The sequence below is a fragment of the Drosophila miranda genome, chromosome XL (assembly GCF_003369915.1).
Source record: "Drosophila miranda strain MSH22 chromosome XL, D.miranda_PacBio2.1, whole genome shotgun sequence".
NCBI lineage: Eukaryota > Metazoa > Arthropoda > Insecta > Diptera > Drosophilidae > Drosophila > Drosophila miranda.
In genome coordinates, this window is record NC_046673.1 from 13,983,792 (window position 1) to 14,272,149 (window position 288,358).

The 288,358-nt window shown below is 44.3% G+C and overlaps 8 protein-coding genes and 2 long non-coding RNA genes across 21 annotated transcripts; 5 read left to right on the top strand and 5 right to left on the bottom strand.

Moving 5' to 3' along the window:
• Positions 1-6,674: 6,674 nt before the first annotated feature.
• LOC117187190 lies at positions 6,675-10,843 on the bottom strand. The gene is made up of 2 exons (XM_033389325.1): positions 10,774-10,843; positions 6,675-6,928 (listed from the first exon to the last, which is right to left on the bottom strand). Exons 1-2 carry the CDS (start codon positions 10,841-10,843, stop codon positions 6,675-6,677), a joined length of 324 nt encoding a protein of 107 aa, XP_033245216.1.
• Positions 10,844-15,900: 5,057 nt separating this feature from the next.
• LOC108165219 (serine protease SP24D-like) lies at positions 15,901-16,828 on the bottom strand. The gene has a single exon (XM_017301266.2). It carries the CDS (start codon positions 16,797-16,799, stop codon positions 16,002-16,004), a length of 798 nt encoding a protein of 265 aa, XP_017156755.1. The 5' UTR covers positions 16,800-16,828; the 3' UTR covers positions 15,901-16,001.
• A 17,662-nt stretch (positions 16,829-34,490) lies between these two features.
• Positions 34,491-38,835, bottom strand: LOC108165083 (NPC intracellular cholesterol transporter 1 homolog 1b). The gene is made up of 6 exons (XM_017301134.2): positions 37,542-38,835; positions 37,169-37,470; positions 36,170-37,105; positions 35,696-36,105; positions 35,478-35,632; positions 34,491-35,418 (listed from the first exon to the last, which is right to left on the bottom strand). The coding sequence occupies exons 1-6, from the start codon at positions 38,799-38,801 to the stop codon at positions 34,657-34,659; spliced, it is 3,825 nt and encodes a 1,274-aa protein (XP_017156623.1). The 5' UTR covers positions 38,802-38,835; the 3' UTR covers positions 34,491-34,656.
• A 6,656-nt stretch (positions 38,836-45,491) lies between these two features.
• Positions 45,492-239,786, top strand: LOC108163995 (innexin shaking-B). 9 transcript variants are annotated; one of them, XM_033399852.1, is made up of 13 exons: positions 45,492-45,586; positions 46,712-47,121; positions 53,815-54,461; positions 183,427-183,849; positions 185,263-186,083; positions 205,947-206,106; positions 220,977-221,110; positions 221,182-221,371; positions 235,178-235,332; positions 235,799-235,863; positions 237,596-237,762; positions 237,839-238,017; positions 238,076-239,786. In XM_033399852.1, the coding sequence occupies exons 5-13, from the start codon at positions 185,740-185,742 to the stop codon at positions 238,266-238,268; spliced, it is 1,587 nt and encodes a 528-aa protein (XP_033255743.1). In that variant the 5' UTR covers positions 45,492-45,586; positions 46,712-47,121; positions 53,815-54,461; positions 183,427-183,849; positions 185,263-185,739; the 3' UTR covers positions 238,269-239,786. The 9 variants fall into 9 exon arrangements, with proteins under 9 accessions (XP_033255743.1, XP_017155056.1, XP_033255765.1 ...); XM_033399860.1 differs by having other exon boundaries at positions 45,494-45,586; positions 46,715-47,121; XM_033399865.1 differs by lacking the exon at positions 45,492-45,586 and adding an exon at positions 45,655-45,800 and having other exon boundaries at positions 46,715-47,121.
• On the top strand, positions 91,847-92,726 carry LOC108164016 (E3 ubiquitin-protein ligase PPP1R11). Its single transcript, XM_017299595.2, has one exon. The coding sequence runs from the start codon at positions 91,984-91,986 to the stop codon at positions 92,635-92,637; it is 654 nt and encodes a 217-aa protein (XP_017155084.1). The 5' UTR covers positions 91,847-91,983; the 3' UTR covers positions 92,638-92,726.
• LOC108163978 lies at positions 107,632-109,594 on the top strand. Its single transcript, XM_017299539.2, has one exon. It carries the CDS (start codon positions 107,896-107,898, stop codon positions 109,528-109,530), a length of 1,635 nt encoding a protein of 544 aa, XP_017155028.1. The 5' UTR covers positions 107,632-107,895; the 3' UTR covers positions 109,531-109,594.
• LOC108163984 (glycerol-3-phosphate acyltransferase 3) lies at positions 186,499-189,802 on the bottom strand. 2 transcript variants are annotated; one of them, XM_017299559.2, is made up of 2 exons: positions 189,550-189,802; positions 186,499-187,854 (listed from the first exon to the last, which is right to left on the bottom strand). In XM_017299559.2, exon 2 carries the CDS (start codon positions 187,847-187,849, stop codon positions 186,596-186,598), a length of 1,254 nt encoding a protein of 417 aa, XP_017155048.1. In that variant the 5' UTR covers positions 187,850-187,854; positions 189,550-189,802; the 3' UTR covers positions 186,499-186,595. The 2 variants fall into 2 exon arrangements, with proteins under 2 accessions (XP_017155048.1, XP_017155040.1); XM_017299551.2 differs by having other exon boundaries at positions 186,499-187,869.
• A 27,070-nt stretch (positions 239,787-266,856) lies between the features above and the next one.
• Positions 266,857-268,174, top strand: LOC108165494. Its single transcript, XM_017301555.2, has 2 exons — positions 266,857-267,078; positions 267,149-268,174. The coding sequence occupies exons 1-2, from the start codon at positions 267,012-267,014 to the stop codon at positions 268,084-268,086; spliced, it is 1,005 nt and encodes a 334-aa protein (XP_017157044.1). The 5' UTR covers positions 266,857-267,011; the 3' UTR covers positions 268,087-268,174.
• Positions 268,175-270,924: 2,750 nt separating this feature from the next.
• Positions 270,925-275,754, bottom strand: LOC108165143. Of its 2 annotated transcripts, none has more exons than XR_001775945.2 (6): positions 275,208-275,754; positions 275,014-275,114; positions 272,691-274,933; positions 272,261-272,635; positions 272,082-272,190; positions 270,925-272,021 (listed from the first exon to the last, which is right to left on the bottom strand). It is a non-coding gene; the product is annotated as an uncharacterized LOC108165143 (long non-coding RNA). The 2 variants fall into 2 exon arrangements; XR_004474937.1 differs by having other exon boundaries at positions 270,926-272,021; positions 272,261-272,571.
• A 63-nt stretch (positions 275,755-275,817) lies between these two features.
• LOC108151923 lies at positions 275,818-276,528 on the top strand. Of its 2 annotated transcripts, XR_004474936.1 has the most exons (3): positions 275,818-275,880; positions 275,960-276,053; positions 276,166-276,528. It is a non-coding gene; the product is annotated as an uncharacterized LOC108151923 (long non-coding RNA). The 2 variants fall into 2 exon arrangements; XR_001774772.2 differs by lacking the exon at positions 275,818-275,880 and having other exon boundaries at positions 275,911-276,053.
• Positions 276,529-288,358: the final 11,830 nt, after the last annotated feature.

Here is a 288,358-nt window from a genome sequence, read left to right on the forward strand (position 1 = left end):
TAGAAAATGCAAAGCGAAGAGAAAATAAGAAAGGAGAGCTGCTGCTGCTGCTGCGACTCCATTAAAAATCTTCGAAAAAATGCCATAAATAATGCAAACAATTTGCCAGCATAGAAAAGCCAGGACTTTGTCTGCCTCCACAAGGAAAACGAAACAAAAGCCTGCCCCAAAGACGGGCAAAATCAGAGGACAGGCAAGAGGAAACGCCGATAAGTAGACAACGATTCTTGTTCATACGAATATTGAAACACTCTTCGACCAAAAAAACAAATAAGAAATCTTTGTTTCCACTGGTAAAGCTTAATGGAGCACTCTTCCAAGTGCCACAATAGCGTTAGCGGCTAGTACTCGCTGGAAGAACACGCTACATTCCAGCGAGAAGGTATCCACAGCCTCGTCAGCTCGTTCAGCTCTGAGTCCCAAAGAGTTCAGTGGATCACAGATATGCTATGGGGCTGGTTCTTTTCCTAGGGTATGGACATACCATTGCCGCGGCAGTCAAACTTGTATTTTGCGCGGCAATAAAAAATAAAAGCAAAAACAGCAATGAAATTTCGCTTCTCTTCTCGCTGGATTTTCAGGCTGTGGGATGGTGGGATGCCGGAAGCGGGAATAACTGTGACTGTGCGCGGCATAACGGAACAACAAAGCGCACCAGGCACGAGTACAGTAGTACAATAAAATTGCATACGAAAGCAGTTTACTGCAGACGAAAAAAATTAAATTAATGAAGAAAAATGGTAATAAAGCGTAAGTCACGTGTGTCTCTCCCCTTACACTCTCTCTCTCTATCTCTGTCTATCTCCATCTCTGTCTCTCTTTCTCTCTCTCTACCCCAGAGACAGACAGAAGTTAGACACTTTCTGGCTGGAGGGTCTCGGTCTTTCCCCAGAACTTGAACCGAAAATCTGTGAGCAATCGTAAAAAACGTGAAAAGAGCTCCAAATTAAGTATGTGAGCTGTAAAAAGACATGAACGTCAGAATATTTGACGGCAAATAAACAGTAAGAGTGCACGAACGGACATGCCGCTTCACCTTCACCCAATGGATGTCTCCGTCTCCGTCTGCACCGCGTCCTGCACTTCGTGTGTCCTTTACTAAATGATTAGGTGCTGGGATGGACTCAAATGAAAGTTAACCGATTAAATATTAGGTCTGGCACAAAACATCCACGATGCGAAAAGATGTTCTTAGGATCTCTGGCTATCTTACACCCAGAGAAAAAAGCAATGATCGATCCTGTATCTAATATACACGACTCAAACTCGATTTAAAGAGCTAAAACTGTGCCAAAATAATAAAACGGGTTGTTTCGAAGACTTCATAGCTGAGAGGAAGATATATTGATGGTAGAGCAAGAGTTCCACTTCGGAGGCGAGAAGACGGGCGTTATAAACTTATTTTTAACCCACTTAGAACTGAGAATAAATATTATAGCTGATTACTGAACAGAACGACGTGTTGGGTATTTGTTGATGGAGTTTCTGGAGCGGATTCCTACTCACTTGTAGGGGGCTCACTAAGGATCCCTACATATATTTCTTATATTTAAATTGAGTATTTTTCAACTTTGATTAAATATATTTCCTATAAAGTAAAAAAAAATTTAAAACAATTAAACAAAAAATAAATTTTTTACAAATAAAAACAAAATTTAAAAATAACTTAAAAAAAATGTAAACAAAATCTTAAAAAAAAAATAATTTTTTAAAATTTAAAAAAAAGCTAATAAAAAATGTATTTCTTATATTTAAAATGAATATTTTCCAGCTTTGATTAAAAAAGTTTCCTATAAAATTAAGAAAAAAAAAATTTATCAATAATTTAAACTAAAAATACTTTTTTTTTTTACAAATTAAAACAAAGTTTTAAAAAACTAAAAATAAATAAAAACAAACTGAACAAAAAGTAAACAGAAATTAAAAAAGCAAAAATTTTATAAAATTGAAAAAGAAATTTAAAAAAATTTAAACAAACAAATTTCGATTAAAAATATTTCCTATAAGCATACAAAAATTTTAAAAATATTAAAAAAAGGAAAAAACCTTAAAGATTTTTTTTTTAAATATTGAATTGATGAACCAAAAATTAAAAAAAGTTAAAAAAAATTAAAACAAACATTAAACAGAAATTAAAAAAAATATTTTTATATGTTAAAAATTTAAAATAATTTAACTAAATTTAAATAAATTTTAAGCAAAAATTTAAAAAACTTTTTTATTTATAAAACTTTTTTTTTAAAACTTGTAATTAAATTTTTTCCGAAATCAATTTGTATTCAATTGAAATATGGGTGTTTTCTCTTGGTTCTATGCCATTCTGCTCTATGATTGGGAATTGTTCCTCTTTTGTTTCCCCTCTGCTGGGACCATGGCCTGATCCTGCTGGGTCCTGGTGCCTGCTGCGCCTTGGCTGTCTTTAATCTCTGCCCGTCATGGGCAAGCTGCAAGGTGCATCCCTCAGCGGTCGGTCAGAGGTGAACGTTTGAGTAATGGAAGCTGTCGACACGGTGAACAAATGAAGCGAGTGCCAGGGGCCGGTTATCAGTGCGTGGGCCAGCACCAAAAAAAAGCAGGACGACTAGCCAAATGCTAATTGAATTTCCATTCAACTGATTATCAAATGTAGGAGTGCCTGATTATATGGCAGCCTTTGACGCTGCTCCTCATTAATTTGACAGGATTAGTAATTAAACACATGGCCCTGTGCCCCCCTGTAATCCCATTATTAACGCTTAACATGGCCAAATCGGGGACCAATTGAAGTTGGTTAACTTTTATGTGGGAACAGGCCAGTCCACTGGCTGTAGGCTGTAGGCTGTAGGCTTTAGGCTAATTAATGAGAAAAAGCTTTAAAGTCGCATATCCTTTCTCCGTTTCTCCCTTTTCCTTGCCGCCGCATGCGGGGGTTTTTTCTCTGTTTACACCACAAATATGCCCCGAAAGCAAATCAAGCATAATCAAATTACTTCCACTCGATTGGTGTTTATTGATAAATTACGCCACAAACAATATTTTGATAACATCAATTATAGTCACCAATACACAGTCGCAACCCCTGGAGCCAGCCTTGTATCGATGGATGAAACTGGAGCCCCGAATTCTTTGTTGGCCTCCAGACAAAGATGTGTCAATGGAAGGACTCTCCTTTGGAGTCGCTTGCTACCGTAGGAAAGAGATTGTAGAACACTTGCAGGCCCAAGCTCCAGTCCAAGAAAGGTCTTTAAGGGGTAGATCTATGGCAGCATTGTCTATGAGACTGGGTTCGGGGTTTTCCTTTAGGGTTCTAGGAGCTCTAGAGCTGTGTATCTCTTAGAGTCTCTGAGAACGAAAAGACTGAAGAACAGACTCGTTGCTTGGCTTGTCCCTTCAAGACCATCCACAACTAAGGGATCTGTGGCCTCCCATCCAATCATAACCCAGCTTAGGCCTTCAATGAAGATGTCTTTAAGGGCTGATGTGTTATACGGCCACGAAAAAAGCCCATAATACCCTAATCAGTGATGGAACCCACAGCAGCAACACGGGGGAGGGTGACTCTGTTGCCTCTGGAAGCACATGTGTTTTTATTTCCTGGCCACAATTGATTTGTAATCTTGGTAAACAGGATTTAACAGATTAGACGTGTAACAAGCACACACACACACACACACACAGACAACGCCACGTGTGTTCCAGGGGAGCGAATGGAATTTTCTTGCCTCTTTTTTTTTGGACTCTTGCGTTTATTTGCTCGCTGGCTGGCTGGCTCTCGGCTTGTATGATTGATACTTAATGCCGCTGTTAGCCTCGTTAGGATATCGTGGTCCTTCTGTCCTCCTGCCGCGTGTGCGTGTCTGTCGCCATCGTAATAGCCAGTTTTATTGCCATTTCTTTTGGCTTTTGTTTGAGTCCAAGCCGGGCGCCAATTAGCTGTCCGTTGGGCCCTGGCTTTTTTTCCATTTGTCAACGTTAATTGATGATGAGCACTCATTTGGTAACCATCAGTCAGTCAGTCAGTCGAAGAGTCAGGAAATCTGGCACTGGATTTCAATTAATTTATGCCAATGCCTAATTTTGATAACACACGAGATGGCGATGCCGATGGGCAGGTGTTGCCGTATCTAATGAAGCGGCCACATGGCGTATGATCAATGAACATTAGCAATTCCAATGGCAAGAGTATAATAGAAGAATGTTGGAAGAAATAGCAGGAATATTCCACTCAAACTTTCGGTTATCCGCTTACAAGGCTGTCTTTCGTTTTGGGTCCTGAAACCCACTATAACAGGGACCTACCCAAGGGAGGACACACCCAGTACCATTTACCGAGCAATCGGTAATTATTAAGTTGTTCAACTGCTGCATAACCGATTACCAACCGATTGGAGGGGCCACCATATCCCCAGCCCCATCCCCAGCCATCATCCTGGTCATTGAGCTTCATTTGCAGAGCCGGCATCTGTCTCGCGGCGATAAAAATTGCATGCAATTATGCCTTCGCCTCGTGGCTCCTCGTTATCCCCCCAAAAATTCCCAAAAATCAGTGGCAAAAAATTGGGCAAAATCGAACCAAATCCGGGTAACCGTATGGGATGTCCGTCCGTCCGAGTGTGTGGGTGGGTGTCCGCGGGTGTGCCTGTGTGTAAGAAGGTGTCCGTGTGTGTCCGTGTCCGTGCCTGTCCCTCTGTAAATATCCGCCTGTGTGTGCTTCCGTATCCGTATCCGTATCCGTTTGTGTGCGTTTCGTTGGTAATCAAACGCTTAATTAATATGACACACCAATACATGCTCGTACAGTGGGGGTGGCATCGTTTTTCGGTTTTTCGCATATTTCTGATAACACTCGCGCCGTCCTGCCCACTCGCCAGTGTCCTTTAGCGAGCGAGAGAGGGAGAGTTCCATGCTGAGACCTTAGTTCCTTAGTTGAGGGCATCGTTTGCGGTAATTGCTTCATAATTTAACAATTATGCAAACGTGATTGAAGTGATTATATGCCCCTGTTTCTCTGTGTACCCCATGCCGATCCCATTTCCACATCAATGCATCCCCCCCCCCCCCCCACCCCAGCTCGCAATCTCCTGGTTTACGCGTTAATTGAATGGATGTCCTATAGTTTTTGTCGTTGTCGTTGCTTTTTTTTTGCCCACATCCGAAATTAGTTAAACATGAAATTTCTATGCTAATTTCGTACTCTTTTTGCATGCGGCCACCAAAAAGGGCGAGAGCTTTGGGCTCACTCGTTATTGTTTTAATATAACATTAAGAATCGTTTTGTCTGTGGAAATGAGAGGCAGAGCAGGGTGAATTGTTGTGCGCTGGGTGGCCGTTGCTCTAGCGAGTACATGGTCAAACTTTCGGCGAGTGAGGGGAACGAGAACATGCGCTTGTGGGTGTGGGTGTTGTGGACTCGTTGTTGTAGCTATTATTTTCCATGCAGGCACTCGTTATTTTGTGGTCTCCAATTCAAGAATTTCCTTAGGCATCAGAATCGAATGAGTCCATGATCCAAAGTGACTTTTTCTGATGGATTTGGGGGCTCCAGTTTTTTCTATAATTATTTTAGAATTTTTTTTTTCTGGGCAAGGTGTTTTTTAATTATAAATTAATTATAAAAAATTGTATTTTTTTTTTGTTTTTTTGTATGTTTTGTTTCTTTTTTTTGGACATAATTTAGGTATTGAACTGTAAAATCCATAAAAAGCTGATAAATACCACTAAAAATCGTCTGGAAAATATTTAGCTTATAAATTACAAATTTATCATCTTTTGCGGTATTTTTTTCTTACAAATTGTGACTTCGAAAAGGAAATATTTTTTAAGTCCATGCTTTACTGGCAGGATTTTATCGAGGGACTTGGCGTAGGATATTTTTATTTTATTTTTTTAATTATGTTTTTATTTTTTTAAATTTATTTTTCTTAAATTTATTTTTTATGTTTTTTTAAAGTATATTTTTAATTTTTTTTTAATTTTTTTTTTATGTTGTTTTTATTTTTTTTTAATTTATTTTTAATTTTTGATTTTTTTGTTAGTTTATTTGTATTTTTTAATTTTTTATTTTATTTTTTATTTTTATTCTATTTTATTTTTATTTTTTAATTTTAAATTTTTTAAACCTTATTTTTAAATTTTTTTTTTAAAATAATTAAATTGATTCCCTAGGATATCTGGCCAGCATCTGGCTCTAATCTATCCATTTTTCGGTGTTGCCTTCGATTGTTTTTTTTTTGCCTTTTTTCCTCATGGAATCTGCTCTGGGATTCTTCACCTTCAAAGCCCTCGCCAAAGCAGAAGGTTGTGCCTCGAACCTGTATTTATTTTTTATTATTATTTAGCCGAGGAGTTTGCGGAATTGCAATTCCCGAAATCTGTGTGTATTCAGGGGACTAGGAAAGATTGAAATCAGTTTCGAAAAAGAAAAACACAACAAAGGGGAGGCGGCAGGGGGAGGCAAGTAGGCAAGGAGGCAACCATTTGTGGCACCTGGTCATTAGTGTCTGACTGACGGAACTTAAATTTAAAGTGTAACATCAATCATGGGGTAGCAACGAGGACAAGACGCCGAGGGCTAGGCTCAAGTGCTCACACGCGGGGCTTCCTGTTGCTCCTGCGGCATAGCCAGGGGCAGGGGGCAGAGGGGGGGGGGGGGCGGACCAGACCTGCCACAACTCGAATTGTAATGACGCAACAATTTAAAGTTTGTCGTTGATGCTGCAAAACTCGGTGCTAATGGCGTCAGCGTCAGCGTCAACGTCTCTCAACTCATCTTTATCCCCCAGCATCATTCTGGTTGCCTGGGTCCTGGGTCCCGGCCTGGTCTGCTCCGCTCTGCTCTGTTCAGTGTTGTTGTTGATGACGGCGATTATTTGCGCCATGAACACATGGAAGCAGCTGCAAAAGGTGCCACCCGGGCATGGGATAGTACACTTCAGACCCGGCCAGCAGCCTTATGACTCGACTCCGTGTGCAGCAATCCAAACTTTAAGCTGTCGACGGGGCAATGTCGAGCACTGCAAACTGCAGACAGGCACAGAAGGAGATGGCCTCAGCACAGATAGAGATAGAGATGGGGATAGAGAGAGATGCAGACACTTGGCAATACAAATTGAAATAGTTCTTCTGGCCTTCTTCTGTGTTCCGTCTTCGGCCTGGCTCTATATCTGTCTCTGTTGCAGTCGAGTTTGACTGTTGCTCTGCAGGATGTATTAATATAAATGAATTATTCGCATGACGCTCTTCAGCCTCCAGTCTCCAGCCTCCCGTCTCCAGCCTCCATCTCTGGCAGTCGCTGCTTGATAGATATTATGATGGATACGCCTTAACGACGCTGCAGCTTGTAGCCAAAACTTGGCCAAAACTTTATGGCCAACATGCCGGGCCGGAGGGGGAAAGAGAGACCAACACCTGACACTCGTAACGGCGCAGTCAGTAAGGCAACGGCCAAGTAAATAAAACGAATCACTCGGGTACTCCGTTAAGTTCTAATGAATGAACCAGGGTACAGTTGTGTCGGCATGGGATGAACGGAACTAGTTCCAGCTAAAGCTTCGGATTCACAGCCTGTGGAAGGATCCAGATCAAGCAAGCGGAACTAGTACAGTTGTGGGGAACGAATTGAACTAGTTCAGCGAGCCCAACACCAAGTAAATAAAACTAATCACTCGGGTACTCCGTTAAGCTCTAATGAATGAACCGCATGGGATGAACGGAACTAGTTCCACTTAAAGCTGTAGATTCACAGCCAGATCAAGCGCGCGGAACTAGTTCCAGTTAATGCTTTAGAACGAAATGAACTAGTTCAGCGAGCCCAACACCACTTAAACCCAAAACGACCAACGAGGAGCAACGGCCAAGTAAGTTCTAATGAATGAACCAGGGTACAGTTGTGTCCGCATGGGATGAACGGAACTAGTTCCACTTAAAGCTTTAGATTCACAGCCTGTCGGAGGATCCAGATCAAGCAAACGGAACTAGCACAGGTGTGGGGAACGAAATGAACTAGTTCAGCGAGTCCAATACCAAGTAAATAAAACGAATCACTCGGGTACTCCGTTAAGTTCTAATGAATGAGCCAGGGTACAGTTGTGTCTGCATGGGATGAGCGAAACTAGTTCCACTTAAAGCTGTAGATTCACAGTCAGATCAAGCGCGCGGAACTAGTTCCAGTTAATGCTTTAGAACGAAATGAACTAGTTCAGCGAGCCCAACACCACTTAAACCCAAAATGACCAACTGTACTTGAGAACGAGCACTGAACAATGCTCGAGCTGGGAGCAGACAGCCTGCCTGCCCCCAAGATAGGAAGCTCCACCCGCCTCTTGCCCCCCTCCCCCCTCCACCCGCCCTGTTTTGGTGTTGCATACAATTTGCCCATGGCCCTGGGGCGGTAACAGCAATTTAGACAAGTTTATTTATATGAATGTGTAGCACAGACACAGACGGGGCTGGCTGCAATGTTGCTGCGGTTGCAGGAGTTCATGCAACGTGCAACGTGCAACATACAAAAGGCGCTTGGGGGCAAGTTGCCAGCTAATGATATAATGAGCTAATCAATACAATTAATTAGCATTATCTGCATCCTTAAACGGGGGCCCGGCCAGGAGGCGGGCGCACAGCTCGAGGATAGGTCCTGGAGAGTGGGTATTACCGAGTCACCGAGTCATCCAGTCACCGTGGGGAGTCCACCGTTCAGGGCTGACGAGGTGACCCCAAAAACCCGCAACCGAAACCCATTTTGACTGACAGTTGAACGCAGATCCCAGCAGGATAATGGCTGGTAAGAGGATATAGTCGTGCCGGAGGAGGGCGGGTAGGAGTGGGGTCCGGATACAAATGAGGACGGACCAGAGGAAGGATTGGGTGGGTTGCTGAGGTAGAGAACGGATTCATTCCTTCAATCGCAATCTCTGATTCCTGGGGTGCGCCTTGGCTTGCCCTGGCCTGGCCTGGCCATTGCTGCGTAAAAAGTGGGCTAAATGTCGTTGCCAGTATCCTGTGGAGGCAGCTTATCCCCCCCTGCCACTCCAGGGGGGGGGGGGGGGGGGGGGGTTAACTTGAAGGCTGTGAAGCGCTCACCAAAATGGTCCAATTGCCGGCCAAGTGGACCAAAAGTGCCGACGTCGCCTGTTGGATCTACGTCTTCTCTATATATCTCTCTCTCTCCCTCTGTCTGTCAGTCAGTCTCTCTCTCTCTATCCCTCTCTCTCTCACACACTTCATGGCTATTCCTCTTGCGCTGTCCTGTGCACCTGAATTGCTGCCATGGACTATGGACTCCGCCTCCCTCTTCAAGTAAAGCACTTAAAAATTGATGAAAGAGCTGGGGGGAAATTCTTCGACTTCCTATTAACGATTTTTGTGTAAGCGAAACGATAAAAGTCCCTTTAAATTTAGTGGACCAAACTGGTCCGGACTCCGGAGTGTCCTTCGCCATCAAAATGTATGCCATAGAAGAGATTTGTTTAAAACTTGCACAAATAGTCATCTAAAAGCTATCATCTAATCATCATCAGCCAAGGCGCATCTTAGAGCATGAAACCAGTGTTGGTAAGGACCATTAGAGTAGGCAAAAGGTAGTTCTTTGGCTGTACGCTCTAAATGCGGCCAAGGAATGGTCTCAACATATCAAAGGATATCCAAAGCATCGCACCAGTGTTGGAAAGTACCAATATCAGTTCTAATCAACACAAAATATCTACAAAACATCTTAGAGCATGAAACCAGTGTTGGTAAGGACCATTAGAGTAGGCAAAAGGTAGTTCTTTGGCTGTACGCATTAATCAGCGGCCAAGGAAACGTCCCGCCACTGTCAATAGATAACCAGAGCATCGCACCAGTGTTGAAAAGTACCAGTATCAGTTCTAATCAACACAAAAGATCTATAAAACATCTTAGAGCATGAGGAGGAGGAGGAGGAGGAGGAGGAGGAGGAGGAGGAGGAGGAGGAGGAGGAGGAGGAGGAGGAGGAGGAGGAGGAGGAGGAGGAGGAGGAGGAGGAGGAGGAGGAGGAGGAAGAAGAAGAAGAAGAAGAATGTAACTACAATGCAACGTGCATGCCGCATGCTGCATGCTGCATGAAGCGAGACAATACAAAATACTTGGCAAAAATTGTGGCCACTAACCGAAATTGCATTTTCTTCAAGCCACCCAACCCACTGGCAACCTCTGACCCGATGATGACTCCCCCACAGCTCCCACAGCTCCTGCTGCTGCTGTTTCTGTTGCTGCCACAGCCAGTGTAACCGTTATTGTTGCATGTCATAAATGATGCTGCTAAAGAGTCGAGAATAATCCGCTTTTGTGTGCAAAAGCGCGCCACCGACTGCGTAGAGCCCGAAGGGGGAGATGGCGGAGAATCGAGCAGATCCATTGCAGATCCATTAGATAATATTTCATTACAGCAAGGCTGATCCTTTGCACACACACACTCAAGGGTTCCCCCAAAAAATATATTTCCAAGCAAAAGTTTGCCGAAAATGGACTTGAAGGGTGGCTGCAGGGAGGTCCATGTGCAGAGCATGAGGAAGTTGCAAACAACATGGCGCAACAAGAACTGGGACACACGCTTAGAGGGAGAGGGAGAGAGAGGGAGAGAGAGAGAGGGAGACACACATACCCTGGACAGGACAGGCACAAAGTCGTGGTTTCAAAATCCAAGCATCCAAGAATACAAACAATAACAAAATGGAGGAGAGGAGAGGAGAGAGGAGAGGGAATCAACAGTAATACACACACACGGACGGACACACACACACACACATACAAATTAAAAATGCAGATTTCTATTGCAACATTCGGAAGTGCTTGAAAAATTGTTGTTGCTGCTGCTGCTGCCACTGCCACTGCCATCGTTCCCAGTCATCGTTATTGCCAGGACTATTCCATGCCCAAACCCCCTGCCCAAACACCCTGCCCAACCCCCTGCCATCCCATTCCTGCCCCAGCCACGTCGCTGCTTCCTGCTGTTCCTGTTCCAAAAGCCTCCCAAAAGCTCCTCCGACGACGACGACGGCTCTTTCTATTCTCTTCTGGTACGCCTCTCGCCTCTCTGTTTTAGATACACTTCTTCGAGAGAGGAATATATGGTCCCTACTATATCATCGCTTTAAGGGACCAGCCCTGCTCTAGAGCCCCCTAAAATTGTCTTGCTTCTTAAGACAAAACCACACCAAGAATACTGGAATATCCCCAAAGATATAGGCCCCATATCATACCTCTTAGCCTCTATTAGAAGACTTAGACTTGACTCCCCAGAGTATTCGCAAATTCGGGGCCCGACTTCAGTTCTCTCTCTCGTTTTTTTTTTGTGTTCTGCAATAGCATCAAAATTGCAAAGAAAAGCCAGCAAACAGTCAGTAAAATATTGTAGCTGGCAGCTGCTCGATGGTCTGGAGTGTACACGGACTGGAGTTCGGGTTAGTTGGGGGCGGAGTCGGGGGGGGTCGTGGCTAGTTTTGTATGAAAAGCGAGCGTAACAAAACAATGAAAACATCGTCGTCATCACAATCATCGCCATGCGGTGTTTTCTTGCCATTTGTTACCCCGAAACTCTTTTGCTCTCTCCCTCCCTCTCTCTCGCTTCGGCACGCACAAAACCAACAACAACAGTTGTTCCGAGTCCTACCATTTCCATTTCGATCTGGGCTATACCCTACCAAGAAGAGTCTTAATCATTTGTCCCTTGATCAGGGCAAAAAATGTAGTAAAAGGAGGTCCTAGAGCGGTGCCAGAGATTCCTTTTGTTTTCCTAGAAAACCTTAGATTAAAGATAGATTTGTATCTCTCAAGTATATATCAAAAATTGGCTCGTTGTCGTCCGATGCGGCGTGAGGGAGTGTGATAATTATTATTATTTTTAATATATTTATAAACTCTGGGGTTTTCCTGGCCTATCAGTCGGTAGGGCATCCCTGGGCATCCACGGAAAGATCGATGGAAAAAATACCGCATGTACGGCCACGGAAAGATCAATATGGAGACCGAGGCTCGATCGACCTGGAATGGTCGGAAATAAACATAGAAAACCTCCAAGAAGTAACTTTATTTCATTCTATTTATTGTAGAATTTTTGGCATAGTCTCTGGGCTGCCGGAAAAACCCATGAAAACCGTACTTTGTGCCTTGTGGCAGCCTGAAGTTGAGCTCCCCTCTATCCCCCCCTGCCGAAAGCCCCTGATGCTGAACCCCTACCCAGCCTTCAGCCCTCAGCCCTTAGCCCCTTCATCGTCCTGCGGTGCATGTGTGCGCATTGTCTTTGATGTTGTTGTTGGTTCGGCTTCATCTTCAGCTGCAGTTACAGGCCTCGTATCTGTGCCACGTCTAAGTCTAATGTTTCAAGCGTCACAAACAGGAGTGCAACAAACACCAAGAGAAAAAAAAAGAAGAGAACAAAAGCCATGGCCAGACAATTAACCAGCCATCAGTCATTTGGTTTTGCCGGCACGCACTGGGGGGAGCCATAAGCCGACCCCGTCCCACATCCCCCTCCCAAACAGAAGCCAGTGGGAGGTGATGTAGTAACCCCAAAATGGTAGCAGATGAAGCAACAATTTAGTTGAAAACTGTTCAAGGAAATCTTCCAAATCTCCCAAAAAAGATATAGATGCTATCTACCATAAGAGTGCCCTAATTTCCAGCCTTTATATGGGAATATTTGGATAGTTTGGAGAGACCAAAAGACCAGAGGACTGTGCTAGTTATATGGAGTTTTCAATGGGCTACTCTCTAGCCTTTGGATCCCCACCAGTCTTTGGCGACGCTCAACGTCAGTCGCGACTGAATCATGCCCAAGCCATGCAAATGCTTTTGCCAGAAGAAACGCTCTAAACTCTGCCTGTCTTGTGGGCTCAGGGTCGCATTCGTAGGAGATGTTTCGGGTGCTTTGGCGGTACTGCCAGAACCTGGATCAACGCAGAGTATTTTCGAGTACTTTCTTGTGCAAAGAGTGCTTAAAACATACGAAAATCCATTCGAAAAAAAGACTTTCTTTGTGAATCTACTGCTGGGCAGAGCTCTCTTAAGCCTGGAATACCCCTCGTACCCCTCCAGTAGTTCTATTTTACGACTCCAATTGTACATTGAACATTGAACATTTAAAAGATGGAGCATAAATTATGCACAGACATATTGGCCAAGTGCAAGGCAAGGTTCCAGCCCGAGTTCGAGTGTGCTCCACCCGCCCCCCCCCGTTCATCCCCCTTTCCGGGCATAAACCACTACCACTGCCAGAATGTGTTTGGACAGATTTATGGCTACCATAAATTGCATATTTCCCATTTTATTGAATTAATTAATTTCACAAATAAAATTTTAAACCAAAAATTTGGCTTTAAAATTTGAGTAAAGGATTCAAATTGATCGATGGTGCGCCTCCGGAGCAAAAGGAATCTCTTTGGCTGTATCTGTATCTTGTCAATTATATTCCAATCGGGCAAAACCGTGACGGTAATCCATCAAACGAGTAACCAATATAAATGCAATGCGTTTTTTTTTTTTTGGAGGCTGCAATGCCGAGGTCGGGCTACGATCGTTGGACTTCCGTTGGGCCAATCCTTTAGGGCTGACAGACAACAAGCGAAATCCATTAACTGTACGAAATGGAAATTAATTTAATTTGCCCACCGCCCCCCACTCCCCCACTCCTCCCCCCACCATTACATGATATGCGAAATTGGGTATTTTTTTTAAGCCCTCAAGGCGGGGTCTGAGAAAGTGAATCGGGCTCTGTCTGGAGCTCCGCAACTAAATCAAGTGCTGCACGTGGCAGTTGCACTCTCAGACGGGTTGGGGTTGATGCTCCTTTATCGCAGTTTTGGGCATGACATGAGCTGCCGTCGAGGGGCTCCTTTTTGGCAAATGTCGCGAGTGGACATGAGCAATGTGCAATGGCGATAAGGCAGCGAAACTTCAACTCCCTGAACGAACGGCCATCGTTGTCGGCCATAATTGGCCAGTCAGTCAGGAGCGAGTGGGGGGGGGGGGGGGGCCGGGATTCCACCTCATGATATCTCATCGAGAACCGCCACAATCAATTCAAGCGTAATGGCAACAGTTCAATAACTTTTTGGCCATTCTCTCTATGGGGATTCCATTCGGTTGGCCTCGATGATGCTTCAATTAACTTTTGTGGATCTAATGAGTTGTCATGTTTTGATATTGAGGGAATTGATTCGATTGCATCTGTTTCTTGGGGGCGGGGGGGGGGCCGTGACCCGTGTAGACAGTTTTCAAAGAAATTCTTCAATTTCAAGGGTATTCGCGGCACTTCTTGAAGCAAATCCCTGAGCCATGCTCGTGGCATTAATCAAAAGCCAAAAACTTAAAGGCAATGACTAATATTTTTGGCTATCAGCAGCGCCAAATGCCCCCCAATGCACCCCCCCTCACCACCCCCCACGTGCATTCGTACATAGTATATAAGGGCGGGCATTTTGATGCACTGTAAAAAAAACCTAAAGGTTCTCGACCAAATATTCAACGCTTAAGGACCTGTAATTGTGGATATATTTTAAGTATTTTATGGGAAAAATACCAAAATCATACCAGAGGGTATAGGAGTCTCTGGGTTTTTCTTTCAGTGTAAAACATGGGTTACCTGGCGCTGGAGTCTCGGTCTGGAGTCGGAGTTGGAGTTGGAGTCAGGGACTGCGACTGCGACTGGGACTCTGTCTGGGGTTTGGGTCTGCTGCCTGGGCTGGGCTGGAGTCTGCTGCTTGGTGGGGGGGGAAGGGGGTTGGGTGGTGGGGGGGGGGCGCGCTATCATTGCACAAGTGCGCAAAATTTTGGACTCAATTCACGTGCTCTGCTGCCAAAATTGTTGCCTTGCCCAGGCTGCCGCCAACCTATGCGCTAGCCCCCCTCTTGGTCTCGTCTTTCGCTCCATAAATTTGCACATTGATCGCCCTGTGGCCATGCCGTCGACTGCGCTGCTACATGTACGTGGTGTGTACATACATATGTATTTAATTCGATAACAGCGCAACGGTAACGGGAGTTCTGTTCGAAGGATTTTTACCCAACTCAGCGTAACTCTCTCTCTCTCTCTGTCTGTCTGTCTCTCCCTCTTCCCGTCCTGCTGCCAGCCGCATTGCACTCTCTCAAGTGCAGTGAAATAGTTGTGAAACACTTTGCCAAAGATGAAAGATAAATCCAAAAGGCAAATGGCAGAGGCAGCGGCAGCGCCAGAGCCAAAGGGAGACGAATATAATTTTTGCATATTCCTTTCCCGAAAGTTTCGGCTTTAAGGCAACGGCAGAGGCAGCGGCAGAGCAGCAGCTTTAAGAGAGTGCCAGCACACACACACAGAGAGGCACAGCTTAAAGAGAGTTAGCGGCGGCTGACCAGCATCGGTCACTTTTGCGCTCTCCTCTCTTTCGCTTGATTGAGCCAGCAGACCCCTAATCCAAGGTGTGTTATACGCACAAGGTGAGGCATGCCAAGAGGGATTAAGAGCACACTCTGCGAAAAAGCCTCACCTGCGATTCACTAACCAAAGGCTGTGCATAATTTAAATGTCTGCCGCTGCCGACCGCCACCGCACTCTGACCGCAGCATTGTTCAAAGCGCAATAGGAGTGGGAGCGAACAAAAGAGAGAGCGAAAAGAGAACGAGAATTTCTCAAGCATCCGGCCGCTGCCACTGTCAATAATTAAGTGCGAATCTTGATATGCCGCTGCCGCTGCCGCTGCTGGCGCCGCTTCTGGTTCCTCATTTTTCTCTCTCTCTTTTGCATTCGCTTCGTTTTGATGAAATTAAAAAGTTACCGCAGACCAGCAAAAGCAAACAAACAAATAGCCAAAGTGAATGCCATTCTTCGCTTCCCCCGAACGTCGCCTGTCCACTAATTGTCTCTTCATCCCGGCGACGTTAATTGTCTCTCAATGCAGTTGCGGCCAAGGCTAATAGATTTATCACGAATCGTTTCACAGTCCGTTAACGTCATTCTCTATTGTCTTGCAGGTGTCTCCTCCACAGCGGTATTTCACAGTTTTCAGGGATTTTGTTTTTATTTTGCCTACATTTTAGACATCCGAGTGCTGCCTGATCCAGTCGTTGAAGTAATGGACCCTGGCATAGCCATCGGGATAGGTGCTGCCGCAGCCGCCGTACACGAATCCCGCAATGCCCACAACCTGATCGTTGTAGACGGCCGGACCCCCGGAGTCGCCATTGCAGGCTCCGTTGTCGGCCGGATGGAGGAGGCACAGCCCGCTCTCCACCCCGAAGTCGATGAGCTCGCCGCACTCCTCGACGGAGATGGACTTGACGGTGTTGTACTGCAGGTAACGGGGCAGATCCCCCTGGTGCTTGATCCGACCCCAGCCGGAGATGATGATGTCGGCCCCGGCGGGCGTGTTGGCCGTGGGCAGGGCGATGGCCTTGATGTTGTTCGAGTAGAAGAGCGGCGACTCCAGGCGCAGCAGGGCTATGTCGTTGAGGAAGTCGCCGTAGTTCTCGTGCACGATGACCTCCGCCACCTGGAGGAGGACGCCGCCACTGAAGCGATCGTTGGTGCCCGCACGGATCGTGAAGCGGCTGGCCGCGATCGGGGCATGGACACCGTTCTCGTCCGCACCGTTGGTCACGCAATGGGCAGCCGTCAGGATGTAGTTGCGCGACAGAATGGAGCCCCCGCAGCTGTGCGATCCGGCGTTGCGCAGCGACACCTGGTGCGGAAACTGGCCCAGGGCGGCCTCTTCGCCGCCCACTATACGACCGTCGATCCCACCGGAGGGTGCTGAGTGGGCGGCCGGCAGCAGGCAGCAACCGACAACGGCAACGGCGACGGCGATGGTCAGAGCGAATCCAGCGGCTAGCATGTTGTTTGGGCCCGGCCCAACAGCGGCACCCCCTTATATAGGGGATCACTAGTCCCCCCCATTCGATTGTTTATGGTCTGTCCACTCGAGCTGGAACTATCAATAGTGCTGGTTGCTGGCGGCCTAAACACTCTGACAAGCACAATCTTATCTTCCACCCGAGATTTATATTGGCCTGTCCTCCCGTAATCTGTTCGACTGTCACCGAGCCGATGTTGTATCAAGGCTAATTGTTTTACAATTTCTGACCTTGGGGGGGGGGGAGTCCGTTCCTATATGAACTTAAGAGAGAAACAACGTTTTCGGGTCGTTATCCTATTTAACTCAAATCGGCGTGAGTAACAGCTGTAATAGGACAACCGCGCTGTTAGCATCGCAGGGTAACAGTCTGTTAGCGCTGCCTGTTATCGCGCTCAGTTAACAGCCAGCTACCACTTTAGGCTGTTGCTCTCTGTTAACAGTCAGCTACCGCTCTATGTTTCTGATCTCTGTTAACAGTATGTTATCGCTTTAGGTTGCTGCTCTATGTTAACAGCCTGTGACCGCGCTCAGTTAACAGCCAGCTACCGCTTTAGGGTGTTGCTCTCTGTTAACAGTCAGCTACCGCTTTAGGTTGTTGCTCTCTGTTAACAGCCAGCTACCGCTCTGTTTCTTCTCTCTGTTAACAGCCTGTGACCGCTCTATGTTGCTGCTCTCTGTTAACAGTCTGTTACCGCTTTAGGTTGATGCTCTCTGTTAACAGCCTGTGACCGCGCTCAGTTAACAGCCATTTACATCGCCCTCTGCTTCGCTCTCTCGATTCTGTGCGCTCTTACGATCCACACGGCGCTCACCGTTTCACGGCGCGTAAGCTTTCTAAGGAAATACATGAAGAACATATGGGGAAAGACATATTGGAAACACTAAGCCCTGAAGTCTCTTTTGTTCGATATACATTCGATCCCCCCCCGCCCTACAATCATTTCTTAAGAATCTATGATCTGAACACTCTCTTTTGATATGTTTTTCTCTTTAGTTGTCTCTCTATTTGTTGCACTGATGAATTTCCAGCACCTCTTAACCGATTGTCATCTGGTTACAGTGAATCCACGAAGTTAGCAGTCACTTGATGGAACTCCATTGGGCTCTGCCCGTGTCCTTGGCTTTACTTTTGATGCCTTTCATCACTACAACACTCTCCACTTTCTATATTTAGTGGCATACCTATACATATGCACATATGTATGCACGTATGTACATACGTGTGTATTTGTCAAGCAATTTCACTCTAAATTTGCCAATTATGCGCATTTTTTGAGCGTGACCCGAATATGCACACGCATATTGATACCGTTTTATCTATATAGGCCTGCATGTGTGTGTGTGTGTGTGTGTGTGCGTGTGAGCCTTTTATCGGGCTTGCAACATTGTCTCGCGGCCCCATTGTGGCAGGGAGGGTTGCTACAATACATTTTTGGAACATATTTATAATGAGAAAAAAAATATAAAAATATAAAAATGTGTAATATTTTATGCTAATTAAAATATTGCTTTTCATTTAATTTTTAAATTTAATAATATACAAATACTCAAGGGAAATCCTTTAAAAAACTGTGAAAAATAATAGAAAATTAAATAAAATTATTACAGAGTTTTTAAGCTATTAATTATTAATTTAGGGAGCGGCTGAAGGTGGAATCAGAGCTTGCGAAAATTCATAAACTTGTCTATTTTATACATATATATATTAAAATAAAAACCCAATTGGGGAGTGCCTTATTTTTTGGCTACCAAAATGATTTCGGCCACCACTCGTGCATCTCTTTGCGTATCTGTTTTTGTGTCTCAATAATGCCTAATGTTGTTGCTGTTGCGAATTTTTGGAAAACTTACAATATATTGGCATAATTTATACTTTAGCAGCATTTTTATCGCTGCGCTCGGCACGAAATGCACAAAATACTCTCGTACAATAAACAATGGGCCACGTCCACGGCCGAGCGACCCCCCCTCTCGCCGTGCCCCCAAAGCAACCACAAACCCATTTTCGGTGCATTTTATGTGCCGTTCTTTGCGTCACTTTGCGCCCTTTATTTATTTACGATTTTTGCGTGAGCCGCGTTCGATATTCGGTATTTTTTTGTTTTTCGTTTTATTGATTTGCAATTTATACAGGCCCCCCCCCCCCACACACACACACACACTCTCACAGATGTGTCATCATCGCCATCACAGGATCAGCATCAGGATATGAAAGGACGTAGGCAGGAGGGGGGCTTCATTAATTATCGCCCCCCTTTTTTGAGGGCGGAACGCCACTGACTGTCAAAGCCATCAATCATTTTTAGCATCATTTTTATGTAAATAATTAAAATACAAAATAATCATAAAAATAAAGGATTATTCGGTTTCTGACGCAAGATGACTGCAGCGATAAAATAATGGAATTCCCAATCCCAAGAATTTCTGGAAAAAGATACAAAGATGGTATTTGTGCAGGCTTCCTTAGGGACTTTTTTGGTTAGGAAAAATATCTTAAAAATAATACAATTCTACCAAATTCTTTTTCAACGATTTGCAATCGGAAATAATAAACAAGAATGGCTGGACGGACAGCAGACGAGGCAATCTTCCCTCCCTCTCTCTCTCTCTGGATATCTCTATCTTGCTCGCACTCCTTTTCGACTGTCATTTTGGGATCAATGTCTGTCTGTGGCAGGGAGAGGGCAAAGGGAAGGGAGAGGGCCCCTACTCCTACGATAGATGGTTGATACCGGCATTGCATATGTACATGGGAGTTTTTAAATAAAATTGAGCATCGAATATTACTTTAAATACTTCTGTGTGTGTGTGTGAGGGAGAAAGAGAGAGACACAAGGGTAGACGCCGTGCGTTCAAGTGTATCGGCTTGCACCCACACATCGACAGATAGGACTATTTATATAAAATACACGTACAATAAAATAAATATAAATATCTGTTATGAGTTTTTATTTAAATGAATTTTTCTGTGCCTTGACATTCCCGAAAAGTATTTCTGCAGGGCGTAAAAAAATCAAGTCCCCTCAAAATGGAATTTTAAAACATATTCTTATGAAAAAATGTGTGGGTTTTTTTTCTTGAATTAGATAAATTTATTTTTTATATGGGCAAGTGAGCCTTGGGTAGGTGCACATTTTTTTCATATTTATTTTGCTTCCTATATTTTTTCTATTATTTAAATATATAAAAAACCAAATATTTCATTTTAATATGAATGTGTGTTTTTTTGCATAATTTAAGAAATTCAATTTAAAGCTGAAATATTTAAATTTGTTAGATTTTGTTTTTGGCTTAAAAGTTAAATACTTTATCTACCTTTGATTTATTTAAAAAATGACAATAAATTTAAATTAATTTTTCTGTGCCTTGACATTTCCGAAAAGTATTTCTGCAGGGCGGACCTTTAAAAAAAATCATTTCCCTTCAAAATAACATTTTAAAACATATTTTCATTAAAAAATATGTACGGTTTTTTTTTAAATAACTTAAATACGGCAAGTGAGCCGGGGGTGGGTGCACATTTATTTTTTTTTATATTTTTTTTTTAAATATTTGTACAATTTTTTTGACTACTTATATTTGTTTCAATTTATATATTTAAAAACCGAATATTTAATTTTAATATGCCTGTGCTTTTTTTTTTTGCCATAATTTAAGAAATTCAATTTGAAGCTTAAATATTTAAATTTGTTAGACTTTTATTTTGGCTTAAAAATTAAATATTTGTTCATTCTTTGATTTATTTAAAAAATAAACAAATCAACAAAAAATACTACAAAATTGTTTTTTGGAATACATTGGCAAAAAGCCTCTTCCAGGGGAGAAGGGAGGGCGGGGGGTAGAGCGAAAGAGACAGACAGACAGAGAGAGGGAGGGGGAGGGAGAGGGAGACAGACAAGTGTAAGTACAGCTGTGTGTGCGTGTGTGTGTGTGTGTGTGCGTGGGGAAGTGTCGTCGGTTGGTGCTACTTTTGCCGCAGGAAGCGGTCGCAGCTGTGGGTTTTAAAATTTCAATTCATTTCCGTTGTGCATGCCGTACACCGTACGCCGTACACCGTACGTATACGCAACAACAGTCATCCAAAACATATACGTACACGCAACAACATTCATCCAAAAAAAATAAACATACATATATACACACGCACACGGAGAGACGGACGGACAGACAGACAGACGCACACACAGGAGGCGCACAGGAGGCGCACAGACGCACACACAAAAAAAAGGGGAAAAAAACAAAATGCGGCTAAATGGTAGACAGAACCAACAACAGGAACAGCAGCCCTGCCAGGGTCGGGTGTCCTCGGCGTCCTGGGTGTCCTGGGCGTCCTGAACAATTTATGCGCCGAAAAGGCCAAATAGAGAGCGAACCTGAGGCCTGTTACCGGATCCTCTCAACCGCTCCTCCATGCCGTGACACCGCACCGCCGTCCAAACAGTTGGAGCTGTCGAGTCCTGCCAATGGAAGGACCCAAACCCGAACCAGGACCTGGCTGGATATTTTTTATGTTTTAAATGTAAAATGCTTCAAGTCACAAAATTCAATAAATGCTCGGTGGCCAGTCCCTGTCTATGTGTGGTGTGCTGCAGCAGTGGGCGTGGCACAAGGGGGGGGGGGGGGGGGGGGTAAATTGCATAAATGTATGACAACAGCAGGAGTCTATGTTCGTTCAGGTGCTGCCGCTGCCACACACATGGGGCAGGGTCAAAGGAGGCCACAGCATCGTTGAAATTAAACGATTGATGAGCGGCTAATGAGTGGAAAACGGCAAATCATACGATAGAATATAGCAGAAAGGACCTCAACGTTGAGTCCAAACAAATAACAGACACACAGAACAGCCTCCGATCACGTTGCATATTCCCCAAGCCGCAGAGGCAGCATCGAAGAGCAAACATATATTTGGCCACGCCTAGGAATGAGTGGCAACAAAAAGGAGCTGCAGCTGGGGCCGGAGGTGCAACTTTGACCGCAGCAACTTTTGGGTCTCATAATTTTCCAGATTGTTTCTAGTGGATACACTTACCCAGGATATACCCACTCTGATTACAGGCTTACGTGAAGAATTTTTCCAGGCATAGACGAAGATTTTTTGGCGGCTTTTTATAGGGAGTTTTGAGGGGCAAATAGAGAGGCCTAAGGTGATTTTTTTGTGGAGTTTTGAGGGGAAAATGGAGAGGCCTGAGGTGATTTTTTGTAGGGAGTTTTGAGGGGAAAATGGAGAGGCCTAAGGTGGTTTTTCTATGGAGTTTTGAGGGGAAATGGAGAGGTCCAAGGTGCCTTTTTCTATGGAGTTTTGAGGGGAAAATAGAGAGTCCTAAGGTGATTTTTGTAGGGAGTTTTGAGGGGGAAAACGGAGAGGCCTGAGGTGATTTTTTGTAGGGAGTTTTGAGGGGAAAATGGAGAGGCCTAAGGTGATTTTGTGTAGGGAGTTTTGAGGGGAAAATGGAGAGGCCTAAGGTGGTTTTTCTATGGAGTTTTGAGGGGCAAATGGAGAGGTCCAAGGTGATTTTTGTAGGGAGTTTTGAGGGGAAAACGGAGAGGCCTGAGGTGCTTTTTCTATGGAGTTTCGATGGCACCACGGAAAGGCCCAACTATCGCCATTCTATCGGACTTGAACTCATTTCTTTTTGGGCATTAAACCCTGGACTTGGGGCCAAAACCTCGCGGTAACCGCAGATTCTGATGGAAGGGTATTCCCCCATCGGTTTCAGGCCAGCAGCCCCCCTCCCTACCCCTGTGTGTTTGTGTTTTCCGGGGAGACGTGCAAAGATTTAGGAAAAGTACTTGGGCAGCCAGCCAGCTCCCAGAGAGGGGCCTCTGCCTGGGCAATAAAGGTAACCTTCTTAATTTGTTATGACTGTCATTTTTGGGCACGTAAATGGGCGCGGCTGTCTCTCCAGTGACTCCCGATGCCACACCCCCCCACCCCTCTACCCTTTGGCGCCTCGGGCGTTGTTGGCTCTCCATGCGGCATGTTTCGAAAGTTTGTGGCTGTTTCTGGTTGTTATTTTTGGAGGCAGCAGAGTTGGAAATCTGTTGCATAAACGTGGTATAAGATCTTAAAGAGTTTGTAACGGGATCGAGGGGTGATAGTCTGGAGTATCTCCTGCCCGTCGATGGAAATGTTACCGGCAGGATGTTTATTCCCAGGAGGCTGCCAAGGAGGCTAAGCACACAAAAAACATAATTTGTTTGCTTGTCATTTTGCCATAATACGCTGACAGCCACACCAACAGGAGGTCCAGCAGGTCCAGCAGGATCCCGAGGAGTTGGCCAAAAGAAAAACTCGCGCTCACCACTAATGTGTTTTAATTTTTGGTCAAAATGTGACGACGGCCACGAAATGCTCTTCGCACAGCAGCAGGTGCCAAATGTTGGACAGAGAGGAGAAGGACATCGGAGCAGCGCCTGGCACCTGGCACCTGGTCGCAGGACCTGCTTACGAATTGGTTATTACAGGCAGGACACGGCTCTGTTTGTTTGTCCTGTTTGCTGGTTTGCCGGTTTGCTTTTGGCTGTTGCTCGAACGAAAATTGAGCGCAAAATGCTTAACAAATATTTTATGACGTTCGTAGTTCAAACGCTTAAATGTGGCAACATTGTTCGGGCCTCGTATACCCCGTGTCCAGCGGCGGTATGATGGCCTTGGACCCAGGCAACTGTCTGGATGGGCAGGACAATCATCAGGCACGGGTATGTCCTTCGTAGGGGCCACCCTTCGTGCCTCTGCGGCCTCGCTGAGTCGCTCCCAGAAGCCAGCAACAAATTACGCGGCCTTAAGGCCAGTGGAAATCTTGGGCCCTGAAAGGGTACAACCAGCTTCGAGTCCTGCAAGCAGGTTTAGCTTTTGTTGCTGGGAAATTACCCGCAACAGCAGCAGCAGCAGCAGGATGTGGCAAGGAGGGGGTGGTTGGGGGGCTGGGGCAACTATTTCGTTGAGCATATTTTTGGTCTCGTCGTCGTCGTCGGCAAACAAAACAAAGGAGCGTCGAGAAAAGGCTGTGTGCTGCCGAAGGACCAAAAAAAAAAACCAAAAAAAATTGTTTGAAATTCCCAACAAAGCATTTTAACAATTTGCTGACATTATAACGGCGACAAGTTGAGCGAAGTCAATAAACTGTTAACTGAAACTGTACAAAAAAAAACAACCAAAAAGGAACACTATTTATATATACGATACAAGGAGCAGGAAAAATGGAGAACAAAATGCGACAAAGTGAAAAAAAAGTGCTGATAGTAATAGACTGGAAAGACGTGCATCAATAGCGCCTCAAATGCCCCATAACATTTCTCGGTCAGCAGGGGGGAGGGGGGAGGGGGAGGACCGTGTCATGGGATTGACGAAAAAGTTTTTAACGAAAATTCCCGCAGCAGGCAGCATCAATGTTTGGCAGCTGGCAGCATAAACGGCATGAAACTTCATTAAAGCGATAAAAATCAGAAACCCCCCCATAGCCCCCACCAGCCAGCAGGCAACTTTAGAGCAGAGCACACAGACCTTTGGGTGTTCTATCCTCATGCCTAGTAGAAGATCCCAAATGAGCTCGAATCGGAGTCCTTGAACCAGTCCACCTACCCGTTGGACAGAGGAGAGCCGAAACCACAGCGCCAGACCAAAAGGGACCGGCTCTCGGCGAATCAGCTATGCCCTGTAAAAACAACAACCGACGGAGAAGGAGTTGGAGGATCCAGGGGGGGGGAATGAGGACCGCCAAAAGTTATTAAATTTGCCCCGGCTTGTTTATGGAATAGTTAAATGGGATGCCTGACAAGACCAGAGACCAGAGACCAGAGACCAGAGTCCCTTTTGCCATGCAACAGATTCCAGCACCTGATTTCTGTGTGTGTGGGTCCAGCGGTGGGCGGTGGGTCCAGCCCCCAGTCATAGACTTATGACGAATCGAGTGCAGCATGTGCATTAATTATGGAACGGGGGAAAAAAAACTCATATGATTTAATGGGCAGCTGCTGCCGCAAATACTACAGCATTTTTCACACGCCAATGATGGACATTGATGGACAATTATGTGCTGGAAAAGTACATACAGTGCACCCCCCCTCAGGCTTTCTGGGGGGGGCCCCAAAATATAACTGTAATTTAATAGCTTTAAGATTTTTACAGGGATCGCCAATATTGCCAAATTTTTCCATTTTTTTAACAACTTGAAATTAGTTTTTAATTAATTAATTATACAAAAAAATAAACTAAAAATTAATAAAATAAAAATAAGTCATTATAATATTTTGTTGTTTCCATTTTTAAACAAATTCAAAATAAAAATAATTTTTCAATATTTATGTATGTACATATTTGAAAATAAAATTATTATATTAAAAAATAAAAATATATATTATAAAAATTATATTCATTTATTATAGTATTGTTTTGTTCTCATTTTTAAAAAAATTAAAATAAAAAAAATATATATATGAAAATACAAATTATTGTATAAAAAATTATATATTATAAAAATAAAAAGTTATACTAAATAAAAAATTAATTCAAATAAGAAGTTATTTTAATAATTTTTTGCTTTCATTTTTAAAAAAATTTAAAATAAAAAAACATGCATGAAAATAAAAAGTATTTATAAAAAATGATATATTACAAAAATAAAAATTTGTACTAAATAAAAAATTAATACAAATAATAATTAGTTGCTATAATAATTTTTTGTTTTAATTTTGAAACAAACTTAAAATAAAAAACATGTATGAAACTAAAAATTATTAAATACAAAATTATATATATATATTATAAAAATGATATTCAGTTGTTATAATAATTTTTGGTTTTAGTTTTTGAACACATTTAAAATACAAAAATATATGAAAATAACATTTACATATTATTTAAAAAATTGTATATATATTATATTAAAAATTATTTTAAAAAGTTAAAAAAATATATATTTTTTTGAATAGAAAAATGATGCTATAAAAAATTATATATTATAAAAATAACTTTTTATCTTAACAAATAATAATAAATAAACAAATAACAAATAAATAAAATAAATTATAAATACAAAATAATACAAATAATAATAAGTTGTTATAATCATATTTTTTTTTTTTAACAATTTTAAAATAAAAAAATATATGAAAATAGCAATTACAAAATATTAAAATTATATATTATAAAAATTATATGCAGCTATTATAGTAATTTTAGCTCTAATTTTTAAACAAATTAAAAAAAAAAACATATATGAAAATACAAATTATTATATTTTAAAATTATAAAATATATATAAAAAAAATGATATTCAATTTGTATTAAAAAAAAATATAGAGGTTATATATATGTATGTATGAATAAGTATGATCTATATCTAAGAACTTGCACCACTGAAAGAACCTCCGGAGGCAAAATAATGGAACAATCTGGCTCATCTTTCGATGCGATATGCTCGACCATGAGGCGGCTGGTAGCGACCAAGGCTGGGAGCCACAAAGGAAAGGCATCCTTTCAGTCATATAAAAAATAGTGGCCTCCCCCTTTGCAGGCAAACAAATGGGGAAAGGCGAGGGAGCCGGGGGAGGAGCCCGAGACTAGCATAAAAGAAATCAACTATTTTGATTGAACGCACACACACATGAGTGCACAGGAGCTGAGCAGCGCACAGGATAACAAAGATTCATAATTACGATAAACAACGAATGGCACTGGTCCCCACAGAGCGAAAATGTGGCAAGAATCCACAGCTCTAAAGATAAGCAAATGCCTTGCCCCGGTTGGGGTTTCCTTTTTGTTTGCCACCCCGTTGCTGGTGCTGCTGCTGCTGCCTTGCGATAAATCACAGGGGGATGCCTCCACCATCTTGAGGGGGAAAAAAGGCCAAAAGGAACACCGAGATGGAGAGCCCCAGCGTCGTGTTTTTTTTTTCTTCTTCTGTGCTCTTAATTGATATTGTTCGGCCATGATTTTAATTGAACAGTGGCTGGCCATAAACCAGCTAAAATTATCCCTACACATCCCATTCCACGGCCCGGAAACGCCAGGGAATTGCTTAAAAGCAGATAAAAGAGAGATGGCCAGCGAAAACTTTGGCTCTGGCGAGGAATCAGTCTTGAATCAGTGTTGAAATGGGGCAAAATGGGGACCAAATTTGGTGAATTTTTTGCCATCGCTTCTGGGAACAGCCTTCATCTCCTGGGGACGGACGGACGGACGTGTCTCACTGGTTGTTTACCCAGCAATTAATTGGATTATCTAGCGCCGCACAACAGCAGCAAAATAATAATAATTATAATTATTTTGATTTTTATTTTCATTCGCATACAATAAACACACACAAACATATTGTGCGCACTGATACGTGCGGATAAAAAAACTGAGGAGTGCAGAAATAATTAATTAAAAATTATTATCTTTCATGGAGGATCCCCCAACGAAGGCCAATCAATCGATGCGATGCGATGCTGCATTGCCATCTTGGCTGCCATTTTGCATTACGGAGGCTTCTGCCACTTGTCAGCGGCATGGCATTTATGAGGCAGAGCCCCCAGAGCCATGCCCACCGAATGACAATTCAGAGAGAGGGGGGGCAAAGGGGATTTTCTGTGCTGTTCTGGGCTGCTTTTCATCGCATGCTGTGCCTGCATCTGCATCTGTGTGTGTGTGTTTGTGCTTGTGTATCTGTGTGTGTGCTTTGGTCAAATGTGTGTTTGACATTTTCGTTATGTTCGGTCCGGGTTCTGGGTTCCGGGTTCTGGGTTCTGGGGGGACACAATGTGCACCATTTAATGCAACCAGCTGGTGATGCCGCTGCAGCGTACTGCTGCTGTTGCTGCCACACTTTTTGTGGCATAAACTGCTTTGGCTTTTGCATTTTGCATGAAATTTCTCAAAATTTTGTTCATTTGTTGAGGTTGTTGTTATAATTTAGTTGGAAAATTGCTGTCACACCCATACAATCAAGCGCACACGCACGCACTGAGGGCGCACTAACCCACTGAGGGCCGTTGAATCTATGGTCGGTCCACTCTAAATCGAATTAAATCAACAAAAAATAATTCCCCTTTATTTTTCATATTTTTTATACAAATTTTAAAAGACAAAAAAAAATTATTTATAATAAAAAAAAAATAATTTAAAAAAAAGTTATTTATAAGAAAAAAAAAATATTATTAATAAAAAAAAAAATTTTTTTTTTTTAAATTTAGCAATAATTTTGGTTCTATATTTTTATAGATTTTCTATATATTTTTTAATTATATTTTACCGTATAATAAAAAATTTTCATTTATTAAAATTAATTTAACCTTAAAATTGTGGTTTCTTCATCTCTGGGGTTAAGACTTTATAAAATTCCAATTTAATTTCCCCTCAATTTCAATACATAAATTATTTAAATTTCTTTTTTTTAATTTAAAATTTTTTTTAATATAATACAAATTATAACATTTTTATTATTTTTTTTTTTACATTTTCCACTATTCTTTACCACAGAATAATTTTGCTCCCAAAGGGGAATATTTTATATTTTTTATAATATTATATACAAAATTTTCTTTATTAAAATTAATTTAAGCTTAAAATTGCGGTTTCCTCATCTCTGGGGTTAAGATTTTATAAAATTCCAATTTAATTTCTGCGCCAAAAAACAAAAACGAAAAAAAAACAAATGAGAAAATTAAAAACCGAAACTCATTCGCTTACGCGCTTTCGCTTGGCTTCAGTTTCTGTTTTCAGTTTTCTGTTTTCAGTTTTAGCTTTAGTTTCTTTTAGCCAGCCGCCCCGTCCCGCCCCATGCCACCCCGGGCCACCCCTGTCTAGGCCAATTCCATGGCCATGGCCAGGGCCAGTAGTTAGACGGACGGTCTTTTTTTTTTTGGTGTTTTTGTCAGAGTGTTGATAACATTTTAGGCCAGTGTCCAGAGCGGTGGGGGAGGGGGAGGGCGACGGGGGTCTGAATGCCGAAAATGGGTTTTTGGCCTGGCTGCAAGTGTAATTTTAGCCAAAACGCGAATAGCGAATTGCGAATTGGATTGCGGCTTATAAGCACGTTTATAAATTACTGATTCGTCTATGAACTAGTCTGCTATCCAGAGCCATGGCCAGACACGGACACGGACACAGACTCGGAGCCGTGGCCGTAGCCGTAGCCGTGGCCGGAGCTGGGGTTTATGTCAGCAAATGAATAAATTAAATATTCCATCTCCATCATTGAAAATGCCCCCACTCCCCACCCACTCCCCACCCACCATTCGTGGATATGTGTGCGTTGGCTTAATTAACTTTTTTTCGCATTTGCTTTTGGCAGATTGTGAACTCCTAAAAATTGAATTTTCTCTTTTGTAATTAATTTGTATTAAAAACCAATTTTCAGTGCAAACGAGAGGCCAACACTGGGCCAGAAGATGGGTTGATAGCCAAACCCCGGCCAAAGGCTTAGTCCGGCTTAGGCCCTGTCATTCTGACCCTAATACTACAACTGACTTTTGCCATTTGGTTGATTGCATTAACCAGATCAGGCGTCTAAAAAATACGATAACAATTGAAATGGTGTGTCCTTGAATGGGCTCAGAAATATGGGGATTATGGCATTTCGTCTTGTTCATTAATCCATCTTTAAGGAGACTTTGTGTTCTTAAGATTATAAGAAATTAATATTAATATCCTTACATACAGCAAGAGAAATATTTGATTTAAAAATATTTCATATTTAAATATTTATATATATATTTTTAAATTTTCATATTTCGATTAAATTTCCCTCAAATTTAATATCTTATATTTATTTTAAAGTGCTTTAGACTGAACAGACTTTTTAATACACAGACTCAATGCATTTTCGATGGGAAACATCATTTTAAAAATACAAAAATATTTGTTTAATATTCAAGATACCATTTTTTAGTTTAAAAAATTAAAAATTGGAGTTCTAAATCAAATTTTATTTTAAATATTTTTTTTAACCTAAAAAAGTTGACAAATTTATCGATCAATGGAATAGACTCACATTAATAAAAATTAATTAATTAATTAATTTATTAATAAATGACAAAAAGATTTGTATTAAGTTGTATTTTTATGAGTTATAAATTTTAACAGGAACAGCAAACATTATAATTTTATCTGTGAAAATATTTTATATTCAAATACAAATTACCTAATAAATTAAAAATAAATTGTAAATGAGGAGAAATTTCATTTTAAACTCAAGATACGAATGAATTTGGAAAACAAATATTTTTTTAATATTTAAGATACCATTCTTTAATAAAAAATTAAACATTGGAGTTCTAAATCAAATTGTTTTTTTTTTTTTAATATTTTGTCTTTTTTTTAATTTTTTAAAATTTTTATCTATCAATGGAATAGATTCAAGGGCTTAAGATTAATATAAATTTATAAAAAATTAATGAATTTGCAAAAAAAATATTTTTTTAATACATTTTTAATATTTTAATATTTTTTACCAAATAAAGTGGTGTTTTTTTTTATATTCTATTTTGTTTTTGAACCTGAAAAAGTTGACATTTTTATCGATCAATGGAATGCACTCAAATTAATCCAAATTAATTAATTAATTAATAAATGACAAAGTTTTTCAGAATCTTCATATTAAATTAAATTAATTTATCTTTAAAATAGATGTTTAAATTCTGTTAAATAATGAATGTAGAAATGACTTCGTAAACTCGATTTGGCATTGAATCAGACAGGGACTTCAAATAGTCCAGGGATATGTCGCTCAGGGGCATGTTTCAATGATTCAACATCTGCAAATTGGGTTCCTTATTGTGTTTCACTTTACGCGAAAACCCTCCCCATACGTTCCCTATAATATTTAGATCTGGAGAGTAAGGTGATCCACTTCTTTACCACTCTGGCAGTAGGGATTGGGGCATGGTCTTGCTGAAAAGTCCAATGTGATGTCTCAAATCGCTTTTCAACTGAATATTTCATTTAAATATGAAAGTGTTTCTTTTTGTGATATGAAAAGCAATAGCTTGGAGCCAAATCTCCGACCAATTCAAATCAAAACTTTCACTTTTCAGTTTTGCATTCCAATTTCCGTTTCACTTTCCAATCCTTTCCAAAACTAATTAAAAAATACATTATTCAAGGCATTGTACAACAAAAATATTGAATTTGAAATGAAAAACCCCCGGAAGGGAGATGAGAGTGGGTTTCCCTCTTTGAATGTGGCATTCGTTTATCGTCTCGTTTATTTCAGATGCAGATACATTAACGGCCTTTACATGTGTGTGGCAGAAGCAGGAGCAGGACCGCAGTGAAGGGCATCCGCAGTCCAATAACCGATTAATAAATATGCGCAAATTTTATTTTAATGGGAGAGCGAACGAACGCCGCCAATCCACACGTGAGTTATGACCTGGCTGGAAGCCTCTCGCGTTTTTGGGCCATGGGCCTTTTATGGCCATGGGAAGTTTGCAAAATTGGCCACAAATCGTGCGAAAATAGCAAACACTCTACTGGCCTTAGGTGTTGGTTTCATGTTCTTTTTTCTTCTTTTTGCCGAAATATGCAGGCCGGAAAAATCAATTAATTTAAATATTTATTGCCACACTTGTGCCACATTAATTCGTTGATTCGCCTCAATTTTTGGTGTGCAAATGTGTTGGCTACAAAATGATTTATGCCATGGATTTTGTGACTCTGCAAAGATGCTCTTAATGGATTCTCCATCTCCCTCCCTCTCTGTGTATTTGCTTTTGGGGGCAGAACTGGGTCTTGGGTGGGATGGTTCTCATCGGAAAGGTTAGGCGTGTTTCGGCCACAAATTTAAACACTTCAAAATTGTTCAAAATTCTTCAACTAAAATGAAGACGAGTAACGGACTTTTCCTCATTAACTGAAGAATTACTATTTTTTGTGCTATATTTGTATGAGGGATATATTCAATGTACCCACGTATATAAATTAATAAATAAATTCATATAATAACACAAGATATATTAAAAAATTATATAATATAATATACAAAAATAATATAAAAAATTATATAGTTATAATTATATATAATTATATAATATTTTATTATATTAAAAACTATTGTAATAATATATAAAAATAAAGTAAAAATAATAAAAAACTATACAAATTATACAAATAAATTAAAAACAAGAAAAATAAAATAGGTAATAATAATAAATAAATAAAATAATCAAAAAAATAAAAATAAAAACAAAAATAATAAAAGAATAATAATAAAATAATAAAAAAAGAAGAATAATAAATTAAATTCTAAATAATAAATAATTATCATAAAATAAAACAATAAAAAAAGGATAATAATAAATAAAATAATAAAAAAAATCAAATAACAAAAAAAAAAATAAAATTTTAAAAAAAATTTAATAAAAAAAAAAAAATAAATGAATAAATAAAATAATAAATAAATAAAATGAAAAAGTATACAAACAAAATAATTATACTATAATAAACAAATAATACGAATTATTTTAAATTAAAACACAAGAATGTAATAAATAATAAAATATATAAAATTAATTAGGCTCCAAATGCATTTCACATGAGGGGATTGTGCCCCAATCTTGCGTAGAGCATTCAAAATTCGTTGCGATCCCTTGCCATGCCTTGCCATTCGCTTGTTTATTTTCTTTTCGAGATCTTCCGCCTCATTTGGTTCATTTTTGGCATCAGCACTTGGCATTGTTGTTGGAGCGAGCGTTTTGAATGGCAATTAAGTGGAGGATGAAAAACATTCTGCACACACACAGACACACACAGACACACAATCATAAATACGTGTAGGTGTAGGTGTGCGTGTACGTGTAGGTCGCAGAGAGACAGCACTTGGGCAACTCAATTTGCACTTCATCTGTCTATTCTCTCAGTATCTGTAGCTGTAGCTGTATCTGTAGCTATGCTTGTGTGCCGTGTGCTGTGTGCTGCTGGTAATTGCTAATTGATTTTGCCATATGCATTAGTTGATACATTTATAATTATGCTTTTCAATTGTCGGCCATTTGAAGTGCTTGCAGCTCGATGAGGCATGAATCTTAATGCCCCCCAAAAAACATTTCACCATTCCGGCATCGGCATTAAGTGATTATGGGCTCGGGAATGGGGACTCACAATTGGGGGACTGTCTATCTGTCTGTCTGTCTGTTTGTGTGTTGCTTTAATGCGGATGCCATGCAGAAAAACCACTCTAAACTTTATTAATTTTAATTAAAAACACTCGACTCATTTTGAGGGTTAAATGCTCTTCCACTTCTATGTCTCGCTCTACCGCCCTACCGCCCTACCGCCCTACCGCCCTACCGCCCTCTCGACCAGAACTTCCTTCTGGCTCTTCTTCGGAACGCCTCTCGGCTGCCGCTGGTTTTTATAAGCCACAGAACACTCGACTGGCCAGCAGGCGGTGAGAGCAGTTAAAAACAAGAAAGCCATCAACAAGAAAACTTACTCCTTTTTACACAAACGGGGCCGCCACGACTCGCAGAATGCTCTATCCAGGGATACGAATTTCAAGCAAATCTCTAAAAATTAATATAAGGAAAAAACTTAACTTAAATTAAAAATAAATAAATTTAATAATAATAATCTAATCTCAAATAAATCTAAAAAAATTAAAATAAAGAAAAATCTTAAAAAAATTTAAAAATATATAAATAAATTAAGGAAATAAATTAAATTAAATAATAAATCTAATAATAATAATCTAATTTCAAGTAAATCTCCAAAAATAAAAATAAAGAAAAATCTTAAGTACAATTAAAAATAAATAAATAAATAACTTAGATAAATTACCTTTTAAATCTAAAAATAATAATCTAATTTAAATTAAATCTCAAAAAATAAAAATAAATAAAAATCTTGAGAACAATTAAAACGAAATAAATAAATAAATTAGATTAAATAAATTAAATTAAGTAATAAATCGAATAATAATAATCTAATTTAAAGTAAATCTCTATAAATAAAAATAAAGAAAAATTTTAAGTATAAACGTTTAAAAATAAATAAATGTAGTAAATAAATAAATAAAATTAAATAATAAATTTAATAATAATAATTTAGTTTCAAGTAAATATCAAAAAATAAAAATAAAGAAAGATCTCAAGTAAAATTTAAAAAAAATTTAATAATAAATAAATTAAATTAAACGAATTAAATAATAAATGTAATAAAAATAAATAAGTCCATTAAGAACTGAAAATACTAAAAATCATTTAAGAACGTGTATAGAAGAATATTAATATATATATTAAATACGTACAAAATATTAAATTAAATATATACAAAATAAATAAATAAAATATATTAAATAAAATATTTAATTTAATATATTTATATATATTATATATTTAATATATTAAATTAAATATTTTATTGAATATTAAAGAGCATCCCCGCGTGCGCACAACGAAGCCCTCGAAAATGTAGGTGCAAAATCTGTGCTAAACTTTTGTCCAAAAGGCGTAAGACGTTTTGTGTATTTGCCGGGTCCAGAGGGTGCCCAGGGGATGAACAAGGGTTGCAAAGGGCCCCCCCAGTGCAGCGGCAGAGGAGGCGGGGAGGAAGCGCCACGAGTTTCTTGTTTATTGTTTTGACGGCGTGCGCGGCAGTTGGTCGCTTAGGGCCATAAAAAGCAAAGGTGCCACGACAATAAACAATAAAGGAGAGCCGGTGGTCCCCAGCAATTGTTTTATGCAAAAATGTACAGCTTAAAAAAGGAATTATCTTTATTAATAAACGAAGAAACGAAGAAAAAAAAAAAAAATTCAAATGGACAAAATGGAATTATGAATCTTAAGGCCTAGGACACTCTACGAACTACATGGATCGTCTGCTTACAGTCTAGATGGCTAATGCTGGGATCTCAGATCAGATGGCTGTTGTCGCTGGGATAGTGGGCGTGGCAGTGGAGGACCTGGCCACACGGCTGAGCGGGCCCATGCAGCTGAGCAAAACGGGCAGAAGGATCAGTCCGTGGGCGCCACCGATCAGAACGATGCCCAGATACATGCGGAAGTAGAAGACCTGAAAGACCTGGGAGTTGGAGAAGCCCAGGACCACGATGCCGGCGAATTTGGTCAGCGTAATGCCCGAGAGGACGCTGCTGCCCGTGACGTTCAGCGAGTGACGGGCCCGCTCCTGGGCCGTGCCCTCGGCCCGCTTGAACGACCTCACAATGTGCGAGACGAACTCCACGCCGATGCCCACGCACACGACCAGATTCACCAGCGAGATGGCATTCAGATTGATGCTCCAGGCCCACATCATGCCGCCCATATTGATGAGGATGCAGATCACCATGAAGAGCACAATCAGCGCGGAGGTGATGTCCAGCCCGGTGATGACCAGCGTGACCACAAAAATGGCCAACAGCGACAGGCCCAGCGAGAAGAGGGCGTCCTCCCAGATGGTCAGATACTGCTCGTAGTAGATGTAGAACACGCAGTAGCCAAAGATCTCGGCATCCACCTGGTTCTCGGCTAACATGGCGTTGATCTCGCCCGCTATGCGCCGCACCTCGCGCAGCTGCGAGTAGAACTCCTCGGAGGTCGTCGAGGTGGTCGAGTACTGCAGGAAGTACGTGTCCTGCACGGTGGACATGCCCACGTCATCTATCGTATAGATCACGGCCTGCAAAGTGCCAAAAAAGGTGAGTCCTTAGCCTGGGGTCTTCTTTTTTGTACACTCACATCCGCATAGGAGGCCCGTCCCGCCTTGGCGCACTCCGCATCGGGCAGATCGAACAGGAAGTAGGGCAAATACTTGCTGAATGTCTCCGGAGTGGGTCTCAGGCCATCCTCCGTGAACTCCCGCTCGCAGGGCAGGCAGTCGTCGCTCTTGGAATCTGGAAAGGGCACATATCATTGGGTTTCTATGGATGGATGGACTGGATGCGGCTGGCACTCACTGCTCGAGCAGAAGCCTTGCGTGGTTGTGTTGTATTTGCAGCAATCGATGATGGCCAGCCAATCGATGTAGTCGTCCAGCCAGGAGGAGGCGGGCCGGGCCAGGCTGGTGATCTCCGGGTAGCGGGACTGCGTGTAGAGCTGGACGGACAGCGAGTTGTTGTTGCATTCGACGCCGCCGCAAATGAGATTCTGCTGCTGTTGTTCGGTGAAGTTGACGCCGGGCTTGAGCACCCAGTAGACGGGGGCGCCCATGGCCAGGAGGTCCACCATGTAGCGGAAGTACTTGACCACATGCGAGTCCTTGGGCATGGACATCTCCTGGTCGAGGCCCTTCTCAATCGAGGGCACCACCATCAGCGACAGGCAGGTGATGACCGTGAAGATCAGCAGCACGGCCACTTTGACGGGTCTAAGAAAAACGAGGAAAACTAGAGACCCTCCGATCGTTGATCCCTGATCCTTGTGGCACTTACTTTGAGAGCAGAAAGGGGGAATAAAAGTTCTTGAATATCTTCTCCAGCAGGCCCACATCCTGGGGCGTGTCCGCCTGGGGCTTCTTCTTGGTCTGCACACAGCACAACATATCCAGGCGTCCGTCGAGCACGCGCCTCTGGTCGATGGCCATCAGGGCCACAAAGGCGGTGATCTGGAGGAGAAAGTCGAACAGGATGGCCGCCGCCGCGTACATGGCGAAGGTCTTCACGGCCGGCATATCGGACAGTGCGCCGATGGCAAAGCAGGCGAACTCGCTGCCGGCCGTCTGGAGGATCGACGGACCCACCTGGCCAATGGCCTCGCCAATGGCCTCGTGGGTGCTCTCGAAGCGGCTGTGATCCAGCCGCTGGAACGTGTGCACCATGATGAAGATGTTGTCGACGCCGACGGCCAGCACCAGGAAGGGTATCACCTCGATGGCCAGCATCGTGGTGGTCACATCCAAGTAGCCCCAGAAGCCCAGACTGCAGGCGACCGAGGCCAGGACAATGACGATCCCCCCGATGGCCAGCATGATCCGCGACTCGAGCAGGAATCCCCGACAGCTGCGTATGCGTCCCAGGGCGATGGCTACGTAAACGAACATCACCACATAGCTGATGACCACAGTGCCCACCTCGCCCTCGGACAGCTCCACGATGGCGTCCTGAATGGATCGCTCAGCCATGAAGGCAATATCCAGGCGATCGCTTTGGTACTCCTTGAGATAGTCCACGAACAGCTTCTCCCACTTCTTGTTGGGCTCCAGCTTGGTGTCGTCGTTTTGGTTCTTGCCGAGGAAGGTCAGCACCAGCCCGGTGGCCATCATGTAGTCGGGATCCTCGCCCACGGCCACCTTGGGCATGCCGCCCACGGCGATGCCGGGCTCAATGGGGCCGCCATAGGGGCCAAAGCAGTCCTCCAACATGGGTACCCTACACGGTGTATGGGAAGGAGGGAATGAGCGAGGATGAGGGGCTGTGGGGGGTCGTACCTACCGCAGACAGTCTTCGAGCTTGTTCAGATAGTTGATGGTATAGCCGTTGTTGTCCACATACGAGTTGCTGAACACGTCCATGTCGTGCTGGAAGTAGCCGTAGATCGACTGAATCACACAGTCATCGACGGTGGCCGTTTGGCCGGCCAGCAGGACCGGTGCATAGCAGATCTTGTCGAGGCCCTCGCCGTCGGCCAGTCCCAGCTTCATGATATCCTCCTGCAGCTCGAAGACCTCCTTCAGGAAATCGTACTCGAAGGCGGGACCAAAGCTCAGCAGACCGCTGACAGCCTCGTGGGTGAACTGGCAAGAAATGGGAACGGGAATTGGGATTAGGACCTGGCCGGACGTAGCTCTTTTCGGGGCTGGCTTACATTCGTCTGATTGATGGCCTTGATGAAGATCTGGTTGGTGCGATAGAAGGGTCCGAAGTGCTGGTCGAAGTAGTCCTTCTCGAGGCGCGTCTGGCTCTCGTCGCCGGCCCACAGCTCCACGGGATCCGTGGTGATGCTCATGTACCGGATGCCGTACGAAATACCACCAATGGCCCAGGAGCAGAGGGCCAGAACCAGTACCGGGTGCTTGGCACAAAAGGTGCCCCACGCCCGAAAGCCGACGTAAAAGAACTCCCCGAAGAGCGTGGGCATGCAGATATTCGGCGGGGCAGTGCGGCCGAGGGAGCCCCAGCATATGGCCACGGCGATGATCAGGCCCAGGGTCAGGGACACAATGAAGGTGACGCCGTACAGGCCGGCTATCTTCCAGAGCTCGTCCGGACCCGTGGGGGCATCCGTCAGCGGGCACGAATCCTGGCAATCGATGCAGGCACAGGCATAGCTGTCGTCGTACTTCTCGCTGCAGTCGAGGGGAAACAGCCTCAGGTACTCCTCCTCGGAGCCCTCCTGGGCATCATCGGACCACAAGTACGTGATCTGGAAGGGCACATAGTCGCCGCTCACGTCGCCCATGAACGCGTACCATCTGCGGTAGTCGCAGGTCTTGGCATTGTAGGCACCGCACCCCAGATCCATGGCCGGCCGACCCGTCTGGGTGTGCTGGATCCCAGCACAGCTGTTGTACACCTTTTGGGCGGTCTCATCCGATATCCTGTACTCGATGGACTCCACATACTCCACGCCAGTCTCCAGAAAGCTCGTGGTGGGCGTGAGGAAGAGTGTGTGGTTCTTGGCACAGGTCATGGCGCACACGGTCTGCCCCATGTTTCTGGTGCATGTGGGGCACCTGGAGTACACACCGTCCGCCTGGGACAGGCCAGAGTCCATCGTAAAGATCTGATCCGCATCGCAGCACAGCTCCAGCTCCTCCTCACCGCTCTCCCCCTTGTACTCCTTGTAGAGGGTGGGACAGCGGCGGGCGAAGACGGCCTCGGCCGCGACATTGTTGAGGGCCCTGGCCGGGGCCGTGTCCGCCAGATTCTGCCAGTGGCTGCCAATCTGATGGCTCTGGCCGTACCAGATGCAGCCCAGCTCCTGCTCCTCCTGTGCCAGGCACGGCAGTGCCAAGGCCAGCAGGCCCCCCACCAGCCACAAGTAATTCACATTCATTATCCCAGAGGAGTTTGAAAAAAAACACCGAAAACCGAAACACCTTTTGGATCTGAGCGCGTCGAACATTTCGTGCCGGCAGCACACCAATTACTAAACCGCTCTGAAACACACTTTTTCTGTGGCCCATCAATCGGCTATCAATGGAGTCCAGTGGCGATATGATATCCCCCTTCTATGGGCTGCCTGATTGCCGGTGTGTGGGCTTATCTCCTGCGATAAGCTTCTGAATTCTGACGGGCTCTGATGGGCTCTGATGGGTTCTGTTTCTTTTTCTGCGAACAGCACTAATGGCTCTCCAATTGCCCTTATCGGCGGCGGATTAGCTTTCGGCTGGAGCTTAGGTCGGGGGCACATGGCGACAATGATCCTGAAGCACTCGTGGATCAGATTGGTGTTTATTTTATTTATTTATTGACAGCCTTAAAAAAATGTGTTTAATAGTTAAAGATTGCACATTTTTAGCTATTATAAATATTTACATATTTAGTTTAAAGTTTTTTAGATTACTTTTTTTTAGTTTAATATGAATTTGGTATGGTTCTAGCCAGAGAGTTGTCTAAATCAAATTATAAATTTAAAAAAAAAAATATATAAATTAATTTGAATTGAAAATTGATTCTTTTTTATTATTTATTAGCATGAGACCGAAGGCTTAACAATTAAAATTGTAATTAAATTAAATAATAAATTGAATATAGAATTTCTCGAACAAAAATTAAATTTGAATTGAAAATTGATTATATTTCATTATTTATTTACTTAAAATCCATGAGACTTAAGACTTATCTACTAAAATTGTAATGAAATTAAATACAGAATTTCTTAAAAAAATTATTATTTAAATTGAAAACTGACTAAATTTTCTTATTTATTTAAATATCATGAGACCCAAGGCTTGTCAATTAAAAACTCGTTAATAAAACAAAAAAAAATGTTTATTTTGAAAATAAAAATGATTTAAAGTCCTAAAAAATTAAAATTAAAACAGACGAACATTAAAAACTTTTTGTGATTTTTCCTGAAAAGAAAAATAGAAAAATATTTGTTATTGTTAAAATTAAGAAATATAGAATTAAACGTATAATTTCCGATAGTAACAACGAATTAATGTTGCTGATTAATGAAAAGGAAATTTGTTCAAATTTATATTTTATTTTCGATACCCATGACCAATGTTTTGGCGCAGATAAGCCCCGATTATTCTCTAAGATATTTGTCGCTCGTCAAGTAGTACACAGATCTTTGATTACAGATCCCCCCGAGTTCTCCAGCAATTTCCAAGAATAAAACCCCCTTCCTTCATGGAAACCCGATGCCGGCCAATCGCGCTCAGTTCTGGTATTTCTCAATGAATCATTCATCCGGCCATCCACAGCATTGGGCCCTAGGGGAAGGCAGATAGCAGGGCGGTGGACGGGACAGGGCCAAGAGTCAGATTAGGACTTAGTCGGCGACGTTGCCGAGCTGCCGCTGAAGCGGCAGTATAATTTTACGGCACTGGAGGGTCTCGAGAGGTGGGACTTATCGTCGATCGCCCCGAATGTCGAACAGGTGTTCAACAGACGCCGTCACCCACAGTAAACAGAAAATAGCCGCCAGCTGCCTTCCACGAGCCACAGCCCAGCACCAGTGTGCAGCTCCGATAAGCCAAAGATATAAGCTCAGGTGGCGGCACAGGTGCGCTGCCCCAACCAGGTGGAAAATCGGCAAACCCGCTAAAACATGCTTACTACTCGTAAAATCTCTGATAACAGCGACTGCAACTAAATTGTGGAACCGTTTGGAAATCTGCACAGCTTCATAAATGATATATGATCACAAACGATGAGCCCCAGCGCCAGGGTCCGGCCTGAGCTAACTTTTATGGGACCTACTTTCACCCGAAAAACGAACACTTCTGTGGTTGTTTGCCTGAGAGAATCAGCATCAGATTTTGCTGGTTGTTATCTTTGGTTGTTGATTGGACTGTCTACCTCCAGGTAGACCTCTTCAGTGAAGTCATTGCTGAGTAGCCTCATATAGTCCGTGGAGATGCGCTCTTAGCTGTTATTCGAGGACATCCATGATCCTGCTCCATGGTAACGAGGCGGCGATTGAAGACGCTCCTCAACGGTCACGTGGAGACATCGCCCTTGGTTCCTCCTTGAATCATAATGGACTTGCAGGCATTCCGAGCCAGCATAAAGGTCGTGGGATCAAAGTTAAAGCAGTACGCTGTGGCCCTCGAAAACCTCGCTGATCTCCAGGGTGAGCTGGCGCAGCCAGAGAGGCAGGCGTATTTGAATAGGATGGCATTACGGCATCATTCTGGATGGCAGGGCCGACTAAGAGTACATCGTTAAGTGACTTTTGAGCCAACTCTCAGCTTCGTAGAGGTTTCAGAACAAAATGGTGAGGTATATAATATATAATAAAGCGGTTCCTCCAAGTTAGGATTCGGTACGAGGGACATATGGCCGAGAACTTCATATGACCGTCTCTCAATGGCTAAAAATCGAGTTCGTCCTCACAGCGACGAAGATTTGGGAGAATTGTAGCGCTTGGATCGACAATTGAGTCAACTTTCCATAATTGCTGCAAGTTTTCGTCGATCCACACAATGGTGGCTCTCTGCAGAGTCTTCTGCAAAGTGGGAAGATTTGGACCAATGCGAGCAGCTAGAGCTCCATAGAAGGCTTCGGTTAGTCCTATAGAATGATTCTTCGGCCAATGGAGTGCTGGCAGATCTCACCATCTGGCTGGTAGGCAATATGGGATGTAATTCCAAACTGGAGAGTGAGCTGATAGCCAGATGAACGTGACTTAATAGAGGTAGTCGTACGAGCCTTCAAACTCGTAAGGGGGTCTCCTATACTACGAATTCCGATGTGTTTCGGTTACAAAATTAACCTGAGAACATGAGTCAAGCCATGCTCTACCGGGTTTTTTTTTTTACCAAAACCACAGCTCGCTCTCACGATCCACACGGCGCGCTCTCGAGGGGCCTTATCTTGTAAGACCATTGAATACCATTCACGAATGATCAGTATGGCATGGCATGGCTAGGAATGCACAATCTTCATCACTTTCTGGACCGTTCTTCCGTTTGCAGCCCGTCCGCCGCTCGAGAAGGAACCATCTCATTGTCGGAAACGCTTTGATAACCGGCGGCCCTGTTTTGTTCTTAAAAATTTGTTCAAATTATCGCAAGAAAATATAGATAGATAGATATAGATAGATATAGCCTTTGTTGGCTACCTATACCCTATTTGGTGGTTCTCTTGAGAGAATTACCCTGGTGGATGATCTGGGTGTTATGTTAGACCCCAAGTTAAAGTTTTCCGACACACATTTCTACCATGGTAAATAAGGCCAGGGGCGTGCTTGGGTTTATAAAGAGGTGGTCAAAGGAACTCGACGACCCCTATATAACAAAGACTCTCTATACCTCGCTTGTTCGTCCGATCTTAGAATACGGCTCCTGTGTATGGTGCCCTCAGTACAAAGTACATCAGGACCGTATAGAATCAGTACAGAAAAACTTGTTACTCTTAACTGGGATGCGGGTGTGAGACTCCCATCTTACTCTAGTAGACTGCTATTAGTAAACCTCCCATCCTTGGTTAACCGTAGAAAAATGTACAACTTGATCGGGGGTGACATAGACAGCCCTGATCTTTTCAGCCGCCCACTTTGTAGATCGAATTATTCCCTGCATGAACCGTTTAGGGTCTTATGCTCGGATTATAATTCCCTCCACCACTAATTCTCTTCCTCCTATTAAATTAGTAATCCTTACACACCTTTCTAGTAATTAGTAATTGTAGGGGTATTTGTATTTTGTATTTTGAATGCATGCCCAGTTCTCTTAGTAATTTTAGCGCAAATATTCCTCGAATATTAGTCTAATAGCTATCTTTCATAGGTTTCAGACGGGCCACTTGACGGTGCAGTAATTGTATCGCCTCTTGCAAGATGCCGTCATTGCATGTCAACGTCCAAGAAAGAAAAAAACAATGATTCAGGGTTTCGTCAACAGCTAAATATTTTCGTTCATAGTCCAATTGAGTGATAAGCTGCAATCAGGCTGATCTTTCGAACCGAATCAAAGTTTCACTGGAGTTGCAATCACTGGCGGGCCATATACGAAAAACAAATAAATGCATATTTAATGAAACTAAGATAACCATTCCATCAGGGGATACAAAGAAAGGATATTCAAATATAGTGGATGGATTCTTATAATCTTGGAATCCGTATCTAATCGCGGCACCCCCTGCCGCCGCAGATCGTCGCCATTGAATGGATTTCCATGGGCTGGGAGTGGGTGAGTGCGAAAGCTTTCGGCTGGCTGTTAACAGACGACTGTTAAGCTTATGCTCTGGCTCTCACTCGGGCCGCTCTCTCACTCTCTCTCGCTCTCTGTTTCGCTCTCGTTGCTGCAGCTGCAGCTGCTGCAAGCTTTGGTTTTATTTATTTTTTATTTGCCAGCCCAAAATGCTATTGAACTCTCACGCATTTGCACACCTACACACGCGCACACACACACGCGCACACACATGGAAATACACAAATACTCTCACGCCCAGCAAAAAACCCACGTGGAGGCATGATATTTTCTGCAAATATAGTTTGAAAATAATCAAAATAAAATCAGAGTCGAGGCAAAAACATTCGGTGAAGTCGACTTTAAAGGCACGACCAAGGCAAATCCACCGGCCGGACACGTGTCCTTAAAATCCCAGACCTACATCAACAAAACACCCGAGAAACCGAGAAACCAAGAAACCAAGAAACCGAGAAACCGAAGCTTACGCGGCATCGTTAATGCGCATCTGCAAAGCTCTCTTCTGCTGCCTATCCCGGTGTCCCGGTGTCCCACTCTATCCCATGGTTCCTCTGTAAGCCGCATCTGCTGCACCTGCACCCACTACCCTGTACGGCGACTCAAGACATGCTCCAGCATCGCTTGGTACCCTCGAGCCAGGCCCTAAACAGAAGTTTAATCAAATCTTATGGAAAATACATATAAAAATATTATATATTTACTAGAATATATCTTTCATCGTCAGAGCGGGCTCTAGAGCACTGCCGTATACCCTGTATCGTATGCCACTCACTAGAGGGTCTCTTCATCCTATAAGCACTCCTTTGAGGCCCCTCTCTTTTTGCTACCCTCTAGAACGTGCCTCTAGAGCACTGCCGTATACCCTGTATCGGATGCTAGAGGGTCTCTTCATCCTATAAGCACCCCTTTGAGGCCCCTCTCTTTTTACTCCCCTCTACCCAGGGCACTGCCGTATACCCTGTATCGTATGCCACTCACGCACCTCTTTATACCCTATATCTTAGGCCCCATACCCTCTACCCTCCACCCTGCTTCTCCTTCTCCTTCTTGGCTTGCCTCAATCTGTGCCTGTTCCCGTTCTTTCTTCGGTTTTTGTTTTTGTGTGTTTCCCCCACCTTTCTCCCACTTCCTCTCCCTCTCCCCCACTCTCTACTTCTGTTGTTGTTGTTGTTTTTTTTGGATTTTGTGTTCATTCCAGGCGCATTCTGGAAAATTGTGTCAAGCTGACGACACAATTTTCAAATCGCATGCCCGGAGTTGCAGTTTTTCCCTGCTGCAGAGAGAGAGAGCGAGAGTCGGGTCTCTCTCCCAAAAAGAGAGAGCGGGCTGGCTTCTTTTGCCGGCTCTTCGGCGGTGTGTGCACAAATAATAACGGTAATGGTTAGGCCGCCCGCCGTCTAACGGTACAGTAGCCCAACAGGAAGTGGTGCATTAACACGCGCGCCGTTATTCTTCCACTCAGAGCCGTGCTTTTAACCCACTAAAAACGTAACTTTTCTCAGCCTAATAATAATAATAATAATAACAATAACAGAGCGAGAGACAGCCAACAATTGTGTGTGTGTGTGTGATAGAGAGAGATAGAGAGAGAGAGAGGGAGTGTAAGTGAGAGCGGTATATCCAATGCGGCATTCGATTGCATCACCTTCCAACAAAAATAAAACAACAACTTTTTTGAGAGCTGCTGCCTTAACCTTTCAACCGTCGACGTCAAAACTATGACGTCGTTGCTTGCAGCATGCCACACCAACTCTCCACTCCTCTCTCTCTCTCTCTCTCTCTCTCTCCATGTGTGTGTGTGTGTTTTTTTTGGTAAATTCACAAATTTTGATTGCGGCAAAAGACGGGCACCCAAAAACATCGAAATACAAACAGAGGCCGGCTAAATCAGAGCGAGAGAGGGATAGCAAGGAAGAGAGAGAGAGAGAGAGGGCGAGAGCTAGAGAGAGAGGATGACAAAACGTGGACAGCACGTGCAGCAGTCGCAGCTTTTGTTTTTTCTCGGCTTTCGGTGTGAATGCCTTCTGCACACGAGACAAAAACGTGCGGTCGGCGCCGGCAGCGCGGTCACTGTTAAAACTAACAGAGCTTCGGGTTAACACTTAACAGCGATCTCTTTTCGTTGCATATGCTGAGGGAGCTTAGGGTTTAGCCAACCCGAAGAGTAGTCCAGCCTAAGACGGGCTCGGCTGACCTTCTGAGGTTCAAAAACGCTGAAAAAAGCCGGTCCTGCCGGAAGTACAAAAAGCTCCAGCTCTGCTCTCAACTAATGTTAAACTTAGCATACAACAGAGAGCAAAAGCCGAAGCAGCAGCGACAGCAGCAGCCGCATCGAAGCCAACTGCGACGCCGGCAGCGAGCGAATCTCTAACAAATTCGTGTCTCGTGGACAACAGCAATCGCATCTCGTGCTCATTCGTGTGCGGCCCTTCACCGCTAAGCGACGTGTGTCCCGACCATCGACCATCGACATCATCGTGCCATTCAAGCGGTCGTCGTCATCGTCGTTGTCGTTGTCGTCATCGTAGTCATTCGTTCCCTGACACCCACAACCACCCGCCCACCCACTCTCTCGCTCTCTCATTGTCTGTCTGGGAACCGCATTCGTGGACAGGCTTCGGCTCTGCTGCTGTTCGGGGGGGCTCGGTTCGGCTTTTCCGCTAACCAAACGCTCGCCACGGGCCGTGCAGCAAAAACAGTTTACATTTGTTTTTCCGCGTGCGAGCACACGTTGACGGGTCTGTCTGCGTTAGAAGAGGCTCTTTTACATTTTCCCCCAACACACAAACCACTATCACCACTGGCTTTCCACATCAGCCCGTACCCGTTTCGTTCTTTTATGTTTTTCCGTTGTGGTTTTTCAAAAACCGAAAACCGAAAACCCGCCTTACTCCGTTCTCCGTTCTCCGTTCGTGGCTTTGTGCGTGTTTGATTGAGTGTTTCGTTTCGTTTCTGCGATCCGGATTCTAAAACTCTGTTGCCGCTTCGGCGCTAATTTGAACCAAAAAACTTGGTAAAATTTTCCAAAAATTACCCTTAAAATTGTTCAGAATTCCCAGAATATTCGAGCGATTTTGAAGCCAACTTCATTTAGGACTTAAATTTTCCAAAGTTTTCGACTTGGTTTTTTTTCGAAAAAAAGAGAGGCTTTGCCATTCGAAAGTTTTCGAAGTCGAGTGTTTATTTTTGGTGCAACTTCTTTTTTGTCTGCCGCTGCCGCTGCCGAGGCCGCATCGTTTTGGCGTTGCGTGCGAAGTTTTGCCGAGACCGCCCGACCGCCCGACCTGCCACGACGGAGCGGCCTCTGAAAGCGGAGTAAAAGCGGAGTCGAGTCGCATTCCGAGTCGTGTCGAGATCGAAGCGCCGAACGGAAGTGCAGTGCAAAGCGGAAACGGAAGCTGAAACAGTATTCCCACTTAATACTTGGCACGCCAGAGAGCACACACACACACACACACACACACGCACACAGAAAGAGAGAGAGAGAGAAGATTGGATGGATGGATGGATCTTCCTGTTTTAATTATTTTTTTGATTCTTGTCGCGCGATTTTCCATACGGCGAGAATTTTTTTGCAACATTTTTTTAACGTGTCTCTTTTTTACAATCTACAACAAAAACAAATACCAAATAACAACAACAACGATAGCAGCAACAACAACAAAAAATAAAAATACAAAAATAAACAACTAAAACAACAACGTGCGGTGTTGTAGGCTTGCCACACAGATCGAATGTTCAAAAATCAAAACCAAATCGTAAAAAAATGATAATACAAAATGCAGTTGCAACAATAGTTACGACAGCAGCAAAATGTTGAAACCAATGCAGTGCGTGTGCATGATAAACAAAAGCCAAAAGCAACAACAGCAACAACAAAAGTCACAGGGAAAAGTACTTTGGACAAGTGAAAACCACCCGCTCGAACAATAAACACATAAATCGAACAAATCATGATCATGGAATGCCCCATAGGAAAGAGAAATCCCGCCCAAGAATCTCCCGGCTGGACCCCTGCCCCTGCCCCCGCCCCAGCGGCAGTCTGAGGATTGGCTCAAGGTGTGTGTCTACCCTCCCCCACCCCCCCCCCCCCCCCCCCCCCCCCCCCCTCGTACCACCACCGTGTGTATGTTTTTGTTTAAATGATATTTGGCACTTCCGCTTTTAAGAAATCAAAGAATATTCCAGGAGAAGTATTTTCGAACACGTCTAAAGTATTCAAATAATGGAATTCCAATCCACTATCAAGTGCGTGAACAATCCATAAATATAAATGAATGGAAATATAAATAAGTTTCGTCTAAATTTATATGGATTGTTCAACAACAAAATTTGATGGTTATAAATATGCTGAAATTATCTCATCTCATCGTATTTCATCAAATTTTGAACCGCCGCCGGTGCCACTCCCATTGGGACTTCAAATAAAAAGTTGGAGGCTTTTTAAACAATATAAATTATAGAATTTTATAAACAATTCTCCACCGAACGTCAGCTGCTGTTTGGCCCAGACAAAAACATAAACAAAACCAGTCCAAAACGGCCAAGAATTACATTTGCCTTCAAAATAAATCTCGTTTTGATTTGATGATTTGTTCATGTCTTTCGGCATCGCTCATTGAAAACCCAGCGAACCGCACCACTAGATACATCTCCTCCACATAGATCTCTCTCTCTCTCTAGGTCCAGATCTCTAGATCTCTAGAGACCCGTACTATTAATAATTTCCATGCAGTGGGGAGCGCTCTCCCTCTCTCTCTACCCCAAAAAAAATTATGAGGGCTTAAGATTTTTGATATATGTCTAGACTTTTACAGCTAATTAGACAAATACTTTTATCTCTTGTGATGGGGAAATTCTCAAATAGTATTTATTTGTTGCGGCAGCCTTAAATTATCCAAAGAAAATTTAAGGTATTTCTTTGAAATTTCCCAATTTTCCGAATGAAATTTTTGGCCAAAACTTAAGATTTAAGTGTTTCATATTTATATGATTTTTGGAACATTTTTCGTGTATTTTAATTGTGTTAATTTTACTCCTGTACTTTTTTCTAGGAGTTTGGACTAAAAGTTGGAAGCTTGTCTTTATGTTTCTCCAAAACTAAATTATAAATATTTTTTCACTAAATTTTGATGATTTTTTCATGGAAAATATTGTAAAGAATTCTAAAAGATAGTCGAAAAAAGGGAAGATACATATTCATGAGGTTTCTGAATTTTCATTGAGTACTCATTGAAACGTATAGAATTTCCAGTACACATTTGCAAAAACTCTTTGGGAAATTTATGAAAACAATTCATTAATTTCATGTCAGCGCTTTATGAATAATTTGCAAAATTCTGTCACCATCATTGAGGAGAAAGGAAATTTCCTTTCCACTATCACAGATGACACCCACTGTCCAGGCCACTTCTAGGACCCCCATTGGCCCTATTAAATCATCAACTAAAAAAAACAACAGTATCTGTATGCGAATGAGCAAAAAAAAAAAAAAAATCACATCAAAATGGATGCAAAAAATTAACGCAAGAGCTTTCATATTTAATATGCAAAAATAACACACACAAAAAAAAATGGGAAAATGAGCAGAAAAGAAAAAAAATTGCAATTATTGTGCAATATAATGACATATGAAATTTCATTTCAATTCTCTTTTTGTGCCTCGTTATTCGTTATTTATTTATATAAGCGGGCAGCCCCAGCCGTGAAGAGGAAATCATGTCCATAAAATGCAAAATTTGTCCACAACAAAAAAAAAAACAGTTAAAGAACAAAACACAAAAACTCACTCAATGGAAAAATGGGAAGTGAAAAAAAGAGAAAAAACTAAAAATAACTTTCAAACAACAGAAATGGTGGAAAAATACATATTATAAATAAATTATAATGGAATAAATTTACTCCCCGTGCCATCACGAAAAATCATCACAATTGCAGTCAAATTTGTATGCCTATTTATGCCGTATAGGGTAGCAGAGGGGTATATCGGTTAATTGGTGAAACGCCTCGATGTTTAGGAAAGACCAAATGATGGGGAAACAATCAGGCAAAGAGTGGCCTGGTCGTCAAATGAGTAATGAGTGTTGTTGAAAAAATAGGGATGTATCGGTTAATTGGTGAAATGCCTCGATGTTTAGGAAAGACTCAGTATTGAAGAATGCTTAGTTTCAAGATCGACTAAATGCTGAACGACTATCACTCAAAGAATGGCCCTCAAATGATTAATGAGTGTTGTTGAAAAATAGTTTTTTTCCATACTCAATGAATCATTAATTCAGCAATCAATTGTATCTAATTCATTAATGACCATCCGACAATGTTATTATTTCTATTTATAGAAATTCTTGGATATTTTTTAAACAAATCAAAGAATTGATTGGAGAATTATTCCCTTAAAATGTTTATACAAAAATTTATATGGGAATATTATCTGAATATTGGAACTCTGAGACAATATATATATAATTTATATAATATTTTGGAAAGATACAAATCAGAAAAATATTAAAATTAATTATAAAAAATTATACATTTTTTTGAAATTTTTTTTTTTTATAAAAAAAAATAAATAAATGTATAGGAAAATTATTAAAAAATATTGTAGGTGTGGGTGGGCGCAGAGCCTGTTGAATCCATTTGCCTTAGCACTTTTGAGTCTTGAGTCCGTGTTCGTGTCCGTGTCCTGGGTGTCTGTCCTTCGAGTACTTTCGCTCATCAGGGAAATTATTGGTGGTGCTGCTGCTATCACGAGTATGACCTAATTTACGAGAGGAAAAAGGAAACAAAATAGCAGAACAAAAAAACTTACAATGCTAAAGGGAGAGAGCGACAAAGAGAGTGAGTCGCGGAACATCTCGCATATTTGTCGGTTTTTTTTTTAAGCCAGAAAAAATCCATATACATATTTAAATATATATGTATATCTAGAGAGAGAGAAAGGGGGATGGATGATGGGAGATGGAAGATATAGCTGCTGTTTGATATGGAGTTCCCCATAGATGTGACGGCAAAAAGCGGCATCGGGTAGCGGCAGAGGCACTGCATAATGGCAAATAATGCGGGCTAAAAACAAAAGTGACTGCTGCTGCTGCCGCTGCTGCTTCCTTTATTGTTGTCTCGACATATCCCCGCCATTGTTGGGCCTGCCTGGTCGCAGGACTGGCGTTTCGGCCTGCCCTACCCTGGCCCGGCCCGGCCTGGCCTCATTTGTCCCAGTTTAAATGGTCTTTAGGTCGAAGAGTGAATCAGATACATGCGATGGGGCACGAGAGTCTCAGTGTGGAAGAGAGACAGACAGAGACAGAGAGAGAGAGAGCGAGTCGCGCATTAAACCATTGCAGAAATTTTGCATGCATCGTATCTATGTGTTTTTGTGTGTGTGTTTTTGTTTGTGTGTATCTGTGTGTCTGTTTATTTGTTTGCTGTTGGCTTTGATTTGGTTTCTGGCCCGTTGGCCCGATGGTCCTGGCCCTGCTATCGCCATCAAATCAGGCACACACAAGCATAATTGTTGCCTCTGTAGAAGTGCAAGTGTGGTGCATGTGTTGGTGTTAGTGTAAATAGCAATTACAGGCCAACACTCTCTCTGTCTCGCTATCCTTGGCTCTTACTATCTCTTTGTCTCACGATTTAGTGGGTAAATACTATACATATGTATATATGTGTATGTGCACACGAGTGTAATACTCAAACGAATGCCACGAAAACCAGAAAATGCACTGAGGCACACAAAAGACACCAACACCAACAGACGCACGGCACACAGCAGCTACAAAAACTGCCGAAACTCTAGGAAGAGAAATACGGAAGAATACAACATTACAACAACACTGACAAAAAGTCAACAACGACGTCAGAAGTAGATACGTTATTACCACAACACTGAAAAAAGTCAATAACGACGTCAGAAGTAGATACTTTATTACAACAACACTAAAAAAAGTCAACAACGACGTCAGAAGTAGATACATTATGTGTAGCACTGAACAAAAAACTCCACTAACTGTAGTAGACAAAAAAGAACAAGTAATACAACAATTACAAGACAAATTGGAATAGAAAATCGAATTAAAACAATTACTTCAACAACGGCAGGGACAATACTAGCAATTACAACAATGGAATAATGTCATGACAACAAAAGCAACAATTCCAACCATTTTTGTGACAATTCCAACCACAATTATAACAGCTACCACTTCACCAACAATATTAGTGACTACTGACAGAGAGTAGAGTAGACTAGAGTTATTCCAACACCTGGCGCTACAACCATCCTTTCACCAACATCGATTCCAACGACTGTAGCGACAATGAATACAATTTGAGCAACACCAACACAAGCGTATTACACCAACGACTTTATAGACAGCCGCAACAAACGAGCTTCAAGAAAAGTTTTGCGTGCTAGCAACAATTACACCAACAAATAATGTCGCAGCGGCAGAAGCAGCGACAGCGGCGTGCACTTAAGCGTCGCCTGCGCCCATAAGTATGCTTCGATAAGTGTGAATGAGCGTGCTTCGGGGCTCGCTGATGAGGCGATGAGACGATGAAGAGCAAGTGGAAGAAGACCAAGAACAAGAGCTGGAGATGAAGAGGGTCTTGGGTACATAACGATGTACTAACTAAGTTAATGTGCTTGAATAACGAGCAGAGAAAGCAGAGGGCAAAGGGCACATGGAAAATATATCGAAGAGAAGTTTCGCCAAAGGTAGAATAAAGAATCATCATCACCCCCTTCACAGGAATGTGGCCAGTGATGGGGGGGCCTGGGGATGCAATGTTTGATAATGGACGATGGTTTCTGCGGCAGGCCTTGGTCCTCCACATGCAAATTGCTGCAAACTAACGAAATTAGACAAAAAAAAAAAAGAAACAGCAAACAAAATTTAATTACATAGTTGGGGCCACAGGCAGCACCAGCAAAGGCAGCTCGTCGTGTGCTCTGGAGAATAGAGGAGCAGACATTGCATTACACAATATTTATTTAATGGCATGACTTTTCCTACATATAACGCCGCCAATTTATGTCGTCCGCCTCCTTCTCGTGACCGAGATTCGACAGCAGAGTTTCTCCAACAAGTTCGACTTTTGGCTTTGTCTTGAAAACGAAAGCAGCCCGGAAATGTTTGTGTTGGCCCCAGCGTACTATATAGTAACTACTTAACTGTACTAGACCACTAGAACGAAGGGGGGGAATGGCAAGAAGTGGTAGAAGAAGAAGAAAGAGAAAGGCGCGAGCGATGTGTGCATATATTATGCAGTCACCTCTCTAGTCGCTCTCTGCACTTTTGCCCCACCTCCTTCTCATGCACTTAGCTCGCCACTCTTCTCGCCCTCTTCTCTCTCTCTCTCTGTCTCTGTTTCTTATTACTCCTTCTCTCTTTCGTTCGCTTTCTTTGGCCCTTTCTCCCATTCTTGGCAAGTTTTCGCTTGCCTTTTTTGCAGTTTGGCTTTAAGTTGGCTTTAATCAGGCACTGCATATGCACACACACACACACACACACATACATGTACATGTATATGGCTTATATACAAACATGTCTGACAAGACCCCTCCCCCCCTCCGCCCCCCTGGACGACCCCTTTAGCCACTCTTCTGTCTCAATAAGTTTTGGGCTTTCGCTCGCACTCGCACTCCAGGCGGTGTTGTGGTCGGTGCTTGGGTTTTTTGGGCAGGGGGCTGAGCCACGCCCATCTGTTAAATAGCATCCATCGTTGTAGTTGTAGTTGTTGTTGTTGTTGTTGTCGATGGTACGTGTTGGGAATGTAGGACATTGTTATGCAGGCAGCGGCATAAAGGAAGAGCAAGGCGAATCAAATGAGAGTTTCACAAAGCCCTAGAGAGACAGGGACAGAGAGAGAGAGAGAGAGAGAGAAAGGCGGAGAGGGGAGATGTGGGGCGATGTGGAGGGCTATGGGTGGCAGGGGAAGGGCCCAAAGGCACGAAATGTGCAACACACAAAAGTTTTCGTCATTATTGGCCGATGAGGTGAAATTTATTGCAGCATAATTCAATGGGAACGCCAGTTCTCTCTCTCTCTCTGTCTCTCTCCCTCCATAATTTTCTCTTTCTCTGTAACTGGAAAGAAAGAAAATGCGAGAAGGAAATGTACTTGGAAACATTTGGAAATATTAAAGATTGGGTTCATAATTTAATACACATTTTTTTTTTTTTATTATAAAGTTCTTAAAAAAATTCAAAACAATTATTATTAATTATTAATATATTTAATAATTATAATTACTGTATTATACACTGCAAAAACCTTGGTAATTTAAAGTAGAGAAATTTGTAAAAAAAATGTTATTTTTTAAATGTTTTTTAAAGCTGTGTTAAAAAAGTTTGTTTTTTCACTAGAATTGGTCACTAAAATTAATTAATTTTTTGAAGAAAAAGTAACTTATATTAAACTTTAATTTTTAGATTTATTAAAAAAAGAAAAAAATACTTTCAGTACCTTATTTTTTATTATTATATATTATAATTATGTATTTTTGCAGAATTAAATTAACTTTTTTTTTGTACATATTTGTATTTAAAAAATTTATTTTTTACTTTTATTGTTTTGTTTGGGTTGAAAAAATGTATATTTATCATTAAAATTTGAGCCAAAAAATATCCTCTCTCGATAATCATAAAAAAGTCCCCAAAATGTTACCAAAACTAAAATTAATGTGTGAACCATTAAACCTTATGAATAGTTATAATTTTTTGTATAAATATTTAAACTTTTACTTATTTTTCAGAAGGCGCCAGAGGAAACAAACGAAACTCGAAACTTAAAGAAAAGACAATTTTTAAAGACAACAACAACAAACAAACAGAAAGAAAGTAAAAATCAAACCAAAGAGCGAACAAAACAGAAGCTAGAAAATTTCGAATTACTACAAGAATCTTCTATACATTTGAAATATTTTCAAACTCAAATTTAATAATAATAAATTAATAAATAATTAAATAAATGATAGTAAACGAAGCTCAAATAGACTGAAATAGAGTCCAAATATATTACGAAAGTAAAATGCAATTAATTCAACATATCATATAAATTAATTAGAACAAATTGCATTTAAGTTTAAACAAGAAAAAAACAAAAAACATCAAACCAAAGGCAAAACCACAACCAAAACGAAAATCAATAACAATTAGAAGGCTCCAAAAAAGACAAAACAAAACAAAACAAAACAAAACAATAAAAAAGAAATTACAGCATCGAGTGGGCGAGCGAGGGGACCTTCGACCTTGTGGCTTGTGGCCTGAAAATGACTCTGAGTGAAGATCATCGCAAATAAATGGAACACGCGTTCGAAAACCACATTTAAGTGCGCGAAATCAAACGAAAAGTTAAGTGCCACAAATGGAGCAGCAACAATAGGCGGAACAGAAAATCAAGGTGAGTTTTTTTTTACATCCACATCATCGAGGGGTCAGGTCGGGGCTCTGCCTGAAAGACGTGTCGTGGTATTTCTATTTTTGGATTTTTAGTATCTGGAAAGCAGAGACCATAAGTGCTTGGAATCCCGAGTACCGAATACATAGATCATTTCGAGTCGTTGGCTCTGACTAATGAGTGTATAATGAATAAAAGAGGTGATAAATGGTCACAAAGGGAGAAGGGTAAAAGGGTATAGAGGGATTAACAGAGTGGATAGCTTTCAAGGGATGCACCACTTGCCCCCAAAAGAAGACGCAACTTTTGGGTGGAAATAATAAGTGGAAAATCAAAAAAATATTACCCCACACTCGGACATGGCCTGGACCTGGACCTGGACATGGATGCACTCGGAGTGGAGCTCCTGCTGCTGCTGCTGGAGCTTCATTAACATCATTCCACTTTCGTAACTCAATTTGGGAGCTGGGCGAATCGAATGCCGTGGCACATGTTGGCCCCATCCACAGCGACAGCTCAGGAAACAAGCTAATTCCAGCAGCAGCAGCAGCATTCCCCAACATATATGTGTATCCCCCCCCCTTGTACACACACATCGGAAAATGCTGACGAAGCCAAATCAATTTCGTTGCTCAAAAATTGGTAGAGAAAAAAAGAGGAAAAATCATAAAAATAGGAGGAGGAGGGCAAACATTTTTTTTCTCTCTTTTTTTTTTGCTTCTTCTTTGTGGCCCATTCATTGGGTCTCTCATTCATAGAGCAATCAGTTAAGGGGGGGTTTGGGGCTAAGCACTAATCAAATCAAAGAGTTCCCCCCTACACCAAGAGGGGGGGAAACACTTCCGATTTCCAGAAGAAGGAGGCAGCATGGGTGGGCGGAGAGACACAGGAAATGAGGAGGAGCCCAGAGAGGGGGGAATATCTGGCGGTAGGCATTAAATAAATAATCTATAAAATAAAACTGCATTCGAAAAAAAGACAACAACAACAACAACAATGTTAACCCCATAAAAGTTTGCCTCACACTCGAAATCAATCCCCGCCGCACCTTCAACCGCATGCGGCTTGTGTTGGGGCATTTTCTGGCTTGTCGCTTGCCACTTTGTGGCAATAAAAAAGTTCGTTTATAAAACAAACATTCAAGAGATGTTTTCCCCCTCTCTCCCCCCCATCGCCCCCTGTGCGTGTCACTCAGCGGCTTGTAAGATTTTCGAAACAGTTCCACGCCCACACACACACCCCCATTTTACTCCCCCACATGTGGTTCACACGGTTCAAACAATAGACGAAATAAAACGAATAGAATAAAATCAAATCAAATGAAATGAAATGAAATCTCCTCTTGATTCCAAATAAAAACTTTGTTGTTCACGAAAGGTGTCGCCCAGGAGGGGGCAAATATTTCAAAGAGGAATGGAGCTTGAAATGGCTCTGAGATGGATTATAAATATGTCTTGTTGTGTCAGTTTAAGCATTTGATTTTCGGTGGAAAATATCTGAGATTTCCAGGGAGTTTGTGTCGCATTCTTGGATGACAAAATGCCATAAATTTCGCCCAAGGAAAAAAAAGAGAAGTGAAAAATTACATTAATATTTTGTGCAAGATTTAGATTTCAAAATGTAGATTTGTACCGAGAAGGAAATTGGAATATTTAACATTTACATAAATAAATATATTTTTTATTCAATTTAATTTAACAAAATTTAATTTAATTGTTTTTATTTAATTTAATTTTTAGTTATTTAATTTAATTTATTTTGTATTTAATTTAATTTAATTTTTTTAATTTAATTTAATTTTTTTTGTTTTATTTAATTTAATTTAAATTTTTTTATTATCATTAAATTTTTTTAATTTAATTTAATTTATTTATTTATAATATTTAAAATTTATAATAAATAAATATATTTCATATTTAAATTAAATATATTTGCCACAAAATTAATCAAATAAATTTATTTAAAAATGCTTACAACTTCGATTAAATATGGAGCGCATTAAAAACATTTAAAATCGCAACTTTAATTTAAATATGTTTTTTTTTAAATTTTTTTTTTTAATATTTTTTCTAAATTTCATATCATATATTTTTTTTTATCGTCCAGACTCTAGAGTATTAGAGATATTATTTTATAACAAAAAATAAAAAACACAATAATAATAAAACAAAAATCGTCTACAGTTGAACAATTTTCGACAATTGAAGTTCTGCATCTGGCATTCATTTTTATACGATTTTTAGCCCAGTTTTTCGAAGGGAAAATTCCGGTAGCGTCCCCCTCTATTTCAAGGGGGAATTTCGGGGCAAATGTGGCAGATCTCTTCACCCTTTCGTTGGCGGGGCATATGTGCGTGTTTTACAGTTTTTGTGTTTTATGAATTTTTATGGCGTATTGTCGCCCAGGGGGCGCCCTGAGGGCCCTGGCCATAATCTTGGGAGTTGCGCATACGCCCCGTGGAGCCCCGTTTTAATATGTTTCATATTTTACGAGTCTGTCTCTCAGAAATATGTTGCACCAATATAAATATGTTGCACAGAAATGCTTGTTGTAATTAATTTGAATGCAAACATTTTTGCGGCTTGAGGTGGAGCGGATGGGGCGAAGGGGGTGGAGGGGGGGCAGGCCACGGAGCAAACAAAAAGGTTGCCATTTCATTTGTTCCGTTTACCGTTTCTGCCATTCGGTTCATGTTGCTAATTTTTATGAGCATAATGATTGATTGATTGATTGATAGATGGATGGTCGGTTGGCTGGCTGGATGGATGACTGTGCGGCAGGGTTGAATCCAAATGAATGCTGATGGTTGATGGTTGAGTGAATTGCTTTTTGATAGATCACAAATATGTCAGAAGGGAGCCGGGCAGGGGGCAGGTGGCAGGTGGCTAGCGGCAGGGGGGCTGCGTTTTCCACATTAAAATTAACGAACAAACAGCTGGGGACTGGCGGTACAGGGGGCGCAAATCGAAATGGAAATTCAATAAACAGAAACAGAAATAGTTGCAATTCCAAAAGCGAAAGAGTTGGCAGCCGCAAATTGGATTGACCCCGTAACCCAGTGTATAACTGTCATATCCGACCTTAGTATCGGTTCGAATCTGATGTTTTCTCCAAGATATATCCTTCGAAAAGGAAACCAAACCATAGTTTCCCGTAGTATTCCTTCAGAGGAGTACGTTTTTGGGGCCTTTGTGGACTGTACCTTTGACTTTGGCCATCCCGCTGCCCCTTTTGTCTGGTGTAAATTTAATTTGTTTGCGCAAGAGTCGGAAACGCACTCAAATAATTGGCATGGAATGCCATAAAATGGAAGTGGGGGGTTTTTTTTTTGGAAGCATGAATAAATTTTCAAGGGGGACAGACATTTGACAAGTTCATAAATTATCGGCCGTAGACGAGCCCGAAAAAAAATGCTGCGGATGTTCCTCCATTCAATTTCATATCCTGGGAATATTTCCATTTGAATCCGTTGTGATGGGGCGTGGCACAGGCAGAGGCACTTGCAAGTAAGGAAATAAATAAAATGAAAGTTTTTGCTGCGCAAAAAAATATATAGAAAGAGGGGGTGGGGTAGGGGGAGGGTGAGGGGGAGACAAAGGCTTGGGGGTGGAAGATAAAATACTATATAAAGCAGAGAATAAAAACTTGTATACGGCACATAAAAAGTAACAATAAAAATCCAACAAAGTGAAACACAACCGCCAGAAACTATAGCGAAACACACGCTCCACACAATCCACAGCACTCTACGGCTCTCCACGGCTCTCCCTCTGTCTCTCCCTCTGCCTCTGGAAGAGAAATACAAACAAACAATCATCAGGAGAAAGGAGAACGGAGAAGGAAAGCAGGCTGAGAGGCGATTTAGGTGAAAGAGTTGTAAGTGGAAATAATGGGATATGCGCGATTTAAATTTTTCTCCCAGAAAGAACTCAATGGAAAGAATCACCAAAGAACTATAAAGATATATATTTTTCAGGGATAGAAACTGCAAGAAAGGCATCAAAAATGGTGCCATTCCATGGGGAACTTATTGTCTTTAAGCTCGAAACATCATGGAACTGTGCCTCAATCCGGAGCCCCCTTTGTGTACTCCTATCCTTTTCGTATCGTATTATATTCTTCTATTACGTACTTCACTCATGTTCTGCTGCGGAATATCTGTTCGTTTCCATTTCGATTCCCGGTGGCACACAATCCTCATTTATCAATCATCCGCCCCGTTGCACTTCGCTGACTTCATATGCAAATAGTTGTGTGCCACAAAATGAATATTGTCTAAGGTGTGTGCTGGGGAGCAGGACCTTGCAACTTCTTTTTGTGTGTTTCTTGGAAGGGAAACCAAACTTCCTTTTGGCTCCTGCCACCTGCTTCTTTAGTACTTCTTCAGTAAAAAATGAATCAGGCAGGCAACCAGCCCGATCCCTCCCCACCGGCATACGTATGGTTCGATCTTCTACGGCATACGAGATACAATGAATAATGGAGGCTGATGCTGATGACAACTATAGGAAATATTATAAGGATATGCCGGCCATAAACCAAAGGAACCCCAGCCCCCGACAAGCACTAGGACTACAACTAGGATGACGACGACGACGATGAGGAAGACAAATAAAAGAGAAATCGTTTATTGCAAAAGAGCCCATAAATTGATTTTTTCAAATAAAAATAAAATATCGACACACGACGAGAGCCACCAGCAACCCACTATTTCAGACCGATAAAATAAGCCCTATACCAGAGGGGGTGGCCCGGGTGTGGGTGTGGCGAAAAAGAAGGCTAAAGGAGGGCTGGAAGGACGAAGGAACTATGGCTAAGTGAGAGATGCTGGCTGAGATTGTAAAGCAGCAACAACAGCATAAACGACTCAACAGCCGCCCTGGTTGTGGTCCAAAAAGAAGCCGCCTCCAAGACGCCAACACTCACTCACACATAGACACACACATAGACACGTACTAGTGGCAGAAAGAGATAGTTGCAGGAGATAGTGGAGCGCAAGATAGATAGAAAGAGAGAGAGGAAGAGACATTGTCCTCGTCGTCATCATCTTCGCCTACGTCCTTTTTGGCCAAGGTATTCCTCCGTTGTTCTCTCTTCATTTCGCTTCTCCTATTTCCTATTTAAGTTAAAAACTATTAGGGTAACCCCCCTCGCAGGCACTCCATGGAGTGTATCCTTCTTTTGCCGTAGTACATAAATTAAGTGAAAAAAAGATGGAAGTTTTTTGTGGGTTGCAAGGAGGAGGCTCTACTTCTCGCTCTGCGAGTGTTGGATGAATTTTTATTAAAAACTATGGCCCCACTCTTTAATAAAGATGTGAAAGGAGGCCCAGCCACCCACCGACACACACACACACACACACACATACGAACACTACTGATACAGCGAAGCTTCGCAGGCATAGGACCATAAATAAGGACACGCGAAGAGAACAGGACAGCGCCGGCATTTATCTGGCCCCAAAAAAATGGCAAAGGAAACGAAACGATGGAAGGAAAGCAAAGCAAAGGAAAGGAAAGAGAAGGGAAGGGAAAAGACATGCAATGGCGGAACAGAACATCGTGTGAGAGAGATAGTGAGAGGGTAGGTTATATAAGATTGATATTAGATTTCATTCCACTCCATTTCCAATCTCAATATGTTTTATTTCATGGCAACGAAAAGTAGGGCCTAGTAACCCCGAAATGCGGCAGTCCTGTTAAGCGGAAAGCCCATTTTTGGTGACCCCGAAGCGGAATCTCTTTTTGAATTGAAAAATTAGGTCGCAAACTTCCTTCGACTCCAAAAATGCACTTTTTGGTGACCCAGATCGACCGGTATACCTTCAGATTTTGGTGTCCCAAAGGTACTATGGAAAATAAATGGATAAAGGTACCATAGGATGACCTGAAGATACTCCGTGTACGATCTTGTGACCTCTTTTTGTTTTGATAAATTTGAGCTGGTGACCCTGATCTTGCGGCCTCTTTTTCTGTTGAAAAATTTTAGCTTGTGAACCCGATCCTGTGGCCTCTTCTTCTTTTGATAAATTTTAACTAGTGACCCCGATCTTGTGACCTATTTTTTAAGATAATTTTGAGCTGGTGACCCCGATCTTTATTTGCGGATATATAGATGAAGATACCATAAGATAACCTTAAGATACTCCGTGTACGATTTTGTGACCTCTTTTTCTTTTGATAAATTGGAGCTGGTGACCCCGATCTTGAACGATGAACTCATGTTCTCAGTCCTCTCTCTCAGACTGTAACTAAAGATAGTCGCATAAATTGACAACATATTAACCGCAGCTCCACCGCAGCACCATCCACCCTCTCCAATATAAGACTCGCTGCGCGACTGCCGTTGGTCTCTGTCTCGGGCTGTGTCTCTCGTTCTGTTCCTGACTCGCTACATAAATCAATTTGGCCATTTATTTAGCAGCCGAGCAGGCAGCGGGTGACATTTGCATTTGCTTATTAAAAGAGATGGAGATAGGAAATCAGAGATGGAGTTTTCCAGGGGGGAGAAAAAATATGGCCAAGTAGAAGGCGGAGGAGGAGGAGGAGGCGGAGTCATGACAAATACATTTCACAATTTTAATTGGCCAAACAAACTGAAAGTTTTTGAAGTTGAAAACTGAAAACTAAACTGAAGTTGAGGCTAAAAACTTGATTCCTTTCTTCGTTCACTCTTCGTTTTGGTCTTCTTATTCTGGCGCGGCTGTTTCTCATTCAGATGATTCCTTTTCTCCCCATCCGCGGCATTGTTTTCCATATATATACCCTCTCCAAGAAGGTGTTTCAATTATAATTAAAAGTTGAAGAAACTTGGCCTGAAATATCTGTCATTAGACAGAATTACAGCCAAATCGGTTGGTTCGGCGAACTATAGAGCCGCCATGGCAACAAAAGCGCCTCGAGGGTATCCAAAACATCGATCCTCCGCCGCTCTGTTGTTCTCTTTCGCTTGTTGTATGGCCAAAGGAAAAGTTTTCAATCCAAAAAGGCAGGTTGGCTAAATTAAAAAGAGTGCGTACAAGGGGCTGGCAACAGGAGTGTCTGGAGCCAACACCAGGATTCTCCTGCTGCTCCTGTTTCTGCTGGAGAGGTAGCTACAGCTTTGGCCATAAACTTTATCGCTGCCTGAGTGGGGAAATGCAGGAGGCAGGAGCCAGGAGGCAGGAGCCAGGAGGCAGGAGCCAGTAGCCAGTGGCTGGAGCATCTGCTGGGGTTTGAGGCAATCATACATTCATATGCTCATGTTTATTTAACGATGCTTTTTACGCTGCACAGCGCGAAATGCAAAAAGGATTAAAAGTCAGCTACCCGCTTAGCCGCCACCCCCGCCACCAGGAGGCTGATCCTTCAAGTGGCGTGAAATTTGGCACTTTGAGTGGCGTTTTTCGGTCTTTACAGAACTTTTAACTAAACTGAAAGTGCTTCAACAGTGTGTGCCTTTCCCTCCTTTTAGCGTGGGTGTCCTGCCGAGTGTGTGTGTGCTAAAATATTAAAAAACATCTTTTACTTGGAAGCTCATCAAATGTCAAAGTTGTTATCCAACCATCATCTGCTGGCGAATGAATGAATCTTCGTTTTGGTTTACAAGCTTCGATGGGCCTTCGAGTTTTTTTCCCTTTGGGTTACGCTTCCCCCATCGTAAAACAACTATTTCACATACATGGCATTTTATATATTTTTGATTTGGTTGCGAGACCAATTCCATTTGATGTGAAATGAATTTAACATTTCTATAAATAAATTTTAAGCTCGGAGGAATTTTTGTGGAGCCACGAGTGCGGTAACATCAAAGCGAGAAGCGATTCTGTTTCCCAAAAGCGATTAACATTTGTATTTGAAATAAATAGCGACAGAGATATGTATTATTTTATGGATCTGGGGCATAGACCGAGGAAAAAAGAAGGGTTTCTCTTTAAGCTGGTGACCCCGATGTGCGGCGGGTGTCCATCAAAGGCAAAGAACTGCAGGAAGACACGATTTTTGGGGGGGGGGGACTGAATGCCTCCTTTGGGAATGAATCGGTCGGACTCCGATTGAAGGACTTGCATTCTGCATTCTCAGGCTCTTAATTGGCTCTGCACTCTGTTCTCTGTGAGAAGAGTTGTTACTCAGCTTATTTGAAATCCTGCAACGTGCAGCGTGCAACGTGCAACGTGCTGCCTGCAACCTGAGTTCCTTTATATCCTCTTATATATTTCCAGTATTCGTTGTATTCGTTTTTTGTTCTGCATTGGCCAATTACGTAGGACAAAAGCAAACGAAAGAAATGTCAATTGGCATCGCGATGGCTGTGTGTTAAGCCAGCCGGAGACAGGGAGCCGCCAGGACACGGTATAAAGAATGCAACTGAGAATGAGAGGATGCCGAGACACGGAAATACACACTTGCAGATACAGATACAGATACAGATACAGCTACAGATACAGATACAGAGAGAGGACTGCAACTGGCGGGAGATATTTTTTAATAATACAAATTGTGTGCGAGAAAAGAGAGGAATTATTATTGAAATATTTACAAGGACCAAACACAATTGATATCCCTGACTCCCTGTCGTCGTTCCCCTTCTCCTCCTCCTTCTCCTCCTTCTCCTCCTCCTCCTCCTCCTACACTGGAGAGGAGTGAATGTCCTGTGGACTGGTGCTTCCACTGCTCTTTCTACTCCTGAGATGACATAATTTATGGCATCAGCTGTGACTGCTGCCCCATCCTGGCCATAACCGAGGCCGGCAGAGTGCCACAGCCGGGAAGTGAAGTGTCCTCGAGTGGTCTCCTGGCAATTAAAACGCCAAACTAATTAGATGAATTCTGTGTGATTTCCGTATAATTAAATTGCCCATTTCAGGGAAGTCAAGTGGAGAGTGGTCGAGTGGGCCACCACCGAGTGGCAAGGCAGGCCGAGGTCTAGTTCTTTTCATGGGACATCGTTCTTGCTCGAGAAAGGGTCGCGCTCCAAGGGGCTGACGCGGAGGCTGAGGCCGTAGATACACAGAAAAGAGACAGATTTCCGCCATCGATCTATAAATATTTTTTGGATATCGGTGCTAAATTCCTCTCCTAAATGTAGGAGGTGCTGGGGCTCTGTACCACTCAAACATTTAAGTTTAAGGTACTTAAAGTAATTTTCCAGGCCCAGGATCTTCTGCTGAGTAACTTTTTCAGACCATTTCTCTTCGCCGGAGAGCGGGGGTGGGGAGGGCATCCTTCTAGTTGAGCCAAAGATAAATAAGCAAATAGGCAAATAAATCTTCATTTCAACTTCTTGTGAGGCTTTCTTAACTTTTTCTCAGCTGTTTCACTGTCTCTCCCCCCCCCAGTGCTTTTGCCCACTTTTCTTTTGCCTTTTAAGTTTTTCCTTTCCTCTCGGCTCCTTTTTGGTTCTTGTGTATTTTTGCTGTTGCTTCTCAGCCAATTCAAAAATTTTCCAACTTACGCTAGTAAATTGTTCGGGTAACATGCACTTAAGTATGCTGCCCCCTGCCACATGCCACAGTGCCATGCCCGGTCTCCACCTCTCCTTTTGTGGAACCCGCAGCTGGAACATGTGTACTATCCACGCTCCTGTCTCACTGTCTCTCCGCCTCTCACTTGTCTCTCTGTCTTTCTGTCTCTTTGCTCTTGCCATTAAAAGTTGAGCCCTGCAGGGCGAAAGTTTCCCCAAAAACGCTTAGCCCTCTGCTCTAACCAACCCTCCCGCCGTGCCACACCCCTTCCTTCCATTCTACTACCAATTGCCCACGGCCCCTGCCACCGCCACTGCCCCTGCCCCGGCCACTGCTCTTCTGTGCCGTGCTCTTCTTCCATTTTGGGTTTTCATTGTTCAAGTATTTTTGGTATTTTTCTTTGGTATTTCATTTACGTTTCGCTCGCTTTTTTGTCTTTTTTATCTGTGTATTTTGCTTTCTTTGTTGTTGTCAAGTGCAACATTTTAGGCTGCATTGGGTTAAGCGGGGGGAGCACGGGGAAGGAGATGGCTGGAATGCGGAGAGTGGGTGGTCGGGGCTGGATGATTGTGATTGAGGACTGAAGCGGAGGAATGATAGGTGACGTGCAGATGGTGGAATGATAAATGGCAAAAAGCACAGACAAAGAGTTTGGTGTTACATTTGATTTTTACGAAATTTAGGGCCAAACTTGCGAAAGTCCAACAAAATAACGACAACGTGCGTGTGAGCCAGTCGCATTTTGTGAATCTCCATCGCAAGAGCTACGAGATGAACGTAATCAACGGCAATTGGAATGGACACATAATTATAATTGGAATATGGAAGAATACCTTGAGTTTTTGGTAGAAAAAGAAAAAAGAAGCCTGCCATTGAGCCTGGTAAAAACAGGGAGGCGATCAGGGGATGCGGGATTGGAGTTCAGGCCTCTACAAGTGCCTCCGTTTCTTCGTTCTGCACTCTAGTACGAATATTCCGCTCATCTGAAAGTGCTGATTGGTGCTATGGACAATGAATGTCCCCCTTTGTATGCCCCCAAATTCATTCATGAATCAGACAAACCTGCTCCTGATTCATGCCCCACTACTACATCGTTTGGAGCAGCAGAAATAATTCCCCCTGGCCCGGTTCAAGTTCAGACAAACCTTTAAGCGTGATATTTATATCGATATAATAAATTAAATTAAAGCATAACAACATTGAAACTAAACAATTTCGATTAGAAACAAACAAAAACAAACCTAAATAAATAAATAAATTTGTCCACTGGTCTCCCTCTCTCTATCCCTCTCTCTACGGCATTGATTTAAATTTATTATGCCCTACGTCGAAGCAAAGAGGCAAAAATTTGATTACAGTCATAAAGGCTTATTTGTTTCTGTTTGTTGTGCCATTTGACCTCTTCCCCCCTGCGTCTCTAGGCTCCCTTTCGCCTGGCCCTAACACTAATTTAATTTTCCAGGTGAGATTGGGACAAGGGTGTTCCGTCGCTCAGACAAGTTTTCCCTGCCTTCCGTGCTCCACTATTCCGTCTCGGCTGTGTCATTCAGACGGTGCTTTGCCAGCCATTCCATTCCCGCTCCCATTCCATTCCGTTCCGTTCTTGCCGGTGCCGTGCGGTCCTGACGCTTACCTTTGCATATTTATGCAATTCAGCGGAAAGTTCTCTCTTTCTCTGTCTCTCTCTCGCTGGGACGCGACTGTACTCGTACTCGTACCGCCCTCCACCCGGCTTATGTCATTAAACTGTAAATATTTAATTAATTTGCATGGATATTTTTTATGCCTGGCTCCAAGTTGAGTTTATTAGTCGCCCAGAGAGAGAGAGAGACTGGCAGTTTTCCTCCTCGCCCGTTGGCTGTGCATAATTTACCCGGATACCCGGGTTTAAATACTGCTTACATGTCGGTGCGGCGCTTGTTTCGAGAGATGTGGTCACCGCCTGGTCCCAGGGATCATCTGACAGAGGGGGGAATCCGAGGCCCGATCGCCGGCAGGCTCTTCTATCTTCAGGCTCCTGTGTCCTGTGGCTAGTCCTTCCACTCTCGCATACGAATGGCTTGATCTCCTTTGCCGGACGACTTTCAGTTTTACTGCTAACGATGCTGCCGTTGCCGTTGCCGCTGCCTGCTGATACATACTTAAAACTTGTTTTCATTAATAATTCCTATGCCCTGACACCCCCCCACAGCCACCACCAGCCTCAGCAGCAGACAGAAAGAGAGAGAGAGAGAGGGAATGGGGATGGCATGGTGGGGCCTGGCACTCGAGCGACGCCTAAAACTCCTCCAATTAGTAGCTTTTAATTTGGTAAACAGCGGTATTTTCGTGCTTTTGCACTTTTTTTGTAATTAAAAACAAGAAACAACAAGCTCTGGGGGCAGTGGAGTAGAGTGTGGGACGAAGAGCAACCAATGTGTGTGTGGGATGGCAGCTTTTATGTGTCCTTATGTGCCACCTCTCACACAGGTCCTTGCCTGTCTGGATTTCCTGTTCGTATCTATCTATGTATCTGCGGTTGGAGGCAGCAGAAGGCTACCCTAAAATAGTTTCTGGGCCTTCCAATGGAGGAAATGGATTGCCAAAGAGTATCTTCGTCTTCGTTTCACACTCTTTTTGCTCGTCTTCTCTGTGGCCTCCCCTTTCACGACCCGCCGCCGCGTTCAGTCATTATTTTGATGTCAACAACGTGCCAGGCAGATGATTGCCCCAAAAATCTGCACCCCCCCATGACCAACACATTCTTTTAATTTTTTTTTGTTGTGCTTACACCTGACCATCGCTATAACGCTTATTAAAGTACCGCAGATAAAAGGGGGGCAGGAAAGAGGAGAGTGAAGTGGAAGGCGGGGAAAAAATGGAATTTTTTTTAGGTAAACTTTTGTCAGTGAAACCCAAACAAGGAGCCCAGCAGAACAAACAGATTAACCGCAATAATGAACACGGACAAACGCTCACGGGTGGAGGAGGGTGGAGGATGGAAAGAGGGGGGCAGTGTGGGGATGAGTGCGTGACCTTTTTTTTGTGCTGCTGTTTGGAGTAGGAGGCGAATAGACAACAGCCACAGAGGAACGAGCACGTTGTAGAGCGAAAGCAAATGGAGAAGGTTTGAGATCCAGATTTTGGACTCGACCACAACCAATGCAGAGCTGGCAGCGTCTGGTGCTATGAATCAGCGAGTACCTTGAGCGAGAGGAATCCAGCCAGATCCAGAGAGAGATATATTTAAATGGATGGAAAGATGGAAGATGGAAATAGTCCCGAAGCTGTAGATATCTCTGCTGATCTATCATGTTATATCTCTGCATTAAATCAGGTCTCTACACGCTCGACTCACTCGCTGAAAGGTGGATCCGGGGCAAAGCGTTGGAGAGATTGAGTCCCGAAGCTGGAGATATACCTGTTGATCCATCATATGTCCTATGTATGGTCTTTCATGTCATATCTCTGCATTAAATGAAGTATCTACTCGCTCGACTCACTTGCTGAAAGGTGTCAAATTGTTGGAGAGATTAAGTCCCGAAGCTGTAGATATCCCTGCAGATTTTTCGTCATATGTATGCTCTATCATGTCACATCTCTGTATTCAGAAAGGCATCTACTCGCTCGACTCACTCGCTGAAAGGTGAATCCGGGGCAAATCGTTGGAGAGATTGAGTCCCGAAGCTGGAGATATACCTGCTGATCCATCATATGTCCTATGTATGGTATATCATGTCATATCTCTGCATTAAATGAAGTATCTACTCGCTCGAATCACTCGCTGAAAGGTGTCAAATTGTTGGAGAGATTAAGTCCCGAAGCTGTAGATATCCCTGCAGATCTTTCGTCATATGTATGCTCTATCATGACATATCTCTGTATTCAGAAAGGTATCTACTCGCTCGATTCACTCGCTGAAAGGTCGACTCGTGCCATTTGCGGACGCATCCTGAAACACCTTAAATCTCTGCTCCTATCTCTACACTAAGCGTAAGCCTTCCTGTTCTGTGCTCTGCGCTGATATCAAATGAAATGAACACAAAATGAAGGAAAGACTTAAGCCTCAGAGCAAAAGCGTTTGGGTCATCGTTGTGGCAGTTGCTGCTGTTAAGCCGGATCCGGATCCAGCAGCAATACGATTTTTTTTTATTTATTTCAGCCCAGCCGTTTCAGCGTTCCGTTGCTCTCTTTTTCACGGGCGTTGCACAAACAACTAGCAATGACATACTAAAAAAAAAACAACATAGGCATAGGCAGGGGCATGTATGGGGAGCAGAGCGTCAGATGAGCCGCCAACAACGGCAACAGCAAAGGCAAAAGCAGCGGCAAGAAACTTGGATGAGCCCCGCTCCACTTTCTACTTTCCATTTGCCATTTTACCACTTTCATTTTGCCAGCGACTCAGACACACACACACACACAGATACTCGTCGTGCAATGAGTACAAACCAACACAGACACATGGATGGATACATGGAAACTTATACAGACACAGTTTGGCGGCTTTATGTGGGGCATTAAAAGCGCCGACTGCCTGCCTGCCTGCCTGCCTGACTGCAGCATTTCCTCGTAACCCCATCAGCATTTCAAGTATTATTAATAAAACGTTGTCGCATCGTCGAGCGCATGATGTAGCGGCTAAAGCAGCGAGAAACAAAGTGAGATGGTGCGAAGGAGGGGGGAAAACTGGGAGTTGGTGGTGGTGGAGGGCACTCGGAATGGGAGCAATGGGCGCGGCCCGGCCCGGCCTGACAATGCTTATGGAATGTAACAATTTTTGCAACAAAACAAAAGCCGGAAACCACGACAACGACCAACAAATAAATACCATAACTAGTAGAAACCCAAACGAGATACACTCGCACCGAGAGCCAGATAGAGACTTCTTCTCTACGTATTTGATCGTGAATCAAGTGTGGAGTACCTCAGCCTTGAACAGGATCGAACATGATGGAGCATCGCTTGGAGAAGACCTTGACTTCCTCTTTCAATCCTTAGCCACACTGGTTCTCTTTTGAGAACACTGAAATGATAAGTTAATCGCCTCAAATGTGGCCCCTTTGATCGTCGCACAACTGAGTATTCTGAGTATAATCCATCACCTTTATGGAGTACTGCAGGCCACCACACTGCGCTTACCAACACTGGTGATGAGTAGTGTCTCAGCACACCCACACCACGGCCAGAGCCAGAGCCAGACAGAGCTGACGCGAGGATGATGACGTAGCCTGCCTTCCTGCCTGACGAGTGCCGAGTGCCTTGGCCACGTTTGCTGAGTGCCTTGATTGACGCTCTGAGCCATTGTTGTTGACTTGGTTGGTAGACACTGTGTGTGTGTGTCTGGCAAATGCCAAACGGAAGTGGCTCCCAAAAATATAATTCATATTTAATATGTGCATGCGTGTGTGCGCACGTGTGTGTGTATAAGCTCACATAATTAGTTGCAGGCCCACACACACACACACGCGCACACGCACAAAATCTGAATTTATTTGTATGAAAAATAAATAATTAAAAATGCCTTCCACACAAATGCCAGTTTATGGCTCCTTGTGCTCCACCAAAAACTGTGCAAAATTTAATAAATAAATAAATAGCAGACCGTCCGACTGACATGCCCGATATTTCGACATGTTGTCGCTGCTTTCTTTCTCTTTTTTTGTTTTCAGTTAATTAAAAATTTCTCCAAAACAGAAGGAATTCTGCAATTTTGTCTGTTTTTCTCTGGCATTTGCGGAATGCCTTCCTCTCAATACACTGGAAATATTTCAACAAATTTGCATTTAATTTGTATAGAAATTTCCAATAAAAATCACACAATCAATAAACAAAAATCAAGCGTAATCATTAGAGGAAATTAGTTAAAATTAGTTTAAAAATGTACAAATTGTGCAAAAATATTATGGATGGCGGGGGGGGAAGGGTGGTGGCAAGGTTCATTAGCCAGTTCATAGGTCATACGGAAATGAGTTCAAAGCAAAGCTCCAACCATGCCAAAGCCAAAGCCAAAGCGCGTACAGTTGCCAAGCCAACAGCTGCAAAGGATTGAGGATTGTGGATGGAGGCTGCAGGATGTAGGCGCTTTGCCTCATTAATTTTAATTTTGTGGTGTGTGTGTGAGAGATTTTATGAAATTAATTTCAGACTGCATGGCACATTCTGTGGTTATGAATTTATTAAAATCGTTTTGCAAAAACTGCACCGAATGGCAAATTAAGCAGTTTAGCAGCAGATTTATGTGTGACCCACTGTCCCATGCCACGCCCGTGCGGACGCCCGCATTTATGGCTAATAAATAGATATGCGAATGTGTATAAAATATTTGATTTTTATTTCTTTGTCAAATCAAAGCATTCCCTTTAATCGCCTGCAAAGGCACATATTGCGTATAAGCAGTGTGCCATTGGTATCTCTTTATGACCTCAGCATTGGGCCGGCAATTATGTTTGATGTTAAGCACACATTTTATGGATTTTATGGGCCAGAGACGGGCATACATTAAGAAAGTTTCGCAGCGTCGCAGCGTCAGGGTGGGACTAGGTAGGACTCACTTTGTACACCTTTTAAAAAATTAGTTTTCATTACTAGTTGGCACATGTTTAAGGCCTCACTTTAACCTTCAATTACGAAGACATCACAACTACTAGAGACAGTTAAAAACTCAAAACACGTAGTAAGAGCCCCACAGATGAAGATTCATCAAAAAAATTGAATCACTTTTTGGCGTTTTTCAATTTTTGAGAGATCTAAAATGGTTATTAATTTAGCACTTTTTCCCTTCACGTGCTTTACTATAAAAACAGTTGGGTTGCACAGCTGATTTTGCGAGTGTGGCGCCATCTATGGAAATTTCTGGTACGCAGCTTTAATGGTCCATCTTTTTCTAATGCAGAGTGATCAAAACCAAGTTTTAGTTGTGACTTTTAAAAACTAGGTTTTGGCCAAAAAAAGTGGTCGTTCGGACCATAGTGCATTGTTTAGGCAAAAGATCTTGGGCTGAAAGTCCATTGTGGGATTAATCTAGCAACTCAGGGTCGCTTTGAAGCGTCTCTGCCCCCCCCCCCCGCAAAGTAGGCAACGATCACTGGCAAGACTGATCGACGCTGCGACGGGGCGGCACGGGTTCGAGCCCCGCCCGGCCTTAAATAACAAACTTCTCTTTTTCCTCGTTTTTTATGCAATTACTCGCCACTAAGATATAGCAGGCTTTGGTCTGATTTGTCGGGCTTCTTCGGTTGCAAGCTCGGTTTCAGATCTATTATCCCCGAGCAGTTTACGTAACCCTTTTGCCGCTGTCATTTCGCCGCCGGGTGTGGCAGGTAGTAAGAGATGCCTGTCGCAAAAGTCAAGTCCGGTCCTGGGTTCGATTCCCAGTGTAGGCTGCGTACATTTAAATGAAAAATTCCGAGACTTTTTCACCTCTGCAGATGTACATATACACTAGACTTACAACTAAATAGAATAGAATAATGGAAAAAAATGTAACATAAAAATAGGAAGTAAGCGCAATTGTAAATAGAATTTTTGTTTTTTTTTATATTTTTGTTTTTCAATTCCCGACTTTTTTTTTCCTTAGAGGAAAATTCCAAAATGGAGGAGGAGCAGGCACCGGCTGGTTATTAATAAATTGCACTTGAGAACGAACGTTCACTTATTAATTTCTTTAGAGAGCCTGAAGTCGGAAAAGTGCACAAGTCAACCGTTTTTGTTGTGTCCTCGCAGCAGCCGTGACAGTACGTGACCAATAACAGGGAATCTATCGGAGGGCCTGCCAGACAGACAGAGTCATTGTAGAGTCACTGGCCTAAAAACGACCATTATGAAGTTGCTCACTTGATCGTGCAATGTACTTTTCCTGCCTGCCTGCCAGCCTCCCAGCCTCCCAGCCTGGCACCGAGCACACGTTGTTGTTGGCCAGCACTTAGCACGTTCCCCCGATGGAACGGCGGTTAGGGTGTGCAACAATGCAACTGGAAACTGGACGGAACACAACGTAGGCATGGGCATGAACTGGAATGAAACAGTGCGCTCTGGACTGTGGATTGGGAGAGGGTGGCAGTTTTTGATGTTGTCCCGAGTCTCTGGCATTGATTGCCATTTCCCCAGCTAATGATGTGTGGAAAAAGTTTATTTTCCCAGTAAACAACACGGAAAATGCTAAATAAATATACACATAAATAAAACAAACAACCAAAAAAAAACCAGAAACAAAATCAGAACGGCAGAAATGGCAATGGATGGATCATTGATGGTTTTGGGGTCTTTGATGCGTTGCTGATTTCCGAACGCCAAAAACAATGAACAGAAACAGAAACAGAAACAGAACCAGACAAATGCGATTTATGATGGCAGCACAGAGGTGCACACAGGCACACTGCAGCGGGCCCAGAGAGACGGTGGGGGGGGGCAGGCACATGTATGTCAGGTTGCAAAAACGAGCAGCGGCATAAATTTCATGAAAAATTTGGCACGAAAAGTGAAGGCGATTGCCACAATAGATGAAAAGATATAGATCGAAAGGCAGATAGATACGAGGTACAGTGAATGATCTGTACTGATGCATGCCCCAGGGAATTGGGAACTCCTGATGTTTTTTTCACGCTTCAAATCCGATTGGGAGGTCACTTGTTTGATGTACTCGCTAAACGATACTCGCTGCTCGTTATTAAATAGACTCGTTATAAATGGTACACGTTGTAAGTTGGCTTTTTGGACCATTTACTCGTTGCATGAAATACTGCTATACAAAATACTCGTTGTGCACCTTCAGCGCTGCTTTTCTTACTCGCTGTATGAGACAGCTAAAGGATACTCGCTGATCGATATTAAATACACTCGTTATAAATGGTACACGTTGTAACTTGGCTCTTTGCACCATTTACTCGTTGAATGAAATACTATTGTGTACAAAATACTCGTTGTGCACCTTCAGCGCTGCTTTTCTTACTCGCTGTCTAATACAGCGACTACCACTGGAGATCTATGAACAAAATTCAGTTCTAAAGTCCAGGCACTACTTTTTACCTTCATATTTTACTCCTTTCCTCCTTTTCAAGTAACCTCTAATTGATTTATGACCATGAAACGCACTGTAATGCCATCGCCATAGAGCGAGCGTGTCTGAGAGGCTCCGTTTGAAATCAAATTTGTTTCGTTTCTGGTTACATTATTATGCGTATTATTATCATTAGCTTGAGTCCTTCCTTCCTTCCTTCCTTCAATATTTCCTCTCCATTATCGTACCTCTCCGCCACCGCCTCCGCCACCGCCACCGCCTCCGCCACCGCCTCCTCTTCATAATTCTATTTTCCTTCAGGTTTTTATTCTGGTTTTTATTACCCGAAAGTCGTAAAGGCAAATACCAAAAGTGGAGACAAAACTAGATTGTAGGCCAAAGGGGCCGCCAAGTGGTGGCGCTGCTAAGCGGTGCTCGGTTAGGGGCTAACGGAAGCGGAAGTGGAAGTGGAAACGGAAGCAGCTCCATCTTGCGGCAGTGTTAATGCGATCCTTGGCCGCGTTTATGGCATGGCATTGTTTAAAGCATCGCAAAATCAGAAAGAAATCACAGGAAGCCACATAAAAACTGCCCTCCTGCCGTCCACAAATCTATATACATAGATACAGTAGGTATGGGGGGCTGAAGTGAAGCGTTTACAAATTCAATTTAATGGCTCGTATAATGCCCGTTTACGATCCTTGAAATATTATGCTCGAGCACATAGAAAGGAGCAGCAGCGACGGCAGCACGACGGCAGCGACGGGGCTGGAGGCACAGTTAATTATGTTGAACGTTAAATAAACATCAATTAAAAAGTTGCCCCATCTGGCCCCTGTCTTAGAATCACCCAACCCCTAGCCCCCATCATCATCATCAGAGTCTCCCCACCATCCATCCATCCATCCATCCATCCATGGCATTCCCCTACATCAAAGGGGGGGTTTGTTGATGTTGCCATGGATGTTTTTTTTCGGCGGGCAAAATATGTTTCGTGCATTTTAAAGACAAAACGGAAAATGGCAACCGAGCACGACAATAAATATTCATAGCCCAAGCGGAATCGTAAAACAAATCAAAAGTCATCAAAAAGTGCACTTTGGTCTAATTCCCTTCGCCGTCGTCTCATGTCCCCAGTAATGGTGGCGGGATCAATGGGTATCTAGGGGGAGCTCTGCGACAGGGACACTTGGAGGACTGCCTGTAGATCTGTCTATTTCTTGGAGGAGCTAGTGGGTATCCCCCAGGTCGGAATGGCGACTATATCCTATTGGCTTTCCTGCTTTCCGGCTTTCGTTTTGGTATTTTTGTTTGAGCCGTTTTCATGACAAGTCATGGCATGACCTCCTCCCCAAACCCCAGCGGCACAAACACACAAAAAAAAAAGGAGGAGCAGGCACAGCAGGAGCAACAGAATCAGGAGAGCGCAACAACAATCAGCATGGCAACAACTGAGCCTCCAAAACTTATTAATAAACGTTATGACGACAACAACAAGAATACTACGGCTGTACTACGCCCGAAATGAAGTCGTCTTTGGGCCGGCTCTAGACGGTATCGACGCTGGTCGTGGCCGTGGTCCTCGTTCTCGTCGTCGTCCTCGTCCTCGTCCTGCTGCTGGCTTGGGCTCTCTCTCCTGTTTGGGAAGTTGTATTGTGTCAGTTTTCTGTGGCCCCAAACTACGACAACGCCGATGACGACGACGTCGACGACGACGACATCCAAATTGGCAAAGTTGGAACAAAAACGAAACGGGCCCAAAACGAAGCCAACAAAAGGAAGCAACGAAGCCGTTGGGGCGGCATAATTGCAAAACTGTTTTCATAAAGCCAAGCAGCACAGGCAAGGAGCAACTAAAACGAGGCAAAGAGGCAGGCAGGGGCAGGGCAGGGATGGGCCGAGCAACGGGGCAAAAACAATCGAATCGCCAAATGAAGGCAGCTCCCAAAAAAGGAGCATGCAACAATATGGGATGGGGCAGCAAAGTGTGTACAGTGGGTTCATGGGAAAGCCAGTGATTGCATTTTTGATTTCATTATCGAGATAGACCAGAAATCGATAACTACTGGAGATTGCTGGTTAATAAATCTATTTGAATGAAAAGATATCGATTAACCATCGATTCTTTTATGGAGATATGTACATTGAAATCGATGGCTGATTGTGAGAGATTTTCTGTATCAAATAATCGAAAGAAGACAAAAATCGGAAAATTTTAGAAATATCCATTCACTATCTGTTTTATTTTGCGGTATACCTACAAATCGTTAGCTGATTGTGAGAGATTTTCCGCATAAAATAATCGAAAGAAGAAAAACATCGAAAAAATTAAAAACTATCGATTAACTAACGGCAAAAATTGATAACTGATTATAAAATATTTTGTGTATAAAATAATCTAAAGAAGAAAAATCTAAAGAAGCTTAAAATCTATCGCTTAACTATCGGTTGATTCAAATCGATGGCTGATTGTGAGTGAATTTTTGTATAAAATAATCGAAAGAAGAAAAAAATCGATAAGTTTAAGAGCTATCGACTAACGTTCGGCTTATCGAAAGCTGATTGTGAAAGATTCTCCGCATCAAATAATGAAACGACGAACAAAATCGGAAAGTTGAAAAGCTATCGATGAACTATCGGTAAAAATCGATAGCTGATTGTAAAATATTTCCTGTATAAAATAATCGAAAGCAGAAAAAATCGAAAGACTTAAAAGCTATCGATTGACTATCGGTTTTTTTGCGGTATAAATAAAAATCGATTTCCTCACTTTGAAATAATCGAACGATTATAGATCCTCTCAGCTCCGATATCATTATTATACGTTTCGCATGTCCATCGCCTCCCATTGTGGCCGCCACTGGCCCCTCGCGCCCACCTCCAACCTCCCAGCACATGAGGCCCACCGTGCCACGAAGACAATTAGCATTTTCGCCATGGCTGCGTCCTGCGCCCTGTGTCCTGTGTCCAGTGGCTGGGAGATCTCCTGCCTCTGGCTGCGCTTTGCGGCAATTATAAGCGGAGATTGTCTTAGGTAGGGATGGGGACTTGCCCCTTTCAAAATGTGGGGGCCTTTTGGGGGCATGGGAATTTCATCATTCGATGGGCCCTGCGGCCTGTAAACAATCTACAATCGATGCCCAGCTGCTGGCATTTTCCGGACACTATATATGAAAATGAAATTAGTTTTCTCATAAAATATTCATTAGTGACGATTCCCAATGTAATTTGCATTAATTGAATTGTTTGTTAAATTGGAAAATTCTCGACACCATTCTGTGGGGCATCATTATAAATTGTGCTTAGTTCGCCCCCCCTCTCCGTCCCTGGGCCGATTCCGCTTCCGATTCCGATTCCGGGACGAATGCAAAACAATAACCATAACAATTTAACCAACACCCTAACAGCAATTCGACAACAAGGACAATAACCATAATAATAAAATGAATTAAATATGTACCAAAATCCCAAAACCCAAACCCCAAATCGAGCCACAGATCCACACCAAAAGCCCGAAAAACCCCCCAACCGCATTGTGATTAAACAGCTCCGACAATTGTCGCACGTGCGTCCATCGGAAGCCATGCAAAAATCTCACACTCTGCCGCAAAATTGAATTTAAAATGAGATTCGCACAGGACCATTGCGATGGTCAATAAGCGATACAGCGGGGGGCCGAGCAGCGATCTAGAGTGCATCTTTAATCGTATAACTAGATATTCCGCATTACTTTCATATAGGTACTGGCATCCAAATCGTTTATTGGCATCGAATTTGCACAAATTTTTCTCATTTTGCTCCGTTGCTCTCCTCTCGTTTCAGGTAAGCGCCACAGCATCATCAATTTATGCGACCAAATGTAATGATGTGTATGTAAGTGAAAAGACGATTTTCTTACTGATTAAATTACCCACACATGAACAGGCAACGCACAGACACACGCACACACACGCACACAGAGACAGGAAGAAATGGTCGTCGTCCTTTGGGTGGGGGACAGCAAAGACTGGAGGGAAATCTATATCTGTAAATGTGATTTCAGTTTCGTTTTTGATGGCCAAAATGGGCATATTCGATTTGGTTTTTCGGGCAAGAGCCATACATAATTTGACCTTGATTCGATGACCAGAAAGGGGTCATTGAATGGCAGTCTCGATTTAAAGTTATGGCTATCGATGGCTGTTGCCAAATGAAACTCTGTTCAGCAATCAAAGGGGCGTGCTTGGGATTCCTTGTGGCACGGTTTGAGGGGTAAGGACAGCCTCCCCTTTTCCCGTAAGTCTCGCAATTCGTTATGGACACGACTCCGTGTGGCTTGTGCACTGCCACTTAATTAATCCTGTCACACATTGCTGTGTCTGTTCCTGCTCCTCGTTCACCTCGAATTTTATGTGTGGCTCACGTAAGTATTCTACGGCCCGGACCCACCCCTATGTGAGGACACGCCAAATAGTTTTGATGCCCATTTAATAAAATCTTCCATCTATTTTGGTCTCCTCTGGCGCCTGTCATGGGTTGTCTCCCAGTCTCTTTCTCCTTCTTTTCGGCCACGCCCCTTGGTGACTGCGGCAACACTTTTGCTCCTCCACATGGTCCCTTTTGCGAAACCGGAAAGTGAAAAATCCCAAACGGAAATACATTCATTTGCTTGTTTTACTTTTCCAATTTCAATGCCGGAGGTTTCTCTCTCTCTCTCTCTCTCTCTAACACCATCATCGTTACACATGTAGGGGGGTGGAGGTAGGGGGGCGTGGGGGCGTGGGGGCGTGGGGGCCAGGGCCCGTGCCGCAGTCACGTTTAAAACATTAAAGTTAGATTTATGAGTTTTCGGGTTATAAAATGACTTTAGATTGATTCCCGTCACATGATGACAGTTTTTCGTTTTTCATTCGCCAACAAGGACTCCGCCTCGCTCCCTGTGGGAACTATCGGCAGGCAGGCAGGCAGGCAGCTCCTTTTGAGCGTCTTTGCTGCTCGGAAATGGCTTGGAATGGCAGTCATGGGCACCATGTGTAGACAATGAATTTTTAAGTTGTTTATAAGTTAAGGAATTGGAAGGATTTCCTTTACGCGCACACGTATGCCTGTGTGTGTGTGTGGCATCCCCCCTCAAGTGGGCATCAATTTCCATTCTGTGTGAATATATTTACCCTGACAAATTGTGTTAGTTTCGCATTCATTCTTCAGGTGTACCCCGTGCTTCGAGGGTGTCTTCGAACTGGCACAACCAGGGAAAAGAGCCTGGGTATTGGGTATCCTTCAGTCGCCTTACTTTCACTACGCCCTCAGAGCTTTACCACTAATGTTAATTTAACATTTTGGCCTAATCAAAGGCCATTTTTAATTAGCCATCTCGCCCGCTGATCAGCGTTGATTTGTTTTGGGGTTTCGTTGCGCTCTCTCATCCTCTAACCTCAAAATGCTGATGAAGAAATGTCATGACAGGGCTGCATTTCCGATGCCACACCACACCGCACCGCACCGCACAGCAATGCCATAGATACACCATAGACCGAAACGAAACGAAACGGAACGAAACGAAACGGGGCCATCGTGCATTCATTAGCGTGTCGCTTGGATCCGATCCACTACCCGACACACACAGAAAATGGAAAATGGTTAAAGGGAAAAGGGAAAAAGGAAAGGGGCAAAAAGGAATCAGTGGCAACCGGACCGCGATAGAGTTATCAAACGTGGCCGCAGCAAACTATTAATGAAGGGGCATGGGGCATGGGGGAACGGGTGATGGGGTTGGGTGATGGGTGATGGGTAATGGGGTCTCATGGAAGTAGGGTATCCGTTTTGCTGGGGTTCCACTTTACGTGCCACTGCACACATTGTGGTGCAGCGACCAGAGGCTCTCCCAGAGGCAGGAGGACCAGTAGTGTCTCGGCTACACTGCAGATTTGAAGCGCTAATTACGTGGTCATTAATTGCGCTAATTATTTTTCATTTTGCCCAGCGCCTGCTCTCTCCTGCTCTCCTTCCCGCTCTGTCGTTTTTCAATTTCCATCCATTTTCATTTTTGCATCATTTGCATAGAGCACAGTACGAAAGGGAATTTTACATTCCGTTTGTTCCTTGTTCTGTCCTGTTCTGTTCTGTGCTGCCATTCGACTGTCTCCAGGTCCTGGCTGCCTCTTGTCCTTGTTCTGGTTTCTGTCCTTTTGGTTTCAGTCATTATTTTCCTGGTATTTTTCAATTTAACATGAAGGTATTCCGGAGAGTGGGTAGAGACCGCCCCCGCTCTAATTTTTTTCGTATTAGTTCTCTTGTGTTTGCTGTACTTTTTGGAGATCCTTATAGCTTTATTATATATATTTTTAAGTACTTATTATATATGGTATTTATATTATATATATCGATATTTTGTATATATTTAAATATTATTTTTAATCCTTTAATCCCTAAAGATTTGATTAATTTTCTTAACCCATCTTTGGTTTACCATTTCTTTTCTTAATTTTATTAAAAATCATGATTGTATATTCCCCATTGGATACCTTATTTTTCGACTGCTCCATTTTTTGAGATTTTTTCATTACGTCCATTTTCTTATGCACATTTTTCTGTAATAAGAAAATGCGCATGAGGTAATTTTCCTGACTATTTGCAGCATTTCCCAAATTGGGAACGACCAGGCATGGGGTGGGGCCTAGGAGCTGGGTTCTTGGAGCTTGGAGCTTGGCGTAAGCCGCAAGTGACCGACATTTTGTGTCATCGTCGACCAGAAATGGCAAATGGCTAAAACCGTGGCAACGGAAAAGATGAACACGATGCGACTGCGGCTACGGAAGGTATGGAATGAGGTGGTGCCATGAGGCAGGAGGCGCGACATCCGCCAGGGGAAATAGGAAGGAAAAGCCAGTGAGAGAGAGGAGACCGACCCCAGGAGAATGCGGATGCGGATGCGCCTGGGAATCGGTTGTGGTGGCGGTGTCACTGGTAATTTGATGAAAATGATGCCACTGCTCCATATTACACTTTGCGCTAATTGAAAGTTTCATCATCATCAGAAGAGAGGGGTGGAGAGGGGAGGAGAGAAGAGGTGGAGAGCTGGAGGATAGGTACCGCCGTTAGGGGTAGCCCTCATTTGGCATTACCATTGCACAGGGAGATCTCTGCCAACCACCTACGGAACGGCCATGCGCTCCCCTCGGAGATGGAACTCAAAGTAGGCAAAAGCATCTACCATCTGAGAGCGGTGGCAGGCACAAGGTACAAGGGATTTCTTTTGCACAATGAAATCAAATTGCAATGAGAGTGATTCATTAAATGAACGAATGACTTTACAAACGAGTAATTAATTAACAGGCTAATGGACGACCCAATGAAAGAGCCACTAAATGAATGAACGAGAAAAAAGCGAAGCTTAGAAGGGAACAAAACCGTAAACGGATGATTAAATGGGAATATCGTGATGTGTTCCGACAAATAATACGCATAAAATGCACGTCACGGAAGCATCGCTTACTCGCTGCAAGCACTCGCTGGTTGCACTTGGCACTCGCTAATATTTCCAGCACTCCATAAACGAATAATTAAATGGGAATATCATGATGTTTTCCGACAAATAATACGCACCCAATGCACGTCATTGAAGCATCGCTTACTCGCTGCAAGCACTCGCTGGTTGTACACGGCGCTGCACTTGGCACTCGTTAATATTTCCTCAACTCCGTTAACGAATAATTAAATGGGAATATCATGATGTTCTCCGACAAATAATACGCACAAAATGCACGTCACAGGAGCATCGCTTACTCGCTGCAAGCACTCGCTGGTTGTGCTTGGCACTTGTTAATATTTCCAGTGTTTTCTGGTAGTGCTTTGCTGTTCCCCAAATGCGAGCTAATTATTTATTTAGATCTCGCTGCCTCATTCGTTGGAACCACAGTTTACTTAACCATTCAGTGGAGAGGAAAACTTTTCATTTTCGTTGACTTGTTGTCGACAAAAAGGCCAACGCCTCCCCAATTCGGGAGCACTCATAAGAGCATCGGAAGCGTTTCAACAGTTTACACAAAACTTGAAATTAATCAGAAAATTGTTTGGCCAAGCTCTGGGGCGGGGGCGGGGGCTGGGCCTGGGATCGGGGGAGGTGGGTCCAAACTGCAATTTGCAGTTTTGTCGGCCGCCAAGTTGAAAGCAAATATGACAGCGAAATGTTGAAATTGCGGCAAGCCGCAGCGAATCGAGCCACACCGACCCGACCCGCCATATATAGAGGGTATTTCCGTATTCAGTGGAGCCGAAAAGATACAATTTCTGAACCCCAAAAAAGAGAGAATCTGGAAGACTCGGAGATTGATTTGAGGCTACTGTGATCGGCTAGATACAGATCGATCTATGAGGGTATCTATAGGGCTGGCTATGGGTCTCCTTTCTGTGTCTTTTAAGCTCAAACAATCGAGAGGGATTTCTGGCGGGTTATGGGTTCTGGTCTCTGGTTTCTGGTCTCTGGGTGTGCTGGCACGTATCTAATTTATGCCATCTAAACAAAACACAAACAACAAAAGACCAACAGAAAAGTTTTCCCTGACACACACACACACACACACACACACAGGACGACTCCAGTATGTGTGGGTGTCCTTTCTGAGTGTTGCGTGGATTTTGCTATCTATAAAACGGTCTCCCAGTCCCTATCTCTGGAAAAAGTGTTTTGTCCAACTTTGGTTTCGGTTTCGGTCTTTGTCTTTGTCTTTGGCTCAGACTCCAACTCCAACTCTGACGCTGACTCTGAAGGATGCTGCTGGGGATGCTGTGGCTTTATGAATTGTATCTTTTACGGCTCTGGTCTCTGCCCGTAAATAGCCCGATATGATTGTTTGTCTATATCTACGTCTGTTTCCCGATATTAAATATAAATATATGCCAGCAGCAGGGAGTCAGGGGTCTAGGCTCAGCTACAGAATGAAGACATAAACGGACAGTTGAGAATTATTGCCGATAGAGTTGGATTGAAAAAGGACACAGACACAGACCAAGGCAAAGACAAAGTCCTTGTCCGTGTCCGTGTCCATGTCCGTGACTTAGACAGATTGAACATGTCGCCGCTTTTCTCTTAAGTTTTCTTCCCTCTTTTTTTTTGGGTTTGGAGGAGGCGGCCACGCTTCAATGTCCTTTATATATATTTTATTTATTTTCGTTAAGTTTCCCCCGTGCCCCTGCCGTCTGCCAGGCGAGGCGTGTAATTTGAAACTTGGCACCCGACTGGGGACATGGGCGGTAGCCAAAATGCGGCTCTGACAAAACGTGGTGGAAAAAACCCCCGAAAACCCCCCAAAGACTTGCAGATGCAAATGGGGTAAATCCGGCAGGAGTCCTTAGCAGTCCCAGGTCTGTCCTGGTCTGTCCTCTGACACCAGGAACGCAGTCGAGTGCAAACAAATATGTCCAACTCCAAGATGAATCTCGCCCTCTGATGCTGCACCAAATTGTGTCCTCCGTGTCCTGTGTGTGCCCTGTGTGTGTGTGTGTGGCCTCCTTCAATTGATCAAAGTTCAGGATGTGGGGCACTGAATAATGGTTTACATTATTTTTCTGGTAGTCAAGCAGTCGCTTAAAGATTTCACGTACATGTTTTTGGGAAATATAAGTTATAATATTTTAAAGCATTGACTCGCACGCGCAGCTTAGCAGCGAGTAACCCGCACTCGTTGAATATTTATTCGGTACGAGTATTTTTCCATCTGCATATGTATTTTTCGCCCTGCCTTCATGGATTCTACTGCACAATCTGCTCTCTCTGTGTGCGTGCGTGTCTCATGTCCTGGTAAATATTATTTGACAACATTTTCTCCCCTCCCAACCCCCCTTTACTGGGACTTCGGTCGCTTTGGGTGGCCGCAAAAAGCCAAATGGCAAACGAGAGAGCAGAGCAGATGCTGCCTTAACTCTAGATCCCTATGTGCCCCCCATCTGTGTGTGTGTGTGTGTGCTTAAGCATGTGTCAAGTGGCCGCCATTGTCAAGAGCCCCGAACAGGACACGACAGGATAGAGCAGGACAGGACAGGCAGGGCCACAGGTCTGCGTCTGCATCCGCAATCATTTCATGCATTTTCATGTGTTCCCTCTCTGTCTCTCCCCCTCCCTCCCTCTCTCGTTACTTTCTCCCGTTTTTTTCCCCGTTTCTGTTGCTGCCACAAACTTTGCATTTGCCTCCACCTCCGCCCACCCGGAATGCATTAATCAAAATGTTAAATAAGAAATTGGAATTGATTCCCAGCCAAAGCAAATGTTCAATATTATTCAATATCATTCCATTCCAAGGAAACAGCTGCATGAATCTTGCCACCCATTGCAGTGGCAGCATCATTTGTACTTGCCCCCGTCGCAAGACGGCCAACGGTGGACGGGCGTGGCAACACCTGACAAAACTTGCAACTTGGGGAGACATTTTCTGTGTAGTTCGTGTGTGCTGGACAGGGGGTCACGGGAACAACAATCGTTTATCGAGTCGAGTTTTCTCTGCCACTCTGGCAACTTTGTGGCACTTCCATTCGGTTTTATTGGGTTCGCTGCGGGTCCCCAAACCCAAGCAAACAAAACGAAACCATAAATACCGACAGTTCAAGGGATTCATTTCGATTAGAGCCACCTTACGATTATCCAGAGAGAGAGAGAGGGCAGCCATTTCCAAGCTGATTTCGTGCCATTTTTTGAAGAAGTAATTGCATTTTGGCTTTCGGCAGCTTCCACACTCCCTTTTTTGTATTTTTTATTGCCTGAAACGTGAAATTCGAAAGGAAGAAGAGGCAAAACTTTCCTAAATATCGAAAACTGAAGCTCAAAGAATGTTGAAAAGTAAGGAAATCCTATTTTGAAGGCAGATAAGCATCACTGGGAGAGAGAGAAAGGAATATACGATACAGATAGAGAGAGAAAAATATCAAATAGATATTTAAAGCTTACAAAATCTTAGGGCAACTGCTAAGCCACACTGGTGAAGAGAGAAGGAAGAGAAAAGTAGGGAAAGATGCGAGTATTCTTAAGCTTTTGCCAGGTTTTGTATAGTGCTAAGCCACACTGGTGAAGAGAGAAGGAAGAGAAAATTAGGGAAGCTTTTAGCATAGTCCTTGCCAGGTTTTGTATAGTGCTAAGCCACACTGGAAAAGGCTGAAGAAAAGTGATAAAAACTCGAAATTATCGACAGTCTATAACTCTCTCTATGAGCCCTACAGAAATCTCTTTAGACACTAGGTTGAGGCGATATATCTATCGATAAATCTGCACTAAATCGATTACATTTTCCGATAACTGATTAAAGTTTATGCAGAACTTGCATTTACATATTCAGCAGAGAGTGAGAATGTTTCTATATGGCATATCCATAAAAAAATTGGTGTCGAGTGTCGGGTTTGTCGATTGTTGAGTGGTTCCCCCCACCATGCCTCACTCTCTCTCTCTCCCACCTGCTGGCTGGTAATGCGCTAATTAAAATGCCTGAGAAGAATGAAGGAGGAAAAAGAGAGAGAAGGAGAGAAGCATTTTCTCCGGCTTCTGCCGTGCGAATGGGAATGCAAGGTGCAGCAGGCCTCTCTCCAGCTCTGCAGCTCTCAAGTGTGGATGGGTGTGTGTGTGTGTGTGGGGTCTTTATGGGGTCAGGGGTTATGGGTTGCCAAGGGATAAGCTTTTTGACTTGCCACTTATTAACTTGCCAAGCAATTATGGCCTGAAGATGGAGCCCCGAGAGCGGAAAGAAAGCTGAGAAAAGATTCCTTTTTCTTCGTTTTTTTTTTTTTTTACTCGTTTTTATACTCTATTTTTAGTAGATGGCCGTAGTTCAGGTGGGGCTTCTCTGTGAGTGGGATATTTCCTTTCCTTTAGCCCGGTTTCGCCTATCCTTATCCTTCTCCTTATCCTGCTTAGATGCCCCCGTCCGGGTCTGCCGTCGCCGCCAAAGTGCCACGAGTACGAGTATATTTCGATGCTTTCTCTGTAATTGCTCAGAGCTCTGGGCGGGCCCCTCTTGCACGGCAAAGGGGTGGGGCCAGGGGACAGGAGCCGGAAGTCATCTTACACATCAGACATGGGTGTGAGTCTGTGTGAGAGTGTGTGTGTGCTCTTAATAGGTAACAAGTTGCAAAAAGGCAGACAACGTCCGACCATCTCTCTGTCTGACGACTGACTGCCATTATCTGCATCAGCACGCGTAAACTTCGTTTGCACCAAAAAAAAAGAAGGCAGGCAAAAACGAAACCAAAGAGGAAAGAAGCAAAGATGAAACGTTGGGGGGAAGTGTGGGCTGGGCGGGGGGGGCTGCCCAGGAGGGTGTTGCAAAAAAGAGGTAACTGCTTGCATCATTCAGCGGAACAAGAAGTCATTTCTTTTAAGCTCAGGCGGAGGTACTTTGCCCGTTCCCCTCCCCTTCTCCCCTGCCACTTTTTAACACTTGGAGCCCACTGCAGGCACAGTGGGGCGAACTTCAAGGCAGAGTTCTACAGATCATTCGGGATATCTGCCATTGAAGCCGTATAAGAGTATTCTCTGGATAATTTGTGGAGCGGTTCTTGGTTTTAATTTTACTAATTTCTTTATTTCACGTCTGTTCTTTCTTCTTGTCGATCGTCGAATTTATTGATTTATTTATTAATATGTTTTTATGTGCATTTTTTTTAATATATATTTTTAATATTTAATATGTATTATTTTTTTTAATTTTTAATTTTATTTTTTTATTGTAATTAGAATTGTATTTATTTATTAATATGTTTTTATATGCACTTTTTTAATATAAATTTTTAATATTTAATATTAATATTTATTATTATTTTTTTTAATTTTTTAAATTATTTTTTTATTGTAATTAGGATTGCATTTATTTATATATATGTTTTTCTATACATTTTTCTTTATAGAATTTTATAAATTACTTATTTTTTATTCATTTACTATTTTTTGTTATTTTTCTTGCTCTTAAAATCTTAAAAAAAAGTCTCCCAAAAATCTGTACTTTTGCCTTACAAATTACATATTTAAATGATTTAATATTTAATATTAATATTTATTTTTTATTTTTTAATTTTTTTTAAATTTCTTTATTGTAATTAGGATTGTATTTATATGTTTTTCTATACATTTTCCTTTATATAATTTTATAAGTTATTTAATTTTTAATTTTAAAATTATTTTTTGTTCTTAAAATCTTACAAAAAAAAAAAACCTCACCAACAATCTGTAGTTTTTTATGGTTTATTCCATTGAAGGCACGATTGAGTTTCCAGCACTGAATCCTCACTTCCTGTTCGAACTACTTCATCATTTTATGGCTTTCAAATTGTTGGCTGGTTTCGTGTTTCGCCTCCTGCCGCCTGCCGGCTTCTGGCCTTCTCCATGGCGTAGCCGTCGTCTCAGTTTCCCTCGGTCTCCGACTTTGGTTGTACATATACGCTTACCTACTTACGGGAACGCCCCCATCCGCCACCGCCACCGCCTCCGCCTCCACCCTGCAACGGAGTCTCAGCGGAGTCCATGCTTTTCGTTTCATTTTTGGTTTCATTTTATTTCCTCGGCTTACTTTCTCTCTGCCCTGCCCCCCCCCCTCTCGGGCACTGTTCTAATGGGAATTTACAATTTTTCACCAAAAAGCAAAAAGCTGCGCCTTGCGTCCGACATGCTCCGCTCCATGCCCCGCCTCCATGCCCCACCAAGCCCCCTCCATGCCCCTCCAAGCCCCATCCATGTCGCTCTTCTTTTGCCGCGTTGTTTCTTGCATAAAATGAAATTGTATTGCATTTTCCTTTTTTCATTCTCTCTCTTTTTTCTTTTTTGCCTTGTTTTTGCTGTTGTTGCTGCTTTATGGCTGGACACAGAATGGCTGCCTCAGCAGCAGCACAAGGAGCAGGGAGGAGCCGCAGTAGAGTTACTGCTACTCCACTTGGAAGCTGCGTCCGCCATTCGGTGTCCGTTACTCTTACGCGCGAGAGTATCACGATTTGTTTGAACAGCTGTTGGCAGGACCCAAAAAAAAGGCGCCCCAGGCCAACAATATATCCTCCTTGTTGCCAGGCAACTATCGCATCTGTGGAGAATTCCATATAATCGAAAGGGTATTCGGGCTTGCCGTTTTTATGTCCATTTCCCGGCTCCACTCTCCAGTGGAACACAATAGAAAATCGTGAGAGCAACATGAAAATTTATGATGCATTTCTTTTGCTGCAGTACAGTACTCCCTCGCTTAAGTCGTCTTGGCCATGCTTTCAAATTATTGCAAAACTTAAGTGAAATTTATATAATTGTAATGGAATTTATATTAGATTTTGTCCGCTGCAAACTGACAAATGGTTCCACCCTTCTTCTGGGAAGAGGATTGTCATTGTCAACGTCTCGTTGGTCTTGGTCTCGTTTCCCTTTTTTATTATTTTGTTGCTGTGACACAGATTTCGTTTTATTTATTTCGATTACTTAAGCTCAAGAATCACACAAACCAGAGACGGGGAGGACAGCCAGGAAGGCTAGACAGTGTTGAATAGATCCCAAAGAGGGAGAGATTCCAGCAGCTTTAAAGGTATTTTGCCACAAAAAATAATTCAATAATTGGCTGGGAAAAATGTTAGAGAAAGAGTCCTGCCTCTTTATTTAGGGAGACAACAGATTCGGAAGCCCACAAGAAGTGGAAAGGAAAGAAAAGCCTTCCAGGGGAATTCTTCAATGCATAAAAAACCGACAGCCCCGGTGGATATCTGATGAAATATCCCCCCCAAAGGGGGCAAGGATACGAGTATCCACAGCCCATGAGCAGATAGAGAGGAGTGGAGTCTCTCTCCTCCTGCTTAAGATGTTTTCTTTTCCTTTGTCTCTTTTTTTTTTCTTTGTGAGCAAATAGTTTTCCGCTTGCCGCCGCATAGTACAATACAAAAGAATGGGTTTTGGGGCATTCTTTATCAATTTTATCTGTGAAATATATTTCCGAAACATTTGCCATTATATTTGCATTAGTAGCCACAGCTTCCGGACGGGGTCCGGCATGCCAGGAATTTGTTTTTGGATTGGACACACGACACGCCAGTTCGACGCCCAATGAAAGGGGAGTGGAGGGAGGGCGGAGGACTAGGCATACACGTCGCTTTCGGCTTTGGTCTATTCCCAGGCGGAAACTGCTTATCACACATTTCCCACACACACACACAGAGCGGCAGCCAAACCAAATACAATACACAGAAAAAAAAGGATACACCACAGAGTGGAGTGCCACTGGGGGGTGGTGCTGGGGTGGTTCGGGGAGGGTACTAGTAAAGTAATAGCCAGAGCGCACAAAGAATGATGCGTAGACATGATTTCCATGCGGTTGATTTCCCCAACCCCCCTCCCCCTCGGCCACGGCGGAAAATTTCCATAAATCTTGAACGGCTGTGGGACTGTGGGATATTTATTTATTGGCCAAGATCATCGCTTCCCTGGTCCCCCTTGGATGCTCTTTTTCCTGGAATTCTGTGCCCGGTTTTCTTTAAAATTCATTCCCTTAAAGAAGCTGCCCCCAAAGCTATTTCCCCTGAACGTTTGTTCAGTCGTTTTGCCGTTTAAAATTCCTTCCTCTAATGGTTTTCCCTCCATTAGTTCTTTCTCTCTGCTCTGTGCTTCTCTGTTTTTCCACTACTCGTATTGTTGCCATTTCGTCCATCCGTTCTGTGCTCTGCTCTGCTTTTTCCCTGGGTTTTTTATGCCACCAGAGAGGGGGAGGGAGAGAGAGGCAGAGAGGAAGTAAAGTGCCAGCAGGGAAACTATTTGCTTGGGGGATTTAGTTTCTGGTACCTTTTGTGCGTATAGAGTAGAGTGTTATCTACATGATTTTGCATGCCCAGGACTCTCAATCAGGATGAGGAATAGAGAACCAGGCGAAGAGCAGAGCTGAGGCCACTCTGACACCGACTTAGGACTCTCAAGTGGCAAGGTTGGCATTCCATTCCATGCCATGCCTCCATACGTATACGGCAGTATCGCAGTATCACTGTCGTTGTCTAAGCTGCTGCCAGAAGCTGCCCCCAAGTAGCATGTAATTCATCTTATTCCCCAAAGACAACCAGCGACAAAGGAGACACGGACGCTTGAGCTTACAATTCCGGCGGGTAAATTGCTCGCGCAGATGCCACCCGACGTGGCAGGGCTGAATCCGGTGAACAGAACAGAACAGAACAGAACCCGGAAGCGAAGGCGTAGGCGGAGGCGGCGGCGAAGGCGTAGGCAGTCAAAGGCGTTGCTGTCGTCGCGTTGTGCGTGTCTCCATTGGGACATAAATGCCATTTGGCCCGTCCGCGCCCAGCCCCCCGTCCGCCCCCTCCCTGCCCAAAAACCCCACTCCTGGGCATGGGGCACGCGCCTCATTACGTGTCGAATTCTGTGCCCTCCCCCCAATCTTCCTTTTGACGCATAAAATGCGTAATGAATTTTAGATTTCATTTCAATGGCACAGAAAGAAAGTTATGGCCACAGGCTCATCAGGGGGCTTTCGGATTTGCTTTGGACATGTCCTGTCATCCCCATCCCCCCATCTCCATCCCCAGCCTCTTTCCCTTCCCCCTACCTCCAAACGTACACTTTTATTTGCCCGTTAAGTGCGTGAAGAGCAAACCGCAAAGCGTTTAGTCCAATGGCCTGCAAATAGTTTTAGGTGATCCCAAAACGGGGTGTCTATCCCTACAATCGTTGGATTGATCCAAGCTAGTGGAACGGAACGCAGTGGAATGGAACAGACAGGCAGAAAAGCACGTGCCTCGACACTGAGACACATTTTGTACTCAGCGAAAAGTTTTAGGGGGTCCTAAACGGGATGTCTATCCCTACAATCGTTGGATTGATCTAAACTAGTGGAACGGAACGCAATGGAATGGAACGTACAGACAGAAGCGCACGTGCCTCGAAACTGAGACATATTTTGCACTCAGAGAACAGTTTTAGGGGGTCCTAAACGGAGTGTATATCCCTACAATCGTTGGATTGATCCGAACTAGTGGAACGGAACGCAATGGAATGGAACGTACAGAGAGAAGCGCATGTGCCTCGACACTGAGATATATTTTACAACAAAAGAAAAGTTTTAAGCGGTCCTAAACGGGGTGTCTGTCTCATAGACAATCCCTGATCTATTCGGTAATAACTAGTGGAACGCAACGCAAAGGAATGGAACAGCGTGGGAGAAAAGAAACAAAAGCGCACGTGCCACGACCCTAAGACACATTTTACACTCAGAGAAAGACATAAACAGATTAAATATATTTCATATTTATTTAAAATTGTTTTATTTGTTAGATTACATAATCTTTGAATTTTGATTTCGCTTTAATTCAAATATTGGTGTGTATTTCTCTATGAAAAAGGTCAAAAGTCTCTCTAAAATAGAGCTGGCATTAAAGTTTAAAATATACCAAAACTTGTTGATTGAAATTTGTTGTTAATTTTCAAAGATCCGAATGAAAGTTCATCAAGAAACGAAAGAAAATGAATGTCAGGTGAATGGCAATGTAAGAGATGACAAAAAGGATTGAAATAATAACAAAGACCGCCCATAACTCATCTTCAATTGAAGTTTACTGTTCTGTGAATGGAACACCAGAGAATAGTTGAGAGAATACCATGGAATGTTTCCGAGCGACTAACTCTCGATGGGCTTCACTCACATCAAGATGGAAACAAATGAAACGGTCCGGGCGGGCACTAAACGGTACATAATGGAGGGGAATACCCGCGTCATCGATAACTCGGGGCAGCGCAGCCTTGGCTTGGCTTATTTATCGCCCGTTGGTCGAAAGTTATCGATCAATTAAAGTTACATTTGCCTGCCCGGCGACACATTTGTCACCGCAAAGAGGCAGGGCCAGGGCCAGGGCCAGGGCTATCTGAGCTTTGCTCTTGAACCAACCGACCAGCCAGAGGGGAGGCCCCCTCCCCCCCTCTTAACTATTCAAACAGCATTGAGCATAATTTTTCATTCAGGGTCGTTGGCTTGGGCCCTGGCCCTGGGCCTGGTGCGACGCTGCGGCTTCTCTTTTTTATTATCTTGTGCAGAGCAGACCATCCACCACCCATCCATTCCGACCGCCTGTGGTCCAAACTGCAAACATAATTTTTCCTGCTTCTAATGCCAGATAAACGCAGACATGGAGGCCAGAGCGACAGCCAAAAAAGGAGGAGCACGAAGACGAAACCGAAACCGAAGCCGAAACCGAAGCCGAAACGGGCAAAAAGTTCCTTAACCCCATGTGGCACCCAGCCCCCAGCCCCCCCCAAGCCCCAACCATCATATTATTTTCAACATTTATTTGCCATGCGTAAATAAAAAAAAAATATATGGCATATACATGTATATATATATAGAGGGAGAGTTCTTTTTCGTGCGATTTTCAAAGGCAAAAGTGGTAAAGTAAAATGGAAAATGGCTTTTCCCACACACAACCCCCCGACAGTCTCTCTCAATAATAAATGCAAAACTGCAACGCGCAAAGGAGAATTGCATTTTAGGTAAACATAGAGAAGGCCCCCCCCAAGTGGGAGGCTGGGGGGGGAACAGTGCGGGTTAAATGGGTGTGCCGGGTGCCGGCTGGGGCGTGGGCAATGCGGGGTTAAGGCGTGTCCTGGCGCTTGTCCAATTGACGTAAATCGTGCGCAAGTTTTGGCAGCCAAAATGACTGCGGCTAAAGCCTGGAGACGCGACATAGAGAAGGAGAAAGAGGGCGGGGTGGGGGTGGGGGGAGAGGGCAAGGGAAAGGTCAGCAAACTTACTGCATTTCAGGGACCGATGGGCAGAGCCAGGAGACGGGAAAGTGATCTTAAAAGTTGCTAGGATCGATAGAAGCGGATAACAAATCGATTTTATGCGCCGCGCGTCATGCGGCAGTGCCCCTCGGTCGTTTTGCCTGGAATCCCCGCGGGAACAGCCTTCTGCTGGTCTCCCACTTTGCCACTTGATGGTGCATCGCCTCTGGTCGGGCTTAAAAAATAATTTCAATCCCAGTAGGTCTCCAAAATCTTGTCAAATATCTCATAAACATAATACAGTCCAATACGTGCGATCGTATTTTCGAAGCGCTAGACTTTCTCTCCAGTTAAAAACCAACTGAAACTAATAACATTTCGGAATAAACTGTACACACAAAAATTGACACGAATGAATCCGCAAGAGAACACCGAAAAGGAGCCTGGCCCTGAAACCGAACCGTCTTCGATGAAGCTGAAGCTCATGGCCGGGAATGGTGGCCCGGAAGTGGACGCCACGGAGACGCCGGTGGAGGGGAGCACAAGGCCATTCAGCATCGCTGATGGCGGCTCTTCGATCTCGTCGACCATTAATCAGAGCATTCACTCGATGACGATGACGATGCCGATGCCCACGTTGCGTTTCGTTTTGCGGCGTCCGGCATCGCCCACCATCAGCCCCAGCCCCAGCACCAGCACCAGCAGCAGCTGCTCCCCCTTGCCACGACATGTCCGCTTCCACGAGAGTGTGGTCGACAACGAGAAAATGAATCGTCGCAAGTCCAAGTGCTGTTGCATCTACCGCAAGCCGCATCCCTTCGGCGAGAGCTCCTCCGACACGGACGACGAGTGCGAGCACTGTTTCGGGCATCCCGAGGTGCGGGCGCGGAATCGTCAAAAGAAGAAGATGGCCGGCTGTGGTTGCGGCTGTTGTGGCGGACACTCTCCGCCGGCGGCTGTCGTCCCACAGGAGTGCCCCGAGGCGCCAGAGCAGGAGGCTCTGCCGGGAGATTCCGCTGCTCCGAAGACCGATGATGATCAGAGCGGAGAAGAAACCCTGTCTTAATAATCCTCCACCCCCCCCACAAAAAAAAATATCGTTTCCAATTCAACTTGTGTTCCAATCGAAAAAATAAATTTAAAATTAAACCCAAACGCCCTTCCATGTGCTCCCCTCAAGGCCATGCCGTGCCGAAATGTCTTCCCCGGGCCAGCGTGCTGCAAAATGCTTTCCTGTTCCTGTCACTCAGTCGTGGCTGAGACCGCGGAAAAACCCTGGCACCAGCGCTATCCTTTCGAGCTCCTCGCCCGCACCGTGTGTCTATTGATTGATTATGCGAACTGTCTGCGCGAACTTGTAACTAGATTAATGAAGTTTTTGCCTGGATGCAGCCCGGACTGATGCCGCATTATCCCCACTCCCTCCCACCCCACTCGTGTCTGCAGTTGTCGTCTGTGGCACAATCCCTGTGGCACAGAGAGTGCTTCAGTTGCAGCATATGGCCAGGACTGGCTAAGGATTTGTGCAGTTTGTTAACCCTGCCCGAGCCCGTCCTGCCCTGCCCTGCCCTTCCGAATTCCAGCTGCTGCTGTTCTATTTTTATTTTTTCGTTTCTGGTACACATTTCCCGTAGTTTCAGTTCCATTTTAAGTACAATTCTTCCTGCCATTTTAGTTCTTTCAGCCTTTCAGTGGCAGCCCAGAGAAATATCCATCCAGTTGGCAGCACTCCCGCTCCGAATGGGTAACCAAATGAAGCTGCTGGCTCGTGCTGTACTTCGATAAACAGAAAGGGACAATGGGGGGGGACTAAAGGGCACTGTGACGTGGAGAAGGTTATGCAATTCCTGGCAAAAAGGGCGAACAAAAAATCACAGAAAAAAATGGAGCGAAATATTTCTGTTTTGGTTTCTCTTCTTCTGTCAAACTTTGAACCCTCTTCGTACACCCAGAGAAAAAGAGAAAAAGTCCATATTGGAAATAAATATATTTTATATTTAGTTTAAATATTTTTGCATTTATGTAGATTTTTCTTCATTTTTATATCTTAAAAATGCCTGTGTGTTCGCTGTTTCTCTGAGTGTATCTGTGGTGGCATCAAACCGCATTCCAATATGAATGTGTGTGTGGGTGTGCGTGTGTATCTGTAAGTGGGAGTCACGTTAGTCGTTTTTTATGAGGTCTCTTGGCGCTTGATTCCGCGGCCCCAAACCGCATTTGAAGTGCTCGCCTCCGCAGCCAAAGGATACAAAAAAATACGCCAAAATAGGAAGTGGGTAGCGGTGCGGAGTGGGTAGACACAGATACAGATACAGATACATTTTGCATAACTCATATGCGGGCTTGTACTACATCTGGTCGCACCATACATCCTAGTCGCAGTCGTATATGTGCCACGAGGCTGGGGAGATGCTTGGCTCGGATTTTGCAACTTGGTCAATGGGTCGTCGACGTCAACGAAGTTGAATTTTGCCTCTTTTCATATTATTTACTTTCCTTTTTTTCCTCCGTTTTTTGCTCTTTTCTCTTGTCTCTGTTTCAATTTTCGGATGAGACGGGCATTCGCTTTGGAAAATTATTCCTTCTTCTTCAATGATTAAGCTGATGATGATCTGGTTGCTTTGAACATGGCACAGATACATATTGCGACTGTGCCGGATTCGGTCAAAGGGCTTTTTGCCCATCGAAATCTCAAGGGAAACAGTTCCAAGAAAATCCTTTTGGAGCGATCTCCAAATTTGTACAAATTTCTGCAGAACATATTTGGAAATTTGTGCCTTTAAAGGGTCGCTTCTAAGGCCTAAGGTGGCCCAAAAGTATCGGGATACCTAATCATCTGCCACTTGTAGATAACCGTACGGTCTAGGCCCATCAGAGCCAACGAAATTAGCCTTTAATTTGCTCGTTAGAGCCACCCACCTTTGAGCCCACAAATCGCCTAACAGATCTTGGGTTTCCTTAACTCAAGACCCTCTCTGGTATTCATACATTAAACTTGAAATCCCTGTGCTTCAATTCAATCGCAACCTGCGTCGGGCAGGGGCAGGGGCAGAGTCCCTCCTGTTGGCCATAATATCCGAATAGCTTTGAGGTCAGCAATAAACAATTTGCGAGCAATTCCACAAAAATATTGTGGTCAAATGTGGGCAAAGTGTGCCACAAGCAAAGGGACCGAAGGACTCGAAGGACACGAAATGAACCACAATTAAAATGGGGAATGTGTAGGAAGATGGGGATGGTACTGGGGACGGGAGGAGCTCTACGTTTGGGTACGGTTCCTCTGGCCCGGACACAAATAATGAGGCAAACCACAACAATTACAACAAACAAACAAATCTGGAAAAATAAAAAACCAATTGAGGAAAAGCTGGGAAAACGCTCTGTCTCTCTCTCTGTGTGTGTAAATGTTGTGAAATGTGCCAAAGTGAATAATTTCTTTTTAATTTCCACTTAAGTGACTTTTAAATGTTTCACACAACCAACAAAAAATAAAAATAAAAATGAAAAATAAAGTCAAAAGAGGGGGACCTCGAAGAGTTGGAGAAATGTAAAGCGAGGAAGTCAAGGTACTTATGGAAATGGGGAAAATGGGCGGGGAAAATGGTTAACAAGGGAGCGGGACGGACCGTGAATGATGGTAGGTAGACGACACGTCACTTTGACGCCCTCTGGTGTTGAAAATTGGCAGCCAAAGGAGGCCAGGGGGTGCACAAAGGGTCAGAGTGGGGCAGGCGGGGCGTGGCATGTGTCGAATGAATCTGTTGATTGAGAGGGAAGTGCTCAAGGGCTCAAGCTATTGGTTGGTCTTGCTTTTTTTGTGATTACTCGTTCGTTACTCGTTCCTTACACATCGATTACTCATTAGTTACGCGTTTATCACTCGTTCCTTACTCGTTGATTATTCGTTAGTTACGCGTTGATCAATCTTTCCTTACTCATTGATTACTCGTTCGTTTTCCGTTCCTTACTCGTTCCTTACTCGTTCCTTATTCGTTCCTTAGTCATTGATTACTCGTTCTTTACTCGTCCTTACTCATTCCTTACTCGTTCCTTATTCGTTCCTTAGTCATTGATTACTCATTCCTTACTCGTTCCTTACTCATTGATTACTCGTTCAGTACTCGTTCTTTACTCGTTCCTTACTCGTTCCTTATTCCTTCCTTACTCGTTCCCTACTCCTTGACAACTCGTTCTTTATGTGTACTCGCTACTTTTTCATGTTTATCTTCCTTTCTCCTATATATTCTGTCTCTTTCGGTATTTCTTCTCCTCTCTCCTCTGCGAGAACATATTTCCATCAACTTTCTTTCATATTTCCCGTGTATCTTTTTGCCACATCTTGCTCCCAATTTTTACGCGTCATTCTTGCACCTTTCTCCCTCTCCTTCAGTTTTTTCTATATCGTTTATGTAATTGACTTCATTGCCAACAATCGATTCGAGTACAAAAGCATTCAGAGCCCACAGAAAGGCAACGGCAGCTCTTTGTACATCCTCCCTCCATTTCCTTATTGCTTTCTGCATTTTCTTTTCTCATCTTTTTTTCTTCTTATTTATGGCTCGCATTTTGAAGGCTCTTCAGCAATTTTTGAGCATCGAATTGAATCCCACTTGAGAACGCACAGAGAACCGAACAAAACAAAGAAAAAAAAACACACAAAAAGAAGAGATGTGAATGTGATATGCAAATGGGGGAAAAAAGCGGAATAAGGACCACAGTGTGGCAAGAGCATTGACAGCTCTGAGTCAGGTTTCGGGGAGTCCTGCGAGCGTCCCGGGCGGCTGAGTCAGCAAAAACATTTTAGACCAGCAAATGGAGGCGATGATGGGTGGAAAATGCTGCAAAATGTTACAATGCAAATTCAATTCATTTCGGTAAACAATTTTGTATGGAAAAGAGTCAATGAAGGAGCCTTAAAGCACCCAAAAGAGTCCCCAGTTTTCCACACATTACAGCTGTCGATCCTGTAATTAAGAGACCTCTAGCCCGGCATATATCCCCCATTAAGCATACGCAACGTATGCCCTCGAATTCCTCAAAGAAGCAGGCGAACGGAAAGGCTGCGAAGCAAAGAAAGAAAAAGAAGGAAAGCCGATAACATAAATCTATAATAATAAAGACAACAATAAAAATTGACTTCTTCTCTGGAATGGGGGCATGCCCCCCGCTTTTTGACCAAAAACACCAGCCACAACACACACACACACAGCCCTCATCTATGAGGTGGTGGTGGTGGTGGTGCCTGCAAGGGGAGGTCATTTTTACGCTGATGATGTCTATGACATTATCAGCAAAATTTATTAAATGACAGACACATAAATATATAATATATTAGGCCATAAATATATGAGGAGCAAGAGCGGTGGCAAAGGGGGCAAAACAGGAGTCGACACAGCAGATATCCTAGGGAAGATTCGATACAATTTGGGAAGGTTTTATATCGGGGGATTTTTGAGACCATCCCTTAAGCAGAGGATCTACAGGAGAGCATCGAAAACTTTGGTATTTATCCGCCCCAATTATGTGCAATTAAAGGGTATCCCTAAGTGGAGACAACAAAAAATAGACCAACACCAGAACACAGGCGAAAAAATCACACGCGAAAAGACATAAAAACGAATTACAATATTTTAATTTGATGTCGTTATTATCGCGCACACATGGCGCTCTCTGGTTACAAGTACATGGTGCCCTCCACCCCCCCGCCCCCCCTCCCTTTTTTGTTGTACATTCTATTTATTTTCTAATGGCTTCTGGGGTCGGAGTCTTGGAGCCACATGTGTTTGAGGGTGAGTGCAAAATTATTGACATCTAAATTAGGAATATTGAAACACTCCGTCGCGCCTCCGTTTGAAGTTTGGCTGGTTTTGGGGGGCAGAGGACTGAAGGGCATTAAAGACTCTGAAAAATTCGCATCAATTTGCTGCCGTTTCGCGCCCCATTTCGATTCAGGGTGCAACAAGAGATGCAACCAAAACGGAAAATTGATGTCAAAATCCATGTGCCACGCCTATGTGGCACGCTTAGGTCTTTGTTTTTGCCACATGGCCTGCTGGGCCCCACAATCGGCTACAGTCTCAGCTGTCAATGGAATCTTGACATTTTTTACCCCCACACAGAGGGAGAGAAAGAGCGAGGGAAAGTGGGAAAAAGAGTGACAGATGGAGAAAGAGGGTGTGGGGGGGGTGGTCCTGTGTTGTTTGGGCCCTGTTTTGTTGGCCCTTTCTGTTGTTTACTGCTTAAATCTGCCAATTTACTCGTTTACGTTTAGGCTTTATGCCAAGGCGTCGCCGGGGGCTGCCAGGACGAAGAGGGCGGCCCCGGGGAGGGTGCATGTGTGTCCGTATGTGTGCGGAAAATTAATATCTGTGTCATTTTTTGGGTTAATAAGGCTAAATTGCGAGTATATGTGCAAGACACACTTAATTATCATCATATTTATGACCGTCACGGGATCTTCGGGCTCCTCTTTGGGGGGCTGCTTCATTTTTTATGCCCGTTTATTATGATTACTTGTAATTATTTCGAGTATTTCGCATTTCCGTATAGCGCTGCCGAGACTGATATGCGGCTTGGCATTGGGAATAACGAATGGTTTTCCATTGAATATTATCCAAGCCGAATCTTTCCATTTCAAAGAGGTAGCCCAAGGTTCATCTCACGAAAAGCACGGGCACTCGCTGGAGTTCAGCGTGTGTTCGAGACGAGTTCTCGACGGAAAGTTGTCTTTTTCTCGCGAGAGAATAGTTCTTAAAAGTCCCATTGATAGTCTTCAATATATTGTTTGTATCTGAATGCAGTTTCATGGCTACTTCACTGTCTTCTGCCTGGAGAAAAGTCTCCCCGACCGAAAAACACTACTCATGCACTCGCTGGAGTTTAGCGTGTGTTTGAGACGAGTTCTCGACGGAGAGTTGTCTTTTTCTCGCGAGAGAATAGTTCTTAAAGCTCCCATTGATAGTCTTCAATATATTGTTTGTATCTGAATGCAGTTTCATGGCTACTTTAGTGTCTGCTGCCTGGAGAAAAGTCCCCCCGACCGAAGACACTACTCGCCCAAGCAACACGGCGATGACAGATGCCACCGTCTATCCGTCTTGTCGCGTCGATGGAAATGTCTAATCTCCCGGCCGACTGTCTAATCTCATTTGATGATGACTGGTCTTGACTCTTGACTTGACGACTCGCCCCCACTTGCTTTGTGGCGATTCGATTCGAATCGATGCACAACGAAGGCCCCCGCTCTGAGAGAAGGCTTAGTTTAATCAATCATTGGCCTTCTCCCGTGCTGTGGCTCTCTGTAGCTACTTCTTCTATTTGATGGCTTCCCAACATGCTTCGGTTTCAATTAATTTCCCAGATTATACCAAAAGCCATCTGCAATGGCCACAAAATGGAAAGAAGGTCCCCCCCCCCCCCCCCCCCCCCCCCACAGAGCATTTTTGTTTCGCAAAAGTTTTGTTCAATTTGATTTTTGGATCATCAGCTCCTCCCCGCCTGCCATCCCCATTGAACTTTGAGGCTGGAAATTGTTGGTTTGGGATAACATTGAACCGGCAATTGAAACTTTTGTGGCCAGCCAAAGATTGTCAAGTCTTTTCGGGCCTGGGAAACTTGAAAACTGATCTGAAAAGTAGGTTTAAAGGAAATTTGATTCGATTAGATGGGAGGGGGGACTCCTTCTGGACTTCTGGACTCCTCCCTGTGTTGTTTGTGGGACATGAAAACGAAATCTTTATGGTTCATAGGCTCTTGGGGAATAGCAAAGCCCTCGGTTGGGACTGGCACACAGGTGCACAGTAAAACAACAAAAAGCGACAGCAGCAGCAGCCATGGAATTTACATAAACAAAAAAAGAAAGAAAGAAAAGTTTGTCATGCAAAAAGGACAAAAACAAGGCAGCCTGAGCCCAGCACATGCACATGTTTGTGTATATTAAAAATGAAAATGTTATGAACGCTTAAGCATCCACCAGGAGTGGCCACCAGGCAGCGGCAGAGGGGCAGAGGCACAGGGACTGGGACTGGGACACAGGTACCAATATATGCATGATCATGTCTGGATTAGACTAATGAAAGCAAAGAATGCACCAACAATAACAATAGAGGAGCCCCAACTACCTCCACAGACAACAGCTGATGGTGATGGGACGGGGACGGGGATTGGGGGAGGAGCAGCAGGCAGCAGGCGCCGCCAAGACGCCCAAAAGATGACTGCCTCTGGATACCCTCAGCCAGGGCTTGGGTGTACCCAAGAGGCCCTTTTCCGAGCAATATAATAAATGTGGAAAAACAAAAAACAAGTGTAGAAAAATGTGAAAATTCTGGAAAATTCTTGAAAGAGCATTCGCCGAGTCGCCCAGTCCATCAGACATTATTTCGACTGGGACACGGGAAACGTGTTGGAGCTTTGACAAGCTGACGGCAACAGCGAACGTGTGCAACACGGCAACAACAACAACAAGCACAACAACAACAAAAGAGAAATGTTGCCAGCCATGAAAATCCTTCAGAGTCGTACCGGCATATCCGCGTGACGACAGCGTCATCGTCATCGTCATCGTCCTTGTCTTGCCATTGCCTTTTCTGTGGCACGGTGGCACGGTGGCACGTTGCACGTTGCCTTTGGCAGACATTGCTGCAAAGATTTACGGAAAGTTTACAGCCTCAGACATTTGTTGTGGCTTTTATAAATTGTCAGTGCGTGGGCCAAGGTGTCTTCACTCCTTCAACCCAGCGTTGGGGCTTTGTTGCCGCTGCTGCTGCTGCTGCTGCTGTCGATTGCTGCAGTGTCAGCGGCACACACAATGCATGACAACAGCAGCAACACGGAACACGAGACACGAAACACGTTAAGCGCATTGCCATTTGTGCCACATCATGGAGAATGCCATGGACCGTGCCTCGAGCAGAACAGAGTGCCAGAGCAGGGGATTGGATGGGTTTGGGGCTGGGTTTGGGGTTGGGGAGGGTCATGGGAATGCCGAAAGCTGCCAGACAGCTGGAAAAGTTGTTCAATTCGCTAACAAAACAAAGCAAATCAACATCAACATCAACGGCGGGGCGCCACGGGGAAGAGAATATAAAAGAATCGAACCGAATCGAATGGCATCGGAAGGAGGCGGCTGCCGGATGGCCAAGGGCTTAAGAGGGACTTATCGGGCCCAGCGAAAAGGTGAATTCGATTGATTGGTCGATGAAGATGATCGATGATTGAGAAATTGGGGATTGGCCCAGAAACACCCCCCAAAAGGCCAACGAATATTGCCCAAGACATGCAATTTGTTGGCCTGTGTCATGCCCAAGACATGTACTTTGTTTTTACCTCCAATCGCACTTCTGGCTGTGTGGAGACGGCGATACCTCGTTTTGCATTCGGTGGATCTCTAATGGATTTATTGCTATTATCGATTGCCTGCCTCCCCTTTTAAAACGGCACTCATCCATTATGGTTATTAATCATCCATTTCCCTGCCTGTCGCACGACTCTTTCGTCGACTCATCGGTGGCTGGTGCTGCTCCTTGAGCTCTTCTTTCAGCTTGTTTAAATGCATTTTCGGTTAATTGCATGGCCACAGATGGCCCCCACTCGCGCTGTAATTAACATTAATTTCGTATCAACTTTGGCACACTGCAGCCGCATTGCCTTTTCAATTGTCGTGTCACAGCCGGGAGTATTCCGTATCAGCCATGGATGGGAGGTCCTGTTGTTGCACACAAATTAACTGCGAGGCACAATTGTTTTACACGTCGTTGCTGTTAAGACAGCAGAAGGTAGAGGCAGAGACAGAGACAGTGGCACAGGCAGAGGCACTGGCAGAGGCAGAGCCACCGACAGAAGCCAGATGGAAATGCCAAAGGGGTGCAAATGGATGCCTGGGTGTCGTCTCTGTGTATCTATGTATGTGCCTGTGCGTTCGTCATTGTTTGCTTTATGCCAGCCCCAACAATGAGGCCGCCATTTTACAAGTTTATGGACTTTATACTGCAGTTGAGAGGGGACCCTCCCCCCACCACCCTCTTGAGCTCAAGTTGACTGAAAATTGCTTCAATTAACCCTTTCGAAATGAGTGTTCAGACAGCCCCAGCCCACACCCATTTTGGGCTTAATTTGTCTTCACATTTGCCCCGAGATCATAGCCATATCTTTTCTCCTACTTTTTCGAAACAATCCCATTCATGATGTTTTCTCTTTTTGCTTTCAGGTAAGAGGCCCAGCCAATATCCGCATAAGGTACAAATTTTTGTGTGGGGGATAACTGTCGGAATGTCAGAAATTGTGAGAACTCAATTAAAGTCCTGGCTGCACTGGGCTTTAAGATGTCAACAAATCTTGGATTGTGAAGAGCTTTATGGCTTTCCTTTGCTTTCCTTTGCTTTCTCTCTTGCTGCATTGTCGACTGACAATTGCAGCTCAAAAGCAACAAGGAAAAGCAATAGCAGGGGGAAAAAACTGCAGTAAAACTGCAGGAAAAACAGGAGCAGACGCCGGGGCAGAGGCAGAGGCAGTGGCAGAGGCTGGTGGAGTAGAGAAAGCCAAACTAATAAGTAAAAGCAAAGTAAAAGCCAGGAGAAAGCCATCAACAAATGGCGCATGCACGTGACTCCAAGCGCAGGGCTACAGTGCGTGTCGAAAGTGTAGTTTTGAAAATTGTACATAAAATTAGGGGCCGTCTGGCCATACAGCTTTGGCTGGCACTGTACCCTGAGGACCGCAGGCGGTGGGAGTCGGAGTCGGCGGTGGCGGCGCCTTTGGAGTGAGAGAGAGCTTGAGTTTTGTTTTTATTGTGCTTTGTGCCTTATGGTTGACACATTTTCCTTCTTCTGTGTGTGTGTGTGTGTACCTGTGTGTGTGTGTGTGCCTGTGTGTGTGTGTGTGCGTGTGTATTTTTTTTTTTTTTTTTTTTTTTTTTTTCTGTATTAACTCTTAATTTTATTAAATTTTATAAGCCTGGGACTTAACTAAAGCTAGACAGGGAGCTGTATTGAGTTGGAGAGACCGGCAAGAAGTTCCGGGTCTCTGCGGGACGGCCGCAAAGCATTGCTTCGCAGGGACCATGGTTCCTCCTAGCCACTCTCGTTCCTTCGGCGCTCGCACCTACGCAGCTCCTTCATGGCGCCGGCTGCAAAGTTGCTCCAGGCCGACCATACCATGGGGTCTTCCACAATCTTCTCGATCAGGTTGTTCGGCGTGAGCTGCCCGCCGGCGGCTCGCCACAACTCCTCCCTAATAAGTGAGAAGCGCCCACATTGAAAAATGATGTGCTCAGCGTCTTCAGTGGCGTCGCCGCACCACGAGCAGTTCGGCGAGTTCTCGTGGCCGAACCTCCAAAGGTAATGGCTGAAGCAGCCGTGTCCGCTCAGAAGCTGTGTGGAATGGAAATTGACCACACCGTGTCGCCTGCCGATCCAATATCGGACATCCGGAATCAGGCGCTGTGTCCACCGTCCTTTATCAGAGCCGTCCCAGCGGCTTTGCCATGCTCTGAGGCTTCCTTCACGGGCCTGCTTGCGCGCGTCTCTCCTTGCCGCGCCAGCCCGGATGGCCTCGGCCACGGCCCTCTCCTCAAGCACCAGAAGGTCAATTGGAAGGACACCCCCCAGGACTAGGGCAGCGTCGTCGGATATGGTCCGAAAGCCGCAGCAGATCCGGAGCGCGCAGAGGCGATGAGTGGCTTTTACGCCCCTAGCGTAGCTGGCAACTTTAATTCCATCCGCCCATACGTCTGCTGCGTAGGTCATGGCTGAGCGGACTACACTGGTCAGCAGAATCCTCCTCTCCTGCTTCGGGCCACGGGTGTTCAGCAGTATTCGGAACAGCGCCCGACTCGTGTTTGCCGCTTTCTCCTGGACGTAGCTTAGGTGTTCACGGAAACTGAGCCTGGTGTCGATCATCACGCCCAGATACCGAATGGCTCGTTTCGACGATAGTCTCTGGTCGCCAACCCTGATGTGAGCGGTCTCCACAGTCGAACGGGTGCTCACCAATACTGCCTCGGTTTTATGAGCGGCTATCTCTAGTCCCGCAGAGCGGAGCCAGTCTGCAATCAGCTGGATTGCGGTGTCACAATTTGCTTCGACGACGTCCAGGTGCTTGGCCACCACCGTCAGGGCGACATCATCTGCGTAGCAGGTTAGCTGACATCCGCCTGGAAGAGCTAATCTCATGACTCCATCGTAGGCAATGTTCCATAATAGGGGACCCATCACTGATCCTTGGGGAACTCCTGCCGTTATGCCGTGAGTCTGCGCGCCGGCCTCCGTATTATACTCCAGCAGTCTCCCCGCGAAGTAGCTCCTTACGATTGCCTGAAGGTATTGGGGTACACCGCGCCGGTTAAGTGAGTCCAGGATGCACTCCCACTTCACCGTATTGAAGGCGTTCCTGATGTCTAGGGTGACAATCAGGCAGTATTCCTTCTTGCCGCCCTTCCATCGAGTTCCCTCCACTGCCTTGGAGGCTATGTCAACTACCCTGCCTATGGCGTCCACCGTTGACCTCCCACTCCTGAAGCCGTATTGGTTTGGTGAAAGTCCCCCAGCATCCTCGACGGCGTTGTCTAGTCTTCTACGGATTATCTGTTCCAGAGTCTTCCCCAGCGAGTCGATTAAGCAAATCGGTCGAAACGAGGAGGGATCGTCCGGCGGCTTTCCTGGCTTTGGCAAGAGCACCAGGTGTTGCAACTTCCACTGCGGCGGAAATAGTCCTTCCCGCAGGCACTGCGTGAATGCCTTAGCAAACTCGTGCGGGTTGTATGCCATCGCCAGTTTTACCGCACGGTTGGGGATTCCATCAGGGCCTGGAGCCTTCTTGGCCTTTAAGCTTTGGGCCAGGGCGACGATTTCGTCCTCCGTGACCGGTTCGACCGAGTATGCAGGCTGGTGTGCGACGGCACTGCTGGCAAGACCGTGAGCCCCGGATGGGAACAATGCCTCAACAATCGTCCGCAACTGGTCTGGGTCAGACGGCGACCCCGCGTTGCTGCCATGAATTCGCTTCATTACCGTCTTGTAGGCACGTCCCCACAGATCCTTCTCGGCTGAGTCGCAAAGCTGCAGGAAGCACTCCCTCTTGCTCTCCTTGATGGCATTCTTTAGGGCTTTTCTAGCTCCGCAGTACTCCGCCTGTAGCCTTGGCCAGCTAGTGCCACTCCTTCTGCGAGCCCGTTGATATCGCCTTCTAGCTGACAGGCAAGTGCGTCTGGCCTCCTGGATCTCGTCATTCCACCAATAGGTCGGCGATTGCTTACCCTTGAATGGCCTCTTGCGACTCATACTGGCATCGCATGCGAGCAGTAGGGACTCCAGAAGCTGGTTGACCATCTGTTGAGCTGAGCCTCCGACCTCCATATTCCTCAGCGCCTCCAAGAACCTTGGAATCCGCATTGATTCGGGATTGTAGGCTGCTCTCCGGTTTGTCTGCGTTGCCCTGGTCAGTCTGCAACCACCTTCTCCGCCTATCGAGAACACCACTGCCTCGTGGTCGCTGGCCGTATAGTGGTTCCCCAGGCGCCAGGTGGACAGAGGGGAAAGGCTGCTAGAGGCGAATGTAAGGTCGATGACTGACCCAGAGCCACCCCTGTTGAAGGTATTCGCGGTCCCCTGATTCAACAATGCTACGTCCAACGCAGCGAAGGCCTCAAGCAGTGCGTGTCCCTTGTATATGGCGTCCGAGCTGCTGCTTCTGGAGATGTCACTGCCCCACTCCTGGGCCCAAGCATTGAAGTCGCCAGCAATCACATTTGGTTTGTGGTGCCTGGCGTCGTCGGCCAATTCGTCCATCGCCGCAGCGAAGCTATGACGGCTCAAGCTTGGGGGGAGATAGCAGCTGTAAATCCATAAGTTCCCCAGTTTTGCCCTGACGAAATGTCGGAACTCAGCGCACACTGAGGGCCGCAGAGGAGGCTTACCGCAAGCCCATATTGCTGCTTTTCCTGAGGAGCTTTGGACCCAGAATCCATCCTCGGGGGAAATGTATGGTTCGCTAATTATTGCAACGTCCGATCTCATTTCACGCACCGACTGAGAGAGCAGATCTGTGGCAGCCTCGCAATGGTTTAGGTTTATTTGGTAAAACCTAACCATGTCCAGCGTTTTGACTTGCCTTCTCTTTGGGTGCCATGGGGCACCTGTGGCTACCAGCTACGTGTGAGTGGGGCTTGCCCTTTCCGACAGAAAGGAAGCATTTTGCCTCATTGTGGCAGTCGCTTATCTTGTGCTCCTCAGACCCACAGCGGAAGCACCACCCGCTTCTGTCTACAGAGCTTTTGCAATTAAGTGCAACGTGGCCGATCTCAAGGCACCTGAAGCACTTTAACGGCAGATTTCGCTCCCGTATGCGGCAGACGGACCATGCCACTTTAACCTTACCAACGGATAGCGCCTTCGTCGCAAGGGTCGCTGGCAGGCAAATAATAGCCCGCTGGGTACCACCAAAGCCTGGGCGCAAACTCTTAATGGCGTCCACATCGAGTGTAATCCCCATTTGCTCGCTGAAGGCCTTCCTCACGTCCTCCGAGGTAGCCATCTCATCCAAGTCGAGCATCTCTAGCCTCGTCTGCTGGGTGAGTGCTCGCGCCTCCGCCTTGCCTCCTAGGACAGTGCCTATGTCCTCGCGAAGCAGCCGCGCGGTCTCCTTCGAGGCGTCTTTGAGCTCCAATAGAAGAGCACCTTTGGCTGTTCGCTTCACTCTGCTCACACTCTCGCCGACCTTTTTCATCTTCTCGCTCTGGTTGCGGGTGACGAGGTTAAGGATCTCCGCGTAAGTCATTTCCCCTTTTGGCTCGATGATAATAACATCCGGACGGGGCCTTGGCTTCCGGGCGTGCGCTCTGCTCTTCACCTTCTCCCATTCACCTTCGGTAGGTGCAGCTGATTCGGTCTTCCTTGCCGGTTGTTCGCGGGACTGCAACGTGGGATGGCCACTCATATTGTTTCTCCGCTTCGGCGAGCTCCTCGTCGGCTTGTCCAGCTTCCTTTTCGGCGCATCGTGTTGAGGGGAGCACTGCGTCTCCTGATCACGCCGCTCCACCCTCTCCTTCCTCTGAAACTTTGCGTCGAAGCTGTGAAGCGCGGACTTTTGCATCCTCACCACGTTCTGCGCCAACTCTTTCATCTCCTTGTTGAGATAACGGGCGTCCCTCAGCATCTTCGACAATTCCGTCGACTTTTCTACCAGCGAAGCCAGGATCGACCGCAGATCTCCGTCGGCCTTTGGTCCTGTACCGCTTTTGTCTGTGGAAGCACTGCTGAAGTCAAAGGGATTGACAGGGACTTCTGCTGGTGCAGACACAGTCAGTGCTGGCAGCACTCTAAGGGGCGCCTTAAGTGGAGTTCCGGTACCAAGGCTTAGCTGGGCCGGCTTCTCAACTGCCTGCTCCCTGGGCCAAATGCCTCGGGGCGTCTGCCACTGTGGTGGGGAACGCTGCAGGCTAGTTCTCCTCTCAAAGACCCGCTTTTCCTCCTCCTCCATTCTTCCTGTTTGTATTTGCCAAATACTCGATTTTGAAACTAGAAATTTAAAATTTAAAATTTAAAATTTGGGGCCCGCGCGATTTTCCGGTTGGCGCTCAACTTTCCAACTGGTTGGCCCTATCTGGCAACCCTATGACTGTCCTACGCTGTCCGGCAATTCCGTGCTGTAAGCACCTCTGCTCGATGAGCTGATCCGTGAATATAAATCGAAGCAAGTGAAGCGATTTGAGTGAAAGTTGTTTTTATTTTTCCTACCACCAACACGATGGATAGAGAAATGCGCCAAAACCAACGATCACCCCCCCCTGGCCTATCTGCTCGTCTGCGTTTGCCCCTGCAACCAACTGGGAAGTCTCCGCCGCCAGCCACCATGCGCAGTGAGTACGGGACGCTGAAAGCCTGACTTGAACCGTCTTCTGTTTTGATTCCAGGCGTGATACGGATTTTGTTTGTAGAAAACTCGGAGCTCGCTTGCAAACACGACCGCACTTGGAAACTCAAACTCAAACTATGTCCGTGTGTGTGTGTGTGTGTGTGCGTGTGTGTGTGTGTGTGCGTGTGTGTGTGTGCGATACCGGAAATTGCAAATGCAACAACTGTTTGAGGCATTGTTTCAGAGCAGCCCCAACTCCTCCAGGAATCCCAGCCATCAAAGCAGTCCAAAATTTTACCAATGTCTAGGAGAAAACCCAGAAAACCCGGGGGCATAGAGTAGTCCTTGCCTTTCGTGCCACACACACGCACAGACAGATGTGTGTTGGATTCCGTATTGAAACGTATTCATTGTTAAGCAAATTCTATATTCGACAACATCCAAATTGAAAACAAAAAAGGAAAATTCTCACAAAACGATGAACAGAAGCAGCATCAAGAAATCCTCCCCCGACACGGAGACCGCCTCGGGCAGCTACCAGGGCGGTGTCCACCTGTCGTCGGGCCTGGGGTACTCCCACTCGGAGTTCTCATTGGGTGCGCCGGGCGGCGGGCCGATCATCTCGCAGCAGCGGCTGCCCGGTCCGACGGACGACGGTGCCTCCGACGAGGATCTGTCCGACGAGGTGGTGGTCTCGCACACGCCGCTCAGCGTCCTGGCGGAGCAGGCCAAGCAGGCCCGGCAGGTCTTGTGGTCGAAGCAGAGGCGTCTCTACGTGGACCTGGACATGCGCGGCGGCAGCGTGGCCGCGAATGTGGCGCTGCGCGGCGGAGAGGAGGAGGCCACGCGGAATAGCGTCGAGCGGCTGATGAGCCGCGTCGTTCGGCTGCAGAGGACGGCCTTCGCCTGTCCCCTGTCCGCCTGCCAGGTGGCCGTGAACGCCACCAATTGCCTGGCCCACTGCCTGCAGCAGCATCCGACGGTGGCCGTGCTGGAGATGCGCCCCAACCTGACCGCCAGCCTGCCGCTGGGCCTGCCCCTGGTGCTGGGCTCCTGCGGCAGCCAGCGGTGCATTGGCACGCTGATCTTCGAGAGCGCCCGTCAGCGCGGCACGAACGTCGACCTGGCGGCCTGCAACGAGGGCTGGACCAGCAGCCTGGCCCTGATCGGGCTGCTGTGGAAGACATCCTGGGATACCCAGCTCCACGGCCCCATGGTCACCCATCTGTACAACCTGTGGTTCTTCTGCCCACAGGCCCACCCGCCGCTGCAGGTACTGGTCTCCGCCGAGTCGCAGGCCAAGGCCAAGCAGGTCAAGCAGTTCAAGCGGGAGGTGAAGCAGCAGGTGATCCCCACCTCAGCGGATCCCCTGCTGCACGAGCAGCGGGCCATGCACCGGGAGAACGAGCACTACATGCGCTTCACCCACCGCGAGATGAAGCTCCTGACCAACGATTTCACGACCGACATCGATCTGAAGCTGACGATTCAGGAGGAACAGCAGACGCCGGCAAAGGCCACAGAGCCACAGAAGCCATCGGATCTTGAGGAGGGGAATGATTCTATCAAATCCAAGGATACAGAAGACCCAACTTCAAGCAACAGTTTGGCGGTGGACCCCCTGCAGGCCCAGTCCCCGTCCAACGCCGATCTGGACGACGAATCAGTTGAAGGCACTTTAAAGATCATCGACTCCATGGCGAACGAGCTGATGTCTGGCTTCGTGGACTTTGAGAAGTACAATTTGGGCAGTGATTTCATAAGGGCCGTCAAGTCGCAGGCACTCATCGAGAAGGTCAAGTCTCGGTCATTGTCGGCCTCGGTCTCAGAGGCACAGCTGTCTCAGCCCTCAGAGGGGCTGCCGTCTCTGGCAGTCCTCGAGGAGTCACAGTCAAAGTCATCGGGGAAGACACCGTCACTGGCATCGGTGGTGGTACCGGTTCAGGCATCACGCGAGAAAGTACAGTCACCGCTGGAGGACGGAACTCTCAAGCAGCAGCCGAAGGAGGAGGATCTGGAGGAGAACGTCGTGCAGGAATTGCTGGACGAGCTCGTCGAGGAACACGAGACTGGCATATTGGATGGCACCCATAAGGGGGATTCCCAATATTAATTAACAAAATTTGATCGTTAATTTTTCCAATAATTAAATACCAAATATTAATGTTCTGCAGGAAGTGCGCTGCCTTAATTATCCCCCCCACCCCTCAGCTCTCCACGAACCCCACTTCATGGCCAAAACGCATCTTTTGGCAATTTTTCGCTTACGTCTGCGGCGTACGAGTATGCAACACCCCCCCCCCCATCCCCCCCCCCCCCTTGACAGGTCGTTGGCAACCATTAGCACAAATGTCCTGTGTCCAGGGCTCGGGCAGGAGGTGCGTGGGGTGGCAGGGGGGCAGGGGGGCAGGGGCGTAACTGCATCAACAACTTTTTAACCAACTTGCCAGCCAGCCAGCCAGCCAGCCAGCCAGCCCCTGGACTAACAAGACCACAGAATTGTCGGATCTCCCGAGTTGCGGGTAGCATGAAGCATGCGGCATGGGGCACCGGGGCACCGGGGCACCGGGGCTTGCTGGCAAACTAACTAACTCGATGCGCTCGCCTGCCACTTGTTATGTGGCGTTATTGTTACAACAACAAGAAGGGGAGAGGGGGAGAGGGGCAGAGGGGAGAGAAGACGACGAGCAACTCTGCTTTGTCCGCGAAATAATTTTTTGTTGGGGCAGAGCGCACAAAAAAAAGGAGCAGAGAGAGAGGGAGAGAGAGTTCAACTTCAGCTGCAGAGATTTTTCGGTCAGCGTTAATGCAGAAGCTGCCTCGAAAAACTTGCCCCCCTACCCCCGGCCCCGCCCCATCCACCGCCTTATCCTTTTCCCCACTGACTGCTGTTGAACGCTTTATGGCTGCCCCTGCCCCAGCCCCTGCCCCTGCCCCTCTGGCGGTCAGGTCCATTGTGGTCTGCTCATCTGTGTCCCCTGTCCCGTGTCTGCCAAGTTTTGTAGCCCCTTCCCCCCTCCTCCACCCCAGAGCTAAATAGTTGCTAACTTTTTTGGTGTATACCGTGAAGTAGTACGATATGTATGTACCGCTTCCCGGCTCTCCCCCCCCCCCCCTCTTTGGACACTTTAAATTACACACAAATTGGCAGAATTTTTTTTTTTTTTTTGTGTCCCGAATTCCCATTTTTGGCCGTTGCCTTTGACAAGTTTTTCTGTACGGCTGGAAAAAAAGTTGTGCCAGTCGTAAAAATATCTGGATATATTCCACAAATTGGTTGGGGATATCATGGGATATCCACAAGAAAAAAAGAAGAAAACATATTTAAATTAAATATATTTCCCATCAATTTTTCCAGAAATATTTCATATATTTTTGGTAGGTTTTTTTCCCTTAACAAAAAGACAAAGTCGGTTTTGTGTGGCTTTTCTTGATCTCTTCTTTGTTGGGTTTTGCCAGACTTGTTTCTTGTTATTTTGTTGTTGTTTGAACTGCCAGAGTATTAAGTGCTGGCTGCGGTTGATGTTGTCTATGTTGCAGCCGCAATATAAATTGCAATTGAATGTTTGATTGAGGCGACGGCGACAGCTGCGACGACAGCAGCCCCAGAGATTGACAGTCGGAGTCGAAGTCGGAGTCGGAGGCACAAGTTTTCCCGAAATCCATACAACTTTGTTGGCCAACTACGATATACAGAGTCGGCTATACAATACATATGTATTTCTATGCCCAGAGTCGGTTTTAATTATGATTTCTGCTCAGCATTTGCCCGATACTTTACTTTGGCCTTCCCTCTTGAAATTTTAATCAATTTAAATATTTATTTGACTTTAATGCTGGTTGGAAAAGCGAAAACTAAACAGTTACACCCTCAACTGCCAAGCCACTCTGGGAAAGAGAGCCCCAATGCACTTTCCATTGCTTTTGCAGATATAAAGTCCAATGTTTCGACTTTATTTCGGTCGGTAACCAGAAACTGATGAGTGAATATTCTACATTTTGTTGAGGCTTGCACTGTTTCATATACACAGGTTTCAACAGCGAGAAAATGAGAAAAAAAAAAAAATATTTCTGAGGACTTTCCTCTGCCGCAGCCAGTATTCGAACTCTGGACCTCTCGTCTCGAACACACGCTGAACTCCAGCGAGTGCAGGTGTTTTTTGTGCGCCATTTGGCCTACTCGTTGCCTACTTTTAGGGGCAGGGCAACAAGCATTTTGTTGTACAAACCATAAACAATGGAAGGCCTTTATTTTGGGGATACCTCTGAGATTGAAAGATTCGGTATGAGTATTCCATCTTCAGTCGAAAGCTGACTTGATTTGATGACATTAATAATTCTATATGATTTCCAGTAAGCAGTGCCTCAAGCCACGATTTTGCAGCTTCTCGCTCGCGCAGAAGATACTCGCTAGAAGGAGGAGCGAAAGGGCTCGCGCCGAGGCTACTCGCTGCAAGGAAGAGCGAGAGGGCTCGCGCAGAAGCTACTCGCTGCAAGGAAGAGCGAGAGGGCTCGCGCAGAAGCTACTAGCTAGAAGGAAGAGCGGGAGGGCTCGCGCAGAGGCTACCCGCTGGAAGGAAAAGCGAGAGGGCTCGCGTAGAAGCTACTCGCTGGAAGGAAGAGCGAGAGGGTTGCACGTGGCCTGAGACAGCGAGAACGCATTGACGACAAAATCGCAATAAACTGCTTGAAACCGAAAGGATAAAGCCCACACTTATATCTTTTTCCACGTTAAAAAATGGCTCATAGATACATTTATTTGTCTTTTGTTTTTTGAGTACAAATTGGATCAATTTGTGGGTTATTTGCCGGCTCACGTTTCCCACTTATTCTGCTGACTGTTCTGTTCCGTTCTGCTCTGCTCGACGAGAACCCAGAGCCGAACAAACAATAATGGCAAGCAGTCGACTCGTCTGTGGTTGCATGAATTACGGGGTTAATTAGAAGTTTGACACGAGGCATGAGGCATTTACAATATGCAAAGGGAATAAATGCATATATAGTATGTATTTTCAGCTCCAAGAGCAGCTGTCGTTGCATTTTCATGGCACGTACCAGGCACAGACGGGCCCTGGGATGCCACCACAGCACACGGTGATGTTGCGCTTGAAGGGGGTCTCGGTCGTGGTTGGATCTCCCCCTCCAGAGGAGAGGGACCTATCCCCCGGATAGGTCTACTGCGAGACGGGTGTTGGGGAGGATCTACCACCGCTCAAGAGCAGAGCCAAAGATCTCAGATCTTCGCGTAGGGTCTCGCTGTGAAGCCCCGGAGGGTTAGTCCGTTTCGTTGACTGTACCACACTTTTGGAGATTCTCAGCCATGGAAAATACCCACTCAGATACTCTAGTTCCCTGCATAAATAATGCAAAAGTGTGAAAAGACACAAACACACGGACATGTGGAGCAAAGAGAGGCAACATTTGCTTAGCTTTGCACCAGAAACAGAACCAGAAACAGAAACAGGACGAAGGGATTACAGAGGAGTGGTGCCATGAGTGGCAGGAGCAGCAGCAGCAGCAGCAGCAGCAGTTTTCAATATCAAAAACCCAGTCGTTGAGGCCCAGAGTCACGCCCGTTTGGCCAGCTTGCACTTGTTTATCATTTATTACTGCAGTCGGAGGGAAAATCTGTTGCCAGCTGCATCTGCATTTCACTCTGTTTGTCTTTTGTTCAACTTCCACTTCCACTTCCATTTCCACTTCTACTCTGGGCTCCTCTCTGCGCTCCTCTATTTTATTTTTTATTTTCTTTGAATTTTTGCATATATTTTTTTACCATTTTGTCCGCCTGTACTCCCACTCGTTACTCCCACTCGCAACTCCTACTCGTACTCGTTTGCAGCTGAAATGTCAACTTGAAAATGGAGAAGATATGCATTTAAGGATATGGGTATATGGAACAAATAATGGATGTCCCTGGGGTGGAATGGAATGTGCAGATTTCTATATATTTAGGAAGTAGAATTTGTACAAATTTTAGGCAGGGCAGGGCAGGGTCTTCCACTTTAAAGCCTGGGTTTTTTTTATAGAAACAGCAACAGATTCCAAAAGATTCCTCCTAAGCCCTGGCCTGTGCTTTTCTTTAAACAATACAATGAAAAATGCATGCCACATAATGGGGTGCTTGGGGTACAGACCGTAGAGCGTAGACCGTAGACTGTTGATTTATTATTTATAAATTGTATAGATATACGCTTTCAACACTCCACAAGATTCCCAAAAGATCTGGTAATACCACACACAGATACTCAGATACAGATGCAGCAATTCAATTTCATAAGCCAAAAACGTAAAAGGATGCCTGCCTGTCCTGCCCCAAAGGGGCACACCTACACGGCAGGGGGGGTCACACAATGAGTTGCAATTGCAGCTGTGTATCTGTGTGTGTGTGTGTACACCTCGTTTCTTGCTCGGTTGATAAAGTTCATTTACCTTTTAGCGTTTATCTAAATGCTGTTTCTGCTGCTGCACCCTCGCACGCTCGGCGCTGCAGTGGCAGTGGCAAAAGTGTAATTGTCTATCTTATGCTTTACATTTGCACAAACGCACACACATAGATACACAGATACACAGATACATGCACACATATGCAAGCGCTAACTTTGTTTGTTTGTTTGCATTTGGCGCTGCTTGAGTTGAGAAATACTCCACGATGTCGTCTCGCAGACTGCCTGAATCCATTTGTATACGTCCCTGTATACATTTGTGTGTGTGTGTGTGTGTGTGTGTGTGCGCTTGCACTTGAGTCTCTGTATGAGTGTGTGACATTAGTGCAGCGGGTCATGCCATATTCCATGCTCCCCAGCCCATCCCGAACCCAACCATCCCGCCATCCGCCGTCTTCGCGCGTTTTGAACTTGGTTTTATGACCGAAGCCAAAGTCAAAAACAAAATGAAATGCTGGGCAACAAAATTAAGGCAAAAGTCTCTTAAGTTTTGATTGCGAAACATTTGAATCGGAATTTCGAAAGTTTTCCCAAAGATCATTACGAGTTTGTCGCCCCGCAACAAAGGGTGTTCTGCCATTCGCTGGAGTCTGGCGAGAGGAATTCGGAGTGAATGTCCATCCGGTTGGAACGACCAAGGACCAAGGACAGACTACTCGTATTTGCATTTAAAGAACATCTTATCAAAGAAATATACACTCAAAGAAACAGAATACTCGTTTTGAGGCCATGGATGATCGGAAAGCCGACTCCAGAGGTGACCAGCACCTCATCAGCATAGTCCAAGAGAGTCCTTTAAGTCTTAACCTCATGGACATTCCTTCGGAAGGTGGCCAGGACCTTATCAGCATAGTCCACAGTACTCTACTGTCTCCTGTCTCCTATCCTGTCTAGTAGTCCTTTGTAGTCCTCGGCTGCCCACATTGCCCTTTCAATTCCATTAAATTATAGCCCACCCTTTTGGGGGCCCATGAAAAACTCTCTCATAAATATCTGATGGATATCTTTTGCAATTAGCTCATTTGGAATTTAATTTCGAGCTTGTTTTCGACTTCAATTCAATTTCCGCTCTTCAATTTTACGCAATTAATAGTTGAAGTTCTCTGCCGAGCACCCAATAAATTGAATTTAATTTTCCCGCATGCCCTACTCGTTTCCCCTATATTATGCAGGTTCAAAGGTAGATATATTTTTATATAAATATGGGTGTGTGTGGGCTGTGTATATCGGGCATTGTGCGGTTGTTGCTGTTAACATTTATTGCGATTTTCTTATATGAACTTTTTGCACTGTTAAATGAAATGTTTTATTTCCAATTTCCACCATTGGGTGGGTTGCCATGGGGCCCTCTTGGCATTCCATTTCAATTTCACTTGAAAATGCACTTCGCACAGGCACCGCTCGCTCGTCGCTCGTCACTCGTCGCTCGTCGATCCGCGAACCACTCGTAGAAATCGGAGAAATCAGAGAGGCGCCCGGCCCAAACGCAATTACACGACTTTCGCGTCGAGGAGGCACGGAGTTCGCGGATTGCGTTGCCCATGGAGAGGAGACGGCGATGCCGTATAAAGCATTGGCAAAACTTCATTACTAATTCCATTTCCCCACATATGCTACTCCTCCTCCTTCTCCTCCTCCTCCTTCTCCTCCTCCTCCTCCTCCTCGTGTGCTGCTAGCAATTTCTTTTTCAAATTTCATCTTAAAAAAATTGCCTGGCAGCCATAGAACTATAATTGAAATATAAATTGCTCTAAAGTGGCTCTGGAAAAGATCCCAGTTGGCGGAACAAGGCGCCAAGAGGTGTTCTTTAAGTCCATAGTCCAAAGACCTTTACGTTTCAGGATTTTCTATAGTTTTTAGCCTGGGTTTTCGGGAGATTGAGGTGTCTTTGGGACCAAGATACCAAACCATCGGTTCAGAGGAGTGCAAAAGGTGCCTTGAAGTTGGGTGCAGTGCAATCAAATCATTATCAATGATATTCGCTTGGTCCTAAGCTGCCTCTGAAGGACTCCTAAGAGTCCTCTTAACGATTTCTAAGCCAGGGAACTTCATATCGAGAAAACTTGAGACTAGTTGGATGATCGATTCTCCATAGAAACGAGGGCCATCCTCTGGAGTTTCCCTTCATCCTAGATGGCAAATACCCAAAATCGTGCGACTCGAATGGAAGCCCCATATGATATATGTATCTGTCACTCTTTTGGAATTAAATTCCCTATAAAGCCCCCCCTTTTGCCAAACATTCTCATTCGTTTGAGATGTTTTCTAGGCGTGGCCTGTCGCTGGTCCGTTTGATTGCTTAAAGACGAAATGTCGAAAATGTTGTACGAATTTATTCATCAATTTGTATTCCCATTTGATGGCATTCTCTTTCTCTGCGACTATCTCTTTTCCTCCTTCGTTTTAGGGGTCTGCATGTGTTTCGCTGTCGGTTTTTGCCCACGATTTGGTGCACCCAATCGACCCATAAACCCAGTTATTTACTTAGAAGCGCCTTTTAACTATTTTTTTTTTCTACTTTGTTGCCCCCTCAGCCCCCCTCAGCCCCCCTGGCCACCCCCTGCCACCGCTGGCACACTGCTAGTGCAACGTTTCAATGCTTCCTCTGCCACTGCTGTGGCAATGCCTTCTTATGCCGCTGCTGCTGCTGCTTTAATGGCGGGCTGCGCTGCTTCTGCCGCCGGCTGTCGGCTTTTTGCATTAAATCAACGCCGCCGAAGCCTCCGGAGGAGCCACCGCCACCGCCGCCAACAATAATCAACAGAGAAAGAGAGAGAGAGGGAGAGAGAGAGAAAACTTTGGCCGCAATAAAAGCGAGAATACCCCCTCGTTTCCGGTTGCACCGTGCCCCTGCCACCTCACTGCAGTGGTGCAACCAATTTCAATTGCAATTCGAACTCCAATACGAGAATTCGTTTCAATTTGTTGGTTGTGCCCCAAGCCTCCACCCTCTTCAACCACAGGGGGGGGCACCATTGGGGGTAGGCATAGGTGTGTGTGTTGCCAAGAATTCATTCGCGCACATGCAAATAAGGTCAACGTGCGCTGGCCGCCGCCGCCGCCGCCAAACGACGTCAGTCAGGAGTAACGGCAGCGGCATGCACCCCCCATGCAGCAGCAGCAGGGAGGGAGGGAGGGGGGGAGGGAGACTGAGCCAGAGACAGAGAGGCGTCCCATTTAGTAGGAGGCACAGCAGCAGCAGCAGCAATGCCGGAAAGTTTGCAACACTGCGGCAACCGCATGACTGAATGATGGCAGAGGTTTGATGGGAGGAACTTGCATGATGGGCATGGGGCATGGGGCATGGGGCATGAACGAGGGCGAACGAGTGTCTGTGCCGCTTGTTTGCTGCCACGTTGCCATTTGGCACATTTCGAATGAGCGAACGAGAGAGAGAGAGAGCCAAGGGGAAGCCCGAGAGGAGCGAGACGGGGGGACACGGATTGATAAAGATGGAGAGCGGGGGGAGCAGGGGGGGCAGGGGGATAGTGTGTGTGAGAAAACTGCAGTTCCTTTTGATTCTTGTTTTGTGCTGTTTTTGCAATTGCAAACGTTTAGCGAAAGGCGACCTAAAACACAGCTGGAGAACACGCAGCACACACATCGATGGAGACAGTGAGACAGGAAGAGAGGGAGGGAGAGGGGGAGGGAGGGAGAGGGATAGAGAATATCAAAGCTACAGGTATGGCAGAGGATGGGGATAAAGGGGAAGGCTACGGTCGAGGTACATCATTGAAATTCAATGAAAATTGGGGACAACTAAGACGCGATAAAAGGGTAAAGAAACGACAAACCAGAGAATAACAGAACGAAATGGGTCAAGTATTGCATCAGCGAAAAAAAGGGGAATACCATTCAATACCATAAAACAACGAGTTAAAAAAATGCATCAGAACTAATAAGAATATAAAAAAAAAAAAAAAAAAATTAAACAAACAAAATTTGCAAAAATTAGTAAAAAAAAAAAAAAAAAAAAAATTAAAATTAAACAAACTAAATTTGCAAAAATTAGTAAAAAAAAATAAATACAAATTAAACAAACTAAATTTGCATAAATAAGTAAAAAAAAAAAAATAAGAAAAATTAGAAGAAAAAGAAAAAAATATATAAAATTAATATAAAGTATAAAGAAGCTCAAATAACAACTGCAAATACATTAATTAGTTTAATTTAAAAAAACATAAATTAAAAAAACCTTAATGAATAGGAATAAAATATATAAAAATTAATATTTATTATAAAGAAGCCAAAATAACTATTGGGAATACACAAATTAATTTAAAAAAAGGCAATACAAATTAGTAAAAAAAAACTTAAGTAAAAAAGATAAAAATATATACAAATTAATATATAATACAAAAACGCACAAATTACATATTCAAATATGTTAATCATTTTATTAAAAAAACATTCAAAATAAAAAAAAACTTAAATTAAAAGGAATAAAATATATAAAAACTAATATTTAATATATAAAAGCCAAAATAACAATTGCATGCACAAAAATTAATTTTTTTTAAAATTACACCTTAAAAAACTGAGTAAAAAAAACAGAAAAAACTTAAATAAAAAAGATAAAAATATATAAAAACTAATAAATAATATAATATTTGCGAATACATTAACGAATTTATTTTTTTTAAATATATAAGTAAAAATAAAAAAAATCTTAAATGAAAAGAAATAAAATATAAAAACTAATATTTAATATAAAGAAGCCAAGATAGCAATTGGAAATACACAAATTAATTTTAAAAAAAAATACACAGCAATAAAAGTGAGTAAAAACAAAAGAAAAATTAAATGAAAAAGAAAAAAATATATAACAACTAATATATATTACAAATTCGTAAAAAAAACGAATTAAAAGACAAATAAAAAAAATGAAAAGAAAAATAAAAAAATATATAACAATTAATAATAAAACAAAGAAATAAAATAAAATTGCGAATACATAAATTAATTAAAAATAAAAACAAAAGAAAAAAAATTAAATTTACAAAAAAAATAAATAAAAAAATGTATGTAAATAAAAACTAATAAATAATACATAAAACTGTATTGATTAGGTTTCGATAACATATTGCTACTTTTCAGTGACTAAGTGCTTTCAAAATTAAGTAAAATAAATTGGAAATTAAGATAAACTGGTCCAACTGGTCATTCCGCTGGCCAAAGAAGAGCTTCCCCTTTCAATCAAGAACCAATATCATTTTCTGCCACAAAATGTACGATAAATGTGCACAATATTTGCTTAAATAATTGCACAAACTGCAATGTTGTTGGATCCTTTAGGCAAACGTTTCGAGACCCAAGCAACTCCTTTGGTAAATCTGAGAAATCGGTGTGAACTGAATGGGATAAATGAATTAGGGGGGGGGGGGGGGGGGGGGGGGGGCACTTTCCACTATCATCTTCCTCTAGTGCTTTTCAGTTTATTTGGGCTCTCCTCCTGCCGCCCGCCACCCACATTCTCCCCTACGAAATGGACCCCACAATTCAACTCATTTCAGATTTAAATTCAGTTGATCCCTCCCCTGTGATGGGTGGAATATTTATGCATACAAATCGCATAATGGAATGAGGGAAAGAGATGCCAGACAAAATTGCATTCAAATGAAGAACATTTAAGAGAAAATCAACAACAGAATTGCCCAAAAAATGCCAACAAGGAGTGGAGGGGGAAAGAGTTTCAGGGCCTCTCCCTCCTGCCACTAAAGGGTATCATAGAGTCGAAAGTATTGGCTGGCTTTTGGCTAAAATACGCTCTATTTGGCAACAACACTGCAGGAGGGGGGTGGATATTGGGGCCAGGAGGCTGAGTGGCTGGGGGTGGGCCGTAAGTGGAGCACAGGGCGGGGGCGGACAGAAGAAGAAAAGAGAGAACTCTCGCTTCGTTTCAATCAATTAAGCGCCAATAATTAATTCAATTGATTTCGTTTCATTCTCACACCCAGCCCCGCCCCCCAATCCCACCCACCCATCGACCATTGAGCGCCACAATGTCGCGGCTGGGGCTGGGGGTGGGTTTGGGCTTGGGTTTTGGGCTGTATGTCTAAGGCCATTTGGATCCCGAATCTGCCATTAATTCATTTTAAAATTTATGGCCTACAAATGACCCAAACGGGATGTCAGAAACGGCGGACTTTTCGCCGATTAAGCCACTTTTAATCGAGACAAGCGCCTGCAAAGGATGCCCCACATTCGAGTATATGTGTATAATTTATATAAATTATTGCAGATTTATTTTTTGGGGTCTTTGATGGGCAATTTAATGGCTTCGACAGCTGCTGCGTATGGCAGGGATTTGGATGGATCCATGTCCTTCCGCATAATCCCCGACCGATTCGAGCGCATGAATTATTGTGGACAAATGTGCAAATTTCCAGCCATCTTCTCGGTATCTGTATCTGGCTCAACATCTACATACTTGTCAGCATTTAATATGAAATCTTTTCTTTTGCCTGGGGGGTTTTTTCTTTTTGCACACACTTATCCAAGAACTTCATAAATTCTCTTTTCCCTTTTGCAGGTGAGTCCCCTCCACTTCACTCCACTCGAGACTTTTGTTGAATGTAAGCCAAAAATCCATTTACATAATAAGATACGAGAGTTTCGAGGCAAAACAATCCCCCCCCAACCCATGGACACTGGAACTTTGTTCGACTAATGCCACATAAGTCATACACATGTGACTCATACACTCTCCCTCGCTCTCTGCCCCACCAGCCATTCCGCCTCGGAGTGGAGTTTGGCAAGAAAATTAACAAAACATAAATCGTGCCAGGGCACTTTTGCATGATAGAAAAACCCAAACACTCTCACGAGTACAGTACAGGCCCTAGCCTGGACATTTGCTGGATTTAATTACAATCAGGGGCTTGGAAAATGCCCACAAAATTCTGAAGAAATATAGAGCTGACAGAACAGCTTGATCCAAGCCATAAATACCAGAGAATTGTGAGCCCAAAGTCGAGAAAGGGCCGGGCCCTCTGCTATCCCACATGGCAGAAGAGTCTTTGTCGTTTGAGATCTCTTTATTTCACTCTCCCTCTCTCCCTCTCTCTCTTTCTCTCTCGCCAGATCCTTAGCAGGGGCTCTACACACCTACGAGTGTATCCAAAATTCCATTCCAATGAGCACTCGCACCACATAATCCATTCTCGAATGTTCTGTTCGGGCTCAAAAGGAAACTTCGACATTCAGACCGGGGGCCATTACTCTTTCCGTACCACCACCCCCTTCACCCTCTTTGGCTGTTTGTACACTTGAGTCGAACGCCGCCAGGGGGCGCCCACTTTAAAAGGCGCCCACAAAAACGAAGAAAAACCAGAAAGAATTCACACTATAAAATCATAAATTACGCCATTTAAGTGGGTCAAATGGAGGCATTTGTGCGGAAGACACCCCGCTAAGGGGTTCGCCAGAGAAGTGGGCGGTGGGTGGTCGGTGGTGGAAGGGGGGGGGATTGCTTGGGCCTACGACTGCGGTGCTTTTCCATGTTACTGGGTCACTGCAGGCACACACAAATTGCTGGCCCAGGATGATGGTTGGGGGGCGGGGGGCGGGGGGGCCTGGCGGTTGGGTCTCCTCCTCAATATAAATGAGCAATGTTGGGGCCACCCTCCACCCCTGGCTGTTGAGCAAAAAGAAGCCGCAATAAAACAAACGAAAAATGGGAAACCGAACGACGACGTCATCGTCAATTGTTTGCTGCTGCTGTTGTTGTCGCAGTGGCAATTATTGCAAAACAAGAAGGTTGCCCCAAGCCCCACTACAACCCCCCCAACCCGTCCGGCTCCTGCTGCTGCACCGACCTTGTCAGCATTTTCGTCTTGTGCTGCAGTCACGTTGACAATTTTTCCAATTGCCACTCCATCTCTTTCTCGCTCTCTGGCGGTCCCTGGCGCTCCCCTGGCGCTCCCTTCCGCTCCCTAGCGCTCCCCTGCGCTCCCCCTGCGCTCCTTCAGCAATAATCAGTTAACTGAAGAGGTTCATGAGGGAGGAGAGAGGGGCTATGCTGCCCCTAATCAATATTGCTGCTTGCTGGTTGAGTTCTGGTTGCACGTCTCGCTGCCGCATTAGCGAGTAAAGACCAGCGAGAGGGCCAGAACTAGAGCAGAGGAGTGAAGACCTGCCGCTACCGAGGCAGGAGATATGGAGATATGCTTCCAGGAAGTATGCTCAGATCTGCTTGAAAACATGAAGACCAAAGCCGTCTGTAGACTGTGGCTATGGCTGATCCGGAAGGGTATTCGGAACAAAGTCAAACTGTAGCTTCGCTTGATTCGCTTTCATGTTCTGTCCACCAACTCCAATCCCTCCTCGTTCCTATCAGCACTGTCCCATGTCATGTCATGGCTGAAAAGAATGGCCTGGGATGGGGGTTATGGCTCATATGTCGCTCGGTTTACGCCACCTTTTTTTTTGCAGTCTCGCCCTTGACCCCAATCGATGGTAACGGTAATTTCAGGGCATTTTTTTTGAGACACACACACACACACACACACACACACACAAGGCTCCCGGGCCCATAAAAGTAAGCAACGAATAATGCCCGTGCACTCGCTGGAGAACGAGTGAAAAGGTCAAGAGTTCAACTACTGTAAAGTGCACGGAATTCCTATTTGGATGAAGGACTCGCTCATGCCGATAGTTTGGTTTCCCTATCGGCACTATCGGTTTAAAAGCCATCACTTTGCTGGTTTTCGGGTCTTCGGCTCAATTCCCTTTTGCCAAATGGGGCTAATGGATGGATCAGGAAGGGGAAGAGGGTTAAGCACATTTTTGTGTCACTTTTGTATGCCATGCACTTGTCCTCCTCCCATCTGCCACGCCCCCTAATTGCCATAGTCATTCCCCCCCACATTTTCAGTGATGTTTTTCTCAGTTTTTTTTTTATGCAATGTGCATTTCATTTCGAGTGTAATTTTTTGAAATATTCCCAGAGCCAGAGAGAGAGAGAGAGAAGAGGTCCCTGAATCCTTGTTCCCTTTTAGCCATCCCTCTCTGTCTCTCCGCCTCTCTCCATCTCCCTTTGTCATTCACTTTTAGCATTGTTATTATTATCCATCCGCCATCCTTGTTGTTCTGTGGGGGTTTTGGCTGGGATCTAGGTCGCTTTTTGAATATATTGTTTGTATCTAAGATTAGTGATCCAGATATCACACACACACACAGGCTCAGAATGGCATATCATTTGCATAGTTAGACAGCGATGGCCACAAGTCGATATGGAATTTAAGCCACATTTAAACGCGGCCAACAACAACAACAAAACCCAAACGAAAGCAAATTTGTAACCAGAAAAAAACCCCAGAGTATTTTAAATATTTAATATTTAGAGGAAGAGTTTTCAAAGGAATTCCTAGAGGTTCCTCCCCCCGTCCTGGGAGATCTAACCACAGTTCATCGTAGTCCCCCCCCTCTTTATGGCATATGAATGTTATCCCATTTCAAAAACCGCCAAAGACACAGGACTCTGAGTCGAAGAGTCGAAGAGGGACTATTAAATGAATTTAAGTGGCTTACTCGCTCTCGTTCGAAGCAATTGTCAGTGCATTAATGTCAAGTACACGAGGGGTTCGAGCAGGGGAACGGGCTGGCGACAATGGCAGACAGGAAACGGAAACGGAAACGAGCAGCAGAGTCTAAAAATCCATTTCCATGTGTTCTTTGCTTGGTCTCTGGGGTTTATTTTTATTTGGAATTGCCTGCAACCCCCCCGAATTCCGGGTCCATAAAGATTTCTGGCTTGGGGAGTGGAAAACAGAAGCATAAAATCAAATTACAAACTAATATTACTCACAGTGCGTTTACTTTTCCGTATCGTTAGTTTTCACTGTCAACCGAGGGGGCACAAGGGGGGCACAAGGGGGTGGAAAATGCAGCAGAAGCGGAAACAAACAAAGACAAAGGGCAGCCCCATAAAAGGGGGGGAAAGGCAAACAAAATACACACAAAAGGAAAACCAACAGAACAGCAAACATGAAACAGCAAGAAAGCCAGTTATCCATGTGTGTGTGTGTGTGTGTGTGTGTGTGCTTGTGTGTGTGTGTGTGTGAGGCCATCAAACAATGCCAGAAATAATATAAGGAATTTTGTGTCGACGTCATCGATACGCAAAAATGACGCGGTGCCCCGGGAATGGGCCATCTCTGGCGTCAGATATTGCCCCCGAAACTCCACCGAAAACTGTACATAAATAGGGGGTATTCACGCACCAAGGCGGGCATATATTTTGGAATAATGGTTTCAATAAAATTGTGCCCTTAAGCACTTACTTTGTGCCATCCCAATCAATCAATCAATCCTGTTTCAATCGCCGAATGAAGTTCCTTGGCATCCCGTAAAGGGTATTCATTTACGATACGACGCTCGGCCGCGGTTGCATGTTCGTTTGTTGTTATATTATGTATGGCATTGGGGCCACAAGGCATCAAAAAATCACGTATACGTCGGCGGTGGCCGGTGGCCGGTGGCCGGTGGCGTCGTTGAGGCTTATCTGCTTTTGCCCCGCTCCGTGGCTCCGCGGTTCTCCTTTTGCCTTTTGCTTTTGCTTCTGTTTTCCCATAATCGCAAGCGCCATAAAAAACGCATTGTTTATGCGACGTAATTGGACACCAACGCTGCCCCAGCCAGAGTCCCTGTGCCACCCCCAAAAAGGCTGGGCATTTGGTCATCATCGGATCTTGCTCGACCATTTTCAATGCCATTAAAAGCGTCCATTGAGCGTGTCCATACAAAAGGGAGCTACCCCCCGGAGACCGAACACGTACCCCTCCTTCTGGTCGCCCTCCTCCTCCTGTTCGCCCTCCTCCTGCACCTCCTCCTCCTGCACTTCCTACTCCTGCTCCTCCTCCTCCTGCTCCTCCTCCTCCTGCACCTCCTCCTCCTGGAGCTTTGCACGCTTGTTGTCCGCTAATCCTTCGCGCATTTTATGCTCTTCACTGGGCCAAAGCCCACACACCACGCTGAAAAACCATGAAAAAATGAAACATCCCCGAGAGGCCCTCCCCCCCTCAACAATTCCTAGACCTGTCAAGGCTTATACCCCGCAAAAGGGAGCAAACGAAAAACAAAAGAAAACCAAAGGAAAGCCCTATCTTCAGAGGCCCAAACCGTGATTTTGCTAGTGAAAATTTCAGGGATTCCCTTGGCTTTAGGTGTCTACGATATATACTCTCTTTAGAGCGATCTGGGAAGGAAGAGTAGGAGCCTGGACAGAGCCTGTGAAGGCCAAATAGCAGCTCTATAGATGGCAGATGCTTTAAAGGCTATATTCTAGGGGTATTTCTATGGCGGGTGGGGTGAAGAATTTAAGCCTGGGGGACAGCCAGAGTGACAGCCTGGACAGGGCATGTCCCTGGTGGAGGGCACATCTATCGATCCTGAAGAACAAGTTCCAGAACAAGGCCAAAACTGGCTGTTGCTGTCCGATCTGATGGCCGAGAAGGTCAACGACGAGGGGAACGTGCTGCTGCGGGACCTGAAGGACCTAAAGGACCCGAACATCCAACCCTCAAGTCCCTGTTCGACACTCGACTTTCAAAATGATATATATTCTTCTTAGTATTTCCCCTCTCAGTGAAAATCTATTGGTGGAAATGGAAACATATTCAATTATCGAATCAGTGAACAAATTTCTTCATTTATGCATTTGTGGGGTCCATCCGGGGAGTCCCTGCAAGCACTGCGGCTGCATGTTGCAGCCATGGAAATCCATCTTAAATTTTGGAGCTTATGTAAATCGGGAGAGAGGGAGAGAGAGGGACAGAGCGCTGGGCAAACAAGTTTTGAAGCGATTTCCGGTTTAGTTTCTGTTGGAACATAATTTCTTCTTTTTTCTTTTTTTTCTTTTATTTTTGCATAATTTTTGTTTTCTTTTGGTTTGGTTTTTTTTTTTTGGCAGCCCAAAACTTTTTTGGCCACACACGAACACACACAAACACACACACACACACGCATAAAGCTCGTCGAAAATTTCAAATTAAAATTCTGCAAAGTTTGCCTTGTTCCCCGTTCTATCTCTCTCTCTCTCTCTCTCTGGTGTGAGTGTGTGTGTGTGTGTGTGTGTGTGTGTGTGTGTGTGTTTGGGCAAACACTGCGCATAATTTTGCTCAAATCTTTGACAAATATTTTCACATGCTAATTTCACGTGAGAGGCGGCCCAAATACCAAAAAGGCAAAACGAAACTTTGTTTGCCTTGAAAACCCCTCCAGCCGCCCACCAGCCGCCCTGCCCCGCCCATCCTCTGTCCCAGCGAAAAGCTAAGCCCTGTTAGCCCTAAACCCGGCCCACTTTTGGCAAATGGACCAAAGGATTTATTGTGGCATAATAAAATTCCTTGGGATAAAACAAGCCAAGAAAATTGTCAGCGTTCCTCAACTTTTCAACGACGCAGAGAGGGGAGAAACCCAACTATTTCGAAACTTCAGAGGGGGGGGGGGGGGGGGGGGGGGGGGGAGATACTTTCTTAAGAAAGGCAAGGCCAAAAAAAAAACACACAAAGTAATTTGCTGCCTGTCTGCGAAAAATGACGACAGAAATTGAAAATTTACCCAGAGAGGGAGAAAAAGGAAGTCCTCTCTAGTTTCGGCAGTGAATCTGTGGTCCTGCCTTCCCTCTGATCTATTTCGAATAAGTGGGTGGAGGGGGGGGGGGGGGGGGGGGGGGGAAGTCTGGCAACCAAATTCTCATTTGCCGCCGCGCCGTTGGCTATAATTAAAGCACACGCACACCTCTTTGCCGCAGGACCGCAGGAGCGCAGGAGGTGTCCGGGGAGTCTGGGGAGTGTCTTTATTTTCAACCTGCTTCGACTGGCATTAAAACTGGGCCAAAAGCATTCCTTAAGCTTGCCACCAAATTACACGCAACCCTGCTATCCCCCCCTCCGGCCCCTTCCCCCCCTTGGGCCACACGTAGTTAAAAAACTTTTCGTTTGCAATTTTTCTTGAGCTGGCAGCGCCATTATTTGCGGCATTTGGCCATACCCAAGCCGCATGCCACATGCCCCCCCAGGCGCAGATCCATGCAACGTGCAGCTCTCTTGGGTACTTCTTTAGGCCAAACACCTCGTTGAGTCCTCGTGCCTTTGGACTTTTCCTGTGGCAAATGTGGGCGGTGGTGCATCATTGCGCTGAGCCAAGCATCAACACTCTCTCTCTCTCTCTCTCTCTCTCTGTGGCGGAGCTCCATCTCCCTGCCTCCTCTCTGGTGGCCATACATCTGTCAGGGACTTCGGGGGGCTTGGAGTACATTTAATTTTTGGCTTTCAGAGCAGTCCCAGCAGCAGACTTGCGAAAGCATCAATCACCGACACAGAGATTGATGTGTGTGGCCCCCCCCCCCTTGACCCTTGCCCCACCCCTTTTGCCTACTAATTAGCCAGCCGGATAGGATTTCCCTGCCTAGGCCGAAAAAGAGCCAAATCATTTCGCTTTCAGGGCAATTCTATTACCAATAATTGAAACTTAAGCCTGTCCTTACCAGGACACAGGAGAGAGCGAGCACTTGGCATTCAGGAGTCAGCATTAGCTTGTATTTTCATCATTTATATGCAGGGCAGGCCCACAGGCCCCCCCCCCTGCCCCCCGCCCCCGAGAAGACAGCTTAGGAGGTTCCTCTGGAGGTCGGTGAACCCCTCGCCAGGGCAGGGTATGGAGAGCCACTGCAGTTTTGGTGGGGGAGAGGCAAGTCCTGGAGTTCCAAATGAAGCAAGGGAGTGGAGTCCTTCCCCCCTCCCCCCCCCCCCCCCCTGTGACGTAATAGATTTTACGCGCCCATAAACATTCATAAAACATTCTTGACCGTAACTCACATAATCTTGTAATCTTGTTGCATGTTCTGCCATCCCTCCCTCCCTTCCTCCCTCCCTTCTTCCTGCTTGTGTTTCATTAAATAATTCATTTAATTTGATTTGCTCACTCGCCGCCCCCTCCGTCCCTCCATCCCCCTCTCCAAGCTTCCCTTTTCATACGCGCTGGCAAATCGATTTGGAATTCTGATACAGATACAGATACAGCTACAGATACAGATACGGAATACATATACATACATCAGTGGTGGAATGGCATCAATGGCTTTTATCCTCTCACTCTGCCACGCTCCAGTGCTCCAGAGCTCCCCCTCTATCGTAATTTATTTGCAAGCGCATTCCGCCCCACCGCCCCCCGCCACCCCCTCTATGTTTGTGTGTGTCTCTAAATGGCTATTTGGTTCTGGCTTCTCTTTGTTTTTGTGTTGGTTTTGTTGCGTGGAATAACTTAAAACTGATTTAGTTGTTTTGGGATTTACAATATTTTTATGGACTTTTGTGCACGATTTGGCATTCCCCAAAAGGGGGGTGGGGGCGGGGTGGGCTCTGCCAGGCGCTTCAGGCCCTCATTGGCTTACCTTTCTGTGGCAAGTCAATCTTGACGGCAAGCCGCCAATTGACATTGAATTGATTAAGCCATAACGCTGCACTTGGCCCCCTTTGGAGGACCTCAAAAGCCCAGCCAGTCGATTGTTCAATAAGTTTTTTTTTTTTGTCTCTGAAGGAGCACCGCTCCTCAATCCTCTAGCCGAAGGTCGTCTATACGTTTTGATTTTAATTAGAAAGAAAAAAAGGCTGTGCTGATGGGTGGCAAGGGTTGTGGTGCCACACATTTTCGTTGCAGTCAGCAGTTCTGCAGCTCTGCCGCTTGGCAGTTCTGCTTGAGGTGAGTGCCACAGACGAGAACATCAATCAAGGCGACAGGCGGGAGGCGGCAGGCGGCAGGCGGGGGTGCCAGGCGGGGGCGGCAGGCGGCAGGCGGCAGGCGAAGCAACTTGTCTCAAGGTAGAGGTTTCCTCCTCCCACACAAAAATGGGGGCAGGGCTGCTGTCCAGTCAGCAGAAAATTCCTTTTGATGTCGCTGCAGAAAATCTGCAGATGAGGGAAAGGACGAAGCCGATGCCGCGCGTGTTTATCTATTCACAGTCCCCTTCTAATCAGCTGATGATGATGGGAATGGGGATGGGGATGGGGATGGGGATGGGGCTGATATGATGATGGCGACAATGCCAATGATGAGCGATGGCTCGGTGGGTCGAATGTTGATTTAACCCTTGGGTCCTGCCCGCCTCGTCCTTGTGGGGGCACTTTGACTAATTAGTGCGGCAGCTGAAAATGATCAATGTGGCCGCTGGACATGGGCTTTGGGCCCTAAACAAACGCCTGAGAAAAAGATTCGAGGCCCGAAAGGGTCGCCCCCAGCCCCCAGGAGATTTTTCTGCTAACCCAAACAAATCTCCGAGAGGTCTATTGTTTCCTTGGGTGCGGGGGGGGGGGAGGGGAGGGTCAGGTGAGGTCTGCATTTGAAGAAATTGAATTTTCAATTTATGGTTTCACTATCATCCCTCCCCGCCCTCTCTCACCCCCCCTGTGGCACCCCTGTTTTTTTGGTTAACTCCTCGTGTAAGCCAAAAATTTTATCACTTGACAAAAACATAAATTTCTCGTTAACCCTTTGGGAGGGGGGGGGGGGGGGGGGAGGCAGGGCACAACATATGGCCGAGGGCATGCGCTGAATTTTATGACAGGAGCAGGGGGCAGGGCCAAGGGGCAGGGGCAAGTCCGGGTACTACTTCATATTCAAGTCCCGAAAGGCTAATAAAGCATAATTTAATGAAGCATATATGGCAGGCAGTCAGTCGCTGGGCAAGGACTTCCGCTTTGTGTAAACAATAGTTTATAATTCGCACACACACACACACACACACACACACACACACACACACAGGCACACACACACGCACACATAGGCCGAGGCAATAAAAGAAGGCTGGCAAAAAGGGTTCAAACACGACTCGGGTCCGAAATGAGCCGAGACCGGCACAGTGGTTCGAAATATGACATCATGTGGCCAAGAAAGCGAAGAAACTCCGCCACGAAAGGATATTCCCCGGCATCAGTGTACGGGCCATAAGGGTGCAAATGGGAAAGGAAGGGAATGGCGGGTCTGCACTTGGACCTGGATCTGGTTAAAGGCTTAAAGTGTCCTGCGTGTGTGTGAGCCTTGAGCACACGCCTACGTGCCTGAATCATGGCAGAAAGGTCGTGATAAGGCCAGGGCAGGCCAGGCCAGGGCAGGGCAGGCCAGGGGCAGGTGAGTTCCGAGGCCCCAAGACGAGTGCCGCAATTGAAAAAGGCCCAAAGATAGATGCTGGAGGGCACCAGAGCCGTGGTCGGTCCAAAAAGAAGGCATGGACTGGCAGTGGGAACGACCACCGACCAATTTGCATTAAGTATGATTGCACTCGGTCGAGATCTGGCAATTACAGATATGGAATGTGAAAGCCAGGCCCGGCCCGGCTGCTAATTATGAGGAGTCGCGGCTTAAAGAGCAGGGAGAACTCCTGGAAAAAAGACTAAAAAGAGATGTTCTCTACCCTGAAAAATGCATCTTCCAGAGCCTGCCCTGGGCCATCGGTCCAGAGCTACCCCGATATCCACAATATAGCATTCACGAAGCTTGCCGAAAGGGTTTCCCACAGCAGAGAGAGGAATGCCCTTGATGCACAAAACACCTCTGATCAGGCGTGTTCTTCTGGATCTGGACAGATCCCTTTCGGATGGAAAATCCCGGTTTTCCTCGCCACAAGCTGTCGTCATGACGCTGTCGGCCACCTCAAAAGCTGCCAACGAATCACGCCAGGGCCTGGCTCAGTGGAGAGACTGATCGACGCTCAGACGGGGGGCACGGGTTCGAGTCCCGCCCGGCCCTGAATGACCCCGAATTTCTTTTTTTTTTCTTTTTTACTCTTCTACCGAGACAATCGGATTTGTCGGTTTTAGTTCGGGCTTTGGGGGTACGAGCTCGGGCCCACAGCCCCCTTCCCTAGCAGGTTACGTAGCGCTTTTGCCGCCCTCATTTCGCCGCCGGGTGTGGCAGGTCGGTCTGAGCTGCCTGTCACACAAGTCTGTCCGGTCCCGGGTTCGATTCCCGGTGGAGGCTGCGTAGTTAAAGTAGAAAGTGATAGGACGACAAACATATCAGAAAATAAGGGGGAAATGTGAGAGGACTTACAACACGAGCTATATAAGATAGGGTGGATGGATTTGATGGATTGGAACACGATTGCGACTTGCCTGCTGCCTGTGTGCCTACGTGGAACGTAAATTGACTGTAAAAATACAAAAAAATAGAAAAATTGTAACCAGCAAAATAAATCAAAAAAAAATAGTAAAACAAAAAAAAATAAAAAAAAATTTTTTTGTTTTTTTTTTTTTAGGAGAATTTTCGCCAATTACTTAAGAGCTGAAAAAGGCTTTCTAAAGTGAGCAAAACTGTGTTTCAGTGTGACTGAAATTTATAGAAAATGTAGCGCAATTTCAAGGACTTAAATCTAGAAAATATAATAGTAAGAGATTTTGTGAGGAGAGTGCCTCCAAGCTCTTTGAAATGTTGGATGAAAGGCCCTAAGAGAGCACTCAAAAGACACCGCTCTCCCGTTCTAAGGCTTAAAGGGTTTGCAAAGCGCTTCCTTGAGGAGATTCCTGTAGTCCCTGACTTTAAAAACCTGTCCTCGTGCTGCCTTTAAGCGGGCCAGCAAACCAGTTGAAATTCGATATTTCCCTATTCATTTCTCTGTCATCATGATCTCTCAACTCTGGAGCACACACACACACGCACACCTGATGGACCCAAGCCGCTAACCCAATCTGTCCAATGTCACTCGCCTCACCTGTACCGGTGACCTCGGTGACAAAAAAAAAAAAAAAAAAAAGGTACCCTCAGTCTCGAAATCGTTTTTTCTTGCGCCTGGCTGGCTCGCTGACTGACTGACTGGGCCGGACCGGCTGAGAACAGCAAAATATGCTTTTTCCAGCAACACCTTGCGGAACAGAACACCCTGCCCCACCCCGCCGACCACCCTTTAAGCAGGTTTATTGCCGCCTTTTGTCTTTGGTTATGTCCTTTTCTTTTCTGTTCGTTTCCTTTCTTATTTTTCGGACACCTTTTCGACTTACTGGCCACATTGTGTGTGTGTCTGTGCGGGAAAGATGGAGAGACGGTTGGTTTTCCTTTAGCTTCCGCTTCTCTCTTTGTCTTTCTTTGAGTCGAGGCGGCCGCCGCGTTGACAGGTAACTCAGATTACCTGAAAAAGTTAAACAACTCGAATAAATTCATGCATGAGTGTGCCCAGGAAGAGGAGTGCGGGAGTGCGGCAGGTGTAATATTTACTTAATTACCACGAAAAGATAAGAACAACATTGATGAATATTCCATGAGGGGGTCTATCATGTGTATTTCTGCCATCAAAAAGGATTACTTAAAGCCTTTAAAGTGGAAAAGCCTAAGCCTTTGGCTTGTCATATTTCAACGATATTTGTTGTTATTTATTTACTTTTGATGCTGGAAATATTAAGTATACGCGGAAAATGATTTCAAATTGGTTTATAATTATTTTTATTAGATGAAAAAGATATTCGTTTTGGCATTAAAAATTAAGCGACGAATAATTCAAGGTAAAAATTGTTTTTTTATATATTTATTTATTATTTGAAGGTTTTAAAAGTTTAAAAATTCAAAACTCGATCTCGGAAGCCAAGCCACATTTTTGCGCCTAGTACTCAGAGACTATAAGAGCTAAAACAACGACATTTTGTATCCAGACTTCTGTGATATGTCTCAGCCCCACCCCCTTCCGAAGATCCCCTTTTGAAGATACAGAAAAAAGAAAAACGCACAATCATAAAGAATGACCATATCTACCAAATTGCCGAATCTGGTTCAGACCGGATCATTTTTATAGCCAAAAGGAACAAATCAATTTGCGGTCGCCACGCAGCGCCCGAAGACACGCTCAGACACGTTCAGACACGTTTTCTGTCTCTATCGCACGCAATCTTTGTCGTGTCGCTCAAAGTACGCGTCGTCTGCGAAGCGTCACACGACGGGTAACCAGAGACTTCGGCTCTGGCGTCGGGCTCTGACACGTCATCATGAGCCAAACGCAGAGGGAACATCTGTGCATGTGTTAGTGCACACGCAATGTGCTTCGACAGAAATGTGTGGTTTGCTTGCTTTTCTTCGTTTTTCGTTCTTCGTTTTTCCTTCTTCGTTTTCAGAGATCTGATGCTGGTTCAATTTCTGTTTTCTGTTGTGCCGCCAGCATGCTTGAGTGTATGGGTGCACACGCATTCTCACGTACTTTGCGTGTGTTTGGTTTTCAGTATTGCTGGCCGCTAGAACTGAAATTTGTGTTTACCGCCGCAAAATAAATGAAGCACGGGCAGGGGGCGGGGGCATGGTACAATAGGGGGCGGGAAATCAAATAAAAGCTGTTATTTGTTTGATTTATACCAAAAAATATAAAATATTACAATAATATAAATGCACATTTATTTCCTTATTTTAAACAGGTTGATTTTAAATTATAAAAATTATGTAAAAGCCGTCGGCTCTCGACTTTTTTTGTTTATTTTAACTAAAAAAAAAATCAAAGAAAATATATATGTATATACAATATATGTACATACATATGTATGTATGTATATTCAACAAAACGAGAGAAAAGACAATTTCTGAGCTTTGGCCAACGATATCTCCGGAGATCCTTCAAAATTTAGTGGATTCTGTAGCACGGCGACTCCAAAAAGTTATTGTAGCTAAAGGAGGATATACATACATATGTATATTTTTGTGGAGATAATGTTTTTTATCCCCAATCGGCCGACTAATTATTTCGAATTAAACAAAACTCGGCGCAGAAATAAAATTACGATATGTTCTTTAATGCGTGACATCCAAATTGCAAGTGTGGCTTGCCTGCCCTTTACATTGCCGCTCCGATCGCTAAGCGCAGCTTCGCTCGGCCGACGTCGGTAGGCAGACGCAAAGCGGAGATAGCGAAGAGCGAGCTGGCAGAGAGCGTTTAGCAGGGCAAGCAAGCGCAGAGCTTTAACAAACAAATGAGTGACATAGACATAAGTAACAAACAAAATAAGCGGCTGAGGGCCAAGAATTAGGTGCTATTTGGCAAGCAGCTAATCGGCTGGGTTCTGCTCCGAACATTCACCCCCCGTTGGAAGGCAAAGGCTTTCAACAGATCCATCCTGAAGGGGCAGAACCGCTATTTTTCCAACGGCCCTCTTGAAAAGGCCTTTTTGAGTGCGGATGACGGCTACTCTGATGGTTCCATCTTTTCCTGGGATGACGCTCTCAATGCGGCCAAGCGGCCACCTTAATGGTGGCAGCGTTTCCTCCTTGATCATGACGAGCGCTCCTAGCTTGATGTTTGGAGACGATGACCGCCACTTGCTCCGCTCCTGAAGAATCGAAAGATACGCCGTGCTCCATTTTCTCCAAAACGCCTGCTTCATTTGACACAGCCGCTGCCATCGACTAAGTAGGTTGACCCGGAGATGCGCCACATCTGGCTCGTCGAATGCAGCTTTCGGGGCTCCATTGAGAAAGTGGTTTGGCGTGAGCACATCTAGATCATCGGGACTTTCTGTAATTGCATAAAGCGGACGGGAATTTAACAAAGCAGAGATTTCACAAGCCAAGGTCTGAATTTCATCAAGAGTAAAAATGTAGGTCCCGACGATGCGATGAAAATGATATTTAGCTGCTTTAACAGCCGCCTCCCACAAACCCCCAAAATGAGGTGAGCGAGGGGGGATGAATTTCCAGTCGATTCCACTAGAAACGCAGAGATGTGACACAGCCGACGTATGAGGATCGCTGAGGAACATTTGCCGAAGCTCCAAAAGCTCATTTTTTGCTCCTACAAAATTTGTAGCGTTGTCTGACCAGATGATTCGAGGTTTGGGACGTAGACTTATAAAACGCCTTAATGCTGCCAGAAAGGATTCTGTAGATAGATCCCGAACGACTTCCAAATGAGTTGCTTTGGTGCTAAAGCATACGAAGACAGCGATGTAACATTTGATAGGAGGCCTGCTTCTGACTTCCGACTTGTGATAAAAGGGTCCGCAAAAATCAACGCCCGTTGTGTGGAATGCTGGATTAGTCCTTACGCGATCCGCAGGCAAGTTTCCCATGATATGTTCCCTCAGCACTGGCTTCAAACGAAAGCATCTAACACATTTGCGAATGATTCCCGCAACATATTTGCGTCCGCCAATAGGCCAGAATTTTTGCCGAAGCAGTCCGAGCAATCCTTGAGCTCCTGCGTGGAGAAACCTTTCGTGAAAGAAGATAATAATAGAGACAGTGACAGGATGTCCCTTAGGAAGCAGGATCGGGTGCTTCGCGTCGTAGTCCAATTCGGCATTTTGGAGGCGGCCTCCAACACGCAGCAATCCAAAGCTATCCAGAAATGGATTCAGTGAGGCCATCGTGCTTTTTGGGGGTAGGGCCTGTTTGCTGGCGAGGGCCCTTATCTCTTCCGAAAATTGTTGCTGCTGTATTGCCCTTATGAGCAAATGCGTACCATTTTTGATGTCGATTACGGTAAGTTGACCCTTCGACCGCGCTATGCCTTTGTCCTTGAGAATGTAGAATCGATATATGTAAGCAAAGACGCGCTGCATGGATCCGAATGAGTTTTGAAATTTGCAATCGTACGATACATCCCTTTCGTTTGAAACAACCAATGCTGCATGACGACGTTCTGGTACATCGGTCGGCAATTGCAAGCCTGCAGGCCACTCTGAGCTCTCAAGACGCAAGAATGGTGGTCCAGAGATCCAAAGGCTGCTATCCATTAGTTCAGCGGGCGTGGCTCCACGTGATATGATGTCGGCAGGATTCAACTTTGTGGGCACGTGATGCCAAGTCATTCCAGCGGTGAGCTCCTGAATCCGCTGAACTCGATTAGAAACAAATATATTAAAATTCAATGGTGATTCTCGAATCCAGGCAAGGGCTATGGACGAATCCGACCAGCAATGTATTTGGCATGGAGCTGATAATCCCTTAACTATGGTGGACACTAGTTCGGCTAATACGAGGGCAGCGGACAGCTCAAGCTTGGGGATAGTCATACTTTTCAAGGGCGCGACTCTGGATTTAGAGCATAAGAGATGACTTTGCACAATGCCAAGAGCTTCCGAACGCATGTATACACAGGCGCCATATGCTGCTTGGCTCGCATCACAAAACGCGTGCATTTCTAATCTGGCTTGCTGCCGAAGCACGTAACGTGGAAACTTAAAGTTTTTAACCATCGACAACTGCGAAGTCAGCTCAATCCAAGTCGTATGTAGATCCTGGGGCAGGCTTTCGTCCCAATTCAATTTTAGGCTTTCGTTCCATAGCGACTGCATAAATATTTTAGCTTTTGTGATGATGGGAGAGATGAGCCCTAGAGGATCGTAGAACCTAGCTAGTGTAGACAGGACCGAACGCTTCGATATTGGGCCTGCAGCGGTTCCGACGTGAGCGAAGCTAAACAGAAGATTGTCCGTGGTGGGATCCCAAACTAGACCAAGCGCCTTGGTTACTTCAGTCCCGTCATGAAAGGTAAGGAACTTTTCGCGATCCGCCTCCGATACGCCTTCCAAAGCAGCGGGTTCATTGGAACACCATTTACGTATGGGAAAACATCCTTTCGAAAGTAGCTCCTTTACCTGCTGACGAATTTTGATGACAGAATCAATGCTGTCCCCTCCAGATATGAGATCATCGACATAGAAATCTCTTCGAACAACATCAGCGCCAAGCGGAAAACGCAACTCTTCATCATTTGCCAATTGATGCATAGCACGAATTGCTAAGAAAGCGGCAGGTTTGGTTCCGTAAGTAACAGTCTCCAACTTGAACACCTGAATCTCCTCCTTCGGGTCATTGCGCCATAGGATGCACTGCACGTGCGTATCGGGATGGGAAACGCGTACACAGCGGTACATTTTGCAGATATCGCCACACAAGGCGACTTTAAAAAAGCGGAAACGAAGCAGAGTTATCAGAATTTTAGGTTGGATGGTGGGTCCAGCCATAAGCGCATCATTCAGTGATACTCCAGACGCTGTTTTGGCAGATCCATCGAACACTACGCGTAATTTGGTGGTTGTACTATCCTGCTTGTGGACGCAATGGTGAGGCAAGAAGTACTGCGGGAGGTCTGACTGCCGCGAAGCTGGCGACATGTGTCCTAAATCACGATACTCCTGAAGAAACTCCATATATTTTGCCTTAAGCTGTGCATTTTTTGCTAGCTTCCTCTCCAAATTGAGAAATCTACGTAGCGCCTGCTGATACGATTCTCCTAATTCCTCTAGACTGAATTTGGTTGGCAAACGCACGGAGTAAGCTCCGGACTCTAGGCGAATGCAGTTTGTGACGAAATGCTGTTCGCAATGAACATCTTCCTCCGAAATTGATGAGGGCGAATAATCTCCATCGACTTCCCAAAACCGCCTTACAATATCGCACAAATTAGTCTCGCAAGCGGAGATGACAGGGGGATCTTCAACGGCTGCTAGCGCCGCACGGGCTTTCTCAGAGTTTTTAATACTTCCTGACACTATCCAGCCAAGTTTCGTCTTCTGCAATGTTGGCAATTGGTCTGACAGTCGAATCTGTCCAACGCACATTAATTCGAAAAACAAACCAGCACCTATCAACAGATCGACACGCTGGGGCTTGGCGAAATTAGGATCAGCTAGTTTTAGGTTATTTGGCATTGGCCAATCCTTTGCGTCTAGGCCGAAGTTAGGCTGCATTCCTGTGATTGAGGCAGTGATAATTGCAGAGAGGAAACCGCGATAGCTTTCGTCTTGAGATTGCAGGACGATGTCCACAGCCTTGCTGGATGGTAGAATTGACTCTCCAATACCGGCGATTTTAACGTGAGACGGGTGAGGATCTAACTGCAGCTGATTGGCGAGTCTCGATGTTATAAAGTTAACCTGAGAAGCGGAATCTAAAATGGCACGACATGGAATAAGCGATCCAAAACGGCCCCTGACATATACGATTGCAGTAGCTAGCAGCACGTTTTGGCTAGGCAGAGATTTTTGACTCGAGGGGGGAGGGCTAATATATTTGCTTGCTACTAGGGCACTTGCAGGATCACGTCGGGGTCACCAAATTTTATGTGGAGATAATGTTTTTTATCCCCAATCGGCCGACTAATTATTTCGAATTAAACAAAACTCGGCGCAGAAATAAAATTACGATATGTTCTTTAATGCGTGACATCCAAATTGCAAGTGTGGCTTGCCTGCCCTTTACATTGCCGCTCCGATCGCTAAGCGCAGCTTCGCTCGGCCGACGTCGGTAGGCAGACGCAAAGCGGAGATAGCGAAGAGCGAGCTGGCAGAGAGCGTTTAGCAGGGCAAGCAAGCGCAGAGCTTTAACAAACAAATGAGTGACATAGACATAAGTAACAAACAAAATAAGCGGCTGAGGGCCAAGAATTAGGTGCTATTTGGCAAGCAGCTAATCGGCTGGGTTCTGCTCCGAACAATTTTATTAAATTTTGCTTAATTCATTGACTTTTGTATAGTTTAAATTTTGTTATTTAAATTAAACAATCTTGTCAAAATACTTATGCCATACTGTGAAATTACTTATTATTTAAAATCTTTTTAAGTTTGAATGAAAATATATTGGTTTCCTTATTTTTAAGTTTCTATTAGTTATATATTTAAAAGAAAGATAAATCAAAAATTCTTAATAAAGTCAATCGCGCGCTTGCCGACGGGAATGTTCAAAACAAAAATACTTGAATACTCTAATGGACAATACCCATACATTAAAGCATAAATTTAAAAAAAGATAATAGCAATATTCATCAAATTGGATTGAGGAAGAAAATGTAATTGACATAACTCAAATTTCTGTTCCTAAAAAATGCGACACTTGAATACGACATTCACATTGAAAAATTTTGTATTTTGGATCGAAAAAATTCTCAAAAATCAATTAGAGTGTCCTTATTACGAGAAAGAAATTTGGGTTGTGGTAAGTCCTTTTCAAAGGACGAAAAATCGACAATAAAAGCCTCGAAGGAAGTAGGTCCATCAATAATGAAAATAAGTGATAAAATTCGTAAAATTAGGTGTGTTCTGAGTGATTTCATAAAGAACAGGTCAAATTATGGCAAAAACATAAAACACCGAACCAAAATTGCTACTTCCGAGACCTCTATGAGATGTCATCTGCGAGCCGCATCTAAAAAACACGACTAAAACTCGATTTAAAAATCCAAAACTGTACTTTAAGCTAGTGCCAAAATAATATAACATGTTTTATACGCGGAAAATGATTTCAAATTGGTTTATAATTATTTTTATTAGATGAAAAAGATATTCGTTTTGGCATTAAAAATTGAGCGACGAATAATTCAAGGTAAAAATTGTTTTTTTTTATATTTATTAATTATTTGAAGGTTTTAAAAGTTTAAAAATTCAAAACCCGATCTCGGAAGCCAAGCCACATTTTTGCGCCCAGTACTCAGAGACTATAATAGCCAGAGCAACGACCTTTTGTATCCAGACTTCTGTGATATGTCTCAGCCCCACCCCTTTGCGAAGATCCCCTTTTGAAGATACAGGAAAAAGAAAAAGCACAATCATAGAGAATGACCATATCTACCAGTTTGCCGAATCTGGTTCAGATCGGATCATTTTTATAGCCAAAAGGAACAAATCAATTTGCGGTCGCCACGCAGCGCCCGACGACATGTTCAGACACGTTCAGACACGTTCAGACACGTTTTCTGTCTCTCTCGCACGCACTCTTTGTCGCTCAATGTAGCCCTACTGACTATGTATGTATGTGTGTATCGGTTATAAATGTAGAGTTCCCCCTCGTTTTTATTTGAATCCTCCCGTTTTTTGTAGTTTTCTATGGCCCAATTAATCCATTCAATCAGCTGTATTTTATTAGCTGGCTAAATCTTCGAAAAAAAAAAGAAAAAAAAGAGGAATTCCGCGGCTGGATTCGAACCCGTGCCCCCCCGTTTCAGCGTCGATCAGTCGCGCCACTGAGCCAGGCCCTGGAAAGACTCGATGCCAGTTTTTGTGGTGGCCGACAGGGGGCGTGGGAAACCAGGGTTTGTGGCGATTAAGGAACTAAGGAAGTTAGGGAAGATATAACAATTGGAGGACAGCCATCTTCTCGATCCTTCTGCGTGGCAGAAGGCTTCTTTCCACTGAGATTTCCCCGCAACTTTCAATAGTCTCGGCGGAAACAAACGGCGGATCATCAAGGAAATGTCAGCTCCCCCAACCCCCCGCTAACCGCGATCTGTCAAGTCTGAAGCTTCGGATTATTGGTCTTTTTTATGGCCATATATAAGCATCGTCATCAATATTAAGTTACAGGGCAAAAAAGAAAGAAAGGACAACATAATTTCCGCTACTTTTGACGGATACACTCCATTGTACAAGTTTATTATGGGTCCTTCCATATATCCTCTGGTCTACGCGTTCTGCTCCTTTTTGTGGAGTTTGTTTGGAGAAACAGAAACACAAGTGAGAAACTTTTTCCTGCTCGTAAATTGTATGAAATAAAATGGCAATAAAACAAGCCTAAAACATGTGGAATGTTTGTTTCATCCTTGGAGCAGCAAAAACTTGTGCTCCAGTTGCATTTAGAGGGCAAGACCTACAAAGAAACTGCCCAAATTCTGAAAATGAAGCTGAATACGATCGGTGACATCGTCCGCAGGTTCAAAAATGAAGGAAGAATCGCATCAATTAAGCAAACCGGACAACCGAACAAGTTGACTAAGCGCGAAGAAGCCGATATCATAAAGAAAGTAAAGAAAAATTCACGACTAAGTGCACCGGAATTAAAAGCTGAATTATTTGTCGACCACGGAAAGACCGTTTCAGCTCAAACTATCCGACGCACCATTAAACGAGGGGGAACGTTGTGAGTTGCTGCGGACACCGCAACTCTACAGTTATACCCGATACTTAGTCAGTATGGCTCTCCTCCGGCAGACGCCGCTAATATTGATTTGTTCCTATTGGCTACAAAAATGATCTGATCTGATCCAGATTCAGCAATCTGATAGATATGGTCATTATCTATGATTCTGCGTTTTTAGTTTTCTCGAATGTGCAATATTGTGGATGCAACAGATTTTCGTCCTTTGTGTGGGCGGAAAGGGGTGGGGCGAAATTTTAAGATACACGTTTTATAGTAAGATCTAACAGGAGTGCGGATACCAAATTTGGTTACTCTAGCCTTAATAGTCTCTGAGATTTTTGAATTTCCCCAGATTTTCGTCCTTTGCGGGGGCGGAAGGGGGTGTGGCGAAATTTTGAAACAAACTCGTCTCGGTCCGATATATTAGGAGTGTGGATACCAAATTTGGTTGCTCTAGCTTTTATAGTCTCTGAGATCTAGGCGCTAATGTTTTACTCTAAGCAAAGCCGCCTAACCTACGTGTGTGTTAGAGAGAGACAGGGCGAGAAAAAATGAAATTGTTTTCTTGATGCTGGCTATAATAATAATACGATCCAATTCAGCTTCCGCAGTCTTAAAGATATGGTCATTCTCTACAATTCTACAACAACGTTTATATAAAATTATTTTATCATTTAACAAATCATTTAACAACGAAAAAACACACGCTCTCTTTTACGGTTCATCTGTTGTCCACTGTCGCCATGTCATACATTTCCTCGATTTTTCTTATATGTTCCGCGACATGTATAAGTGACTCAAGCCCGCGCCCGACTCTTTTTGGTTTTCTCATATCTTTAAAATTGTGGATGCCACAGATTTTCGTCCTTTGTGGGGGCGGAAGTGGGCGGGGCGAAGTTTTGAAATATTTTTGTAGCAGTGACATATCACAGAAGTCTGGATCCAAAACATCGTTGCTCTAGCTCTTATAGTCTTTGAGCACTAGGCGCTGAAGGGGACGGACAGACGGACAGACGGACAGACAGACAGACAGACAGGGCCCAATCGACTCGGCTATTGATGCTGATCAAGAATATATATACTTTATGGGGTCGGAAACGATTCCTTCTGGACGTTACACACATCCACTTTTACCACAAATCTAATATACCCCAATACTCATTTTGAGTATCGGGTATAAAAACAAGGGTACAACGGCCGAGTTGCAAGAAAAAAGCCTTTACTCTGTGAGCGCAACCGGAAAAAAAGGAAAACGTTTGCCCTGGAGTACTCCAAAAAGGACCAAAACTGGTGGAATGATGTTATATTCTTAGACGAGAGCAAGTTTAACATTTTTGGCAGTGATGGCAAGACCATGGTTTGGTCTTTCAGTGTTTCAGTGTGACTGAAATTTATAGAAAATGTAGCGCAATTTCAAGGACTTAAATCTAGAAAATATAATAGTAAGAGATTTTGTGAGGAGAGTGCCTCCAAGCTCTTTGAAATGTTGGATGAAAGGCCCTAAGAGAGCACTCAAAAGACACCGCTCTCCCGTTCTAAGGCTTAAAGGGTTTGCAAAGCGCTTCCTTGAGGAGATTCCTGTAGTCCCTGACTTTAAAAACCTGTCCTCGTGCTGCCTTTAAGCGGGCCAGCAAACCAGTTGAAATTCGATATTTCCCTATTCATTTCTCTGTCATCATGATCTCTCAACTCTGGAGCACACACACACACGCACACCTGATGGACCCAAGCCGCTAACCCAATCTGTCCAATGTCACTCGCCTCACCTGTACCGGTGACCTCGGTGACAAAAAAAAAAAAAAAAAAAAAGGTCTCGAAATCGTTTTTTCTTGCGGCATTTAATTTGGCCGCCCACACACACGGCGGGGGGGTCCGTCCGATCAAAGGTGGTCATAAAAAGCAGAAGCGGAAAAAAGGGAAAACCCCAAAAAAAAAAAAAGGGAACACACACAGAAACCAGCCGCAAAACGAGCAGCGACACAATATGCTAAAGCCGACGCCCCAGTCCCCACACCCACCCCCACCCCAACTTCAGCCACCCCCCCCACCCACACACCACACACCGCTGGGCACCTCTGGGCCGCCTCCTGACCGGTCTGCCCTTTACATTTTAAATTTTATTATTTTTTATCGCCATGGACATTTTTTTTGTTTTGTTTTTATTTAATACCCAGTAATCGGACGGCAGCAGGGTATGCTGTTTCGGTGGAAATGGATGTTCATAAATGGAGTTCTTTGTAGACCGAGTAGAGTAGTGGGCATCGCATGGTGGCATTCGATTCTGGGAGTTCTGGGTAGGATTTTTGCCTCGCTTCATGCACGCCTAACCCTTTCGCCTGGCTGGCTCGCTGACTGACTGGGCCGGACCGGCTGAGAACAGCAAAATATGCTTTTTCCAGCAGCACCTTGCGGAACAGAACACCCTGCCCCACCCCGCCGACCACCCTTTAAGCAGGTTTATTGCCGCCTTTTGTCTTTGGTTATGTCCTTTTCTTTTCTGTTCTTTTCCTTTCTTATTTTTCGGACACCTTTTCGACTTACTGGCCACATTGTGTGTGTGTCTGTGCGGGAAAGATGGAGAGACGGTTGGTTTTCCTTTATCTTCCGCTTCTCTCTTTGTCTTTCTTTGAGTCGAGGCGGCCGCCGCGTTGACAGGTTACTCAGATTACCTGAAAAAGTTAAACAACTCGAATAAATTCATGCATGAGTGTGCCCAGGAAGAGGAGTGCGGGAGTGCGGCAGGTGTAATATTTACTTAATTACCACGAAAAGATAAGAACAACATTGATGAATATTCCATGAGGGGGTCTATCATGTGTATTTCTGCCATCAAAAAGGATTACTTAAAGCCTTTAAAGTGGAAAAGCCTAAGCCTTTGGCTTGTCATATTTCAACAGATATTTGTTGTTATTTATTTACTTTTGATGCTGGAAATATTAAGTATACGCGGAAAATGATTTCAAATTGGTTTATAATTATTTTTATTAGATGAAAAAGATATTCGTTTTGGCATTAAAAATTGAGCGACGAATAATTCAAGGTAAAAATTGTTTTTTTTTATATTTATTAATTTTTTGAAGGTTTTAAAAGTTTAAAAATTCAAAACCCGATCTCGGAAGCCAAGCCACATTTTTGCGCCCAGTACTCAGAGACTATAATAGCCAGAGCAACGACCTTTTGTATCCAGACTTCTGTGATATGTCTCAGCCCCACCCCTTTGCGAAGATCCCCTTTTGAAGATACAGGAAAAAGAAAAACGCACAATCATAGAAAATGACCATATCTACCAGTTTGCCGAATCTGGTTCAGATCGGATCATTTTTATAGCCAAAAGGAACAAATCAATTTGCGGTCGCCACGCAGCGCCCGACGACATGTTCAGACACGTTCAGACACGTTTTCTGTCTCTCTCGCACGCACTCTTTGTCGCGCAATGTAGCCCTACTGACTATGTATGTATGTGTGTATCGGTTATAAATGTAGAGTTCCCCCTCGTTTTTATTTGAATCCTCCCGTTTTTTGTAGTTTTCTATGGCCCAATTAATCCATTCAATCAGCTGTATTTTATTAGCTGGCTAAATCTTCGAAAAAAAGAAGAAAAAAAGAGGAATTCCGCGGCTGGATTCGAGCCCGTGCCCCCCCGTTTCAGCGTCGATCAGTCGCGCCACTGAGCCAGGCCCTGGAAAGACTCGATGCCAGCTTTTGTGGTGGCCGACAGGGGGCGTGGGAAACCAGGGTTTGTGGCGATTAAGGAACTAAGGAAGTTAGGGAAGATATAACAATTGGAGGACAGCCATATTCTCGATCCTTCTGCGTGGCAGAAGGCTTCTTTCCACTGAGATTTCCCCGCAACTTTGAATAGTCTCGGCGGAAACAAACGGCGGATCATCAAGGAAATGTCAGCTCCCCCAACCCCCCGCTAACCGCGATTTGTCAAGTCTGAAGCTTCGGATTATTGGTCTTTTTTATGGCCATATATAAGCATCGTCATCAATATTAAGTTACAGGGCAAAAAAGAAAGAAAGGACAACATCATTTCCGCTACTTTTGACGGATACACTCCATTGTACAAGTTTATTATGGGTCCTTCCATATATCCTCTGGTCTACGCGTTCTGCTCCTTTTTGTGGAGTTTGTTTGGAGAAACAGAAACACAAGTGAGAAACTTTTTCCTGCTCGTAAATTGTATGAAATAAAATGGCAATAAAACAAGCCTAAAACATGTGGAATGTTTGTTTCATCCTTGGAGCAGCGAAAACTTGTGCTCCAGTTGCATTTAGAGGGCAAGACCTACAAAGAAACTGCCCAAATTCTGAAAATGAAGCTGAATACGATCGGTGACATCGTCCGCAGGTTCAAAAATGAAGGAAGAATCGCATCAATTAAGCAAACCGGACAACCGAACAAGTTGACTAAGCGCGAAGAAGCCGATATCATAAAGAAAGTAAAGAAAAATTCACGACTAAGTGCACCGGAATTAAAAGCTGAATTATTTGTCGACCACGGAAAGACCGTTTCAGCCCAAACTATCCGACGCACCATTAAAAAACAAGGGTACAACGGCCGAGTTGCAAGAAAAAAGCCTTTACTCTGTGAGCGCAACCGGAAAAAAAGGAAAACGTTTGCCCTGGAGTACTCCAAAAAGGACCAAAACTGGTGGAATGATGTTATATTCTTAGACGAGAGCAAGTTTAACATTTTTGGCAGTGATGGCAAGACCATGGTTTGGCGAAAACCCAATACGGAGCTGCATAAGGAATTGAAAAAGGCCCAAAGATAGATGCTGGAGGGCACCAGAGCCGTGGTCGGTCCAGAAAGAAGGCATGGACTGGCAGTGGGAACGACCACCGACCAATTTGCATTAAGTATGATTGCACTCGGTCGAGATCTGGCAATTACAGATATGGAATGTGAAAGCCAGGCCCGGCCCGGCTGCTAATTATGAGGAGTCGCGGCTTAAAGAGCAGGGAGAACTCCTGGAAAAAAGACTAAAAAGAGATGTTCTCTACCCTGAAAAATGCATCTTCCAGAGCCTGCCCTGGGCCATCGGTCCAGAGCTACCCCGATATCCACAATATAGCATTCACGAAGCTTGCCGAAAGGGTTTCCCACAGCAGAGAGAGGAATGCCCTTGATGCACAAAACACCTCTGATCAGGCGTGTTCTTCTGGATCTGGACAGATCCCTTTCGGATGGAAAATCCCAGTTTTCCTCGCCACAAGCTGTCGTCATGACGCTGTCGGCCACCTCAAAAGCTGCCAACGAATCACGCCAGGGCCTGGCTCAGTGGAGAGACTGATCGACGCTCAGACGGGGGGCACGGGTTCGAGTCCCGCCCGGCCCTGAATGACCCCGAATTTCTTTTTTTTTTTCTTTTTTACTCTTCTACCGAGACAATCGGATTTGTCGGTTTTAGTTCGGGCTTCGGGGGTACGAGCTCGGGCCCACAGCCCCCTCCCCTAGCAGGTTACGTAGCGCTTTTGCCGCCCTCATTTCGCCGCCGGGTGTGGCAGGTCGGTCTGAGCTGCCTGTCACACAAGTCTGTCCGGTCCCGGGTTCGATTCCCGGTGGAGGCTGCGTAGTTAAAGTAGAAAGTGATAGGACGACAAACATATCAGAAAATAAGGGGAAATGTGAGAGGACTTACAACACGAGCTATAAGATAGGGTGGATGGATTTGATGGATTGGAACACGATTGCGACTTGCCTGCTGCCTGTGTGCCTACGTGGAACGTAAATTGACTGTAAAAATACAAAAAAATAGAAAAATTGTAACCAGCAAAATAAATCAAAAAAAAATAGTAAAATAAAAAAAAAAGAAAAAAAAAATTTTTTTGTTTTTTTTTTTTTAGGAGAATTTTCGCCAATTACTTAAGAGCTGAAAAAGGCTTTCTAAAGTGAGCAAAAGTGTGTTTCAGTGTGACTGAAATTTATAGAAAATGTAGCGCAATTTCAAGGACTTAAATCTAGAAAATATAATAGTAAGAAATTTTGTGAGGAGAGTGCCTCCAAGCTCTTTGAAATGTTGGATGAAAGGCCCTAAGAGAGCACTCAAAAGACACCGCTCTCCCGTTCTAAGGCTTAAAGGGTTTGCAAAGCGCTTCCTTGAGGAGATTCCTGTAGTCCCTGACTTTAAAAACCTGTCCTCGTGCTGCCTTTAAGCGGGCCAGCAAACCAGTTGAAATTCGAAATTTCCCTATTCATTTCTCTGTCATCATGATCTCTCAACTCTGGAGCACACACACACACGCACACCTGATGGACCCAAGCCGCTAACCCAATCTGTCCAATGTCACTCGCCTCACCTGTACCGGTGACCTCGGTGAAAAAAAAAAAAAAATAAATAAATAAAAATGTACCCTCAGTCGCGAAATCGTTTTTTCTTGCGGCATTTAATTTGGCCGCCCACACACACGGCGGGGGGTTGTGGTAAGTCCTTTTCAAAGGACGAAAAATCGACAATAAAAGCCTCGAAGGAAGTAGGTCCATCAATAATGAAAATAAGTGATAAAATTCGTAAAATTAGGTGTGTTCTGAGTGATTTCATAAAGAACAGGTCAAATTATGGCAAAAACATAAAACACCGAACCAAAATTGCTACTTCCGAGACCTCTATGAGATGTCATCTGCGAGCCGCATCTAAAAAACACGACTAAAACTCGATTTAAAAATCCAAAACTGTACTTTAAGCTAGTGCCAAAATAATATAACATGTTTTATACGCGGAAAATGATTTCAAATTGGTTTATAATTATTTTTATTAGATGAAAAAGATATTCGTTTTGGCATTAAAAATTGAGCGACGAATAATTCAAGGTAAAAATTGTTTTTTTTTTATATTTATTAATTATTTGAAGGTTTTAAAAGTTTAAAAATTCAAAACCCGATCTCGGAAGCCAAGCCACATTTTTGCGCCCAGTACTCAGAGACTATAAAAGCCAGAGCAACGACCTTTTGTATCCAGACTTCTGTGATATGTCTCAGCCCCACCCCTTTGCGAAGATCCCCTTTTGAAGATACAGGAAAAAGAAAAAGCACAATCATAGAGAATGACCATATCTACCAGATTGCCGAATCTGGTTCAGATCGGATCATTTTTATAGCCAAAAGGAACAAATCAATTTGCGGTCGCCACGCAGCGCCCGACGACATGTTCAGACACGTTCAGACACGTTTTCTGTCTCTCTCGCACGCACTCTTTGTCGTTCAATGTAGCCCTACTGACTATGTATGTATGTGTGTATCGGTTATAAATGTAGAGTTCCCCCTCGTTTTTATTTGAATCCTCCCGTTTTTTGTAGCTTTCTATGGCCCAATTAATCCATTCAATCAGCTGTATTTTATTAGCTGGCTAAATCTTCGAAAAAAAGAAGAAAAAAAGAGGAATTCCGCGGCTGGATTCGAACCCGTGCCCCCCCGTTTCAGCGTCGATCAGTCGCGCCACTGAGCCAGGCCCTGGAAAGACTCGATGCCAGCTTTTGTGGTGGCCGACAGGGGGCGTGGGAAACCAGGGTTTGTGGCGATTAAGGAACTAAGGAAGTTAGGGAAGATATAACAATTGGAGGACAGCCATCTTCTCGATCCTTCTGCGTGGCAGAAGGCTTCTTTCCACTGAGATTTCCCCGCAACTTTCAATAGTCTCGGCGGAAACAAACGGCGGATCATCAAGGAAATGTCAGCTCCCCCAACCCCCGCTAACCGCGATTTGTCAAGTCTGAAGCTTCGGATTATTGGTCTTTTTTATGGCCATATATAAGCATCGTCATCAATATTAAGTTACAGGGCAAAAAAGAAAGAAAGGACAACATCATTTCCGCTACTTTTGACGGATACACTCCATTGTACAAGTTTATTATGGGTCCTTCCATATATCCTCTGGTCTACGCGTTCTGCTCCTTTTTGTGGAGTTTGTTTGGAGAAACAGAAACACAAGTGAGAAACTTTTTCCTGCTCGTAAATTGTATGAAATAAAATGGCAATAAAACAAGCCTAAAACATGTGGAATGTTTGTTTCATCCTTGGAGCAGCGAAAACTTGTGCTCCAGTTGCATTTAGAGGGCAAGACCTACAAAGAAACTGACCAAATTCTGAAAATGAAGCTGAATACGATCGGTGACATCGTCCGCAGGTTCAAAAATGAAGGAAGAATCGCATCAATTAAGCAAACCGGACAACCGAACAAGTTGACTAAGCGCGAAGAAGCCGATATCATAAAGAAAGTAAAGAAAAATTCACGACTAAGTGCGCCGGAATTAAAAGCTGAATTATTTGTCGACCACGGAAAGACCGTTTCAGCCCAAACTATCCGACGCACCATTAAAAAACAAGGGTACAACGGCCGAGTTGCAAGAAAAAAGCCTTTACTCTGTGAGCGCAACCGGAAAAAAAGGAAAACGTTTGCCCTGGAGTACTCCAAAAAGGACCAAAACTGGTGGAATGATGTTATATTCTTAGACGAGAGCAAGTTTAACATTTTTGGCAGTGATGGCAAGACCATGGTTTGGCGAAAACCCAATACGGAGCTGCATAAGGAATTGAAAAAGGCCCAAAGATAGATGCTGGAGGGCACCAGAGCCGGTGCCACTGGCAGTGGGAACGACCACCGACCAATTTGCATTAAGTATGATTGCACTCGGTCGAGATCTGGCAATTACAGATATGGAATGTGAAAGCCAGGCCCGGCCCGGCTGCTAATTATGAGGAGTCGCGGCTTAAAGAGCAGGGAGAACTCCTGGAAAAAAGACTAAAAAGAGATGTTCTCTACCCTGAAAAATGCATCTTCCAGAGCCTGCCCTGGGCCATCGGTCCAGAGCTACCCCGATATCCACAATATAGCATTCACGAAGCTTGCCGAAAGGGTTTCCCACAGCAGAGAGAGGAATGCCCTTGATGCACAAAACACCTCTGATCAGGCGTGTTCTTCTGGATCTGGACAGATCCCTTTCGGATGGAAAATCCCGGTTTTCCTCGCCACAAGCTGTCGTCATGACGCTGTCGGCCACCTCAAAAGCTGCCAACGAATCACGCCAGGGCCTGGCTCAGTGGAGAGACTGATCGACGCTCAGACGGGGGGCACGGGTTCGAGTCCCGCCCGGCCCTGAATGACCCCGAATTTCTTTTTTTTTTCTTTTTTACTCTTCTACCGAGACAATCGGATTTGTCGGTTTTAGTTCGGGCTTTGGGGGTACGAGCTCGGGCCCACAGCCCCCTTCCCTAGCAGGTTACGTAGCGCTTTTGCCGCCCTCATTTCGCCGCCGGGTGTGGCAGGTCGGTCTGAGCTGCCTGTCACACAAGTCTGTCCGGTCCCGGGTTCGATTCCCGGTGGAGGCTGCGTAGTTAAAGTAGAAAGTGATAGGACGACAAACATATCAGAAAATAAGGGGGAAATGTGAGAGGACTTACAACACGAGCTATATAAGATAGGGTGGATGGATTTGATGGATTGGAACACGATTGCGACTTGCCTGCTGCCTGTGTGCCTACGTGGAACGTAAATTGACTGTAAAAATACAAAAAAATAGAAAAATTGTAACCAGCAAAATAAATCAAAAAAAAATAGTAAAATAAAAAAAAGAAAAAAAAATTTTTTTGTTTTTTTTTTTTTTAGGAGAATTTTCGCCAATTACTTAAGAGCTGAAAAAGGCTTTCTAAAGTGAGCAAAACTGTGTTTCAGTGTGACTGAAATTTATAGAAAATGTAGCGCAATTTCAAGGACTTAAATCTAGAAAATATAATAGTAAGAAATTTTGTGAGGAGAGTGCCTCCAAGCTCTTTGAAATGTTGGATGAAAGGCCCTAAGAGAGCACTCAAAAGACACCGCTCTCCCGTTCTAAGGCTTAAAGGGTTTGCAAAGCGCTTCCTTGAGGAGATTCCTGTAGTCCCTGACTTTAAAAACCTGTCCTCGTGCTGCCTTTAAGCGGGCCAGCAAACCAGTTGAAATTCGAAATTTCCCTATTCATTTCTCTGTCATCATGATCTCTCAACTCTGGAGCACACACACACACGCACACCTGATGGACCCAAGCCGCTAACCCAATCTGTCCAATGTCACTCGCCTCACCTGTACCGGTGACCTCGGTGAAAAAAAAAAAAAAAATAAATAAATAAAAATGTACCCTCAGTCGCGAAATCGTTTTTTCTTGCGGCATTTAATTTGGCCGCCCACACACACGGCGGGGGGGTTGTGGTAAGTCCTTTTCAAAGGACGAAAAATCGACAATAAAAGCCTCGAAGGAAGTAGGTCCATCAATAATGAAAATAAGTGATAAAATTCGTAAAATTAGGTGTGTTCTGAGTGATTTCATAAAGAACAGGTCAAATTATGGCAAAAACATAAAACACCGAACCAAAATTGCTACTTCCGAGACCTCTATGAGATGTCATCTGCGAGCCGCATCTAAAAAACACGACTAAAACTCGATTTAAAAATCCAAAACTGTACTTTAAGCTAGTGCCAAAATAATATAACATGTTTTATACGCGGAAAATGATTTCAAATTGGTTTATAATTATTTTTATTAGATGAAAAAGATATTCGTTTTGGCATTAAAAATTGAGCGACGAATAATTCAAGGTAAAAATTGTTTTTTTTTTATATTTATTAATTATTTGAAGGTTTTAAAAGTTTAAAAATTCAAAACCCGATCTCGGAAGCCAAGCCACATTTTTGCGCCCAGTACTCAGAGACTATAAAAGCCAGAGCAACGACCTTTTGTATCCAGACTTCTGTGATATGTCTCAGCCCCACCCCTTTGCGAAGATCCCCTTTTGAAGATACAGGAAAAAGAAAAAGCACAATCATAGAGAATGACCATATCTACCAGATTGCCGAATCTGGTTCAGATCGGATCATTTTTATAGCCAAAAGGAACAAATCAATTTGCGGTCGCCACGCAGCGCCCGACGACATGTTCAGACACGTTCAGACACGTTTTCTGTCTCTCTCGCACGCACTCTTTGTCGTTCAATGTAGCCCTACTGACTATGTATGTATGTGTGTATCGGTTATAAATGTAGAGTTCCCCCTCGTTTTTATTTGAATCCTCCCGTTTTTTGTAGCTTTCTATGGCCCAATTAATCCATTCAATCAGCTGTATTTTATTAGCTGGCTAAATCTTCGAAAAAAAGAAGAAAAAAAGAGGAATTCCGCGGCTGGATTCGAACCCGTGCCCCCCCGTTTCAGCGTCGATCAGTCGCGCCACTGAGCCAGGCCCTGGAAAGACTCGATGCCAGCTTTTGTGGTGGCCGACAGGGGGCGTGGGAAACCAGGGTTTGTGGCGATTAAGGAACTAAGGAAGTTAGGGAAGATATAACAATTGGAGGACAGCCATCTTCTCGATCCTTCTGCGTGGCAGAAGGCTTCTTTCCACTGAGATTTCCCCGCAACTTTCAATAGTCTCGGCGGAAACAAACGGCGGATCATCAAGGAAATGTCAGCTCCCCCAACCCCCCGCTAACCGCGATTTGTCAAGTCTGAAGCTTCGGATTATTGGTCTTTTTTATGGCCATATATAAGCATCGTCATCAATATTAAGTTACAGGGCAAAAAAGAAAGAAAGGACAACATCATTTCCGCTACTTTTGACGGATACACTCCATTGTACAAGTTTATTATGGGTCCTTCCATATATCCTCTGGTCTACGCGTTCTGCTCCTTTTTGTGGAGTTTGTTTGGAGAAACAGAAACACAAGTGAGAAACTTTTTCCTGCTCGTAAATTGTATGAAATAAAATGGCAATAAAACAAGCCTAAAACATGTGGAATGTTTGTTTCATCCTTGGAGCAGCGAAAACTTGTGCTCCAGTTGCATTTAGAGGGCAAGACCTACAAAGAAACTGACCAAATTCTGAAAATGAAGCTGAATACGATCGGTGACATCGTCCGCAGGTTCAAAAATGAAGGAAGAATCGCATCAATTAAGCAAACCGGACAACCGAACAAGTTGACTAAGCGCGAAGAAGCCGATATCATAAAGAAAGTAAAGAAAAATTCACGACTAAGTGCGCCGGAATTAAAAGCTGAATTATTTGTCGACCACGGAAAGACCGTTTCAGCCCAAACTATCCGACGCACCATTAAAAAACAAGGGTACAACGGCCGAGTTGCAAGAAAAAAGCCTTTACTCTGTGAGCGCAACCGGAAAAAAAGGAAAACGTTTGCCCTGGAGTACTCCAAAAAGGACCAAAACTGGTGGAATGATGTTATATTCTTAGACGAGAGCAAGTTTAACATTTTTGGCAGTGATGGCAAGACCATGGTTTGGCGAAAACCCAATACGGAGCTGCATAAGGAATTGAAAAAGGCCCAAAGATAGATGCTGGAGGGCACCAGAGCCGGTGCCACTGGCAGTGGGAACGACCACCGACCAATTTGCATTAAGTATGATTGCACTCGGTCGAGATCTGGCAATTACAGATATGGAATGTGAAAGCCAGGCCCGGCCCGGCTGCTAATTATGAGGAGTCGCGGCTTAAAGAGCAGGGAGAACTCCTGGAAAAAAGACTAAAAAGAGATGTTCTCTACCCTGAAAAATGCATCTTCCAGAGCCTGCCCTGGGCCATCGGTCCAGAGCTACCCCGATATCCACAATATAGCATTCACGAAGCTTGCCGAAAGGGTTTCCCACAGCAGAGAGAGGAATGCCCTTGATGCACAAAACACCTCTGATCAGGCGTGTTCTTCTGGATCTGGACAGATCCCTTTCGGATGGAAAATCCCGGTTTTCCTCGCCACAAGCTGTCGTCATGACGCTGTCGGCCACCTCAAAAGCTGCCAACGAATCACGCCAGGGCCTGGCTCAGTGGAGAGACTGATCGACGCTCAGACGGGGGGCACGGGTTCGAGTCCCGCCCGGCCCTGAATGACCCCGAATTTCTTTTTTTTTTTCTTTTTTACTCTTCTACCGAGACAATCGGATTTGTCGGTTTTAGTTCGGGCTTTGGGGGTACGAGCTCGGGCCCACAGCCCCCTTCCCTAGCAGGTTACGTAGCGCTTTTGCCGCCCTCATTTCGCCGCCGGGTGTGGCAGGTCGGTCTGAGCTGCCTGTCACACAAGTCTGTCCGGTCCCGGGTTCGATTCCCGGTGGAGGCTGCGTAGTTAAAGTAGAAAGTGATAGGACGACAAACATATCAGAAAATAAGGGGGAAATGTGAGAGGACTTACAACACGAGCTATATAAGATAGGGTGGATGGATTTGATGGATTGGAACACGATTGCGACTTGCCTGCTGCCTGTGTGCCTACGTGGAACGTAAATTGACTGTAAAAATACAAAAAAATAGAAAAATTGTAACCAGCAAAATAAATCAAAAAAAAATAGTAAAATAAAAAAAAGAAAAAAAAATTTTTTTGTTTTTTTTTTTTTAGGAGAATTTTCGCCAATTACTTAAGAGCTGAAAAAGGCTTTCTAAAGTGAGCAAAACTGTGTTTCAGTGTGACTGAAATTTATAGAAAATGTAGCGCAGTTTCAAGGACTTAAATCTAGAAAATATAATAGTAAGAGATTTTGTGAGGAGAGTGCCTCCAAGCTCTTTGAAATGTTGGATGAAAGGCCCTAAGAGAGCACTCAAAAGACACCGCTCTCCCGTTCTAAGGCTTAAAGGGTTTGCAAAGCGCTTCCTTGAGGAGATTCCTGTAGTCCCTGACTTTAAAAACCTGTCCTCGTGCTGCCTTTAAGCGGGCCAGCAAACCAGTTGAAATTCGAAATTTCCCTATTCATTTCTCTGTCATCATGATCTCTCAACTCTGGAGCACACACACACACGCACACCTGATGGACCCAAGCCGCTAACCCAATCTGTCCAATGTCACTCGCCTCACCTGTACCGGTGACCTCGGTGAAAAAAAAAAAAAAAAAAAAAAAAAAAAATGTACCCTCAGTCGCGAAATCGTTTTTTCTTGCGGCATTTAATTTGGCCGCCCACACACACGGCGGGGGGTTGTGGTAAGTCCTTTTCAAAGGACGAAAAATCGACAATAAAAGCCTCGAAGGAAGTAGGTCCATCAATAATGAAAATAAGTGATAAAATTCGTAAAATTAGGTGTGTTCTGAGTGATTTCATAAAGAACAGGTCAAATTATGGCAAAAACATAAAACACCGAACCAAAATTGCTACTTCCGAGACCTCTATGAGATGTCATCTGCGAGCCGCATCTAAAAAACACGACTAAAACTCGATTTAAAAATCCAAAACTGTACTTTAAGCTAGTGCCAAAATAATATAACATGTTTTATACGCGGAAAATGATTTCAAATTGGTTTATAATTATTTTTATTAGATGAAAAAGATATTCGTTTTGGCATTAAAAATTGAGCGACGAATAATTCAAGGTAAAAATTGTTTTTTTTTTATATTTATTAATTATTTGAAGGTTTTAAAAGTTTAAAAATTCAAAACCCGATCTCGGAAGCCAAGCCACATTTTTGCGCCCAGTACTCAGAGACTATAAAAGCCAGAGCAACGACCTTTTGTATCCAGACTTCTGTGATATGTCTCAGCCCCACCCCTTTGCGAAGATCCCCTTTTGAAGATACAGGAAAAAGAAAAACGCACAATCATAGAGAATGACCATATCTACCAGATTGCCGAATCTGGTTCAGATCGGATCATTTTTATAGCCAAAAGGAACAAATCAATTTGCGGTCGCCACGCAGCGCCCGACGACATGTTCAGACACGTTCAGACACGTTTTCTGTCTCTCTCGCACGCACTCTTTGTCGCTCAATGTAGCCCTACTGACTATGTATGTATGTGTGTATCGGTTATAAATGTAGAGTTCCCCCTCGTTTTTATTTGAATCCTCCCGTTTTTTGTAGTTTTCTATGGCCCAATTAATCCATTCAATCAGCTGTATTTTATTAGCTGGCTAAATCTTCGAAAAAAAGAAGAAAAAAAGAGGAATTCCGCGGCTGGATTCGAGCCCGTGCCCCCCCGTTTCAGCGTCGATCAGTCGCGCCACTGAGCCAGGCCCTGGAAAGACTCGATGCCAGCTTTTGTGGTGGCCGACAGGGGGCGTGGGAAACCAGGGTTTGTGGCGATTAAGGAACTAAGGAAGTTAGGGAAGATATAACAATTGGAGGACAGCCATCTTCTCGATCCTTCTGCGTGGCAGAAGGCTTCTTTCCACTGAGATTTCCCCGCAACTTTCAATATTCTCGGCGGAAACAAACGGCGGATCATCAAGGAAATGTCAGCTCCCCCAACCCCCGCTAACCGCGATTTGTCAAGTCTGAAGCTTCGGATTATTGGTCTTTTTTATGGCCATATATAAGCATCGTCATCAATATTAAGTTACAGGGCAAAAAAGAAAGAAAGGACAACATCATTTCCGCTACTTATGACGGATACACTCCATTGTACAAGTTTATTATGGGTCCTTCCATATATCCTCTGGTCTACGCGTTCTGCTCCTTTTTGTGGAGTTTGTTTGGAGAAACAGAAACACAAGTGAGAAACTTTTTCCTGCTCGTAAATTGTATGAAATAAAATGGCAATAAAACAAGCCTAAAACATGTGGAATGTTTGTTTCATCCTTGGAGCAGCGAAAACTTGTGCTCCAGTTGCATTTAGAGGGCAAGACCTACAAAGAAACTGCCCAAATTCTGAAAATGAAGCTGAATACGATCGGTGACATCGTCCGCAGGTTCAAAAATGAAGGAAGAATCGCATCAATTAAGCAAACCGGACAACCGAACAAGTTGACTAAGCGCGAAGAAGCCGATATCATAAAGAAAGTAAAGAAAAATTCACGACTAAGTGCACCGGAATTAAAAGCTGAATTATTTGTCGACCACGGAAAGACCGTTTCAGCCCAAACTATCCGACGCACCATTAAAAAACAAGGGTACAACGGCCGAGTTGCAAGAAAAAAGCCTTTACTCTTTGAGCGCAACCGGAAAAAAAGGAAAACGTTTGCCCTGGAGTACTCCAAAAAGGACCAAAACTGGTGGAATGATGTTATATTCTTAGACGAGAGCAAGTTTCACATTTTTGGCAGTGATGGCAAGACCATGGTTTGGCGAAAACCCAATACGGAGCTGCATAAGGAATTGAAAAAGGCCTAAAGATAGATGCTGGAGGGCACCAGAGCCGTGGTCGGTCCAGAAAGAAGGCATGGACTGGCAGTGGGAACGACCACCGACCAATTTGCATTAAGTATGATTGCACTCGGTCGAGATCTGGCAATTACAGATATGGAATGTGAAAGCCAGGCCCGGCCCGGCTGCTAATTATGAGGAGTCGCGGCTTAAAGAGCAGGGAGAACTCCTGGAAAAAAGACTAAAAAGAGATGTTCTCTACCCTGAAAAATGCATCTTCCAGAGCCTGCCCTGGGCCATCGGTCCAGAGCTACCCCGATATCCACAATATAGCATTCACGAAGCTTGCCGAAAGGGTTTCCCACAGCAGAGAGAGGAATGCCCTTGATGCACAAAACACCTCTGATCAGGCGTGTTCTTCTGGATCTGGACAGATCCCTTTCGGATGGAAAATCCCAGTTTTCCTCGCCACAAGCTGTCGTCATGACGCTGTCGGCCACCTCAAAAGCTGCCAACGAATCACGCCAGGGCCTGGCTCAGTGGAGAGACTGATCGACGCTCAGACGGGGGGCACGGGTTCGAGTCCCGCCCGGCCCTGAATGACCCCGAATTTCTTTTTTACTCTTCTACCGAGACAATCGGATTTGTCGGTTTTAGTTCGGGCTTCGGGGGTACGAGCTCGGGCCCACAGCCCCCTTCCCTAGCAGGTTACGTAGCGCTTTTGCCGCCCTCATTTCGCCGCCGGGTGTGGCAGGTCGGTCTGAGCTGCCTGTCACACAAGTCTGTCCGGTCCCGGGTTCGATTCCCGGTGGAGGCTGCGTAGTTAAAGTAGAAAGTGATAGGACGACAAACATATCAGAAAATAAGGGGGAAATGTGAGAGGACTTACAACACGAGCTATAAGATAGGGTGGATGGATTTGATGGATTGGAACACGATTACGACTTGCCTGCTGCCTGTGTGCCTACGTGGAACGTAAATTGACTGTAAAAATACAAAAAAATAGAAAAATTGTAACCAGCAAAAAAAATAAAAAAAAAATAGTAAAATAAAAAAAAAAGAAAAAAAAAAGAAAAAAAAAATTTTTTTGTTTATTTTTTTTTTAGGAGAATTTTCGCCAATTACTTAAGAGCTGAAAAAGGCTTTCTAAAGTGAGCAAAAGTGTGTTTCAGTGTGACTGAAATTTATAGAAAATGTAGCGCAATTTCAAGGACTTAAATCTAGAAAATATAATAGTAAGAGATTTTGTGAGGAGAGTGCCTCCAAGCTCTTTGAAATGTTGGATGAAAGGCCCTAAGAGAGCACTCAAAAGACACCGCTCTCCCGTTCTAAGGCTTAAAGGGTTTGCAAAGCGCTTCCTTGAGGAGATTCCTGTAGTCCCTGACTTTAAAAACCTGTCCTCGTGCTGCCTTTAAGCGGGCCAGCAAACCAGTTGAAATTCGAAATTTCCCTATTCATTTCTCTGTCATCATGATCTCTCAACTCTGGAGCACACACACACACGCACACCTGATGGACCCAAGCCGCTAACCCAATCTGTCCAATGTCACTCGCCTCACCTGTACCGGTGACCTCGGTGAAAAAAAAAAAAAAAAAAAAAAAAAAAAAAAATGTACCCTCAGTCGCGAAATCGTTTTTTCTTGCGGCATTTAATTTGGCCGCCCACACACACGGCGGGGGGGTTGTGGTAAGTCCTTTTCAAAGGACGAAAAATCGACAATAAAAGCCTCGAAGGAAGTAGGTCCATCAATAATGAAAATAAGTGATAAAATTCGTAAAATTAGGTGTGTTCTGAGTGATTTCATAAAGAACAGGTCAAATTATGGCAAAAACATAAAAAACCGAACCAAAATTGCTACTTCCGAGACCTCTATGAGATGTCATCTGCGAGCCGCATCTAAAAAACACGACTAAAACTCGATTTAAAAATCCAAAACTGTACTTTAAGCTAGTGCCAAAATAATATAACATGTTTTATACGCGGAAAATGATTTCAAATTGGTTTATAATTATTTTTATTAGATGAAAAAGATATTCGTTTTGGCATTAAAAATAGAGCGACGAATAATTCAAGGTAAAAATTGTTTTTTTTTATATTTATTAATTATTTTAAGGTTTTAAAAGTTTAAAAATTCAAAACCCGATCTCGGAAGCCAAGCCACATTTTTGCGCCCAGTACTCAGAGACTATAAAAGCCAGAGCAACGACCTTTTGTATCCAGACTTCTGTGATATGTCTCAGCCCCACCCCTTTGCGAAGATCCCCTTTTGAAGATACAGGAAAAAGAAAAACGCACAATCATAGAGAATGACCATATCTACCAGATTGCCGAATCTGGTTCAGATCGGATCATTTTTATAGCCAAAAGGAACAAATCACGTTTTCTGTCTCTCTCGCACGCACTCTTTGTCGCTCAATGTAACCCTACTGACTATGTATGTATGTGTGTATCGGTTATAAATGTAGAGTTCCCCCTCGTTTTTATTTGAATCCTCCCGTTTTTTGTAGTTTTCTATGGCCCAATTAATCCATTCAATCAGCTGTATTTTATTAGCTGGCTAAATCTTCGAAAAAAAGAAGAAAAAAAGAGGAATTCCGCGGCTGGATTCGAACCCGTGCCCCCCGTTTCAGCGTCGATCAGTCGCGCCACTGAGCCAGGCCCTGGAAAGACTCGATGCCAGCTTTTGTGGTGGCCGACAGGGGGCGTGGGAAACCAGGGTTTGTGGCGATTAAGGAACTAAGGAAGTTAGGGAAGATATAACAATTGGAGGACAGCCATCTTCTCGATCCTTCTGCGTGGCAGAAGGCTTCTTTCCACTAAGATTTCCCCGCAACTTTCAATAGTCTCGGCGGAAACAAACGGCGGATCATCCAGGAAATGTCAGCTCCCCCAACCCCCCGCTAACCGCGATTTGTCAAGTCTGAAGCTTCGGATTATTGGTCTTTTTTATGGCCATATATAAGCATCGTCATCAATATTAAGTTACAGGGCAAAAAAGAAAGAAAGGACAACATCATTTCCGCTACTTTTGACGGATACACTCCATTGTACAAGTTTATTATGGGTCCTTCCATATATCCTCTGGTCTACGCGTTCTGCTCCTTTTTGTGGAGTTTGTTTGGAGAAACAGAAACACAAGTGAGAAACTTTTTCCTGCTCGTAAATTGTATGAAATAAAATGGCAATAAAACAAGCCTAAAACATGTGGAATGTTTGTTTCATCCTTGGAGCAGCGAAAACTTGTGCTCCAGTTGCATTTAGAGGGCAAGACCTACAAAGAAACTGCCCAAATTCTGAAAATGAAGCTGAATACGATCGGTGACATCGTCCGCAGGTTCAAAAATGAAGGAAGAATCGCATCAATTAAGCAAACCGGACAACCGAACAAGTTGACTAAGCGCGAAGAAGCCGATATCATAAAGAAAGTAAAGAAAAATTCACGACTAAGTGCACCGGAATTAAAAGCTGAATTATTTGTCGACCACGGAAAGACCGTTTCAGCCCAAACTATCCGACGCACCATTAAAAAACAAGGGTACAACGGCCGAGTTGCAAGAAAAAAGCCTTTACTCTGTGAGCGCAACCGGAAAAAAAGGAAAACGTTTGCCCTGGAGTACTCCAAAAGGACCAAAACTGGTGGAATGATGTTATATTCTTAGACGAGAGCAAGTTTAACATTTTTGGCAGTGATGGCAAGACCATGGTTTGGCGAAAACCCAATACGGAGCTGCATAAGGAATTGAAAAAGGCCCAAAGATAGATGCTGGAGGGCACCAGAGCCGGTGCCACTGGCAGTGGGAACGACCACCGACCAATTTGCATTAAGTATGATTGCACTCGGTCGAGATCTGGCAATTACAGATATGGAATGTGAAAGCCAGGCCCGGCCCGGCTGCTAATTATGAGGAGTCGCGGCTTAAAGAGCAGGGAGAACTCCTGGAAAAAAGACTAAAAAGAGATGTTCTCTACCCTGAAAAATGCATCTTCCAGAGCCTGCCCTGGGCCATCGGTCCAGAGCTACCCCGATATCCACAATATAGCATTCACGAAGCTTGCCGAAAGGGTTTCCCACAGCAGAGAGAGGAATGCCCTTGATGCACAAAACACCTCTGATCAGGCGTGTTCTTCTGGATCTGGACAGATCCCTTTCGGATGGAAAATCCCGGTTTTCCTCGCCACAAGCTGTCGTCATGACGCTGTCGGCCACCTCAAAAGCTGCCAACGAATCACGCCAGGGCCTGGCTCAGTGGAGAGACTGATCGACGCTCAGACGGGGGGCACGGGTTCGAGTCCCGCCCGGCCCTGAATGACCCCGAATTTCTTTTTTACTCTTCTACCGAGACAATCGGATTTGTCGGTTTTAGTTCGGGCTTCGGGGGTACGAGCTCGGGCCCACAGCCCCCTCCCCTAGCAGGTTACGTAGCGCTTTTGCCGCCCTCATTTCGCCGCCGGGTGTGGCAGGTCGGTCTGAGCTGCCTGTCACACAAGTCTGTCCGGTCCCGGGTTCGATTCCCGGTGGAGGCTGCGTAGTTAAAGTAGAAAGGACGACAAACATATCAGAAAATAAGGGGGAAATGTGAGAGGACTTACAACACGAGCTATAAGATAGGGTGGATGGATTTGATGGATTGGAACACGATTACGACTTGCCTGCTGCCTGTGTGCCTACGTGGAACGTAAATTGACTGTAAAAATACAAAAAAATAGAAAAATTGTAACCAGCAAAAAAAATAAAAAAAAAAATAGTAAAATAAAAAAAAAAGAAAAAAAAAAGAAAAAAAAAATTTTTTTGTTTTTTTTTTTTTAGGAGAATTTTCGCCAATTACTTAAGAGCTGAAAAAGGCTTTCTAAAGTGAGCAAAACTGTGTTTCAGTGTGACTGAAATTTATAGAAAATGTAGCGCAATTTCAAGGACTTAAATCTAGAAAATATAATAGTAAGAGATTTTGTGAGGAGAGTGCCTCCAAGCTCTTTGAAATGTTGGATGAAAGGCCCTAAGAGAGCACTCAAAAGACACCGCTCTCCCGTTCTAAGGCTTAAAGGGTTTGCAAAGCGCTTCCTTGAGGAGATTCCTGTAGTCCCTGACTTTAAAAACCTGTCCTCGTGCTGCCTTTAAGCGGGCCAGCAAACCAGTTGAAATTCGAAATTTCCCTATTCATTTCTCTGTCATCATGATCTCTCAACTCTGGAGCACACACACACACGCACACCTGATGGACCCAAGCCGCTAACCCAATCTGTCCAATGTCACTCGCCTCACCTGTACCGGTGACCTCGGTGAAAAAAAAAAAAAAAAAAAAAAAAGGGTCCCTCAGTCGCGAAATCGTTTTTTCTTGCGGCATTTAATTTGGCCGCCCACACACACGGCGGGGGGGGGTTGTGGTTAGTCCTTTTCAAAGGACGAAAAATCGACAATAAAAGCCTCGAAGGAAGTAGGTCCATCAATAATGAAAATAAGTGATAAAATTCGTAAAATTAGGTGTGTTCTGAGTGATTTCATAAAGAACAGGTCAAATTATGGCAAAAACATAAAACACCGAACCAAAATTGCTACTTCCGAGACCTCTATGAGATGTCATCTGCGAGCCGCATCTAAAAAACACGACTAAAACTCGATTTAAAAATCCAAAACTGTACTTTAAGCTAGTGCCAAAATAATATAACATGTTTTATACGCGGAAAATGATTTCAAATTGGTTTATAATTATTTTTATTAGATGAAAAAGATATTCGTTTTGGCATTAAAAATTGAGCGACGAATAATTCAAGGTAAAAATTGTTTTTTCTATATTTATTAATTATTTGAAGGTTTTAAAAGTTTAAAAATTCAAAACCCGATCTCGGAAGCCAAGCCACATTTTTGCGCCCAGTACTCAGAGACTATAATAGCCAGAGCAACGACCTTTTGTATCCAGACTTCTGTGATATGTCTCAGCCCCACCCCTGTGCGAAGCACAATCATAGAGAATGACCATATCTACCAGATTGCCGAATCTGGTTCAGATCGGATCATTTTTATAGCCAAAAGGAACAAATCAATTTGCGGTCGCCACGCAGCGCCCGACGACATGTTCAGACACGTTCAGACACGTTTTCTGTCTCTCTCGCACGCACTCTTTGTCGCTCAATGTAACCCTACTGACTATGTATGTATGTGTGTATCGGTTATAAATGTAGAGTTCCCCCTCGTTTTTATTTGAATCCTCCCGTTTTTTGTAGTTTTCTATGGCCCAATTAATCCATTCAATCAGCTGTATTTTATTAGCTGGCTAAATCTTCGAAAAAAAGAAGAAAAAAAGAGGAATTCCGCGGCTGGATTCGAACCCGTGCCCCCCCGTTTCAGCGTCGATCAGTCGCGCCACTGAGCCAGGCCATGGAAAGACTCGATGCCAGCTTTTGTGGTGGCCGACAGGGGGCGTGGGAAACCAGGGTTTGTGGCGATTAAGGAACTAAGGAAGTTAGGGAAGATATAACAATTGGAGGACAGCCATCTTCTCGATCCTTCTGCGTGGCAGAAGGCTTCTTTCCACTGAGATTTCCCCGCAACTTTGAATAGTCTCGGCGGAAACAAACGGCGGATCATCAAGGAAATGTCAGCTCCCCCAACCCCCGCTAACCGCGATTTGTCAAGTCTGAAGCTTCGGATTATTGGTCTTTTTTATGGCCATATATAAGCATCGTCATCAATATTAAGTTACAGGGCAAAAAAGAAAGAAAGGACAACATAATTTCCGCTACTTTTGACGGATACACTCCATTGTACAAGTTTATTATGGGTCCTTCCATATATCCTCTGGTCTACGCGTTCTGCTCCTTTTTGTGGAGTTTGTTTGGAGAAACAGAAACACAAGTGAGAAACTTTTTCCTGCTCGTAAATTGTATGAAATAAAATGGCAATAAAACAAGCCTAAAACATGTGGAATGTTTGTTTCATCCTTGGAGCAGCGAAAACTTGTGCTCCAGTTGCATTTAGAGGGCAAGACCTACAAAGAAACTGCCCAAATTCTGAAAATGAAGCTGAATACGATCGGTGACATCGTCCGCAGGTTCAAAAATGAAGGAAGAATCGCATCAATTAAGCAAACCGGACAACCGAACAAGTTGACTAAGCGCGAAGAAGCCGATATCATAAAGAAAGTAAAGAAAAATTCACGACTAAGTGCACCGGAATTAAAAGCTGAATTATTTGTCGACCACGGAAAGACCGTTTCAGCCCAAACTATCCGACGCACCATTAAAAAACAAGGGTACAACGGCCGAGTTGCAAGAAAAAAGCCTTTACTCTGTGAGCGCAACCGGAAAAAAAGGAAAACGTTTGCCCTGGAGTACTCCAAAAAGGACCAAAACTGGTGGAATGATGTTATATTCTTAGACGAGAGCAAGTTTAACATTTTTGGCAGTGATGGCAAGACCATGGTTTGGCGAAAACCCAATACGGAGCTGCATAAGGAATTGAAAAAGGCCCAAAGATAGATGCTGGAGGGCACCAGAGCCGTGGTCGGTCCAGAAAGAAGGCATGGACTGGCAGTGGGAACGACCACCGACCAATTTGCATTAAGTATGATTGCACTCGGTCGAGATCTGGCAATTACAGATATGGAATGTGAAAGCCAGGCCCGGCCCGGCTGCTAATTATGAGGAGTCGCGGCTTAAAGAGCAGGGAGAACTCCTGGAAAAAAGACTAAAAAGAGATGTTCTCTACCCTGAAAAATGCATCTTCCAGAGCCTGCCCTGGGCCATCGGTCCAGAGCTACCCCGATATCCACAATATAGCATTCACGAAGCTTGCCGAAAGGGTTTCCCACAGCAGAGAGAGGAATGCCCTTGATGCACAAAACACCTCTGATCAGGCGTGTTCTTCTGGATCTGGACAGATCCCTTTCGGATGGAAAATCCCGGTTTTCCTCGCCACAAGCTGTCGTCATGACGCTGTCGGCCACCTCAAAAGCTGCCAACGAATCACGCCAGGGCCTGGCTCAGTGGAGAGACTGATCGACGCTCAGACGGGGGGCACGGGTTCGAGTCCCGCCCGGCCCTGAATGACCCCGAATTTCTTTTTTACTCTTCTACCGAGACAATCGGATTTGTCGGTTTTAGTTCGGGCTTCGGGGGTACGAGCTCGGGCCCACAGCCCCCTCCCCTAGCAGGTTACGTAGCGCTTTTGCCGCCCTCATTTCGCCGCCGGGTGTGGCAGGTCGGTCTGAGCTGCCTGTCACACAAGTCTGTCCGGTCCCGGGTTCGATTCCCGGTGGAGGCTGCGTAGTTAAAGTAGAAAGGACGACAAACATATCAGAAAATAAAGGGGGAAATGTGAGAGGACTTACAACACGAGCTATAAGATAGGATGGATGGATGGGATGGATTGGAGAACCAAAAACACGATAACGACTTGGCTGGCTGCCTGTGTGCCTACGTGGAACGTAAATTGACTGTAAAAATACAAACAAATAGAAAAAATGTAACCAGCAAAAAAAATAAAAAAAAAATAGTAAAATCAAAAAAAAAGAAAAAAAAAAGAAAAAAAAAATTTTTTTGTTTTTTTTTTTTTAGGAGAATTTTCGCCAATTACTTAAGAGCTGAAAAAGGCTTTCTAAAGTGAGCAAAAGTGTGTTTCAGTGTGACTGAAATTTATAGAAAATGTAGCGCAATTTCAAGGACTTAAATCTAGAAAATATAATAGTAAGAGATTTTGTGAGGAGAGTGCCTCCAAGCTCTTTGAAATGTTGGATGAAAGGCCCTAAGAGAGCACTCAAAAGACACCGCTCTCCCGTTCTAAGGCTTAAAGGGTTTGCAAAGCGCTTCCTTGAGGAGATTCCTGTAGTCCCTGACTTTAAAAACCTGTCCTCGTGCTGCCTTTAAGCGGGCCAGCAAACCAGTTGAAATTCGAAATTTCCCTATTCATTTCTCAGTCATCATGATCTCTCAACTCTGGAGCACACACACACACGCACACCTGATGGACCCAAGCCGCTAACCCAATCTGTCCAATGTCACTCGCCTCACCTGTACCGGTGACCTCGGTGACAAAAAAAAAAAAAAAAAAAAGGTACCCTCAGTCTCGAAATCGTTTTTTCTTGCGGCATTTAATTTGGCCGCCCACACACACGGCGGGGGGGTTGTGGTAAGTCCTTTTCAAAGGACGAAAAATCGACAATAAAAGCCTCGAAGGAAGTAGGTCCATCAATAATGAAAATAAGTGATAAAATTCGTAAAATTAGGTGTGTTCTGAGTGATTTCATAAAGAACAGGTCAAATTATGGCAAAAACATAAAAAACCGAACCAAAATTGCTACTTCCGAGACCTCTATGAGATGTCATCTGCGAGCCGCATCTAAAAAACACGACTAAAACTCGATTTAAAAATCCAAAACTGTACTTTAAGCTAGTGCCAAAATAATATAACATGTTTTATACGCGGAAAATGATTTCAAATTGGTTTATAATTATTTTTATTAGATGAAAAAGATATTCGTTTTGGCATTAAAAATTGAGCGACGAATAATTCAAGGTAAAAATTGTTTTTTTTATATTTATTAATTATTTGAAGGTTTTAAAAGTTTAAAAATTCAAAACCCGATCTCGGAAGCCAAGCCACATTTTTGCGCCCAGTACTCAGAGACTATAATAGCCAGAGCAACGACCTTTTGTATCCAGACTTCTGTGATATGTCTCAGCCCCACCCCTTTGCGAAGATCCCCTTTTGAAGATACAGGAAAAAGAAAAACGCACAATCATAGAGAATGACCATATCTACCAGATTGCCGAATCTGGTTCAGATCGGATCATTTTTATAGCCAAAAGGAACAAATCAATTTGCGGTCGCCAAGCAGCGCCCGACGACATGTTCAGACACGTTCAGACACGTTTTCTGTCTCTCTCGCACGCACTCTTTGTCGCTCAATGTAGCCCTACTGACTATGTATGTATGTGTGTATCGGTTATAAATGTAGAGTTCCCCCTCGTTTTTATTTGAATCCCCCCGTTTTTTGTAGTTTTCTATGGCCCAATTAATCCATTCAATCAGCTGTATTTTATTAGCTGGCTAAATCTTCGAAAAAAAGAAGAAAAAAAGAGGAATTCCGCGGCTGGATTCGAACCCGTGCCCCCCGTTTCAGCGTCGATCAGTCGCGCCACTGAGCCAGGCCCTGGAAAGACTCGATGCCAGCTTTTGTGGTGGCCGACAGGGGGCGTGGGAAACCAGGGTTTGTGGCGATTAAGGAACTAAGGAAGTTAGGGAAGATATAACAATTGGAGGACAGCCATCTTCTCGATCCTTCTGCGTGGCAGAAGGCTTCTTTCCACTGAGATTTCCCCGCAACTTTCAATAGTCTCGGCGGAAACAAACGGCGGATCATCAAGGAAATGTCAGCTCCCCCAACCCCCCGCTAACCGCGATTTGTCAAGTCTGAAGCTTCGGATTATTGGTCTTTTTTATGGCCATATATGAGCATCGTCATCAATATTAAGTTACAGGGCAAAAAAGAAAGAAAGGACAACATCATTTCCGCTACTTTTGACGAATACACTCCATTGTACAAGTTTATTATGGGTCCTTCCATATATCCTCTGGTCTACGCGTTCTGCTCCTTTTTGTGGAGTTTGTTTGGAGAAACAGAAACACAAGTGAGAAACTTTTTCCTGCTCGTAAATTGTATGAAATAAAATGGCAATAAAACAAGCCTAAAACATGTGGAATGTTTGTTTCATCCTTGGAGCAGCGAAAACTTGTGCTCCAGTTGCATTTAGAGGGCAAGACCTACAAAGAAACTGCCCAAATTCTGAAAATGAAGCTGAATACGATCGGTGACATCGTCCGCAGGTTCAAAAATGAAGGAAGAATCGCATCAATTAAGCAAACCGGACAACCGAACAAGTTGACTAAGCGCGAAGAAGCCGATATCATAAAGAAAGTAAAGAAAAATTCACGACTAAGTGCACCGGAATTAAAAGCTGAATTATTTGTCGACCACGGAAAGACCGCTTCAGCCCAAACTATCCGACGCACCATTAAAAAACAAGGGTACAACGGCCGAGTTGCAAGAAAAAAGCCTTTACTCTGTGAGCGCAACCGGAAAAAAAGGAAAACGTTTGCCCTGGAGTACTCCAAAAAGGACCAAAACTGGTGGAATGATGTTATATTCTTAGACGAGAGCAAGTTTAACATTTTTGGCAGTGATGGCAAGACCATGGTTTGGCGAAAACCCAATACGGAGCTGCATAAGGAATTGAAAAAGGCCCAAAGATAGATGCTGGAGGGCACCAGAGCCGGTGCCACTGGCAGTGGGAACGACCACCGACCAATTTGCATTAAGTATGATTGCACTCGGTCGAGATCTGGCAATTACAGATATGGAATGTGAAAGCCAGGCCCGGCCCGGCTGCTAATTATGAGGAGTCGCGGCTTAAAGAGCAGGGAGAACTCCTGGAAAAAAGACTAAAAAGAGATGTTCTCTACCCTGAAAAATGCATCTTCCAGAGCCTGCCCTGGGCCATCGGTCCAGAGCTACCCCGATATCCACAATATAGCATTCACAAAGCTTGCCGAAAGGGTTTCCCACAGCAGAGAGAGGAATGCCCTTGATGCACAAAACACCTCTGATCAGGCGTGTTCTTCTGGATCTGGACAGATCCCTTTCGGATGGAAAATCCCGGTTTTCCTCGCCACAAGCTGTCGTCATGACGCTGTCGGCCACCTCAAAAGCTGCCAACGAATCACGCCAGGGCCTGGCTCAGTGGAGAGACTGATCGACGCTCAGACGGGGGGGCACGGGTTCGAGTCCCGCCCGGCCCTGAATGACCCCGAATTTTTTTTTTTTTTTTCTTTTTTACTCTTCTACCGAGACAATCGGATTTGTCGGTTTTAGTTCGGGCTTCGGGGGTACGAGCTCGGGCCCACAGCCCCCTCCCCTAGCAGGTTACGTAGCGCTTTTGCCGCCCTCATTTCGCCGCCGGGTGTGGCAGGTCGGTCTGAGCTGCCTGTCACACAAGTCTGTCCGGTCTCGGGTTCGATTCCCGGTGGAGGCTGCGTAGTTAAAGTAGAAAGGACGACAAACATATCAGAAAATAAAGGGGGAAATGTGAGAGGACTACAACACGAGCTATAAGATAGGATGGATGGATGGGATGGATTGGAGAACCAAAAACACGATAACGACTTGGCTGGCTGCCTGTGTGCCTGGCTGGCTGCCTGTGTGCCTACGTGGAACGTAAATTGACTGTAAAAATACAAACAAATAGAAAAAATGTAACCAGCAAAAAAAATAAAAAAAAAATAGTAAAATCAAAAAAAAAGAAAAAAAATTTTTTTGTTTTTTTTTTTTTAGGAGAATTTTCGCCAATTACTTAAGAGCTGAAAAAGGCTTTCTAAAGTGAGCAAAAGTGTGTTTCAGTGTGACTGAAATTTATAGTAAATGTAGCGCAATTTCAAGGATTTAAATCTAGAAAATATAATAGTAAGAGATTTTGTGAGGAGAGTGCCTCCAAGCTCTTTGAAATGTTGGATGAAAGGCCCTAAGAGAGCACTCAAAAGACACCGCTCTCCCGTTCTAAGGCTTAAAGGGTTTGCAAAGCGCTTCCTTGAGGAGATTCCTGTAGTCCCTGACTTTAAAAACCTGTCCTCGTGCTGCCTTTAAGCGGGCCAGCAAACCAGTTGAAATTCGATATTTCCCTATTCATTTCTCTGTCATCATGATCTCTCAACTCTGGAGCACACACACACACGCACACCTGATGGACCCAAGCCGCTAACCCAATCTGTCCAATGTCACTCGCCTCACCTGTACCGGTGACCTCGGTGACAAAAAAAAAAAAAAAAAAAGGTACCCTCAGTCTCGAAATCGTTTTTTCTTGCGGCATTTAATTTGGCCGCCCACACACACGGCGGGGGGGTTGTGGTAAGTCCTTTTCAAAGGACGAAAAATCGACAATAAAAGCCTCGAAGGAAGTAGGTCCATCAATAATGAAAATAAGTGATAAAATTCGTAAAATTAGGTGTGTTCTGAGTGATTTCATAAAGAACAGGTCAAATTATGGCAAAAACATAAAAAACCGAACCAAAATTGCTACTTCCGAGACCTCTAGAGATGTCATCTGCGAGCCGCATCTAAAAAACACGACTAAAACTCGATTTAAAAATCCAAAACTGTACTTTAAGCTAGTGCCAAAATAATATAACATGTTTTATACGCGGAAAATGATTTCAAATTGGTTTATAATTATTTTTATTAGATGAAAAAGATATTCGTTTTGGCATTAAAAATTGAGCGACGAATAATTCAAGGTAAAAATTGTTTTTTTATATTTATTAATTATTTGAAGGTTTTAAAAGTTTAAAAATTCAAAACCCGATCTCGGAAGCCAAGCCACATTTTTGCGCCCAGTACTCAGAGACTATAATAGCCAGAGCAACGACCTTTTGTATCCAGACTTCTGTGATATGTCTCAGCCCCACCCCTGTGCGAAGCACAATCATAGAGAATGACCATATCTACCAGATTGCCGAATCTGGTTCAGATCGGATCATTTTTATAGCCAAAAGGAACAAATCAATTTGCGGTCGCCACGCAGCGCCCGACGACATGTTCAGACACGTTCAGACACGTTTTCTGTCTCTCTCGCACGCACTCTTTGTCGCTCAATGTAGCCCCACTGACTATGTATGTATGTGTGTATCGGTTATAAATGTAGATTTCCCCCTCGTTTTTATTTGAATCCTCCCGTTTTTTGTAGTTTTCTATGGCCCAATTAATCCATTCAATCAGCTGTATTTTATTAGCTGGCTAAATCTTCGAAAAAAAGAAGAAAAAAAGAGGAATTCCGCGGCTGGATTCGAACCCGTGCCCCCCCGTTTCAGCGTCGATCAGTCGCGCCACTGAGCCAGGCCCTGGAAAGACTCGATGCCAGCTTTTGTGGTGGCCGACAGGGGGCGTGGGAAACCAGGGTTTGTGGCGATTAAGGAACTAAGGAAGTTAGGGAAGATATAACAATTGGAGGACAGCCATCTTCTCGATCCTTCTGCGTGGCAGAAGGCTTCTTTCCACTGAGATTTCCCCGCAACTTTCAATAGTCTCGGCGGAAACAAACGGCGGATCATCCAGGAAATGTCAGCTCCCCCAACCCCCCGCTAACCGCGATTTGTCAAGTCTGAAGCTTCGGATTATTGGTATTTTTTATGGCCATATATAAGCATCGTCATCAATATTAAGTTACAGGGCAAAAAAGAAAGAAAGGACAACATCATTTCCGCTACTTTTGACGAATACACTCCATTGTACAAGTTTATTATGGGTCCTTCCATATATCCTCTGGTCTACGCGTTCTGCTCCTTTTTGTGGAGTTTGTTTGGAGAAACAGAAACACAAGTGAGAAACTTTTTCCTGCTCGTAAATTGTATGAAATAAAATGGCAATAAAACAAGCCTAAAACATGTGGAATGTTTGTTTCATCCTTGGAGCAGCGAAAACTTGTGCTCCAGTTGCATTTAGAGGGCAAGACCTACAAAGAAACTGCCCAAATTCTGAAAATGAAGCTGAATACGATCGGTGACATCGTCCGCAGGTTCAAAAATGAAGGAAGAATCGCATCAATTAAGCAAACCGGACAACCGAACAAGTTGACTAAGCGCGAAGAAGCCGATATCATAAAGAAAGTAAAGAAAAATTCACGACTAAGTGCACCGGAATTAAAAGCTGAATTATTTGTCGACCACGGAAAGACCGCTTCAGCCCAAACTATCCGACGCACCATTAAAAAACAAGGGTACAACGGCCGAGTTGCAAGAAAAAAGCCTTTACTCTGTGAGCGCAACCGGAAAAAAAGGAAAACGTTTGCCCTGGAGTACTCCAAAAAGGACCAAAACTGGTGGAATGATGTTATATTCTTAGACGAGAGCAAGTTTAACATTTTTGGCAGTGATGGCAAGACCATGGTTTGGCGAAAACCCAATACGGAGCTGCATAAGGAACACCTAAGACCAACAGTGAAACACGGCGGTGGGAGCGCTATGATTTGGGGCTGCATTTCGACAAAAGGAGTAGGGAATCTGGTTTTTATTGAAGGGATAATGAACCAGGAACAATATCTAAAAATTTTGAGAGAAAATTTAAAGCAAGCGGCGCAGAAAATGGGCATTTCCGAAACATTCAAGTTATATCAGGACAATGACCCGAAACATAAGGCTCATAAGATAAGGTCGTGGCTGCTTTAAAACTGCCCAAAGGTCATAGATACGCCACCCCAATCACCTAATCTAAGCCCCATCGAAAATTTGTGGAGTGAGCTGGACCGCCGTGTGCATAAGACACCAATATCGTCCATACCCGAGCTGAAGAAACGGCTTCAAGAAGAGTGGGCCAAAATTGGTCATGAATATACACAAAATATAATAAAAAATATGCCAAAACGCCTAGCCGATACCATAAATAATAATGGCTATCACACAAAATATTAAATTAAGTTATTTTTCTAGATTAAGTAGTTATTTTTTAGTTGTATAAGGTAATGCCGAATATTAATGTAACGCATATTTTGAAGCTTTTTTTGTTTAATTATATTTTCTATCTTCATTTAAAATAAAATCATTATTATACATATGTATATACCTCTCTGAAAAGGTAAAACTTCAAGCTTTATTCCCTCATTAACATTTTTTTATTTTTTTTGTAGTTTAATGCATTTTATTCGCGTTTGAAGTTGAAAAACAAAAATGCCGAATATTAAAGTTACCCACTGTAGCCAAAAGGAACAAATCAATTTGCGGTCGCCACGCAGCGCCCGACGACACGCTCAGACACGTTCAGACACGTTTTCTGTCTCTATCGCACGCAATCTTTGTCGTGTCGCTCAAAGTACGCGTCGTCTGCGAAGCGTCACACGACGGGTAACCAGAGACTTCGGCTCTGGCGTCGGGCTCTGACACGTCATCATGAGCCAAACGCAGAGGGAACATCTGTGCATGTGTTAGTGCACACGCAATGTGCTTCGACAGAAATGTGTGGTTTGCTTGCTTTTCTTCGTTTTTCGTTCTTCGTTTTTCCTTCTTCGTTTTCAGAGATCTGATGCTGGTTCAATTTCTGTTTTCTGTTGTGCCGCCAGCATGCTTGAGTGTATGGGTGCACACGCATTCTCACGTACTTTGCGTGTGTTTGGTTTTCAGTATTGCTGGCCGCTAGAACTGAAATTTGTGTTTACCGCCGCAAAATAAATGAAGCACGGGCAGGGGGCGGGGGCATGGTACAATAGGGGGCGGGAAATCAAATAAAAGCTGTTATTTGTTTGATTTATACCAAAAAATATAAAATATTACAATAATATAAATGCACATTTATTTCCTTATTTTAAACAGGTTGATTATTAATTATAAAAATTATGCAAACGCCGTTGGCTCTCGACTTTTTTTGTTTATTTTAACTAAAAAAAAAATCAAAGAAAATATATATGTATATACAATATATGTACATACATATGTATGTATGTATATTCAACAAAACGAGAGAAACGACAATTTCTGAGCTTTGGCCAACGATATCTCCGGAGATCCTTCAAAATTTAGTGGATTCTGTAGCACGGCGACTCCAAAAAGTTATTGTAGCTAAAGGAGGATATACATATGTATATTTTATTAAATTTTGCTTAATTCATTGACTTTTGTATAGTTTAAATTTTGTTATTTAAATTAAACAATCTTGTCAAAATACTTATGCCATACTGTGAAATTACTTATTAATTAAAATCTTTTTAAGTTTGAATTAAAATATATTTGTTTCCTTATTTTTAAGTTTCGATTAGTTATATATTTAAAAGAAAAATAAATCAAAAATTGTTAATAAAGTCACTAAAAAGTTATGCTATAAAAATAATTATTCCGACTAGTGTACATATTTCAAATCACTTGTCAATCGCGCGCTTGCCGACGGCAATGTGCAAAGCAGAAATTTAGATGCGTGTCGCAGCTTGAATAGTCTAAATACCCATAAATTTTAGCATAAATAAAAAACAAAAATAAAAGCAATATTCATCAAAGTAGATTGAGGAAAAAAATGTAATTGACATACATATGTAACTCAAATTTTCGTTCTTCAAAAATGCGACACTTGAATACGACATTCACATTGAAAAAATTTGTATTTTGGCTGTGGTCGCGACCGGACATCTAAAAAATTCTCAAAAATCAATTAGAGTGTCCTTATTAACCGAACCAAAATTGCTACTTCCGAGACCTCTATGAGATGTCATCTGGGACTAAAACTCGATTTAAAAATCTAAAACTGTACTAAAATAATAAAACATGTTTTTCGAAGACTCCACATCATAAGGGACTGTAATTAATAAAAAACACCTCAACTTTGTTGCATACTTGATGAAAAATCAACTGATCCATGCCGTTTTAGGATCTTGCTCACCACAGAATAATAGCGCTCACACTGCTGTGAAAACGATCCCATTGTAATTCTTCTTTACTCCTCACTTCCTTTACTTTCTTCAGTCCTTATAAATATAAAAAAGAAACCCTTATGACCCTTGAATTTTACATTTTTGTGCCTTTGAAATGCTATATAGCGATAGTCTCTACTCCACGCCACATGAATATTGCAAAAGTATGGAAGTATTCTAAGTTTTCGTCCACAGATGCCACAGATTCTCGTTATTTGTGGGGTCCGAAGGGGGCGGGGCTGAGACATATCACAGAAGTCTGGATACAAAATGTCGTTGCTCTAGCTCTTATAGTCTCTGAGTACTAGGCGCTCATGGGGACGGATAGACAGGGCTCAATCCACTCGGCTATTGATGCTGATCAAGAATATATGTACTTTATGGGTTGGGAAACGCTGCCTTCTGGTCGTGACACACATCCATTTTCACCACAAATCTAATATAGTAGTACCTCCATCGGGTCTCCTTCTATGGTTAAATGTCCAAATGTAGTCTCTGTGATGGACCGCGTCCATCTCTGTTGGGCGGACCATTAGACGCACTCTTCATGCGAGTGTGGGCCTTGATCAAAATTCAATTGAATGATAAGTCCCGTATCCCAGCAGGACGAGGGAGCTGTCATCCTTTATTCTGCAATCTATTTTGCATCTTGAATCAATAAAGAATTTAAGCTGAAGCTGCATCTTGGCTGAAGCCACAACAGCAGCGGCAGCAGCAGATGACCATTTGCCAGCCCCCCCCTGCTACATCTGCCCTGCCCCCTCTCTCCTTCGCTCCGACTGTCTCTTTGGCTACATGTCATCGAGGGACAGGGCGACAGGGCAGGACCTCAGCTTTCATTCGCATTCGGATTCTGCGGTGCCTGCAGCTTTTTATGGATAATCGATGCTTAAAGTCGAGACGCACTCAAAGGGAAACAGAAAAAGAGAGAACGACAGAGAAACCCGTCTTTTGCTGGGGGTGGGGGAGGGGGGAGGAGGGGGGGATAACCTAACGACAGCTTAATCCTTTTAAAACTGAGACCGCATAAAAGCAGAAGGAAGCAACAACAGAAGTAAACCGCAAAGAAGCAAAAAGTACGAGAGAAAGCAAAGAAATCGACGACGATGGATGATGGGCGATGAGAACAATAAGGTGCTTGAGAGGATTCACAAGGATTGGTCGATGGATGGCGACGGGACTGGGGATGGGGACGGGGATGGGGCTGGCTCTGAGGCAAGAGTTGACGCGACAGCGTGACACAATAAAGACAACCAACCCACAACGACAGAGCAACAGCCAGGACCAGAGCCCAGGGCCCAGGACCCAGAGCCCAGACCAGAGCGGAGCGGAGCCCAGGACAAAAGGCAAAGTGTAATAACTATAAAAATAAACCGATGCCAAAAAGCCAAAAGAAAAAGGGGAGAAACTGAAGGAAAACACCCAGAGAAAATTAGAGGGAGAAAGGGTGACCAAAGAAAAGCTCAGACACAGAAGATTGGGTGGCGCGGGTGGTGGGTGCTGGGGGGAGGGGGGTCTCTAGTGTAAACAAGGATAACTCCGAGAGCCAGTTTGTCATTGCAAATCTTCGTCTAAGTATTTCCCCGACTTCGTGTTCGACTTAGCTCGAATTTACAATTTGTTGCGAGCGTGTTACATAATAAAACCAAATAATAACGGCCCTCCGGCAGCGGGAAGGGCGTTATCCCATATCCCACTCCCAGAAGGTGTCCTCAACAGAGTCAGCCCCCCAGTCGAAGACGTACAACCCGAAAATCATCTGCGCTTATCGCTCGAGAAGCAGGTCGGAAGACACACACACAGGCGACCACAGACAGGCCGGAAATTGTCCTGAAAAAACAATGAATAGCTACTTTAATTACTGGAAAATCTTGAAAAACAAAAAAAAAGACTTTGCTCACTTTAGAAAGTTTTTTTCAGCTCTTAAGTAATTGGCGAAAATTCTCCTAAAAAAAAAAAAACAAAAAATTTTTTTTTTCTTTTTTTTGATTTTACTATTTTTTTTTATTTTTTTTGCTGGTTACAATTTTTCTATTTTTTTGTATTTTTACAGTCAATTTACGTTCCACGTAGTACACACAGGCAGCCAGCCAAGTCGTTATCGTGTTCCAATCCATCCCCATCCATTAACCCTATCTTATAGCTCGTGTTGTAGTCCTCTCATTTCCCCCTTATTTTCTGATATGCTATGTTTGTCGTCCTATCACTTTCTACTTTAACTACGCAGCCTCCACCGGGAATCGAACCCGGGACCGGACAGACTTGTGTGACAGGCAGCTCAGACCGACCTGCCACACCCGGCGGCGAAATGAGGGCGGCAAAAGCGCTACGTAACCTGCTAGGGGAGGGGGCTGTGGGCCCGAGCTCGTACCCCCGAAGCCCGAACTAAAACCGACAAATCCGATTGTCTCGGTAGAAGAGTAAAAAAGAAAAAAAAAAAAGAAATTCGGGGTCATTCAGGGCCGGGCGGGACTCGAACCCCTGCCCCCCCGTCTGAGCGTCGATCAGTCTCTCCACTGAGCCAGGCCCTGGCGGGATTCGTTGGCAGCTTTTGAGGTGGCCGACAGCGTCATGACGACAGCTTGTGGCGAGGAAAACCGGGATTTTCCATCCGAAAGGGATCTGTCCAGATCCAGAAGAACACGCCTGATCAGAGGTGTTTTGTGTATCAAGGGCATTCCTCTCTCTGCTGTGGGAAACCCTTTCGGCAAGCTTCGTGAATGCTATATTGTATTGTATTGTATTGGACCGATGGCTCCATCTCTTGGCTGTGCAGATGATCCACATCGCAGCTTCTTTGGTGAGAATCGGTAAACGGCCCCGCCCTGCCCTGCCCCCTGCTTCCTACAAACCAATTAGATGATGATGGAGCTCAGCTGTGGAGTCGTGTGGGGTCGGTCCCGCTTTCTTTGGCGACCATTAAATATTGAGCAACACTTAAAGTGCAGCACAAGTGGCGTCCCTCCACTTCCCTTCCGCCATTTCAGGCCATTTCTCTCATGACAGGAGACTGAGACTGCGACTGAGTCAAGTTCCTGGGCCATAAAGCGTAGCGTAGCAAATTTGTTGCTCTTAAGATGCTCATAATCGGTTTTGCCAGGATACACACGCACAGAGCGGAGAAAGTACGAGAAAGTGGCCGATGGGTGTAAGAGAGAAGGAAACGTTTTATGGGCTTAAAGCTGTTTGCCCAAAATTTCACCTAAATTGATTATTATACAGCACGCCAGTCGTCAGGAAGGGAAAAAACAGACAGAAGGACACGAAGACGGGGATACCCTGGCGATAGACAGGGACTGTCAGCCAAAAGAAGGGCCGGAGTGATGGTGATATCGGAGAATACCAATCGGAATATACCCTTTGCCAGGGTATGGAAAAACGAGCGAGAGACAGAGACAGAGGAAGAGAAACTTTGTAAATTTCAACACGTACACAAATCCCATAACAAAGCCTTTTAATGGCTGCCAGGAAAAACTAACAAACCACATTAGCGTTGGGTATGGCAATGGGAATGGGCAGGAAGAAGGAGGACACCACAACAGGCCAGGCCAGACCAGGCCAGAGCGAACTTCAACTAAAGTTGCCAGGCATATTTGTTGAGATTTGGAGAACACACCACACCCACAAACAGAAGGAGGACTCATCAAGAGCAGCATCAGGAGCAGCAGCAACAACAGGAAGACATAACACACATCCTTTGGAACACACACACACACCCCGACGCACACACCGACAAATCTAATAATAAATCCAAGACACTTAACGCCTTGGCCGCACCAACCATGACCCACAAACTAGCTGAGGGATTGCCCGAATGTGCTGTGTGCTGGAAGCGGAAGGAGTTGGAGAGTTCGAGGACGGGGACAAGGGATGCAAATCGCCGAAAACCAACGAAGCGTCAAGGCGTGCAAAGCGCGCTCCACGCCACACACAGAAGGGGGTCGAAGGACTCGCACTAATGTGCCACAAATTCCATGGCACCCATTTCGGGGGGATTTCTTTTGCAGCTTGTTTGTGGCCGCACGCACACTTTGACGCAGATCGGTTCGATTGACTGCCCCATGAATCCCTGCCCCTTGAAAATGCCGAAAACGGCAAGGGGTTGGGAGCAGATAGTCGAGGAGGAGGAATAATCATATTGGTAGAGATCTGATCTCATAAGGATTGAGCTGCGATTAGTTCCTTCCCGGTTCCTGGGGTAAGAGCATCCCCCCATCGACCACGAGACCACTGCCATCGACATCGTTGTCGTCGCCTCTGGATTTTCGGTAATTTAATTGAGCTTGCGGTCAAAACGCCTAGGAATCATGGCAAATTACTTGATTCTGATTTGATTTGCCCAGATAACCACTCTGCTTCGTTTCGCTCCGGTCCTTAGGCTCGTCCTTGGCTGCTCACAGGGAGAGAGAAGATTATTTCCTTTTGTTTCAAGTGGCTTAGAGAGGGGACAGACAGACAGTCTGGCCGAAAGTTTCCCTGTTTTCCGGCTGGTGGTGGAATCCTTTTTTGGCAAAGCCCAATGGATAAATGATTGAACCAACAATGCCAGCCAGGGGATCCCCGACAGGGAATAGGCTCAGCCTTCTGTTGATTGCCCAAAACTAATTTGAATTTTATTGATTCGATTCGCGGCGGTCGGCCGTCCTTTCTTGGCCATGCCAATTCCGAACTTGGACTGCCTTCTGTCTTCTATCCTCTGTCTGTGATTGTGTTGTCCTTCTTCAAAAGTTTTTCTTTTCGCCCCAGCTGGGAAAAGGATTGGGATTGGGTTTGTGCTTGGGTGTCCTTAAATGCATGTTTGATCCGCATTTGGGGCTCCTCTTTTAATATGCCAAATTGTCTTTTAATATGATAAACGCATATGCTCATTGAAATCGCATTATCGAGGCTTGCCCATCCAACGGGAACACCCATTGAGGGACCCGCTAAGTAGCTTAACGCCAATTGACAAATTTTTCCAAGCCTATCTGTCCTTCCAAAGGATAACCAGGAGAGCACACACACTGTAGTAGTCTGTGGACTGTTTGGGCAAGGACTTAGGATAGTTTCGACAGGATTAGCATGTGTTTATGGGGTAGGGATAAGTATATGCCAGAAACATTTTAAAGCCACCAAAGTTCTGTGTGTGCACAGTGTGTCCCACTTTCGGCACAAGTTTTTTCTTAATTTAAGAAGAGCTCATCATTCAGTGGCACACCTTCGAGGAGGAGGAGTGCGACCTTCTGTTCAAACAAGACCGAGTTTTGCGGCTATAATCTCACGAATAATTACACACAAGAGAATGAAATTTGATTAATTCAATATTTGCACTGTACTAAACGGTATTATATGGCATGGTATGTCCCCCCCACTCTCTGCTGTGCTGCGACGTGCCTGGGCAAAAGTTTCCTCCACTCTCTCTGTGAATTTCCATGTTTGTTTAGCTAATAAATTTTCGGAGCAAAAGTAATCAAATAATTGCAGAATATACACAAAAAGCAGCACACGAACAAAACAAACATTCCACATGTTTTAGGCTTGTTTTATTGCCATTTTATTTCATACAATTTACGAGCAGGAAAAAGTTTCTCACTTGTGTTTCTGTTTCTCCAAACAAACTCCTCAAAAAGGAGCAGACCGCGTAGACCAGAGGATATATGGAAGGACCCATAATAAACTTGTACAATGGAGTGTATCCGTCAAAAGTAGCGGAAATGATGTTGTCCTTTCTTTCTTTTTTGCCCTGTAACTTAATATTGATGACGATGCTTATATATGGCCATAAAAAAGACCAATAATCCGAAGCTTCAGACTTGACAAATCGCGGTTAGCGGGGGGTTGGGGGAGCTGACATTTCCTTGATGATCCGCCGTTTGTTTCCGCCGAGACTATTGAAAGTTGCGGGGAAATCTCAGTGGAAAGAAGCCTTCTGCCACGCAGAAGGATCGAGAAGATGGCTGTCCTCCAATTGTTATATCTTCCCTAACTTCATTAGTTCCTTAATCGCCACAAACCCTGGTTTCCCACGCCCCCTGTCGGCCACCACAAAAGCTGGCATCGAGTCTTTCCAGGGCCTGGCTCAGTGGCGCGACTGATCGACGCTGAAACGGGGGGGCACGGGTTCGAATCCAGCCGCGGAATTCCTCTTTTTTTCTTCTTTTTTTCGAAGATTTAGCCAGCTAATAAAATACAGCTGATTGAATGGATTAATTGGGCCATAGAAAACTACAAAAAACGGGAGGATTCAAATAAAAACGAGGGGGAATCTTGTGAGTTTTTGCTGCGACTGCAACTCTACATATACATATGTATACCCGATACACACATACATAGTCAGTATTGAGCGACAAAGAGTGCGTGCGAGAGAGACAGAAAACGTGTCTGAACGTGTCTAAACATGTCGTCGGGCGTTGTTTGATTTGTTCGTTTTGGCTGTAAAAATGTTCCGATCTGAACCAGATTCGGCAATCTGCTAGATATGGTTTTTCTCTATGATTGTAAGTTTTTCTTTTTTCCGTATTTTCAAAAATTCTGGATGTCACAGATTTTCGTTCTTTGTTGGGGTGGAAGCGGGCGGGGCTGAGAGCAAAACACCTCCATTCTCGAGAATATTCGGATTTCTAAGGGCCAAATTGGCCTATGTGGGACCCCGCTGAGGGTCGTCCAGGAGGATATTTTCCACAGCTCAATGAATAGCTTGAAAATACTGGATGAACTGTTGGAATGTCGATTTCAAGCCATCGCGATTAATATTTGAATCGTTTATGAAAAGAAGGAGAACTCTCCCTCAAATTTTGTCAAGCAATTGGACGACAGACAAACAGGCAGGTTCGTTTATTATGTACTTGAGTTGATTTTTATTGCGCATATGCTGAAACACGTGTAGATGTATTGCCAGAAAGGATTCGAGGGGCCTCCGCTTCCTTTTAGGTTTCGGTTTTACGTGAAAAGCCCCCCCCACACCGCCCCGCACGATGCGTGCATATCGAATTCGCTTTCTTTCTACTCACTTTCCTTTTTTTAGGGTTACATTTAGGGTTGCCCCCCACCACCACCCCCACCCACATTGTCACTTTTGTGTGGGCTCTACGTGCGGTTGATTGATGGATTCGCTTGTTTACCCGTCAGGCCAGAGTACAACAAGAATGCGGATTGGTGGGTAGCCCCAAGCCCCAGCCCCAGCCCCACACACGACGAGATTTCGAAATAAGCAATAGTCATCAGTAATCGTGATATATCATATCGTATCCGTACGGGAACAAGAGCACGACCATGATATGGGTCTTTTTTTTTTTGTTTTTTGTTGCTCTCAAAGTTTTTCAAAACGATTTTGCTTCGATTTCATTTTTTTTTTTCTGTACTTTATTCAACTCAACTTTATTTCTCTCGTTTTGCGGTCTTTTATTTTGTGACAGCCGCCGTGGGGCATTCACGGAATAAATTTTAAAGTCATCTCAAGGATCGGAATGGGACGCACATAAATCATAGCCAATCATTGGCCCAGGGGCGGGGGGCGGGGGGGGGCGAGACAAAACGCTTCCTGATGGGGTTACATTTTGAGAAGATTTCCAAAAATATGCATAAATATTGTCTAGAAAGAGTGGGAAGCGAAGCTAATGAAGAAAGATGGTGGTTTATCTCCGAATGTCACCCAGTAATCCGGGGTGCAAAATGTTCAGATTTCGAGTTGAGTGCTGAAAGGAAAAGGAGCACACAACTATACTTTTTTATGCGATTTAAGACATGTGCACAGAGGGAAAGCACTCTGCCATTCAGAACTATTTCACATAAAATCTTGAATAATTTTTACCCGGACACATTTCACATTTCACATTCCACATTGCAAGATGATCTAATAAACTTGCTTGAATGTCTGCAAAATCCCATTTGAAGTGGCTCTGAATCTCCGCCATTCTGTGTGCGTGTTGCTTGACTCTCATTACAATTGCAAAAGGAACGAACGGAAAAAGGCCCCCCCGGCCAAGGGTTCTGCAGGCCAAAGAATACGCATTTCATTTGCAGCCCCCTCGGAGCCACAACTAGCCGAGTAGAACTCAGAAAAGCCATCTAAAAGTTAATTACAATTGCCTCGGCAGTCGACAGTCGACAGTCGGCAGTCGGCAGTCAGCAATGCTGCAACTTTAACTGCCGCAACGAGTTCGCATTAAGCCAAAACGAGGCACAAAAAAAAAACCAAATAGAAACCAAGAAAGGAAGTCAAAGTTACACTAAAAGAGGCAACAAAAATACCCTAGAAAGTTTTGAACCAAAGTCTCATTTGTGGCACATGTAGGGATAAGTATTTTTAGGCATCCATCAACGCGGGCCGTTACTCGGCGGCCTGAAGACTTCCCTTCTCCCTTTTCGAACAGGAAACATCTTCTGGCCTTGGTTCGTTATGCCCTCCGTCCAGGGTACACCCCAAGGCCCAGCCCCAGCCCAGAGCCAAAATGAAGTTCAAGCCATAAGCAGTGCCAGTGGCAGTGTGGCACTGTGGCAATATCAAGCTGCTGCAGCTCTGGCACGGGGACGTATAAATATTAAAAAGAAAATCTGCTACATGGCTACGTGCAACGCATTTCAACGCAACCAACGCGACCTAAACGACCTCCTGGCCCCAGTGCCAGTGCCTACACACACACTGATACACTGATACCACAAACACACATATATAGAGAGCACACACACACGCAGACACAAAGAGCGAAAAGGATACAGCAGGCAAAGTAGGAAGAAAAAAAAAACGAAGAAGAAAATGAAGTGAAATTTACTTTGACATATTTTTGTGCTTAGCAAAGCAAATACTTTCATTATTTTTCCTGTTGGGCCAGGCTCCTTTCCATGGCTCTGGGTTTACTGTAATCATGCCCCCCCCCCCCCCCACGCCCACCCACCGAACTCGCACAGAGTTGCATTTGAGTGGCTCAAAACATTTTGCGGTCCACGCCCACAGCCGGGGAATCCCCACTTATAGATGACCGGCAGTCCGGGGGCGTGTCCTCTCAGCCCCCCCCCCCAAGCGGCAATTTGTTTTGCCTAAAACCAGAGGCCAGAGCCTCCTCGAACTTGATTTCAGATACGACACGAAAAAAAGAATTTTAGTAGCGGAAACTTTGCTTAGATTTGGGGACTACTCCTCGATTATTTTTGGAGGGAAATAATGGGAAAATTATGTGCCTTTAAGTGATATTTTTTGGGTTTTTTTGAAGGAGGATTGTCCTCCCACTGATAATCCTTGTTATACTCCATTATTAATGAAATATTTCCCTCTCTGTTTGTGTTTTTTTTTACTTGCAGAACTCTTAGTGTTGTGCGTCTATGAGGAGAACAGCAAAGTTTTTTGTTTTTTTTTTTTTGGGCTCCAACTGCCTGCACACCCTCACACGGACGGACAGCGACAGAGACGGACAGGGACACGGACAGGGACAGGAGACGGCAGACAGCAGACAGCAGACGGATGTGTGTGTGAGCGACGGTGAGCGGTGAAGCAGAGTCGAGTCGAGGTGAGAAGAGGGCTGCGTGTAGGCAGAAGGTGGCAGCAGCTGGACGCTGGACCTGGACCATGGATTGGACTCGGTGGCAAGAGGCCAGAGAAGGAGCTGGCAGCGGCAGCAGCAGCAACAGCAACAACACCCGGAGTGGCAGCAACGATTGCGATTGTGAGACACGGCACAGCCATCGGCTGTTGCACATTTGATTCGTCGAGTCGAGGCTTCATCAGTAGGTTCAATCAGATCAAATCAAATCAAATCAATCAGATCAGTCAGTCAGTCAGTCACCCACTCTCAATCAGTCGCCAGTCAAGCGCTTGCTTGTCGTTTGTCACACCATCATCCAACGATACTTAATCGACGATTAACCAATTTAGCAAGCGATCAAGACATGCACATTACTGTAAATAAAACGCAGATATACTAGTTTCATAAAACAGCCAACAATCAACTAAACCAACTAAAAACTACCAAAAAAAAAAAAAAACCCAAGAACAACCAAAGAGTGAAGTGTTTTCCAGTGTATTGCCACAAAAAACAACAACGAATCGGCAGCAGAAAAACAGACCCCAAAGGTGATAGGGCGGCGCATGCTGCGGGTGGCTCCAGCCACAGTCTGGGGCAGCCAGCCCTCAATACAACCCAAAGATCGAACCAGAACCAGAACCAGAACAACAGCATAACGCCCCAAACACTGCCAATGCCATTGCCATTATCCAGACCAACGTTCGCTCATCATCGTTCGTTTAGATTTGACACAAGTGAGTTTAGAACGAAACTATTAATCATTATCCATGCATATGTATCTTCTAACTAACTAGCAATATCAATAGATCTTCTAGCTCTAAGTATGTGAACTGTATATATATCCTCTCTTCTCTAAGAACTAGTTGTCATACATCTTCGAGGGGAACAAGTACTTGGTTATTGGTGGGCAGTAGTTATCTCTCTCTCTCTCGCTCTATAGAAATTGTAAATAAACATCTAATATATCATCTTTAAAAACAATTAGTTGTCACAATCGTACATCCACGGGGGGGATGGGAGATGGAAACGACATCAAGTGGAACGTATCTATCGAGATCCCTTGAGCCTGGAACTACCAATCGAATCGGATCCACTAATACCACTTTTCACGGGCCATTCTTTGGGCTTTCCCCCAAAGTTAGACTTAAATTTCGGTCCGCAGAATCCAACAGCAAAAAACACACACACAAGAAAGCTAAAACCGAAGCCTATAAGTCATGTACAAGACATAAAACTTGTTGTGGAACTCGCTTTGCATTTTCTTGGTCAGAGAGCCGCCACCGATTGAGGCAGTCAATCAAAGTGGCTCTCATTGAATCACTTAACCGACGGCACCCCACCATAGAGCCAGTTGTCGCCACCTTAAGCGGACAGCAAAGAACAGACCACGATTCGCATTACGATTCGATCCATCAATTAGTTGTGCACTAATTGCGACTAGCAGACCCTACACCCCATAAGCCCCCAATCCACTAGCCACTAACCACTTGCAACCTCAGGTGGCACCCTAGTTTCCATACGAGGGGTCTCCACTCCCTCGTGTCCACTCTCAATCACAATCACAATTGCAATTGCAATCTGCAATCTGACAAATCAAATCTTGTATGCAAAACAGCAACAGCGGACGGGGAACAAGCAGCCAGAGCCACGTGAGGCGCCAAGCAATTTGTACAAACATTTGCGCAAACAAAACGCAAGCGAGCGAAGGAGCGAAGGAGCGGAGCTGTACGGCCACTCCGTGGTCCGGCCGTCGCGTGACCCGCGAGTTTTGCACAACAAACAACGTAATTGCTCATAACGCGGCCCCGGGGCAGGAGTGGAGGGAGCCCTTTGAGGAGTGCTGTCCTGTGAATGACCCACGGAGGAGGCAGGAGCTGCAAAGCAGGGCGTCCGGAGAGTGGGAGAGTGACGATAACTAACCGTTTATAGCAATTATACGACCGAGGCCGAGGCCGAGGCAAACGGCCAAGAAGTGATTTGTGAGTGCGTGCCGAGTGTGTGTGGTGGCAGGTGGTGGTGGCTCGAAACAATTAGACTCCCGGGCGGAAATCCACCCGGAAGAGTAGCACCCACTCGCACCCCGGCTGGCTAGATGTATAAACCGGACACCCTTACGCGCCGCGGCAGTCTGAGATCCCTGCGAAGCGCCCCCCTACTGAGCACGGTGCTGGAGAGCACACTCTCGCTGACCCGCATCCATCCGATCGCCTCGCTGGAACTGCCCGGCCTCGACTATGCCATTCAATCGCAATCGGCACTGGGCGGCCTTGGCCACCATCGCGAACTAGGCACCTCCCTGCGCAGTGGCATTGCAGCGATCACAGCGGCCAGCGCCTCCGCCGGCGGCCTATCCCAATCGCAGAGCGCCCTCTTGGGGCGGTACGGCCCAAACGCCTCCATACGCCACAACGAGCGAAAGATTGTCCAACCGAAACGGTACGTCCGAAAACCTCTCTACTTACTCATCCATCCTGGTAGTGTCTTAGAAGGGACATACAATAAATGCATATAGATCTACCTGCATCACAATACAGTTCCAGTACGAGTATGGTAAGAATGTGGTGTGTAAGATCCTTCCAGCCTTCCTGTTGGAGGGAAGATGGTGGTAGGTCCTTTACAGGTTGTTTTATCATACTTATCTTAAGTCTTTTAGGGATAAATACCATCAAAACTAGTACGCGTATTCCATTCAGAAGATCCCATATCATTCTGTATCTTTTATTTACAATATCTCTCAAACTCTCAAGAAATCATCTAAGAAATGCATCAGACTAGGGCGCAAGCCCAGTGCCAACCCCCGGCTCACTCGCTTGCCGCGATACGAGCCGCGATCGGACAACGACAACGACCCAAAATTGTTTATATACCAGGGAGATCACCTTGCCACAAATGTTTTATTCTTTATACACAAACGCCAGACAATAGGGCCAGCCGTGCCGTCTACTTGATCACCAGTCGCGCATGGGACACCAGCGCTTCAGGTTGCCATCCCATGGAAGGTCCTCCAGGCCCGCCCGGGCGGCTATCACAGCCTTCACGCGATTGGCGAAACGCACTGGGGACTCGCCGGGCTCGCGGATCATGGGGGGTAGGTAATAAATGTCGCAGCTGAGGCACCAGGAGGTGACCAGCATCACCATGTACCGGAACATCGAGTAGCGGGTGCTGTCCCAGTAGGCCTCCCCGTAGCGGCGGTCGTAGCGGATGGCCACCGGGTAGACGATGTCGCTGACGGCGAAGCTGCCCTTCTTGAACTGCATTACGGCGGTGTTGTTGATGCACGTGCCCTCGGGGAAGAGGAGAATCGGCGGCTTGTCCGGGGACCGCATGTGCTGGCGCAGGGCCTCGCCGAGGGCCTCACGCTCGCCCGGGATGCGCCGGTTGAACCACATGTGCGGCGAGACCCGCGACAGGGAGCTCTGGAAGACCCCGAGAATGCCGTCGTGCCGCTGGCCGGTCAGCGAGTAGTGCCCATCGCACATGAGAATGAGCACGTCCAGCGGATTGGTGTGGTTGCACACGCAGATGCCCTTGGTTGGGCGGAGCTCGGTATTGTGGTATCGCCGCATTATCGGCACACAGTTGGCGTTCATGCGTAGGGTCTGGCGCAGCAGCCACTTGGCCACATGCCGGTTGCACGACAATCTGCAGAGGAGCCCGATCAGGGCCGTGCTCGCCGGCACCACCACCAGGCAGCTGAGGCACATCACCGTCCGCAGGGGCATCAGCAGTGCATAGCGAAAGAGCAGTCCCAGGAGCCAGACCACTCGCAGCTGCCAGCTGAGCCGCCCAACATTCACCGAGAGGTCACGCGTGAGCAGGTTCCACTCACCCGCCGGCAGTGGGGCGGACACAAACCGTGTGGTCACATCGTCCTCCAGCACCAGAGCTATGCCCTCGGATATTATGTCGCAGCACAGCTCGATCTGTTGGCACAGCCGACTCTTCTGTGCGGACAGTATGTTTTTGTGGCTTCTTTGGCGCGAATTTAGGCTCGACTTCCGCTTCTTCATGACCTCCGGGTTCTGTGTCCAGCCCTCGCCCAGGCGCTGGAGTTCGTCGCGCTCGCTGGCCTGCCGCTCGGCCTCCAGCTGCCGCGAGCTCCACTTGAAGAGGCACTCGAGCAGGCCCAGGTACACGTTCTGCATTAGGACCAGGCCGAAGCTGAAGAACAGGCCAATGGACACCAGTGGGACACACATGTCGTCTGGGAAGTAGAATTCTGTAGCACATTCAAACGAATTAATATGACAGCTAAATGCCGGCCAGTGTGGCTTGGCTTTGTGTCCGTGTGTTGCCTAGTGTTGGAAAGCACTCACTCAACTCAAGTGTTGGAAAGAACGAGGGCGAAGAGCGAAAATATTTGAAGCGTTCCAAGGCGATGAAGCTTGAAAGGAAAAATCTCTTTATTCCCCCAGCAACATTTGCCCCACAAATTTCCCAATTAAAGGCCCTAATTCAATTTGGTCCCCCCCCTCCCCCACGGCTATTGCTGTCCTCCTTCCTGGCCTTCTTTGTTGAGCGCCCGAAAGACTTTTGATTTATTTAGCCAAAAAGGAAGTAAAAATGAAAAAAACGAACGAAGAGCTGCAAAAGCTGTAAAGGAAAAGAAGGAAACTTTGCCGTCGTCGTCGTCGTCGTCGAGAAGTCCTTTGCCAGGACAGGGTTTCGGTATAGGGTTTTTGGGCCCCGTTTGTTTTTTCGTATGGCAATAATTCAATTATGCCATAACAAGGCCGCAAAATGTTTGCCGCAGGGGAGTCCTGACCCGAAATCACTTAAAAACCACAAAAACTTCTGGCTTTGTTAATTCGTTAATTAAATGGGCCTGGCTGACTCCCGATGACAGCTTGTAAACAGAAGAGCCCCCCCCACCGCGAAAAAAAGGAAAAACTTTAAGGATTACGCAATGAACGATGATGGGGGCAGGGGCAGGGGCAGGGGCAGAGGCATCCCTTAAGCTGCCTTTCCTTCCATTGATTACATTGGGTGGCAACAATCTTTGCTTATCAAATGCAAACAACGTCGACAGACAACGTCGAACGGCAACGTCGAACGACAACTCATTTAGGCCCAGGCCCGGCCCCTTAATTAGCATAGAATGTGTTTTAAAAAGCCACTTGAGCTAAACATTCAAAACACCTCCGCCACCTGACTGTGTGCATCCTCCATCGCCGTCGCCATCGCCATCGCCATCGCGGACCCATCAACGACTTTTCCACTTGCCAGCGACAACGACCTTAGGCGCTTGCGGCCGAGTCTGCGGAGACGCCTCCGCCTGTCTCCTGTGTGCTTGTGTGTGTGGCACAGTTGGGCAAGTCTGGGGCCGGACAGATTTAGATACTCTAACGAATGGAGAACGAATTAAGGAAGAGCCCATGTCTACAGGGAGGCGTTTGTAACAGGTGAAAGCCGAGGCAGGGGCTAGACCTTGGAACCTCCCGAGAGAATGGAGATGATTGTGAATTCAGGAGATATCCTTACAGGATGCTTGGAGTAGTGTATAGATCGCTTCGGTGTCGGGGGCTGCCTGCTGTGGGGGTCTCCCCGGCACGTGACGCTCGAGTGTTGGGATAAGCATTTCCGCTCTTCAGACGTAACACGAAAAAAGCCCACAAACCCCCCACCGCCAGTGACAAAGCGACTGTTGTGGGCGCGTGGGGCGGGGGGTGGGTGGGGGGATGGGTAGGCAAATGAGGAAGCACAAAATGAAATTGTGACGCTGACGTTGGGGCACGCCCCCACGTGACGACGCCCACCTGCCATTCAAAAGTAATTTAGCGTTTAAAAAACATTTTTCTGCCTGACTTTTAAAAAAGTTGCGCGTAATGCGAGTCGGTAGTATCTATGTGCGTGTATCCGTGTGTCCGTGTGCGTGTGTGTGTGTGTGTTCAACACTCACCTGCTTGACGCCGTCACACGTACCGAAGTCGATGTCGATGTCGTTGTCGCTGTCGCTGTCGTCGTCTGTCTGATCCGCCTGATTGTATTATGGCCCCACGATGCAGGACGACAAGGATACTCCGCCGAGCTAACGGAACTTTTGTTTATTGACTCTGACGTCTCACCGACTGGCTACGTGCGGGCTTAGCCGGAGTTCGGTTCGTGTCGATGGGGCCGCGCTCAGATTGGGAGTACTTGTGGAAAGATTCTCGGCTACTGGTGGGTGTGTAGGGGGGGGGGGGAGGGGAGGGGGGGGAAGTAGAAGATGTATAATGTATGTATAAGCTATAGCTAGCAAAAAATATACTGCGGAATGGCAGGAAACGACTGTGTGACTAAATGCCGTATTTCAGTAAAGTCTTGGAAAACTGGGGGGAACACGACCCCCCCAATGGTCAAAGGCCAGTGGACAGGAGGAATGTGCCTTGTGCCCGGATAATCCCTGCTTTCGGGGACCCCATTCGAAAGACATTAGCAGCATTTTCATAAACAAAAAAAAAAACGTATAATTTCCCTGCGATTTGTATCCCTTTTCTATGGCCCGCTCGCTGCCAAGTTAATTAAAAAAGTGTTTCCATTTGGCTTTGACCCTCAGCGGGCAAGCGGGCGAGCGACATAAATCCCTTTGACACTCGATGGCATCTCCCACATTGGGAGCCCCGATCCCAGAGCTCAGGGCCCCTCTCGTAATTGGTTTATGCCATTTACTTGGCTTGTTTACCCGCAGACAACATTTGCATAATGGGACAGAAACAGAGCCCAGAAGCAGGAGGAACAGTACCGCAGCACCCAGAAACCGGGAATCAAAAACAAGAAATGTGATTTATAATTTTTTGTACTTTTTGTTTTTGCTTGCGGAGCATTTTAATTAGCCTGAGACCCGGGTCCCCCGGAAAGGAGATCAGTGGCAGGGCCAGAGCGTCGACCCATTGGCTAATTATGTGCGGGGGGGGGGTGGGGGTGGGGGACAGTGCGGCCGGATACTTGGCGGTTCGTCGGTGTTTTTGGTGTCATCAAGTCATTATTTAATATAAGTCCGCTTTGATAAATTATTTCCTGTTTTGATGGACGCTACGTGACGAAAGTTGTCAGACCAAGGAAGTGGCCACCGGGCCAGGGAAAGTGGCGGGGGGGTGGGGGGTTGGGGGTGCAAAACGTTTTTGATTTGCGGCCACGTTAAGGAGTTTACCAACCATTCATCCATCCAGCGCCATCCAGCGGCCATTCATTCACTCCCCTTCGGTGTGGGGATTACTTTGGAGGTTTACTCTCGCTGTGTTGTGCGTTTATTTGCAGCAATTAATCAATTTGGCCAGCGCGGTTTTTGTTGAATAAGTGATAAAGATTTATCACTTATACCCAAACCAAAGCAGTTCCACGGTCCACAGGCCCCAGTCCTTGGTCCACTTCTAAGGACCCCTCTTAAAGCGCATTAAAGTCTGCATGGAGACGCAAAGACAGAGAGAGAGTCGAGGGCCGAGTGCCGGCGGAGCACTCAACGTTCATTGAACCAAACATTTTGACTTTTGCGTCTGAACGCACATGAAAAGCTCTTGGAAAATGTACGAATTGAGTGTGCCAGAAAAGCGTGGCACTGGGGCTAGTCGAAGCGAGGGATTCGGTATTTATTTTTTGACTAAGAACCGACAAAACTGCTGTCATACTCTTGTAATAAGCAGAAGTTGCGGCCAGTCCCAGTCGAATGCTGGAATGCTCTGTCCTGGCCTCCATCAAAATCTAGATCTAAATCGTAGGAACAGCGGAAAGAAGCTACAGTTTCGTGCACCACTAGAAACGATGGGAATGCAACAATATCACCATCTTTTCGGCTTGGGATCCATAGCACAGATCCCATCTGTAGTCTTTAAAGCACTCTCCATTTCCCTATTAAGTTTCTGCGGGGATTGCAGCCTGGATTTTGTGAATAGGAACAGCGGAAAGAAGCTACAGTTTCGTGAACCCTAAGAAAACGATGGGATTGGAACAATATCGCAATATTTTCGGTTTGGAATTGCTGGATCCATAGCTATAGATAACATCTGTAGTCTTTAAACCACTCTCCATTTCCCTAGTAAGTTTCTACGGGGATTGCAGCCCGGATTTTGTGAATAGGAACAGCGGAAAGAAGCTACAGTTTCGTGCATTCCATGAAAACGATGGGAATGGAACAATATCACCATCTTTTCGGCTTGGGAATCGCTGAATCCATAGCTATAGATCCCATCTGTAGTCTTTAAACCCCTCTCCATTTCCCTATTAAGTTTCTGCGGGGGTTTCAGCCCAGTTTTTGCCAAAGTCCAGCGACTCTCGACTGTGCAAAGGGCATTCGAAGCTACAACCCGTTGAAATATTTCAACATAAATCTTTAAAGAATGTTAACGCCAGCAGCACAGGATATATACTGCCCTGTCCGCCCACTCCCTGTTCGGGCTGAATTTTTCGACCTTTTTTCCCCAGTCCCAGACCCAGACCCAGCCCCACCCACTCGCCCAAGCTGCAGCATGATGCAGCAGTGGCAGTGGCAGAGGGAACCCGGGGGTCAATGCACTCGCCCCAGGGGCTCTACGGAGGATGGAGCCGTAGTCGGAGCCGTAGTCGGAGCCGTAGTCGGAGTCAGACGAGTTTCGTTCGCCGATGTTTACGCTTTGAGCCGCGGCATTTTCGGGGCTTGTCAACGCCATTGCCATCCTGGAGGAGGTCCTGCCAACTTATTACTGAAAAACTGAAGCCGCCCCGAACATTTTCTTAGGTGCAAAAAGTTGCACTTTCCTGGGGGTGGGGCGGGGGCGGCGGCGGCTGCAGTCTGCGTGGGCGGGCGGTGTGGTTGCCCGGTTGGATGGTGGGCTCCCTCGGATGGCTGGTTTGTTGCCGTGTTAAGTGAAGTGTAGGCGCAAAGGCGAAACACGCGAAACTTGTCGGTGCAATGTAATAAATTTCGAAAACGTCCAAGCCCCCCGGCTATAACGAATGGCTTGCCCAATGCACATGGACAGCCGAGCGGCACCGCCACCACTGCCCCCCTGCCCTCGTGCCTTGTTAGGCCGCTGCAATAAGTCTTTTATGGCTTAGAGTTGGTTGGTTGGATGGTTCCTCCACTAGAGCTGGAGCTGGAGCTGGAGCTGGAAAACTTTTATCATTAAAGTTGAAAGGTAAAATTCGACCATAAAAAAAAAACAACAACAGCAACAAAAACAATAGCGCACAAAAACTTGAGATACGTGACTCACGAAATCCGCTCACGTGACTTAGTCAATAAAGTGGGCGAAAGTTTTTGCAAGAAAATATTCCCAATGTCCGTCCATGCCATGGCCCTCGCGGGCTTGGGTAGGGTAGGGTCTTAATACAGGCCTGTTTAACATAGGAGTATCGTATCTTAAGGAATGCTTCAGGCGATAAGCAATTTCTGAAGCCGCCCTGATTGGGAGGACCTTGTAGAGGCCTTTTTTTCCTGCTAACAGCAGAGCGGTGCAGACGAACAGCTGACAAGTTAACAGTGGATCGCTCTGTTAAATTTTGGACCGAAAAATGGGCTCATCTTTGCCCAGGCTTTGTAGACCTTTGAGTGGAAGAAAAGACTGGCAGAAACTTGTATTCTTTTAATTCTAAAATGTTGTCTTTTTGTTCATTTAATTCCTTGGGCTTTTAATCAATCGTTTAACGCTTACATTTGGCCACTTCATTCCCTGAATCCTTTTGTTGTATTTGCCAAAACCGAAACCAAAACCAAAACCGAATATCGTAACAGTTTTGCTCACACACTTAACCGCCAACAATTTTAATCGATCGCACTTGTGCGCCATTGAATACGAATACCCTCAATCTAAGCACCACCTCTTTCAGGTAACTGAACTCTCGTTTAGCCGCCATTCGGCATCACCACCCACCGACCACCGCCTACCATCCACCGCCTACCATCCACACACCCACCACCCACACACCCACACACCCACCACCCACTTTATTTCATTTCATTTCCTGCCATTTGCAATTTTCCATTTCGGGTGCACATTTATTGATTTCGCCATGCAATATATTTGGCTTGGGGTTAGACCCCCCACGCCCCACCCACGCCCCGCCCTCTATGTAAAGTGTGTGTGCTCTTTTTTTTTTGGCAATTTGTTAATTGTATTTCATATGCAAGCGTTGCATGCACTGAAAATTTTATTAGCTCTGCTCCCAAATGCAAATATTCGTAGGAGAGCGGAGCCAGGAATCAGCGTAACAATAAATTGAAAAATAAATGGAAATAAACTGAAATATGCATTGCATGTAAATACAGGAAGTCGATGCCTTCAAGGCTCTGCCTTCCGCCTTCCGCCTCCCTCTCCCTTGATTCTATTTAATATTTTTGCATAGTTCCCGCCTTGAGCCGGGGGTTCTCCCTTGTACTCGTATTGATTTCGGTGCCTCTTGTTATCGCCAAATGGTAAACCGCTTTGGGGACTCTCTGGCAGTGCCTCAATTAGTCTGGCATTCTGCTGGACCAGCTTAAAGCTGGGATATCCCTTCCCCCACATCCTTACCATCGAAGCTCCAGCTGTCTCTGGCTCTGTCTCTGGCTCTGGCTCTGTCTCTGGCTCTGTCTCTGCCTCTGTCTCTGGCTCTGTCTCTGTCTCTGGCTCTGCCTCTGTCTCTGCCTCTGTCTCCGGCTCTGTCTCTGTCTCTGTCTCTGTCTCTGTCTCTGTCTCTGGCTCTGGCTCTGTCTCTGTCTCTGGCTCTGTCTCTGGCTCTGGCTCTGGCTCTGCCTCTGTCTCTGGCTCTGCCTCTGTCTCCGGCTCTGTCTCTGGCTCTGTCTCTGGCTCTGCCTCTGTCTCTGGCTCCATCTCTGGCTCTGTCTCTGCCTCTGTTCTCCCCGCTGGCTATGCAAATTCAAATTCCTCGTCAAAATATTACTTGCAAAGTAAACGCGTGTAACTCGGCACCGACTACGGAGCCCGGAGAATGGAAAACCAAACAAAAGTACACACAAAAGTTGAGCAGAGTACTCCAAGAAAGGACACGATGAAAAGAAAAGTCGAATTTCTAGATACACTAGATAGCCCAACTCGTTGGATTTTCGATCAATCTTAAATTGGTTATTAGCATCCTGTAATTGGCAAGCCCCTTGTGTCTGGTTAGCTTTTGTTTGGGGGTTCCTTTGGGGACCTACCACGGACCATCTGGGGGCTTGGACAAAATCTGGTTACCCGCTGCAAGTGCAACAAAATATACATGCGAGTACAACTGAAAATATTTTCTTATGCTTGTATGAAATGCAAGCATGTAAATACCAGACCCCCCCCATCCCCCACCCACCCACACGGACTGACATGCATAACTTTTTCCGACACAATGCGGCTGCAGTCTTCTCTTCTTCTGGCACCATGAAAAAGAAGGAGAAGGCGAGACAGACGAGGGCTGTTTGAATAGTAAGTTGTTCCGTAACTAAACTTCAAATCAAACTCTTCTTCGGTCTGCTTTTAGTCCGTGGTTTTTGGAATTCGTTGCGATTCGCTTTTTCGTAGCATACTTTTTGGGGACAACATTTGCTGCCAAAACTTTGCCTTGGCTCTTTTGCTTTTTTCAACAAAATATTAATAGCAAAAGAAGAATTTCAACTTTCTATGAAAAGTACGTGCCTGCCTTGTGTGGAATTTGCTGCCTCACGGACGCAGCGCACTTCTGGCCTGACAAAAAAAAAAGCATCCAAAACAGAGAAAAAGAAAACAAAATTAGCATAAATGCCCAGAAAAAATGGATGAGCAGAAAGTCAGCTTTTCACTCGGTTTTTTTTCTGCAAAAAGTGATGGAAACATGGCCTAATCTAGACATGGGAATAATCTTGAAATCTTTAACTAAACAAGCAATATCTTCTAAAAAATTACCAGTCCTTTGTGGCTTCCAATCAGCAAATCTATGGCATTGAACTTTCCCATTTTGCTGGTTCCGCTCTCAGTCCATCAAAGCGGCGGTCATGAATATTGAATGGCCACGAATTGAATGAACGACACTCGTGTGCTCTAATCCCCATCAAAGGGGAAAATAATTGGGCATAGATGTACAAACGATGACGGGGCCAAATTGGGTTCCGCTGTTGCGTTCCCATAATTTTCGCTTGAATATTTAAATCTCGCAGGTTTCCACCTTGCCGAACCCCCCAGCTGCTGTCGCACATATAGTTAACAGTTTGCCGCCTGCAATGGTTTTTTTTTGTATATTAAAATTGAGTTTTAAATAAGAGCCGTTCGGAGAGGCTTTTCCGATTTATCGCCCAGGGAAACATGTACGAGTATACCGCCCACAATGCGGTCTGTCTCTGTCTCCCTCTCTCTCTGCCGCAAAGAGGAGACTTAAGCTCTGGGCTCTGGGCTCTAGCTGAATCGATCGATCCGGGGAGCATTGCACATTTCATAATATCCTGCTGGGATTTTTAATATCGCAATGGCTTTCACTTGTTTACCGCTTTATGCAAATTTCATTGTGAGTCCCCCCCGTCCCCCGTCCCCCGTCCACGTCCCCTTCCGCCCTATTGAGCACTTTGATTTGTGTGTGCCTGTACATACACCCATATATATATATATATATGTATATCATTCTGGTATATACATGATTGTCTTTGGGAGTTGGCAATTTATTTACTCTTGTCCATTGCGTCGTGTCCTTTGGCAATAAAATAAACATATGAAGAGAATTAAAATATTAAAACTTCAACTTAAAGACAAGTGGAGTGGAGTGGTGTGGAGTGGTGTGGAGTGTGTGCATAAATCAATAAGAAATAAGGAGTAGGGAATCTGTTTGGCAGATATCTGGCAGATATCCATGGCTTCTTTGGGTTTGTCTGAAATTTCGCCTAAAGACGCAGCGAGGGGGCGGTTTTCACAATATTACGGATACGCCGTGCTGCCGTGCTGCCGTTTGCTTCGATTCGATTCGAGCCCACGGCTGAGGGAGAGACGAGGGAACAATGGAAATTAATTATACACCTATGTGTGTATGTGTATATTGAATAAATTCATAATTTACCCAAGAGGCAGAGTCGAACGACGAACGGAGGTCGTGCCAAGGGCTCTTCAAGAGAAGAACTGCACTGCAATGAATGCAATATGAAAAGCTAACAATTAAGAAAATTATTCAAACCAAAATTGCGAGTGGAATGCTCAAGTGCTCGAAAGGAAATTATGGCAAGCACTTCGGCGAAATGTGTAGTGAATAATGGTTAAAATTTCATCTCCATTTTGCGCAACGTATCGGCACGAGTACGTACGTATATGATGGCCAATCGATTATTTGATTACTCAATCAATTAAAACCAATCGAAGGCAGGACTGTTGTGAGCCCACGATTGTCCATCCGCAACAAGGTAATTGCTCGCCAAATGTCTGCCGAAGGGGCAGTTATCGAATAACCAGCTGCGAGTAATTATAGGTTTAGTCGCCTTTTGTCAAGCACATATTTCATTGGATTGATTGATGGTCATGGGGGTTTATTCAAAGCTCATTGAATCAAGCAATTAGGGCCTGCATACACTGGGATTTACTGCCAAATGAATGGGTTAATGGAGAGATGTTAAGTAAAAAGTACGATGTATATATCTATTAAATAAAATAAACTGAACATTGATTGGCAGTCAGCCTCTAAGCAGCCACATACGGCATTCATACGGCCAATGATTGGCGCCCCGCCCTCAACGCTCTCCTTTCTCTCTCTCCGGGCTGGCCATCATTGCCTGGGCCATCTTCTTTGGCCTGCACTTAAGGCCGATGCCACCCAAATTGGCCCATTCCGAGGCCCGCCCGGCACTCAAAAGCTTACCCAGGTGCAGCGCCACGTGTAGATGGTGGGTACGAGCTATGGCCACCATCAAATCCTGCTGCTCCGCCATCGCTCTGGGAAAGTGTAATTAAATATCCATTTAGTGTACATTACGTTTCCTTTTTGGCCGGGCCAGCACACAGGGAGAGTGGGGGAGTGGGAGAGCGGGAGAATGCGGCTGAGCTGGGTAGACACATTACCAACTTTTCAAAAAATAAAAAGAAAGAAGAAGAAAAACCCTTAAGAAAAAGACAGAGGAGGGGGCAGAGTATGGCAAAAGAAAAGCTAGGAAAAACACGAACCGCTTAGCCGGGTCTGAGGCAGAAGTTTAAAGAGCTGCTTATGTCTAAATTAATTTAAAAAGTTCGTTCACTTGAAAAATCGCGTTGGTCCGCTCCGGAGATGGGAAACGGGAGAGCATCCTCTTGTCGTCCATTTTGTGGCCGCTCGAGAGTTGCCCGCGGCCCGGAGCGGGACCAGAGTCTGTTGGTTCCCTGGTTCCCTGGTGTTCACTCGTTTATTAAAGATTATGCTTATAATGACGACGACAATGACGACGACAAGCAGGAGATGAGGAGGAAGAAGCAAGGCAGTCCATTCCGCCACTCCGCCCACTTTGCCCAGTGCCATTCCATCTCCTGGATGATGATGATGATGATGATGATGATGCTGCTATTTTCCAACATTTTTCTTTTGCTTTTCTCCAAACATTTTTCTTCGGCCGCTGTCCGTGGTCCGCTGTCTTCCCATTCGCGCTGCTCTTTATTTTATTTCATTTCATTTCATTTCATGCTTTCTTCTACTTCTTCTCGTTCTGCACTTGTTTATCATTCCATAGTCCTTCCCCCCCCGCTACCCGCTACCCGTTTTGGACGTGTTCTTAGCGCTTCTGACAGAAGTCCACATCGGGCCGGATTCCCGGCTTTGGCACTGCTTTTGGGTTGAAGTGTGACGTGATTTGTGTCGAGCAGTGCTCTCTAGCACTCTTCATTTCCCCCCCCCCCACACGTCAGCTTAGCCAGAGGAAGGCAGACACAGTGCAGCGGAGAAATATGCGTATCCTCTGATGAGAGTGATCCTTGCGATCCCAAACTCGGGCTTTCGAAGACTTTTCTGCCCCAGTGTAAGGGAACCCAAGACTGCTGTGACCCATATAGATGTGCACACACTATATGGGTTAGAGCTTCTGTTTGGGGACATGGGGACTCCCGCCATTTGACAGAATTCGTGCCACTGTCGTTGTCGTCGTCATCATCATTGTCGTCAGAGTCGACGGCGGCCAAATGACTTGGCCATTGTATGTTTTTTTTTTTGGCCCAAAACCTTTGCGGTGAGAGGTGGCCTCCCGCCATTGTGTGCCCCACTAGGCACCGCACCCCTTCTGCGGACGCTCCGTCTATTGTTTCTCCTCTCTGTTTCATTTCTATGTCATTTCCGTTGCCTTTCTTCGTCGCTGCCCCCCCACCCGTTGGCCCACTGCTGCTGCTGTTGGCATTTCACAGCTAATTTCAACTAGAAATTTTTGGATCGTGAGATTAGGGCGGTCGCCAGGGGGGCTCTGGAACTAGAACTGGAACTGGAACTGGGGCTGGATCTGGATCTGGGTCTGGTGTGGGCATGGGCATGGGGCTAGGCAGGACAACCATAAGTCATCCGACCGCTTGCCAGAGTGCGCTTATGCAAATTTGTGCCAGCTGACAAATGGGACAGCATTTGCACAATGCCAAAGGAGCGGGGAGTGGGGAGCGGGAGTGGGGAGTGGAAAGGAGTGAGGGTTGAAGATTTTGGGAGCTGGTCCTGCTCCTGCTCCTGGTTCAGGTTCTGGCGGGGGCGCTGGGGCGTGTCTATATAAATGTCATTTGCGTCTGTGGATGTGGATGTGAAATCAGGAGGCAGGAGGCACTGGCCGGGAGGAGGCCGGCCTCTCGCTTAGCCTGACATGATGATGATAAAGTGCACATTAAAAAATATTTGCCATTGCCTTTTTTCGTTGTTTTCTTGTTGTTTGTTTCTTGTTGTTTGTTTCTTGCTGGCTGTTGGGTTGTTCGTTGTTCTTTCTCCACTTGGAATTATTTATGTGTCGAGCGCGTTGTGAATTTTAAAACTATGGCAAAAGCATCAGAGGCTGCGGGTAAGAAATATAAGTAGTTGAAGAGAAAAGCAGTCCTGATAATCGGAATGGATACACGAAAAAAGAAAGACCTTTCACTCTTCGATGCGATAAGTTTGAGTCCTCTCGAACCTCTCAAATTAGGTTACCTACTTTGAGGAGTACTTCAATTCGAGAAAGATTCAAAAAAGTTACAGTACAACGAGTTTCGTCTCACTCGCTGAAAAGTAGCGAGACTCGCTACTCGCTGGAACAGAAAGAAGAGACTTTGGAAGCCAGTGAAAAATGGGAATGAATCAGAGAGTGGAAAGGACCCCGTTTAAACATGGTGAAGGACGAAGCAACCAAAGAGGATGCAAAACAAGATGCCGACAATTACATAGATTCACTTTGGTGGCTGGAAAATCAATACAAAGCAAACATGAAACCAGCGAAAAAATCCCGAAAAAGTGACAGAAAAATCTGCGCCCAATGCGGGGGGGCGGGAGGAGCACTCCAACCAGACCCTCATCGCTTAGCCCCGCTTTGTGGCCTCCTTCGGCCGCTGTGGGAGTGCGGGAGTACATAATCATTATTACACATTATTATATAATATAATGCCGCCGCATATAATTCACACTTGCACGCAGACAGCCACAGCAACAGCACACACGTGGCACGCCCCTGCCGCAGCCTCAGTTACTGCCTCTTATCAACATGCTGCAAGCCGCACAAATGAAGTCTTCTCTTTTAATTTTTTTTCGCCATTCCTTTCGCTCTGCCCCACCGTCTCCGCAGTCTCTTTCTCTGTGGCCCACACACACGCACATAAAATTATTTTCTTCATATAATAAGTGTAATAACTTTCATGTGTCGCATATTCGGAGCGAGCACAGGAGCATAGGAGGAAAAGCTAAGGGCTTTCGGAGAGCTAGGAGCTCTGTGGAAAAGCGAAAGCTAAGGAGTAGCGAGCAGAGCAAAAATCATGGAAAAAGCGGCAGATTGAGGGATCTACGAGTCCTTCGTGAAGTGCGTACACGCACCCATCAGACGACTGTGAACTGAACGGATTTCTACTTTATAATAACTGCATTGACTTTAACATTTTTATACCCAGGAAATGGCAAACATTCGAAAGAAATATATATATATAAAGCTTCCACTTTGGAGGCAACCCTCGCTGATAGCTTGCCACACTTTCGAGATGTGTCCCAGTGTGCGTGCATATCTGTGTGGAGGGAGCACTTAAATGGAACTGACTGCCGAGTGCGTTGTCCTCATTTGAAGCACAGATCCACAAATCCCGCGACGACAATACAAAATCCTCCATCCAAATGGAGAAGAGAGAAGGTATCGTGTCCCTGGCTACCATCTGGATAAGATATCCTTAAAGTTCTCATGTCGAGAAGTGGCACAAATTTAGTTTCACTCGCCAGCGCAGAGCCATAGATGAACCACCGCCGAACCACCAGGGAACCACCGCCGAACCACCGCTGAACCACCGCTGAACCATCGCTGAACCACCGCCGAACCACCGCCGAACCACCGCTGAACCACCGCTGAACCACCGCCGAACCACCAGGGAACCACCGCCGAACCACAGCCGAACCACCGCCGAACCACCGCAGAACCACCGCAGAACCACCGCAGAACCACCGCCGAACCACCGCAGAGCCACCGCCGAACCACCGCCGAAACACCACCGAACCACCGCCGAACCACCGCCGAACCACCAGGGAACCACCGCCGAACCACCGCCAAACCACCGCCGAACCACCAGGGAACCACCGCCGAACCACCGCAGAGCCACTGAATCACGGAACCACGATCAATCAAGAGGCAATGCCGTTCATTTGACAGGCTGTAAAGTCCAACAATGGCGGACAAAAGGCCTCAAAAACTCCCAGAGCAGCTGTTGAAAACCGAGAGACGACCCAAAGAGGACTCCACTCTGTTTGCATCAAATATGGTAATGATTGGCTCCTCGTACATTAGCCAATGTCGATACAAATGGGCAGCGAGTACTCGTACCTGTAATATCCACACCAGGGGCCAGGAGGGCTTTATTCGAAATGCATTTTGCGGTCATTGCTCGACCGTTCGCTGGATGGCAAAATGGAAAACGGAATTATGCGCAATTATTTTGGCATTGGCATATTCCAAGCTCTGCCAACTGACCTCTCCAGCTGGGCCACCGCAACCCCGCCACCCCGCCACCCGCCACTGGGCGCTGGCCCCCGCTCGATTTGTTTCCATGCAATTTAAGCGGCTCAGCAGTGGGGTGGGGTGGGCTTTGGGGACAGCAGGACAGCAATTACAGGACAACAAGAAGGCAATCTTGAAGGACTCGCCACAACAAAAGACAAAGGACAAAGGACAAAGGACAATATCAGGCACAAGAGTAAATTGTGGCTGGGAAATTAATTGGCCCCCGCCAAAGGACAGGCAGGACAGCCCTCTGCCAGGGTTGTCGAAGGCCTCAACAGGACTGGAATCGCATCGAATGCAATGGATACTCCTTATTAATTTTGTTGCATGGATTCGAAGGGAATTTAATAACCAGATACTCCTGACAAATGCTTGTCGGAACGATTGGAATTTTCCTTGGCAAGATGGCAGGCATTTTGAAAGAGATTCCCAAAAGTGCAACCACAAGATCTATCTATCTATGGATACCCATGTGCGTACACTGTTTTCTCTCAGTGTATTAGCCCACTTTTGTTTTTGGATAATTGCGCTTATTACGCTGCGAAGCCAAGGAGAAATGGCATCGAAAGGAAAGCAAAGAATATCAAATAAAGGAAAACAGTAGCGATGGGGAAAATCTGAAATATAAAATTCCGATGGCTTTGTCTTCATATGGAAGACAATTTCATGGCTATCTGCTCCCCTGCTCCATGCGAGAAGCTGTCGTCTGGCTGACCCCCAGGGGCCCTCGAGCCCTCCCATTAACTGTTGCAGGGGCAACTGCAGCGCCGCCTGTGACTGTGCCTCAGTTGTCGCCGCATCGCCACTAGAGACACGTGATGCCAGAGCGAAGGAGACAGATTTTTGTCGAGTGCCGCAGTGAGTGGAAAGAGTTTTGACCAACAGAAAACTACCCTATATTACAACTAAAACGGTGGAAGACCAGTCAGATCTGTCAGTCAGAAGTCTAATGAAAAAGTCCATCCAGACGAGAGTCGATGTCCGTACTTCCCAGCCAACTTCCAGGGCCAACAAGTTGAAGGAAAAGCCTTAATGGATATCGACTTGGAGGATACCCTACGGAAAAGCAAGCCAACGATAGAGGCGATAAAAAAAAGAAAGAGTAACGGACAGTTCAGGGAAAAGAAGAGGGAAATGGAAATCCCTGCCCAGCAACCGATTTGTGGGTGGAATCAGAGCCAGCTGCTGCATTATGCAGTGACAGCGATATGACTGTGTGGGGCATGCAAATTTTAGACACATAAGCCGTCTGCCTGTCACAGAATGGAAATCATTTGGTTAAATTGCAAAATGTTTGCAAAATTAGTTCATATTAATTTACAGAGCAGCCAGTGCAAGCGAAGGACCAGCATGGGTACTGGCCAGAATTATATATTGATCGAATACTGGCAGGGGGTACCATAAATCAGGGGTTTCAATGGGTTGGACACAGTGATATGACATGGTATACCCCCCCACTTTTCGAAGCATTTCTTGAGGAGTGCCCCTCCACCGCCTCAAAAGTTGTTAAAAATATTCATCCGATGGCGACTGGTATTCTTTACCTGTGACTTTTCAGGACTTTCACTGATTTGGATCTTTAAATAGAAATATTCGCGCTCCACTTCATGGCCATTTCGGTGCCTGCTTTTCTTTCTCAAATTAAATAAACTGTTCTCTTGGCCGCCAACAAACCAACGCGATGCGTTCTGATGGGAAGTGAGAAGGGGGGAGGGATTGTGGAAAAGGAAAAACACATTTATCTCGATTTTCACGCTGTCAGCAGCAACTCAAAAAGGCGACAGTTTGTAAAAGATTCGAAAAAAAACCAAGAAAAATAAATAAAAGAAGAAAAAAAAGTAAAAAGGTGCCAGGGACAAGCGAACCGCAAGGAACCAAAGGCAAACCGAAGCGCCTGCACAAAGTCAATTTCAAGATTTATTTTTTGCAATTTAACATTTCTGTTACGCCTGTCAGCCGAAAAATAAAACAAAACAAAGATCCCAAAGTGAAACAAAACAAAGCGAAACCGCCGAAATATTTCCCAGGAAGAACGTAACGAACAAAGTCCTGGGGCGTTCAACCCTCCAGAAATCGGTGGAGACCCCGACTCCAGAGGCAGAAGGTGAATGCGGTTACAAAAATAATAATAAATTAAAAGCTTGTGCCCCTCCAGCCGAAAGGTCAAATAATTTCAATAAGACAACAACAACAATAGCAGAAGAGAGTGGGCGACGATGCCGAAAACAAGACCTCTGCAAGCTGCCACGCCCACCCTGGAAGTACACCGCCCTTCGTCTACTAAAGCCCATATTGAAATGCCGAAAACAGGGCCAACAAGTTGAAGGAGAAGCCTTAATGGATATCGACTTGGAGGATACCCTACGGAGAAGCAAGCCAACGATAGAGGCGATAAAAAAAAGAGAGATTAACGGACAGTTCATGGAAGAAAAGAGGGAAATGGAAATGGATGTAAGGGATAGTAGGTTCCATTAGCAGTATAAGGGACAAGTTATCGAAGGATTAGAATAAGTACAATTTGGTGGACGCGGAAACAAACTCGCTCTTCTTGGAATCCGGAGGAGAAAGTGTAGCCAAAGGACATTTTGAGAATACAAGTAATGTTGCCGATGCTTTTTAAGTATTTTCAATTTCGTTCCTTCAGAATGGAACTGGGGCTGGGTACGGGTCTGCCCTCCGTCGCAATTTGCTTTGTACTCGAATTTATTTGGCTTCTAGCGACCCCTAGGAGGCAACTGGGAGGCGTGGCAAGAGGCAGAGAATGCAGACCGAGCTAAAGTCAATATGCACAGGTCCAGAGTCCAAGGTCCGAGAGGCCGTGGAAATTTTGTGGAGGCCAGAGCAGCAGACGAGAAATTTGTGTATGTTGCTCTCGAAAGTAATCAGCAAGCAGTTAGCCTCCTCCACCCAGAAACCCCCAGCTCCTGTAGCCGCTCCGCTCTCTTTTTTTCATTAATAATAAATTAGGCGCACACCGGAAACGGAAATGCGCGTTGGCAGCCAGCCCAGGACTCAGACCAGACCAGGCCAGACCAGAACAGCAAAGTTTATTAGTTTTCGTTCTGGGAATATGCAACATTAGGAAGATACCATTCTTGCATTTTTTAGGAATTAAATTCCAGAGAAAATTCCACAAGATTCTTTCCGCTTGATGATGGTTTTTGCTGGGTCTGTGTGCTCACATGGGAATCCAATTAAACGCGCTGCTAATCCAGACAAAAGCACAGAAAATCACAGAAAATCTCCCTCGCAGCTAGATGCTTGAGTCAATAGAGTAGTAAATGAAGTCTTGGTCTTTATCAGCCAACTGGCATCGCTTTTTCTGAATGATGCACAGCGAGAAATGGGGTGGCAAGCCGTGGAAGCCATTGGCGATGGTTTGGTGACCCCGATCCCTCTTGTAAACATATCTCTGCGGAGTAATATATCCCTTATGTACCATCTGATCTATGCCAGGATGTACATGCTATTTTTCTCTTGGTGTACGAATGGGGAGTGAGCATCTTGCCTCCCAGTGAGTGTCTGTCTATCCGCGTCTTTGGTTAGTCAGAGCTTAAAAGCTTGGCTAATAAAAACGGGAATTATGCGTGAGTGTGTGCCAGAACAGGGCGTGGATGGAGCCGGAAACGAAGCGGGGATGGGAGATATGTATATGTTGATGGAACCGGAAATGAAATCGGAGCTGGAGCTGGAGAATTCTCCCTGTTGCTGGAGGCAATTAAGCGATAAGCGTAATCTACGTTGTCAATTCACACAAAATGCGTAAAGTCGTCAGCCGAGGAGGATTTCAATTAGGGAACGCAAAAATTCCACCCAATATTCTCCCACTATCTGGCCACTGTTCCCCCCCTTCCACCATCTATCTATCTATCCATGTGTCCTCTCTGGCCTGGCTGTGGCTGTGGCCTTTGCGCATATTTCATGAACACCACACACACGCACACAAGTGGATGCCTGCGGTGGAGTGGGCTGTGGGTGTGTGTGGGGATGGGGATGGGGATGGGTTGGGCCACTAGTAGACCCACTAAGTGCGGCCAATTAGCACAAAGGCAGAGGAAAGTGTTTCCGTTTAAAAGATGAGAAAGGCGAGCACCTCTCGAGTGACAATTTGCTTAACGTTTAAATTTAGATGCGAGGGCCAAGTCAAGCACTGGATGACCTCGACTGAGGATAAGCGCCAGTATATACGCGTGTACATATAAGAGCGTCTCTCTCGCTCTTTCCCTGTGAGACTCTCGTCACTGATGTTGTGTTGCGTTTCGTTGCAGGGTTCTATCACGCAAACTAAAGCCACATATTGTTGCGGACACCGTTAAGCAGTATATAAGTCGGGCCCAACGCACAACCAAAAAGGGTACCCAAGAGCAACAAAATAACATGGAGTTTTTACGCGGCGTCTATGCGTTTATGCAAGTGAGTAGATCATCGGTGAGTGTCAACTGTTTCCTTTTAACAACTGTACTAATCCATATGAACTTGCTCTATTTTTATACCGCCTTTGGTTCATTGAATGATTATACCATACCATACTCTACTCTACTACCACTCCAACTCAACTCAATTCAATCTCAATCTCAATCTCAATTCGAAACCCAAACGAAAAACAAAAATACAATACAAATTGAGTTTTAAACCGTAAAACCACAACCGAACAAAAAAAAAAAAAAAAAAAAAAAAAATGCTTGAAAAGCAAAAAACAAATCGAATATGTTACTACTACTTTCTACTACATACCTATTACTACTACTACCACCACCACTGTTGTAAGCGTAACAAAGTATCGAGCAAAATACCAGATAAATACCAGAAAATACCAAATATAAACCAAATAAATGTAAACAAATTACACTGTACTGCCCCAAAAACCATACTGTACCACGTACATCCATCCTGTATGTACATCCAAAGCCAAAAACTAACTCGTCGTGAAATCCATGTGAGAGAAGCAACCCTGACAGCCCGTGGACCACAATCTCAAACTCGAAAACAAACCGAATCAAGTAATCACCACCAAATAATAATGCAAGCGCTGAAGCAACAGCTGACAAATGAACAAACACTCTGTAAATGTGGCAGTGGATGGGCATAAATGTCCTTCCAGATGCCAGCTTCCAGATTCCAGAACTAGCCTCATCCGTACGAGCTGGCCCCAAAAAAAAAACCATTCCATTCTCTTTTCTGTTTCCCCCCGCCATGTTTTTTCTGTTGTTTGCGTTTGAGTTTGGAGGCCGTGACTTTTCAACCATTGCCATTCCATAACCAAAACCCATAGATGATAATAATACCAACAAGAAATGAATACAAAAAAAAAAGCGAAAGTAATATGAATAATACATAATAATAATACATAATAATAATAATAATAATATACTTACCGTGAGACTTAACATTCTGAGCGAACATTTTCAAAAGATCACAGAACAAAAGGAAACAAACAAATGAACATTCACATAAATTGCAAAAAAAAACAGAAAAAAAAAGAGTACGAAAAAAAAATGAAATTAATATGCAAAACATTCATTAAGTAGGATTTTGAACATGAAAATATCAACAGACAAAGAAAAAAAACAGACAAAAACCCCCTTAAAAAAACGAAACGAAAGAAAAACCCACAAAGGACAATCTTAAGAAAATGATGGCCAAGAACAAAGCAGCCATCTCTGTTTTTTTGCCACTCTCTCTCGCCCACTCTCACTTTCACTCGCTCGCTGGGCCTCGCCGGGCAGGGAAGAGAGTTGGTAGCGCCATCACAGACCCATTTTTGCCCATTGTCCATTATAACCATTGTCCAGCCATCCGCCATACCCATCTCTCTTTCTCTCAGAGCTCTCCTCTTTCTCTCTTTCTCCCACCAGAATATACAGAATACACATACACACACACACACTCAATACAAGCGTCTCTTTCTGGCTCACACACATACCATACACAGACACACACCCACACCCACACAAAGGCAACCCAAGTCTCTGTCTCTGTCTCTCCTTTTGTCTATGTTCAGTTTGATTTTTGATTGTAATTGGCTGTGTAATTGATTGATTGATATGCTTAGCTAAAATCTACAACTATAACTATACCTATAGCTGTAATATATCTATGTCTATGTCTGTCTCTATTCTCGCTGTTTGTGTGTAATGAAAATTTTTGGCAAGAAAATTACTGTAAGATTTTAACCGTTCTTATAAGTTTAGCTCTAGAACTCTTTGTTTTCTGTGTGCGCGTGTCTAGGCTTATGATTTCCCCACACACAAGGCACACTCAGAAACACAGCCCTAACCGAAGAGAAGTCTCTCTCAGTCTCCAAGTCTCCAAGTCCCCAAGTCCCTGTCCCTGTCCCTGGGCCCATCTTTCTCTAACGTTATAGTATCTACCTTTCTCCGTCTATGAAGGGTAACATGTAATTTAAAACAAATGTTTTATTCTTTATATATATATATATATCTCCGAAACCGAAAAACACAAACGAACCCAATATACCAAAACCGAATCGAATCGAAACCCAACCGAACCGAAACATCATTAAAGGTTGACTACAGCAACAGCAGCAGCAGCAACGTAAGCGGAAACGGAAACGGCAACGGTGAAGCCAGCGGCGGTTATGAGGCAACCCTGACAACCCTGCCCAGCGACGAGCCGGCGACGATCTCAAGCAGAAGATCCACGAACAGAACAGCGAACAGTGCAATCAGGACAATAAGGGAGACCGAGCCCGAGACCGAGGCAACGGCAACGGCAACAGCGGCCACAACAGCAACGGCCGAGGAGGCTGACGCCACATGGCCTGGCCAAGCGCCCTCGCAGCAGACCAAGACCAAGTCCAAGTCGCAGAGCAGAAGTCCTGCCCAGAAGCCCCAACAAAGTCAGAGTCAGAGTCGCCAGCTCCTACAGACAGCAGCACCAGCAGAAACAGTACAGGACAGTTGAGAGTGCGGCAAAAATGTGGGCCATCGATATCGATGCCAGCGGTAATCAAGCGAGAACTATGTCGGGCAGAACAATATGAATAGCGAACGAACACGAACGAATGAATAATGCTAACGAATGTGATAACTCGTATGTATATATAGCCACGTATATCCATGTATAACAATTATTTACATATGAACTTGCAAGCAGAAAACCAAAACAAACAAAACCAAATCAAAACAAATAAAACCAAAATCAAATCGTAATCAATATCAAACGATAAATCGTGACGCAATAAAGATAACGATACTACGATATCGATAATTAAGCACTCTAAAATAAAGTAAAACAAGCTCACATAAAATAAAATCAAAGAAAACAGGGCAACTATCAATAGGTGGCCTTAGATTGTGTGACTGAGATTTAGGAATGAAACAAAATCGATCAAACGATAAGTCAATAAAATAAAGCAAGAAGCGGATAGTCGATAACCGATAACCGATAGCCGATAGTCGATAAACGATAAGCAATAATCGAGCAACGATCAACGATCAACGATAGGACGTGCAATCAAATAATATCAAAAGTAATCGAAAAAAGCGACTCTGAACAGAACCAGAACCAGTAAACGAACTGCAACGAGAAGGCCTTCCCTTCCGAGCCAGAATCGAGAACAACTGCTCCACAACTGCTCTGCACCCCCGAAGGGTTGGTGGTGCGTGTGTGTGTGTGTGGTGTGCCCACGCGGGGGCGCCCATCCCCCCACCCCGCTAACGCAAAGTGATAGAAAATGGTAATTACAAAACAAGCAATTCTAGTTCATTTACCACTAAAACTAACCCCACAAAACCTCACACCTCCACCTATCCACCTCTCAACCCCCCCAACCTGTCTACCTCCTCACCCTACCCAAACGAAACCAGCCCCATAATCAACTTCAACTCAGTCTCGATCCTTCAATTGATCTATCTATCTGTCTATCAATCTCAAGGTTGACCCAGCCAACCCCAGCCCGCAAAAGAAGGGTCTCTCGAATGCCCCCGCCCCACCTCTATCTGTCCATCTATCTCTATATTACACTTTGTTTTACACACCTGATCTATGCGTTGTTTTTGCCTTATAAATATTGCATATACGTATCGTAGATTATTATTAGCTCAAATTACGCTTATTTATTTATATTTTAGCTTTACCTTTCGAGTCCCCCATTCCCCCTAGCTACACGGGGCGCCATCTGGCGGCCTATAACCTTTGGTTATTATCATTAACTTTGCTTTGGCTTTGTCGAATTTCGATTCAATCTCTCTCTCCTATCTCTATCTTCTCTCTCTCTTTCTCTCTCTCTCTCTCTTGTTCAGTGAATTTGTTTGATTGTGTTTAACTCGAGTAGAGCCCGCGATCCAGGAGCCAGAACCACAACTGAACAAAAAAAATAACAGAAAAAACAAAACAGAACAGAACAGGGGATACAAATTCAATAATCGTCTATCGATATTCTATCAAAAAGCAGCCGAACCGCGTAGGACACCAGCTAAAGCCAACAAGAAACATAACCCAACGACAACAGATTGCTCGCCTGCTACCACAGAATATGCTGTCAACGTCAGCGATTGAAAAGAAATCGTCAAAACGAACCGCACTGATAAAAACCTGATAAAACAAAACAGAAACCTAATCAATGAAATCCAAATTAAAAATTAAAACTCAAATAAAACTGAAACTGAAACCAAATCAAATTTAATACAAAATGATGTTTGTGAGAAACCCAGCGTATTGTCTCTCCGCTGGTCTTTTATCTCTATTTGTATCCCTACCTCTCTCTAACTCTCGATACTCTCGATACTCTAGATACTCCCGATACTCTAGATACTCTAGAAACTCGTATTTTTGTATCTCTCTCTGTCTAAACCCCCTATTAAAAACTATAACTATAACTATAATTGACTCTGATCTCACACACACACAGACACAAACACACACACGCACAGACAGAATCCAGTTAAACAGATTTGTAAAAGTATAGTAAAGTGTTGCGATTGCCGCCTGCGATAACCGCTAACCGATAACCGATAACCGATAGGCATTGCAATAACGCTGAGTGCCGAAAGTGCCACAACCGGAACTCAAAGAAAAAACTAAAGTAAAAGTTACTTTTCATTTGATTTCAATTATGATTTTCCACATCTATCAATAACGATGACTATTTATGCGTATCTAACTAAGTAAATCCAATCGAGTATATCGAAATTAAGTAGGTCTGGCCTTAATGCCTAGCAAAACAACCAAGAAACAACCAAAGTACTTGCTAACATACGAGACGGGAAGCCGAAATCTTAAATCTGAAATCTGAGATCTAAAGGTAGCCGTAGCCCTAAAATAGCTCTATTGCCGCGTATATGGTGTTCTGTGTAAATATTTTGCCAAAATCAAATGCGACGATCCCCAATGCGGGACCCAAACAAACACATAAAAGCAAACTTGAAATTGAGCAAACAAATCCTCCACCTTATATGGAACTATCGCCAAGAACCTAAAAAAGAAAACAAAAAGAAACCCCCCTCTCTCTGTCTCTCTCTTTGTCGCTCTCTATCTCTCTCTCTCTCTTTGTCTCTCTCTCTCTCTCTCTCTCTCTCTGATTCTCTCTCAGTCCAGAAGCCTGAAAACCCTAACCTGAACTATAGATAAATAAACCTAAATTTATACAAAACTTTTCTTTAAATTCGATTCAAGAAAAAATATAATAAAAAAAAAAATATCTATGACCACTTTGATTCCACTTTGCCTACCCCCACACCGTGCACACCCCCGCAGATCCCAGCCCACCCACACATTTGGAAAGAAAAGTTATTGATTTGAGAATATCTCCTATTTTGTTTTATTGTTTTTGTACCTACCCAAGTTCTCTGCCACACACTCACACACACACACCTCTTTTCTCCCCTGTCCGTCCCCCAAAAGTAGTTAAAACCAATCAATCCAAACCCAAAACAATGCCAAAACCAAACCAAAACCCCCAACAACAAATTGCACGTGTCTTAAGCCGTAACTAACAACTCAATCAATTGCAGTCTCTTGTGTTCTATAATATGCATACCATATCTATATATATATGCTACTGTACCATCTACTGTATCATTTGTTGTATTGTTTGTCGGATCCTTGTAGTAGCGTAACGTACACGGAAATGTTTCAATTCAATCAGCAGATCAACAAAACAAAACCAAAACCAAAACCAAACGTACCTTACCATATATCGTAAACGTATCGTAATCAATCAATATCTACTACTCGTATTGCGGCATTTGTGGTATTGTATCCGTATCCGTATTCGTATTCGTATTGTCAAGTGCAAATCCTTATCTACTAATTACTAACTACCAACTAAGCAAGATATATGCCAGCATATATACATACATACAGGCGTACATTCGTTCGCGTGCATGAGAATCGAAGCCAAATTTAATTTTTGTAATTCTAAAATCGAAACTTAAGATTTCATTTCTTAATCTTCGCGATTGTCATCGAAATTCCGATTATGAATGTCTCACTGTCATCGATATCGGTATCGATTTCAACCTAACAATAGATGGCACTAGAACGGTATGTATGTATGTGTTTGTGTGTGTATGTATATGTGTTTGTACGCATCCAAACATAAGTATATCGCATTGTGTATGTGTATGCTTGTCTGTATGTGTATTTGTAAACAGTTGTACGTATATCGGTGTAGATTTGTTTTATTTGAGTTGAGTTCTCTTTCTTTTCGAATACCATTCGACTGCTCATTTTTTCAACTGATTGCACCGCGCAAACGAGAGCTAGAAGGATTGTATTATTTCAGCTAATAATAATCGTTATGGTAATCGTAATCGTTTTTTTTGTTCCTTGGTTCGTAATCGATTATCTTTTGCGTTTCGTTTCCTTATTTCCTTATTTCGATAAGCAGTGAAGCGAACGAAGGATCGCTGGAACAGAATCGAGGAGAAGCAACAACTATCGTACTCAACACCATCTACATATATATATCTATATACCTATCTACTCGTACTCAAACTAAATATATCTATAGCCATACTCTATATACATACATACATATATACATATATATACATATATATATATATATATCTATATGCATACCACAACATATATATCTATATATCTATCTAAAAGAACAAACAAAAACAAAAAAATTACAATACAATAAATATTATTCATAATACCAAAAAGTAGTTGTCGTTGTTGATGTTGTTGAAAATGTGCAATTTTAATTGATTGAAAACGCAAAAAACAAAAACCAAAAAAAAAAAATACCAAAACGAAGTACCAGAGAAGCGAACTTTAAGCAAACAACTTTTTTGACGAATGCCAAAAAAAAAAGAAACTTAAACTCTATACCAAATAATACCATAATCAAGTATAAACTAAAAGAGCCCGGTTCGAAAGCCAAAAAGTATGCAGCAGTATGCTTTTTGCGCTGGCGTTTTTGCGAACACTTTGTTTTTGAGAAGAAGAAAAAAAAAATACCAGCCATATGATGAAGACGATGAAGCAGAGGTACCACCACCGTAATCGTAACCCCCTCACAAAAACCGAACCAACCACACCACCAGAACAAAAAGTCCCCCCCGAAAAAATACTAGAAAAATACCACAAATTTCTCTCTCTCTCTCTCTCGCTCTCTCTATGTCTCTGTCTGTCTCACTTAAAAAAAAAAAATGCTAATTTCAATGTTTTTGTGTGTGTGCGTGTGTAGCGTGCGCTTGTGTGTGTAAATTCAATTGTATTAAATTTGGTTAACTAAACGAAAAAAGCGATATATAAAACCGACAATTGATATGAACGAAAAAAAATACCAAAGAAAAAGAAAATACCAACTGCTAAGCGGACAGGCAGCATATATGTTGGCAATCGAGCAATTTCTGTGTAGAATCATCATCGGATGAACCGAGTCTCCTCTGTATCTCTGTCTCTACCCCACTCTCTCTCTCGCTCTCTCTCTCTCTCGCTCTATCTCTGTCTCACTGCGTCTCACTCCCTCTCTCTCTCTCTCTGTCCCTCTGTGTCTCTCTCTCTCGCCATCTCGATCTGTGTATATCTGTGTATACCCTCACATAAGATAATAATTTTAGTTTAGTTCAGAGATATCAAGATTTGTTTTTTGTTTTAATTTTGAAATTTCGATAAACGAGAATAACAGAAAAAACCAAAAATGAAGAATCACCAAAGTGTAAAAAAGAAAAGCCCAAAACCAAACCAAAACTAAAACAAATGCAAACCCTACAGTAAACATGAACATATATACTTATAACTATACCTATACCTATACCTATACCATATACTACTACTAATATACCCCATATACTAACCGAATCAAACTATTTACTCCAACTAAACTATAAACTATACTATACTCAAACCAATACTAATACCATGTACTATTTATATACCTGTTCGAAGTGCAACTTGAGCCACAGAGACACCTGCGCAGAACTATCCACCAAACACACCAAGTAGAACACGCTCTGAAGCAAACTGAGTTCACATTTTTTTGATTTTTTACTCAACACCAAAGACACACAATATATTGCATATCTGTATGATAGACCAACCCACACACACGCTCTTCTATATATATATATACATATGTATGTATCTATCTATCTACCTATCTATCTATCTATCTATCTATCTATTGTACAATACTATAAGTAAGTTGAATACTGAAAAACCGAGCAATTTCGATTGCCGTCTTTGCTGCAAATTGCCTTCGCTTAACTTTGTTGTTTGCATTTTGTTGGACAGCTTCGGCAACCCTGGCTTACACGAACTCCCCCCAATCACTGTTCTATATATGAGGGAAGCATGCCTACACCTAACACTATCCTCTGCTCTCTGTGTCCTTCTCTGAAATGTACATACGATATACATATGTATAGGGCCAAGAAGACCCCCAAAACTGCACGTAACTCAAGATCTTTTCATTTTTCTAGCGACACATTTTTTGTGGCACGTCATTAAAGTTTTTAGTTTGTTGTATGTAAGTTTTGTCTTGCCTTTGTCGAAACCTTGACAGGAATGGAGTCTCCGAGTGAGGCCCAGGCCCAGGCACCTCCGGCCTTGATATGTGTAAATAAGCCCACAAGTATTTGTATCGAGAAAACCCTTTAAACAGAACAAAGTCTAACTGAAGTATGAGTAAAATATAATTCAATTGCAAACGGTACACGAACACCTATCTACTAAATAAACACACACACACACACACAGACACATAAAATATCGTATCTATAATCCAACGTATTTGTATATTGCATAAGAGAAGCATCAAGTCTGCCTGAAAACCCTCCTCAAAACTGAATCTCTACCTCTAACACGAACATAGATACAGCAAATACACTTACTAGTACACTTGCAGCCTACACTAATCTGCAAAAGGTTGCCCCTCCCCACCCCACCCCAACCGCAGCCTTGTCCAGCCACCAGCCACCCGTCACCCGCCACCACCCTCCGAGAATGTTGTTTGTTTCCACATTTGCCCCATTTGAGTTTGATTTTTGCTGAAATTTCTACCCATTGTTCGTTTAAGTCGCCAATTTAAAGTCAACTCCAATGATCTGTAGCCGAGCCGAGTCGAGGAGGCAGTGGGGGATACTGGGGGACGGTAGGCGGGCAGGAACTGATGGGTATCTGTCCTTGTTGGTTGCTTGTTTATTGCCACCAGGCACTTGGCACTTGGCACTTGGCTGTTCGCTGGTCCCTCAGCCCTCAGCCGTCAGCCCTGGGCTCTGGGGCTCTTGGCTCTTCTGGTGCCTTCAATTTATTATTGACTTTGCTGCAAGAGTTCTCAGACGCATCCTAATGAAGCGTAAGTGGCAAGCACTGCGGCAAGGCCCATAACAATAACAGCCACAGCCCAAGCACAGCACAGCCCAAGCAAAGCCTGTGGAAGTCGCCTCCTTGTAGCAAAGCTTATTTTTATTGCCCAAAATATATTGCCAATGTTGTTCTAATAGCAGAAACGAGCTCCCAGTCATTGCCTAGCACTGGCAGTGGCAGTGGCAGTCAGTGGCAGTCAGTGGCAGTGGCAGTAACCAGGACCAGTCTGGAGGCATTGGATGGAATGGGAATGGAACTGGGCATAAAATTCATTGTTATGGTTACTGGGCATAAGTCAGTCACTCGCACAGAGCGAGCAGAGAAATCGCTGAAGTCGTCGTCATCGTAGACCTCCTTCAGCCTCTCTCTACTCATTTTGTTAATCAGCCCCAAGTAAGCCAGTCCAGCGCACATGATACTTATTACACAAGCTACTTACACACTCAAGTCAGTCCGGGACAGAGACAGGGACGGGGACGGGGAAGGGGACAGGGACGGGACGGGGAAATAATATGTGAATGGGTGTAAGGATAGAGATAGGGAAAGGGATACGGATAGGAATAAGAATAGGGAGAAGTCATTGTTCATCCACTTGGGCTGAATTTCATTATAACCCAAGGGTGCACTCGGGTAGATTGGTTTGGGCAGAAAGGATTGCCGGAGGCAGAGACAGGAAGTGCCCTACAGTCTCTAAGGTATATACAATTTTCGGGGAAAGATCATCTGGAAAATATCTATGACTGAGTCATAAGCAGTGTAAGAAAGCTTAGAGTTCTCCTTGTAGGGTTGCATTTTACGAACAGGGTATCCCGCAGTCGTGCACACCGACCGACCCTCTTGCTCCGAGTCCCCCTCCGTTTTTGGTTTGCTCGTTTCGATTTCGTTTCATTTCGTAGACATTTTCGGCTTATTGTTTTGGTTATGTTTTGATTTACGCCTTTTAATGATCATCCGTCTCTATATCTCTATGCCTCTATGTTTTTCTCCTCCAGCTCTCCCTATTTTCTCTCTCTCTCTAATTGTGCCCCGCTCTCTATGTCTCTCTCTATCGCTCTATCCGTCTCTCTCACTCTCTGTCGTTTGTATGTAATATGTTCTTTTGTATAGTGTGTGTTTATCCCAAGACTAGAACCCAGACAAGTCCCTGGAAAGTGCCTATTACAAAAAGACAAACCAGAAACAAGAAACCAAAGTAAACGCCTCACCTAAACATTGTAGCCTACTAAAACGATTGATTAACTAACTCAAGTTTATAAACAATGCCAATTCGGACCCACCATCATTCCAGAAATCACGCAAACCTAATCAAAAAAGAACAATTCCGTTGTGCAAACTGTGACGAAAGTAATGCCAAAAAATATGCCTATGCCTCTCACCAAAAATCACAAAAAAATGATCGAATCGATGCAATGCAAAATATAAAAACCAAAATGAAAACATTTAAACAATTACAAAAGACAACAAAAACAGCTAAATGTGAAACACGCCAAGCACAGGACACGAGTCACCAAAACCAAAAACCAAACACAAAAGTCACGAGCTCACGAATCACTAAAGAGTCACCAAAGTCACGAATCAGCGAATGCCATAAGCCGAGCAACAAATTAGTCGAACACGAAAGCTTCCCAGCAACCCAGCAATCCAGCAACCACTACCCCCACAAGACACTCGGTTATGGACCTTCCTCCTCTTCCTACCTCCTTATCCCTTGCCCACTTCCTATCGTATGATTTGAGCTTCTCTCACTCTTTGTCCTGCTTTGTCTTTCGTTGAACACAAGCCACAGTCAAGCTCTGTCGCTCTCTCTCTCTCTCTCTTTCTCACGTATCACGCCGCTCTCTGTCACACGTTAGCTCGCTCTCACCTGGTCACACCAGCTCACTCACTCACTCTCACTTTTTGGCATGGCCAAGTGCTCACTCACTCGACGCTTTCGAAGCTAACAACTGCCGCCCCACCCTGCCCCGCCCCGCCCCAACCCGCCACGTCTTCGACTGCTAGGATAAGCCAAGCTCAACTGTACCTCTATCTCTCTTTCTCGCTCTATCTATCTCTCTCTCTCTCTTAAAATAAGTATACTTGTCTCTCACCAACACTTAAACCAAAAAGAAACAGAAAAAATCATGCTAAATCGAAATTAAACAACAAGAAAATTAAATATATACACTTAAAAAGAACAAGCCGAAAATAAAACATAAAGAATATTGAATAAATAACAACGTAAAATTACTCTCTAGCTATCTATCTCAATCACTCAATCACGGAATCACTTACTCACCAAAAACTCACTCGAATTTGTCTATCTCTCTCTCTCTCACGCAATCTCACGACTCTCACCTTTCCCCCCACCTCACCAAAAGATAAGCAAAAGAAAAGCAAGCGTAACCAATACCAATACCAATACCAAGCCAAAAACCGAAACCAAAAACCAATAAAGCAACAATAAATGATAAAACCAGACACTTACTATATATCTATCTATCTACATGTATGTATCTCTGTCAGCTTTAAGTATAAAAAAAAGTAAACCAGCAAAGAAAAAACAAAAGCTAAACGCAACCAGAACCAGAACCAAAAACAAATCCAAACCAAACCACAAACTCAAGTCAAGTCAGCTCCAGACAACAAAACTCCAAACTCCAAACTCCAAAACTCGAAACTGCAAAAAGGCCAGCAGCACACACCACCTACAGCCAAAGAAACAACAGCAACAGTAACAAAAAACAAGAAACAAGAAACAACAGAGATCCGAACAAACATAACTACTTTATACCATATCTAGATCTTTATATAAACTATAGCTAGCTATATACTACTCTCTCTGTTTCTTTATCTCTATCCCAGATGTATTTGAGAAAGTTTTTCTTTTCATTTTCGAAATTAACCAAAGAAAACCACAAGAATACCAACCAACAAGAGATACAGTCAACACTCAGACACAACAAAATACAAATAATAATGAAACAATACAGGATAACAAAAACCTGCTTAACCGAAATTGTAAAGCTAAGAAACCAAAAGTTAGAGCTAAATAAAATAAATCATTGAGCAAGTATTGCTTGGAATTGCTTAGATCGATGCGTGTCAGGGAACTACATACATATATTATGCTCGTATTCCAAAATACATGTACTCTGAACACTCTTCGATCTTTAAAGCAACCGAACCAAACCAAACCGAACCGAACACAGCGCCCACTGAGCCTTAGAACCCAGCTTTCCAGCGCTATCTGTATCTATCTATACCACACACTCACTATATATCTCTCTCTATCTCTCTCAGTATATATAATATATATGTATCTCTCTATATCGCTCTCTATGTCTGTTTGTCTCACTCTAACTTGTGTATTGTGTTTGATTTTATTAGAATAAACGTAAACAAATTTTTAACCATTTTATATAAGCAGTTCTCTCTCTCTCGTACATTTTCGCCACATTCAATTCAATTCAATTCAATCTCCAGCTCACATAGATTTTTCACCACGTAAAATACCTAATTCTATTAACATTCAACTATATATTCAATTAATTTCTATATTGTACCCTCACTCACTCAATCACTTCACTCTATATCTCTGTTTCGATCTCTCTTTCTCTCTGACTCTCGCGATCACGATCACGATCACACACACGAAAGTTCACCAACACCAATTCAACTCACCAACACCACCGATCACGACCACGATCACCGATCACAGCCTATCACAAAAAACTCACCAATATCACGATCACAATCACGATCGCGATCACCACTCACCAACTCACCAACAAGTGCAGCTTTGTGGCTGTAGCACAAATGTTTCTCTCTCACCCCAACACAGTCACAACAGATAATAAAGATCACCACGATCACAGATCACAGATCACCGATCACCCACCGATCACCCACCGATCAACCACCGATCACCCACCGATCACTGACCGATCACTTCACTGCTCTCACCACTGCAGCAAATTTCAAACTCAGTATTCACCACTTAACGTATTAACTAACAAGAACTCAACTCACCTTTTGCTAAAGCCGAAACGAAACAAAGAACCACAAACCAGATCAAATCAAATCAAAACCAAATTCCAATTCGTTTTCCAACACCAAAACCAATAAAGAAAACCGATCCGATTCCAGAAACCAACCAACAAACCACTCACTCTGAACCACCGAATCACTCAACCAATTAATTGCATTCAATTCCGATTCAATTCTCAAATTCTCAAATTCTGAAGCCATTATCGAAATTTCACAGGTCTCTCTTCTCATTCTATCTATCTCTCTCCGTCTCTCGCTCTCTGTGTGTTCCAAGTTTTTGGTTTGCCTTATTTGTTAACCAATTTCAAACATAACTAGTCAGCCAGTCAGTCAGTCAGATCAATATCGATAAGTGGTCATCGTTAGAAATCAAGAAAATTCGATAGCTAAATTTTGATGCGAAGTTCCATTGGTTGTCCAAAACTGAAATTAACAAACAATAGAAGCGGCCCTTTCTCATTCTCTCCTCATTTCAATCGAATCTTCTATTAATCACTTCAGTGGCCCCCATTTCAATGCGAAATTTGCATTCCCAGACAGTTCAATCACTTTTCGTTTCTCTCACACCTCTCTCAATATCTCTCTATCTCTCTCTCTATATGTCTATCTCTCTATCTCTTTCACATACACACGAATCTTAGCTTTTTGATTTGTTTCTCCTTTTTGTTGTTTTTGTGTAATAAAGAAAGGGCTAATGAAGAACCAGTCGAAACAATTGCTGTGACACCTTACTATACTTACTTGCTTAGAATAATCAAAAAAAGAAAAGAAAAAAAAATGAAAAAAGTAAACCGGAAAAACCGAAATGAATTCGAGAATTCTCAAAATGCAAATTGTATTTATTTCGCATTAATTTTAATACCCACAAACAAGGCTCTGCTCTGTGCTCTGTGCTCTCTGCTCCGCCTTCAAATTGAACAGATACTCGTAGAACAGATTTGCCGCAAGGAGTTCAGCTTGAAAGTGGAACGGAAACGGGCACGGGCACGGGCATGGGCCCCCGATCTGAAAATAAAACTTTGTACTGTGTCTGGAGCAAGTTTTTCCCCCTGTATTAATTTGTAAGCGAGAGTTAACTAGATAATTGTAAGGCCCATCAAAAACAGAACAGAAATGGTTGAAACGAGTTGAATTACCAATCTATATCTAGCTATATACATATACATATATGTATGTACATATAGTATATAACCAGACAACCCCCCAGATATGAAAAGCACTCGAGTACTATTCGACCATAGTCTCGACTCCATTCAGAACAGACATAGCAAAAGTTTTGCGTTCCAGAAGTTTCTCATCATCAGTTTGATTTTGTTCTTTCGTTTTACTTTCGATCGATTTACTTGAGCCACTGTCAAGACCCTCAATAATAATGTTCTTTCTCTTCGCCCACTCCAAAACCAAAATCAAACCAAAACCAAAACCAATTCACACACAACCCAAAAAACAACTCTGCGATATCGATACTTGGCGCTCGATAACAGGTGTCTCATGTCAAAATCGATTCACCTGTTTTTCGCCTGCACACCAACGCAACGGTTATATTACTGATCACATTCTCGATTGCTGTGACGACGCGGCAGTACGTAGGAAATCCCATAGACTGTGTACACACAAGGTGAGTGCAATCAGCTGATTTCCTCAAATGAATCCAATATACTACCATATATCCTCTTTGGTAACACACAGAGACATTCCCGAAGATGTTCTCAACACATATTGTTGGATACACTCAACGTATACAGTGGTCGATGCGTTTATGAAGAAGCAAGGTTCCGAGGTGCCTTTTCCCGGAGTTCACAATTCACAGGGGCGTGGCCCTCTAACAATAAAGCACACAAAATATTATCAATGGGTAGCGTTTACACTATTTTTTCAGGTAAGTTTATCCCAGCCATACAATATTTATGTATTTAACTCATAACGGTAAAAGCTTCAAAGCTTTAAAGCTTTTTTCCATTTGGCGTTGAAACTGTCTAAAAGCTGCTTTTGGCTTTTGTCTTTCATTTGAACTTTCATCCTATACCTGAAAGCTTCGCAATGAAAGCTTTGAGCTTTTCAGTTTGTTTCGAATTAACGGTGAAAGCTACGAGACAGTGGTTTGGGGGAGTATTTTTTTTTGGGTGTTGTGTCAATCTATAATTTATTATGGAATTCGTATATTTCCTGAAAAAAGCGAACTGAAGAAAAAGCAGAGGATAGTTTTATCTAGTTAAAGCTTTGGTATTTTAATTATAAATTATAATTAATTATAAAAAATAAAAATTAATAATCATAAAAACGCTTATATAATTCCTTAATTTACATATATTTACCTACATGTGTACAATTTACATAGACATATAAGATGGAATCGTAGATCTAATAGAGGAACAATTTTTACTAGAATATATACATTTTTATGCCTTTCTGGCTGTTCTATCATATCCTATCTGCATTCATCTAGAGATGAATTCCTTAATGTGTACAATGTACATACTTATTTATTAGTTGAAGATTACATAGAAGATGGAATCGTAGATCTAATGGAGGAACAATTTTTACTAAGAATATACATATTTATGCCTTTCTGGCATTCATCTAAAGAGTCGTAGGAACAGAAACCTTATTTGTGGGCCAACCAATTACTTACCCATAAACATACAAATACTAAATATCATTAAGTGAAATGGATAGTCTGGTATTACCTTATCATTATCGCCTCGAAATTGGCTCGCACTGATGTCTGCATTGCCTAGAGGCTGTGAAAATCTGGGAAATCAAGAGCCTCACATTTTGGGGTGAGCTATGCCGATGGGTTGGGTTGGGGTGAGAGTGGGGTGTGTCAGCCCCGTCTAGCCAACCGCTTGGGAATCGCGTTTTGTCATCATCAACAATGAATGACCTTTCGCACGGTGCTAGGCGTTGTCGCGTCCTTTTGTTGGCCATCAAGAAACGCTGCTGCTGCTGATGATGATGATGACGATGATGACGATGATAGATTAATGCGACACAGACGCTGCAGTAATAGTCGCAGTCCGACAGTATTCCGAGCACACTGCTCTACGGCAAAACTCCAACTCCGGGCTGCATTTTTGTGCATAATGATGATGTTTCGTGTGCGGCATCCGGGGAACCGAAGCCAGAAGTGTGGGCACCTATTTTTGGACTCTCTCTCCAGTTCTACAGATACTCGTATGTTCGCCCGACCCAACCCCAACCCCAACGCCAACCCCAGCCCGCACCGCCCGTCTCTAGATGTTATTATATTTTCGATGCCGTTGTCTGCGCTATTTTTGTTAAAAAACAGAAAATGAAGGGGAAGGTGGCGGCGTTGGCGGTGGAGGTGGCGGAATGGGGAATGCAATCGCTTGACCCCGTTTAAACCTCACCGATGGAATCGGTCATGCCACTTGATTGGGAATCGGACTGCGTTTTCTGGTTCTGGTTCTCATCGCAGGCTCCTTAATTTGAACGTCTTTTATCAGTTTTATGCGCAGTGTTTGCCTGTTATTTCGATTAATTTTATTTATTTACGCCGCTATCCCGTAGCGCTTGGGGGTGCTGAAAAAATTATAATTTATGTTCTGAGTGCGGCCAACTACCAGCTTCCAACAGGCATCCACCTCCACCCGTCCATGTGGTGCCCCTGGGGAATACCCAGGCCAAGAGCTGCGTCTCGTTAAATTTTGTTGATATCCAATTTTACAAATCATATTTCTTTTCGATCGCAACAAGAACTGACGCAACCATTTGACATCGCTCATAAAATTCTGCGTGTGCGGTGGTTCCTGGCCGATCATAAAATCATAACGAGCCAGAGGTGCTGATGGACGCGGCAACATGCCACCAACTAGTTCATCAAAGTGTTTTTCTTTTTTCGGTCTGGTCTGCAACATGAAACTACATAAAAGTGGGAAAATTACTGCCCCTGCGGTAGATCAGAGATCTTGGACTAATAAACCAGAACCTCGGAAGACTAACACTAAATAGATCAACATACATATGTATATGGGAAGCAGACTCTTTTCAGCCTCTTACACTTCCAGAGAAACTCAGAATTTGAGAGGATTTTGTGATATTGTTGACCTTTAAAACCCTTTCTTCCAAGCGTATGATCGGATGTGATGAATGGAGCTCAGATATCGACCGAAACTGAGATATAAGGCCTTTTCCTTTGTGACTTTCCAGTATTAAGTCTAGTGGATTTTCCCTGGGCCTGTTCCTTTTCCTTTCGGACACTCATGGATCTCTACGGGCCTTCTCTCACTGACGAATGGAACCATGTTCTCCTTGGAGTCAGACCAGGTTTAGAACATATCCTTTTGCGTATATGCATAGTCTATTCCTTAGGCCTCAGCGGATGCACCTTGGAGGCGGTTACTCGAGAGACCCATGACTAATTGAATGCCTTGGACACTAGCTACCTTGGGACCCTTTCATTCTCTCGTACTCGGATCTTAATGCAACATTTGGCGCTGGGCCCAAAGAGAGAGAGAGAGAGAGGGAGACTGTCATATCCGGGTAATGTTTTCAGTGTGCATTAATGAGGCAAGGCCTTTCCGGACATTGTCTTAGCCAGCAACAGAAACAGAAGCAGCAACAGCGACTGTCTGCTCTAAGCCAGGGCCAAGAAAACATCTCTTAATGGCCGAATTATGCAGAGGGATCTGCTCTGCCATTGTCTCAAGACGACGAGGACGACGACGACGACGGCGATGATGCTAGGCGTCTCACGTAGTGCCTCAAACCAATTGAATTTTGATGGCTATCCTCCATTTGCCATTCTCAAATTGAGCATTTCCCGTTTCCCATTCCAAGTGACAGTTGCCGTTCCCATTGTGTGGTGTCTGCGGCAGCTGTACGTCATGGAGATGGAGATGGAGGACTCTTGGGGCCTCCGGGAGCCTCCTCTGACAACTTAATCAAATCGGCAAACGGATATGGCAGACAGTTTTTATTTCCATAACTCCAGCTGTGACAATGCCCCAACGGCCGACCGCCATAAAACTCCAATTGATATGCCCTGCATGATGTCTAGGCGCAAAAATCAAAATACGCATAAATTCCATCTTCCCATGTCCCATGTCCGATAAAGCATGTCGCATGTCCAATGTCTCCTGTCCCATGTCCCATGTCCTGCACAGGACAAAGAGCTTTGTCTGCCTGATTGCAGCAATAATGAGCGGAAATCGCACAAACAACAACGCGACAAGGAGCCGCACACTCGCCCAACAATACAAGTAGGAAACCCTGCGACACGTCGCACCCAATGCCACGCCACGCCACTCCACGCCAATGGTGTCCTGCCCTGTCCTGTCCTGTCCTGTCCCGTCCGTTCACTCAGCTCCAAGCCATCTCCAGCCCCAGCTCCGACTCCAGTCCAGCCTCAGCTCCAACTACTTCTCTGGCGACTGCGACTGCGACTCCTTCTTCAGCTGTTGTCTGTTGTCGCTTCAAATCATTGGGCATCGGGTCTTGGTCGGGTTGTCGTGCCGCCGCTTCGTGGGTAGTTCGCCACTCGCGAGCGTGCGAGAAATAAATGTCGAGTATGTAAATAGTTTGCTCCAATGCACACTGGAACGAGGCTCATTCAAAAGCAATGATCAGTACCTATTACTGATTATTTTTCCCCAGAAATGTTTTGGGCAAATGGTTTGTCACAGACAACAGGGATCTTGCATTCTCAATTGATAAATGTAGTCCGAAAAATGGCCAGCTGTTCTCTCTTTCTATTGGGAATGCTTTTAGTTGCCCTTAAATTGAATACAATTTATTTAAAATATTATTATTATTATTAATTATTATTAAATAATGCTAATAGCTAGTTAAAACTAAATATTAACAGAAGTTGGAGCTATAGCTACTGAGGCCTTAAGCTCTAGGGTAATTGGGTCAGATTTTATACATATATTAATATTTTTTATTTCGTTTTTTTGTTCTTTTTTTCATTGATCATGCATTATCGTGTATTATCGAATATTTATATGTTCTTTAGATGATTATGTTTTTATTGAAATGTGCCACTGTGCCTTGGGCCCAAGCAATGTTTTGATGAGGCCGAAGTCCCATTCTGATGGGATGCTGCCGCTGCTGCTACTGGAGTGGGGATGGGGTATGGCGGATGGGGGGGGGGCACTAGTGATGTACTGGTACTGGAACTGGGCCCATTGTTGATGCTCTTTTGGGGCTGTCCACAGATTGTTGCAACTGCCACAGCAAGCGCGAGCGTCTCGCCGCCAACGTCCATTGTTGTTTACGGCCGCCGAATGCAGCCGTGGAGTGGCAGTGGCAGAACAGTTCCCCTTGCCTCTCCGTCCACCGGAAGTGTGCGTGTCTCGCGAGCGAGTGGGGCAGGCCAGCAGCCAGCAGCCAGCGAGCGAGACAGAGCAGCCCCAACGCCAGAGAGAATCGGAGAATATGCTGCCACGCCTGCTGCGACGCTGCCTGCTGCCCAAAAATTTGTTGGCAGCGCCGAGATCTCTGCCGGAGTGTGCTCTCTATCTCCCTATGGCTCTATGCCTCTATGCCTCTCTCTGTCTCTCTCCTTCTGGTTGGGTGTGTGCTCTGCTCTGCTCGATTCTGGCCTGGTCTGTTCGCATGGTCGCGGACCTGGCTTCTGGCCGGCTACCCGCCAGTGTCTGTTGCGTTGGCAAAGTGAACACGCGCGCGTCTCTCCTGTTCCTCCTGTTCCCACCGTTCACCGCTCACCGCTCACCGTTGCTGCTCCGTCTCCGGCTACGGCCACGCGACTGCCTGCTTTCTCCGTTGATCTCCAAAAAAAAAGAAAATAATACAAAATCGAGCAAACACTAGAGAGGCATTCGAGTCGAAAATCCGGGATCATACAGATATTTCCCGATAAACGAGTTGTTTTTTTTCTGTGCCTCTGTGTTGTATCGAAAGATGTGAGAGCAGGAGTCCCGGAGTCCGGATGAGGGAGTGCTCGACCATGTCGGACACGTGACACGCGCCTGTCCCGCGCGATAGCCCACAACAATCAAATCAGAACAAGCGAAATCGTAAGGGCATCCTCCGATGATTGCAGTGCCAGTGTTTTTCTATATTTTCACACAATCAACACAACCGAAGACCGAACCCATCCGATCCTATCCGCTTCGATTCGATCGGTGTGACTGCATTTTCGGGGCAGAGAATTGGATGTGCGAGTACATACAGAATGCGATTGGTATTATTATTGTATGCCCACATGCCCACATACATAATTTCTGCTCGTATTTATATGTGAATGCAAAATACCCATATATCGTACATATTATACACACGTACAAGTATATATGTGTGTGTGTGGTGGTTGTGGGGGTGTGGGAATGGCCACCGCTTCATCATAATTAACTTTTACAAAGTAAATAAACTAAAAGCGAACCCCAGTCGAATGGAACTGCCACGGGGGCCATGTGTTCCGCCCGAAAGAAACCGAACCGATCCCCTGAGAAATTGTACAATTAAAATTCGCAAATATTAATGAACGGGTCGGACGGGTCGGACGGGCACGGGAGGGCATCGAACATTTCTGACTGTTCAATCACCCGCAAATCATCACCCGGCCCTGGACCTGGTCACGCCTACTACTTCCTCCTCACAAAGTCTCCGTCTCTCTGTCTCTTTCGCTGGGTTTTCTGCTCTCTCCAAAGAAAAACGAAAACGAAAATGCGGAAAAAAAGAATCGTGTTTTTACGTACACGATTTTTAATTTTTCATTTTATTTTTATATTTTATACGACGCTCGACGTCGGCGTCGAGCAGCTAGATTTTTTGTTGTTTTCATATCATTCACACATTGTTTGGAATGAAATATTAAGTTTTATCATCCCCTTGTTTGTAGTATCATCGAAAGTGTTTCGTTCTTTCTCCATTTTCTTTGCCCTCCATTTATTTATTTATTCAAATATAAAAAAAGAACCAAAAGAGTTGAGAGAAAACTATCCTAATGGATCAATGGGGTGTTTGGAAATGAATGGATTCGACGGATGGAAATATCTCTATCAAGAATCTGAATGGAACTGGACCAAACCGTTTAAATGAATGAATCGAATTGGATTCGAAATTTCAGTTCCATGTCAGTGGTGATTTTCCTGGATTATGTGGTTTCAGGCCCTATATATGGATCCTTCATTCTTTTTTACATTACTATATACCCGGGTCTTAGGAGCTTCGCTTAGGAAATACTTTTCTAATCTTCATCTTCAGCCCAGAATCTTCAGTAGAACATTGTGGAATAAATATATTTCAATCATATATAATAAAGAATGATTGAGGCAACTGTTAAGACCAACCAAAATATAGGAAGATCTTGGGGTCTTAAGGGATTCCGGCCCTATCTTTCTCAATAAACTTTTGAGTCGCCGCAGAATGTGCAATCGTGAATTTGGGATCTCTTATTGATCTCCATTGATCCCTTCAGCTGTACGAGTATTCACATTTGGTAACACTTTGGCAATGACACTTCCATGTGGGTGTAGTCCTGTGTCCAGAGCACAAGTCTGAGGGAGGAACAGCAAGCCGCAGATCATTTACCAAAAGTGAACTGAACTTTTGAGCTCTTTGCGCTATTGACTCTGAAAATATTGAAATCAAATTGAATTTGGTTTTGGTTTTGATTTTGATTCCCCTTTTCGGGGCCAGCAGAGACTTCAAAGTGTGCTGTGGCCTCTTTTGATCGTTTCTGGAAAGGGGAGAAGGAGAATGTTTTTGTTAGCCGTACCGCCTGCCTGCATTGGAAAGTGAATTCGATTTCGAACTAATTTGATTTGAGCAACATTCAAATTGTTGTTAAATTTTATGCTTCACGAGATCAATCTCCTCAGAACTTTTTGGTTTTTTTCGCCTGGTTTTTCCTTCTGGTTTTTCCGGTATGTCTTGAGGTTTTATTGTTCCATTGCTCATTGGGCGGCGAGGAAAACCCAATTAGTCATTTCCTTCCAACAGACCCATCTCCCCCTCCACACAGATGATGCTCTCCGTCTCTTTGTTTAACTTTCTCCTGATATTATTTAAATATATTTTGTCAACACACAAAAATCCCACAAAATAATTATAGACAAAAGAAATTATAAAATTAGCCAGGGATCGGTGAAGGAGGAGGAGTGTGGGCACGCGCTGGGAAAACAAATGAAAAGTTTTTCATTTGGGCGGGGTTTTCCCCCCCATCCAACCTCCTCTAGAATGCATCGCCTTCCCGGTTTTTGGGGGGCTATTATCTCTAGAGCATGCCTGGCATATTTCACAATGCCGAGCAACCAAATATTTTCGTTGAAATGTCAAGTGCAGGCAGGAAGGCACAGCCATAGGCCATAGGCTGGTGGCAGTGGCAGTGGCAGGGGCAGTGGCAGGGGCAGGGGACCCGTGTGTATGTTTTTTATAAACAAATCTGAGACCGGTCTGGATTACGAAATAGATTAACGATTTTCCTTGCCTTGGCCCAAGATCCAGCGAGATCTTTTGGTGCTGTTGCTGGTGCTGGTCAGCCTTCGCCTTTGACTCTCGCTGACTGCCAGGCAACGTGTGCGTATACGCAATTTTTGGCCAGCATCTTCCCGGTCTTCGATGCCCTGCTCTTTGCAGTGGATTTTGTGCCTTTGAGCAGACGTTTGCCGCTACAGAAGGTATTAATTGAATGAATGTCCGATGTCTATGTCTACCCTTCGTTTTGTCGATCTGAAAGTGTATTAGAAGCTTCGGCCCCTGAGGACAGACTTCCTTTCCTCTATGTTTGTTCGATTCTTTTCGCTTTCGATGATGGTTTCCCCGGCACCCCGGCCTCCGCCCCCCCATCCCTCATTTTATTATCGGCTACTCGGCGGGGAAATTTGTTTATAAACATTGCAATTTTAAAATGTACAGTTCATTTGGAAACTGTTCCTCCTCTTCGGACTTTTTGTTGTATTTTTTCGTCTCTACGTCAGTCAGCATAAGTTTATGAACATATGTGGCACGTAGCAAGGAGCATGGGGCACGGATAGGCAATGGGGCAGGGGGGGCACTGGCCTTAGGGATGAGGCAGGGCCATTTAATGCCACATTTTATTTATATGCACGAAGCGCTTTTTATTTGTTTTGTTTCTTTACGAAATTTCAATGCTGTCGAGCATACAAAAAACTACCGCGCGTCAAGAAAATAGTACCCCATCGTGGAAGACCCACGCTGAATCGTATTACTCGTAAAACGTGTGCGAAATCGGTTTGCACTTTGCTTTTGCCCATACAATTAATACGAGTAGGTGAAAGATTTGTGAAAATATAGAAAAATGTGCGCGCGCTCCCCTGTTGAGTAATCCGATTGCTAACCACCGTTTTCTGGAGCAGTTGATGCTGAAGAAGAGCCCGGTAAAAGCCAAAATTCAACTGATATCAGAAGCCAAGTTCAAATGTGAGAGAGGAAGAAGAGGGGGAAGCAAGCTGAACGGGAAACAGGAAACGGAACGGAACGGATCGGATCCAAAGATGCCCAGTTCTGTGACAGTGAAGCGCATAACGAACACGTCTCCGACCGAACAGTTTCAGTATCAGTATCAGCACCAGTACCAGTTGCAGTACCAGTTCGAACACCGGTTCCGGCTCGAATCAGACACGGCTGGAGCTGGAGCTTCTTTGGTTGCCAGTGGATCGATACCGATATCGATACTGATGACTGATGAGCCGATAATGGGCCTGCCGCGAAAGAGAAAGAACAGCCAGAACAGCCACAGTGCACAGCCAGTCGATAGCAAGACGCCAACGACAATAACAACGACGATAACAACCAACACGATACTCTGATAGCGAACACTATCGAAAGAAAGAAGGAAAGAAAGAAAGCAGCAAGAGAAGCGAAGCAAAGCGAAACGAGTGGAGAGTGAGACCAATCCGCGATCGCTAGCCTGCCCCCACAAACCATGTTAGATATATTTCGTGGATTGAAAAACCTTGTAAAGGTCAGTCACGTTAAAACCGATTCGATAGTATTCCGCCTGCACTACTCAATATCTGTGATGATTCTGATGTCATTCTCGCTAATTATAACCACACGCCAGTATGTGGGCAACCCCATCGATTGTGTACACACCAAAGATATTCCAGAGGATGTGCTCAACACCTACTGCTGGATCCAGTCAACGTATACGCTCAAGAGCCTGTTCCTCAAAAAGCAGGGCGTCTCCGTGCCCTATCCGGGCATTGGCAACTCCGATGGCGATGCATCCGATAAAAAGCACTACAAATACTATCAGTGGGTGTGCTTTTGCCTATTCTTTCAGGTGAGCAAATGCGGTTTCTTGGGAACTTACATCAGGTCATTACAGCCTCAGTGGATAGTCGATAAATCGATTAACAATTAATCAGCCCTAAGCTGATCTAATCAATTTCATTTCAGATACAAGTTCCAGCCCAAGTAATCCGATCTTTGATGCTATCCATTATCCATATATCTATGAATCAAATAAAAATCCAACCCAATGTTGGTTGCGCCTGCGCGCCAGTCCATAAATCCGTGGGCTATAGTTATTTGGGGCGTTGAATGATTTGATGGATTAAGTAATTAAGCGATTTTTCACCGAGAGCGATCCATTGAGATGTATCTATATATATATAGTAGATATATATATATATATATATATATATGTATGTGGTACCTCCCACACATGGATACGGATTTCTTTTCAATACAACATTTCAATTTCCAAATATTTGTTCCACTTTTTCTTCTGTGTTTTGCGGTTTTGGCCTTTTGAAACGGCCAAACAATTTTGTGGGCCAAATGAGAATGTTTAAGTATTGTATTTTCATTTTGTTATTGTTGCCGAACATCTCACTTGGGGCACACACAAGGCCAACGGCATTTGGTAGCATCGCCAGCATCGGCAGCATCAGCATGAAGCCCATGATAGTGCGGGGCCGTGACGTAGATAGCCGGCGAGCAAGAGCCAAGTGAGAGATGAATGTCCATTAATTTATTGGATATCGATGGGCAATATGAACAGCCGAGCAGCCTTACCACTGAGCCATTAATGTACACCAAAAAGAAAGAGCACCATTTGTATAAACAATATATATGTTGTATGCAAAATATTGAATATGATTAAATCATTAATTGAATAATCTTCGGAATACTTGGCACCTTTTCCCACTCCTCTGGCTACCCTATTACCTCCCTCTCTACCTCTCTCTCTCTCTGTCTCTGCCCCACCTGTCCCATGTCCCCCTGTTCTATCCCCCAAACTGTCATCGCTAATTGCTGGCACCGCTTAAAGGAGATTGATTGTGTCATGGATGCCATTTTAGCCATCCCCATTCCCATTCCCATCTTCCGCCAACGGTGACGTCGCTCCTGCCCATATGGCATCTATAGTTAGTACTATACGATATGGTTTAGGTACAAGTGTGTATATATACACACACCATATATACATATAGATGAAAGATATACATGTAGATGCGATGCTGCTGCTGCTGCTGTGCGACGATTACACAATATATCTTCCCGCTAACAATGTACAAATATTAAATGTATATTTTTATCACACTTTTTGTCAAGCGTGTCCCCTCATGGAGGGGGAAGAGTGGAGTGTGTGTGTTGTGGCAGGGGGGTATGGAGGGGGGGAGGGGCTACGTTTCTCGGTTAGTGTCACAGAGCGATTATAGAGACGTTCTAGTCACCCAAATTCCTATAAATACATTTATTATGGTATTCTCCCTGCTTAATGACGCGTAGACGCGTTTCTATAATTTACACTTTCCCCTAGCCCTAATTTTTGTTGTCTACGGGTGCCCTGCCCTGCTCTGCCCTGTTCTGTTCTGCTCTTATGCGATTTATTAATAACAAAAACGAATAAAAAATGCCGCCGATCGTCGATCACTGATTGTTGGCATGAGAGGGGCACCAGAGTCGGCGGAGGAACACCTCATATGATTAAATCATATGAAACGATTGTTTATAGTATGTATGCAGAAACGTAAAAACTCAATGGTCAACTCAATAGCACCTGCATCAGAGGATCGATCGAATGGGATTTTTGGAATAGGAGTGGGTGGACGGCTAATGGCCAGATCCATCATTAAGTTGGACAATGCAGCCATAAAATAGAAAAGCCTTAGCCATCAATTTCCATTCTGATCCGATCCCATGCCATCGATCAGGCATTTCCCTCAGATATGTCAAAAATTGGCATTTCTCCTCCACGATGGCAGCCGCAGCGCCTCCTCTGGCCTCCTGCCTCCTGCCCTCTGTTTCTGGTGCTGCTGCTGCTGGCCGGGACGTCTAGATATTTATTGAAAAGGCGCAGACAAACATAAAAGTGAAATAATATTTCTGGCCAGATGCCAGGGAATTGCTGAAACAAAAAGCCATGGATATGCTAACAGGAATGGGTATGGGACTGCGATCGGGAACGGGAAAGGGAACGGGAACATCCATAGGCAATATGGTCAAAGGGAGCGGGAAGTTGAAATTGGTGGCGGAGGGCCGGAGCGGGGGTGGCATATGGAGGATAAAGTCAGACGGACGTCGCAGCAGAGTTGGGGGTCGGGTCGGTCGGCTGCCTGGACTGGTCTGGCCCGGCCCGGCTTGCCTGTTTATATTTGACTTATGTGCGTGTATTTTTGTCCTCCCTGAACAGAGAGGAGGCATTGTGGATGGGGGGATTCAATTTGGGGGGAGTTTCGTTCAGTTAGCGGCGCAGTCGCAGTGACAGCTCGAATCAAACACTTCCCCGGCGAAAATCAGACGAACATCTCTAGGAACAGTGGCCAAGGATGTGAGGAGATTTCAAGAACCAATGGTGGAAAGAAGCAAATATATTGATGATTCATAGAGTACTTTACAAATTATATGGAAGCAAGTATTTCCCCTCCATTCTGTAGTATTTTCCACATATATATGGAAGGTGTGTTCTTTAATTGTGTATTTCCCTCTGTTCAGCAGGTCTTTGGTGTTTTTTCCAAGTAAATTCTTATCCCAATCCGTACATTTGTAGAACCCAATTTAATGATTTTTCAAATGAGAGACCACTGTGCCTGGAATGACTTCTGTTTGACATGGACATGGACTTTGGCTTTCTTTTTCCTCCGATTGTGGGCTGTTGCATCTGCTGCCACTATGCTGTTGCATTTATGGGATGCTTTTGTGGCAATTTGAACGCTTGCCAAATTGCTTTCCACACACGCACGCACACGGGGCAGAGGGCGCGCAGAAGCGAGGGCGAAGGCGAAGGCGAGGGCGAGGGACGTGGAGGCCACCCTTTTCTTCGGGTCTGGTGTTTTCTCTTCCTCAATTTGCTCGGTCTGTCGTCGGGGAAATGCAATTTCCCAGAAGAGGAAGACCGAAAAGGGCAGACGCCTGATCCCAGACGTAGACGTAGAAGCAGACGCAGACGCAGATGATGGCGAAGGCAACGATGATATGATGATGGAGGCCAAAGAAAATCAAACGCATCATTTGACTTCCGGCAAGGCATGGTGGGGGCACGGGGCAGGGGCAGGGGCACGGGGCAGGGGCTCGAGCTTTCAGTGTGTGGCAGTGTGAGTGGCACGATACAATGCCGTCATTGGAAGCGATACAAAGTGCCGCAGATGTTTGGGGCCGGCCAACCAATTAGACCCGCCGAATACCGAACGACAATGGCAAATAATTTGAAATTCTCTATTATTGCAAGAGCAGAGCTCCCCTCCCCTCCCCACACCACCCCAGGAGTAGGAGGAGGGAGGCATGATTCCCATGTAAGCACCGCGCGTGCTGTGACGTTTGGGGTGCAAATATTTTTGTGGGCTTCTGCCAAAATCTACCGGACAGCCGCCAGTCGGGCGCCCACTAAACAAACTGAACTCTCACCTCGCTCCAAGGCTCCGCTAAGCCCCCAAAGAATCGAACGGACCAGAATGGCCAGACAACATATCCAGGGGATTAGCACCTGCCAGCGCGGGAGATCCCTCCCAGATGCGACTGGGCGACACATGGAGAGGTGCCAAAGCAAACAGACACACACTATTTACGCAATTTCGGGGACTCGAATAGTCGGGGATCACTGAATCTCCGAATCTGCGGCTAATTTACGATACAAGTTATTATTAATTTGTCATCGGGTCGGGGGCATCCATTCCCATTCCCATTCCCCAGTCAGCAGTCACCAGTCCGGCGTAACAACAAAAGCTAGATCCCGCCGACGGACGGACTTAGTCGTATAATTAAGAATAAATTCTTGTCGGCATGTCTGCTCTTGTCTGCTTTTGTCTGCTGTTGTCTGATGCCTGATGTGGCCCGATATCGTCCGATAGATATTGTGGTAGGTAAGCCCCCTGTCTAGCTGACTGCTCTTAATGGCTCATGGCTAATTGACATGACTATAAATAGGGGGCCTGGCCGGCTATGGAATTAGCAAAGACAATAAAGACAAAGCAAAGGGAAGGTCAGCGCCGGCCCCACTAACTAATGCCTTTGGCATTGTTTAACTGGAATCACCCGATGCGGAGTCCACCCTACTCTCGTCTTTCGTCCAACAACAGCTGGCAAATGTCACTTGTCTGGGATTTTTCTTGTTTTTACGACAGTTCCAATGCGACAACACGCCCACGGGCACACGGGCCCACGGGCCACGTCCACCACGGAACTCACCTTTGCAGATGTATTCTCACTCACTCTCTCGTACAATATATATATAAACATACATCGTCTATATGCTTTATATCATCTGTGTGTGCTCTCTATTTTTCCGCAGGCAATCTTATTTTATACACCAAGATGGCTGTGGAAATCTTGGGAGGGTGGCAAGATTCATGCGCTCATCATGGACTTAGACATAGGCATTTGTTCCGAAGCCGAGAAAAAACAAAAAAAGAAATTACTTTTAGATTATTTGTGGGAAAATTTAAGGTGAGTACTCTAAAATGTATCTTGTTAATTTATTAAGACCCACAAAATGGTTCCTCAAGTTTCTTTTGCCTTTAAATGTGTCCATAGCACAGCAATCAGCACTTTCGGATGAGCGGAATATTCAATATCTGACTCGTACTTAAACGTACATACAAGTTCCGAAACATTTCCACGAAATGCTAATATATTGCTGACATTTCCCTGACCAGCACTTTCATTGCTGCTAAAACGTTTCAATTCCCAGAAAACATTCTGCCCGATAATCAACGATTCTGCCCACGAATTCGAGCGTGACTCAGCCTCGGTTTCTCAGCAAAAAAAAAAAAGAAAAAAGACAAAGGAAACTTAAACAAGATTTGGCATTCGAATATAATTATTTACAAAGCAAACAAATACTTTTCACTGATTCACTTCTAATTGTCTTTTTTCGCCCTCATTCCTCCTACTTTTCCCTTTTCTCTTCCAGATATCACAATTGGTGGGCGTACAGATATTACGTGTGTGAGCTGCTCGCCCTTATAAATGTGATAGGTGAGTAGCAGTGCAGCACCGGAACTGCAGTCGAGTCGTGGATGGACGGATGGCCGGATGGACGGACGGATGGATGGAGATGATCTACTGGGATCTACCTAGACCCATTCAGATCTGATCTGCTGATCTCTTTTGGGACCAGATCTGATTGGGTCCGCCAATGTGTGTGTCTGATGGATGTTCCAATGCCTCTGATCTGTCTACTATAACTATTCACATGCCACTGATCTGCCTAGACCTACTCATATCTGACTTGAGTAGATTTATTCAGATCTAATCTGTTCTCTCGTTTGTCCGTCGATCGGTCTTGGGTCTTGAGCCCAAACGGGCTGACGATGTTCCAATTCCAATTCCTCTGCTCTCTGATCCACAATCAGAACTAATTAGCTTCCCGAAATGGGGTGACGATGTTCCAATGAATCAGCCTGCTCTTGTTTGACCTGATCTGATCTCGATTGGGATGCCAGGTGCCCGTGCCCGTGCCAGTGCCAGTGCCAGTGCTCGATGGCAACGTTAGTAAACAAATTTTTCGGGGTTAACACCACAGAGACTATCCACTCTCCTCTCGCACGTTCCGATTTCGATATTCTTTCTGCCGAAAAATCAATGACGAATTTTTATTGACTGACCGCACCGTAGCCGCGAATCAAAATAAACACAGATACATCTACAGCCACAGATGCAGATGCAGATACAGTGTATCCCGTACTTCTTTCTGTGTTTTATCTCGTGGCTCGGTTCTCGGGGCGCGCGCTCTGAAATCCGAAATCTGACAAAATAATGAACTGTCAGAAAACATGGGAAATAAACAATAATAATGCGGATAATGCGGGTTACCCTGCCCACATCCCTTCATCCCACAAGCCACACAAAATGGCTGACATCTCCCATAGACAATGGGCCGCGTTGGGAAACGCACTGCCTAATTGGTCTGCGATGTGACGGCTATAGGAGGGGACTGATGGATCTGCCGCAATCAATTTGCGGGAGGGATATAGGGATCATATAGCTGATCAATTAGCCTTATACGCAAGTAGATCCAGAATCGTTTGGATCGGATTGTAGGAATGTACTAAGGTCAAAGAACCTATGAGGTGTCCGACCAAGGGATTGGGCGTTGGGGCCCGATTTTTAGCTAGCATTTTATATAGAAAGTACGCAACTGAATAACAGTCGGGTGCTTCGACTAGTCTTTGCTATTAAATTCTTGGACATGAATATATCTTCAGAAAACAACGCACAGAGTTGTTGTTCATTGAACTTCCTCCACGGGTACAGCCACCTCCGGATAATAGCCCCCAATTAGCCCGAACAATTGACGTATCTATCGCCCACACCCCCAAAAAGTATCTTGAATTTGTAATTAATTGTACTGCAACCGCAACTGGCGGATAGGGGTTGGGTAAAGTTCGAGTATATTGATTCGGTTTCGAATCGTTTACAGTCGCTGATCCATCAGCCCGCTTCGGGCGTGGGTGTGGGTTCGCTGGCACCATGTGCCTTCAGCCGAGATCGAATCGCATAATTTACAAATTGTTAACACAGAATTAACACAGAGCATCCAAACTCGCATGGGGGAGGGGGAGAAAGAGAGGGAGATGGGGGAACCCCATCAATTACATGGCCCAAAGAAAGTCCGTGGAGGGCGGGTGCGAAACGGAACGGAACGAAACGGAACGAAACGAAGAGTGTTAGAGAATTGGATCTAAATTCTGTTTGTGTTTCTTTGCAGGTCAAATGTTTCTTATGAATCGATTTTTCGATGGCGAATTTATGACATTTGGCCTGGATGTGATAGATTATATGGAGACCGATCAAGAAGACCGCATGGATCCTATGATTTACATTTTTCCCAGAATGACCAAATGTACATTTTTTAAATATGGTTCAAGTGGGGAGGTGAGTCGCGAAAACAGTAACTGTAACTCTTTTTGCGGCCATTAATGTGCAATCCGTTGCAATTGTTATCTTTCAGGTGGAGAAACACGACGCCATTTGCATTTTACCATTAAATGTTGTTAACGAGAAGATTTACATTTTCCTTTGGTTTTGGTTTATCTTATTAACGTTTCTCACGATGTTAACGCTAATATACAGGGTGGTTATTATATTCTCGCCTCGAATGAGGGTCTACTTATTTCGTATGCGATTTAGGTGAGTTGGGGATTCCCCTTCGCTTCCTGGATACTTATGATTTCGATTCCAATTGCAGGTTAGTGCGTCGTGACGCTATTGAAATAATCGTTCGTCGTTCGAAGATGGGCGATTGGTTTTTGTTGTATTTACTAGGTGAAAACATAGATACAGTTATATTTCGTGATGTTGTACAGGACTTAGCGAATCGTTTAGGACATAACCAACACCACAGGGTGCCTGGATTGAAAGGTGAAATACAGGATGCATGATATTGGGAGTATTAGAAACAATACAAAATGCAATTTGTCGTCTCCAACTGAAAACCATCAAAAAAGTAACTAACTAAACAAACAAAAAAAAAAACAACTGCAAAAACCACAAGAAAAAAAAACACCACACCCACAGCAGCAGCCACAGCAAGTACAACGATCACAGCAGCAGCCGCTTCATGAAAAAGTTCAAAAACATGTTTAAAAAAGTCTAAAAAACGTATCTTTAAAAAATACAACCAAAAAAACTATCGTCAGCGCAGTCGCAATCGCAGTCATACATTTCAACTCAACTCACATCAGATATGAGATCAGATCAGATCAGATCCAGCTACAGACAGGAGCTGAGCAGCAGGACGGAGCAGAACGCGGAACGGAACTAACGATAGTCGATAGTTGATAGGAACACCAATAACGATAACTACAAGAACCATCGAGCCACACACCACACCACTAGAAGGAAGCGAAGCGGACTCAACTGTACCAGTGCGAGCGGAGGCAGAGGCAGAAGCGGAATATTCATGGTAAAAGAATAGCAAGAGGAACAGCAAGAATGAAATCAACCAGCAAAGCAACAACAACAGAAAGAAGAGTCGCTAGATCGTCAGAGATCGGTGATCGATCAGTCAGTCGTCAGTCAATCAAGAATGGATGCTATGCATAAAGCAGCCAGAGGAAAGAAGTGGAACGGGGACTGCCATTTGGGCGGTTGCCCCGGGCCGGACAATGCAACCGGATGCACGTAGCGCCTGCGTCCGGGCGCGTGTCACATGGATACAAGTCACAAGAGCGTGCCGCAACAAGCTGGCGCGCGATTAAATAGAAAAGTTGCCCCAAAGGACAAGTACAAGGAGTGTGTGCGGCCAAGGACATGGACAGACGAGGAGGTGGAAATGGGGAAATGGGTGTTAGCACCAGTGCTCTCGCTCTTGCTCTGTCAACTCTCAGAGCATCTCAATCTCACCCACACGGACACAAGCACACAGACATCACAAGGCATCAATCATACGCCCCGTAGAACACACACACACACACACATACACGGACACACACACACACACACACACAAAAGCACATCGCACTTTGCTTGTCATGCAGCAGTAACTAAACCAAACATCAACTAAGTCGAGACGACGCCCGCGGAAAATTGCATTTCTGTATTAACCCCAATATAAAATAAGAGGAGCTAAGAGTAGGCTCCACAAAACATCAGCATCGAAGAAGAAACACCAACAACAAAGTCACCAACGATGCGCGAAATACTGTAACAACAACAAAAACGAGAGTCGGAGATCGAGGAGAAGTAGAAGGTTAATCTCTACCGGAAAATGGAATCTCGGCCAGGCCGCAACATACAGTGGAATGTGGCAGCGAGAGAACAGGCGGCGGAATACTCGTAGGAAGCGGAATAAGAGAGGAAGCGGAAGGCGGAAGCCGGAAGTGAGATAAGCGGCAGAAGAAGGCAGAAGTAAAGGTTTAATTAAATTAAATTCAATTCAATTAAATTACTTATTACAATGATATCTTGAAGTGTTCATGTATTCGAATGTAGGTTAACTAAGTCAAGCATACAACAAATATGTAATTCTATGCATAGTATGTATATGAATCCGTATATATATATATTATATATATATTGATAACAACTTTTTTTTTCTAACTCTAAGCATTTGTATTACCCGCTAAACAAATGAACAACAAAACACAAAACACAAAACCACAAACAAATGAAATGAAAAACAAACCAAAAAAAAAAGAAGAAGAAGAACCTACAACAACAAAAAAATACCAAAAAATGAAAACCGAAAACAGAATTTTTTGTATACAAAAATGGGGTGAAAAAGAAAAAACACAAAAAAACCAAAAAACAATGAGCAGATAAAAGATAAACCAAACGAACAAAAAATATCAGTAAATATCAAGAAAGAGTTCAGAGCAATGGAAATGGGAGAAGAAGTAAAAAAACACGGAGAAAATACCATGAAATAAGCATTAATACCGAAAAAAAACCGAACAAGAAAACAAAACAAAAAATACACTTACATAATTTAATTAGATCGAAACTTTAGCGCGCATCATTATACATACAAACATACAAACATGCATACACACACATACATACATATAACCGAAACAACAAACAGACAGACTAAGATACAGATACAGATACAGATACAGACACTGACACACAGACGGAGACACACTCATGGAGTAATATTTTCAACTTATAAAAAGAGAAGACAAAGATGTTCATGCATACAACAACAACAAACACACACAGATACACACAAACACACTACACACACACATAGTATATAAATCAAATATATGTAATATTATCGATCATTCAGCAAAAAAGAGAGCAGCAAACATTCACAGCATAAATCAATTAACTCAACTAATAATAGAGCATACTCAGATAATTCTCTCTCTCTCTCTCTATCTCTCTATACGAAAATATGCCTAAATCTCAACCGCAACCACAAGAAAAAACCAAAAAAAAAAACAAAAAACCAAATAAAGAAAGAAATGGATAATGCTTTGCCACATAAATCAATTGTAATCATAATGATAATATAATTAATAATAATAATATGGATAATATTTCATACGTTTTTGATTCGACAATTCCTCCCTAACATAAAGTCAAAGGCATTGCAGCAACTCCAACTACCCCCGATCTGCCCCCCGCCCCCCGAGCACACAGATACTTACGTAGCCTTAGAGCCTAGGATCAACCACATCAGCCAAGCCACATACCATGTACATTCGTACTCGTAGATTCATCCACTCCACATAGAACTCGACTCGATTCGTCTCGATTCGATTTCATATTGTGCTGCAAATTGTAATATCCGTCCAAAGAAACCTTTTTGAAGCGCACCCTTTGAGTTCAGGCAATCTTCCTGTCTATCTGTCATCTGTATCTCTGGTTTTTTCATTCCTTACTTTCCGATTAGTCTTGCGTTTGCCAATTAAACCAAATACCAAAGTGAAAAGGACCAAATCAACAGTCACCAATGCCTCAAGAGTTTTCCATTTGCTCCAGAGATCACCCTTACTATCACCATTCGACAACTTTAATCTTTATATTTGCATCTCTGAAAAGGACGACCAATGACGAACCAGACACAGCCAGACGAAGCCAAGCCAATAATGCAAAATGTCACTGCCAACAGAAATAATTCAAAAATCAAATTAAAATAGTTACAAAAAATACATAGGTTGGCTAAGAAATTGGGAAGGGAGTGGGACGGGGCATATACATATGTAGGTAGTGGAGAGCAGCTGCAATGCCTCACATAAAACAGGAATTGGCACCAAAACAATGTTCCTTGTCTCGAATTCTCGAACTTTAACTCAAAATTAGGAATTGCCGATGAATGTGCTCACATGGAATTAATCCGCTCACGTTTTTTTATTCTGGCAAATAATTCAAAGTAGATGCATTTTTCATTTTTTCTTTTCTTTTGTCTTTTTTTTTATAAAATCACATCACACAGCATATTCAAAGACGCATTAGATTTTAGCCAATGGAAATGTAAGGGAAAGGCAGGAAGAGCTCCGAATATATCCCTATGAAACTCAAAGTAGAGATGGGATGGGGATAGAGATGGGGATGGAGGAGCAGCAGCAGTAGCGGCAGCATGTAGTCGATGCAAAAAAACAATAATTATAACAATAAATGGTAATAAGTAATTTTAGCGTATTTTTTTTAACAGCTTATAGCCGACGTAAGTGTACACATAATTCTAGTTCGAAACTGAACATATGTAAAGTAAAACAACTGAAGAAGATGGGACAGTCATATTGTTTTTTTTTTTTTTTTTGATCGTTTTCGAGGTTTAGTATTAGATTGTAAGCGCAAACACACAAACCCACACACACACAGAGAACAGAACAGAACAGAACAGACAACAGACACATACAATAAACTCACACTCACACTGAAATGGTAAACGAAAAGCAAAAAAGCAAAAGCGAAGAATGTACTGTATAAATATCGTGGGAGATGGGATCGTAAGCTAAAGGATACTTACTCGTAAAATATATGTAATTATAGTGGAGGAAGGAATACCATACCAAAACGTAAGCATATTACAAGGAAATTGCCATTAGTCGATAGTGTTAAAGCGATACTTATGTATGCATGTACATATTGTACGTATGGCCTACTCGTACGCGTACAGTATATACACAGATAGGATTAAACAAACACTTAGTTTAGCTCAATCAAGTCAAAGGAATCTCTCGCATCTCGTAACTCCAACTAAAAGCAATTGTAAAATATCGTAACACCCCCCCTACCCCTACCCCTAGCCCGTCCCCCTCCCCTACCCGTAACCCCGAGGAGGTTCAAGCCCAAATTGAATCGCATCGGATCGCAACAAACAAAAAAAAACAAAAACCCCGTGTATGAATTAATCGGTTAATCGAAATTCAAATTGAACAAACAAACAAACAGACGAACAAGTGAGGCGACGGTGAAGCAAGACTTTATTTTTCAAAGTATTTGCCGCAATATACAATATATAGCATAGTATAAACACTACCTATATCTAAATGAGAATACGAATTGTAATAGCTGAATCTAGGCTCTAAGAACAAGGAAGAACAGAACAGAACAGAACAGAACGGAACAGAGAACATTTCATAGATGCAACTCGAAAAGCAATAAGCAGGTAAAGCAGAAGACGATATATTGTATGTGGACTTTTCACCACGTTTCACCTCCGGTCAATTCGGTCCACACTCCACGCAAACGCGAATCCCAGTCCCAATCCCACCCCTCTTCTCCACTCTATCACTTTATTTAACAGCTGATCTCAGCCAGGATTTTCAGACTTTTTTACCCCAATACACACTTTGTGGTTTTTATGTTGTTGTTTTTTTTTTTTGGTCAGTTGTTTGTTTGATTGTTCTGGGCCTGAGTTTGGTTTTTGTGTATCTTTAGTGTTCAGTGGCTAAGTTAAGGTTTTCGTTTTGTATCTTCTACCACACACAAACACACACATACTTTCTCATTCATTTGTTCTTTCGGCAATAAAAACGAAACTTGTATACATATCATATTGTTTATTGGGTTTTATTTTTGGATCTGGCACAGCTTGAGATCGGAACGAGGCATAGGCAGCCCTGCCATCCAACATTGTCCAACACTCTTTCCCCTTAGTCTTTCATCCTTCCAATCCACATCCCAAATCCAATCGGAGTCCCACTATCACACTCGCACACGACAAAGAAAGTCAATTTCTCAGCATTCACAGCAAAAGAATCGAAACAAATCGAAATCGAAATCGCACTCGCAAACGAAATGAAACGAAATGAAATGAAACGAACTAACAAAAAACAATTAGTGAAAAGCATATTGGTGAAATACTCGTAACTTATGTATATTTTAAATCGAATCAATGAGTGATTAGCGCAATGGTAACGATAAAATACGATAATTTAGTTTGATTCCCTAGCAAATCGAATAGTGAGAACTTTTTATTAGACAAAAATAAACATTTTTTAATTGTATACTAATCGAATCAAAATTGTAAAAAGAAAAGCAAACCGTTAAGCCTACATATATTGAATACAAAAATTGAAACTGCCAATTCACATTCTCAGACAGAGTTTTAAGAAGCTAAACCAAATCGAATCGAGCATTCAAATAATAATATTGATAATAATAATAAGCAAATATACAATGCATTCGTTGAGAAAAGAAACGAAACGAAACTAAACGAAACCCAAAAGAGAACATTGCTGAATATATTTCGACGAAACAAAAACAGAAACAGAAACAGTGGAGAGTAGAGGAGAGGAGAGGCAGCCGACAAGCGAAATCCTATTATACAGTATATTGTATCTGGCATGCGACAAGACCATACTATACATATTCGTTGTCCTTTCGTTGGAACGAACCGATTCTCGAACCAATTCAATTGTTTGACTTTTGCTCTACCTACAGGATGCAGATCCAGATTCACATTCAGATTCAGATTAAGGATTCAGTTTCAGTTTCAGTTGAGGTTTACTTTAGGCATTTAGCGTATATCAATTTGTGTGTGTGTGAACAAATAGCAGACAATAATTAGTGGACGGCGTATGGAGCGTATGAAGCGGAAACGAAGTCACTGAAACCCAATGGCAATATCACATATGTATAGTAGTACTTTGTGTAAAACATCTGGCTTTTGTCCGGGCACACACTGCACAGGGAATGGAATCAATGGAGCGTAACGGAACGAAACGGAACGGAACGTATCGGAATTGGGATGAGGCTGACGATGGGGATAGCTGGTGGCGAGTGAGGAGCGATGGCGGAGCAGATGTTGTTGTCTTCCAATTTAAAGCCAGTCTAGCATAATTGTTCAGTTGGTTTTAGCGGGTTTTTTCGGTTATGGCAGAAGTAGTTCCTAAACGCGGCATTCGAATATCGTAAGCAATATGTAAATCGTAGACTTCAGTTACCACTAGCTCCTAGCTCCTAGCCCCCATCTCCTCCTCCTCCTCCTCTTCGAGTCCCACTTAGTCCCTTAATGGCGGGAGGTTCCCTCCTCCTCGATTCCCGCTCCTTTCATCCCAGATCAAATCGTTTTGTTTCGTAGTAGCCGGAAAGCAGAAACAGAAGCAGAAAGTTCTCGTTAGGAGAAGAGGACAAATTTATTTCCTGAATGTGTAGGAAAACTGAACTGCCTTAAAGTGATTTTTAAATGAAACCAAACGAACAACAAAATGCAACCCTGTACATAGTGCCCCAGCGGATGACGACAGCGGAACGAGCCTCAAAAATACGGAATACGGAAATACAGAATGCAGGAGGAGACCATGTTTTTTTTACTAACAACCAAAAACCTAGCTACGTATCTACGAGTAAGCCTATCTTTTAAACGACTAACAACTAAGCTGTAAATACACACACACCCGCGCGTATATATATACACAAGCAACCATACTATATACACATATATACTATATACAAGCATATACATATAAAAGTAAAATATATATACATATATATATATACATATATATAGTAAAAGTTTTATAACGAAGCGAAGACGGTAGGATGGTAAACCAGATGGAGAGCGAAAGCGAACATCTTTAGCAAAATTACACCTAAGTTTTCCAGATTCAGATGACTTTTAAACCGAAAACAAACACACAGAATCGAAAGAATCGAAAAGAATCCTTCGAGCTGGCAAAAGGCTGGACAAAAGTTAGACAAATGGATGTAGGAGTGCAGTGCAGTGCAGAAAGAGGTGTAGGGGTAGGAGTAGGAGTAGGAGTAGAAGTAGGAATAGGAGTAGGAATAGTAGGAGTGTAGGAGGAAGAGCTTTTTGTATTTCGACTTGTTTTCCAGGAGATCCTTAGTTTAGTCAACTAGCGTAATCGTAATGTAATGTAAAGATAAACACGAAAACCAAGAAACGAAACGAAACGAAAAGAAACGTATGTAAAATATTTGCATAAATAATTTTAAATATATTCGCCGATTGCCTTCAACTAGAGGAATTTTGATTAAACTTGATAACGAATAATAATTATAATTACTAAAGAATAACTATAATTATTAATATATAAAAACAATGCATTGAATATTTCTACAAAGTTATGGAATACAAAGCAGATGGGAAAGCGGTTAAACAGAAACAGAAACGGAAACAGAAAAAAAAGAAAACGAAAACGAAAAGAAAAAGAAGCCGACAGAGAACAAATCTACACAAAAATGAAATTCAAAAAGAACTGAAGTAAAAACAAAGATTTTAAAGCAGTAACAAATGGCAAACAAATAAAACAAACAAACCAAGCATTCGTATTTGTACACTAAAGACCCGATAAAGAGTACCCAACTTATACACGCAATATTAGACTAAAAAAAAAAACAGACCTCGAAGAACCGAACCGAACCGAACCGACCACAGAACACCCAGGCAGCACCCCAGCCCCCTCTACAGCACTTTGAGTTCTAGTTCCAGATTCCAGACCCAGCCAGGGAACAGACAGATAGGAACAGAAACAGATACTAGGGGGAGGGAGTCCTGTCCTGTCGGTCCACTCTAACTTCACGCGAAATATCTCTCGAGATCCTTTCTTTGATTTGTTAACTAGAAACACTCGCACATATCCAATTAAAAGACGATTACCATTTTGAAAACCAATCCTAGCCCGATTACTGTCCATCTCCATCTCCCTCTCAATATCCACATCCCCATTAAGAGACAACCCAACCAGAAACCACAATCACGCCCAAACCAAAACCCACACCCACAGCCACAAGCACAAGCACAACCACTGAGAAAGCTGCACAGAACCACAGGAGCTGCAGATGAGTAAAGGGAGAGTAACTCGAATCTAGAGCGAACTTTTAGGCGTTAAGCGTGCATACATACATCTAGTTTGTATCTCTTATATATACACACACACACACACACACACATATAAATATACATACATATAGATATACATACATATAACTTAGCATAATTATACAGATATACAACTAACGGTAACTAAATACGCAACCAACACTAGCCAGAGACGGCCAAGGCCGGGCCGGGGCGAGGCGAGGCTGGATTAGATCCATCTTTTTTTTGTACTGTATACTGTATTGTATGGTAATGATAATGATAATGATAATGATAATTATAATGATAATGATAATTATAATGATAATGGAAATTTAACTAGTTATAACGTGCAGTTATCGTAATTTATTATTATCGATTATTGAGTCTTGAGTACGATTATTATGGAACGTTTGATTTTGTTAATACGAAAACGAAAAACGCGAGCATGGTTAATAAAGCTTTAATTTGAAGCTATATAGGTATATATATATACGCCCATTTATATATATACACTCACACGAACACACAAACACACAAACACACAGACACACGTACACATCTACACAGATAGAAGCAAGGAAACCGCAGTAGTCCTCAGTCTATAAATTTGAAAATGAGTGACACGGAAACTTGAATGAATCGAGAGCGAAGGCGAAAACAAAACAGAAGCGAGAAGCTGGTGAGGAGAGAACACATAAGCAGCACTTAAGTCTAAGGCCCATATAAGTACGAGTATATTACGATTATAGTTATTTAACGATAGCAAAACGGAACCGGAAACGGAATGGGATAGGAATGTGAATGGAGATCGAATAGAGGGATGTGATCGAGCAATCGAGAAGCAGGAATGCAGGATAGGTCGGGCATGCCCGCATACAGGTACCATGCATACATATGGCTATGTGTGTGTGCATGTGCGACTCCATACATACATATATACACCCATATACTATATGCATAATACAATGGGAAACATTTTTAGTCTATACTAAATACCGGAGAACGGAACAGCGGACGGAGAATGGAGAAGGAAAAACAACAAATCTATATACAATATACATGGCATACACATATATGAAAGCCCCTATATTGAGGATATAAACGTGAATTTTTAGCAATCTAAGTAATAAATAAAGCAATCTAACACACACACACACACAAACACATACATAAATACAAACAAACACACACACACACACACACAGTAACAGAAACTGGAGAAAAGTGAACAGAACAGAAGGCATACGAAGAAATCATTTCAGGATCGCATAACATAATCGGACAAAACATGAATAAATACATACAGCGATGAGGTGGTATATAGTATATCGTATATAGTATATAGTATATATTATATACATCATATAATACAAATACATACTAAAGAAAATGCAATGAACGATGCGATTCGATTCGATTCGAAGTGCGAGGGAAATGAATACTACGAGTGGAACGAGAACGAGAACGGTAACACTTATACATATGTAAGACACGAGACAAGAACAACAACAGCAACAACAATTATATAATTGACTTGTAAATAACATACATACACTCACATTCACACACACACACACATGTGCACCCCCTCCCCCGAACACACTGAACTGACAGACAGATACACACAGACAGACAGCCACATAAGTAAACATACACCCACACCCACACCTACACACACACATTTTACGACTAGTTAATTTTACAAAACTAAAATTATTGCAGCAGGCGCATTACATAAAAACCAAATGAAAAAAAAAGAAAGAAACCAAAGCCCCAAAATGGCAAAACAAAGCAAAAATCATATGCAGTAAAGTAAAAATAATATTAAAGGTAAAAGTAAATGAGAAGAAGGGCAAAGACACACGAAAGAACAAAGCCAGAGGCTGAGGCCTGACGCCAGTGCCCGTTGGGGGGCGGGGGGCGGGTTGGAGGGTTGGACGGTTGGGCTGGGGCTTGGGATGACCAGAGACCACCCCTCTATCTCTCTATCTCCTTCGCTCTGCCCCACTATGCCACGCCCCCAGCCCTCATCTGGGCGGACACGAGGAAGATGAGAATTAATAAATTACCAAGTAATATTATAAAAATATTATTATATAAATTATTATAATTATAAATTATTATTAAAGAAAGCAAGCAACAAACGTAAAACCAAACAAAACCAACATGATTAAAAATACAAAATACAAAAAAAAACAACAACAAAACGAAAAACAAAACAAAAGAAAAGCGAAAACCCAAAAACAAAAACAAAACACATTATTATAATGCGATAATTGAGTAATCAACAAAACGAATTGAGAACGTTGTATGATTTTGATCAGAAAGTAATAAAAACAATTTTCGATTTGTTACGAAATATACATAAACATCAAATGCCTTTTTTTCGGATGTATGTTAGAGGTAAGGGCGTTAAATGCGTAATGGAAGTGCATTCCTTCGATTGCAAGGACGAAAGAGACTCATTCCCTTTTCAGACAATTATCTGTTGAATCTGTTGTTAACAGCATGAGACCTGTAGAAATGTAATTTCTACATGATTTTTACACGCGATGTGGCGCCATCGGACGGCAGAATCTTGAAGCCCAAGGATTAAGGTCAGCAGCGCCCCTGCATCTCAATCAAGTGGCGCCATAGCCAACAGTTAAAGTCATCACCAATAGATGCCGCACGACGCTTAATAGTTCCAATTCTTGCCGTTTTTGGCGCCTAAGGCGCTTTAATTCCAAAATATTAAATGCATTTCCTTCAATTCTGCAAGTCGATTTATCTCTAAAACTGTCTTCTATTTAGAAATTCTAAGGGGCAGGAACATTGTGAGCCGTGGCTAGTTCCGCTAGATCAGTCATGCCTGGCGACCCAGGCTACCACAAGACATCACAGGGGGCTATTGTGGACTATGCTGCAAAGGTCCTGGACATGGCGCAGGAGCACTACACCACTCTGAAGTGCGGAGCAATTGTGATCTTTATCATCTACATTATCTTCATTTTGGTGGCATCCAACCCAAGGACCTACGAGAGCCTCCTACACAGGACCCAGCCAATTACCAGAACAATTTAAGAATAAGAACAAATAAAAACAAATGTCAGTACTGGCTGTCGCTGATTTTTATTGTAATGATGCTGGGGTATAATTTTAAGCCATATTGGGTCTGGGCTTAAGAGCCGTAGCTCTTTTTTTTCTGTGATCCCTTTGGCAGTATGTTCAGAATATCTGGAGAACAATAACTGGGCGTATTCTTGGCCTCGTTGCCTGAACAAATTGTACTATTTGGCGTTAATTTAGTTACTTCAAAAGCGATAGATTCATTTGATTCACCCCAGAGGCTGGTATATTTAACAGGTAAATATTGAACAATTAATGTTAATTAATGGAAATCATGGATGGAGGAATAGCTCCATTACACTGGGAGAGATAGCCTGGATTCGAGGAGTTGGCAGTGGCTCATCTCGGGGACCAGGTGCCGTTATTTCGGCGCGGCACAACGGACAGCGACGCTCCCGATTGGATTGGGGCATCAACAACAGCCTATTGATGCACGCACAACAGAATGTGTGACCACATGTCACGGCCACTGCTTCCGTCTTTGGGCCGAGACAAATTGAGCAATCGTCCTTGAGGTAGAGAGGGGCCCCCATCGAAAGTGTCACATCCTCATCCTTGGCTTCTCTTTCCTCATGCTTTTCCATTATATTAGTTCCAAAAACTAATCAAATTTTGTTATTTGAAGTATATCATGTCCAATTGAAAGGAGACAACGACTTCAAAGCCTACATTTTCAGGGCTGAATCTCAGCCCTTACTGAGAGCCCTCCACATATTAGGACGCTGTTTTTACAGAGAAAAATGCCATAGTAAAAAGAAACAAAACCATACAAATAAGAGTATTTATTCGTGCAAAAACAGTGAATTTAAATAGAATTCAATTTTATTTAAAGATAAAGAGAATAAATATAGATAAAGATATATTATCGAAGCAAGTTTTATATTCGATTTAGGGGGAATGCCGTGACACCTCTGATAAGGTGCTTGATATCGTATCCAGGATGGCTCAGGTGTCGCTGCAGCAATCCGTTGAAGGCGATGGAAATCGCATCAACATCCGGCACTCTCCTGTACTGAGGGCCAATGTTGTGTAACTATTCCCTCTACTCGGGCCCTAATCCCACCGATAACCATCGGAATATTCAAGAGGGCATATCTCATTCATAAGTGCTGCTGCAGAGCAGAATCTCCATTTCATTGGCAGTGGAAATAAACAGCATGAGCTAATCCTATCCTGCTCCTAGTGATGGTCCGATCTCATTGGTGTAATTCACACAGCTAGATCTGGGCAGGACGATATGATTTCCATGCGACATAATTACCGCTGATTGAATTGGGCCTGTCACAAAGGTGATGCCTCCGCCCTTCACGCACACGTATCGCATGACATAAAGCAACCGACCTGGGTCCGGGTCCGGGTACGGGTCCCAGATGGGAGATAGGCGCACCTCTGCCTGCCACTCTTTTAGGAATTCCATTCCTCTCCTCTTTTTTTGTTTTGGCCAAGCGGAAATGCGCACTCGACAAATAACAGCAGCGACATGGCCTGAATGTTGCAACTGCAACTGCAACTGGAAATGGAACTGGAAACCGGATAGAATCTAGTATGTTGATTCACTCGCTGTTTGTCTGCTGTTTGTTTGCTGCTTGTTTGCTGTTTGTTTGGAGCTGTCTGCCAAATCAATGCACAGCAAAGCGCACAGTGGATACGTTTCAGTCAATTAGGATATCCATTAGTGGATGGAATGGCAACATTTCCGAGGCTCCACTGTAGCTGAATGCACTGCCATTCATTAGTTGTCCGGCTGGCTCCGCTCGTGTGTTTGCCAACCTCTTGGGGCCCCTATTGATAGTGCCGCCTATTCGGCAAATGAAGTCCTCGAGGCTCGAGCTATTGGACTGCCACTCGAGGACTCATTCCTGCTGGCTGACACCTTGAATTGTCGATTGAGAGCGGGGCGCAGGAAGAGCTGATCCGAGACAGCTGCTTGAGGAAATGCCTAATAAATTTTGTCTAAGCGGACAGCCCAAAAGGCGGACCATAGAAAAGAGTTGCAATACCCCGAGAAAATATATACTAGTACTCGTACATGTATATATATATGTACATGCATGTAGTTGTATTTTTTGTTGGTATTTTGTATTTTGATTTTCGTGATTGTGATTTCTAATCCGAAATGCTCCATTTGTACTTCCATTAAACCGAGTGCCCGTTGTTTATGTGTTCTCTGCTTCTGCTTTTGCTTCTGATTTATTTATTTATTATTACATTTGACTGATTGCCGACACCATCCACCATTCACAGACCCCGCCCAAGCGCCACATCCCATATATGACACTCGCACGGCCGTGCTACTGCCACATCCTCCTACCCGTTCCCCATTCCCCCTGGCAGCTCAAAAACTCTCATGTTTTATGAACAAGTTGATTGTCGTGTGCATCTATCTATCCCTCACGGTGCGTGTTGATTTTCGTTTTGTGTAGGCAAATCATATTATATCATATCATATATTATGCAGGATTCCCCAAAAAAAAATAAATAAAAACCCCGACCCAGAGATAGAAACCGAAACAGAAACAGAAACGGAATCAGATTTAGAGCTCATCTGATGGAATCCTCTCAAATCAGCTCAAATCATTGGGATCCCTGGCCCACACTCTCGCTCTCTGTGCAGGTCTTTGAATGATGGGTCAGTAAGTACATTTTACAGAGAGCTTTGCAGGGTAATGCTTGACAGATAGTTCTCCTATGACATGTTTGATTTTAATATCAGGATCTTATGAGCTATAGAGAGATGGAAAATACAACCACATCTCTGCCAGCCAGAGTCACGCAATCTTTTTGTAGATTGCAAAGATCCTAAAACTTATTTGGAAGATCTTGATCTTCGCATTTGGATTTGTGGATAAATCTTGACTACAGATCAGGGCTCCAAGACTTTATTGCCAGGAATGGTGTGGGGGGGGAGTAGGTCTGAGGCCATTAACAAAATCAACAGTCAAGACTCACACGCACACTCGTTATTCACCATTCAGCGCACTCACAGTTGTATTCACACGCACTTGCACACAGGGCAGCCAGCCAGCAGTCGTTCTACTTAGATGCAAGCAAGGCAGCAACAAAGGCAGCCACTCTTTCCGTCTCCCTCTCTCTCTCTGGGTTGATCCACCTCTTTCTGGGGACTCGGTCCGCTGGCTGGCTGGCTGGCTGGCTGACTGACTGTTGGCAACGATGTGGAAAATGTTACGCTACAATTTAATTGAAAGGATAATCAGGGGCACAGCGGACGAGCACTCATTCAGAGAAGGCTAGAGAGAGAGAGAGATGGGTATACAGAGGGAAGGAGACACACAGAGACAGAGAAAGAGAAAGAGAGAGACACGAACAAAAGGCAGCGCTAAAAGCTGGCTGCAAGCGAATGAATGAGGCAAATAGAAATAAAATAGCAAACGGTGGCAGCGACACAACATCGGCTTTTGTTGTACCCGTCAAGTGTCCTTTTTGATGAGGAGAACTCCGAGGACTTCCCAGACGAGTACTCTGTGGACGGAGAACGGAGGACGCAGGACGCAGGACGGTGAGGACGTTTCGGGGTTGCTCTGGTAGACCTCGCTTGTGGCCGGGTACGTGAGCCCACAACGTGGCCGGCTTTGCTTCCTGTGCAACGACGATCCTCGCCCCAGTCCCTGGGAGTGAGTGTCCTGTGGCGCAGGATTCGGCCGGCGAAGGGTTGTCGAATGGGACAAAAAAAAACGAAGCAGAGGAGATGGTGCTAGTGCTGGGGGGCGGGGGGCAGGAGTGTGCAATTGGCAAATGAAACTCAAATGAAATAAAATTAAATGCGTTGCACAAGTTGCAAATTCGAGCAACAATCAAAAGGATTCACGCTGCGTGTCCTGTTTCTCGCTGTGCCACAGCGACGGCAGCGAGGCAGCTCCGTCGAAGAGTGAAAAATGTAATTTTAATCGAATTCAGCTTCCCTTCTCTTCCCTCCACCCCTGGCCCTGGTCCATGCATAGTTTTTGATTCCCATTCAAGTGCTAACCTTATTAGTGCCGGAGGAGGACTCTACCCCTCTCCCGCTTCCCGTTTTCCAGGGCCTGATTCGTGTTGTGCCAACAGTCGCTGAGATGACGCAGCGGGCGCACATCACCCCAGCCCCCCGCCACTACCCCTTCCCCTGGCCCTGGCCCTGCCCCTGGCCAAAAGCATTCTTCTGCGAGAAATGCAATTAACTTGGCCAGCAGAAGCAGCAGCAGCAATGACGACCCACCATTCACCATTCCTCCAACTCCAACCACGTAGCAGACCCCCCATCCCCATCCTCATCCCCAGCCCACACAAATCTCGGGCCTCGCATGGCGAGCACAATTAAAACAAAAGGCGTTCGTCGCTAATTAACATTGTTAGCATTAGCGGAGCTCTGGAACAAAAAAAAAACCCAAGCCCCAACCCAATAAAGAATAGACAGGGAAAGCGGGAAAAAACAGGACTGAAGGGCAGCAACCGAGCTGCGATGATGACGACGAGGGGACACCCTCCGATGGGGCAACTTTGACCTTTTCAAACCTTGTGCTCCTCGGCTAGAGCCGAATCATCGATTCCCTATAATTACACCACCTTCTACTGTATACTCAATTCGGGATCAAAAGAATCTCAAAGAACAGACTTTTGACCTTAGAGATGACCTTGACATACAGTTTAAGACTGTTTAGGGAAGTCCATTATAAATAGACTTTTTGACCAGAAATTAGAGCAAATTGTTCCCTATATCAGAGATTTGAAACAGAATATATTAAGCAAAGATCTATTCTTAATCCTTTCAGATTTGATTAACCAATTAACGATACACGGATTTTCCATCGCCAGTTCGCCTCTCCATGAGTCTACATGGCATGGCTCTCCCTCTCTTCTAGCTGGATCCTGCTCGTATCCTGAATGCTGGATACACATGTAAAATTAAATATGGTTTATTGTCAGAGCTAACCCGACCTTTGGCCCTCCGTATTAATCAACCTTCTGTGTACTTTCTCCCCCAACCGGCAGCCGGCAGTCTTCCCCACTTGTTTATTTATCGACTTGCCAGCAGTTTTGCACTCTGCCCCCTCACTGGGTCTCCCCCATTTGCTTTTCGGTTCGTGCGGCTGTTACTTGTAAAAAAAAAAAAAACGAGGGGGAACGTTGTGAGTTGCTGCGGCGACCGCAACTCTACATTTATACCCGATACTTAGTCAGTATGGCTCTCCTCCACCGGACGGCGCTAGCATTGCACGACACGACAAAGAGTGCGTGCAAGAGAGACAGAAAATCAGTCTGAGCGTGTCGTCGGGCGCTGCGTAGCGACTGATTTCTTACTTTTGGCTATAATAATAGTCCGATCCGATCCAGATTCGGCATTCTGATAGATATGGTCATTTTCTATGATTGTGCGTTTTTAATTTTCTCGTATCTTCAATATTGTTGCCACAGATTTTCGTCCTTTGCGGGGGCGGAAGGGTGTGGCGCAAATTTTGAAATATACGTGTAAAAGTGACATATTACAGAAGTTTGGATACAAAATGTCGTTGCTCTAGCTCTTATAGTCTTTGAGCACTAGGCGCTCATAGGGACGGACGGACGGACAGACAGACAGGGCTTAATCGACTCGGCTATTGATGCTGATCAAGAATATACATATATTCTAATGGAGTCGGAAACGCTTCCTTCTGGGAGTTACACACATCCATTTTTACCACAAATCGAATATACCCCTAAACTCATTTTGAGCATTGGGTATAATAATAGTTATACAATTAAAATCAAAAATAATAGTTTTGATTTTTATTGTATAACTATTATTTTTGATTTTTATTGAATACCTATTATTATAATTGTTATTCTTGATTTTTATTGTATAATTATTATTTTTGATTTTTATTGAATAACTATTATTTTAATTGTTATTTTTGATTTTTATTGTATAATTATTATTTTTGATTTTTATTGAATAACTATTATTATAATTGTTATTCTTGATTTTTATTGAATAACTATTATTATAATTGTTATTCTTGATTTTTATTTAATAACTATTATTATAATTGGTTTTTTTGATTTTTATTGAATAATTATTATTATAATTGTTATTCTTGATTTTTATTGAATAACTATTATTATAATCGTTATTTTTGATTTTTATTGAATAATTATTATTATAATTGTTATTCTTGATTTTTATTTAATAACTATTATTATAATTGTTATTCTTGATTTTTTTTGAATAACTATTATTATAATCGTTATTTTTGATTTTTATTGAATAATTATTACTATAATTGTTATTCTTGATTTTTATTGAATAAGTATTAATATAATCGTTATTTTTGATTTTTATTTAATAACTATTACTATAATTGTTATTTTTGATTTTTATTGTATAATTATTATTATAATTGTTATTTTTTATTTTTATTTAGTAACTATTATTATAATTGTTATTCTTGATTTTTATTGTATAATTATTATTTTTGATTTTTATTGAAAAATTATTATTATAATTCTTATTCTTGATTTTTATTTAATAACTATTATTATAATTGTTATTCTTGATTTTTATTGAATAACTATTATTATAATCGTTATTTTTGATTTTTATTTAATAACTATTATTATAATTGTTATTCTTGATTTTTATTGAATAACTATTATTATAATCGTTATTTTTGATTTTTATTTAATAACTATTATTATAATTGTTATTCTTGATTTTTATTTAATAACTATTATTATAATTGCTATTCTTGATTTTTATTTAATAACTATTATTATAATTGTTATTCTTGATTTTTATTTAATAACTATTAATATAATTGTTATTCTTGATTTTTATTGAATAACTATTATTATAATCGATATTTTTGATTTTTATTGAATAATTATTATTATAATTGTTATTTTTGTTTTTTATTAAATAATTATAATTTTTATTCTTGATTTTTATTTAATAACTATTATTATAATTGTTATTCTTGATTTTTATTTAATAACTATTATTATAATTATTATTTTTGATTTTTATTGAATAACTATTATTATAATTATTATTCTTGATTTTAATTGAATAATTATTATTTTTGATTTTTAATGAGTAATTATTATTTTGGATTCCTATTGTTTAATTATTATTTTTGATTTTTATTGTTTTTGCTTAAAATAAAACTCAAAAAATTAAAGAAAAAAATGAGGGGAACGAAATTTTGAAATATACGTTTAATAGTGAGATCTAACAGGAGTGTGGATACCAAATTTGGTAACTCTAGACTTAATAGTCTCTGAGATTTGTGGATGCCCCAGATTTTCGTCCTTTGCGGACAGACAGACAGGGCTCAATGGACTCGGCTATTGATGGTGATCGAAAATATATATACTTTATGGGGTCGGAAACGATTCCTTCTGGACGTTACACACATCCATTTTCACCACAAGTCTAATATACCCCAATACTCATTTTGAGTATCGGGTATAAAAACCTGGAAAAAGTACGAAAAAAATGGGGGGCCAGGCAGCAGCATTTATAGCTAATTTTCTTGTCATTGTTTTGACTTTTACACCTTCGCACCGCGTTGCCGCGTGTTTACCTGCAAATGTGGAGTGGAGTGGCGTGGCGTGGGGGGAGCGGCGTTGTCGCATTGTTTGGCCATGTAAAATAATATTTTATTTGGCCTGTTTGCCTGCAAAGCTCCTGGCTAATGAAGGACAACCAATGAAGGGGGGGCTGTTGTCCTGGTTGTTGGGGCGAAAAAGGGTTTGAATGTCAGCAGCGAAGCCTTAGAAGAATATTTGAGCACTCCACTCCAGAGGACACCCGAGGCACGAGGATTGATGATGTGGAACCCCTGGCTGTACAAATAGTGTGCCATGTCACAGTCCATAGAGCCCACTGGGCTGGAACTCCAGGCTAGGAACTAGAGACCAGAGACTGAACTCTACAAGGCCTCTACAAGTTGAAGTCCATGGAAAAGATATCATAAGATTGCAGATATTTTTGAACAGTGGAATCCTCGATAATGTCTGGAACAAAGATGAGGCAAGGTTCGTGCAAGAATGGATCTCCTATACCAAAAGAAATATACTCTTTATATATACACTATTTACTAGTCAGTTTAAACATCCATTCTCTCTGCTTTTCCTCTTTTTCTTTCAAGCTCTCTTCAAGTTCTTTCACAGTTTCCATTTCGTGTATTGCCTAACGTTCCCGAAAATCTCTACTCTTTACTCCTATTCTGCAAAACCTAAAAATGATTAGAAGTGACAAATGGCAAATTCTATACACAACTCAGAACCGTACCAAATATAATATAACATGAGGTATTACATACTTATATTATATATACAAACATGTAATTGTTACATTTACCAAAAAATTCGTATACCAATTTCCATCTGATCTGATCTGATCGGATCGGATCTCGACGTGGCGCCACTATGTGTGTCCGCTCTGATTTATGTTGCAGTTGCTGCTAAAAACCAAAACAGCAGTTGGCCCTCAGCCTCGGCCCGAGACTGGATTAATGGGAAGCACTTGGCAAAGTGAGTTGTCAATGCGGGGACGGGAACGAGGACGGGGCAGCAAGTGGCAAGTGGCACCTACGAGGAAACGGGAAACCCAACCCGAGCCCGAACTCGAACCCTAACCCAAAAACAAAACGCACATAAACACCGGACTCTCGAACTCGAGCTCGAACCCATTTCCAGCTTATTACTTAATCAATATGCTCATTTGTTTTTTTGTTTTCCTTTAACTGGAAGCACTTTGCTAAAGAGTGATGTGGATGTTGGATGGAGGATGGAGGAGTAGGTTACATATTTTGACAGCATCGGGAGCAACACACAACAGCATGTAAGCGGACCCAAAATGTAATTGGAATCCCGAGTCCCAAGCCGAGTCCTGGGTGCTGTTTTTGGCGCGCCTCTGCTCGATTTGAATTCCTGCTTCGATCTCGATATGTCTATCGCTACCTGATCTATTTACCATCTAGCACAGATCGCTCCTACCAGCTCTGACAGCTGTTTAGATTTGGCAACTGTCGTTTGTCGTCTGTCGATTGTCGGTGACTGTTTCTGTTTCTGTCGGTCTGTCGGTCTGTCGCTCTGTCTGACGGAGGCAATTAGGGCAGTGTCTGGGACTCGTACTGGACACGGCATGAGGTCGACGGAATCAGCTGTACGTGTAGATAAGCAGCCTGCTCCCATTTCCAGCAGCACCACATGACAAAGAAGAGGAAAGGAAGGCGGTAAACGACAGCCAATGCTTGACCACTGGGTGCGCCAGATTGGCCTAAGGCTGCTGCTGCTAGTCATCCAACTTGACCGCGGAAGTGACCAAAAGTCGACCCAAGGGCCAAGGCGCATGCGCAACGGATTAAGCCCAGAGGGAATGAGGGGAGAATCTAGGGAGAGCGAGAATCGAGGGCATTGTCCAGGGCACGACCGCCTGGAATGAAGCTGTTAGGCCCGTCGATCCGCGCCCATTGTTTGGCGCAAAGCAGCAAAAACTTGCATCATAATTAAACTGTCGTAATTGCCGCCCCTGAGACGCGACATTTGTGCCCGGGCACGGGCACGGACCGGTGGACTCCTTCCCCTTCTGTTCGGGAATCAACCTCAGCGGCAACCGCCGCACCGACAAAAGTTTCCATTGTACGCTTCTCTCCGCTCCTCTGCTCCGCTCTGCTATGCTCTTCCGTTTTTTGAAACTTTACCAACATGCAAATAAAACACACTTGAACACTGGGAACCGGGAGACCTCGATTCAGATGCAGATACAGTTACAGCAGCAGATTCAGAATCAGAATCAGAATGAGAATGAGAGTGTGGTCGGGTTGGACGTCTGCAGGATTAGGCGATACAAAGTGCGGAATCGGAGGGAAGAAGTGCGGAAAGGGCGAGCACATTGCCGGAAACCCATCGGATAAACGACACAAAACTCAAAACTCACTCACGATAGTCGAGAGAATGCACAAGCACTATCAAATAAAATACAAATTAAATGTCCAACAACAATTGCAATGGAGCTCAGCTCTTGGGAATGGACGGTGATGGGAGATTGGCTTAGGAATGGGACGACTGGGAATAGGTTTGGCTCCTGTCAGAGCCAACTGGTGTACTGATGGGCTTTGAGGTGATTGTTCATTGAAATGTACTTGAATAACTTTTCGGAGAAGAATCATTGGATTTCCCATATATGTATATCCCTTCATAATTCCTTCCCATATCTTTGATTCCGTTCTTAAATGAACCACTTTCCAGCTCATTTTGTTATTTCACTATTTTTAAAATCCTCTTCTCCATGTGCCATTTGCCACGGGGGCAGAGCAATCATTTTTGTATCGCACGGCCAATTTGATGACATTATTACGACCAACTGCACAGCAATTGTCCCGAGTGCTGAGTGGCGCGCGTTGGCCAGGATTTTGCAACATTCAGCTGGTCCTGGTCCGGGTCCGGGTCCTGGCAAAAACCTGACTCACACAACCATTTAGGGAGAACAAAATATATATCAAGAGACAGACACAGTCACACAGGGACACAGGGACACACACAGTTTGTCCGTCCTTTTTGTTGTGCTCTCAATGCCCCGGCTCTGGCTTTGGCTGTGCCTTGGCATGTGTTGCTGAGCATGAAAATTGCAATTTTTCGCCAGATAATTTCAGTTCAGAACTGCCCAAACCCAAACCCATACCCGTAGCCGTTGCCGTCGCCAAATTGGGTTTTATATTGGGAATAATGCTGCAATGTTGTTCGCCTTTTGCCGATTTCACACTAGCCGGGGACAATCTCGGCAATTGGCTGAATAGAAATTGATTCGTTGCACCATCATCGAGTCGGGCCTTGCTCCTTGGAGGATTGTCATTTTGTGGGGTCGACCGCAGTCGTTTGGCCACAGCGGGTTGCCCGGGACCGGATCGGTTCGCCTGCTGACGATCCATCGATGCTCCACGTGACGAGCGTATCGAAACGGTTGGACAATGCCTGGCGACGCTGGTAACAGGCCCCTGGGCACTTCTTGTACCGTTTATGGGCACAGTTTTTGTGCTCTCTGTGCTCGGACGTGGCATGATCTGATCTGTTCTGTTCTGTACTGTTCTGATGTGATGTATTCATTCAATTTGCTACTGCCGATCATCGATTGTCCATTGTCGTTATCTGAAGTGCTAAGTGGTCGCATGTGACCAATTGGCAGAGAGCACAGCTGGCTGGCTGGCTGGCCGAGGGAGACTGGCCTGGCGGTGATTAGGGCACCACAAGAGCTTGGAAAATGACGTGTGAAGAAAATTTGCTTGGGAAATTATCTGATCATAGAGCGACGACGAAGGGACGACATCGTCTGGGAATGGCTTCTCAGATTTCAAGCCACCGATGACAGCAAATGAAGCGAATGAGGAATGAATCGACAGATCAGTTTAAGGTCTGTTGGAAAAGCATGATAAAGGTACACGATAAAGAACCTCCTCATAGACAGACCAAAGTTCAAGACATCTAGGAACAGGATTGCCTGCCTCTCTGCTAGATCAGACTCTCTCTGTGTCTCTCTACTTGGCATAGCCTCTTCTCTCTCTATCATATATGCAGAGACCAGAAATTTGCTGCACCTGCCAATTTGTGAATGCCTCCACTAAATTGTGAATTGAATTCTGCCACTGCTCTAAATTGGATTGTGTCCCGATGCCAATTGAATATTTTGTGTACACATTTGTGTGTGGCGTGCAGGAAGACACCGTCGCAGAGACCCACCGATATTTATTTGAGCAATTTGAAGGGTAAAATTGAAAAATAGAAGAGGAAATGAAATGACCGGAAGTTAAATCAAACCAACTTGCCCAAAAGGCGAAAAAGTCAAGAAAATCAAAAGGCAAAAGGCAAAAGGCAAAAATACATCGCATGCCGGGCACGTAAGAAACTAAACTAAATACAAATACAAATACAAACACGAATGCGAATACGAATACGAATCTTTTGCGAATAATTCAAATAAAATTTACACCTTGCACCAGATTGAGAGGGGGAAAAACGAAGGAGCCGAAAGGGGACAGCAGTCGCCTTTCCGTTGCCATACGAGTATTGATAGACTTTGGTCGAATGGTTGACCAAGGGACTACAAACGGAAATCCTTTTTCAATTTTCAATTTTATTTTATTTTATTCTCTCACACACACAGACACACAAACACCGCATCTGCTGCGAGTTATAGCCGAAGTATAAATTGAGTTGCTGGCCACTGAAGTTGATTATGGTCTACGCTTCAACGGATCTCAGCCAACAAATTTCTCTCGATTCGGTTAAAAAATCAACACCAGGCCAGCCAGCACTTTCTGGCCAGGACTACAGGACTACGCCGAGGAGGTCATGTGTGAGGGTTCTCCTTCGGGTGGATGGGTCGAGTGTGTGGGTGTGTGGGGCTAAGCCCTGCGGCTCACATATCAGCGCGCATTAAAACAAAGTGGGCATCGATGTAGAACCCGAATCCGAAACCTACCAAATCCCCACCCAAGCCCCACCCAAACCCTAAGGGGGTAACTAAATTTGCGCAAAACAAAAGAAAGTCGAAAAAAAATGTGTGGGGGAGGCAAAGAAAATTGTAAAGCCAAGGGACACAGACGAGGGAATGCCCTAGGAAAAAGAAAAATAGGAAACGTCAAGGTTTTGAAGGGCTTGAAGTTTCAGAAAGGATTAAGTACTGATCGCTGAAGAATCTCGAAAGAGTAGCTTACATTCTATGACAGAAGACATCAATCGCTTTTCCTTTATTTTGAAGCTCAGAGAACTACTCGTAAACCTCTCACGAAGCCCATTCACTCCGTGGAACTATAGAGTGTGTCTCTTGGAAAGGGCCACGGCTCTGACCGTCAGAGAGCGGCTGCCTTTCACTTATCGGAAGCGGTCGGGGTCCAAATTATTAACGCTTAAAGCTCCAAATCCGATTTGTTGAACCCTGCCTAGCCCCAATCCCAGACCCAAAGGGATCCACACATGATATGCAAAGTGATGGCAGAGGCCGCAGCCGCACAGCTGCTGCAGGTTGCAGGGACACCGACAACGACTCTCTGGAGGATTGAGATTGGGCGACCCACAGACTCGGTGACTCGGAGACGGAAGTGGCAGGGTAGGGTGCACTTGAGGCGAGATGTCGCTGGCGCCGGAATTCGTGTGAAAAGAGTGTTTGAGCCGGCGATTGAGAGACCTCTTTGGAGTGTCAGCTTGCAGGACAGATAAGACAGGATGGGGACGGGTGACAAGAGGATGGTTCCCGGTGGGGGTGGGGGACCTGCACTGATCCTAAGTGAGGACAAGTGTCGTTGCAAGTGTTTGCGCAACATCCTGTGTCCGAGTGTTGAGTTCTCGGGCAGCACCGTGTCGCTTGTCGCACTCATTAATTGCATTTCGATAATAATTTCATGCTCGTTAACAGGGACTCACGCTGTCCGCTCGTCCGTTCGTCCGTTCGGTGTGTGAGAGTGTCCTGTGTGTCCTGTGTGTGCCCTGCAAGTCTAATTTTCTGGCATATTAGTTACAGGACCCACAGCCGTCGCTTGTTATCGTTAAACAGTCGCTAATTAGACGCACATGTGTAACATGAAACCGCATTTAAGCGCCCCCTCCGTCCGCTCATGTTTTCGGTGGAAGGTGGAAGGTTGTGGGATAGGGTGGAGGAATGATACCGTAACTGTAACTGCAACTGCAACTGAGAGTGCGACTGAGACTGAGACTGGAACAGGAGCACCACGAAACACGCACCACGCACCACGCACCACCAACCACCACCGTCGCGACGGTCGTGTTTTTTTTGTTTTTTGTTTTTTTTTTGTTCCGGCGAAGCACTAAAACTGTCCCAGTTGTATCGAAATTATACACTTGAACTTCTCGAACTTCTATGCCCCGAGTTGTGCCACATTTCGTGCCTCCTTGCCACGGGTTAAGCGCGTCATTCGCAGGTTGGGCTGGGGGTCAGGTCACAGTCACAGTCACAGCACTTTTGGACAATTTCTGCCCTGACAGACCCCTTGCCAAATACAATATATTGGCAGAAGTGTCAAGCGACCTTAATGGTGGGTGCGTATGGGAAAGTGTGTCTGGTCTAAAAAGAGTTCCAGGGTTGCTGGATCTGTTCTACGATCCGAGGAATCTCTAGAGCGATACTTTGTTGGAGATTTGTGTAAAATCTTTATTTAATTCAAATATTCACTCTAAAAACTGCCTTAAGTGAAGCTGACAAATTCTCAGCTATGTTTACTTTCCGATTACTCCTACTTTAAGCAGCTTTATGGTCAGTCTTTAAGATATTTTGCTCTCAAAATTATTTGAATTTGAAGGGAAATCGCTGCTTCAGGATATTTACAGAATTGTCTGTAACCTGCTTTGGCCAGGAATTTTGTGAGACTTTTCTTGAATAAACTTATACATGTTTGCCCCCTTTAATCTATTGGGCCAACAGCTGTGGCCAATGGCCGAAATTAAGCAATCCATCCCACCCATCCATCCATCCAGGCATCCATCCCCTCCAGAGTCTCGTCCAGACCTCCCCTTGATATTGTTTTTGTTTCAGGCATTTTCCGCCTTTTGTTTTTAATAAATTTCAGTGCAGGATGGGCCAGCGACAGAACCACGGCCCGGGCAGGACATGACGATGGTGGCCATGATAAAGCCGATGATGTTGCTGTTGCTGTTGCTGCCTCCGAGCTATGGCTCCTCTCCTCCATTGTTATTTTCGTCGGGCGACATTTGCATGCCTCATTTGAGGACAAGTTCCTCTTCATTTATTTATTTTATTGCGGCCTCATTCGCGTTATGAACTCAATGGGCTGTGGACATTATTTTAATAATTGCACTCGGCTCTCTCTCTCGCTCGCTCGCTCAACAGAACAACAACAAAAACAACAACGAGCATTCAATCCATTTCAATCCAATCACATCCCATCCCTCGCCTGATACCAGCCCCAGTTCCAGCTCTGAAATGTTGTTTGCCCTCTCTTTATGGCTCGCATTCCATTGATTTTCATGGATTTCTCGTAATAAACTTTTGCTGTATTGTACTATAATTTTCGTACAACATTTTCTCCCTGCCCTCTCCCGCTTTTCCTGCTTTCTGCTGAAGATATACACATGTACAATAGTCTGTAAGAATATACTATGGATGGCATCAGTAGGTGATAATCAGCCGGAAGACATGCCGTCTGAGGAAGAACCTGCTACCTAGAGGAGGCCCAGAATACAATCCCAGGGCTAAGCTTACACATTCAAGTAGTACTTTGTGGCCGTAATTTATCTTGAGTGGATCAATTGGGCGAGCCCACAGAACAAGAGCCAAAACAAAGGGCCATCGATCGATGGAGGCTATGATCCGCCAGCTCATAGATCGCATCGGTTCGGCTTTGGGCCGGATCGTATGACTGGACGAGCGAGAGCAGGTTCCTTTGTGGCCGGGTGTGCTTTTGTTGCTTTGTTTTGTTTGGTCGCTGGGCGGGGATTAAGACAAGTGTCGGTTGCACAATGGCCAGGCGATCCATCCACCCAAACAAAGGACCTGCACGATCTACGGCCTGCGATAAAGGATTAGCCCTTGGTCCCACACACACCGGCCCTCGGACCTCGAGAGACAGCCAGTCTAGCGCGCATCCTCTCGTCCACATTAGGCCTAAGTGCGGCTTAGCCAAATGCTAATAGATTTGCTAATGTGAAAGCCCCGGCCACACATGGCTCATGTGAGCCTCTGTCCTGTCCTGTCCTGTCCTGTACCGGCTCCTTTCTCATTTCTCCTTGAGGCTTAGCCCGGGCCCTCCACTGGCTTTTATTGTGTGCCGCCTTTTGTGGGAACGCAACTCCATTGTTGCCACAAATTGCTGAACAAAGCAAAGCGTAGCGCCGGCGCTGCCATCGATCCCTACGAGACCGAGAGAGCCTACAGCCTACAGCCTACAGCCATCTCCCTCGTTCTCACACCCCACACCCATTAATATTTCAATCACTAAAATATTCGAAACAAACTAACAAATCGGTGTAGCGTGTCCGACCATTCCATTTGACCATTTTGTATTCATGGCATAGGATTTGCTGGGGGCACTCAACACGAATACTATACAATACACACGATTCCCTGGCTTACCAAAGAGCCCATAAACGACAGCGACCTGCTCATGCTCTAGAATTCGATTGTACGCCATAACAAAACTTCAATGAACTTTAATGTTTGCCCTAATATATCTTCCGGAATAGACATCTTATGGCAACTAATTTTACATCAATTTAAAGGCCATACATTTATCTTTTTAATTCCTTTTAAGTGGTACATAACCCAATTTAAAGATGGTCAACCAGGCCTACAACTTAGTTTTCGTGTATTATCCCGAGCTGCCATGCCAGTTCCTTGAAATCATCCATGTAAAATATGCCACTGCTTTCTAGGGTATGGGAATGACGAGGTTTTCCTCCTCCATTCGCGGGCTGGCCAGCGTGCGTGCTTTTTTTATGGCATCAGTGCTTTTTCCATCGGGTTTTTTTTCGCTCCCGCCCGGTCCGCCAGTTGGCACAGCTTCATTGGGCCCCACTATGTTTCTAATCAGTGCAGCTTCCGTTGCCAGCTTCCTCTGCTCCACAGCCAGTACCACAGCCAGTCCTTGTCTCTGTCCCTGTCCCTGTTCCATGTCCACTGGCAGTGCTGTCTAACGACCTGCCTGTGCGGGGCGTCAGTCAACATAGAGCGATATTTGTCAACAAGCGGAACTACGAGTATAAATATGCATGCAATGCACGGCAAAGGGCTCTGGGACTCTCGTATAAAGGCAGACCAAATGCAAAAAGGAAAATTTGATATGGGAAAATGGAAATGCCAGGGGAATCGGGATGCCATCGCACTAGGCTTTGATTCGGTATCTAGGAGACTGCTCGGACTGCATTTCATACCATTCAATTCCTTAAATGAATTTGTCCACGAAAACTCGTATGTTTAAGAGTCCGACTCAAATTCAAAATGATCTAAAACCAAAAATACGAATCCGCAGAAAAAACGAGCTCCCAGAAGGAAACCCCAGAACGTCCGGCAGTTCTGAAAGTGTTTGACAGATAATGACAGGTCAGACCTGCCAACTCGATGAATAAACGAAAAAGGTCTGACTTGCTACATTTTTGGTCATGGTAGCCCTTGAGTTTGTAATTCCACTTTAAACTCACTTGAACAGCACTGCATTACAGTTCATTTCTATTCATCTGTGAAGTAATACTCGAGCTCCACAAAAACGAATCCAAAAAAAAAACTAAAATAAAAGTTGAAGCAAACTTCATATACATACATATAAAAAAAATACGAAAAGCAGCCGCCAGGATGTTCCGCCAGATGGATATGCGAGAGGCTATCCTCTCCAGAGACTTAAAGTGCTCCCTCCTATACGGTTAGTATTTTCAGTACGGTATTGAAGATAGTCCTGGGCAAATAGCGGGTCGGTTTTCTTCTTCCTTCAGACTCGCAGCGTCAAATGAAGTTCCTGGATGTCGTTGTAGTGCTACCTAAGCCGCCTAAGGAGCCTAAGGAGCCTAAGCGCACAGCCCATCAGCCCTGCGAGCGGTACAAGAGCTCAAACAGTATTGATCGCATACTGTGGGAGGAGGAACCAGAACCAGTGGATCCATACACAGAGCTCCTGCCATTGGGCCAAAAGTCAGTGGCCATCTGCAAGGAAGAGTTCTTCCAGCAGAAGGCCAACAATGGGTTCGGTAAACGGATAAAACCGTTCTCCGGCCCCTGCCATAATGTGCAGCCGCAAATGCTGATGGCGGATATGATCGCCGTACTTAACCGCAGGGCGCCCAAGGAAGCCAAGCAAGATTATGACGAGGATTCACAAAATCTAGAGCCGGAGGAATCACTAGAAGACAAAGCGATTGAAGATCGCATCAATGAGGCCATGCTCTACTTCATAGAAGCGTCAAACCCTTTGATAGACGACCAATTGGAAATTCTGTCCAAGCTTATGAACTCCAAAGACGATACGAACCAGCAGCCACAGGAGCAGGATCCCAATGTGGTTAAACGTAAGAAAAATAAGAAGAAGCCCCAAAAGCGGAACCGCAAGAGGAATAAGGGCTATATACCAAACAAGGATAGCACTTTGGACTGTCCTGAGGAGGCTAATGCTGAGTCTGCTTCGGGGCAGACCACCAACCTGGACCCTGAAGGCGCAGCAAAGACCGATGCTGCCCATGACAAGACCCTGGACACAGGCGCCAGCATTGAACTCCAAGCGAACCCCAATTCCGAAGAAGCTGAAGAGTTGCTTGGACGCTTGTCTTTTTCCTCAAAGGTGGGCGAGGACACAAACGAGAAGCCCAACAACTTGGAAGCCAAAGATGAAATTGTGGTCGATGCAGCAGGAGAGCAAGCTCGATGCCCTTTGCAGTGACACTTTAAAATCAATTTTCACATCTTTTGGCCTTTATTGGTTTAAATTCTACTTATGGTCCGCTGTTTAAACGCCTCTGAGAACAGTTGATGTGTCTTTGCAATGGGTTCAGGGGTTCGCTATTCTTGACACTGTGGTGTGGGTGTAGGGGTACCACAGCCACTTCCGTTCCGTTCCGTTCAGTTCCGTTCAGGCATGTAAATCACGGCGGAAGGGCCCCACGTTTGAGCTGTGCTGCCATCTCCATCACCTGCCTACAAATGACACTTGCAAATCCACTCGATATTGAGAGTTCGCGTCACCCTGGGCAACAAGAGCAGAGCCATTCCGTGGGGAGGTGGGCATGGAGTAAAGGTAATGCAAATGTGGAGTGTGGAGAGGGTTAAGGGTAAGTCTAGGCAAAAAAGAAAGTCATAACGGGGCAGGGCAGCGGCAGGGAGAGCAAACAACCAACAACCAGCAACCGACAACCAGGAATCGGGAACCGGGAACCGACAACACATAAGCCGCCATGTTACGGATGCGAGAGTGCAGCAGGAACAGCCAACGTTGCACCTCCATGGGGCTTACACATACACAGGAAAAAAGCGACGCGTTTCGGAATTGGGAATCGGTTGCTCTTGGGGCAGGAGATGGAGCTCTTGGGGCAAAAGGCAGACCAGACCAAAGCGCCCCATGGGGAAAGCAGGAGAGCCGGCAGGAAAACGCCGCACAAACATTCATTCTATCAAAACAATTCAGGATCAAAAGGTTAGTCCATCCAGCGAAACTCAAGCAGAAAAAAACGGTGTCAATTCTAACCTTTTTCATATGTAAATTAAAGCATTTCCGTACTATGCGAGCGATGATATGATATGCCCATGCAGTCTCAGCTCCTCGTTGCCTTCTGGCTAATACTGACTCGTATTCTTCTTTTGATTCTTTCTGTCATGGAATTATCTCAGTGGCCTCTGGTTATAATTCCTTCTGTTGTTGGCCTTTCAAGCAATTTGGCTAAGACTGAGGCTGGAGCTGGGGCTGGGAGCTAAGACAGGAAGCCAGCCGATTCACTTTCAACACGATTCGATGGACACAAGTAGTGCGAGTACGTACGCTTTTGGCCAGTTGCTTTTAAGCATGAAATAGCAATGCGAGCCGAGTCCAGCTCTTGACCCCATCTCTGGCCCATCCTCTCCAGCAAACTCCGGAGGGTCCATCCATTCATCCATCCGTCCATCGGTCCATCCATCGTTCGGTGCTTCAGCCAGGACGCATACAAATCACACTAAGCCGAATACGTCAGGGCGGTGGCAGAGAATGGGAAAGCGAATAGGGATAGAGATATGGGGAGGGCTGGGCTTTGGCTTTGGCTTTCCTTTGAGTGCTAGCTGGCTCAATATCACAGAAAAATACCCGCAAAAAACTGGAACCCGTCAAGGAGAAGAAACAAAAAGGAGAAGCAGCAGTAGCTGGAAAAAACCAAAACAAGTTAGGAGGGTATTGTGGTAAGGTGTTGCGACTGCAAGATACCCCCGAAAGTTAGAGCAAATGAATCATGAAGGCATTGCATAAAGAAGAAATAACATTTAAATCGCAGCCTACTCGGGCTCGTCTGTTAGACAATGCCTAGGGCGACTGAGTCGCTCCCGGAATCCAACAACAATATGCATAAATGTCTTTTTTGAGGCGGAAAAGTTGGTCCCAATCTACAGTACTTTGCTTGGGCCTGGCACGGATTGAGGTGAAGAAATATTGGCAATAGAAAATCGTAGGTAATCCATGAAGCTACATCCATTCGAATACACCCTGGCACTCGACTGCTGGCAGGGTGTTAGCCGAAGAGCAGAAGCAGAAAACGGCAAAAAGGGAAAACAGAAGCTGGCTTGACTACAAAACCCAAGTCGGAACGGATGCGGCATCAACATCATCGACAACATCGGCATGCTCAGGAAGCAGTGTGGCAGTGGCAGTGGCAGGAACAGTGGGGGCACTGGGATGGATGTGCAAGGATTGACTTTGACTCCTGCCGAGCCATATGTATATCCTGTTTGTGCAGAGATTTGGCTTTGAGCTATGGATATCGTTAGAGATTGCCGTCGCTGGCTTTGTGTGCCCAGCCCCCCGCTCATCGATTTGCACCCTGGACGAACGGACGGCAGGGTGGGATGCCAGAACGTGGGCATGAGGGGGAGCCGGAGCGGTGTAGAGGAGCTGCTTCCAGTGGTGGCAACTTCGAGTGTCGTGTGCAGCAAGTTTACAAGGCTGCAGCGCCGCACTCTCTTTTTTGTGTTGCTGCAGCCCCACTTCCCGAAGCCCAACATCGAGGCTGTTGATGTTGCCGTTTTTTAATTACATCCTTCACGGGGAATCAGTTCATGTGGGGGCCCAGTCGTCTGAGGGATGGCACATATCAAGCATTCGTCGTGTATGACGACGCGCCTCTGGGGAGCGGCAGGAGAACAGCAGGAAAAAAACCAAACCAAACCAAACCAAAAACTTGTACAAATGCCATGGTTTGGCTTTGGCCTATCTCTACCTCCTGCTCTTGTCCTCCCTCCTCTTGTTCTTTCACTCCCCCAGCTGGAGCTCGGGCTAAAGCTTCGTTAGTTTATTGTGAAATTCCAATAAATGCAGTTTAAACCAAAGCCTTGCCAACGATCGGCAAGGTACAAAAAAAGAACTACAGAACAACAACAAAAAAACAGGAACTACAGGAGCACAGGGGGAAGAGGGAGACCTCGACCTACCTCCCAGAAGATGGAAAAACGAACGAGTAAATCGTAGAAAATCGGAAAATTGGCCCCGCAATGTGGCAGCAGGACAGGGGATTGGTAAAAGCTGGGCAAAGGGCTGTGATGCCTGTGTGATGGTTCCGCCATGTGGAACACCAAATGGCGCTACTCAGATGGGCGAATATAAGGGTCCTATACGATTTTAATGGTGGCGTGATATAGTATAAAATATGTCGTACATGTATGTATATAGCTACCAAATATATGTAAATATCTGCAGAGTCTGCAGGGTATTCCCAGAGTCAGCACAGATCGTTGCCTGGCCAAAGGGGCGCAAGCAGGTAACTCGCCCACACAGGACTCGGTTCAATTGTGCAAGGGATTGCCACGATGCCGATGCCGATGCCGATGCCGATGCCGTGAGATGCTGAGCGATGCAGAGCGATGGGAAGCGATGCGCCAAGGCCATCATGACGATGATGGTGATGGTGAGCGCTCCATCAGGGTAACGATACGGGGACCGCGCCATCCATAGAGCCAGTTGTCGGATGGATAGCGGAGGTGGTGGCGATGGCGGTGGCAGTCGACAAGGACTTTCTCTCTGTCTCTCTCTCTCTGTCTCCTCTTCCTTTGGATACTCTAGGTACTTGGGTACTTTGGGGATTTTGTGCAGATTTACATGCAAACAATCAAGATACGCCCGGGCTTTCAAGTGCCCCGGAGCCGGAGCCGGTAGAGCACACAGAACAGAGCTCCTGCGACCTCGCAACTCGCTTCTCAGGGACTCGTGCCAATACGTCATGTGTGTCCCAACAGCGGCTTACTCCCGGCTCCGGGAGGAGTTATGGCTATGGGAATGGAAATGGGTACGGTCGCGGGTCCGGGTCTGGGTCCGGGCCAGTGCCCGGGCTCTGCTCGAAGCTGGGGTGTGGGTTAAATGCTCCCGGTGCACGTTCCGTTTGCTTTTCACATCTTTTCACCTTTGATTTGCCATCGTGTTTCGCCCATCTCCATTTCCATTCGCATTTCGATTGTCGTTGTGCCTTCCCTTCGATGTCCTTCGCCTGTTTGCCCTTCCTTTCCTTTTCTGCCACTGCCACTGCGTGCCTCTGGTATCGCTCTTGATATTTCGCAATGTTTGTTAAATAAATATCTCTACACATGTTCCGATTACAGTCCCAGTCCCCACTCAATCACTTTGCATGTCTCTGGTTCTGGAAGTCCCTGTTTGAGCTTGTTATTTTTTGGTTGATATTATTGGTTTTTAATTCAATTGCTACTTACGTATGTTAAATGTTCTCTTTGGGGGATTACTTGGCGCTGTCTGTGTGTCCTGACAGCCCGGCCCCCACTCTGGCTGCCTCCTCCTCCGCAGAGTGGCGCTCTCTGCATCCTTATAAATGATAAATGAGAGTTAATTATTTAATGTCTGTCACCCAGTGGCTAACACGAGGCTAACCCACCCGCTGAAATGCAAATTGCCATCGTCACATGTTAGCAGCTGGACTTGGACTTGGCTTTGGCCATGGACATGGACAGGGAGAAGGACAGCATGAGGTTGTAGTACCCATTTCACGGTGCCGTGTGTAGCACAGTTAACCCAAGTGACACATACAACACACAGGGACACAGCAGCAGGACATCGGACTTCGGACACTGGACATAGGACCTCGGACAACTAGACGAAGCCAGACTGTTGAAAACAACTAAAAGGAAACACCACCGACATCAGCATGGGGTTGACAGACGTTCGAATACCCTGCAGATTTGTAATCTACAAGTAAAGATACATAGAGATAATTATCCAATTTATTCTGTTTGCAGAATCAACGAAAGATCTGAGGAGGAAGTTGTCAAATTTAATAGAAGAAATATGTATATGAGAGGCCGTACTTCTCATTCACAGGAGGCTCCACCATGTCCTCCTCTGGCTCGGATGGCTACTCCAGCTGATGCTCCTCCTTCGGTCGATGGCTTGCTCAGGGTCCTCCTTGCTCAATATCTTTGTTTCAATGAATCAGGAGTATATGTATATAGCAGCTTTATCTAAGAATGTAAAGAATTTCGTTTTCTTGTCAGTTAATGCAGATTTGCAATTTATGCTTTTTTTATGAGTTTCCAATGCCACCCTTTGGCATCAAATCCGCCCTCCCATAGATCCCCAACACCATCCCCATTCTGTAAATATGGCCGCCAGCTACTCAGTGGGTCAACAGCTGGTCAGCTGGGAAAACCGCTTTTGGGGGAGGCATCTCGCAGAGTGGCAGATCAGTGCGCATGCCTCGATTCCGATGATGATCTTTGGGGGTAGGTCAAGTCATGGCCAGGCGAGAGTCCCAGCCGATAGCCGCTATCTTTCCAATGGAAAAGGTCCAGCTGGGCTTCAAGGTCTGCTCATGCAAATGCAAATTGAATGACATGGAGCACGGCTAGTCGCCCCTTTCCCCTTTCTGCCTTCCTCCCAAATCCCCTGCCATGTCAAGGGGTTGCGCTGGACTGTGAAAAGAATTAGAACTAAGACGGGTGGATTTGCTGGATTTCAATGTTTTTCGCCCCAGAGCAGGACAGGACACAGCCAGGCTCTGACTCTGGCTCTGACGCGGACTCGGGCTCTGGCCCGGACAATGGTCAGTCGAGTATCCATTCCGGCATTCTCCTGCTGATGGTGCTGCAATATTTACGACTTTGCAGCGCGCATTATCATTAATTTAGCAGATTAGCAGGGCCCGGGGGGAAACGCAGAAGAGGAACATCAAAAACCACAAAACCGCCTCGAAAATATTGTGCAGACGAGCACACAGACAATGGGCACACAGTGGTGGAGGGAGGGGTCTTGGAAAGTGTTGAGCGTATTCCAAGAATTTTAATTGAGCTGTAGCCCCGAAGATCTCTGACTGCTGGCTGCTGGCTGCTGTCTACTGACTGCTGACTGGTGCGTGATTTAAGGCAAATCCCAAAAACTGTGATAATCGACTTTGATGCCCGACTGTCGCCGCCGACATTGTCGCCTGCCTATCTGCTCTGCCGACTGCTCTCCTCACTGCTGGTTTGCATTGCATTTGGAAATGGTATACTGGACAACAAAAGACATTCCCCAGATAGACTGCCGAATGCCGGACAGACACACACACAGATATCCTGTTGTTTTTCCAGCCAACATACTCCACAAGATATTGAGAGCAGAATGCAGACAGAGACAGACAGAGATTGCCAATGCCCATGCCATGCCTTTTATTATTACGACAGCGAGCGGGCGACCGAGTCCGAGTCTGAGTCTGAGTCCCAGTCCGAGTCCGAGTCGAGCGATGACACTTGGGTGCAAACGAGCCGATTATTGCCGCCTGATAATGTTCTAATTGCCCTGCAGCGATAGCGACAGCTAGTCCAAGCCAATTCCAACTGCGTCCAAGCTTGGTCGTATCCAAGACCGAAGAGTCCCGGCCAGGACAGGACAGAGCTCCTACTGTTTGGGCACTGCGCACTTTTTATTTTTGGCAAAAGGACTTGCCTCGAACCTGGACTCTGTGTAGTTGCAGTTGTCCTTTGTCACGATGCCGGACGGCACGCTGAGTCCTCAATCTCTGTGTCTGTGTCTGTCTCCCTTTCTCAGCTTATCGCTATTGTCGTCTCGTGTGTCGGTAGGTGTTTTATTTGCCAAATGCATCCGACAACGCCCCGGGGGCTGGGGTATCCGTGTCCGTGTCCATGTCCCTCCAGAGCACTTCATTAGTGTGTTTTCTGTACGTGGGCGAGAGTAGACGAGAGCTCCTTTTCAACCGTACACCATATACCGTCTACCGTCAGCGCTTAGCCGCCTATCGCTGACCGCAGTTGGTCACTTTCCCGGAATCACTGGCAGTGTCGGCGGGTCCTTTTATATGTCGCCAAGCCATGAGAATTGATTTCACATTATTTTTCACCTTTCCCCTGGTTCAATATTCGATTGAATTGCCGCAATCTCAAGTATGGAAAGTACAGTGCGGATATATGGTTGTACCTTGCAGTCTGTGGACCATGTGAAAGTACCTCCGATGCAGATGCATATTACAAATATGCAAAATACCTTTAGCTCTTCAAGTATCCCTCGATTTCGGGATCTTCTCGTACAGCGTATCACTGCCGCCACTTTGGCAGTCCTTAAATGAAACAAAACCCAATCAAAACTGTACATTAGCATATAATATTGAATATATATATGTATTCACATTGTACATACTATTGGTAACAGTCGAAAGCTGCAGCACTAAGTGGTTTCAATGTTCCAATGAGAGTGCAAAGTCGAATCGGACGTTCGTTGCCTTCAGCATCCTGTTGCACCTGGGAATAGAGACTGCTGTAAATTCATCCAGATTTCCCAAACACCGCTTACGGCTTTGATTCCAAATGCAGATTCCTGTAACATCCGCTTACCTTCGAAGCTATAGCCAAAAGCAATGATTCAATGGAAAATCCTACTTGTGTGCACAACGCGTGCCCCTTGCAGACTCTACCAAGAGTGTAATCGACGCTTCCTGCAACGCGGCACTTCTCGGGGGAACTTCTTGTTCGAAAAAAACTTTACCATTAATATAAACGACTCTTCAATTTCTGTTGTTCCTTCTGGCTATAATTATTGTCCAATTGGAACCACATGGGATATCTGATAGACACGGTCACTTTATAGAATGCTGTGCTTTCGGTTTTCTCGTACCTTTACGCTTCCACCAAAAATCGAATACGCCCCTATACTTTTCGAATATATGTAGTTCTTATTGGCAGTATGGTTAATTTTGATCATTTTTTCCGACTAAGTACACAATTTACACCAGCAACTTTTTACGAGGGAATCAATCAGCTGTTCTTTGTCCAACCTGTGCTTTGACCATTCGCATGTTAACGTAAGCGCGCGCGATGCGAATATCGTATGTTAGAATGTGTTTAATTCTACATTAATTAATTGTTTAATTAGTACATATTTTAAGCTACTTTCAATTGAAATACATGTTTTAAATATCTGTTTTAGTCAGCGGCTGCAGTTGCTTGTTTAGAAAAAAAAACCGAAATCAATTGAATGGCGATAATATATCGATAATAAAAACGCCAAGTAAATACGTTGCTCAGCACTGAAAGCGGATTATCATTCTGAGAAAAAATATTAATTGAAAATTAATTGCAAATTTCAGTTTGTGGCCGGCGAAAACCTAATCAATCAGCTTATTTCCGAGTGACCCATTGTGTTCTCAGAGTTCTGTAATAAGTCGAACCAATTTCGAGACGGTAAGCTACCAGAGGGGCCAACAAGAACTGCCTAAAAGCATTAGGTTGAGTCATTGTTGGCTTGTGCAGTTCGTGTAATTTCGATTATCAGAAGATTTGTATTATTCTGCAGGGTTCGAGAGTAATTTAGAAATGAGCGCGGAGAAAAAATCTGGTGACGATGTGCCGAAGCTGCCCGGACCATCAATTGACGACGACGAATGCACTATTTGTCTGATGGACAAAATGAATCCGGTGACGGTGGAGTGTGGACACAGTTTTTGTTTTGTGTGCCTCAGCCGAATGTTTAGAGAATCTAGTTCCAATTGGGGTGGCCCTCGAAAATGCCCACTGTGCCGCCGCGTGATCTCAATGGATCTCCCTAAACCTTAGACTAAAGAACACGTATACTGTATATGTACATATGTCTTGGCTTCCAAAATAGATGTGTAGTATGTTCATATGTATATACAGTATGCCCATGGGCTACTCCCAATTGTGCGAGCAGAGAGTTTAATTGGTGGGTAAATGGTGTATATGGGGGATAGCAAATGTCCAACAAGATTTGATTTTTATCGCAAGTATATTTGAATTTTATTGCGTACCAAATTCTCGATACAATCGCCGGGCCATAAAAGCGACTGGAGCCCTGGAGCCAAGCCAGGGCAGGACATGGCAGGCCAGGCCATACCGTCACGTAGTCGGGCAGCTAAGCTACACTGTGACAAAAATCAAGTTGGTAAAGTGTTTTATCCAAGCAGCAAAGGCACTCATCAATACTTCAATTGCAGAGACATGAATCTGGAAGCAGGCATCATTCGGGAAAGCAACGATTGAAAGGAGGAACAGGTGTTGAGTTCAAGCTCAAGGTCGTACGACCAGGAGTTCGTCGCACAACATCTTAACCTTCTTATTAGCTTCTTAAGGGAATACTTTGTAGAACCAAGACTGGGACTAGGGGCAATTACCGGCAGTTAAAGTACAGAACAGAGGGCTTATTTCGAGCTCACTAGCTGCACCGTTCGGAGTCTCCTTTGGAGCTGTAATATACACATTTTCTGCCACTGTAGACTTGGCCAAAACAGGGATAACAAGCAGCAGTAGCTGGAGCTCGAGCGGCACCATTTCTTGGCCACGTTGGCGTCATTTTCCACGCAATAAAATAAACATTCAAAACGAAATCAACTTAAACGCTCCACGTGGACCCGCTGCACCCTTCTGCGCGCCTTGGGGTCCCAGTCCCAGTTCCAGTGCCCCATCCAATCCAACCCAATGTGGCACATTTAATTTTATGCTTATTTTTATGTCACTCTTCTTTATTTTTGCCCGGACTGAAAGGGGTCCGGAGCGTCCACCCCCAGGGGTCCTCCCTGCAGTGGCCAGTGGCCAGTGGCCGCAAATCCCTGGACCCCGGCTAATAGTTTGGGCAAACAGCAGTAATCGTGGGCAGGGAAGGGCGGGGCAGGGCAGGCAAAGGGTTGATTTAATAAGTTGAACCGATTCGATTTCTATTATCTGCTGCCCTGATGTGTGCTGTGCGGGACCCAAATCAAATGCGTATTTATCGGGACTTAAATGCGATGCGATGCGATACGAAGCGAAGCGAGGGAGATTGAAGGAACACCCACGACCCTCGGACAGACCTAAAGTGCCCTGGCCACAATGGGTTCGGTTCTCGTTTCGGGGTTTGGGGTTTTCAGCAGCAGTAAACAATCGTAAAACGTCTCGAACTGAACCAAAATGAGACAATGAGAGGCAGAGCATACAGGAAGAGGAAACGACATTGAGCAGCGGGCTAACTCCGACTACCGACCAAGACTCCAACTCCAACTCCGTGTGTGGTGACATCATCGCCTTTGACTAAACAACAATTACACAGGACCGTGGACCGTGGACCGTGGACTGTGGACACAATGCCGCTGAATGGCTGTTACCATTTTCTTGGCCTTGATTGCTTCATTTGCCAGAACACAACAGTGGCCCAAGTGCTAGTCTCTAGATGAGTTATGGCGGCTCATCCTCATGCCACACCATCATACCATCGTACCATCGTACAATGGGATCAGCAGTGTTTGAAAGATCGTCATTCTTGGCTTGATTTATACTGCGGATGCGTCTGGCATTTGGAAGCCGTTTGCAAGCCTCATAAATGCCCCGGCCCCCCACTGCACATTTTTTGGCAGCTGGCTGCAGGCTCATCCTTAGAACTACACATTCATGGGATGTTTCGAGCAAACCAGGTCTATTGTTAAACTCCATTAGGGCAAGCTCTTAACTCTAGTTAAGCCCCCTTGTAATAGGTAATTTCAAAGCTTTTCCAGGTATGGTTTCTGCATGGGAAAAATGAAATATTTATGTGCATTTTGCTTCATAGTTTTTTGCTACAAAGCGTCCGCTTTCAATATGGACTCAATCAAATATATATGTACATTAGCTATCATTTTCTTTACTTCAAGGACTTGCATAAGGATTGCAATAATATTAGTGAAAAATTAGAAGAGTTGAGAAACGGTGAAAACAATATACCCGTTAGATACAGGGTAGCGCGTCACTTGGCAAGTAACAGCCGAAAACAATATACCCGTTAGATACAGGGTAGCGCGTCACTTGGCGCACCGTTAAGCTCAAGAGCGGCAACGAAAATTCTCCCAACAAATACAACGCAAGCAGCAGTGGAGAAGCGAAAGCGAAAACGAAATAATGCACCGGTGCTGCTGCTTGTATGTATGTGTGGGTATCTTCTATACGCCGTGGCTTGGGTGAACGAACGAACAAACTTTGCGAGGTTCTAACGACAAGAAAGGTAGAACAAAATAAAAGGGGGGGGGGGGGGGGGGGGGGGGGGGGGGGAGCGACAGTGATTGCAGTAAACGAAAGATGTATGTATGTACATATAACTGTTGCGTCCAAATAGCGGTTCACATATGTCTGTATGTGTCGATATGTATGTATTTATGTGTTTTTAGTTATATTTATGCAATTACTAATAAAATGCATGCAATCAAGCTCTACTATATGTATATGTATCATACGTCTGTGCCTAGAATTGAAGGCGATGTGCAATGTTTTCAGCACAAGACACCTCAAAGAGAGATCTGAATGTCTTTTGCTCAGCCTTCAATTTTCTGCACAAATACCCAACGAATTAGATCTTTCGTAGTGATCAGACGTGTTTTTGTTTTGCGCTCCGCATTTTTTCCTTTTGTTTTGAATAAACAGCCGGTGTTTTCCTAACTAAATTCTAATTATACTTCCTAACCAGACAACAATCTGGAAACCTATTCTATTACGCGAGTGCATGCCTTTTGATTTGTGTTAAAACATTATTTAACTTTTTATTTTTCGGCGTCGGCTTGTGCTTGTGCTTGTGTTTGTGTTGTTGCAGTGAGTGAGTACGCATTACATTGCATTGCAGTCCGCTCTCGTCTGGTAGCTTTTGTTGTTTTATCACTCTCTCGCTATCACCTCAACTTCAATAACTGTTCTTTCTCTCTCGCTCTTCAAACTTTCCGAGCAATAGCGCTCTCTGCTTAGTAGCTCTCGCTATAACCGCTCTCCACTCTGCTCTCTTTTTTTTCACCAATTCCGCTTTGAGCGTTGTCTGGCACATTGGTCTGATACCAATTTGTTTTGCAAATAATAGTATATAAATAAATAATAAAATGGAATACGCTGTGGTCTGTGCCAAAAAAAGCTGTAAGAAGCAGATCACCCACGATCAGCCGAATGTCCCCTGCTGGCTCTGCGACAGCGTAGTGCACGCAAAATGCGCTGGATTTTCTGGCCTCGTGAGTGATGCTATAGCCAAACGTAATGGCTTGCATTACAGTTGCGAGGCATGCCGTGCGGTGGAGAAAGACATGGTGGCTTTCATGAGGCAGACGCGGAGTGGCTTTAAGGAGCTGACCGTTGGTTTTAAAAACCAATACGATCGGCTCCTAGCCATGGAGGCTCAGTTTAGCGGTTTAAAACTGCTGAATGAGTCTCCGAGGCGCAAAAAGGTCACTCCGCGGGATCTGCAATTGCCAACCGTCACTCAGCCGTGCGCCGCCGAAAAACTGACTCCGACCACTCCAAGTGTGCAGCAGTTGATCTCGTTTGCCACTCCAAGGGCAACGAAAGCTGCTGGCGATGCAGATTCGGTAGCCGAATTCATCGCCTCGGAGAATGTCCAGCCAAGTACGTCTGCAGCGTCCGTGTCCGTGGTGTCCGCAAGTTCGCTAGTTGTCCCGTCTATCCCGATCCCACCAGTAAATAGACGTTCCGGACCTCCGGATATTGCCACCACAGGTACTAGGCCTGTGGTGACTAAACCACTGGTGGGAGTCCCACCAAAACGACAAGTTTTTGTTTCACGGCTGGCCCCTGACCTCACATCTAATGATGTAATTGCTTTTATTCAAAGCAAAATGAAAGCCGTGGGTTTAAAGGTGGAGAAATTTAACTTCTCTTATGCCAGGGAGATAGCCTCGTTTAAGATAAGCATCTCCCCAACTCAATTTGACACCATTTGCTCCGCCAAATTTTGGCCGGAGCATTTGGTGGTGAAGGAGTTTAAGGCTAAGAAGAAGAATAGGCTCCCCATATCCCTTCCAAATCTTTCCAGTGTGCCACCCTCAACCTCAACTTCCTCTTCCTCAACTTCCCGTCTTGCTTCCACCTTTCCAAAAAACTAACTTCTCTTTTAGTAACCTATCAGAATGTAAGAGGCTTGCGTAGTAAGCTCAGCATTCTTTTCCGGGATAGTGTTGCATTTGCTTCCCACGTTATTGTGTTTACTGAAACCTGGTTAAAGCCGGACATTCTTAGTTCCGAGGACAACTTTTAGAAAGGACCGTTCGTCTCGACGGGCAGGGGGGGTTCTAATTGCAGTGGACTCTTACTTCACGTCGGAACACTTCACAGTCCAAGTTCAACAGGAACTGGAATTCCTGTGTGTAAAACTGATTCTTCCCGCTTTCGCTATATTCATTACTTGCTCGTATATCCCACCTTCTTCGGATATTTCAATTTATGAGCAGCACTTGTCCGCTTTAACCGCTGTTTCTTCCTCGCTATCTGATAAAGATCGTATGATAGTTCTTGGTGACTTCAACTTGCCAGGAACTGTTTGGTCTTCGGTAAACGAGTCTAGTATCCTAGTGCCCATGTCACGACATGACTTTGTTGACGGCTTGCTTGACCTATCCCTGTCTCAAGTCAACCATGTGAAAAATTCCTTGGGTCGATTGCTTGATCTGTGCTTTGTATCGGATCCGACCATAGTGTTGTTAACCCGAGCCCTTCCGCTCACTATACCTGAAGACGCATACCACCCTACTTTCGAGGTGTCGCTAGATATAGGACCAACTGTATTGGATCGGTCGAGTAGGCTGCCCGAACGTGTCCGCTGCTTTCGTAAAGCCGAGTTTGCGAAGCTTAATAACCTCATTAGGGATTTTGATTGGTCCGCTTTGTACTTGTGCACTGATATCATAAAAGGCACAAACATTTTTTACAATGCTCTTGGCACATTTTTCGATTCTTGTGTCCCGCTTTCTTGTCCGACTAGATCTGGAAAACCCCCTTGGTTTACCAAAGAGTTATCCAGTCTAAAAAACTTAAAATCAAGACTTTATAAAAAATTTCAAGAAGTGGGTTCTCCTACTTCTCACTCTCGCTATGTATTAGCTCGGTCAAACTTTTCAGTTCTTAATGCTCAATGCTATAAGAACTACCTATCTCGATGCAGGATACGTTTTTCTCAGGACCCTAAACAGTTTTACAGCTTCGTAAACAGTAAGCGTAGAACGTCCGCACACCCATCCTCGCTATCATTTTGTAATACGTCGGCAAATAATGATCAGGCAATTGCCGATCTTTTTGCCCAATTCTTCCAAACCACCTATTCTGAGGAAAGCTACTCTGGTCATCCGTACCCATACGGTTTACCGAGGTCGAACGGCATTTTCAGTCCCTTGTTAAATGAATGTTCCCTACTTCATGATCTTCGACTAGTTAAGCCGGTGTTTTCACCGGGTCCAGACGGGGTTCCAGGTTGTGTACTCAGGTACTGCGCCGAGGCTCTGTGTGGACCTTTGCTTAAACTATTCACCCTATCCATTGATTCTTCTTGCTTCCCCCGATCTGGAAGGAATCGTTTATAATTCCTCTCCATAAAAAAGGTAGCAAGTCTGATGCAAAAAATTATAGAGGTATAGCAAAGTTATCCGCTATTCCTAAAATGTTTGAGAGGGTTTTAACTCCGCACTTGCAACATCTCTGCAAGTCACTTATATCTCCAACTCAGCATGGATTTATAAGGCGGCGATCAACCACCACGAACTTGTTAGAGTTTACCTCTTTCATTATTAAAGGCTTTCAATGTAACTTACAGACGGATGTTATTTACACCGACCTTAGTAAAGCATTCGACTCTGTAAACCATTCCCTTTTAGCGCATAAACTTGACCTTTTAGGGTTTCCGCCCAACCTCCTGAGATGGATTTCTAGCTATCTTTGTTTTAGGTCTCAAAGAGTCCTCTTCAAAAACTCCCTCTCTTTACCAGTAAAGGTTTCTTCGGGAGTACCACAAGGCAGCCATCTAGGCCCCTTACTCTTCACACTCTTTATTAATGACTTACCTTCAGTATTAACATACTCTCGAGTACTTATGTATGCGGATGATGTTAAACTCTGTGTCCAGTACAAGGACATTTCATTTCATTCTCGCTTGCAATCCGATCTCAATAACTTTCAGTCATGGTGTTGTGCAAACTTGTTACACCTTAATGCCTCGAAATGCAAAGTTATGACATTTCATCGTTCTAGCCCTTTGTTGGCTCCCTACACCCTATTTGGTGGTTCTCTTGAGAGAATTACCCTGGTGGATGATCTGGGTGTTATGTTAGACCCCAAGTTAAAGTTTTCCGAACACATTTCTACCATGGTAAATAAGGCCATGGGCGTGCTTGGGTTTATAAAGAGGTGGTCAAAGGAATTTGACGACCCCTATATAACAAAGACTCTCTATACCTCGCTTGTTCGTCCGATCTTAGAATACGGCTCCTGTGTATGGTGCCCTCAGTACAAAGTACACCAGGACCGTATAGAATCAGTACAGAAAAACTTTTTACTCTTTGCTCTGCGGGGCCTTAACTGGGATGCGGGTGTAAGACTCCCATCTTACTCTAGTAGACTACTATTAGTAAACCTCCCATCCTTAGTTAACCGTAGAAAAATGCTTGGTGTGATATTTATGCACAACTTGATCAGGGGTGACATAGACAGCCCTGATCTGTTGAGCCGCATAAACTTCACGATTCCTATTAGACTGACTAGAAATTTTATACCGTTGTTCCTTCCACTTTGTAGATCGAATTATTCCTTGCATGAACCGTTTAGGGTCTTATGCTCGGATTATAATTCCCTCTACCATATTATATCCACCACTAATTCTCTTCCTCTTATTAAATTATTAATCCTTACACACCTTTCTATTAATTAGTAACTGTAGTGGTATTTGTACTTTGATTGCATGCTTAGTTTCTTAGTAAGTTTAGTACTAATTTTCCTCGAATGTTAGTCTAATAGCTATCTTACTTGCATGTTCGTGTTTGGTTCGGCAACGCACCGCGCGTCATGCGGCAGCGCCCCTCGGTCGGTTGGGCGGGAGGAGGGCTGCGTTTTGCCTGGGATCCGCGCGTAACAGCCTCCTGCTGGTGTCACACGGACAATTCCTCTTTTGGATCTTTGAATCCAACTGCTACTTTCCTCTCTTTATCGCAGGGCATCCCTCGGCGGTAGCAGAATTTGCACAAAAATTATTGTTGGCGCGACCGACGCGATGATATTTTACAAATTGATTGCCGATTGCACACACACACGACGCGGGCAACGAATATGTTTGCATATGTATACTGCAATTTCTTGTGTCACTGTCACTTATTGTTGTTGCCTATAATTCACTTTACAGTCCACCCGGGGGCGCCATGAAAAATTAGAAGAGTTTTTCTAATCAATTACCGAAAACTTTGGGTGGCTGTAATTTAAATTATTTATTTGGCGGGGCGAAAAACTTGATACGCTCGATCTAATTCAAGGTTGGCGAACAACTATATTTTCTTCACAATTCAAATCTCTTACTCTAGCCAACCTACGGTGGCAAAGCGGGGCGAATTCGCCAAGAGCGAGAGAGCGAGCTTTTATTGCGCTCCCGCTTTGCCCTAGCCTAACTTACACTAGACTTCATAATTCAGATCAATAACTAATAATTGTGGCCATGGATGGAAGGTCACGCAACAATTAGCACCATATTAATGGTTGTACTTTACACCCAGAGAAAACGAGGGGGAACGTTGTGAGTTGCTGCGGACACCGCAACTCTACGGTTATACCCGATACTAAGTCAGTATGGCTCTCCTCCGGCAGACGCCGCTAATATTAAACGACAAGACAAAGAGTGCGTGCGAGAGAGACAGAAAATCAGTCTGAGCGTGACGTCGGGCGCTACGTAGCCACTGCAAATTGATTTGTTCCTATTGGCTATAAAAATGATCTGAACTGATCCAGATTCAGCAATCTGATAGATATGGTCATTATCTATGATTCTGCGTTTTTAGTTTTCTCGAATGTGCAATATTGTGGATGCAACAGATTTTCGTCCTTTGTGTGGGCGGAAGGGGGTGGGGCGAAATTTTGAGATACACGTTTTATAGTAAGATCTAACAGGAGTGCGGATACCAAATTTGGTTACTCTAGCCTTAATAGTCTCTGAGATTTTTGAATATCCCCAGATTTTCGTCCTTTGCGGGGGCGGAAGGGCGTGTGGCGAAATTTTGAAACAAACTCGTCTCGGTCCGATATATTAGGAGTGTGGATACCAAATTTGGTTGCTCTAGCTTGTGTAGTCTCTGAGATCTAGGCGCTAATGTTTTACTCTAAGCAAAGCCGCCTATGCTACGTGTGTGTTAGAGAGAGACAGGGCGAGAAAAAATGAAATTGTTTTCTTGATGCTGGCTATAATAATAATACGATCCAATTCAGCTTCCGCAGTCTTAAAGATATGGTCATTCTCTACAATTCTACAAAAACGTTTATATAAAATCATTTCATCATTTAACAAATCATTTAACAACGAAAAAACGCACGCTCTCTTTTAAGGTTCATCTGTTGTCCACTGTCGCCATGTCACACATTTCCTCGATTTTTCTTATATGTTCCGCGACATGTATAAGTGACTCACGCCCGCGCCCGACTCTTTTTGGTTTTCTCATATCTTTAAAATTGTGGATGGCTATTGATGCTGATCAAGAATATATATACTTTATGGGGTCGGAAACGATTCCTTCTGGACGTTACACACATCCACTTTTACCACAAATCTAAAATACCCCAATACTCATTTTGAGTATCGGGTATAAAAAACCTGTGAATCGAATGCTAGCACTTGGATATAAATATTTATACTAGAGCCCTGCTTGAGTCCACAGTATTCGAATCCTTACGAATCCTACCTTCAGTCAAACTCGAATCTCCCTGAATCAGTTCACACCGAGTACTAGCAATGCGGGTGTCTCTGAGCTGATACAATATATTACACGGAGCTCGTGTTTCACGGAGAAAAAGGTTTACCGAATATTTTTCTCTAATTTTCTCTTGATGCATCTGAAACTCATTTTGTTCAGTGTAAAGCAAGAAAACGTACGAACGCACGCACGAACGAAGCGAATACCGAATCCCACCGAATCGATTCGGTGTCAAAGAGTGTCTCTGTTCTCTCAGTGTTGCTGCCACGGCCTTTTCTTTGAGTGCATGAGATGTAAATATATTTCAAATTTGGTCTCTCTTATTATCGAGAAATATCTGCTGCAGAGGAATCTTCTGCCAACTCGGGGAAACATGAAATAGTACATCATCATTGCATTGAGTTTCGGTTGGGGGTGGGTGGGATCTGCGTCATTTTCAAATTGGTCTGCGGTCCGTGGCGTCGTCCTGGTCCCCCGAAATGTTATGAAATCCAGAAATTCGAACAACAAATGAATTTTATGGGCTCGCATAAAAAGAAGCAGTGGCAGCATGCGGGGGTAGCGGGAAAACGGCAAATCAAAAAATCAAAACGATAAAAATGGTCCCCTGACCCCCTCACACACAAACACACACACACACATATGTGGGTGGTGGGGGGTCACGCAAATTGTCATTAGACATGCCGAATTTATGATTTTCGGCTGTGATTTCTCTTCTCTCTTTTCCACTTTTGAACCACCCACCACCCACCACCACCCACGTCAAGCCCCACGCCCGCTTAAGTATGCTACACACATTTTTTTGGGTAACCCTTGCCCTTCTGGCACCCGCCCCTCCGCATCACACACAAGCCCATAAATTCCATAAATTGTTGGGCTATTATTTCTCTTGGCTGTCAACGCAATATTGCAGGCAAATTGTCCTGGACACCGACAACAACACGGTCGAATGGTGCGGAGGGGGAGGGAAATCCAAACGGGCACCGAAACGCATTTCAAATATGTTTTTAACGAACTTTGTACTTTATATATTGTATAAAGATGTATGTATGTGCCTCCAGCAGTTGTCACAACCCTTTAAGAAGTCTGGGGAATTGTCTCTGCGACAATTTAAGGTCCAAAGTATGTCTTTAAACAGAGTTTAAAGATTTCTTGCCTAAGCATGGTATGTAATCTGATATTTAACCCAGTCGGAGAAGGTTCAGAGTATGTCTTTGGTAACACCCAAAGAGAGTTATCCATAGCTGTGACAGAGAGTACGAGCCCACTCTCATTCCTGACCCAATCCTCTAGCCACCCTATTAAAGGTTTTCCACACCCATTTACTCGTAGATGTTTTTTGTCATATTTTTTATACACATTGTAGCGTTATTTTTATGGCACTTTTCCCCGACTCCTCGTTTATGCCACTTACTTTTTTGTGGCACGCATGTTGCTGCAATTGACTTTGCAGCCTTGACTTACGCCAAATGACATAATTAGGGCCCAAGAGGGCGGGGCAGGTAGTCCGGCTGGACGGGAACAGTAACGGGGACAAAGCTGGGGTTAGGGTTATGGCTAGGGTTACATGTCCCTAACCCTAATGCCCAACCCCGCCATAAAAAAGATGCAATTTCGCGCGAATTCTAACCCCAGCAAATCCTTTTTCCTTTCTTTTCCATTAAATTACCGTTTTTTCGGGGCATTTTCCACCGAAATTCGCTGTCAACTTTTCTGATGTTTTTTTTTTATTTGTCAGCCTTTTTTGTGATTTTTTTCTGACGGTTAGAAAGTCAATTGGTTTATGAGTCGTCGAAGCCTATGTATAGCCCAACCGATACCAAACAGAATACAATGGAACCGAACCGAACAGAACCCCCTGGATTATGTGTCAGGGACATTTGGGAAGGGTGGCCTCAGTCAGATTCGATCATTCTCCAGCTGCATGTCGAACCAAAAAACATACAATTTTTCGAGAAAAAATTCCTATTAAATTACGTCAAAAACTTACAAAAAGTACACATATTTCTGCATAACTTTTTCCGTTCCGTTAACAAAATCAGTAATCGGCTTTGCAATGCAGCGCGGGGCATCGAACAGTGGACTCCTGAAAGCCTTCGCCGCTTTCAGACTGGGCCTGATCCGGGCTCGTCCGGTGCACAAGGAATCCGCCGGCAGCCATGGACTCTTCCATGCCATGAGCCGGGGCAAGCAGACCAATAGCCCGGCGGAGAGCCTGGGTCACTCCTCGACGGATGGCTCGAGGGAGGGACAGGACGTGCAGGCGACATGCAGCAACGACAGCGGGGAGCGGGACGTGTGGCAGAACTACTTGAAATCATATGCCATCCGCCATTATATGACTCTGAGCCCCGAGAATGTAGATGATCAAGACTTCAAGAAGGAGCCGGCTGCTCCATGCAGCCCTGTGCAGCAGCCAAGCCGTGGACTCCTCAATGTCCAGGGATATAGCCAAAAGACAGTGCAGGGCATCCGCCAAACGCACCGGAACTCCACGACAGATGACATAGAGGCTCACAAAGAGCAGCAGGAGCTGGAGGCAGAGACAGAGGCAGAACTAGAGGCAGGCACCACCGATGATGTAGATACGTCGGAGAGCTTGTTGGAACTCCCCGATATTCGAATGGTGCCATGCCGCTATCAGATGTTGGGCATTGACGGGGCGAACCTCGAAGAAGAAGCTGGAGAAGAAGACCAGTTCCAGATGCAGCCGATTCTTCTTTCAGAGAAGAACGTGGATCCCACCGCAGACGTGGATGCGCACCCCTACACAATCAGTCAGACACTGGAGGGTGCGCCTGATGACAAGTTCGATGATGT

Coding starts and splice junctions, on each gene's coding strand:
- LOC117187190 (XM_033389325.1), bottom strand. CDS start 10,843: ATGACTGGGAACGATGGCAGTGGCAGTGGCAGCAGCAGCAGCAACAAC. Junction 6,929..10,773: donor TTTTTCAAGCACTTCCGAAT/GTTGCAATAGAA, acceptor TCGAGTCATAAG/GCTGCTGGCCGGGTCTGAAG.
- LOC108165219 (XM_017301266.2), bottom strand. CDS start 16,799: ATGCTAGCCGCTGGATTCGCTCTGACCATCGCCGTCGCCGTTGCCGTT.
- LOC108165083 (XM_017301134.2), bottom strand. CDS start 38,801: ATGTTCGACGCGCTCAGATCCAAAAGGTGTTTCGGTTTTCGGTGTTTT. Junction 37,471..37,541: donor AGGCCATCAATCAGACGAAT/GTAAGCCAGCCC, acceptor ATTTCTTGCCAG/TTCACCCACGAGGCTGTCAG. Junction 35,633..35,695: donor GCAAGGCTTCTGCTCGAGCA/GTGAGTGCCAGC, acceptor TGCCCTTTCCAG/ATTCCAAGAGCGACGACTGC.
- LOC108164016 (XM_017299595.2), top strand. CDS start 91,984: ATGAATCCGCAAGAGAACACCGAAAAGGAGCCTGGCCCTGAAACCGAA.
- LOC108163978 (XM_017299539.2), top strand. CDS start 107,896: ATGAACAGAAGCAGCATCAAGAAATCCTCCCCCGACACGGAGACCGCC.
- LOC108163995 (XM_033399852.1), top strand. CDS start 185,740: ATGTATAAACCGGACACCCTTACGCGCCGCGGCAGTCTGAGATCCCTG. Junction 221,111..221,181: donor ATAGACTGTGTACACACAAG/GTGAGTGCAATC, acceptor GGTAACACACAG/AGACATTCCCGAAGATGTTC. Junction 237,763..237,838: donor AATATGGTTCAAGTGGGGAG/GTGAGTCGCGAA, acceptor GTTATCTTTCAG/GTGGAGAAACACGACGCCAT.
- LOC108163984 (XM_017299559.2), bottom strand. CDS start 187,849: ATGTGTGTCCCACTGGTGTCCATTGGCCTGTTCTTCAGCTTCGGCCTG.
- LOC108165494 (XM_017301555.2), top strand. CDS start 267,012: ATGTTCCGCCAGATGGATATGCGAGAGGCTATCCTCTCCAGAGACTTA. Junction 267,079..267,148: donor AAAGTGCTCCCTCCTATACG/GTTAGTATTTTC, acceptor TTCTTCCTTCAG/ACTCGCAGCGTCAAATGAAG.